The sequence below is a fragment of the Lethenteron reissneri genome, chromosome 5, assembly GCF_015708825.2.
Source record: "Lethenteron reissneri isolate LAM-NWPU_2019-01 chromosome 5, ASM1570882v1, whole genome shotgun sequence".
Lineage (NCBI taxonomy): Eukaryota > Metazoa > Chordata > Hyperoartia > Petromyzontiformes > Petromyzontidae > Lethenteron > Lethenteron reissneri.
Genome location: NC_083783.1, coordinates 4,571,092 through 4,847,481, shown reverse-complemented (window position 1 = coordinate 4,847,481; position 276,390 = coordinate 4,571,092). Strand labels below are relative to the sequence as shown.

Here is a 276,390-nt window from a genome sequence, read left to right as displayed (position 1 = left end):
CCAGGGCACACGCACAGATGCATCAACGATCACGCACACCAGGTGCACACGCACACCAGGGCCACGGGCACCGCAGGGACACACGCCACAGCAGGGCCACACGCAAGATCACTCACCGCACACGCACACCGGGCGACCCTGAAGGGCGCACGCCGGGCGAAGCTTTTTTTCCGAGAATATTTGCAGAGACGCACGCCACGCGAACCGCGTTCACCCCCCCCATGCTCCCACCCACCGCGCTCCCCCCCGCCGCCCGCCGCCCACAACAAACCCCCCCCCCCCCCACGCTCCCCATAGCCCCCCCACACCCCCCCATGCCCCCCACCCACGCACCCATGCCACCCCCAAACACCCCGCACCCTCACAGACCCACACCCCACGCTCTCCCCCCCACCACCCCCCAACACTCCCACACAGACCCTCCCACTCCCCACACAATCCCCACCCACCCGATCGCCCCCCACACCCGCCCACCCCTCCACCGGCCCCCTCCCCCCACACCACCCCCAAGCCCCCCCCAACTCCCCCAACACTCCCCCCCCCGCCACCCACCACCCAACACTCCCCCACGCCCCCCCCTCCACCCCCCCCCCCACTCCCCCCACGCTCCCCCCCACGCCCCCCCCCACTCCCCCCACGCCCCCCCCTCCACGCTCCCCCCCCACGTCCCCCCAAGCCCCCCCTCTCTCTCTCTAGTGGCTCGCGCCCTTCGCACGCTCCAGAGGCGACCACGTGGCCACATCGAGGAGGCGCGCGGGGCCCCCTTCGACGTCGCCCGCAATGCGCACGCGTCCCCCGCGCTGCGGCTCAATCCAAACAAACTGTTGGCGGAGCCAGACGGAGCAGTTCGTCAAGAAGCCGACGTCGTTCATTTTACGAGCCCACTGACCAAGCCACAGACCTCCCCCCCCCCACCTGCACACACCCCCCCCCCTCTCACCCCCTCGGCAAACAATGAAATTAAACTTTTTATTTCAGACTTTTTACCCGAGTGCATTCCAGCACGAACGAGGAAACGCGGGCATTTAAATTCAAATTACCTTGATTGGATATACATTTGATTCGGTTAGCACCCCCTAAGTCGACCTGCCCCCCCCTCACCATCCCCCCCCCACCACCCCCCCCCCCCACTCTCCCCTTTAGCAACGACGGCTCATTCCCTTCACCCCCCCCCCACATCCCCCTCTACCGCCCCCCTCCCCCTGACATTCCCTCTCCACCCCTCTAGCCCCTCCCCTCACCCACCCTCCCCTCTATCCAACACCGTGTAGCCTTCACAGACTGCTGGGGCAAGTGCTGTTAGCGAGTATCACCTACGAAGGCCGGCACGGCACACGAGGGGGTGGATGGCCGGCACCACCGCTCGGCCGCCTTTGTCTCCCCAAGTGGCGATGTCTTGAGGCCGAGTCGACCTAGGGGAGGGGGGGGAGGCCCAGGACCGGCTCAGATAATCGCCCGTGAACGGGTTCGTCGCGTGCCAACCGCGGCACCACCGCTCCCCCGCTACCCGACGCACCGCCCAATTGCACCCCCAAATTCCCACCAATCCCGCTCGCTCTCATCCTTGTCCGACTCGCCAAACCCCCATCGGGAGAGGCCCCCAACAGCAGCAGCAGCAGCGTCGGCAGCTGTTGGAGCGTTGCGTGTTGGCGTGAGACGACTTGTGAAGGGTGGGGGCGAGTATTTGGGGAGGGGGTGGGGGTGTAGGATTAGAGGCAACGGCTGTGATGATATCCAGAGATTTCTCTCTGTGTGGGCATTGTAACTCGCGTCTCGCTTAGGGCACTCACTAACTCACACGCGCCTGTCCGTGCGTTATTAAACAAGCTGGGGGTGGTGGAGGGGGGGTGAGGACCGGCTCTGGGTCCGTATATACGAGACCAGCAGCATAACACGCCGACAGATCCACCAGGCCCGAACCGTCAAAAACGATGCCCTAAAGTCGGGTTTGTTTTTCTTGTTATTCCAAACGTCAGTCCTCGCGTCTTCCCCACCCACCACGACCCACGCTCGCAGTCTTTCGAATCCAATTTAAACACGTCCCACGGCTGCACGCGCCGGATTGATTGTTAATCGCGTCCCCACGTGACGCGCTAAGTATTTAACGCTGTCTGCGTCACGTCGTACAGCGTGTACACACACACAGAGACAGAGAACACGTGTACACACAGAGAGAGAACACGTGTACACACACACAGAGAGAGAACACGTGTACACACACACGGACAGAGAACACGTGTACACACACACATACACAGAGAACACGTGTACACACACACATACACAGAGAACACGTGTACACACACACATACACAGAGAACACGTGTACACACAGAGAGAGAACACGTGTACACAGACAGAACACGTGTACACACAGACAGAGAACGCGTGTACACACACACATACACAAAGAACACGTGTACACACACACATACACAGAGAACACGTGTACACACACACACACAGAGAACACGTGTACACACAGAGAGAGAACACGTGTACACAGACAGAACACGTGTACACACAGGCAGAACACGTGTACACACAAGCAGAACACGTGTACACACACACAGACAGAGAACATGTGTACACACACAGACAGAGAACACGTGTACACACACACGGAACGCGTGTACACACAAACAGACAGAGAACATGTGTACACACACAGAGAGAGAACATGTGTACACACACACAGACAGAGAACACGTGTACACACACACGGAACGCGTGTACACACACAGACAGAGAACACGTGTACACACACACGGAACGCGTGTACACACACACAGACAGAGAACACGTGTACACACACACAGAGAGAACATGTGTACACACACACAGACAGAGAACACGTGTACACACACGGAAAGCGTGTACACACACAGACAGAGAACACGTGTACACACACACAGAGAACACGTGTACACACACACAGAGAGAACACGTGTACACACAGAGAACACGTGTGTACACACAGACAGAGAACACGTGTACACACACACGGAACGCGTGTACACACACACAGACAGAGAACACGTGTACACACAACGGAACGCGTGTACACACACACAGACAGAGAACACGTGCACACACACACGGAACGCGTGTACACACACAGACAGAGAACACGTGTACACACAGACAGAGAACACGTGTACACACACACGGAACGCGTGTACACACACACAGACAGAGAACACGTATACACACACACGGAACGCGTGTACACACACACAGACAGAGAACACGTGTACACACACGGAACGCGTGTACACACACACAGACAGAGAACACGTGTACACACACACGGAACGCGTGTACACACACACATACAGAGAACACGTGCACACACACACGGAACGCGTGTACACACACACAGACAGAGAACACGTATACACACACAGACAGAGAACACGTGTACACACAGACAGAGAACACGTGTACACACAGACACGGAACGCGTGTACACACACAGAGACAGAGAACACGTGTACACACACAGAGACAGAGAACACGTGTACACACAAACAGAGAACACGTGTACACACAGACACGGAACGCGTGTACACACACAGAGACAGAGAAGACGTGTACACACACAGAGACAGAGAACACGTGTACACACACAGACAGAGAACACGTGTACACACAGACACGGAACGCGTGTACACACACAGAGACAGAGAACACGTGTACACACACAGAGAAGGAGAACACGTGTACACACACACAGACAGAGAACACGTGTACACACAGACAGAGAACACGTGTACACACAGACACGGAACGCGTGTACACACACAGAGACAGAAAACACGTGTACACACACAGAGACAGAGAACACGTGTACACACACACAGACAGAGAACACGTGTACACACAGACAGAGAACACGTGTACACACACACAGACAGAGAACACGTGTACACACAGACAGAGAACACGTGTACACACACACGGAACGCGTGTACACACACAGACAGAGAACACGTGTACACACACAGACAGAGAACACGTGTACACACAGACAGAGAACATGTGTAAACACACACGGAACGCGTGTACACACACACACAGAGAACACGTGTACACACACAGACAGAGAACACGTGTACACACACGGAACACGTGTACACACACAGACAGAGACCACGTGTACACACACATACAGAGAACACGTGTACACACACAGACAGAGAACACGTGTGTACACACACACAGATAGAGAACACGTGTACAGACAGAGAACACGTGTACACAGACAGAGAACACGTGTACACACAGACAGAGAACACGTGTACACACACAGACAGAGAACACGTGTGTACACACAGACAGAGAACACGTGTACACACAGACAGAGAACACGTGTACACACAGACAGAGAACACGTGTACACACAGACAGAGAACACGTGTACACACATAGACAGAGAACACGTGTACACACACACAGACTGAGAACACGTGTACACACAGACAGAGCACACGTGTACACACACAGAGAACACGTGTACACACACACAGACAGAGAACACGTGTACACACACAGACAGAGAACACGTGTACACACACAGACAGAGAACGCGTGTACACACAGACAGAGAACACGTGTAAACACACACAGACAGAGAACACGTGTACACACACAGACAGAGAACACGCGTACACAAACAGACAGAGAACACGCGTGTACACACAGACAGAGAACACGTGTACACACACAGACAGAGAACACGTGTACACACACAGACAGAGAACACGTGTACACAAACAGACAGAGAACACGCGTGTACACACAGACAGAGAACACGTGTACACACACAGACAGAGAACACGTGTACACACAGACAGACAGACAGAGAACACGTGTACACACACACAGAGAACACGTGTACACACACAGACTGAGAACACGTGTACACACACACAGACAGAGAACACGTGTACACACAGACAGAGAACACGTGTACACACACACACGGAAAGCGTGTACACACACAGACAGAGAACACATGTGCATACAGACAGAGAACATGCGTGTACACACACACACACACAGAACACGTGTACACGCACACTGAGATATCAATATGAATTTGTTTCGGCTGCTAGATATTAACGCAGACAGCGATATGTGCTGAGCGCGTCACGTGGGACGTGTTTAACAATCATCGGGCGCGTGCAGCGTGGGACGAGTTCATTTGTAGTTGAATGGGGAGAAGTAAGTTGGTAAACGCGGAAAGAGGGAGCGTGGTGGTGGTGGTTGTGGTGGTTGTGTGGTGGTGGTGGTTGAGTGGTGGTTGAGTGGTGGTTGAGTGGTGGTGGTGGTTAAGTGGTGGTTGAGTGGTGGTGGTGGTTGAGTGGTGGTGTTGGTTGAGTGGTGGTTGAGTGGTGGTGGTGGTTAAGTTGTGGTGGTGGTTGAGTGGTGGTGGTGGTTGAGTGGTGGTGGTGGTTGCGTGGTAGTGGTTGCGTGGTAGTGGTGGTGGAGCCGGGATGACTGGAGTTTGGTTAATCCTGTCCTATGAGGTATTGGAAACCTCAAAGTGTATCCATGTGTAAAACACCAATACATAATACCGATTTTAATACCAAAATAATACATGAAGGCAAATGGAAATGAAAGGGTACATCATGTGGATTCTGTAAGCGCGGATTTTGAGAATTCCTCCAGTCTAAACGAAGTGTGTCCGGTAATGTAAAACAAAACAAAACCTCTCCTGATGTTATGATCTGTTGCGAAACTTCCCTTTCCCGCGAGCGTCGCGGAGATTTTGCCCCATGCCTTGGCTCCGCAGGAGAAGTCGCTTCGACGAGGTGCTTATTCACACAATTTGTGCCGTCTGTACGGGGATAGAGCGTTGCCCCGTCGCACGCGTGGGGTGTCTCCTGGTGCTCCGGTGTCTACATCCTCATTAATTGGCTGAAAACGTCTTATAGAGGACCGCAGAACTTGGGCAATTTTTGCCAGCGCAGGGGCAGGGCAGGACTGCTGCCTTCCCGATTGAGAGAGATGCACATTGCACGAACGGCCACGACACTTTATGAAACGAAATATTATTATGATATTATTATTCAGAATAAAATTCCACGTCTTCTTTTAGAAGCCAGTAAAGACATCGTTAGCTCGTTTACTTGTATAATTATAATGTTTTTTCACCTCCCGTCTAGGCACGTATTGACGGATAACCTCTTTGGCGGTTTGATTTTCAACTTATAGCGACGCCAGCCGGGCACAAACCTTTTTTCGGGCCGGAAAAGTTACATTTAAAGCAAGGCCGTAGCTATGGAGTCAACATTGGGGGGGGGGGGGGGCAAATCTTCCAGAGGGTCTGGGCCCCCCTCCCCCCCGAAAATTTGTTTAATTTGAAAACGAATTTCCTGCCATTTCCTTCCTAAAATATATATTTTTTAAATCACTAACACATAGGATGGACTTTTTTTTTTACAATGTTTAATAGTGTATTGTATGTATGTTGAACTTATTTTGCACCATTCGCAGCCAACCGTGCTAATCGGAGGTGCGGAGGAATTACAGCGAAGGAAACACAAAAATCAGTTCTAAAGAAATGAGTTTACAATCGAGATGATTTAAAAGTGCACAGCTCCCAGTGCATTCCTAATATTCGTGCAGAATTCACGGTTATAGTCCATGGGCCACCCTGATTAATACCGTGGGAGTTTTATTACTCCGTCTGCTCCACAGTGGATGTTAAAGATGCCGTGGCATTGTTATTATTATTCTCAAGAGTAAGGCCATTGAGTAAGTCACGCTCCAAATTTGGCATGTTGAAAATATATATTTCATCCGCAAAATGACTTAATTTGGAATCTACATCGCAAGCATCGCCCCCCCCCCCTGCCTACTGCAACAAAAACTCGGCAGGACCCTCCCGAAAAAGAGCTATGAGACTCATCGAATCTTCCCTGTGCCAACAAGTGCAATGATAAAACAATACACAAAAAAATAATGGTGCATTGTGGTGTTCATATTCTTGGTTCTTTCGGTAAAGTCACGTAGAAGGGAAATTATACAATAATGTTAATATTACAATTAAATAATATTCATATTAAAATTAAATAATATAAATATTATTTTATTATTTCCCTTTGACGTGACTTTACCGAAAAAAACAAGAATATGAATCCCTGCAGTCACGAAAGCTTTAAATCAAATTTCATTGTGGTGTTGTGTGGCGAATCAAAACAATGGCTCACCCATCCTCCCCTCTCCAAAGACAAAGATCCCCCGCATAGCCTTGACACACTTCTGGGGACAAGTGCTGTTAGCGAGCACCTATTAAGACCGGCACGGCACACGAGGGGGTAGGTGGACAGCACCCCACGCCCGAACGCCTTTATCTCCCGAGTGGCGATGTTTACACCGGGTTCTCATTTGAGGCCGAGTCGACCTAGAGGGAGGAAGCCCAGGATCGGTTCAGATCATCGTCACTGGTGTATCGTGGCCGTGAGCGAGAATCGAATAATCCGATCCGCTGGCCCGTAGCGCAGCGCCGCTAACCACTGCACCACCGCTCCCCCATCCTCGACACAGGGACACGAACAGCATCGCCCCGGAGAAAACTAAACAACGGGGAGTGCTCCTTCTTGGTTCTTTTGGTAAAGTCACGTAGAAGGGAAGTAATAAAATAAAAAAAATAAGCATAATAAAATAATAATTTAATACTGTTATTTAATAATAAAATATTTAATAATACTATTTAATAATAAAATAATTATTGCCGAAAGAACCAAGAAGATGAATCCCTGCAGTCACGAAAGTTTTAAATCGAAATTTAACGGGGAGTGCTGCCGAACAAACACCACAATACAAACACGGAAAAGAGTAAGCAAAAAACAACAGTTTGATGAAAAGTTGGACGCTGTTGTTTAAAGTTGTTCTTAACCCCCCCCCCCCCACTCTGCTTTCCTCTGGGCAGCCCTCTCCACCCCCCTCCACCCGCCCCTCCACGCCCCTCCCCTCCACCCCCTGCGCTCACCGGAGTCAGATTTTGAAAGAAAGAAAATAAATTAGGGCATTGTGAGAGTGTTACGCCGCCTATTAATCAACATTTTGCTCTTTCAGGCATTACATATATAATAGAAGCTATTAGTCTGTAATTGTCCAGATGCTGCCCATTAGAAACAAGAGGGCACTTATTCCCAGATGCAAGTCAGGTGCTGCTTGCGTCTGGACGGAGAGAGGGCGGTAGGGGAGGGGGTACCGGAGGGTAGGGGAGCGGGGGGTCGAGGGGCGGGGTGGCGGGGGATCGAGGGGCGGGGTGCGGAATCAACACAATTATTTTGATTTGACCAAACACAAGCCGGAAAAAAATCAACCAGCACACGTGCTTTGAGCTCCGATCGGAGGTCACTGTGCACGTTTCATTTCAGACGTTTCGTCTTGAATGTTAATGTGCCGTTAACCCCGCCACCACCCGACACAGTCAATTAGTAAGGTTTGTCGCGTAAAACATAATCGTGCAAATTTGAGTTACGAATTCAGCACCGTCGGGGTGTGTTTGAGAATAAACCCACGACGTTTATGATTACAGTACCGTAGCGTCTCGCGGGTGATTACAACGACCGGCTTCATCAAGCGATGTGTCAGAATTTTGTTTACGTGACAAACTTACCAATTGGCTGTGTCGGCTGGTTTAACGACACATTTTATATTGCCGCGATCTAAAACACGCTACAAAAACTTTATTACGGAAATACTGGTCGCGAAAGCCTTCAACTACTGCTACTACTTATTTTAATTAATTTTTTTCTACCTACGTGACTTTACCGAAAGAACAAAAGAGTATGGATTCCTGCAGTCACGAAAGTTTCAAATCAACTTTGCTACGACTTGTTCAACTTAAGTTTGTCTTTGCCCCACCACCCCCCCCCCCCCCCTTTAAATTCCGTCTGGGCACTCAGCATCGTGGCACCCGACGACCGATCCATTCGCAATGCCCCCCTCTCTCCCAGGTCACTTCTGAAAAAAAATCTATACAGCTCAGGGGCCCTTACCTGGTAAAATAGAAAAAATGTGATTGGTAATCAAGAAATTATGGCGATTTCCCCCCCTCCCTGCCCCCCCCCCCCCGAGTGATAAGCGTTTGGGCCCCGTAAAAGCGGATGATCAAATCTGTGAATGCCAAAAAAACGCAAAAAAAAACACAATCATCATCATTATCATCATCGTCATAACAGAATAAACAGTATAGTCTGTGAAAAATAACCCCGCAAGTTTCAGACGCCAAACTAGATCTGCGTAAATAACAAAAACCAAAACAAAGTGCAAAGCGCGCAAGCTGTTTTCGCATTGAGCAATAAAAATAAAACCATCAGCACAATCGCAACAGGCGTTTGTCCACACGTCTGCGCGGTTCGCCATCCATCAGTAGTAAACTTCATGCAAATGTGACCGACTTGATCCCACCGCTGAGCATCTCAGACGAAAGCCATCGAGTGGATTTGGCGAGTTTGGACCGTGCCATCTCACTCGCGTCTCCCCGTCTGTGCGGAGGGAGGAGAAGGATGAAGCGGTGAGACAACTGATGACCGGCTTTCCTCCTCCTTGTGGCTCATCAGCACCGTGCGGACAACCAAAGGCTCACTCACGGCCGCAAAGTCTGCCTCTAAGAGCCTTGCACGCAAAGCCCTCAATGCCACAACGTGGGACCCATTGGATTGGTTTCTCACAACAACAATGATCGCATCTGTAAATGACGATAAAAACCCCGTGGTAACAGAACCGGAATGGCACACGTTGCTGTCAACATTTCTATGCGTACTCGGCAAACCGGTAACCGTTTACTAACAACGTTTTGTTGAATTTCGATTTAAAGCGTTCGTGACTGCAGGGATTCATCTTCTTGGTTCTTTCGGTAAAGTCACGTAAAATGGAAATAATAAAATAATAAAAAATAAAACATTATAAAACATAATAAAATAATTATTTTATTATGTTTTATTTTCATTATGTTATTATTTCCATTCTACGTGACTTAACCGAAAGAACCAAGAAAGCGTTTTGTTGTTCATCCGGTTACCGGTTTTTGAAAAAAAGAAAAACCGTGATTTTCGGAACGTTGCTTTTAACCACTTTTAAACATTGCGAAGGGCATTACTTCTGCTCACCTGTAGGGGTGGAGGTGTGGGCAAGGTTGACAACGTCACGACACCTGTGTGTGAGACAGGAGGAGATGCTTCACAGCTCTTGCCAACTGTTCAAGTTCATTTATTAGGTATAGCCCTGTGAGCCATTCGGCTCTTGAATCGGGTGCAACCGCAACAAACAAAATACATGAACAAAAAAACATCTTAAAGTGAATATGTGACTGAGTGCAAACAGAAAATCCAAGAAAAGACAGCAAAATATTGCAGAAAAAAACACCGTACACCAACGCTGTGTGCAAAAATCCCAGTGGGATGCAAGTCAAACAACCAACAACAACCACAAGACAACTTAGATTAAGGCCATCAGTCTAACTCTGTACTACAACAAACTAACATGGCCAAACCAATACACTTTTCGAAATCACCAAAATGAAGCCATGAAACCAATGAAACAGTGATCATAGGATTGCCTGGTGATGCTGCTGGTTCATGGAACGCGTGCGCGCAGTGATGTGTGCGGCTCGTGGGGCAGAGCAATAGCAGAGGGATTTGTTTGTTGCATCATCACACGGCCGTGCGAAATGACCACGGCTTTGGAAGAGGCCATCACACAGCAGTGGAGAGATCGTGGCCGATGATGATGACAATGATTACAGGAAAGCGGACGCGAGAAGATGCGAGGTGCATTGGCTCGCCATCTATTGAATACAGGTGTTCCCATATGCCGGGCGCAAAGAGCCGATAATGATGATTGATGATGGATAATGATGATGGATGGTGATGGCTGATGATGATGATGGATGGTAATGAATGATGATGGTGATGATTATGATGAATGAGCGTGATGCCTTTTCACTGCTCTGGTTGCATCTAGTTTGCTTCCGAACTAACATTGAAGTCACCACGGCACGACAACGCTGCCTTAGAGAAGTGGTCTTCACTGATGTTCAGACGCGACGGGGAGGGGGGGGCGGGGGGGCATTTTCGCCGAAAAGACATCATCAGTGGGAGAGCCGCCACACATGATTTGAAACCATTGGGCAGCACGATGATGATGATGATGATGGGGATGTTGTCACTCTTTGTGTATTGTCGGGACCACCAGGAGGAGGCCGCCAGTGACCCATGGGCATTGCAATAAAGAACAATGGGACAGAGTGTTACCCCTTTCAATGAAGAACAATGGAATAGTGTGCTACCCCCTTGCAATGTAGAACAATGGGATAGTGTGTTACCCCTTGCCGTGAAGAACAATGGGATAGTGTGTTACCCCTTGCAATGTAGAACAATGGGATAGAGTGTTACCCCTTGCAATGTAGAACAATGGGATAGAGTGTTACCCCTTGCAATGTAGAACAATGGGATAGAGTGTTACCCCTTGCAATGAAGAACAATGGGATAGTGTGTTACCCCCTTGCAATGTAGAACAATGGGATAGAGTGTTACCCCTTGCAATGAAGAACAATGGGATAGTGTGTTACCCCCTTGCAATGTAGAACAATGGGATAGAGTGTTACCCCTTGCCATGAAGAACAATGGGATAGAGTGTTACCCCTTTGTCACGAAGAACAATGGGATAGAGTGTTGTTACCCCTTGCCATGAAGAACAATGGGATAGAGTGTTACCTGCTGCAATGAAGAACAATGGGATAGTGTGTTACCCACTTGCAATGTAGAACATTGGGATAGAGTGTTACCCCTTGCCGTGAAGAACAATGGGATAGAGTGTTACCCCTTGCCATGAAGAACAATGGGATAAAGTGTTACCCCTTGCCGTGAAGAACAATGGGATAGTGTGTGACCCCTTGCCATGAAGAACAATGGGATAGAGTGTTACCCCTTGCCGTGAAGAACAATGGGATAGTGTGTGAACCCTTGCCATGAAGAACAATGGGATAGTGTGTGACCCCTTGCCATGAAGAACAATGGGATAGAGTGTTACCCCTTGCCATGAAGAACAATGGGATAGAGTGTTACCCCTTGCCATGAAGAACAATGGGATAGAGTGTTACCCCTTGCCGTGAAGAACAATGGGATAGTGTGTGACCCCTTGCCATGAAGAACAATGGGATAGAGTGTTACCCCTTGCCATGAAGAACAATTGGATAGTGTGTGACCCCTTGCCATGAAGAACAATGGGATAGAGTGTTACCCCTTGCCATGAAGAACAATGGGATAGAGTGTTACCCCTTGCCATGAAGAACAATGGGATAGAGTGTTACCCCTTGCCATGAAGAACAATGGGATAGAGTGTTACCCCCTTGCCATGAAGAACAATGGGATAGCGTGTTAATTCCTTGCAATGTAGGACACTGCGTTCGTGTAACATATACAGCAATGCACGCCCCTGTTCGCGTCTCTCACACACATGGGCTCGACTCTTTCCAAATCGCAAGTCGCGTTTGCCATCCACAGCTAAGATGAAGGCCGGCACGGCACACGAGGGTGTGGGTGGCCAGCACCACGCCCAAACACACCGCACCAGGTACTCATTTGAGGCCGAGTCGACCTAGGGGAGGCACAGGACCGGTTGAGATAATCGTCACTGGTGTTGGCCGTGAAAGGGAATTCATAGCGCAGCGCGATAACCGCTACACTACCGCTCCCCACACATTATCTCACACACACAATCCCACACACACAATCTCACACACACAATCTCACACACACACAATCTCACACACACACAATCACACACACACACAATCCCACACACACACAATCTCACACACGCACGCGAATCAAAATCCTCCTTTCCGCTCGGAGCTGCTCCCCAATCCGCTCGCCCCACGTGCCGACCACCGCCCGCATCTCGCCGGCTGCCCTTGACTCGGGCCTGGCGCGAGGAATCAAAGCGTCGTTCTCGGGGCGCTCTGTCCCCTAATTGCTCGATTCGCGGGGCTCTGCATTTGGAAAAGATTCATTAGTAAAATAATCCCTTTCGCCATTGCCTCCCCACTCCTGCCTTCTTCTCTCACTCCGCCGAGCCGGTCCCCGAAGCCACGTAGTTGGTGCAATTTATTAAATCCTTTATATGAAGTTCACTGGCTTGCTTGCTTAGGACCGTGCAAATCTTTCGGTCGTTTTTTAACCCACTTCCCGTGATCCAATCGAGCTGACATTTTGCACACAGACTCGTTGTGCGTGACAATTTATTTTCGTGAAAGCATTTTTCCAAAATGTTGCACTTTTTAGGAAAAAATAAATTATATTTAATTACCAATTGCTTAATGGTGGCAGGCAATCATCTGACCCATAGGTGGCAGCCATCTCAAGCCAGAGGACGAGAGGACTCTAGCCGCCACGCATATAAAGGATTTATAGTGAAAAACTTTGTTTTTACGGGTTAATTTATTTATTTTGGGTTGCAGTTTCTGACATTTGTCACTTTGAATAATGTCACGATGCTCCCCCCCCCCACCCCCCGTCAAACCCACTACTTCCCCACTCTCCCCCAGCCAGCGGCACCACTCTTGTCCGCCTTTGTATCTCCCAGACAGCGGGGGCTGTGACAAGTGAGTTGCTCAAATGAGTAATTAATCCTTGCCACGGCCACCTTTATAGCAGGGACATCACTGACCAATCCCTCGCTTCTAGACGCAGACTTCCACTCAGAGGGGGAATAGACGGAGAGAGAGAGAGAGAGAGCTTTATAGCTCATCGGATTCCTCCGATGCAAATAAATATTCATATTCCCAACGGGGAATAGCCACTGCTCATCCGTGGGTGTTTCCATTTTGTTGTTGTTGTTGTCACGTGTGCGGGTCACGCAACTAACTTGCTCAGAACATGAGTTTAAAAAATAAGTATAACCCGTAAAAACAAAGTTTTTCACTATAAATCCTTCTGGCTTGAGATGGCTGCCACCTATGGGTCAGATGATAGCATTGCACCATTAAGCAATTGGTAATTAAATATAATTTTTTGTTCCTAAAAAGTGTAAAATTATGGAAAAACAATTTCACGAACATTAATTGTCACGCACAACGAGTCTGTGTGAAAATGTCAGCTCGGTTGGATCACGGGAAGTGGGTTAAAAAACGACCGAAAGATTTACACGGTCCTAAGCAAGCAAGCGAACTTAATATAAAGGATTTAATAAGTATAACCCGTAAAAACTAAGTTTTTCACTAAAAATCCTTTATATGCGTGGCGGCTAGAGTCTTCTCGTCCTCTGGCTTGAGATGGCTGCCACCTATGGGTCAGATGATTGTCTGCCAGTATTAATCAATTGGTAATTAAATATTTAATTTGTTTTCCCTAAACAATGTAAAATTTTGGGAATTTTTTTCACGAACATTAATTGTCTCGCACAACGAGTCTGTGTGGAAAATGTCAGCTCGATTGGATCACGGGAAGTGGGTTAAAAAACGACCGAAAGATTTGCACGGTCCTAAGCAAGCAAGCGAACTTAATATAAAGGATTTAAAAATCACCCCCCCCCCCCCCAATTCAAACTCGAGGCTCGTTACGTCTCCCCCCATGACATCGAATTGTTAAAAGCAGCTCCAGCACCCACGAGCATCTTCCTTCCCGTCACTCGGGAAGCAGCAATCGCATCGCTGCTGCCACAGTCGCCGTCAACATCGACTTCGGCCCCTCCAGAGAACCCAACGACGCGTGCCATTCTCGTAACCGTGACGCATTAAACGCCTCCGCCAATCGCCGCCGTGTGTGTAACTCGAGTACGGTTACCACCCGCGGCCTTTTTTGGTGTTTTCAACTTTGGGCCCGCGGCAGGAAAATAAACCCAGGCACGCGCACGACTCAACACGCCGCTGCCGCCACTGCGACCAGGACAGGCGTACCGAGATACGAACGAAACGACGGAACCAGAGCAGGCGACGTTTTTTCATTTCTTTACTTTAACACATTCCTCCTGCGGAGGGAGCTGGTAGGAACCGTTGGGTTGCTCGGTCAATGGCCAGGGTCAACGGCGGCGTGGTGCACTCCGCAAATATGCCCGACTGTGAGGGCGGGCACAAGCCGGCGTGAGTAGGTTAAACGTTGAGTTTTAGAAGGGCACCACGGGGTGACCAGCCCCTCTCCACCCAGCCCCACCCCTCCCACCCAGCCCCACCCTCCCCACCCACCCAGCTCCTCCCCACCCTCCCCACCCACCCAGTCCCTCCCCTCCCCACCCAGCCCCTCCCCACCCAGCCCCTCCCTTCACGACGGACGGACGGACACAATAATCCCCTGTGGGCTGGTGGAACCAGTGGGTTCCTACCAGTATATTCACGAACCCTTGAAATCCACGTGGCCCCGCGTACCTCCCGGCTGAGTCCCTAACAGCAGCACCAACGTCACGTGACGTTCGTTCCCTTCGTTGTCGCATCATCGTCACGAGCGCTATGCGATGTCCATTGCAGAGCACGTGGCTTGGCAGTGACGAGCGTCCACCCACCTACTCACACCCCTCCCCTCCTCATCTCTCCCCCCCCCCCCCCCCCACACGTGTCGCATCATCTCCCCACTACTCGCAATCCCAACTCGCGTCACGCATTCCGCTTCGTGGGGTTACAAGCCGCGCGCGCCCGATGATTGGGAAACCCGTCCCGCCGAGTGACGTCAGAACGCCGACTCGTATGACGATGGGGTCACGTGTGTGTGTGGTGTGTGTGGCGGGTGTGTTTTGTGTGGTATGTGTGTGTGGTGTGTGTGTGGTGTGTGGTGTGTGTGTGTGTGGTGTGTGTGTGCGAGGTGTATGTGTGTGTGGTGTGTGTGTGGTGGGTGTGGTGTGCTGTGTGTGTGGTGTGTGGTGTGTGGGGTGTGTGTGTGTGTGTGTGGGGTGTGTGTGTGGTGTATGTGGTGTGGTGTGTGTGTGTGGTTTGGTGTGTGGTGTGTGGTGTGTGGTGTGGTGTGTGTGTGGTGTGTGTGGTGTGTGTGCGTGTGGTGTGTGTGGTGTGTGTGTGTAGTGTGTGTGGTGTGTGGTGTGGTGTGTGTGGTGTGTGTGTGTGGGGTGTGTGTGTGGTGTGTGTGGTGTGGTGTATTTGGTGTGGTGTGTGTGGGTGGTGTGTGGGATGTATGTGTGTGGTGTGTGTGCAGTGCTCGCGTGCACAAGACGACACGCAGGCATCATCTTGCTGATTGTGCACACTCCGATTAGCACGGTTGGCTACGTACGGTGCGAAAGAGGTTCAACGTACAGCGCACAATCAGTCATGGTCAATCCACTGCTGGATGAAGGCCTCCTCAAGCAGACGCCACCTCTCCGAAGCCTGCGACGTGATACTCCACCCAGCGTCCGTGCTGATCCAGTCCACTCGGGAAGCGTTCCACTCCTTGGCTGCAACTCCACGACCACCCTCGACCAACATCCCCCTCCCTTCCCGCACCTCCGATTTACACAGTTAGCTAGGTAGGGTGCGAAAGAAGTTCAACGTACTGCACAAACATCCATTCTTCTCGCCGTGTTCTCTAATGTGCTCTATGATGCAGGTTATATAACTGGTGTTCTGTAATGTGATCTGTAATGTACACTTACTACACTTACTATAACATTTAATCTACAAAATTACACCTTGCCATTTTTACATGTTACCATATTTGTATTTTTGTATTTTAAGATTGTATATTACGGCTAATTCACATTTTATATTGTACACTTATTCAACATTTTACATACTTTAGCCCCTTAGTGTTAGTTAGACTATGTAACTTTAGTATAGTTAGACTGTATACCACTTATTTAAGTTTGAAGTTTCCTACGTGTTGAATGTATGCACCTTCCCTGCCATAGTAAATTCCTTGTCTGTGCGAACTTTCATGGCGAATAAAACCCATTCTGATTCTGATTTCTGATTCTGACATTCTGAAACGTGTGTTCTGTAATGTACGGTCTCTAACGTGTGTTCTGTAATGTGTTCTGTAATGTACGGTCTCTAACGTGTGTTCTGTAATGTGTTCTATGATACACGGTCTCTAACGTGTGTTCTGTAATGTGTTCTATGATACACGTTCTCTAACGTGTGTCCTGTAACACACGTGTTCGTCCTCCACGGCTCTCAATGTGATTGCACTCGTTTGTATCATCTGCTCAGATTGTTTCACAAAACCTCTTGCACCCAGCCCCCCACAAATAAACAGATTACAAATATCCCAGACAAAAAACTATTCTACACAACAGCTGATTCTATATCGGGCTCCCAAATCCTTAGTTGACATCACGGTGGCGAGATGTTATCTACCTCGCCTGGTATACAGGACGTCGTGGATTCGATCTCCCGATCCTGACGATGCCGGACTATCTGGAGCATGCATGTTCTCCCCGTGGTCGCGTGGATTTATTTTTTCCCGTCCCCACTTGGAATCAACATCAACGCGTTTCGAGTATTTGGCTGCTATAAATTCCCACGTGACAAGCCACTTCGTTGAGCGATCATTTGCGATAGCCAGAGGTCGCTTCTGAAAAAGAGCTACATAGTTCAGTGGGCCTTCATCTTCTCGGTTCTTTCGGTAAAGTCACGTAGAAGGGAAGTAATAAAATAATAAAAATAAACATAATAAAATAATTCTAGATTTGAAGCTTTCGTGACTGCAATGATTCATATTCTTAGGTTTTTTCGGTAAAGTCACGTAGGTAAAAACATAAAAAAGTAAAATAAAATAAAAATCACGACGTTTCGGAGGCAACACAAGCTTCCGTTGCCTCCGAAACGTCGTGATTTTTATTTTTATTTTATTTTTTTATGTTTTTACCTACGTGACTTTACCGAAAAAACCTAAGAATATAATAAAATAATTATCGGTGAGAATTATTTTATTATGTTTTATTTTTATTTTTATTATTTTATTACTTCCCTTCTACGTGACATTACCGAAAGAACCAAGAAGATGAATCCCTGAAGTCACGAAAGCTTTAAATCGAAATCAGTGGGCCTTACCTGGTAAAACCCAAAAGTGAGAGCTGATCTTCTTGGTTCTTTCGGTAAAGTCACGTAGAAGGGAAATAATAAAATAATAAAAATAAAACATAATTAAATAATAAAATTATATTAATAATTTTCTTTTATTATTTCCATTCTACGTGACTTTACCGAAAGAACCAAGAAGATGAATCCCTGCAGTCACGAAAGCTTTAAATCGAAAGAAAAAAAAGTGATAGTTGAGTTTTAGTTATTATATCACCACGAAACGAAGCCCTCTCTCTCCCTCCCTCCCTCCCCCGTGTTCCATTGCCCCTGCACGCTCGCGCCACGTGTACGCGCAGAACGTGGAAGCGATTAGCCCAGGCGCTCGCCCCAATCACACGCTCACTCCCGCGTGGGATGAACAAACAAACACTGGGCACTGTGCTTCGGGGCTCGCGCGAGGCTTCAGACAGACTCAGAGGATAGAGACCCTGGGGCTCTGTAACTCACGTCTGATCCAACACGTTTAGAAGGATGTAAAATCCACCCCGGGTTTTCCCAAGTCTGATGATCACGTGGCAGCGTGCGCGTGGATTCCGTGAGATATTTGGAACACGCTGGTTGTGGCTTCACCGTTAGCAGCGCTTTCTTTATTGAACAAAACTATAGATTCGCTCAGAGACTCGTAGACTCACGCTGAGACGCATAGATTCACAGGGAGAACTACAGACTTGCCCACGATTTCGTAGACTTACGCTGAGACCTATACACGCACACAGATAACTATTGCCTCGCCCAAAAATTCATAGACTCGCACAGAGAACTCGCGAACTTACACAGAGACACATTTACAATAGAGAACCCCTAAACCCATAGAGAGGCGTTGTCCGTGCCACGTGGAACACGCGCGCACTGAGACCTCAATCTTAACTCGAATGGGCTCTCTATTAACGCAGGGAGCGTGCATTGCGTGGCGCGGCGCGTGAGACGTGTTTAACAATCATCGGGCGCGTGCAGCGTGCGTCGAGTTAATTTGTATTCGAATGCGGTCGCGAGGAAAAGCCTCAGCAAAACCCTCCGGCACTCGAAAGCAGAGCAGCTGTAAGCACACGGATGATGCTGGAGGTAATCTGCAGCGAAACGTCGGATAGAGTTGGTTAACAAACATTCGTGATCGATTTTCATCAACGTCACAGGTTTTTTTTGTCCGAAAACAACAACAACTCAAAATGTGCATAACTTGGCTCGATTGGTGCAGGGTTATTGCTGAAAATGTTCATTATACCTACACCACCGATCTAACGTAACAATACACTAATCTTGAATCTCGATTTAAAGCTTTCGTGACTGCAGGGATTCATCTTCTTGGTTCTTTCGGTAAAGTCACGTAGAAGGGAAATAATAAAATAATAAAAATAAAACATAATAAAATACAATTCTCACGACGTTTCGGCAACAACGCAAGCAGCCGTCCTCAGGTGAAGAACAGGTCTGTCGGAAAGACAGCGTCTGAATTACCTGTTCTTCACCTGAGGACGGCTGCTTGCGTTGTGGCCGAAACGTCGTGAGAATTATTTTATTATATTTTATTTACATTTGTATTATTTTATTATTTCCCTTCTACGTGACTTTACCGAAAGAACCAAGAAGATAATCTTGAATCGTAACATTGATTCGTGTAAGTTGCTAAACACAGGCCGCAAAAGCCAATCCCCACCCCCGCCTCCCCCCCCAAAAAAAACACGCCGAGCGGCCAGTAACAAACGCCCACCACCACGACCCCTTCCTTATTGGCAACGCTGAATCTTCACAGACGCAGAGTAGCCGGCGCTTCTCATTGTTGCATTTGGACGGCAGAACAAAGGGGAAGAGCGGCGAGGTGGTGGGGGGAGGGAGACGATGACGACGGTGCCAGACGGCTTAATCCGAAGCACAATAAACACGCAATTTAATAATAATCATCATCATCATCATCAAGCGGCGCTGGGCGCGTTCGTGACTGTCGACGTTCATTCATTCATCAGCTCCAATGTCAACAAACTCACGCGCCCCGCGCTCTTACGAGGCTCGCAGGGCAAAGGGACCATGTTTCCCCTACCCGGGAAGCCTTTTAAAAGGCGGCCGAGTGCGCCGAGGAAGGGGTGGAGTGGAATGACAGCCACGCCCGGCCGCCTTTGTCTCCCCGATGCCAAATTGCACAGCACGGGGTTTTGTCGGCGAAAGCTGGAGGCTGGGGAAGCCCGAATGATGAACCCCCCCCACCCCCCCGGGCAGAAGAGGAGGGCGAACATACAAACACACAAACATACATACAAACACACAAACATACAAACATACAAACAAATATACCAACATACAAATATACATATATACACACAAACATACATTCTTTCGGTAAAGTCACGTAGGTATAAAATAAAATTAAAATAAATCACGACCTGATGATGGACGCTTGTGTTGCGCCCGAAACGTCGTGTTTTATTTTATCTACCTACGTGACTTTACCGAGAGAACCAAAGAGTATGGATTCCAGCAGTCACGAAAGCTTCAAATCAATACATACAAACACACAAACATAGAAACACACAAACAATAGGCTCAGTCAACCATTCTACACAACAAAGACTCATTTCCTGGCAGCGATTTCAGCCGCATCACCTCTACATAACAAAAGGCTCAGTCCCTTTTACACGCACCTTTACATCATCCGCACCAAGTTTACACAACAAAGGCTCATTCCTAACAGCGTGCTTTCAGCCGCACCGAACCTCACAAAAATAATATTCAGGGTCTACCTTGGCTCCTCCCACCCTCAACCAGTATATATACAAATCCTGTTTCTTGGAATTTCTCTCACTTGATACAGCTATCGTGCTGTGACAGTTCCACCTGAAGACGGAAGCTTGTGTTGCCTCCGAAACGTCGTGATTTTTATTTTATTTTTATTTTACTTTTATTAATTTCAATGTTTTACCTACGTGACTTTACCGAAAAAAACCTAAGAATATACATACAAACACAAATGCGCCCGATTCGGGAATCGAACCCAGCACGTGGGTGACCGCGTGAGTTTTTGATTCTAAGGGCGAGTCCATCGGTCCCTGCGTGTGAGTACAGGAAAGAATCCTTCAAATGAGGCTCGGGGTGTCAGCGTGAGTAGTCTGTGGGTCTCTGTCGAGTTGCCTTGATGTGTTAGAAAGCGCTGCTCAAGCAGTCGCTCGACCAGAAGAATCAGAATCTGTGTGCATACTGCGAGGAGGAATCCGATGAGCCATGAAGCTCTTTTTCACACGTGTTCAGTAGGGGCGGGTCAGAAAGTTACAACAAAAAATTCTTCCTCCTCCCTCCCAGCTTAAATATACGCTCCAAGCCTGGGGTGTGTCATTCAGACTCTGTCGTCTCGACAGACCTGTTCTTCACCTGAGGACGGCTGCTTGCGTTGTGGCCGAAACGTCGTGAGAATTATTTTATTTTATTATGTTTTATTTTTTATATTGTATTATTTCCATTCTACGTGACTTTACCGAAAGAACCAAGAAGATAAATCCCTGCAGTCACGAAAGCTTTAAATCGAAATTTCAACAATTATAGATTTGAAGTTTTCGTGACTGCAGGGACCCATACTCTTTGGTTATTTCGGTAAAGTCACGTAGGTATAAAATAAAATAAATTAATCACGACGTTTCGATCGCAACACAAGCAATCATCATCAGGTGGGAAACCCACAGAATTTTTTTTTTATAACGGCACGATAGGAGTGTAAAGTAAGGTAAAGGTAAACAAATCACTCTTTAAAAAATGCTAGCAGATAAGACAAGTTTCTTTTTCAGAAGCGACCTGGCCACTAACGATAGCTCAGCGAAGCGGGGATTAGCAGCACGCTGACACTGACAGCAGCATCTCTTCACCAGGCGTGCAGTGCGATTTGTACAACACGGGGTGGCATTGAGGCCAGGGCCGCCTTTGTCTCTCTCCAATTCTAGATTTGAAGCTTTAGTGACTGCAAGGATTCATACTCTTGGGTTTTTTCGGTAAAGTCACGTAGGTAAAAAATTAAATTAAAATTAATAAAAGTAACAATATAAATAAAATAATAAATCACGACGTTTCGGAGGCAACACAAGCTTCCGTCTTCAGATGGAACAGTCACAGCACGATTGCTGTATCAAGTAAAGAGAAATCCCAAGAGACCCGACCTTGTATATATACTGGTTGAGGGGGGGGGGAGCCAGGGTAGGTTCCTGGAGAGGAGTTTTTTATGTTAAGGTTGGTACGGCTGTGGTTACTGCCGGGACTGAGCCTTTGTTATGTAGACTGGTTAAGCGTAGAGGAGTCAGAGTGGGCCGCGGGAGGAGTTGTTATGAGATGGTTGGTGCGGCTACGGCTTTCTCCTGTGCTGATGTTCGCACACCACGTAAGGGTGCTCGTGTTAGGCCGAGTCGGATCAAGGTAGAGCACCGGGTCACATTGATATACAGAGATACTTTACCGTATACAATCTACATCATGAAGGTTTCCTTTGCCAGTAGCAAAATATAATAATAGGGGTTTTTTCCACTTTTTTCTGGCGACAAATCTGAAACATTTTGCAAGGGATCATGTTTACATTAACCACAATACTTGCAGTCAAAATGCAAACAAAAAACAACACTCTGATATTACTGGTCAACACACTTTTTCTGGCATAAGGTATTCCAACGGTTCAAAGGTTATTTTGGGGTGCGGATTCCAAATCTGGCATCAGTTTTTGTCTATCACATCAGGTTTTTGAGATATAAAATATTGCATTTTCAATAAAAACTGCAGAAGAAAAATATTAAATAAATGTGGATATCTACATAAAATGATATTATAAACACACTATCCTAAAAATACAGCACCATATTTTAACACTAAAGCAGTCACTGACTCGCATCAACTTGCAATCATAAGTGACAGAGTTAATTTCGGGTAAAATCAATGAAAATGGGGTATGCCGATAGCATAAAAATTAGATGTGATAGAGCAAATCTGAGATCAGATTTGGGTCAATCTCCCCGTCCTCTTAAACCCCGAGCCGCGCGTCTCGGGGTTTCCCGGCAGCAGCACGGGGGACTGACCGCAGGGCAGGAAAGGCAGGCGAGCGAATGAGTGACTGGGTGAGTGAGTGACTGACTGGGTGAGTGAGTGACTGTGTGAGTGAGTGACTGGGTGAGTGAGTGACTGGGTGAGTGAGTGAGTGACTGTGTGAGTGAGTGAGTGACTGGGTGAGTGAGTGACTGGGTGAGTGAGTGAGTGAGTGACCGGGTGAGTGAGTGACTGGGTGAGTGAGTGACTGACTGGGTGAGTGAGTGACTGACTGGGTGAGTGAGTGACTGGGTGAGTGAGTGACTGGGTGAGTGAGTGAGTGAGTGAGTGACTGGGTGAGTGAGTGACTGGGTGAGTGACTGGGTGGGTGAGTGGGTGAGTGAGTGGGTGAGTGAGTGAGTGAGTGACTGGGTGAGTGAGAGACTGGGTGAGTGAGTGAGTGACTGAGTGAGTGAGTGACTGGGTGAGTGAATTAGTGACTGAGTGAGTGAGTGACTGAGTGAGTGACTGAGTGAGTGACTGAGTGAGTGAGTGACTGGGTGAGTGAGTGAGTGAGTGACTGGGTGAGTGAGTGACTGAGTGAGTGAGTGACTGGGTGAGTGAGTGAGTGAGTAACTGAGTGAGTGACTGAGTGAGTGAGTGACTGGGTGAGTGAGTGGGTGAGTGAGTGAGTGAGTGCGGGAGTGAGTGAATGAGTGACTGGGTGAGTGAGAGACTGGGTGAGTGAGTGAGTGAGTAACTGAGTGAGTGACTGAGTGAGTTACTGAGTGGGTGAGTGAGTGAGTGAGTGACTGGGTGAGTGAGTGAGTAACTGGGTGAGTGAGTGAGTGACTGGGTGATTGAGTGAATTTTTTTTTGTTACTTTCCTGGCGAAGGTAAAACTATCCGCGTTGCCATTTCAGCAGAACATCTCTGCGTGTGAAGTTGGACCACCTCGGATCTCCACCACTCTCTCTCTCTTTGATTTGAAGATCCATTCTTTCTTGAGTTAAATACATTTTTTTTTACCAGGTAAGGCCCACTGAGTTATTTTTCAGATGCGACCTGGCCACAAGTGATAGCTCAACGAAGTGGCTTATCACGTGGCGATTTATAGCAGCCAAATACTTTAGACGCGTGACGTTGATTCTAAATGTGGAGAGAAACCCCGGGGGACCTGGAGACAAATCCACGCCACCACGGTGAGAGAGAGAGAGAGACAAGCAAACTCCAAATATACAGCAGCATGCGTCAGTGTCGGGATTAAACCCAGGACCTCTTGCATACCAGGCGAGGGAGTTAACATCTCCTAGCCACCGTGATGATGATGAGAGAGAGAGACGCAAACTCCAAATATACAGCAGCAGGCGTCAGGGTCGGAATTAAACCCAGGACCTCTTGCATACCAGGCGAGGGAGTTAACATCTCCTAGCCACCGTGATGATGATGAGAGAGAGAGAATCAAACTCCAAATATACAGCAGCAGGTGTCAGGGTCGGATTGAACCCAGGACCTCTTGCACACCAGGCGAGGTAGTTAACATCTCTTAGCCACCGTGAACCTTGCCGCCCACTATCTCAACCCCCCCCCCTTCACCCCACACCACCCTCCGCATTTCCACGCACCACAAAGACAAAGATCCCCCGTATAGCCTTAACAGCCTGTTGGGGCAAGTGCTGTTAGCGAGTAGCAGCACCCGTGAAGGAGGCCGGCACTGTGGACACACGAGAGATGGGTCGGTGGCCAGGCACCCCGCACACTCCACCACGTGTGTCAAGTTAATCTAAGTTGTCTTGTGGTTGTTGTTGTTGTTGTTTGACTTGCATCCCACTGGGATTTTTGCACACAGCGTTGGTGTACGGTGCTTTTTCTGCAATATTTTGCTGCCTTTTCTTGGATTTTCTGTTTGCTATTAGTCACTTTAAGATGTGTTCCTGTTCATGTTTTTTTCTGTTTGTTGCGGTTGCACCCGATTCAAGAGCCGAATGGCTCACAGGGCTATACCTAATAAATTAACTTGAAACTTGAAAGTTCCCGCTGCCATTCTGGCAATGCAGTCGTCACCATCATCAGCAGCAGCAGCAGAGGGAGCAGCATCAGAAACGTAATCAATCATCACCAATAATAACCTTGTGAACGCACTCATCGGCAGCAATAGCAGCATAACCGTCATTGTCAGAAGCAGCAGCAGTATTAGTAGCAGAGCAATCATCCTCGGTCACCTTGTGATCACACAAACTTCCAATCCGTTTGTCCAGCGTGGAAGAGTAGGCCTTTTCCTTCACGACGTTTCGGCCACAACGCAAGCAGCCGTCCTCACGACGTTTCGGCCACAATGCAAGCAGCCGTCCTCAGGTGAAGAATTATTTTATTATGTTTTATTTTTATTATTTTATTACATCTTAAGAACTACTTCGAGTGAAGGCCTTTCCACCAGCAGTGGCATGAGCAAGCATTTGCAGAGCTGCCCCTTTACCTCCGTTTACCAATTCACGGAACTTGTGGGTAATGTGCGGACGGATACAGACAGCGACCGACGCACATATAAGAGCCCGTGAAAAGAAGCATCGGATAGTTCATTCAGGTTAAGGCAAGACTCGCTCTGCTGATGAGGCACTGATTGTCGAAACCGGCCCTGGGTCGTGCTGCTAAGATGGACCTCTCAGAAGGCCGTGCGGCCAATTTGTCGTATGATAAATGAGCAAATACTTCTATTTAAAAAAAAAAGAGTTTTATAACAAAAAAAAATCGTGGAATGATGTTACTGTTTATTCGAGAGACATCAGGGCAGAATGTTAAATTATTCCCTACGGAAGAAATCTAAAATGTGACACTTTCAATTCTTTCTGTGTTTTTTTTACAAATCTCAGTTTCATAATACTGTACAGCTTTTTGGGTTAGATCACGTAAACAAAAACTGTATTATGATCTAACCCTCCCCCCCTCTCCTACCCCCTCTCCTCCCCCCTCTCCTACCCACTCCCCTCTCCTACCATCCCCCTCCTCTCCTACCCCCTCTCCTACCCCCTCCCCCCTCTCCTTCCCCCTAACCCCCTTTCTTTCCCCCTCCCCCCTCTCCTACCCTCCCCTCCCCCTCTCCTACCCCCTCCCCCCTCTCCTACCCTCCCCCCCCTCTCCTACCCCCTCCCCTCTCCTACCCCTCCCCCCTCTCCTCCCCTCCCCCCTCTCCTCCCCTCTCTCCTCCCCCCTCTCCTCCCCCCTCTCCTCCCCCCTCTCCTACCCCCTCCCCTCTCTCCTCCCCTCCCCCCCTCTCCTACCCCCTCCCCTCTCCTACCCCCTCCCCTCTCCTCCCCCCTCCCCCTCTCCTCCCCCCTCTCCTCCCCCCTCTCCTACCCCCTCCCCTCTCTCCCCCCTCTCCTCCCCCTCCCCTCTCTCCCCCCTCTCCTACCCCTCCCCTCTCTCCCCCCTCTCCTACCCCCTCCCCTCTCCCTCCCCTCTCCTACCCCTCCCCTCTCTCCCCCCTCTCCTACCCCCTCCCCTCTCCTACCCCTCCCCCCTCTCCTCCCCCCTCTCCTACCCCCCTCCCCTCTCCCTCCCCTCTCCTACCCCTCCCCTCTCTCCCCCCTCTCCTACCCCCTCCCCTCTCCTACCCCTCCCCCCTCTCCTCCCCCCTCTCCTACCCCCTCCCCTCTCCCTCCCCTCTCCTACCCCTCCCCTCTCTCCCCCCTCTCCTACCCCCTCCTCTCTCCTACCCCCTCCCCTCTCCCTCCCCTCTCCTACCCCTCCCCTCTCTCCTACCCTCCTCCCCTCTCCTCCCCTCCCCCCTCTCCTCCCCCTCTCCTCCCCCCTCTCCTACCCCCTCCCCTCTCCTACCCCCTCCCCTCTCCTCCCCCCTCCCCCTCTCCTCCCCCCTCTCCTCCCCCCTCTCCTACCCCCTCCCCTCTCTGGCCCTTCTGCTGCTCCCCTCCCCGAGCGAACAGCTGCTGCACAAGAGCTTGAGCGGTGCAGATTACGGAGGCTATTGGCCAGCACAATGCCACAAAAGCCGTGTTTGTTTATAGGTGAGTGCCGTGGCGAAATGGGCCAATGTGCGTGTGTGGGTACGTGTGTGTGTACGTGTGTATGTGTAGGTGTGGGTACGTGTGTGTGTACGTGTGTATGTGTAGGTGTGGGTACGTGTGTGTGTACGTGTGTGTACGTGTGTGTGTGTGTACGTGTGGGGAGCGGTAGTGTACCAGTTAGCGCTACGCTGCGCTGTAAACACGGCGACCTGAGTTCGATTCCAGCTCATGGTCACCACCAGTGACCATTACCTGAACCGGTCCTGGGCCTCCCCTAGGTCGAGTCAGCCTAAAATGAGTACCCCGCGCCATGTGTAAACATCGACACTTGGGAGACAAAGGCGGCCGGGCGTGGTGCTGTTCACGCTCTCTCTCGTGTACTGTGCCAGCCTCCGCGATCAGCACTTGCCCCAAGAGTCTGGTTAAGGCTATACGGGGGATCTTTGTCTTGTGTGAGAGCGTGTGTGAGAGAGCACGTGCGTGCGTGTGTGTGTTTCATAGGTGCTCGCGATCAGCACTTGCCCCAAGAGTCTGGTTAAGGCTATACGGGGGATCTTTGTCTTGTGTGAGAGCGTGTGTGAGAGAGCACGTGCGTGCGTGTGTGTGTTTCATAGGTGCTCGCGATCAGCACTTGCCCCAAGAGTCTGGTTAAGGCTATACGGGGGATCTTTGTCTTGTGTGAGAGCGTGTGTGAGAGAGCACGTGCGTGTGTGTGTTTCCGCCGCAGGCAATCCAACACTCGTTCACTCCACCTACTCAGGCTCACTTACCCACCCATTCACACACCCACTTACGAAAACAAAGATCCCTCCTATAGCATTTCAACAGGCTGTTGGGGCAAGTGCTGTTAGAGCGAGGATACACCGATGAATGCGGGCAACGGCGCAACAGGCGGTGGCTGACACCACGTCCGACCACCTTTGTCTCCCCGGTCGTGATTTTTTTTGTCTATGACCGACTTACACATTCATACACTCACCCACTCGCTCATTCACTCACTCACTCACCCACTCACTCACTCACACACCCACTCACACACTCACCCACTCACACACTCACTCACCCATTCACACACTCACCCACTCACACACTCATTCACCCATTCACACACTCACCCACTCAGTCACCCACTCACACACTCACACTCACTCACCCACTCACCCACACTCACTCACCCACTCACTCACTCACCAACTCACACACTCACCCACTCACTCACTCACCCATTCACACACTCACCCACTCACACACTCAGTCACCTACTCACACACTCACTCACACTCACTCACCAACTCACCCACACTCACTCACCCACTCACTCACTCACCAACTCACACACTCACCCACTAACTCACTCACCCACTCACACACTCACTCACCAACTCACACACTCGCCCACACTCACCCACTCACACACTCACTCCCACACTCACTCACACACTCACTAACTCACACACTCACACACCCATCCACACTCACCCACTCACTCACTCACACACTCACTCACACACTCACTAACTCACACACTCACACACCCATCCACACTCACCCACTCACTCACTCACACACCCATCCACACTCACCCACTCACTCACTCACACACTCACTCACCCACTCACACACTCACTCATTCACACACTCACTCACTCATCCACTCACTCAACCACACTCACTCACCCACTCACACACTCACCCACTCACTCACTCACACACTCACTCACCCACTCACCTATTCACACACTAACCCAATCACACTCACCCACACGCTCACTCACCTACTCCTACACTCACCCACTCACACACTCACTCACTCACCCACTCACACTCACCCACTCACAAACATCTGAATCTACTCACACACCCACTCACACACGCCCACACCTACTCACACAACGACTCACCCGCTCACTCCCACACAACTACTCACCCGTTCAGATACCTACTCACCTACTCACTCCCCCACCCACACAACTACTCACCCACCCACACGCCTACTCACCCACTCACTCCCCCACCCACACAACTACTCACCCACTCATTCCCCCACTCACTCACACAACTACTCACCCACCCACACGCTTACTCACCCGTTCAGACACCTGCTCACCCACTCACTCCGCCACCCACACAACTACTCACCCACCCACACGCCTACTCACCCACTCATTCCCCCACTCACACAACTACTCACCCACCCACACGCCTACTCACCCACTCATTCCCCCACTCACTCACACAACTACTCACCCACCCACACGCCTACTCATCCGTTCAGACACCTGCTCACCCACTCCCTCCCCCACCCACACAACTACTCACCCACTCACTCCCCCACCCACACAACTACTCACCCACCCACACGCCTATTCACCCACTCATTCCCCCACTCACTCACACAACTACTCACCCACCCACACGCCTACTCACCCGTTCAGACACCTGCTCACCCACTCACTCCCCCACCCACACAACTACTCACCCACTCACTCCCCCACCCACACAACTACTCACCCACCCACACGCCTACTCACCCACTCATTCCCCCACCCACACAACTACTCACCCACCCACACGTCTACTCACCCGTTCAGACACCTGCTCACCCACTCACTCCCCCACCCACACAACTACTCACCCACTCACTCTGCCACCCACACAACTACTCACCCACCCACACGCCTACTCACCCACTCATTCCCCCACTCACTCACACAACTACTCACCCACCCACACGCCTACTCACCCGTTCAGACACCTGCTCATCCACTCACTCCCCCACCCACACAACTACTCACCCACTCACTACCCCACCCACACAACTACTCACCCACCCACACGCCTACTCACCCACTCATTCCCCACCCACACAACTACTCACCCACCCACACGCCTACTCACCCGTTCAGACACCTGCTCACCCACTCACTCCCCCACCCACACAACTACTCACCCACTCACTTCCCCACCCACACAACTACTCACCCACCCACACGCCTACTCACCCACTCACTCCCCCACCCACACAACTACTCACCCACCCACATGCCTACTCACCCACTCACTCCCCCACCCACACAACTACTCACGCACCCACACGCCTACTCACCCACTCACTCCCCCACCCACACAACTACTCACCCACCCACACGCCTACTCACCCACTCACCCCCCCACCTACACAACTACTCACCCACCCACACGCCTACTCACCCACTCACTCCCCCACCTACACAACTACTCACCCACCCACACGCCTACTCACCCACTCACTCCCCCACCCACTCAACTACACACCCACCCACACGCCTACTCACCCACTCACTCCCTCACCCACACAACTACTCACCCACCCACACGCCTACTCACCCACTCACTCCCCCACCCACACAACTACTCACCTACCCACATGCCTACTCACCCACTCACCCCCCCACCCACACAACTACTCACCCACTCACTCCCCCACCCACTCAACTACTCACCCACCCACACGCCTACTCACCCACTCCCTCCCTCACCCACACAACTACTCACCCACCCACACGCCTACTCACCCACTCACTCCCCCACCCACACAACTACTCACCCACCCACACGCCTACTCACCCACTCACTCCCCCACCCACACAACTACTCACCCACCCACATGCCTACTCACCCACTCACTCCCCCACCCACACAACTACTCACCCACCCACACGCCTACTCACCTGCTCACTCCCCCACCCACACAACTACTCACCCACCCACACGCCTACTCACCCACTCACTCCCCCACCCACTCAACTACTCACCCACCCACACGCCTACTCACCCACTCACTCCCTCACCCACAACAACTACTCACCCACCCACACGCCTACTCACCCACTCACTCCCTCACCCACAACAACTACTCACCCACCCACACGCCTACTCACCCACTCACTCCCCCACCCACACAACTACTCACCCACCTACACGCCTACTCACCCACTCACTCCCCCACCCACACAACTACTCACCCACCCACACGCCTACTCACCCGCTCACGCACCAACTCACTGCTTTTTACAGATTAGCACCGCAGAGGCGTGGGGCTTTGGGGGTCGGCAGTGAGGAGGGGAAATCCGCGCCCGGACGGCTGTAAACTCTGCGGGCAACGTTCACTCGGCCCGCACCGCACTCACGGATTAATCACGGATTCCTCACGGATTCCTCTCGCGCTCAGCCGCGCCGCTGCTGTTTGCATTGTGAGGCCTCGCGGGAGGCTGCCTCCTTCCCCGGCTCGGACATTAACACTGAACCCCCAGACGGACTTAGTCTGGCTCTGTGAGTCTCGGACATTAACACCGAACCCCCAGACAGCCTTAGCCTGGCTCTGTGAGTCTTGGACATTAACACCAAACCCCAAGGTGGCCTTAGTCTGGCTCTGTGAGTCTCGGAGATTAACATTGAACCACAAGACGGTCTTAGTCTGGCTCTGTGAGTCGGGGACATTAACACTGAACCCCCAGGCAGCCTTAGCCTGGCTCTGTGAGTCTCGGACATTAACACTGAACCCAAAGGCAGCCTTAGCCTGGCTCTGTGAGTCTTGGACATTAACACCAAACCCCAAGGTGGCCTTAGTCTGGCTCTGAGTCTCGGACATTAACACTGAACCCATAGGCAGTCTTGGCCTGGCTATCACCGGACGTTGCACTTAGAGAAATGTCACGGGTGTGAGTGGAGCCAAGTGAAAGTTCAGTCTGAGAAAAGTCAAGTTTGAAATCGTCAAAGATTTACACGTTGACAAAAAAAGGCGTCGGTTTAAGTGACGTTGGCCGAATGGTGCTTTATACGAGGGGGGAGTTGGGAGTATGACGTCCCATTGCGGCCCTAAGCAGGGCCCTGGGGGAGGCGGGGGGGCAGGAGTAGAGGTCAAGGGTCAGTGGTAGAGGGCAGAGGCATGGGATGGCGTGACCCATGGCATTGTGAGAAGGTGAGCTGGTGAATAAATAGGTAACAACGCACGCGTGACAACGCACGCGTGTGTTGTCACGCGTGACAACGCACGCGTGACAACGCACGCGTGTGTTGTCACGCGTGACAACGCACGCGTGACAACACAACGACGTTAGGCCGACTTGGTCAATATAAATAGCGGCCCCGCCGCACAGCCACCACCAACAACCACCACCACCACCAACAACAACAACCAGGCTCATTAATCCATTGTTGCTGAATGCGAGGGATTGATGCAATGCGAGTCAGAGGGCTCGGCCGAGACTGACTGAGGCTACGTGAGGTCATGTGCAAAGCACGCGGTTGTGCCGCTCCTGCTGCTGCTGCTGCTGCCTGCTGCTGCTCCTGCTGCTGCTGCCTGCTGCTGCCTGCTGCTGCTGCTGCTCCTGCTGCTGTTGCTGCTGCTGCCGCTGCTGCCGCTGCTGTTGTGCTGCCACGAACGAATGAGATCACAACGTGACGTAAGATTTATGCACGCGGTACGCATTTAGCCCCGCGCACGTACACACGTGGTGCGTATTTAGCCCACGCACGCACATACACACGTGGTGCGTATTTAGCCCACGCACGTACGTACACACGTGGTGCGAATATAGCCCACGCACGTACACACGTGGTGCGAATTTAGCCCACGCACGCACGTACACACGTGGTGCGTATTTAGCCCACGCACGTACACACGTGGTGCGTATTTAGCCCACGCACGCACGTACACACGTGGTGCGTATTTAGCCCACGCACGTACACACGTGGTGCGTATTTAGCCCACGCACGTACACACGTGGTGCGTATTTAGCCCACGCACGCACTTACACACGTGGTGCGAATTTAGCCCACGCACGCACGTACACACACGTGGTGCGTATTTAGCCCACGCACGCACGTACACACACGTGGTGCGAATTTAGCCCACGCACGTACACACACGTGGTGCGTATTTAGCCCTCGCACGCACGTACACACGTGGTGCGAATTTAGCCCACGCACGTACATACACACGTGGTGCATATTTAGCCCACGCACGCACACACGTACACGCGCGCACACAGGCACGCACAGGCGCGTGGAGACAGGAAAGGAAGTTGTTCCCGTCTGAGATGGCGACGTCGCAAGTGGCGCGGGATGAGGTCAGCGGTAAAAATACGACACGAGGGCGAAAATGGAACGCCGCGTGCACAAAGACAAAACGACCCCCAGCGCATAGCCTCAACGGGCCGCTGGGGCAAGTGCTGCAAGCCAGCAGCATACGTGAAGGTGCCATCACGTGGTGCACACAAGGGGGGGGGCGGTTGAGGCCCGACCGCCTTTGTCTCCCCGTTGCTGATTTTTTTATGTTTTATACCGCACCTGATACTAGATTTTTTTTAAAGGCTGAGGCTACCTAGGAGAAGGCTCAGGACCGGTTCATATATTCGTCTATGATGGCCTGCACGTATGAAGCACCACGCCTGACCGATGTTTTACACACCGCGCCAGGTACTCATTTGAGGCTGAGTCGACCTAGGGGAGCTTCAGGAACAGTTCAGATAATCGTCACAGGTGTTGGCCGTGAACGGGACTCGGGTCGCCGGGTTCGTAGCGCGCTGCGCTTACCGCTGCACCACCGCTCGGCACTAGTTTACAGCTTACTCCGCACGCACGCGTCAAAGTAGAAATCCGCGGCAGCCACCCGCCACATCCATCAGCACCCGAGGAATCGTGAGCCCGCTCTGCTCCCCTGCGTGGAGGTGCAGCAGAGAGCGAGGGAGCGAGCGAACGAGTGGAGTGCACTACGCTAATCGCGGGCACACACACGGGTGTGCTTACACACGTGTACGTACACCTATAACGACTCATGCCTCAGATGGTATGCCATTGAGTGTCCGCGTGTGTGTGTGTTTCTGTATGTGTGTCTGCGTGGGGAGCGGTAGTGTAGTGGTTAGCGCGCTGCGCTATGAACCCGGCGACACGGATTTGATTCCCGCTCACGGCCAACACCAGTGACGATTATCTGAATCGTGCTCGGGCCTCCTCTAGGTCGACTCAGCCTCAAATGAGTACCTGGTGCGGTGTGTAAACATTGCCACTGGGGAGACAAAGGCGGTCGGACGTGGTGCTTGCGACCCACCCCCTTGTGTACCGTTCCGGCCTTCATAGGTGCTCACTAACAGCACTTGCCCCTACAGTATGTTAAGGCTATACGGGAGATCTTTGTCTTTGCCTTTGTGCGTGTGATGGGGAGCGGTAGCAACACCGCCGACCCCAAGTTCGATTCCCGCTCACGGCCTACACCAGTGACGATTATCTGAACCGGTCCTGGGCCTCCGCTAGGTGGACTCAGCCTCAAATGAGTACCTGATGCGGTGTGTAAACATCGCCACCCACCCCCTCGTGTGCCGTGCCGGCCTTCAGAGGTGCTGCTCGCTAACAGCACTTGCCCCTACAGTCTGTTAAGGCTATATGGGAGGGGGGCGGCTCTTTGTCTTTGTTGTGTGTGTAGCGGGGAGCGGTGGCGCCGTGGTTGGAGCGCTGCGCTACGAGCCGGGCGGAAGTTAATAGAGGACCGCAGAGCTTGGAGGTGGGAATTGGCGTCGGCCTTCCCACTTGTCTGCAGTGCCCCCTCGCGCATCCGAATCGCCCTCTTCGCTCTGCGAGAGTGGCGAGCGTGAGAAAGTTGGAATCAATCAATGATCGCGTCCGAGTTAAACAGTAAAGCGATGTTATTCATCTTCTTGGTTCTTTCGGTAAAGTCACGTAGAATGGAAATAATAAAATAATAAAAAATTAAACATAATAAAATAATTCTCACGACGTTTCGGCCACAACGCAAGCAGCCGTTATCAGGTGGAGAACAGGTCTGTCGAGAAGGCAGAGGAAGAGGCAGACTCTTTCTTCTCGACAGACCTGTTCTCCACCTGAGGACGGCTGCTTGCGTTGTGGCCGAAACGTCGTGAGAATTATTTATTATGTTATTATTTTTATTATTTTATTATTTCCATTCTACGTGACTTTACCGAAAGAACCAAGAAGATGAATCCCTGCAGTCACGATAGCTTTAAATCGATGTTATTCACCAGGTGAAACCCACAGGGATGTCACCTCCTTTTCAACGGCGACGATAGTTCATCCTGAACACACGTGGGAATTTGTAGCATCATCAAGATATTAAAATATGTTTTAACCAAGTTCGGCACACTGAGATATACATATTTTTTCAAAAGCTACAAATGATAGATCAACGAAGTGGCTTATCATGTGGAAATGTATAGCCACCAAATACTCTAAACGTGTAGTTGTTGATTCCACATGTGGAGGGAAAAACTCCAAATATACAGCAGCAGGCGTCAGGGTCTGGATCGAACCCACGACCCTCCTGTACACCAGGCGAGGCCGTTAACATTTCGCCACGAGGGCATCTTAAACGCGAGTTGAGTCGAAATGTGCAGGAGGAGGAGGGCAAAAACCGGAACCCAGAGGACACTCAACGCTGGGACCCCCACCGCGTGAGCGAGAGAACACGCGAACTCCAAACACACAACAACAACAAGAGGCATCGGCCAGGGTCAGCCATCGAACCCGGTCGGCTCCTGCGCGCGCACCAGGCGAAGGGGGCCAGCATCTCCAGGCGAAGGAACGACATCTCCCCCAATGGTGACCACGCGAGTTGGTGAAATGCTCTCGGTGCGTTCTGCCATGCGGCGGTAGGAGGAGAGGGGAGGGGGGGCATGGGGGTGGGGGACGTGAAGGAGTAGGAGGAGGAGGGGGGGGGGGCATCAGCAGGAGGAGGAGGAGGGGGGCATCAGCATCATCATCAGCAGCGGCAGCAGCAGCGGCAGCGATGTGGCGGTGCTGTCACTAATTCCGCCGGCCCGTGTCGCGGTTGGCACCTGCTCAACGCGTGACCCCGCCGAGCGCGCCTCGCTCTCGAGAAGGTCACTGGGAGCCGACGGGGGTGGGGGGGGTGTGTGAACTGTGCAGGATAGGAGGCAGTGGGGGTTGTGTGGAGGGTGATGGATGGAGGGGGAGGGGGGGTGTGGGAGTGGTGGGGCAGCGGTTGGCACGCTGCGAGACTCGCGTTGGATTCTCGCTCACGGGCAACACCGGTGACGATTGTCTGAATGGTTCTGGGACTCCCCTAGGTCGACTCAGCCTCAAATGAGTAACCTGGTGTGTGTGTAGTAAACATCGCCACGAGGGAGACAAAGGCGGGCCGGGCGTGGTGCTGGCGACCCACCCCCTTGTGCTCGCTAACAGCACTTGCCCCTACAGTCTGTAAAGGCTATACGGGGGATCTTTGTCTTTGTGGTGGCGGGAAAGGGGAGGAGGGGCGGGTGGATGAGAGGTTAAGGTGCGTCGAGGGTGTTTGGGAGCGGTGGCGCAGTGGTTAGCGCATCGCGCCGAGTTCGAATCCCGCTCACGGCCAACATCAGTGGCGAGCGCCACATCTGATCCTAGACCGTCCCTACCTGAAGAAGGACCACTCGCTCGCCGCATTTTGCCCCCCACCCCCCACCGAACGTCCTGCGCAGGCTACACGGGGAAGCTTTGTCTTTGTGGCAGAGTTGTGATGGGGTGGAGGGGGGGGTGAAGGGGGGGGGGTCCTCCCTGGTGCTTCATGGCAGCTGCGCGTTACAAATTCCCCGAGGTCGTGCGGAGGGGCGGGAGGGGGGGGCGTGGGGGGGGGCGTGGGGTGGGGGCTGTGGGGGGGGGGCGTGGGGGCGTAGGGGGTGTGGGGTGGGGGCTGTGTGGGGAGGGGGGGTAGAGACTTTGCGTTAATTATAGGCACTCGGACACGTGGCCATAAATATACGCTTAAAGGTTATTATGATGGCGTGGGGTGTTTTTTGTTTAAATATCTGTGGTTGCATGGGGCGGAGTGGTGGCGCAGTGGTTAGCGCGCGGCGCTACGAACCAGGCGGCCAGAGGCTTTGATCGCCGCTCACGGCTAACATCAGTGGCGGGTGGCATCGGCGAGCGCGCTGCCACCTGAGCCCCATGTCACCCGCCACGTCTCTGGCCGGCCACCAACGACAGCAAAGAGACAATACAAAAAAAGATCCCCCGTGTAGCCTTCACAGGCTGTAGGGGCAAGTGCTGTTAGCGAGCAGCATCTATGAAGGCCGGCACGGCACACGAGGGCGTGGGTGGCCAGCACACCGCACCAGGTACTCATTTGAGGCTGGGTCGACCTAGGGGAGGCCCTGGACCGGTACGGATAATCGTCACTTGTGTTGGCCGTCAGCGGGAATCGAACCCGGGTCCCCAGGTTCGGAGAGCAGCGCGCTAACCGCTATACTACCGCTCCCCACACACACAGAGACACACACATACAGAGACACACACCAACACAGAGACACACACACAGAGACACACACACAGAGACACACACATACAGAGACACACACACACAGAGACACACACCAACACAGAGACACAACAACAACAACCGCCATTCGCCACTAAGTGGCGGTGACGTCACCACGACGCTTGTGCCAGGCCATGTGCACCTTGAGGCCACGTGAAGTGTCGAACGCCCGCTGGCAGGAGGTCACGGGGCAGACCCAGCAGGTGCCACGGGTCGACTGACCGAGATGACCGAGATGACTGGCTGATGCACCACCTGTGCCCCCTACTGTACCAACTTGCTGTGCTTTAGCCACCCGGCGCTCCGCTCGTTGTTGTGAGCGTCGCTCCTCCGCCCTCCGTTGTTGTTGGAGGGCGACTGCCTCCAACTGCCCAGTAGCGTCCTTCACGAGCCTCCTCCACTGAGGCCGATCTTGACACCGCTGGTACCAGTCATCGCCAAGTCCACTCAGCTCCACGTCCTCCTGTACCACATCACTCCATCTCCTCTTCAGCCAGCGCCACGCCCGCCCAGCCCCCTCGATCCGGCCGAACAAAAGCTGTTTAGGCATGCGGTGGCTGGGCATGCGGGCTACATGACCCAGCCAACGCAGCCTTGCCTGCCGGAGGAGCTCACCGATGGGACTTTGCCCAGATCTTTCACAGACACACACACAGACATACACACACAACCAATGCAATAGCCGCAAACAACACGTTCCACCTCTGAGACCTCTAACTCAATGCCACTTTCGACGGGCCATGCAAAGAACATCTCTCTCCGTAGTCGCAGGGTGCGCGAGAAAGCGCTGCCCCCCAACGCCGACGAGAGGTGACAGCGAGGGGATCTCGGAAGTAGATCTGCGGTAGCAACTTCCGCGGATCTCCCTGCTGGTCTCCCCATTGCGAGCGCGGCAACACGGACGCGACACTCAGAGCAGGAAGAGGCGAGGGCGAGATCGTGACTCCGAGCAGACCGCGTGTCGCTATCGAGCGCGCAGGCGGTGCAACTGCACCGGGACCCGCGGGTCGCTGGGTTACAGACGTAGGGATGCAAATACGGTCGGGTTTGGGGGGTGCAATAGACAGGGCGCCATCCCCCCCCCCCTCCCCCGTGCTCTCCTATCCCCTGCCCCCCATTTCGTTATTTAATTCGTTGCAGCAGGATCCATGCCAACCACGTGACTCGACTGGCTAGGAGCTGAGGTTGGCTGGGGGGGAGCGGAGGAATGAAGGGGGGGGGGCGTATGGTGGTGATGATAGTGGTGGTGATGGAGGAGGGGTGGTGGAAGAGGAGGAGGAGGAGGGAGGAAGAGATGGAGGAGGAGGCGATGGATGAGGATGTGATGGAGAAGGAGGAGGTGGAGGAGGAGGAGGTGGTGGAGGAGGAAGAGGAGGAGGAGGAGGTGGTGGAGGAGGAGATGAAGGAGGAGGAGGTGGTGGAGGAGGAGATGAAGGAGGAGGAGGTGATGTAGGAGGTGATGGAGGAGGAGGAGGTGGTGGAGGAGGAGGTGATGTAGCAGGAGGAGGAGGAGATGGAGGAGGAGGTGATGGAGGAGGATGAGGTGGTGGAGGAGGAGGCAGAGGAGGTGATGTAGCAGGAGGAGGAGGGAGGAAGAGATGGAGGAGGAGGCGATGGAGGAGGAGGTGAAGGAGCAGGAGGAGGAGGTGATGTAGCAGGAGGAGGAGGAGGTGGAGGAGGAGGAGATGGAGGAGGAGATGGAGGAGGAAAAGGTGATGGAGGAGGCGGTGGAGGAGGAGGAGGTGGAGGAGGAAGAGGAGGAGGAAGAGGAGGAGGAGGTGATGTAGCAGGATGAGGAGGAGGTGGAGGAGGAGGAGATGGAGGAGGAGATGGAGGAGGAGAAGGTGATGGAGGAGGAGGTGGAGGAGGAGGAGGTGGAGGAGGAAGAGGAGGAGGAAGAGGAGGAGGAGGTGATGTAGCAGGAAGAGGAGATGGAGGAGGAGGTGGAGGAGGAGGAGGTGATGGAGGAAGAGGAGGAGGTGATGGAGTGCGCTCCACCGTGTCTCCCCACTCCATGACCTCGTGATGGTCTGATGGCAGTCGCCTTCTCGAGCGTTACCGCTCTCTCCATTCCTAACAACCTCCTCCAATCCTTCGCTTGCTTCGGAGTTTATTTTCTTTGCCGAGCCTCTGCTGATTTCCATTGTAATTCTCTCCATCTAATAATAATAATACATAATAAGCGTCGTAGCACTTTTATTTATTTATTTTGAACCTAAGACCACATTTTTGACTCATCTAATGGGCTCTGACAGTCGCTGCATAGGAACCTGGCGTATTTTTTTTTTTTGCTGCTGCTGCTTCAACAAAATTCGTGGCATTTCTCTGTAAATATGAAACACTTGTCTTCTTAGAGAGAGAAAGAAAGACAAGAAGAGAGAGAGAGAGAAAGAGCAATCATCGCCCTAGATTTGAAGATTTCGTGACTGCAAGGATTCTTAATCTTAGGTTTTTTCGGTAAAGTCACGTAGGTAAAAAATTAAAATTAAAATAAATAAAAGTAAAATAAAATAAAAATCACGACGTTTCGGAGGCAACACAAGCTTCCGTCTTCAGGTGGAACCGTCACAGCACGATAGCTGTATCAAGTAATTAAATTTTTTTAGCTACGTGACTTTACCGAAAAAACCTAAGAATATAATCATCGCCCTCCCAGTGTAGCTGGGATACCGTGCGTGTTGTGGTGTTGGAGCGGTGGCGCAGTGGTTAGCACACCGCGGTATGAGCCGCGCTGAGCTCCGATTTCGAGTCCACGGTCACGGCTATTGTCAGTGGCGAGTAAGATCCGAACAATATCTCAATCGGTACTGCGCCCCACAACCTTATCGCGACAAGCTAAACGGACCAGCGTGGTGAAGTATGGACCACACAGAACCCGCCACCTCCGATTGGCAAGGTCGGCTAGGCACGGTGCGAAAGAAGTTTAACGCACACACAAAGAACCCGGATGACCGACGTGGTGTACGGAGGCTTTCGTCGAGCATTGGATTGATGAAGCGATGTTAATTGATAACAAAAACATCGCGATAAGAAAAAGAAAAAATAATAAATACTGCACATATTGGAAAAAAAAATCTTGAATCGAATCGCGACCAGATATGGCTTGGCAAAACATTAAAAAAATGTGTCAGTTTTGTTGCCAGATAGAAGGGTAAAAAACCAATTATCATATTTTGCTACTGGCAAATGAGGTTCCAATGGTGTAAATGCTTACCCCGAGCTCTCATACTCTGACGGTGCATTGTCTTTGAGTTGTGCGCCTTTTGGCGTCATTTGGTCCAACACCATGTGAGACTAGGCTCTAAGGAAAGCTGTCTCGGGTGTGGACCAATCAACTTCAAGGACAGTGCATACATTATCAGAGTTATGTTTTTTGTTTGCATTATGACTGCAGGTATTGTGTTCAATGCAAACATGACTCCTTGTAAAAAAAAGGTGTCAGTTTTGTTGCCATATAAAAGGGTAAAAAACCAATTATCACGAGATTGGGGGTTGTTTGACCATACTTCACCACACTGGGCAGGTACTCATGTGAAGTTCGTGAATGTGTGGGGAAGGGTGATATGGACCGGTTCGTGTTGATCACTCGCCGCTGGTGACAGCCCTGGCAAGAACTCGAACTCACGATGAACACCGCAGGTTAATTTATCGCTTCTCTCCCTTTGTGGCACGATGCGCTAACCGCTGCGCCACCGCTCGCTCCACGCATTCCCAAGAAGACCAGCGGGAGGGGGGGCAGATCCCCCCCCCCCCCCCACCATGCTAAAAGTAGGGCCCTATTTAGAAAACCTTTAAATGTTTAGACCGCTACCCCCTCCCTTGCAAAGTTCCAATATCCACCGCCTCTGCTCATGAACATTCCGAAACCGGCTGTATGTGATGAACACACTGACACTGCCTGTGTGTGTAGTAGTAGTAACACACGCAGCTGATGAACACACTGATACTGCCTGTGTGTGTAGTAGTATCACTCACACACAGCTGTTGAACACACTGATACTGCCTGTGTGTGTGTAGTAGTAACACACGCAGCTGATGAACACACTGGCACTGCCTGTGTGTGGAGTAGTAACACACACAGCTGATGAACACACTGACACTGCCTGTGTGTGTAGTAGTAACACACGCAGCTGATGAACACACTGATACTGCCTGTGTGTGTGTAGTAGTAACACACAGCTGATGAACACACTGACACTGCCTGTGTGTGGAGTAGTAACACACGCAGCTGATGAACACACTGACACTGCCTGTGTGTGTGTAGTAGTAACACACACAGCTGATGAACACACTGACACTGCCTGTGTGTGGAGTAGTAACACACGCAGCTGATGAACACACTGACACTGCCTGTGTGTGTGTAGTAGTAACACACACAGCTGATGAACACACTGACACTGCCTGTGTGTGGAGTAGTAACACACACAGCTGTTGAACACACTGATACTGCCTGTATGTGTGTAATAGTAACACTGATTTTTCTTTTCGATTTAAAGCTTTCGTGACTGAATGGATTCATATTCTTGGTTCTTTCGGTAAAGTCACGTAGAAGGGAAATAATAATATAATTAAAAATAAAACATAATAAAATTATTTTCACGACGTTTCGGCCACAACGCAAGCAGCCGTCCTCAGGTGAAGAGCAGGGCTGCCAAACTTAGCAGTGTTCATTAGGACGCTGTCTTTCCGACAGACCCGCTCTTCACCTGAGGACGGCTGCTTGCGTTGTGGCCGAAACGTCGTGAGAATTTTATCTGATTATGGTTTATTATTTATTATTTTATTATTTCCCTTCTACGTGACTTTACCGAAAGAACCAAGAATATGAACACTCTGATGCTTCGCTTTCCTATACGTTGCACTCCTACTGGAAGTTTGTGAAACAAAAGAGCTTCATCGCTCATCGGATTCCTCCTCCAGTCTAATTAAAGATTCAGGTTCAGATAACAATCGTCACAGACGTTGGCCGCGATCGGGAATCGAACTCGGATGGCCGGGCTCAGCCGCTCCCCACTTCGGCAACAAAGATCCCCCGTTTAAATAACAATAGGTGTGTTCCCCTTGCTGGCAATATAACACGAGTTGCGTTAAGATGTTACAACACCAAACAGAACCCTTTTGCAAGGAATCATGTCCGCATTAACCACACGCACTCGTTGTGTTGAACATGCAAACAAAAACATGCTTTGGTAATACAGGGCGCTTGAAAACACATTCCTGCGGAGGGAGCTGGTAGGAACGTTGGGTTACTCGGTCAATGGCCAGGATCAACGGCGGCGTGGTGTGTTCCGCAAATATGGCCGACTGTGAGGGTGGGCACAAGCCGGCGTGAGTAGGTTAAACGTTGAGTTTTAGAAGGGCACCACGGAGTGACCAGCCCCTCCCCACCCAACCCCACCCCTCCCACCCCTCACCCAGCCCTACCCTCCCCACCCAGCCCCTCCCTACCCTCCCCACCCAGCCCCTCTTTACCCTCCCCACCCAGCCCCTCCCCACCCTAGCCCCTCCCCACCCAGCCCCTCCCAGCCCCACCCTTCCCACCCAGCCCCTCCCCACCCACCCCTCCCCACCCAGCCCTTCCCTCCCCACCCAGCCCCTCCCTACACGACGGACGGACGGACACAATAATCCCCTGTGGGCTGGTGTAACCAGGAGGTTCCTACCAGTAAAATGTTAACACTTAAATGGGACCATCGTTTTTAATGGGAAAAGCACGGATAAATCACTGGAACATGATAACAAATGTAATGTTAATGGCTTTAGAAAGTCAAAGCGTCTCTCCACTTGTCCGCCGTCGTTGTCAAAGCGTGGCCTGGAATCTTCTCCAGGTGGTCTCCAGAGCTCGGAGGCGGCGCATTTCTCGTGGTGTCGTCGCAAATACTCAGAAGTGTTCAAAACAAATGTGTTTTGAAGCATCCCTGTAAATGCGTTGTCTTTTTATTTCCATAAAGTGTCAAACCTATTCTTCTTGGTTCTTTCGGTAAAGTCACGTAGAAGGGAAATAATAAAATAATAAAATAATAATTATAAAATAATTATCACGACGTTTCGGCTACAACGCAAGCAGCCGTCCTCAGGTGAAGAATGGAAACGTCGTGAGAATTATTTTATTATGTTTTATTTTTATTATTTTATTACTTCCCTTCTACGTGACTTTACCGAAAGAACCAAGAAGATGAATCCCTGCAGTCACGAAAGCTTTAAATCGAGGTCAAACCTATTGTTACACTTTGATACTGGCAAGGAAAGTTCCATGTTCTCCCCTCCCCATCTGCCAGAATCTGAATGTGTATTTACGCTGGAGAAATCCGATGAGCTATGAAGCTCATTTGCACGCACGCACACACGCATCTTAAGGCAGGCTCCAAGAACGAGTGTGAGAAGTTGTTCACAAACGGATGAGTTAGATAGATCGGTGGGTTGCCTTTTGTCGAGGTTGTATTTATTTCAGCAGGAAGGACCCAATGCGATGTGAGACTCGATTTGAAAAGTGGTTCCTTTAGAAATGGGTTGTGTGCTCAGTTTGTTGTCCATCGCCCGCAACACCGACTACCACGGTCGTCTACGTACGGTGCGAAATAAGTTCAACATACATCCACTCGCGCGCGTCATGCGACGGTAAAGATCTTCTTGGTTCTTTCGGTAAAGTCACGTAGAAGGGAAATAATAAAATAATAAAAATAAAACATAATAATATTTCCCTTCTACGTGACTTTACCGAAAGAACCAAGAAGATGAATCCCTGCAGTCACGAAAGCTTTAAATCGAGACGGTAAAGATGTTATGCGGTATCGTGCTTAGTTACAAATATAAAGTTACAAATAAGAAGTTACAAATATAAAGTTACAAATATAAAGTTACAAATAAGAAGTTACAAATATATCACTCCAGCCCCCCTCCCTCCGTCCCGCCCGTCGCCCCCCACCTCACCTCGTAAATCTCCCCCTTCTCTAACCCCCACCACCATCACAACCACCACAACAACCACAACCACCGCCCCCGCTCACCTAAGCTCACCTCCAAATACCGCCGGTGGCTCACGCAGCGAACACACCTGCGTGACGTCATGGTACAGACACGCAATGCACGGCCGGGCGCACGTGTGTGTGTATGTGTGTGCCCGCCCCTACGCACAAAGACAAAGACCCCCCCCCCCCCCATATAGCCTCTACAGACTTTTGTGGCAAGTGCTGTTAGCGAGCACTTGCGAGGGAAGTGGGTGGCCAGCATCGCTCCCGGCCGCTTTTGTCTCCCGAGTAGCGATGTTTTGGCACCACACCAGGTACTGACTTGAGGTTGAGTCGGTTCAGATTTCGTACACGAACGAGTGGAATCATTGCGCGTGGGTCAAGGCAGCTCTTGGGTTTGTGAGATGAAAGGGCCAGGAGCATGTATTCGTGTCCACCGCGATGACTCATTGATCAGGAACGGGGATGGATGCATACACACGCACACACGCACGCACACACGCGCAGGAAAAAAAATGGAACGAAATCTCAAAAAACGCAGGGATATTAGTAGTTAAAAGTCAGGAACCGGTCATTGTAAAGTCCAGGAGCGGATCATTGTAAAATCCAGGATCAATCACCATAAAATCCAGGCACGTATCACTTCAAAATCCAGGGACGGATTACTGTCGATTTCAGGAATGGATCATTGTAAAATATAGGGAGGTATCACCACAAGATGCAGGCACGGAACACTTTAAAATCCCGGAATGGATCATTGCAAAATCCAGGGACGGATCACTTTAAAATCCCGGAATGGATCATTGCAAAATCCAGGCACGGAACACTTTAAAATCCCGGAATGGATCATTGCAAAATCCAAGGACGGATCACTTTAAAATCCCGGAATGGATCATTGCAAAATCCAGGCACGGAACACTTTAAAATCCCGGAATGGATCATTGCAAAATCCAGGCACGGAAAACTTTAAAATCCCGGACCGGATCATTGCAAAATCCAGGGACGGATCACTTTAAAATCCCGGAATCGATCATTGCAAAATCCAGGGACGGATCACTTTAAAATCCCGGAATCGATCATTGCAAAATCCAGGCATGGCTCACTTTAAAATGCAGGCACGGATCACCGTAAAATCCAGGATTGGATCCCCCGCCCATGTGTGCGAGTCGTGGGACTTCAGTGCGTGCATTCTTCACCTTCAGACATCAAACTCGGGGAACCCTAGAGATGACCTCACTCATGCCTCCTTCCCCCCCCCACCTCCACTCCCCCCTCCACCCCCTTTCTCATCCACCCCTGCACCCTCTCCAAGGCTCCCGTCAACCTGCACGTCGTTGCGATGCTGTCAAAAGTTTAACCTTTCAACCCCCTTCATAGCTCTGCTGCTGCCCCCCCACCCCCCACCCCCACCTTCGGGGCAGCCAAAAAACAAGAAATTTTATTTTTTTCATCTGAGCGGAGGGAAGTTTAAGGGGTAGCGGTGGTGGGGTTTTTTCTTTTATTTCTAAAGAAAATTCTGGAAGAGTTTGTGTGTGTCCTTCTGGTGCTGCACGGAGCGTTCAATGAAAATCAAAGCAATGCACGTGGGGGGGAGGGAGGCAGGGGGGTGCCTCCACGCCGAAAATAAAACAAAGTTCTCGATCTGTGCGCGTTGATGCCTCCTTTGAACGTAGCAGTGGACACATACATTTTAGGTGTAATTTGTTGTTGATTTTTGTTGATTTTTTTTATTTCGTTGAGTTTGCACTCTGCCGTTCTGCGAGGTCACTTTGGGTCGTCCGTGAGAAGAAAGCCACTTGGCTCGCTGGGTACTCACCACCTCCAATCGTCCGAGTCTCGATGTAGCTCTATTAATGTATATACATCTCTATGAGTCTCTGTGTAACGCTATTAGTCTCTATGTAACTCTACGAGTCTCTATGTAACTCTGAGTCTCTATGTGACTCTAAGGATATCTATGTCACTCTATGGATCTCGATATAACTCTGTGGATCTCTATGTAACTCTATGAGTCTCTATGTGACTCTATGGATCTCTATGTAACTCTATGAGTCTCTATGTGACTCTATGGATCTCTATGTAACTCTATGAGTCTCTATGTGACTCTATGGATCTCTATGTGACTATGGATCTCTATGTAACTCTATGAGTCTCTATGTGACTCTATGGATCTCGACGTATCCGCGGTGACTGCCGCCACTGCCGACGGCCCTGGCCCAGTGGCCGTCTAAGGTCACCTGACTCACGAGGGGCCCTGCCAGCTGAGATGACCAAGTGCGAGTCTCGGAAACACGGGACATTGAAAACGAGATTGAAACAGACATTGAAAAGTGCGCACCGGAGCAAAGAGATGAGCGCGCGTGGGCCTTGCACTGAGTCAGCAGTTGATGATAATGTACACTAAAGACTAAACTCATCAATAGTTATTTTTTACCAGGGTAAAACCGACGTTTTGAGAAGCGACCTGGCCACAAATGGATAGCTCAACCGGAGTGGCTTCGTCATCGTGTGGAAATGTAGAGCGGCCGTACGCCCCAGCGAACGCGTGACTTTGATTCTAAATGTGGAGGAGGAGGGGGAGGGAGGGGAGAATTGGGAGGACCCTGGAGAAAAATCCACGCGACCACGGGGAGAATCAGAGAGAGGCAGAGAGAGTTAGAGAGAAACGCGCAAAACTCCAAACAAACACTAAATCAGAGGGCATCGTAGCCTGGGCAAAGGGCACGTCAGGACGATGGCAGGCGGTAGAGCCTATGGATGGAACCGCAGGCAAAGGAAGGAACACGGCAGCCCGAGAGAGACACGTGGAGCGATCGCATCGGATGGAGCTGCACGGAGTGGATGAATCTTGGGAACGCGGGAGGGGGGGCGGCCTTTCGACTCGGGGGGGGGGGGGGGGCGACATCGTTCGTGACCGTTACGGAGCGTGGAGCTCAGCTGACTTAATTCTAGATTTGAAGCTTTCGTGACTGCAAGGATTCATACTCTTAGGCTTTTTCGGTAAAGTCACGTAGGTAACCAAAATAAAAATGATTTTAGCTGTGACGGTCCCACCTGATGACGGAGACTTGTGTTGCCTCCGAAACGTCGTGATTTATTATTTTATTTCTATTATTACTTTTATTCATTTTATTTTATTATTTCTTTTACCTACGTGACTTTACCGAAAAAGCCTAAGAGTATAATCTGATATTCTTGGTTCTTTCGGTAAAGTCACGTAGAATAATATTTTTTTATCATTTTATTATGTTTTTTATATTTATTATTTCCATTCTACGTGACTTTACCGAAAGAACCAAGAAGATGAATCCCTGCAGTCACGAAAGCTTTAAATCGAAGTATAGACTTAGCCAGTAGGTGGGGGGGGGGGGGGGGGGGATTGCCGGCTCACGATGGGACGGGTGGCACACGGCCACCAGAGGAACATGTGTAGGCCATTACTCGCCGCGTCTATCAAAGCATGGCGGCAGACGATGGCGGTGGGAGCACGATGGCCGCGCTGCACGGGAAGTGGCCAAGGGGAAGGAATTGAAGGACAGGAGGCAGGAGGGGATGGGGTTGGAGGGAGGGGGGGGGGGAATTGTCCGGTGGTTAAGCTCTTAGTTGCGTTTCCGCGGTTTGTTATCGCGCAATGTCCGACGTTTCGCTCCACCGTGCCCGGGAGATTCTTCTGAAAAAAAAGTCATATGAATTTTTTTTTTAAACAAGCTTTAATGAAATGTACCGTACTAGTAATGGTATAACTCCACGACTCCAGTAAGTGGCCCCGAAGCTTGCCATAACGTAAGGAGCCGTGGTGATTTACAGCCAACGTCAGTTTAGCGTGGACAATTAGACCCAAGCCGAAACATAACATTTCAAAAATAATGTTTAAAAATACATGTTTTTTTATTTTTGATGATAGAATATAGTATTGTCATCAGTGTGAGATAAGTATACCAAGTTTGCAGTCGATACCGCATTGGGAAGTGGGTTAAAGTTGAGTTCCAAGATTTGAGGATACAACAACGACGACAACAGACAGAGTGAGTTAAATAAAAGCGTGTCAAAAGGACTTGCTGGTCCCGTAAGGTTTGAAAACGCAGTGCGCTGACCACTGCGCCACCGCTCCTCATGCGACAGTGTTTTATATATATCCGCGCGTGTGTCGGTGCATGTCAGCCCTGGACGTAGGGAGCGGTGGCGCGGTGGTAGGCGCACTGCGCCACGAACCCGGCGATCCGAAGTTTGATTCCCGCTCACGGCCAATACCAGTGACGATTATCTGAACCGGTCCTGGGCCTCCCCTAGGTGGACTCAGCCTCAACTGAGTACCTGGTACGGTGTGTAAACATCGACACCGAGGAGACAAAGGTGCCCGGGTGTGGTGCTGGCGACCCACCACCTCGTTTGCTGCACTGACCATCATAGCACTTTCCCCAACAGTCTCTTAAAGGCTAAACGGGGGATCTTGGCTGGTCAACATCACGCCCGGCCGCTTTTATCTTTCCATTGTCGATACATCGCACCAGATACTCATTTGAGGCTAAGTCGACCTAGGGGAGGTCCAGAACCGGTTCAGATAATCGTCACTGGTATTGGCCGTGAGCGGGAATCGAATTCGGGTCGCCGAGTTCGTGGCGCAGCGCGCTAACAGCTACGCGACCGCTCCCCATTAGCGAAGACTTTTACTACGCGCGCGCGCAGACGTGACGGTAGAAATCTGCGCAGCCCCCCGCCCCATCATCACGACCCGAGGAATCGCCGCGCTCTGCTCCCCCTGCGTGGAGGAGCAGCAGAGCAGCATAGAGCAGAGCGAGCGAGCGTCTCTGTCAACACCTGCACAACAAAAGTTGCTGCTCCCTGCTAAAAAAACGTTCCCGCAAAAGCCCCGGGTCGGCTTAGCGAGAGAGATCTCACACGAGGGACATTCCTCTGTGCGCGCACACTGAGAGAGAGAGAGAGACGACAACGGAGCACGGCGAATGTGGTGGTGACGGAACGAGGACAGGAAGAATTTAGTATGAGAGAAGACAGGTCCTGAAACTCACCTGCGCTCGTGCCACGCGCTGTATTGTGGGGAGCGGTGGCGCAGTGATTAGCGCACTGCTCGACGAACCCGGCGACCCGAGTTCTATTCCCGCTCACGGCCAATACCAGTGGCAATTATCTGAACCGGTCCTGGGCCTCGCCACGATTCTCATCTCATCTTTCGTCATCAGGCAAAGGTGCCCGATCGCATTTAACAGACTGTTGGGGCAAGCGCCGGTGGCGTTCACCTATGAAGGCCGATACGGTGCGCAGCGTGGTGGGGTGGAGTGGTTGGCACCAAGCCCCTGCTGCCTGTCTCTCCAGCATCGACGTGATGGTCGGCCGGTGCTATGTTAGCCGTGGGCAGGGTTCGTACATGAGCAGTGCGCTAACCACTGCGCCACCGCTCCCCCCACCTCTCACCCCCCCGACGCGCACGCCAGAGCCCCCGCTCGATGTTTTGTACACACGTGCCTCCATTAGCTGCGAGCAGGTTTAGTCGCGGCTTTCGGAAAATATTCAGGGGCTGTTGTCATTCCAGCGCGTAAATGAACACAGCATGAGTCACCACCATTACCACCACCACAAAGACGCCCCGTATAGCCTCAACATACTTTTTGGGGCAAGTGCTGTTAGCGAGCACCTGCGAAGGCCGGCACGGCACACGAAGGGGTGGGTCGCCCAACACCACACCCGGCCGCCTTTGTCTCCCTCGTGGCGATGTTTACACACCGCACCAGGCAGTAAGTTGAGGCTGAGTCGCCCTAGGGGAGGCGCGTGTAAATACTCGTCACTGGTGTTGGCCGCGTGTGGGAATCGAACTCGAGTAGTTGGTTTCGTAGCGTAACCCAGCTACGTCTATGGGCAGTGCTGAGTCTATGGGCAGTGCTGAGTCTATGGGCAGTGTTGAGTCTATGGGCATTGCTGAGTCTATGGTGCAGTGCTGAGTCTATGGGCAATGCTGAGTCTATGGGCAGTGCTGAGTCTATGGGCAGTGTTGAGTCTATGGGCAGTGCTGAGTCTATGGGCAGTGCTGAGTCTATGGGCAGTGCTGAGTCTATGGGCAGTGCTGAGTCTATGGGCAGTGTTCAGTCTATGGGCAGTGTTGAGCTTATGGGCAGTGCTGAGTCTATGGGCAGTGTTGAGTCCATGGGCAGTGTTGAGTCTATGGGCAGTGTTGAGTCTATGGGCAGTGTGAGTCTATGGGCAGTGCTGAGTCTATGGGCAGTGCTGAGTCTATGGGCAGTGTTGAGTCTATGGGCAGTGCTGAGTCTATGGGCAGTGCTGAGTCTATGGGCAGTGTTGAGTCTAAGGGCAGTGCTGAGTGTATGGGCAGTGCTGAGTTTATGGGCAGTGTTGAATCTATGGGCAGTGTTGAGTCTATGGGCAGTGTTGAGTCTATGGGCAGTGCTGAGTCTATGGGCAGTGCTGAGTCTATGGGCAGTGTTGAGTCTATGGGCAGTGCTGAGTCTATGGGCAGTGCTGAGTCTATGGGCAGTGTTGAGTCTAAGGGCAGTGCTGAGTGTATGTGCAGTGCTGAGTTTATGGGCAGTGTTGAGTCTAATGGGCAGTGTTGAGTCTATGTGCAGTGTTGAGTCTATGGGCAATGTTGAGTTCTATGGGCAGTGTTGAGTTCTATGGGCAGTGCTTGAGTCTATGGCAGTGCTGAGTCTATGGGCAGTGTTGAGTCTATGGGCTAGTGCTGAGTCTATGGGCAGTGTTGAGTCTATGGGCAGTGTTGAGTCTAATGGGCAGTGCTTGAGTCTATGGGGCAGTGCTGAGTTTATGGGCAGTGCTGAGTCTATGGCAGTGTTGAGTCTATGGTGCAGTGCTGAGTCTATGGTAGTGCTTGAGTCTATGGGCAGTGCTGAGTCTATGGGCAGGTTGAGTCTATGGCAGTGCTGAGTCTATGGGCTAGTGCTTGAGTCTATGGGCAGTGCTGAGTCTATGGGCAGTGTTGAGTCTATGGGCAGTGCTGAGTCTATGGGTAGTGTTGAGTCTATGGGCAGTGCTGAGTCTATGGGCAGTGTTGAGTCTATGGGCAGTGCTGAGTCTATGGGCAGTGTTGAGTCTATGGGCAGTGCTGAGTCTATGGGCAGTGTTGAGTCTATGGGCAGTGCTGAGTCTATGGGCAGTGTTGAGTCTATGGGCAGTGTTGAGTCTATGGGCAGTGCTGAGTCTATGGGCAGTGTTGAGTCTATGGTGCAGTGCTGAGTCTATGGGTAGTGTTGAGTCTATGGGCAGTGCTGAGTCTATGGGCAGTGCTGAGTCTATGGGCAGTGTGAGTCTATGGGCAGTGCTGAGTCTATGGGCAGTGTTGAGTCTATGGGCAGTGTTGAGTCTATGGGCAGTGTTGAGTCTATGGGCAGTGTTGAGTCTATGGGCAGTGTTGAGCCTATGGGCAGTGTTGAGTCTATGGGCAGTGTTGAGCCTATGGGCAGTGTTGAGTCTATGGGCAGTGTTGAGTCTATGGGCAGTGCTGAGTCTATGGGCAGTGTTGAGTCTATGGGCAGTGCTGAGACTATGGGCAGTGTTGAGTCTATGGGCAGTGTTGAGTCTATGGGCAGTGCTGAGTCTATGGGCAGTGTTGAGTCTATGGGCAGTGCTGCTCAATGTACAGGGGATGTTGATTCCAATTGGAGGGGTACAAGGAGGGAAAAGGACTAGGAGCTGAACGATTAATCGATTTCAAATCGAAATCGCAATTTGAAACATTGTGATTAGCAAAACGCAAAGGCTGCGCATTTTTTGCAATTTGAAAAGTCCTATTACTTTCTTATTGGAATTGTTTTATTTTTTATTATTATAACTTTATATTTTTAACTTAAGAAATGTTCTATGTGTGACTGTTCTATTTCCATTAAAACATTTTAATAAATACATGTTGGAAGCAAATTATATCTTTCAAGTTCTCATCCTTGCATTAGAATATATAGAGCAGTTCATATGTTGATGGTGTCATGTGGTAATGCTCCATCACATGTTTTAAATCTATTACACAGTGAATATTGAACTGAAGCTTGACTTAAAATAATTTAATCGCAAATCAAATCACAATCGCAATATCTGCAATTTGATACTTTCCCCAAATCGTTCAGACCGCAAAACGTGATTGGGCACAGAGAGACAGAGAAAAAATTGGGGATGAAGGTGACGAGAGAGAAAATGTAACTCGTGACCTGATCACCTGGGACGCGCCCTAACTCGTCGAATCTCCAAAACTAAGCAGGCTTCAGCCCGGAGAGCGCATGCAAGAAACAGGGTGCTATAGGCTGCAGCTGCTGCTGCTGCGGGGGTCTGTACTTGCGAGCAGAAACATTTGTTTTTGCGCTCTACGTCTCGGCTCCCCGACTTCATCAAACCGCACTGACCAGCGTGGTGAAGTATGGTCAAATGAACCCACACGGCGTGGGGGGAGAAATGCCATCATCCAGCAGTGGATTAACAAACAGGGCTGGTAAATATTTGTACCGGTCCTGGACCTCCCCCCCCACCCCTTACCCCTAGGTCGACTCAGCCTTAAAACGGGTACATTGCGCGGTGTGTAATCATCAGCCATGGGAAGACAAAGGCGGAAAGGGCTTGGTGCTGGCTACCCACTTGGTCGCGTGCCGTGCCGCTGGTCTTAATAGGTGCTCGCAAACAACACTCGCCCCGACAGTCTGTCCAAGGCATCACGTGGGGGGGGGGGGGGTCTTTGCCTTTCCGTGAATGGGGAAACCTGGCCACGTGCCTGGCTCCACGTTGGCCTGGAAGTTGTCGCCATCTGGCGGTGACGCTGGGGTTACGCAGCTCTTAAAAATAAATAAATAAACATCTCAACACAATCGCCAATAAAACACATTCGGAGGGAGCTGGTAGGAACGTTGGGTTGCTCGGTCAATGGCCAGGGTCAACGGCGGCGTGGTGTATTCCGCAAATATGCCCGACTTTTGAGGGCGGGCACAAGCCGGCGTGAGTAGGTTAAACGTTGAGTTTTATAAGGGCACCACGGAGTGACCAGCCCCTCCCCACCCAGCCCCACCCCCCACCCAGCCCTCTCCACGCAGCCCGACCCCTCCCATTTTTGGATGCACGACGGACGGACGGAACAATAATCCCCTGTGGGCTGGTGGAACCAGGTGGCTCCTACCAGTATAATTGCATCTAAAGATTGCACGTAAAACACGAGAAGCAGTGGGCCCCTCTTCAGATCACGAGCTGTTGTTTGTGCATCGCCGCCTTATCATGCGACAGTTCTCGAGTTATAACCTTTGGCCACCAGAGTTAGATTCCAGTCCACGGCTGATATCCGTGACTAATGATATCTGAACTGGTCCTGGGCCTACCCTAGGTCGACTCAGCCTTAAATTCGTAACTTTTCCATATGGGCATGCTTGGGGTGGGCAGATATGCGTCCTGGCTTGGTGCCAATGGGTGCGTAGCTCCTGGCCAACCACTCCTTCGTGTGTCCGTGTCGACCTTAATAGGTCATCGCTAACAGCACTTGCCCCGACAGTCTCTCAAGGCTATACGGGGGGGGGGCATCTTTGTCTTTGTGACTCAATAACCACAGCTGGGATGCCGCGGTGGCGAGATGTTAACTACCTCTCCTGGTATACCGGCGGTCGTGGCTTGGACCTGCTGTGTTTTTGGGAGTTTGCGTGTCTCTCTCCCCGTGGTCGCGTGGATTTTTCTCCGGGCTCCTCCGGTTTTTCCACTCCACGTCGAGGATGAACGTCACGCGTTCAGAGTTTTTTTTGGCCGCTAGAATTTCCCACATTTTTCTATTCTTGGGTTTTTTCGGTGAAATCACGTAGGTAAAAAATGTAAATGAATAAAAGTTAAATAGAAATAAAATAAAAAATCACGTTTCGGAGGCAACACAAGCTTCCGTCTTCAGGTGGAACCGTCACAGCACGATTGCTGTATCAAGTAAATGAAGACGGACGCTTGTGTTGCCTCCGAAACGTCGTGATTTTTATTTTATTTTACTTTTATTAATTAAATTTTTTTACCTACGTGACTTTACCGAAAAAACCCAAGAATATGAATCCTTGCAGTCACGAAAGCTTCAAATCTAGAATTTCCCACGTTGTAAAAGCCCACACTTGGTCCGGGCTCATCAATGGCCATGTCGCTTCTGAGAAATAGAACAGCAAAGCTCAGCAGGTAGGGGGCGGTGGGGTGGGGTGGTGGCGCTTCCTTACCTAGTAAAATAAAAATAAAATAGTTGAGCAGTTTTCGTTGAGCTGGCGCCGTCTTCTTTCTCACGCGCGCGCGCGCGACGCAACTGCTCCAGAAATGTAAACAAGGCGGTCGCGAACGTCTGAAGGCGCGACAAGTTGAACCGCCCCGGGTCCATCAACGGAAGGGTGGAGGAGGTGGAGGAGGAGACGCCAGCCAGCCCGTGAGACCGAGGAAGGCGCGAAGTTGGCGAACGCAGCTGACACAACAATCCTTGCGGTGTGGTTTGGCTGTGGTTTATTGCGTGTGGATACATCATCAGCATCATCAGCATCATCATCATCACCATCGCCACTAAAAGACAACAACAATTCCCCCGTATACTCTTTGGTTCTTTCGGTAAAGTCACGTAGCGTGTAAAAAATAACACTGGTCAAAAAAAAAATTCTGGCCTGGACTTTTGCAGCTGTTTTAGACAAATTTCAGGGTGCTGATTCCAAATCTGATCTCAGATTTGCTCTATCATATCTCATTTTATGCTATCGGCATGCCCCATTTTCATTGATTTTACCCGAAATTAACTCTGTCACTTATGATTGCAAGTTGTTGCGAGTCAGTGACTGCTTTAGTGTTCAAATATGGTGCTGTATTTTTAGGATAGTGTGTTTATAATATCATTTTATGTAGATATCCACATTTATTTAATATTTTTCTTATGCAGTTTTTATTGAAAATGCAATATTTGAGATCTCAAAAACCTGACGTGATAGACAAAAACTGATGCCAGATTTGGAATCAGCACCCCGAAATTACCTTAAAACCGTTGGAATACCTTATGCCAGAACAAGTATAACCCGTAAAAACAAAGTTTTTCACTATAAATCCTTTATATGCGTGGCGGCTAGAGTCCTCTCGTCATCTGGCTTGAGATGGCTGCCACCTATAAGTCAGATGATTGCATTGCACCATTAAGCAATTGGTAATTAAATATAATATTTTTGTCCTAATAAGTGCAACATTTTGGAAAAAAAATTTCACGAACATTAATTGTCACGCACAACGAGTCTGTGTGGAAAATGTCAGCTCGATTGGATCACGGGAAGTGGGTTAAAAAACGACCGAAAGATTTGCACGGTCGTAAGCAAGCAAGCGAACTTAATATAAAGGATTTAAAAAGTGTGTTTACCAGTGTAATCGATCGCAACACAAGCAATCGTCATCAGGTGGGACGACTACAGCAAGAAAAAAAACTGCTAAAGTAGGCGAGAGAGCTGCCGTGTCACGAGGTCATGCAGTGGTGGGGCACGTCCGGCCCGCGGGCCGAATGAGGCCCCGCGAAATCATTTGGTTTCTGGCCCTGCCAAGGCAACCGCAGGCGGGACTCGAAATTCAATAAATCTCGGAGCAAACCTGGAAAAGCAATTGCGAGTAGCAGCAACATCATCAATACCAAGGGTGGCACAGTCGGGTTTTTTTACAATCGGGTTTGTCTTTAACCCGATCTGAGATTGGGAGAAATCCGGTTTAATTGGTTCTAATTGCAGAACCGCACTTCGCCAAACTTCTCAACGATGGGCTTCATCCATTCCAAGCTAAGGAACTCACTGGCCCCCACGATTGTGGAGAAGCTCGTGTTCATCAAGACCAACCTGCCCGCCGCATTCTACGACTACCCTGTGCCCGACGGCCCCCCCCGAGTACGATAGCAGCACCGACGAGGAAGCAGCCTAAGCATTGGATCAGAGTTTCGTATTCATTAAACCAGGTTTTAATTCCCAGAAATCGGGTTTAATTGTATTAAAGAAAAACCCGATGCCTTCCGCTGGAAAAAAAATCGGGGTTTTTCCACCCATGATCAATACCAGCTAACATCACACGCCTCGCCAAAGAGAAGCAGTTCCAGCCATCACATTAGGGGTGCAGGGTTTGGTGGTACATTTTGTTTGTCGTTTATTGTGAAAATTCGGTCACAGTTCCTATGATCACTGTTACATTGCTTTTTTGGCTTTATTTTGGTGATTTTGAAAAGTTTTTTTGGTTTGGCCATGTTTGTTTGTTGTAGTACGGAGTTAGACTGATGGCCTTAATCTAAGTTGTCTTGTGGTTGTTGTTTGACTTGCATCCCACTGGGATTTTTGCACACAGCGTTGGTGTAAGGTGCTTTTTGTGGAATATTTTGCTGTCTTTTCCTAGATTTTCTGTTTGCACAAAGTCCCATAGTCACTTTAAGATGTTTTCTTGTTCATGTTTTTTATTTGTTGCGGTTGCACCAGATTCAAGAGCCGAATGGCTCACAGAAATATACCAAATAAATGAAACTGAAAAACTGAAAGGGGCTAGTTAATTAAATGTTTGACCAAATATAACAGGCTAATTTGTGACTTTACCCAAAGAACCAAAGAGTATGGATTCCTACAGTCACGAAAACTTCAAATCAATATTTCCCCGTATCGCCCGGCCGCCTTTGTCTCCCTAGTGACGATGTTTTACGAAGCACCACGTCCTATCCGGGCCCAGCAGAATGTCCTCTCCAGACCGTGCGGGTTGTTTGACCATACTTCACCACGCTGGTCAGTGGCGGGATGTTGACGACGGGGAGCATAGTCGAGTACAGTACAGCTGATTCGTGTTCTCCACTGCCCTTTGGGTGCTCCCCACGGCGTCAAAGCCTGAATTGACATGTAAGGGATTGCTACCTAGCGTACAGACGACCGGGACACGTCATGGCAAGAGCGGAAAACCACGCCGTGCACTGAATGCATCGTCTCGCGTGATGCACTTTTAAGTTGAGTCAACACCCGTGCAACCAGTTGCCGCAACCAGATCGCTTGAGTGTCTCTCGCCTGTGAAGCAGCAACCCGTTGCGTAAACGTGACAGCGATAATCGAGTTGGGCAGACCAGTTGCAAAGACGTGCAAGGTGTAAGCGATTCCGTTGCGCTAACCACTGCACCACCACTCCCCACACACACAGTGCGATAACCACTGCGCCACCGCTCCCCACTCACACCGTGCGCTAACCACTGCACCACCGCTCCCCAACACAGTGCGCTAACCACTGCACCAACACTCCCCACTCACACACAGTGCGCTAACCACTGCGCCACCACTCCCCACACACATAGTGCGCTAACCACTGCGCCACCGCTCCCCACACACACACAATTAGCTAACCACTGCACCACCGCTCCCCAACACAGTGCGCTATCCACTGCACCACTGCTCCCCAACACACAGTGCGCTAACCACTGCACCACCGCTCCCCCCACACACAGTTAGCTAACCACTGCGCCACTGCTCCCCACACACACAGTGCGCTAACCACTGCGCCACCGCTCCCCACACACACAGTGCGCTAACCACTGCGCCACCGCTCCGCACACACAGTGCGCTAACCACTGCACCACCGCTCCCCAACACAGTGCGCTATACACTGCACCACCGCTCCCTAGCACACAGTGCGCTAACCACTGCACCACCGCTCCCCCACACACACAGCTAACCACTGCGCCACCGCTCCCCACACACAGTGCGCTAACCACTGCGCCACCGCTCCAACACACACGCAGTGCGCTAACCACTGCGCCACCGCTCCCCACACACAGTGCGCTAACCACTGCGCCACCGCTCCCCCCACACCCAAACACTGCACCACCGCTCCCCACACACAGTTAGCTAACCACTGCGCCACCGCTCCCACACACACACAGTGCGCTAACCACTGCGCCACCGCTCCCCACACACACACAGTGCGCTAACCACTGCGCCACCGCTCCCCACACATACACAGTTAACTAATCACTGCACCACCGCTCCCCACACACACACAGTTAGCTAACCACTGCGCCACCGCTCCCTACACACACACAGTGCGCTAACCACTGCACCTCCGCTCTCCACTCCCCACAATGCGCTAACCGCTGCGCCACCGCTCCCCACACACACACAGTGCGCTAACCACTGCACCACCGCTCCCCCCACACACACAGTGCGCTAACCACTGCGCCACAGCTCCCCAACCAGTTAGCTAACCACTGCACCACCGCTCCCCACACACACAGTGCGCTAACCACTGCGCCACCGCTCCCCAACCAGTTAGCTAGCCACTGCTCCACCGCTCCCCACACACACAGTGCGCTAACCACTGCGCCACCGCTCCCACACACACGCAGTGCGCTAGCCACTGCGCCACCGCTCCCCACACACAGAGTGCGCTAACCACTGCGCCACCGCTCCCCCCACACCCAAACACTGCACCACCGCTCCCCACACACACAGTTAGCTAACCACTGCGCCACCGCTCCCACACACACACAGTGCGCTAACCACTGCATCACCACTCCCCCCACACACACACAGTGCGCTAACCGTTGCGCCACCGCTCCCCAACCACAACTCTCTCCACGTGGTCGCAAGTTCCGGTCAGAGGCGGAAGTTTCGCGCAGCGTCGAATGTGTCCGTACCACCACTGACTTCCGGTTGTCAAACTCTTAAATAATAATTATTTAAACCTTTGCCTTGCGTATAACAATCGTAAAAAAAATGTGAGAGTATAACGAGTTAACGAACGGAAACGTTTTTTTTTTCACTAATTACGATATAACATTAATCGAATCCGAGTGTTAAATGCGCGTTGTTTTTTTCTTTCTTACGGGGACTGGATAATTTGTTTCCACGGGGTTCCGGGTTGACGTGTTTTGGTTCCGGGTTGACGTGTTTTGGTTCCGGCCGACGTCCCGGGTCTGCGTGCCCGGTCGGGATGACACGAAGAGGGGGCGGCGAGGAGGAGGGGGGGGGGTGGCCCCGGGGTGACCTTCCACCTCTGCCCTTTGGACATTGAGACTCCTCCTCGCCTGGCGCTCACTCGGGGAGCCGGACACACGGGGACTGGGCGAACGAGACGCCCTTTTGCTTCGGACAGCAGGAACCAGAGATCAGGACTCGAGACTTCGCCTGGATTCACCTCCGCCTGGAGCCCTTCTCACCAGCACCAACACTTCACGACTCTCAGATCACCTCTGACCGCTTCTTCGTAGCCGCCTCGTCGCCCCAGTTGCACACACATACAGCTACACACACACAGCTACACACACCCCAGTTGCACATACACACACACACACAACTACACACACACACAGTTACACACACCCCAGTTGCACACACACACAGCTACACGCACCCCAGTTGCACACACACAGCTACACACACACACAGCTACACACACCCCAGTTGCACACACACACAGCTACACACACCCCAGTTGCACACACACAGCTACACACACACACAGCTACACACACCCCAGTTGCACACACACACAGCTACACACACCCCAGTTGCACACACACACAGCTACACACACACACAGCTACACGCACCCCAGTTGCACACACACAGCTACACACACAGATACACACACAGTTACACACACCCCAGTTGCACACACACACAGCTACACACACCCCAGTTGCACACACACACAGCTACTGGCACCACCACCACCCCCTACCCCCTACCACCACCCCCCCTACCACCCCCCCCCCCCTACCACCCCCTACCACCCCCCACCACCCCCCACCACCCCCCACCACCCCCCACCACCCCCCACCACCCCCCACCACCCCTACCACCCCCTACCACCCCCTACCACCCCCTACCACCCCCCACCCCGCCATGGCCACTGCGGTGGACAGCTTCGCGCTGCTCTGGAGGGAGCTGTGCGGCTCGCTGTCTCCCTACCAGGAGGCGCTGGCGCTGCTGGGCGCCCTCTGCGCGGGCGCGTGCGGCGCGCGCGCGCTGCGCGCACTCGTGGGCGCCGCGCGCGTGCACGTGGGGACACGCCTACCCCTCCTCCACCTCCTGGCGCCCCCACGCTCGCTCGCAGCCTCGCACGGAGCCTGGGCTGTGGTCACCGGTGAGGCCGTGGGGGGGGAGGGGGGAGGGGTAAGAGGGGGGAGGTGGTGGTGGTGCAGGTAAGGGGGTGGTGCAGGTAGGGGTGGTGGTGCAGCTCGGGGGTGGTGGTGCAGGTAGGGGTGGTGGTGCTGGTAGGGGTGGTGGTGGTGATGCAGGTAGGGTGGGGTGTGGTGGTGCTGGTAGGGTGGGGTGGTGCAGGTAGGGTGGTGTGTGGTGGTGGTGGTAGGGGTGGTGGTGCTGGTAGGGTGGGGTGTGGTGGTGCTGGTAGGGGTGGTGGTGTTGGTAGGGTGGGGTGGTGGTGCTGGTAGGGGGTGGTGCAGGTAGGGGGTGGTGGTGGTGCTTTATGTAAACCCCCACTTCTCTCTCACTCTCTCACACTCGCCCTCTCTCGCTCCTCCACCAGGTCCCACGGCCGGCATTGGCCGTGCGTACGCCCGCGAGCTGGCGCGCCGCGGGCTCGGCGTGGTGCTGGTGGGGCGCGACGCGGCCCGCCTGGGCACCTTTGCCGAGGAGCTCCGTGGAGACTTCCCCGTGCGGACCCTCGAGATCGTGGCCGACTTCAGCCGCGGCCCCGCGGCCTACGGGGATATCGCACGCGCACTCGGTACAACGGCGGGGGGGGGGGGGGGTCGTCGGTGCATCTTCCGCAGAGGTCGCAAACGGGTTTGATTCCTTACCCGTATCCGGCCGCACCAGGGTCGCAAACGGGTACCCGATACCCGTACCCTACCCGATACCCGGCTACCCGTACCCGGACGGGTATCGGGTAGGTTACGGGTACCCAATTGCGACTTCTGGGATGAAGCCATGTTGCAGGAGCGGGTGGGTTGATTCTAGGAAATTGAATTGTGAGAAGAGACAAGACGTTGGGAAATGAGTGACAAACGGTGACTCACCAGTGCCTCACGGTCTACCCGTACCCGGCCGCACCAGGGTCGCAAACGGGTACCCGTACCCGACTGATGACGGGTAGCCGGGTATCGGGTAGGGTACGGGTATCGGGTACCCGATTGCGACCTCTGATCTGCCGGTCATCTCGGTCAGTCAAAACCCGTGGCACCACCGGTGGGTGGGTCTGTCCCGTGACCCTCTGCCAGCGAAGTCTTCGGCACTGCACGTGGCCTCAAGTTGCACCGAACCTGGCACGTGAGCGCAGTGGCGACCTGCGGCTCTTGATATTGGAGGGATACGGGGGGAGGGGTCCAGGAGTGAACTCGGCCCACCATCATTTTGCAAGTTCAGGGGGTGGGGTGGGAGAGGGGTCGGAGGGGGGTGAGAACCGCGCATGGGTAGCGAATCTTGATTTGAAGTTGTGACTGCAGGGACCCATACTCTTTGGTTTCTTCGGTAAAGTCACGTGGGTAGAAAATAAAATAAATTAAATCACGATGTTTCGATTGCAACACAAGCAATCATCATCAGGTGGGAAAACCACAGCAATAAAAAATTTTCAGCAAAAAATTGTTACCCACCACATCATTACCCACGCCACCGCTACCCACGCCACCGCTACCCATGCCACCGTTACCCATGCCACCGTTACCCACGCCACCGTTACCCATGCCACCGTTACCCATGCCACCGTTACCCACACCACCGTTACCCACCACATCGTTACCCACGCCACCATTACCCACACCACCATTACCCACACCACCATTACCCACGCCACCATTACCCACACCACCATTACCCACGCCACCGTTACCCACGCCACCGCTACCCACGCCACCGTTACCCACGCCACCGCTACCCACGCCACCGTTACCCACACCACCGTTACCCACACCACCGTTACCCACCACATCGTTACCCACGCCACCATTACCCACACCACCATTACCCACGCCACCGTTACCCACGCCACCGCTACCCACGCCACCGTTACCCATGCCACCGTTACCCACACCACCGTTACCCACCACATCGTTACCCACGCCACCGATACCCACACCACCATTACCCACGCCACCGTTACCCACGCCACCGCTACCCACGCCACCGTTACCCACGCCACCGCTACCCACGCCACCGTTACCCACACCACCGTTACCCACACCACCGTTACCCACCACATCGTTACCCACGCCACCATTACCCACACCACCATTACCCACGCCACCGTTACCCACGCCACCGTTACCCACGCCACCGCTACCCACGCCACCGTTACCCATGCCACCGTTACCCACACCACCGTTACCCACCACATCGTTACCCACGCCACCGATACCCACGCCACCGCTACCCACACCAACGTTACCCACCACATCGTTACCCATCACATCGTTACCCACGCCACCGCTACCCACGCCACCGCTACCCACGCCACCGTTACCCACGCCACCGCTACCCACGCCACCGTTACCCACGCCACCGTTACCCACACCACCGTTACCCACGCCACCGCTACCCACGCCACCGTTACCCACGCCACCGTTACCCACACCACCGTTACCCACGCCACCGTTACCCACGCCACCGTTACCCACGCCACCGTTACCCACACCACCGTTACCCACGCCACCGCTACCCACGCCACCGTTACCCACGCCACCGATACCCACACCACCGTTACCCACGCCACCGCTACCCACGCCACCGTTACCCACGCCACCGTTACCCACACCACCGTTACCCACGCCACCGCTACCCACGCCACCGTTACCCACGCCACCGATACCCACACCACCGTTACCCACGCCACCGCTACCCACGCCACCGCTACCCACCCCGTCTCACCGGGAACATCTCTGCTGCCACGTGACCTCCACACACGCACTCTTTCTGACTCCACCACCATCAGCGTGCTCGCTCTAAAATTCACTTGACACGAGCGCTCGCTCTCTCTTCCACATTTCAGACTCGCAACCGCGCTTGCACATATTTGTAATCTATCCCCCCCCCCCGCTACCTGCGCCCGTTCCAGAGGGGATGGACGTGGGTGTGTTGGTGAACAACGTGGGTGTGATGCCGGTGGTGCCGGGCCCGTTCCTGACGGCGGGCGAGGAGCACCTGTGGGAGCTGGTGAACGTGAACGTGGCGGCCGCGATGCTCATGACGCGCCTGCTGCTGCCCGGCATGCTGCAGCGAGGCCGCGGGGCCGTGGTGAACATCTCCTCGGGCAGCTGCCTCCGCCCCGTGCCCTACATGGCCGCCTATGCCGCCACTAAGGTAGGCCCCGCTCTCTCTCTGCTGCCGGGCGAAGGCCCACTACCCTCCCCGGTCTCTTGCGCATCTCTCACGCCCGAGACGGATTTCGGCACTCCATCTCCCTTGGGCTACCACCGCCACCGCAATTGTCCACCACCATCACAGCGAGTCGACCACACCGGCCCGCTTACTTCCTCTCAACCCATTCCAATTCCGATGACGCATGTGAAGAACTAAAATAAAATAACTTCATAGTAATAGGTTTTTACCCTTTCAACTGGTACAAAAACTGACACCTTTATACAAGGCATCATGATAATTGTTTTTTTACACTTTTATCTGGCAACAAAACTGACACCTTTGTTGCCAGATAAAAGGGTAAAAAAACAATTATATTTTTTACTGGCAAATGAGGTACCAATGGTGTACAAGGCATCATGTTTGCAGTAACCACAACACAAGAAGTAAAAATGCTAACAAAAATAAACTCTGATAATGATAATGATATGCACTGTCCTTGAAGTTGATTGTTCCACACCCGAGACAGCTTTTCTTAGAGCCTAGTCTCCATTGGTGTTGGACCAGATGACGCCAAAAGGCGTACAACTCAAAAAATGCCTTGTATAAAGGTGTCAGTTTTTGTACCAGTTGAAAGGGTAAACACCTATTACTATATTTTGCCACTGCTAAAGGAGACGTCTCATAGTAAAAGAACTTCATATTCTTAGGCTTTTTTTTCGGTAAATTCACGTAGGTAAAACATTAAAAATAAAATAAAAATCACGACGTTTCGGAGGCAACACAAGCTTCCGTCTTCAGGTGGAACCGTCACAGCCACGACAGCTGTATCAAGTAAATGAGAGATCACAAGAGCTACCACTCCGTATAAATAATGGTTGGAGAGGGGGAGGGCCAAGTACGGCACACTTTGTATTAATATGATAAGGTGAGGATTAAGAGTAAGAATAGACTTGCATAACAAAAAAAAAAAAAAACCTAAGAAAAAAACCTAAGAATATGAATCCTTGCAGTCACGAAAGCGTGTGTTTGCGGCACGGTGTTGGCGCCTGCTCTCTCATAGAGTGCAGCGTTCGCTACGGTTCTCTGCGGTGAATATCTTTAAAAAAAAACACCGGCGCCTCTACGCCCCTCTGAATGAAATGAACGCCGTACCGCTCGCGCGTGCTCAGATTCGGCGGCGAACGGGAGCCAACCTCATCTCGGACTTTTGCGCCCACAGGCCTTTGTGGACAGCTGGAGCTGCGCCCTGAGCCGGGAGTGCTCCGGCAGCGGCGTCGCCGTGCAGACGCTCATCCCCTTCTACGTGGCCACGCGGATGACCGCGCCCGGCCGCTACTTACGCCGGCCCTGGCTGTTCGTGCCCTCGGCGGAGGAGTACGCGCGTCACGCCGTCGCCACGCTGGGCGTCGCGCGACGCACCACGGGTTACTGGCCGCACACTCTGCAGGTGCGCGGCCACCCCGCCCCCCGTGCCCCCCACCGCCACCACCCCCTCCGCGTGTTCCAGCATCAGGTTTAACAAGCCACAGCGTGCAGGTGGATTCATTGCTGTTATCTTCCTCGCCTGGTATGCAGGAGGTCGGAGGTTCGATCCCGACCCCTGACACCTGCTGTATTTTTGGAGTTTGCATGTTCTTGCACATGTGGATTTTTTAAAAATCCTTTATATTAAGTTCGCGTGCTTGCTTGCTTGCTTAGGACCGTGCAAATCTTTCGGTCGTTTTTTAACCCACTTCCCGTGATCCAATCGAGCTGACATTTTCCACACAGACTCGTTGTGCCAGACAATTATTGTTCGTAAAAAAATTCCCAAAATGTTACACTTTTTAGGCAAAAAAAATTATTTTACATATATTCAAATAGAACGCATTCATGGCTTTGGCTGAACGTCAGAGTGTAAGAGCCCACAGCGTAACCCCTCCACAGGCCGTGGCGGAGTAGCGCAGTTGGTAGCGCCCTCGCTTCCCATGCCAAAGATCGCGGGATCGATCCCCGCGTCCTCCACAGGCGAATATATTTTTAAATCCTTTATATGAAGTTCGCCGCCACGCATATAAAGGATTTATAGTGAAAAACTTAGTTTTTACGGGTTTACTTGTTCTCCAGATCATCTGGTCTCACCCCCCCCCCCCCCCCCCGCACATTTAGATTATTGAGATTATTTCGCTGCTATAAATTTTCACGTGATGATAAGCCCACTTCGTTGAGCTATCATTTGTAGCCAGGTGGCTTCTGAAAAAATAACCTAATGGCGTCATGGTGCAAATTTTATGCCAAATTACACCGCAAATTATTCAATTGAGATAAAACACAAGACGGCAATCATCGCCCCCTACTGACAGACCGATGCCCCAGGTTACAAATGAGTGCACCTGGTTAATCAACGTGAACTCGACAGTAAACTTGAAATTTCCTGTGTTGCTCAACAGATGTGGTTCACTCAACTGATGCCGGAGTGGCTGTGGGCGTGGCTTGCGATGCACATCAACATCCACCTCTGGAAGCCGTGAAGACAAGGGCGGGATCCGGAACAATGACACCACCACCACTCGGAATCAGAATCCTTAGAGTGCAGGAGGAACCCAATGAGCTATGAATGTATGATATCCACTCCGCTTTTAGTCTTGGGAATGTTACACTGGTCAACACACTTTTTCTGGCATAAGGTAAACAATAGGTTTTAATTTTGGGGTGCTGATTCCAAATCTGGCATCAGTTTTTGTCTATCACATCAGGTTTTTGAGATATCAATATTGCATTTTCAATAAAAACTGCAGAAGAAAAATATTAAATAAATGTGGATATCTACATAAAATGATATTATAAACACACTATCCTAAAAATACAGCACCATTTTTTAACACTAAAGCAGTCACTGACTCGCAACAACTTGCAATCATAAGTGACAGAGTTAATTTCGGGTAAAATCAATGAAAATGGGGTATGCCGATAGCATAAAAATGAGATTTGATAGGGCAAATCTGAGATCAGAGTTGGAATCGGCACCCTGAAATTAGTCTAGAACAGCTGCAAAAGTCCAGGCCAGAAAAAAATGTTTTTTTGTTGTTGACCAGTGTTAGTCTTGGCCATATTCCATCACCTCTTCTATCCGTGACGCGTCCTGCCGAAGCCCACTGACCTCTTTTTTTTTCTTCTTCTATACAACGTTTATTTTATAAGAATCAAACCTTGCAGTCCTTCGCAAGGTATCACGTTTTGGGGAGTTGAGACCTCTGAGGGCAGGTTGGATCCATCACCCCGTGCATGGCGATGATCGTGTCTACCACCACCCACTGGCTTTCCTTAACCTAGATTTGAAGCTTTCGTGACTGCAAGGATTCATATTCTTAGTTCTTTCGGTAAAGTTACGTAGGTAAAAAATGAAATTAAAATTAATAAAAAATAAAATCACGACGTTTTGGAGGCAACACAAGCTTCCGTCTTCAGGTGAAACTGTCACAGCAAAAAATCTGTATCACTTGAAATACCAGGTTCAAAAAATCTGTATCACTTGATACAGATTTTTTGCTGTGACAGTTTCACCTGAAGACGGAAGCTTGTGTTGCCTCCGAAACGTCGTGATTTTATTTTTTATTAATTTTAATTTCATTTTTTACCTACGTGACTTTACCGAAAGAACTAAGAGTATTTTTCCTTAACCTGCCGTACGCTCTCTAAATCCACGTGTTACTCTTTCCGTCACTCTGTGCACTTCTTCAGCACGCACATTCACGAACGTTGCACGAGCATCCCAACGTAAGACCACAGAGTTTGGGAAGTTGTTGGTACAGCGCCGGTCCCTCTGTGCGCGTCATAAATCCCACGGCGTTTTGATCTGCTATTTACATGAACGACGGCGCCGCCATACAAAAGTGAAAGTAGATTATTATTCTGACGCATTCATCTCCGTATATATAAATGGCAAAGTTGTGATTACGTGTGTCTGTTCAAAATGTTTAGCGTACTTTCCGACATGTAATAAACTTGAAATTTGCAATGTTGGGTACTTTCCAGACTGTACACCATTAAAAAAATTAACTTTTTTTGGGGAGGGGGGAGCTCAATAATGCATATAGTTTTTTCACGGCAAGTGAGCTGTGACGTCACATCTGTCACGTGACCCACGCACGTGGAAGCGTAACGCATTGTAGTGTAGCGGGTAGCGCGCCGCGCTACGAACCCGGCGACCCGAGTTCGATTCCCGCTCACGGCCACCACCGGTGACGATTATTTTTACCGGTCCTGGGCCCTCCCCTCCGTCGACATCGCCACTGGGGAGACAAAGGCGGCCGGGCGTGAATCCAAGTCCCGGGCGAGGCCGGGTAGTCAGTGGGAGACGTGTTAGAGGCTTTGAAATCAAAAGTCGATTCCTTTATAATTTTAATTCCCTGTTCAACCACTGGCGAAGATTCGTTGCACAGGTGTTGCAGCGTATGTGTGGGGGCCCACATCTTGTCCTGATCTCCAACTTTGCAGCCAAAACGAAGGTGACAGACTTTTCATCTTCTTGGTTCTTTCGGTAAAGTCACGTAGAATGGAAATAATAAAAATAAAACAATAAAATTATTCTCACGACGTTTCGGCCACAACGCAAGCAGCCGTCCTCAGGTGAAGAACAGGTCTGTCGGGAAGACAGCATCTGAATGAAACACCCCAGGCTTGGAGCGTATATTTAAGCTGGGTTGGAGGAGGAAGAGCGCCTTGACAAAATAATTTGCATATCAAGAGGAATTTTAGCATATTTATGGGAAATGCAGATATGCGATTAGTACTAGTGAAATGCGTAGGAGGTTTGGCGGGAGGTTTAAGACTTTCTTAACCATAGTGGTTACCGCACTATTGTGATGCAAAAGTTATTTCACAAACATGGCAGAAGTTATCTGCTCTGCTCACTTTGGCTAAACAGAAATGTGCCCCTTTGCGAAATCAAACACTGACAAATACGAGAGCACGACACAAACTTCTGTAGCTGACATAGCTTAATGTGTTCAGCACAGGGATGTAAGCCTAGTTATGATTGCATCACCCATGCAATTAATATCATGTATGACGCAATACCAGGTTCAGATTGCATCATTCATTGTTTTGCTTAAAAAAATAAGTACTGTCCAAACCCAGTCATAGATTTATTCATCGATCCAGTCAAAGATGTATTTTAGTCAATTCTGGTTTAAATTATAGCTCATTTACATCCTCCGACATTTCCAAGTCAAGGGTCGTACATACTGACCCAGTAGCATGTCGTGAAAACTATAGCCAAGCAACAATTTCAAGGATCAAACTTAATTTGGAGCTTTCGTGACTGCAGGAATTATTCTTTGGTTCTTTCGGTAAAGTCACGTATAAAGATAAAATAATAGATTAAATTAAATACTAGCATACGACGTTTCGATTGCTCTCTATGTATCTCTGTGATATCTGTCTGCTTATATGTCTGTCTATGTTTCTGGTTGTGTTTAATCTCTCTCAAATTTAGCATTCTCAGGAAGAACGTAATCAACCAGATAGGGTGTTGACTGTTATGTTATCCGACTCTCTGTTGTATTACATTACATTTCTAAGTATACTAGATTTGTGTTTCTATTTAATTTATACCTGATGATGATTGCTTGTGTTGCAATCGAAACGTCGTATGCTAGTATTTAATTTATTATTTTATCTTTATACGTGACTTTACCGAAAGAATAATTTCAAGGATCATTTTCATTCTCAGTGACCCAGAATTAGCGCAGTTGGACTACATTTATTTCGGAAGCACTGTGGCTGTAAACCAGTGGAATTCAACCCGTCATTTTGGTGGGGTATTTATAAATGGATCGGCCTGTGTATTTGCTGGATTCACTGGGCCAAGTTTTGGACAGCGCAGCAAAAATATCGTTGTTCTGTACTTCTATGTGATTGCGTCTCTTGCTCCTCCACATGCACCAAGCCGTGCCGACGAGCGAGAGAAAGTATGGTCACATAACCCCCATGACCAGCGGCCGTCACATGGATTGACAAAGAGCTGTAAATTCATAATCACTACATTATTATAAAACATTTCTATTTAAAGCTTTCGTGACTGCAGGGATTCATCTTATTGCTTCTTTCGGTAAAGCCACGTAGAAGGGAAATAATAAAATAATAATAAAACATAATAAAATAATTCTCACGACGTTTCGGCCACAACGCAAGCAGCCGTCCTCAGGTGAAGAACAGGTCTGTCGGAAAGACAGCGTCTGAAGTCTGTCTTTCCGACAGACCTGTTCTTCACCTGAGGACGGCTGCTTGCGTTGTGGCCGAAACGTCGTGAGAATTATTTTATTATGTTTTATTTTTATAAAACACTTAGAAAATTTACATCCAACCTGCTTTTCTTTGCGTGTAACATTGTGGTTGGTTTAGCGAGACGAATGCATCCTTCAGGATACTTAGGATGCAATGCTATTTGACGGACACTAGGAGAGGCAGTGCCATGAGTGGCACAAGCACTCCACACATTCGGTGCGTTGGGGTACTCGGCAGACTGGCGACACTTACGTAGCTGCCGTGCACGGTGTGTCTACTGGAGGGAGCGTTGTGCAGAGTCGATTGGATTGGGTTGGGCCCAGAGGTCGCAACCGGGTAACCCGATACCCGTACCCTACCCGATACCCGGCTACCCGTACCCAACCGGGTACGGGTACGGGTAGGCCGTGAGTCACTGGTGAGTAACTGTTTGTCACTCATTTCCCAACGTCTTGTCTCTTCTCACAATTCAAGTTCCTAGAATCTGTGGTGCCACAGCGACGGGGCCGCTCTGCCGAGCCAGGGAGCCGCCCGGCTTCCCCCACCGCACTGCCCCCCATCACCCGCCCCACATAAGCACACACCCACACGCATCCCCCCCCCCCCCATAGAGCTGGAAGGGAAGGTTACCTGATCGACCGGTTTTTATCCGAGAGACCCTTATCGGGATTAATTCTCACGGTTTCCGGCGATCAGGGAATTGGATGACCTCCCCCGTGCTACGTGGTACCGCGGCGCTGCTGCCGGCCTTAATATGGTGTGGTCGCGGCGTGGGGCATTCGGCCACCGCGGTTGAGGCGCATTTCCCCCCACACACACCCCCACGAGTCGACGGGGCAAGCAGGGGAGGCACGAGACAGCATGAATAGCGGGGTCACAGGGGCTGTTGCGCATAGTCATGGGGGGTTGGGATAATTGCGCTTGAGCGCGCAGGCCCCATTGTTAGGAAGGGTAAGGGAGTAATTAGGATGTACGCCGCCAACGTCGCTCACTGATTAGCATATCAACAGCGCCTGGGGACTGCCGTGCGCGGGCTTGGGGTGCACGAGCCCATTGTTCAGCGCAGCATCCCCTTTGGAGGTAGGGAGGATAAATAGAGGAGCGCAGAGGGGAAATCGCTCTCTTACTCCAGCGCCAGGCGACCAGACGCAGCTCCAGCCAGCGACCCGGACGTCCGTGCGACGCACCGAGGCGCGCGGTGAGCACCGGGATCAGCGAACCGCCGTGGACACTTAACAGTGAGTAAGAAGGGGAATTAGAATCATAGCAGATAAATAGGGAATAGGTACAGGTTTAGTGGAATAGGCCGGCCTCGTCGACTCACTGATTCAACATCAATTCGCAGGTGGCATATAATAAATCATTAATAGCGAAGCGTGGTCTCGCGTGATCTCGTCGTGCAGTGTGAGCGTGTGGGTGCGCTGTGTGCACAGTGGTTCGCCACGTGAGTGAGCGCTGCGCGGAGCTGAGCGCGCGGGTTGCGCGTGGGTACGCAGTGATTCTGTGGTGCTGCGGCTCGCCTCGGGGGAGCGCTGCGCAGAGCGGTGCGAGAGTGGGTGTCGCGTGTGTTCACTCCGTGTGTGATACAGGTGCGCGAGTATAACGTGAGTTGAGTTGGAGTGCGCGGAGCGGCGTGTGTGTGGGCGTGCGTGCGTTCGCTCCGCGTGGGTTGCAGGCGCGCGATTAGGAAAGGGAAGTATCGTAGTAGAGAGGGGCAGAATACTAATCGGTGATTAACCATGCCCATTACGCGGACCCGCGGTGGAGGGGAATCCGCGGGCGACGGCTCCCACACCATAGGTGAGGAACTTAGCAGCGGTTCGCTTAGCAGCGGGGGGGCGATTGATGATGCTAGCCCGGCCGTTAGCATTATCGAGGGAGGGATCTCGGGGGCTAGCGACCCCCACAAGTTGGTGTCGGAAGCGGTACGGACCCCCGCGTTACCTCACGCTAAAATAAGACTAATATTTACCGGCCGGGGGGCCCCTTCGTGGAAGGCATTCGCCCGCAATCTCTTAGGGGCCAAGGAAATTAATGGATGGACGGACGCGCAGGCAGTACGTCAACTTAATATGAATCTTGATGGGCGGGCAGCCGATTTTGTAGAAGCGTTACCCGCGAGCGCACAGACACAGCTAGAGGAGCTGATGCGCCGACTCGATCAGCGTTTTGGCACGCGTGACGAGGAGGAAGCAAAATCGGCCTTAGAGGCGCGCCGTCGCCAACCTGGCGAAGATCTACGTGATTACGCCGAGGATGTGCGCGAGTTAACAAAGATCGCACGCCCGGGGTACGCAACTGATGTTATTGAGGAACTGGCCGCCGAGAAAATCCAGCGGTACCTGTCTCGCACGGCGTGGTGGCAGCCAGACATGAGCTGCCCACGTCTTCCCTTTAACACCCTTGTCGAGCGCGCACGTAAGTGTGAAAGAATTCACAGCGAACGCGCGCAGCTCCGGGGGCTGGGACGAGAGCGCGCCATTGCGAGCCTGCTCTCGGAAGACGAGGAGGAGGAACAGGAGCTCGCGAGGACGGTAAGGGGCCGGGAAAGAGAGCCTCCAGTGTCCCGTGAGACAACCCCGGGATGGGTAGCCGGGTTACAGGCTGGCATGGGAGATATGATAACCCAAGTAGACGATAAAATGAGCCGAAATATGGCCAAGCTACAGTCTACCATTGAGACGGAGATGGGGGAACTACGCTCGACCGTAGGGGGGCTGGCCGGGAGGGTGTCCCAATTAGAGTCCGATTTGGGACAACTGCGTACTGGAGGAGGGAGAGGGAGTGGGCAGAGAGCCCATTACGGAGCCGCCACCCCTCCCCGGGCATGTTATATGTGCGATCGCCGAGGGCATCTAGTGAGGGACTGTCCTCAGGTCGCCCGAGCTAGACAAGAGCTAAGGTCAAACACTAAGGCCCCCCTAGAGAGGGGACCACCGGGGGGTGAAATCGACGTAGCCCCGACACAAACAAGCTGTGAGAATAATGGCGAGCGAGTGATCTCCACACAGGTTCCAGCAACAACGCCCACAGAAACGGTGACTCCTGGCGACTGGCTGCGGGAGCTGGTGGCGGGGATCACGGGGGCCACGTCGCTGGTGGAAGGGGAGGTAAACGGAGTGCGTACCCGAATCCTGCTGGACACGGGGGCGGTGGCCTCGCTCGTGAGCGCAGCGCACTGCAGCGCGATCGGGGTCGACGTGCGTCGCCTGCAGGCCCCGGACCGCGCGCTGCACACGGCGAGCGGAGCCGGAATGGGGCTGCTGGGGAGAGCCACCCTAGAGGTCCGCATAGGCAGCCAGGTGTGCACGCAGGAGTTCTACGTGTCGAGTGCGTTGTGTCACGAGTGTATCGCAGGCACCGACCTCCTAGAACAGTTGGGACTCAACGTGCAACCCCGCCAGCGATGCGCCACCATGGAGAGCAATGGCGAGCGGATACCGTTCCTGGGACGAGAACCAACGCGCCGCCGCTTTGCACCTGTGGCCGCTATCCTGGCGACGGCCGTCACCATCGGCCCGCTCACCGAGATGCTGGTGCCGGTGGCAACATCCCCCACCGACCCCGCGCTCCGACCATCAGGGGAGGTAATGCTAACTCCTCACCCGGAGTTGGCAAAACGGTATGGGGTTGTGGGATCCGCCACGTTGGTAAACGCAGATGGGGACCGATTGTTTATGCGGATGTTTAACCCCCACAATATCCCAGCGATACTGCGACGGCGCACCCCGATAGCCACAGTACACCCCCTGCACGCACGCCACTCTAACGACTCGGTGTTCGCACTCTGGGCTGAGGACCCCGGGCGTCCTGAGGGTGACCAGGACCTGGCCTGGCGAGTCGGCCCGACTCCCCGAGCCGAGGTCGTTCCCCTGCTCGACGCGTTACATGTACCATGGGCGGATTTACCTAAGGGAGAGGCCGATCGGCTGCGCGAGTTACTGCGGGAGTATGCCGACGTATTCAGTGAACACGACTCGGACGTGGGTCGGACCGATCTTGTTAAGCACCAAATTGACACCGGTGCAGCCCGACCCATCAAACTCCCTGCGTACCGAGTGGGCACACCCGAACGCGCCCAAATCAAAGAGGCAGTTGGGGACATGCTTCGCGATAACATAATTCAGCCCTCGGCGAGCCCCTGGTCAGCCCCGGTGGTACTAGTTACGAAAAAGGATGGGTCAACCCGGTTCTGCGTCGATTACCGTAAACTAAACGCAGTCACGCTCGGCGATGCCTTCCCCATACCCCGCATCGACGACACCTTCGACAGTCTCGCAGGAGCGCGGTATTTTTCCACCCTCGATCTGGCGTCCGGTTACTGGCAGGTGGAGATGACGGAGGAGGATCGGCCAAAAACAGCATTCACCACCCCGATGGGCCTATTTGAGTTTCGAGTGTTGCCGTTCGGACTCACTAACGCGCCCGCGACGTTCCAGCGGTTGATGGAGTTGGTGATGCGGGGCTTGCAGTGGGAACAGTGCCTGATTTACTTGGACGATGTGATAGTGTTCAGTAGATCTTTGTCTGAGCATTGGTCCAGGCTTCGAGAGGTGTTCCAGCGACTGCGAGCGGCTCATCTCAAGCTCAAGCCACGTAAGTGTTACATGGCACAACGCGAGGTGGGGTACCTCGGGCATCGCGTCAGCGAGGCAGGCGTGCACACCGATCCGGAGAAGGTACGCGCCGTAGTGGAGTGGCCACGGCCAAGGAATCTGACGGAGATCAGATCATTTTTGGGGCTCGCCACCTATTATCGTCGATTTGTAAAGGGATTCAGCGAGATTGCACGCCCCCTCACCCAACTCACCTCCCCTAAGCACCCCTACCAGTGGACGGGGACCTGCCAGACGGCCTTCACCACTCTCAAAGACCACCTCACCCACGCCCCCACCCTCGCTTTCCCCGATTTTACCACCGATTTTATTTTGGACACCGACGCCTGCAGCAGCGGGCTGGGCGCGGTGTTGTCACAGGTACAGGATGGGATGGAACGAGTCATCGCGTACGCCAGCCGGACCTTGAGTGGGGCCGAGCTGAACTATTGCGTGACCCGCCAAGAGTTGTACGCCGTGATTTTCGCATGCAAACAGTTCCGGCCGTATTTGTACGGCAGGAGATGTCGCGTACGCACTGACCATTATGCTCTGCAGTTTCTTCTTACATTCAAGGAGCCGCGGGGGCAGATGGCCCGGTGGTTGGCGCAGTTGCAGGAGTACAACCTGCAAATCGAGTATCGGGCTGGCCGGACGCATGCAAACGCGGACGCCTTGTCGAGGCGACCCACGGTGTACGCCGAGACGAGGGCGGAGGAGGCCTGCCCGTGTTTCACGGGGGGACGCTGCCGGCAGGCAACGGACCCCCGAGAGGCCGCGGCCACTGACCCCCCCCCAGCGAGAGAGAGTGCAGTGTGCGCCACAGAGACCCTCACAGGTGGCACTGAGGATCCCGTCGACCGCCCGGCAAGCGCGGGACCCGCGGCTCGGGACCCGATCGGACGGATCCAGGAGGACGTCGGCTGCGCCTTCCCGGGCCTAAACGACGAGCAGCTGAGACAGACCCAGCAGCGAGATCCGGATCTGGCGGCAGTGGAGGCGGCACTGCGGGAGGAAAAGAGCGCCCTACCAGGACCCTGGAGCGGTTTGTATGGCCGGTTGTGTGTGCAGAACGGATTGGTACGGGAGTTAACCGAGGCCGGCCAGCCGGGGTGCATCTGTGTTCCTGCCCAGGTGCGACCCCAGCTGCTACGGCTGGTGCATGACCACCCACTCGGGGGCCACGATGGGGAACGACGTACTCGAGAGACCCTGCGTCGCCAGTATCTCTGGCCCAAATTGGCACAAGACGTGGCGGCCTGGGTACAGGGCTGCCGCGCCTGTCAGCAGTGCGGGCCGAAACCGGCACGATACCAGGTACCCCTAAGGCCGTTCCGCGTCAGCCGCACGAATCAGCTGGTCGGGATCGACCTACAGGGGCCATTCCCGCGATCCCATCGAGGCAACCGATATATCCTAGTCGCAGTAGAGTATTTCACCCGCTACCCCGTGGCAGTGGCCATCCCTGATAAAACGGCCTTGGTGGTGGCCCGGGCATTTGTGGAACACTACGTACTTAAGCACGGGATCCCAGAACGAGTCCTCACCGACCAGGGTAGCGAGTTCGAGGCCGAGTTGTTCCAGGCACTGTGCCGAGAGTTCGGAATCCAGAAGGACCGAACCACAGCGTACCACCCCCAGGCGAACGGTATGGTGGAGCGCATGAATCAGACCTTAGCGGGGAAACTCAAACGTATGGCGGCCGCAAATCAACGGGATTGGGATGAACACCTCCCCTACGCCCTTTTCGCCTACGCCACCACCGTACACACGTCGACGGGACAAACCCCGTTTTAAATGATGTTCGGCCGTGAGTCTCGTTTACCCGCAGATCTGCTATTCGGCGTCCCTTCCCCCCAGCCGGAGGAGGGAAGCCGCCCCGTGGAACACCTGTTGGAGACCCTACGAGAAGTCCGAGGCCGAGCATACCCGCAAGGGGAAGCCGCGCATCGGCGGCAGGAACAGGGCACCCGACCCCGCATGGAACCGCCCTTATTCCTGACAGGTGCTAAGGTGTGGCTACACACCCCTCGCGTCGGGGCCGGGCAGGTGGGGAAACTGACGACCTACTGGCGGGGACCCTGGACCGTGGTGCGACAGATCTCCCCCTGGACGGTACTAATTGATGGCGGGGAGAGGGGTCGAGAGACGGTGGTCAATGTCCGCCGCTTAAAACCGTGGAAAGCGGCCCCGGCGAGAGAGAACCCCGTCACCCGAAGGCCCCGAAATCCCCGAGTACCCGCATCCCCCGTGCCCGGGGGCCTCGCGCAGTATATGGGCCCCACGGAGCCCAGGGCTCCGAGGGGCCCCGGGCGGGGCCGGGGGCGACGAGGACAGCGACCCTTAAACCCCACCGCTTCTGAGTTTGTTCCCCAGCCCGCAGGTGCCAGAGGCCGAGGGGAGCCGTTGGAATGGAGGAGGAGACCACCGCCGGAGCCCCAGGAGACGGAGCCGCCACCCCCGAGGCCAGCCACAAGGGCCGGGCGAATCCCGCAGACCCCGCGGCGATACCTCATGGGGGCAACCCAGGCGAGGTGCTCAAGTCAACCCGGGACGGGGACTGGCACCCCGGGGGGCTATGTGGTGCCACAGCGACGGGGCCGCTCTGCCGAGCCAGGGAGCCGCCCGGCTTCCCCCACCGCACTGCCCCCCATCACCCGCCCCACATAAGCACACACCCACACGCATCCCCCCCCCCATAGAGCTGGAAGGGAAGGTTACCTGATCGACCGGTTTTTATCCGAGAGACCCTTATCGGGATTAATTCTCACGGTTTCCGGCGATCAGGGAATTGGATGACCTCCCCCGTGCTACGTGGTACCGCGGCGCTGCTGCCGGCCTTAATATGGTGTGGTCGCGGCGTGGGGCATTCGGCCACCGCGGTTGAGGCGCATTTCCCCCCACACACACCCCCACGAGTCGACGGGGCAAGCAGGGGAGGCACGAGACAGCATGAATAGCGGGGTCACAGGGGCTGTTGCGCATAGTCATGGGGGGTTGGGATAATTGCGCTTGAGCGCGCAGGCCCCATTGTTAGGAAGGGTAAGGGAGTAATTAGGATGTACGCCGCCAACGTCGCTCACTGATTAGCATATCAACAGCGCCTGGGGACTGCCGTGCGCGGGCTTGGGGTGCACGAGCCCATTGTTCAGCGCAGCATCCCCTTTGGAGGTAGGGAGGATAAATAGAGGAGCGCAGAGGGGAAATCGCTCTCTTACTCCAGCGCCAGGCGACCAGACGCAGCTCCAGCCAGCGACCCGGACGTCCGTGCGACGCACCGAGGCGCGCGGTGAGCACCGGGATCAGCGAACCGCCGTGGACACTTAACAGTGAGTAAGAAGGGGAATTAGAATCATAGCAGATAAATAGGGAATAGGTACAGGTTTAGTGGAATAGGCCGGCCTCGTCGACTCACTGATTCAACATCAATTCGCAGGTGGCATATAATAAATCATTAATAGCGAAGCGTGGTCTCGCGTGATCTCGTCGTGCAGTGTGAGCGTGTGGGTGCGCTGTGTGCACAGTGGTTCGCCACGTGAGTGAGCGCTGCGCGGAGCTGAGCGCGCGGGTTGCGCGTGGGTACGCAGTGATTCTGTGGTGCTGCGGCTCGCCTCGGGGGAGCGCTGCGCAGAGCGGTGCGAGAGTGGGTGTCGCGTGTGTTCACTCCGTGTGTGATACAGGTGCGCGAGTATAACGTGAGTTGAGTTGGAGTGCGCGGAGCGGCGTGTGTGTGGGCGTGCGTGCGTTCGCTCCGCGTGGGTTGCAGGCGCGCGATTAGGAAAGGGAAGTATCATAGTAGAGAGGGGCAGAATACTAATCGGTGATTAACCATGCCCATTACGCGGACCCGCGGTGGAGGGGAATCCGCGGGCGACGGCTCCCACACCATAGGTGAGGAACTTAGCAGCGGTTCGCTTAGCAGCGGGGGGGCGATTGATGATGCTAGCCCGGCCGTTAGCATTATCGAGGGAGGGATCTCGGGGGCTAGCGACCCCCACAAATCAACCCACTCGCGCCTGCAACATGGCTTCATCCCAGAGGTTGCAATCAGGTACCCGATACCCGTATCCTACCCGTACCCGGCCGAGTAGGGTACGGGTACGGCCGGGTACGGGTAAGGTATCAAAACCCGTTTGCGACCTCTGGTTGGGCCACCTTTGGTTCCAACCACGTTGAGTAGTTAAATTACACTTATCTATTCCCCACCCGGCTGTAGATGTGTCGTTTTTTTTTTGTTAGGTGCGGAGACGGAGAACACTTTGAATGTCATGGATATTCACTCTTTCAAACCCACCGAGAAGGAGAATAAACGACCCATCAATCACACTCGCTCTTGCAACGTTCACGCTCGGGGAACAGACTGAGACCAGTCCAACTGATGACGTCACCCTGCTGCTGCTGCTGCTTTATATAAGACCGGGAGCCAGAGCAGAGCCTCACCATTCTGGCGAATTGCCCGATGATGCTGGATGCAATTACCAGAGAAACGTCGTACTCAAAAATTGTAAATGTTGTGGTTTCACGCTTCAACACACCGGTGGGCTAAAGCAGTGAACTATTTGTCTTTTGATAATTGGTTTTTTACCCTTCTATCTGGCAACAAAACTGACACGTTTTTTTACAAGGAGTCATGTTTGCATAGACCACAATACCTGCAGCCATAATGCAAACAAAAACATAACTCTGATAATATATGCACTGTCCTTGAAGTTGATTGGTCCACACCCGAGACAGCTTTCCTTTGAGTTGTGCGCCTTTTGGCCTCATCTGGTCCAACCCATGTGAGACTAGGCTCTAGTTTTCCCCACCACATTTCGAAATACGCGTTTAGATTATTTGGCTGCTAAACGTTTTCATGTGATAAGCCACTTCGGTGAGCGATGATTTGTGGCCAGGTTGCTTCTGAAAAATAAGCTAATAATAGTTCAGTGGGCCTTACCTGAAACAATAAAACAAGTTTAATTTGTTTGAAGTGATTTGTTTACCTTTCCTATACTTTGCACTCCTATCGTGGTTTTTGTATTGTTATGTTCTGACCTGCCCCTACCAGACATGTGAAAAAGAGCTTTGTCGCTCATCGGATTCCTCCAGAATTTACAAAAAGGACACCCGAAACTATAACAACCCTGGGCCCCCCATCAAACTGAGTCGCACTTGAAGATGTGTTGGGTGTGGGGGTCAGGGCATCGCATAGTTTGTTCATCGCTGACCGACACAAGATCCCGATCTGAACTTTGCTCGCAAAGGTCATCGTGTTTGTCTTGACGTGCGGAGAGGGTCAATATTTTGTTCTCGCTTCTCTCTCTGTATACACACAGATACCATCCATCTCTGTACACACAGATACCATGCATTTCAAGATGCCCCCGCAAAAATAACAGAACACATTCGCATTCACTTCCTGGCGAAGGGTCGCAGCACGCAGAGCGAAACGACGGACACTGTGTGGAACCACGCGCGCTACAGCCGGGAAGACGCGTCGCAGAGCTGTGACACGGTGTCCCCCCCCCATAGCCATCAAAGACAACAAAGATCCCCCATGTAGCCTTAACAGACTGTTGGGGCAAGTGCTGTTAGCGAGCCCCTATGAAGGCCGGCACGGCACACGAGGGGGTGGGTGGCCAACACCACGCCCGGCCGCCTTTGTCTCCCCGGACAGCGATATTTTGACACACCGCACCGGGTACTGATTTGAGGCCGAGTCGACGTAGGGGCGGCCCAGGACCGGTTCAGATAATCGTCACCGGTGTTGACCCGTGAGCGGGAGTCGAACTCGGGTGGGCCGGGGTTCGTAGCGCTGCGCCGCCACTCCCCACCGGCCGCAGCCACCGCAGTCTCTCTCACACGCAACCTCCTTCACCTCTCTCCTTCACCTCTCTCCTTCACCTCTCTCATTCACCTCTCTCATTCACCTCTCTCATTCACCTCTCTCATTCACCTCCGATAACACTGGTCAACAAAAAAAAAAAATTTCCGGCCTGGACTTTTGCAGCTGTTTTAGACTAATTTCAGGGTGCCAATTCCAAATCTGATCTCAGATTTGCTCTATCACATCTCATTTTTATGCTATCGGCATACCCCATTTTCATTGATTTTACCCGAAATTAACTCTGTCACTTATGATTGCAAGTTGTTGCGAGTCAGTGACTGCTTTAGTGTTCAAATATGGTGCTGTATTTTTAGGATAGTGTGTGTATATCATTTTATGTAGATATCCACATTTATTTAATATTTTTCTTATGCAGTTTTTATTGAAAATGCAATATTTGATATCTCAAAAACCTGATGTGATAGACAAAAACTGATGCCAGATTTGGAATCAGCACCCCAAAATTACCTTAAAACCGTTGGAATACCTTATGCCAGAAAAAGTGTGTTGACCAGTGTAATCTCACGCAATCTGAACTAACCCCACGGGTCCCTCATATCGGACAGATTCAACTGCTCGGGTTTGACGACGACGCCGCCGCCTGTGCCGGTGTAGATCGCATCAGGGCCTAGATTCGCCACGTTGAAGGACGCTCCTTTTGGTCCAACATTTTTCGGTAAAACCGTGCCGATGTTGTACGTACGCACGTGGGACTTCTTTCGCACCGTGCGTAGCCAACCGTGTTAATCGGGAGGCGCGGGAGGAGGACGAATTAACCACAATAAGCAGTTCGAAGGAGATGAGTTTTAAATCCAGAGTTAAAAGTGCATAGCTACCGGTGGCTTCCGAATATCCGAAAAGCAATCCAGACGGCCGCAGAGGCATGCGATGCGGTGAAATTCTTAAGAAAAAAAATATTCGATGAATTTGACGATTGGATTCATTGCCGCGTTCCGATTCAAGACATTCCTTTCGAGTTGATTTTTGTTGCACCAAGTGGGACCTCGAGAGAAACCGGGGACAGCACCATTCGCAAGAAGTGAAGACGGACGCTTGTGTTGTGACCGAAACGTGTTTAATTTATTATATATATTTTTTCTATCTACGTGACTTTACCGAAAGAACCAGAGTAGAGGGGGGGGGGTTACTTTATTTTAACATTGTTGTGAACGTAGCGGCCACGACTGGGCTGCAAAGAACACGTGAGCCCATTGCACACGACATTTACTGATCGAACTAAAAATATTGATTTCTTACACACGCACAATCACTTAACAATCACTATTCATAAATCGATGCATTTTGCAACCCCCACCCCCACTGAACATGGCCTATAAGACTCTTTGAGACTTTCCTGTATAAGCATGTATTATGTATAACTTTTTTCTCACCGTACGTAGCCAACTGTGCTAACCGGAGGTGCGAACCACACGTGGAATTTCCACTATCATGGTTAGCGGGTAACCGAGATAAGCATCGGCCCACATTTTTCGATTTAAAGCTTTTGTGACTGCAGGGATTCATCTTCTTGGTTCTTTCGGTAAAGTCACGTAGAATGGAAATAATAAAATAATAAAAATAAAACAATAAAATAATTCTCACGACGTTTCGGCCACAACGCAAGCAGCCGTCCTCGGGTGGAGAACAGGTCTGTCGAGAAGACAGAGCCTGGGGTGTGTCATTCAGATTCTGTCTTCTCGACAGACTTGTTCTCCACCTGAGGACGGCTGCTTGCGTTGTGGCCGAAACGTCGTGAGAATTATTTTATCATGTTTTATTTTTATTATTTTATTATTTCCATTCTACGTGACTTTACCATCGGCCCACAGTTCGCTACAGCGGGGCGGCTCGTGGCGGCACGTGGCGGCTCGCGTGTCGGCGTGGGAACACAAGACAGCGAGTGGAGTTCGCGCTCGACAACAATATTCATCTCTTGCCCCCAATTCTATCTCCGTCGCGCCGCGAGAGAGAAGAATCCAATCGGAACTCTCGCCGCCTCCGTGTTGGGAGAGCGGCCCACGGAAGTGGATATCACAGAGCTGCTTCGGATCAATTCTTCAAGACCACGCACTGTCCCATCCGCTCTGCCACAGAGACTGATGGTTATCGCGTGACGGTCACAGCAATATTTATTAATTCCCAGAGCTGGAATTTAGCCAAAGTAAGTGCAGAGACACATTTAACGCGACTTTTTTTTCTTTCATTTGGTCTTTTTTGTTGTTGTGCGTGCATTTATAGAGTGACCGGGCTGAGACCATGGACTCGCTATACAGGGACTCCTCTAAGTACACACATTCAACTTGTGAACTTTCAGAGATACGAACAAACCTGTCCGTGTGTCCAGTTGCAGCTGTTCGGATCGAGCGGCGTAAGTTCAACCGCCACGCAATAGATGGCGGTGGTGGCATCTACATCTGCAGAACGTGAAGAACCAGTGTCATTTACATCTACAGAACATGAAGAATCAGTGGCATCTACATATGCAGAACATGAAGAACCAGTGGCATCTACAGAACACGAAGAGCCAGTGGCATCTACATCTGCAGAATGTGAAGAACCAGTGGCATTTACATCTGCAGAACATGAAGAACCAGTGGCATTTACATCTGCAGAACATGAAGAACCAGTGGCATCTACGTCTGCAGAACATGAAGAACCAATGGCATCTACATCTGCAGAACATGAAGAACCAGTGGCATCTACGTCTACAGAATGTGAAGAACCAGTGGCATTTACATCTACAGAACGTGACAAACCAGTGGTATCTACATCTGCAGAACATGAAGAACCAGTGGCATCTTTATCTACATGAGATTATACAACTTTTAATGCTATTTCCCGTGTTTAGTGTACATGCCATACAACATGTTTGGAATCTATAGGTGTGAAGTTAGGCTTGCGAACAAATCGAGGTCCGAACAGAATCCCTGTACTTGATACATCAATGTAAGTCGATAGGCTCTATGTTCGAGTCTGCCAGCCTCAATCTAATCCGGTGAGTCTCTATGTTAAGTGATTGGCGACCGGGCTGAGACCACATAACAAACTCACTACATCTTCTTGGTTCTTTTGGTAAAGTCACGTAGAAGGGAAATAATAAAATCATAAAAATAAAACATAATAAAATAATAAAATAACATTATATCATTATATAATACAATTTTATTATTTCCCTTCTACGTGACTTTACCGAAAGAACCAAGAAGATCAATCCCTGCAGTCACGAAAGCTTTAAATCGAAATTTAAATTCACTACAATCTTACTCTTAGGTTTTTCGGTAAGTAAATCTAGCTGTGACGGTCCTACCTGATGACGGAGACTTGTGTTGCCTCCGAAACGTCGTGATTTATTATTTTATTTCTATTATTATTTCTATTATTTTTTATTTTTTACCTACGTGACTTTACCGAAAAACCTAAGAGTATGAATCCTTGCAGTCACGAAAGCTTCAAATCTAGAATCACTACAATCTAGCAAAGCCGATTTAGTCAGAGTGCTTGTGCGGCTGGAACCCGGTCCTCAGTGGTGCTACCGCAGCGCTTCTGACCTCTGCGCTGCCACCCGACAGAGGCGTAGCTAGGGGGGGGGGCAGGGGGGTACATGTGTCCCCGGGCACCAAGGTAAAGGGGCGCCAAAATGAGGCTAACGACGTGACATTATAACTTATTGCGGCGGGCGCGGCAGCCTGAAACTACCGCACAAGTCTACACCTCAACCTAAGAGTTTATATATCCCGCCACACACAGCCTACATGTCATGTAATTACATTTTGGTTTGTAATTAAACGGGGGGGGGGGGGGGGCGCCAATTTTATAGTTCGTCCCCGGGCGCAAAATATCCTAGCTACGCCTTTGCCACCCGGTCACCTTTCCAGGAGCTTCCCATTGGATTTTTAGTGGGGGGGGGGCTAAAGGTCAATCGTTCACCTCCCCACAGTCTGCCAACTGCCCCCAAAGACAAAGATCCCCCCCCCCCCCGTATAGCCTTTACAGACTGTAGGGGCAAGTGCTGTTAGCGAGTGGCACCGATGAAGGCCCGCACGGCACACGAGGGGGTGGGTGGCGATGTTTACACACCGCACCAGGTATTCATTTGAGGCTGAGTTCACCTAGCGGAGGCCCAGGACCGGTTCAGATAATCGCCACTGGTGTAGGCCGTGAGCGGGAATCGAACTTCGGGTCGGCGGTGTTGCTTTTTGTTGATGACACCCGAATTTAGAGCTTTTTGGCTCACAGGGTAATTCAAAATAGACTATTACTCCTAACCATTGCACTATCGCCAACGTCCCCAACCCAGCCACCCCCTGCCCCCCTCTACTGCCCCCTCTTCTTGACGGCGCTGCCCTTGGGGCTCCGCTTGCGCGCCGATTTGGGGCTCGGCGCCGGCTGCGGTGCTCGGAGCGCCGCTTCCCGTGCCTCCTTCTCGGCGGCGTGGAGGCGCGCCGCCTCTTCCAGCCGCTCCACGAAGACGTCGCGGGGGGCCAGCGCCCTGCACCGCGCCTCGCGCACGGCCGCCTGCGCGGGAGAGGGGGGGGCAGGGGGCGGCACTAGCGATGAGACGGTGGCTCAATAGAGTACGGGGAGGCCGTGGGAGGGCACGCGGCGAATGAGCATCGGCCAGTCGTCTCGGTCAGTCGACCCCCGTAACACCTAGATCTGTCCCGTGAGCTCCTCGCCCAGCAGCGAGCCTCAAACATTTCACGTGACGGACTCAATGGGCAGCTGGCCTGGCACCGACGCCACGGTGACGAATGGCGGCTGTTGCGTTTGTTGTCGCTGCTGTTGGTGATGAGCAGCATTGCCGCCCCATTATTTGTGTTTGATAGCAGTGCGCTAACCAATGCTGCACACACACATAGACAAAGATCCCCCGTATAGCTTTAACAGACTTGGGGCAAGTGCTTTTAGCGAGCACCTATGAAGGCCGGCACGGCACACGAGGGGGTCGATGGCCAGCACCACGCCCGGCCTGCCTTTGTCTCCCCAGTGCTGACGTTTACACACTGCAGCAGGTACTCATTTGAGGCTGAGTCGACCTAGGGGAGGCCCAGGACCGGTTCGAGTTAATCGTCACTGGTGTCGGCCGTGAGCGGGAATCGAATTTGGGCCGTCGGGTTCGTAGCGCAGCGCCCGAAACACTACACTACCACTCCCCACACACAAAGACAAAGATCCCCTGTATAGCCGTAACAGACATTTGGGGCAAGTGATGTTAGCGAGTAGCACCTGCACACAGACAGAGAGACAGACAGGACGGGCACCTGCAGCTGCTCGTAAATCGTCGTCAGCCGAGCGGCGTCCTCTGCCCTCTCCTTGCGGCCCCTCTCCCTTCTCTCCAGCAGCTCCTCGCGCCTTTGACGGAATTGCCGGATCTCTTCTTCGGCGCGCTTCTGCTCCTCATCCTGCACCGTCGCCCGGTCCTTCACCGCGGCCTCCACACACGAGCCCCTGCACTCCCCCCAGCACCACCACCGCCCCCCAGAGTCGACGCATTAAACCTGACCCTGACCCTGACCTGGACTCTGACACAGCGTAAGTGGCCAACCGTGCTAATCGGAGGTCCAGGGGAAGGACAACAAACTAAACGCAACAACAAAGCAGTTCTAAAGAAATTAGTTTTTCAATCGAGATGATTGAAAAGTGCGCAGCTCCCAGTGGCTTCCGAATATCGCCAAGTGATGGAGTTTGGCAAAGAGAGTCGCTGTCACCGCAGTGACTGGAAACGCCACGAACGTTGCCGAACAAAACGCCGAACACCCGGCGCGCGGGGGCAAGAGTCAAGCGCGCAAAGAATGGATGAGCCACTCCGCACACGCGGGGCACCGCTGGCCCCCCTGGATGGTGCGACGCGTTGAATATCGACGCACCGCTCCGCCAAGCCGCTCATGCGTCGCTGGCCGCGGACGCAGCGCGAGATCGAAGGACCGTTGTGGTCGTTAACAATCGACGACTCTTCGGAGCGAGATCGAAGGACCGTTGGGGTCGTTAACATCGACGACTCCGCGGTGCGAGATCGAAGGACCGTTGGGGTCGTTAACAATCGACGACTCTTCGGAGCGAGAACGAAGGACCGTTGGGGTCGTTAACAATCGACGACTCTTCGGAGCGAGAACGAAGGACCGTTGGGGTCGTTAACAATCGACGACTCTTCGGAGCGAGAACGAAGGACCGTTGGGGTCGTTAACAATCGACGACTCTTCGGAGCGAGAACGAACGACCGTTGGGGTCGTTAACAATCGACAACTCCTCAGCGCAGACCTCTCTGCTGGCAACCGCTGGGATTCCAGGTTCCAATATTGGTAGCGGCCTACGGTAAAACTGCGTTCTCAAGCGCAGTGTGTTGGTCTCAGCCCAACCAGCAAAACAAACAAAAATCCTGATCTCATTCAATTTGATTCCGCGTTTAAGTTCCAGCCATGATAATAAACATATTAGTTTGATTGGCACACAACGATCGTTATTTCTCGTATGCTCAGCGGGCGGGATAGTGCTGCCCCAAACTGTGTATGGGTCAGAGGTCATCTGAAGGGTTTCTCAGAGGTGGCTCTGCGACGTCCGCTTCCGCGGGCCGTTCTCTCGCCCTGCGAGGAGACCCCGAACGGAGAGACCGCTAATCATTCCGTGCGATCCTCACCTGAAGAAGGGCGAGGGGTCGAAGGTCAGGCGAAGCGGCTCGGCAGGAGGCTCATCGCACGGCACGTCCGCCTCTTGCCCTCCGCTCTCGTCGGCTGAAATCACGGGTCACACGCGCGCGGGAGTCACAGCTCGACACCCTGACCCCGACTCCAACCCTAACCCGCAGAGTTGGCGCGTTAACTCCCAAGCACCGGCCCCGGCGCAGCCAAATGGCCCAACGGTGGCGCGTCCGCCACCCGTTGCAGAGGTGCGCGGTTCGAATCTGGCAGGCCGTCCTGGTTGTTACTGCGGTGACGGTGTGTACAAACCGTACAAATACTACACGCTGTCCGCTTCGCAATGGATGTGGAAGATTCCTTGAATCTGGCAGGCTGCCCTGGTTATTACTCATTGGTGGGGACATCACCGCTTAAAACGCAAACGTTCAGGTGTTCAGATGTCTCTATCTGCGAGGAAAGACGCAGGGGGGCTTCACGTCAGCCGGGTTTGTCTCCAAATATATTTCCGCACCCGGCACACCACATCCAGGATACCTCTGGGTATGGCTGTGGCTACTAGTGGTTACGTGCCGCCTACTGCAGTCCATCAACCGGCCCCGACAATATTCGTCGAGAAATTAATTGGCAAAAACGTGAAGCCTTTCCCCAGCTCTTCCATGAAACCCGAATATAAATCAGTCGCTCAGTCACGATCGTGCGTGCGTGTGTGTGTGTATTAATTAGCCGAGAGCGATCGTTCTCAGGGGCAGGTGACCACAACACAAGGCGCTCCAATTCCTCTCGATGACAGGGGGAGGGAAAACATAAAGCAAAGCCCTGTCTCTCACGGTTAAATTTTCATGGCTCTATTTGCATAAATATTCCCCTCGCCTGACATTTCAAACATTGCGAGGGTGACATTCAGTCCAGCGATTTGACACCTTTGGTGCGCACAGACAAAGGTGTCCCGCGTAGCCTTTAACATACTGCTGGGGCAAGTGCTGTCACCACCTGTGTAGGCCGCCGCGGCACACGAGGGGGTGGTGTGGCCAGGGCCACCCCCACACCGCACCAGGTACTAATTTAAGGCCGAGTCGACCTAGGGGAGGCCTTGGGCCGGTCCAAATTTTCACGCCACTACCTTATTGGTCATGAGTGGGAATCGAACTCGTGTCCCCCGGGTTTGCAAGTTCAGTGCAGCAGTAACCACGATGCACACTCGCCCCTGTCTGCAAGCACGCAAGGCAAAGTAGAAACCAAGTGAATGCTCCATCATGAATAAGAACAAACCACTGTTGATTATATGAAAAAAAAAACAAGAAGATTAAATCATAGTTCCTGAGCACGGGCCCAAAAGCTCCTAGATGATGTTGCCCGCAACAAAATAGCGCGATTAAAGTCTTAAGAGATTGCAGCGAATACGTTTCTTAAGTTGAGCAAAGCTGAAAGCACCTGGGAAAAGGGATGATGACGATGATGGGGAGGAGGGAATTCTAAATTGGAGCGGAGCGAGGGGAAGAAGCCGAAAGAGGAGTCATGTGACCTGCAGTGTGGTGAGTGGGAGGGGGAGTGGAGCGAATGGGAGCGGTGGCGTTGCGATTAGCGGCCGGGCGTGGTGCTGACCGCCCGCCACCTTGTGTACCGTGCCGGCCTTCATAGGTGCTCGCGAACAGTGCTTGCCCAAACAACCTGTTCAACGGGGGATCTTTGTGGTGGTCAGTTAGTTAGCTCACTGATCCCCAGCCACGGCTAACGTCGGTGGCGAGCGATATCTGACCCCGCCCCCCCCCCCCCCCCCCCCGGTGAGGGTGGCTGCGGTTGTTTGTACCGAGTGGCGCCGGCGTCACTTCTCCCGTGGGCGGTGGGGCCGGTGTCTGAGCGGCGCGCATCTTGTCCAGGAATTCCTGCCGAGACTTCAGCGCCTGTGGGTCGGGTGGCGGGGTGCGTGGCACACGCGCACGGCACGTGACGTGCAGTGCAGGCAAGAGGGCACGCAGGGGGGCTCACGTCAAGTACGGCACACACAGCACAAAGACAAAGACAACCCCCCCCCCCATAGCCTTTTAATAGACTATATTCTTTGGTTCTTTCGGTAAAGTCACGTAGGTAGAAAAAATAATACAAATAAAGTGAATATTCACGTAGATATAATTTTTTAAATAAAAATAAAGTGAATATTCATGTATATAGAAAAAATTATAATGGAAATAAAGTGAATATTCACGTAAATAAAAAAAATTATAATAAAACGAAAGGGAATATTCACGTAAATAGAAAAAAATTATAATAAAAAGAAAGTGAATATTCACGTATATAGAAAAAAAAATATTGAAAATAAAGTGAATATTCACGTATATAGAAAAAATTAAATTAAAGTGAATATTCACTTTCTACGTGACTTTACCAAAAGAACTAAAGAATATGAATTCCTGCAGTCACGAAAGTTTGAAGTCTAAATTTAATAGACTGTTGGTGCAAGTGCTGTTAGAGAGGTCGACACATCACACGAGGGGGTGGGTGGCCAACACCACGCCCGGCCACATTTGTCTCCCCAATGCTTGATATACAGACCTCACCAGGTGCTCATCTGAGGCTGGGTCGGCCTAGGGGAAGCCCAGAACTGGTTCAGATAAGTCGTCACTTCACTGGTGTTGGTCGTGAACGGGAATTGAACTTGGTCGATGGGTTCATAGCGCAACGTGCAAACCGCCACACATCATCACCATCACTACCACCATGCACTTTACTTGATCCCTTGCTCATGAGAATTCGGGGAGCTGTGTTCGTAGCGCAGCGCGCTAAGCTTGACACCACCGCTCCCGAAACACACAAGAACACACAGCACCACACGTACACCCGTGCCGCCCCCCCCCGTCACCTTGGCCGCCCTCCCGGGCTCGGCGAGCTCCCACGCGAGCTTGACGTGGCGGACGCCGTCGGCCCGGTCGGTGTCACGCCACAGCGCAAGCTGCTCCTCCGTCGCGTCGCTCAGCACGCGCAGCGTCCAGTGCGGGCGGCCCACCTCCAACGCAGGCTGGGCACCCGCCCACAAAGACAAAGATCTGTTAGCGAGCAGCAGCACCTACGAAGGCCGGCACTGCGGCACACGAGGGGGTGCCCGGCACCACGCCCGGCGTACGCACGGCGTACGAAGAGAGCGGTCACAAGCAATTAATTAATAAACATTCTACGGTCACGGGCGGGTAAAGCAACCCCAGTATTCTATCTCGGCAGCGCCGGCTCAGAGTCCACTAGCCCTCCGCGACCCCACGACCTCCCGATAGAGAACCACCCGCAGACAATACACCTCCCTGCGGGTTTGGCAACGGGACGCTGGACGGCAGGCTGAGCGGGATGCTGGAGGAAAGGCTGGACGGGACGCTGTACGGGAGACTGGATGGCACGCTGGACAGGAGGCACCGCGTGCCAGAGGTCGCAAACGGGTTTTGATTCCTTACCCGTACCCGTATCCGGCCGCACCAGGGTCGCAAATGGGTACCCGTACCCGTACCCGGCCGAGTACGGGTACTCGTACCCTACCCGAAATGAGTGACAACCGGTTACTCACCAGTGACTCACGGCCTACCCGGACCCGTACCAGGCCAAACCAGGGTCGCAAACGGCTACCCGTACCCGGCCGGGTACGGGTAGCCGGGTATCGGGTAGGGTACGGGTATCGGGTACCCGGTTGCGACCTCTGCCGCGTGCCTACCTGTGCGTCGGCCGGCGCGCCGCCCTGCTTGCCGCGGTCCTTGTCGCCAGCCCCTTTGCCGCCGCGTCCGTGTCGTCCTCGGGGTGGAACTGCCTCCGGCACCGGCGGCGCTCCCTCTCGGGGCATCTGCCTGCGCCACCGAGGCGGGCGCCTCCTCCGTGCCCGCCGGTTGCTCCTCCGGCTTCTCCACGACCACTGCAGACGAAAGCGACACGTGCGGGCGCGTCACGCGCGTGCCCACGTGTGGACAAAGATAAACGACACCCCCGCCCCCCCCCCCCCCCAACAAAGTAGATCGTAAAGAATTCCAATGAAACTTGAATGGGTTTTAGAAATACACGTGAGTTATCAAGTTCATCCATAACCCTCTAAATTGATCAGAAGCTGCATTGCCATCGACTGTTGTACAATCCGCAGAGCAGCGCCGTCTCTAAGAGCTGAAAGAACGTCTCTGATTGACTGGGAGAAAGTCAGAAGTGGCTGGAAAAAAGTTTCAGATGGCTGGGAGAAAGTCTCATATGGCTAGGACAAAGTATCAGATGGCTGGGAGAAAGTCTCAGAGCGCTAAAAGAAAGTCAGAGATGGCTGAGAGAAAGTGTCAAATGGCTGGGAGAAAGTCAGCAATGGCTGGGAAAAGTTTCAGATGGCTGGGAAAAAGTTTCAGATGGCTAAGAGATAATCTCAGATGGCTGGGAGGAAGTTTCAGATGGCTGGGAAAAGTGTCAGATGGCTAAGAGATAATCTCAGATGGCTGAGAGGAAGTTTCAGTTGGCTGGGAAAAGTGTCAGATGGCTAAGAGATAAGCTCAGATGTCTGGTAAGAAGAGAAGAAAACCGAATCAGAAACACCAGGGCAGATAATGAGAGGCTGACCTAAAAATAAGTGGCTCCAAGTGATCAGTTGGAATATTAAGGGCTGTGGTTCAGGACGATGTGGTTAATGGTCTGGTCGTTGTTTCTGCAATCACTTTCTTTGAATATCCTCTTGTGAACGTAGTTGTGTTTGTCAATGTAAGTGTGTGTGTGCGAGGCTGTGTTGGCTGGATCATGTAGCCCGCATGCCCAGCCACCACATGTCCAAGCAGCTTTTGTGTGCCTAAAGAGGACTAAATAAGTGCGGCATGGGCTACAGATTAGATAGGCTGATGGGGTACAGCAACATGTGGAGCTGAGTGAATTTGCCAATGATTGCTACCAGTGGTGTTAAGATCGCCCTCTATGAAGGAGGCTCGTGAAGGACGCTATTGGGCAGTTGGAGGCGGTCGCCCTCCAACAACAACGGAGGGCGGAGGAGCAAAGCTCACAACAACGAGCGGAGCGCCTTGCGGCTAAAGCAAAGAAAGTTGACGCAGTAGGGAGCACAGGCAGTGCATCTGTCAATCATCTCAGTCAGTCAACCCATGGCACCTGGATCAGTCACGTGACCTCTTGCCAGCAGTGAGCCTTCCACACTTCACGTGGCCTCGAGGTGCAAAGACAAAGATGCCGTGTATAGCCTTAACAAACTGTTGGGGCAAGTGCTGTTAGAGAGCACCTATGAAAGCCAGAAATGCACCACGCCCAGCCACCTTTGTTTCCCACGTGGCGATGTTTACGACACACCGCACCAGGTACTCATTCGACCTAGGAGAGGCCCAGAACCGCTTAAGATAATCGTCGCCGGTGTCGTCCGTGACCGGAAAACGAACTCGCGTTGCTGGGTTCATAGCACAAGCGCACGTACCGCTACACTACCACTTTCCATGTCACCACCACCACCACCACCATCATCATCATCACGACCATCATCAAGGTGCACCTAGCCTGGCACACACACTCACGCTTGAGCTCGGCGCGCTCCTTCTCGCGCAGCGTCTCCGCGAACGCGGCATCGTCCTCGCTGAGCGGCCACGAGTCGCGCAGCACCCGCATCTCCAGCACGTACACGAGCGCCGGCTACACACGCACACAAAGACAAACATCCCCCGTGTAGCCTGAACGGACTGTTGGGGCAAGTGCTGTTAGCGAGCACCTATGAAAGCCGGAAATGCACCACGCCCAGCCACCTTTGTCTCCCAAGTGGCGATGTTTACGACACACCGCACCAGGTACAGTGAGGGAAAAAAAGTATTTGATCCCCTGCTGATTTTGTACGTTTGCCCACTGACAAAGAAACGATCAGTCTATAATTTTAATGGTAGGTTTATTTGAACAGTGAGAGACAGAATAACAACAAAAAAATCCAGAAAAACGCATGTCAAAAATGTTACAAATTGATATGCATTTTAATGAGGGAAATAAGTATTTGACCCCTCTGCAAAACATGACTTAGTACTTGGTGGCACAACCCTTGTTGGCAATCACAGAGGTCAGACGTTTCTTGTAGTTGGCCACCAGGCTTGCACACATCTCAGGAGGGATTTTGTCCCACTCCTCTTTGCAGATCTTCTCCAAGTCATTAAAGTTTCGAGGCTGATGTTTGGCGTAGAGCCTGAACGGACTGTTGGGGCAAGTGCTGTTAGCGAGCACCTATGAAGGCGGGAACGGCACATGAAGGGGAAAACACGCATAACCGAGTTTGACTCCCAAGTGGCGATATTTACGCATCGTACCAGGTACTCATTTGATGCTGAGTCGACCTACGGGAAGACCAGGACCAGTTAAAATAATCGTCACCGGTGTTGGCCGTGAGCGGGAATTGAACTCGGGTCGCCGGGTTCGTAGCGCAGCGCTAACTGCGATACTACCGCTACAACAACGACAACAACCGCAATTCACCACTAAGTGGCGGTGACGTCACCACGGCACTTGTGCCAGGCTATGTGCACGTTGAGGCCACGTGAAGAGTTGAAAGCCCGCTGGCAGGTCACGGGGCAGACCAAGCAGGTGCCACAAGTCGGCTGACTGAGATGAGTGGCCGATGCGCCACCTGTGCCCCCTACCGTGCCAACTTCCTGTGCTTTAGCCACTCGGCATTCCGCTCATTGTTGTGAGCGTCGCTCACAACTGCCCAGTAGCATCCTTCATGAGCCTCCTCCACAGAGGCTGATCTTGACACTGCTGGTACCAGTCATCGGCAAGTCCACTCAGCTCCACATCCTCCTGTACGACATCACTTCCATCTCTTCTCCAGCCCGTGCCGCGCCCGTTTAGCCCTCTCTATCCGGCTGAACAAAAGTTGTTTAGGCATGCGGTGGCTGGGCATGCGGGCTACATGACCCAGCCAACGCAGCCTTGCCTGCCGGAGGAGCTCACCGATGGGACTTTGTCCAGATCTTTCAAGGATTTGTGAGCTCCTCACATAATCCAGCCTGGTTAAACCCAGGATGGATCGTAGGCAGGCCAACCTAAATGATTCTAACCGGCGAAGATGTTCCATTAGGGGGGTCCACGTTTCGCAACCGTAGAAAAGGGAGGGCATGATTGTGGCCGAGAAGACCTGAAGCTTTGTGCGGAGTGACAGACCAGGTAGCTTCCACACAGCTTTACGCAACCAATGAACAGATAATGCCGCTCGACTGATTCAAAGTGAGACATCTGCTGTCAAACCGGAGCCGGTCATAAGCACACACTACCGCTCCCCACATGCACACACAACACACGCACACATGCATGCACACACGCACTACACACACGCACACGCGCACACACACACGTACACACACACGTGTACACACACACACGCACACATACACACATGGTGCACACGCGCACACACACGCGCACACACAGAGCACACACACACACACACATGGTGCACACGCACACACACACCTGCGCACACACACAACAAAGATCCCCTCCCCGTATAGCCTTTTAACAGACTGGCGGGGCAAGTGCTGTTAAAACTCAACGATAAATTATTTAAATTTTACCAGGTAAGGCTCACTGGGCTATATGTAGATCTTTTTTTCACAAGCGACCAGGCCGCATATGATCGCTCAACAAAGTGGCTCATCGTGTGGAAAATCCATTACATGTATTCCCATTGATTGTGTATACATTGTCCAGGCCACAATGCTCTTCACCAAAAATTATATCGTAACCAATTTCATCCCGAGCGTTGCTATCAGTGTAATGTCACCACGTGACGGCAGCCCATCCGAGTGCTATCTAGGCTCAACCCCCGCTAAGCTTCTGAGACCGGGCGAGATCGGCCAGAGAGCCGTACGCGCAAATATCCGCGCCGAGACAGGAAGACAAGAGGTGAACTGCCAAGAGCGGTGGGGAAGGTGCAACGGGAAGCCGCCGTTATTGCCACCGCCGGTTCCGTCCGTGCGCTTTCTCTCTCTCTCACTCCGCGGCCTCCGCGCGACCCTCTCCCGCCACTCACCTGCTCCGGCTCAACTCGCAGCGTCTCCGGAGCTGCCAAGGGTCTGAGTTCGAGCCTCCGCTTCGACCTGTGGGGGCGCGGGAGCCAGGCCGCTGGGGGGCCGCGATGTCGTCGTGGACGACGACGTTGACGACAGCCGCCGTCGCCCTTCCCGTCTTCTGCCCGCCGCCGGACTTCCTGGCGGGCGGCGGCGCCGGGTTCGCGGGGGTTGGAGACTTGGCACCGCTGTTTGTGCCGGTGCTGGCCGGAGCTATCACGGAAGTGGTGGCGTGCGGGGAGGGGGAGATGGGGTGAGTGGTATTACGGACCAGCGATGTCGTATTAGCTGCTTGTTGTGGAGGTTCGCGGTTGGAATATATGTAAGTTTCGATGTAAAGCTTTCGTGACTGCAGGGATTCATCTTCTTGGTTCTTTCGGTAAAGTCACGTAGAATGGAAATAATAAAATAATAAAATAAAACATAATAAAATAATTCTCACGACGTTTCGGCCACCTGAGGACGGCTGCTTGCATTGTGGCCGAAACGTCGTGAGAATTATTTAATTGTGTTTTATTGTATTATTTCATTATTTCCCTTCTACGTGACTTTACCGAAAGAACCAAGAAGATATATGTAATTTATTATTATTATTTTTTACTGGGTAAGGCCCACCGAGCTATGCAGCTCTTTTTCAGAAGCGACCTGGCCACAAATGATAGTGCAACGAAGTGGTTTATCACGTGGAAATGTATAGCATCCAAATACTAAGTGTGGAGGGAAAAATACACGCGGCCGCGGGGAGAGAGAGACACCGCAAACTCCAAATATACAGCAGGCATCAGGGTCGGGATCGAACCCACGACCTGCTGTAGACCAGGCGAGGTAGTTACATCTTGGCACCGCGTCGCTCCTTAACGGAACAATCACGCTCTGCCTGCGTCATTCGTAAAAGAGTGGGACATGGCGTGCCCGGTGACACGGGTCAAAACATCACACCGGCAAACGCTCCAATGGGGATCACGCATGATAGCAGTGATCATCGCCCCCCCTACTCGCCAACTGCTGCCACGTTTGCAGGCCAGGTGCCACGTTTCATTTGTGCTGCACAAAGGTGGCGGTGGCGGGGGTGCCCTTCTGGTGACGCGAGATGTACGGCGGTTGTCGCGCGGAGGAGGAGGAGGGCGGCTCCATCAAAGACCGAAATCATCGTCGCCGTCGTTATGACGACGACGACGACTTCTATTCATACACCACCCGTCTCGGAGGGGCGACGCAAGGAGACACGTTGCTGAAGGGGACGCCACTCGCGACCGCTCGCCGCCGAGTGATTTGCCCGAGTGTTGACGGACGTCGTGACAAACGACACTATTTTAGGATTATCTTGGCAGGGCAGTGTGCTGCATCGAAAAAATAAATAAACGAATGATAGTAATTAATACTTTTTAAACATTGCAGATATCCGAGGGGAGGTGCAGAGGTGTTGCGGTGGTTAATGACCGCACTGCACTGTAAACGCAGCGAGTGATATCACATGTGATGTATGTGTGTGTGTATGTGTGAGTGTTACGAAACCCAACTACCCGAGTTTGATTCCCACTCGCGGACAACACCAGTGACGATTATTTACACGCGCCTCCCCTAGGTCGACTCAGCCTCAACTCACTACCTGGTGCAGTGTGTAAACATCGCCACGAGGGAGACAAAGGCGGCAGGGTGAGGTGTTGGCGACCCAGCCCCTCGTGTGCTGTGCCAGCCTTCATAGGTGCCCGCTAATAGCACTTGCCCCAACAGTCTGTTCAGGCTATACGTGGGATCTTTGTCTTTGTAAGTGGGTGGGGAGCAGTGGCATAGTGGTTAGCACACTGTGCAATGAACCAGCCAAATGAGTTGCAACACCGCTCATGGCTAACATCAGCGGCGAGTGTTACCTAAACCCGTCCTCAGGCTCTGCGCACTTCACCAACCCGCACTGACCAGCATGGTGAAGTATGGTCAAACGACATGCATGACTGGCACACTCTGCTGCCCATGACGTAGCCCCACGGCCGATGACCCCTACCCAAGCATCATCCAGGTTCAACCTCGCTTAACGCCCGAGATATGACCAGGCCAGGTGCATTCTGGGCAATTTGAAAGTGCTCATCTCCTGTTTCACAGCCTTGAGCCAGTTCACCACGGAAATTCTACATTCCCATGGCAGGGGTGAATCTATCCAGAAGACAAGCACCGTTGACCTCTCAACAAAGTGGTACTAACTTTATCGACCCACACGATTTGAACCTGCGGCCCTTCCGTTTGGCGAGTCGCTCGCTCTCCCGCTGCGATGCACGGCACAGGGCACCGGGCCAAGCGCGGCCTCCCCTAATGCGCTGGCCTGCCCGGCTTGTCGATCGATCGGCAAGGAGCGAGCGTGCACGGGGCGCCCGGGCCCGGCCTTTTAATTTTACAAAACCGCACAGAGTTAGCTCTCGCGATCGAGACGCTTGCAAGACAGCCGCGTTCTAACGTAAAGTAATGGGTTTAATCACTCGGAATGTTGCTTTCGTTGCCTTGCGGCGGGGGGGGGGGGGGGGTAGGCTGGCTAGTGGAGAAAAATGATTACGGCTTTTCTACCGCTTGGAGGAGACCTTTTAAAGAGCCGGTGATAATTGAAAATCGGTGCGGCGGGCACCCGGCAGGAATTGGCCTTTAGCGCAGCCTCGCGGGCTGGACCACTGCCGTGGGTCTCTGGGGTCGTGCCGTACGGCTCTCCCGTGTGCCGCTCGCTCTGGGTGTGTTCTGCCACGCGATGTCCGACGTTCCGCTCCGCGTGCCGGGAGCCGCTTCCGCTCCATTTCCGCGACATGGGAGCGGTACGGCCCGACAGCGCGTTGGAGTACAACCGCGAGCGAGCTCATGGAAGCCGACCGAAGCTTCTGATTTGCATTTCCCTGTCCGAGCGTGAATCGGTTACTGACGGAGACCCCGGCACGTGCAGCGAAACGTCGGACAACATGCTGAAACCGGTGTAGACTGGTTTAAATAGGGTAGAAAAATACGCCCTCCGCTGAATCGAATCACCCGTAGACTGCGCGAATGTCATCAGATCCCGGAAGCTAAGCAATGGCTGGGCCTTGATAGCCCCTCGAACGGGGAGACCGTCATGCATAGCAGCGTGTGATCACACACTTGCCGTGAGCATCGCGATGCCACGCACTTGCTCGCCAGGAGATGCCAGTGGACCAAACGTGGACTCCACCCGTTCGATTCGTACGGGACAGAGCGTTGAGCCCTCACGCGCGCGGATATTCTGGCTGAAAACATCTCGATATGCAGAGGACTGCAGAGCTCGGGTGAATTTTTGGTCGCGCCTTCCCACTTGTCCGTCCTCACATCCCTCTAAGAGTTTTTTTTTGGGGGTTTAGATCGCATTAGTGTGTGTCGTGAACCCACCGCCACCCGACACACCCAATTGGCAAGGTTTTATCAAGTAAACAAATCGTGTCAATTAGTTACTACTTCACCACGCCGGATTCGTTGGAGAGTAAACCCGCGACAGTTACGATTCGAGTACAATGTGACGTTTCTTTGGTTTGCTGCAGCTCCTTACTATTAAAATTCCCTTCCCATTATTACTGCTAACCCTACTTCCTCCCTTTGTTGCTGCTAATCCTACATAATGCACGGGCATAGTATGACTTTGAGACCCCCCCCCCCCACACTTCCTACGCATTCCACAAGTAGTGACTAATCCCATATCTGCATTATCCATAAATATGCTAAATTCCTCTGTTGATATGCAAATTCATTTGTCAAGGCGCCCTTTCTCCTCTAACTCAGCTTAAATATACGCTGCCAAGCATGGTGGTGCTCATTCAGACGCTGTCTTTCCGACAGACCTGTTCTTCACCTGATGACGGCCGCTTGCGTTGTGGCCGAAACGTCGTGAGAATTGTATTTTACTATGTTTTATCTTTATCATTTTGTTATTTCCCTTCTACGTGACTTTACCGAAAGAACCAAGAAGACGTTTCTCTGGTGATTACAACAACCAGCTGGAAATGAGTCTGCTCACTTGCCCCCCTCCCCCTCTCCCCCTCCCCCCCTCTCGGTGCGTGCCCACGCGCGCCGTCTCACCGAGCTGGGTGGCCGAGCGGCGCCGGGCTCCCCGCAGCGCCACCGCGACGATGGTGGCGTCACCGCGGCCCGTGGCACTCGCCACCATCCTCTCACCCTCCAGCAGCTCCAGCGAGAGGCGAGCGCTCGCCAGCGACGCGTGCACGCGCAGAGACACCAGCTGGTCCACGCTCACTTTCATGCGGTACCTGTGTGAGTGCGTGCGTGCGTGTGTTCGCGCGCAAACGGCGGTGGATGCAAGTGGTGAGCGCGCTGCGCTACGAACCCGGCGGCACGAGTTCGGTTACCGCTCACGTATGCCGACACTGGTGGCGATTATCTGACAAGGGCAAAGATCCCCCGTATAGCCTTAACAGACTGTTGGGGCAAGTGCTGTCAGCGAGCACCTTTAAAGGCTGGAACGGCACATGCCCGGCCGCCTTTGTCTCCCCAGTGGCGATGTTTAGACACCGCACCAGGGACTCATTTTAGGCTGGGTCGCCCTAGGGGAAGCCCAGGATCGGTTAAGATTATCATCACCGCCGTTAGCGGTGTACGGGAATCGAACCCGGGTCGCCGGGTTTTGCAGCGCAGCCCGCTAAACCACAACACGCGCGCAAACACACGAAAACACACGCGGGGTCGCCTCGACCTCTGACCTCATGGCAAGCCCCTGCTCGCCGGGGACGTGGTATCTCCGAACGTCGCGGGCGGCGAAGGCGACGGCGATCGGCTCGCGCTCGGGCACGGGCAGCGCGCCGCCGGAGCCCACGATGCGCAGGAGCCAGCGCCCGCCCCCGCCCACGGGGGACTCCCCGCTCTCCGCGTCGCCCACAAACGTGTAGCCGCTCTGATCGGGAACACGGTGGGGGGGGGGTGGGGTGGGCGGCATTGGTTGCTGTCCGTGGCGTCTAGGCAGGCATTGTGGGAGTATTCAAATGCATTTCATGCACGTGATATACTTCGGCGTGAGAACAGGACAAAGAGAAGGATCCCCCGTATAGCCTGAACAGACTTTGGGGCAAGTGCTGTTAGCGAGTACCTATGAGAAAGGCACGGCACACGAGGGGGTGGGTGGCCAGCACCATGTCCAGCCGCCTTCGTCTCCTTTGTGGCAATGTTTACACGCTGCAGCAGGTGCTCATTTAAGGCTGGGTTGACCTATACGAGGCCCAGGACCGGTCGGTTCAGATATCATCAAACTCGCGAACCCGGCTCAACGTTGTGGCACGTCCCATCTGCGACGTCACCTATGCCCGCGCGTCAGTTAGGAAGCCAGCCAGCCAGAAATAAACTATTTTCCTCGTCGACTACGATACAGCCACAGCGTCAATCAGGGCGACCCGCTGGATTTGAACTGCGAATATCTGTTACACGTGCCGAATACGCTGCCGCTAGGCGATGCCACGGTCCCAGTGTTAGAACCCTGTGTATCCCTTGCATATCTCCTGTGTATCCCCTGCGTATCCTATTTATCCCCTGTGCATCCCCCGCTGCATATCCCCCGCTGCGTCACCTTGTTGGGAGCGAACACAGCCGGCCTGACCAGGCAGCGGGGGCCGCCACGTCCGCTGCGGTGCAGCAGTCGCCCCGTGTCGTTGTCGACGATGTGGAGGGATGAGCGCGGAGCGGGCGAGTGGAGCTCCGCGGAGAGGCGAGTCTCCTCGGGCACGCGGAACACCGCCCTGCGCGCCGCGTCGCACCGCACACCCCATTATCCGTGTTTCACCGTCGTCCGTGGACAATCCACTGCTGGGTGAAGGCGCGGTTAGCGATGCACAGGAGGCCATGGGATCGAACCCGACCGTTACGCCTGCACATGTGGAGTCTGCATGTTCTCCCCGGATCCTCCGGTTTTTCACCTCCACATTTATCAACGCGCATTTAGAGCAATCTGGCTGCAACAACGATAAGCCACTCGGTCGACCTGTCATTTGTGGCCGGGTCGATTCAGCAAAAGGTCTACACAGCTTAGTGGACCTCACCTGGTTTAGCTAAATAGTTTAACGATCGCTCACCTGAACAGCAGGAACCAGGAGTGGGGCGGCTGGTCCGAGCAGCTGCCCGAGTAGTCGGCGAAGGACGCTCGGCTCCCCTCGTCGGCGGCGAACGGGAAGCGCCCCAGCAGCCGAGCGTCTTGCGTCAGCACGTGCCTGTAACTCGCAAGCGGGGCGACGGGCAGGCCGGTGATGGCTCCGATGCGTTACCGGTCGCGGGGGTGGGGGTGGGGAGAGGTGGGGTTGTACCGCGTGTTGTTCGGCACGATGTCCGACGTTTCGGCGCGCGTCCGTGAAGAGCCTCTCGGCACGTCGGGCATCGTGAGCGACGGCACGCAGGCACAACCCATTCTGCGCGTGGTCATCGCCCGCCCAGGCCCTATCCAGGCTCAAGCCCGCTTGGTTTCCACTTCCGGCTTTCGGGATCCGAGAGGATCGGGCAGATTCCGGGTGATTCGATCGGAGGCGGTGGTGGAGCTCATCAAGTGTGCAGGCGGTGAAACTGCACCACAGCCCATGAGCACGGGGAGGCCCAGGTACGTCTGGAACACTCTCTTCCTTCCGATATTAGGAAGCCACTGGAGCTATGCACTTTGAAAGCGTCCCGTTTGAAAGCTCATTTAATCATTACTACTGATTGTTGTGTTTAGTTTGTTGGCCACCACCCACACCGCCAATTAGCACGGTTGGCTACGTACGGTGCGGAAGAAGCTCAACGTACATACATCTGGCCATGGTGGCGAAATGTTAACTACCTCGCCTGTTAACCGGGAGGTCGTGGGATCGATCCCGACCATTACGTCTGCACATGTGGAGTTTGCATGTTCTCCCCGGGTCCTCCGGTTTTTCACCTTCACATTTATCAACGTGCATTTAGAGCAATCTGGCTGCAATAACGGTAAGCCGCTCGGTTGAGCGATCATTTGTGGCCAGGTCGATTCAGGAAAAGAACTACACAGCTGAGTGGGCCTGACCTGGTTTACTTAAATAGTTTAGCACGTACAAATTCAGCCGTGTATATATATTAATACTGGTCCTCCAACAATCCGAAACTAATTGCCTGCCTTAAAGAACATCCGTCAATAGACATTTCCACAAACGCATTGGCAGGGCGTCCGACAATGGGTGACGGAGATGGGAGGCTGTGTGTGCCCGTTGACTCTCTCCGCGTGCAACAACAACTAGCTGCTGCTGGATGACTCTATTACCACATACAAAACAACTGGGGTAATTGGACAGGACCCTCCACTCACGTGTATACCGTTCCCTCTCAGTTTAACACGTAGGCTTTCGCGACCAATATTATTCATAATAGAGATTTTTTTTGGGTCAGATCGCGTTATTTCTAAATGTGTCGTAACCCTCCACCACCCGACATGGCCAGTCGGTAAAAAATGTGTCACGTTTTTTCAAAGGACAAAATAATTCACGTCTTTAGCCCACCGGGTGTGCTGAAGAGAGAAAATCAACAGCATTTTAAAAATTTGAGTAGCACGACGTTTCGCTGGCAATTACAATCAGCTTCATCGGGCAAGAATACGTGACGCTCTCCCGTTGCTCCCGGTCTTAAACAGAGCAGCAGCAGCAGGGTGACGTCATCATTCAATCTGGTGCAGTGATTCGGGACAAAGAGGGGGGGGGTGGGTATTGTAATTATATAGATTTGTAATCATGCAGTCGGACAACACGGGGCCCGTTCCTGCAGGCTTCAACGTGCTCGACGGGAACCGCGGGATTCGCCACCGGCGCGACGCCGACGGGGTGGCGGTGGCAGGCCGGAGTTCGTTCCGCCGCCGGTGTCGCCAAGGGGCGGCACGTACCGCAGCAGGGCGGCGCCGTGCCGCTCCGCGTTCGGCTCGAGCAGCGCCCACAGGCGGCCCAGCGTCCCCTTGACGGCGGCGCTCTCCGCCGTGCCTGCGGCGTCACACGGAACGTCGCGCCAGGGTCATCGCGACAGCGTCGTGCCAAGCGTCACGCCAGCGTCACGCCAGCTTCGTGACGTCACACCAGCTTCGTGACGTCACACCAGCATCACACCAGCGTCACACCAGCTTCGTAACGTCACACCAGCATCACACCAGCGTCACACCAGCATCACGCCAACGTCACGCCAGCTTCATGACGTCACACACGCATCACGCCAGCTTCATGACGTCACACCAGCATCACGCCAGCGTCACACCAGTGTCACGCCTGCTTCATGACAACGTCACACCAGCATCACGTCAGCTTCATGACAACGTCACACCAGCGTCAACGCAGCGTCAACGCAGCGTCACACGGCATCGCTGGTGTGTGTTTCGCGAGCGCTTCAGACCTGGCTTGCGAGCGTTGCACAAGCGCCGCGCGTAGTGGCCCCTCCACAGCGCCTGCACTCTGACCGCCGCCGCCGCCGCCTCCTCGCTGGTCACTACCCGGGCCCCCCCCCACGTCTCGGGCGGCACCCCCACCCTGCCTGATGGGGGGAGGGGGGGTCAAACAAAACAACTACTGAAGGAAATAATGACATTTTCTCGCAGTACCAGGAGAAAGGGAGCACTATGCTTGAATTTGTTGTTTTGATTTTTATTTCGATTTAAAGCTTTCGTGACTGCAGGGATTCATCTTCGTGGTTCTTTCGGTAAAGTCACATAGAAGGGAAGTAATAAAATAATAAAAATAAAACATAATAAAAAAATTCTCACGACGTTTCGGCCACAACGCAAGCAGCCGTCCTCAGGTGAAGACCAGGTCTGTCGAGGCGACAGCGTCTGAAGTGGTTTTCACCTGAGGCTGGCTGCTTGCGTTGTGGCCGAAACGTCGTGAGAATTATTTTATTATGTTTTATTTTTATTATTTTATTACTTGTTGTTTTGATTTGGTGCACGCACAACGCAAGACGACAATAACCACGACACCTTGCCGATCTCGTCAAGGAGCATAAACCATCACCACGCAAACTCCGGTGGTCACCCTCGCAAGCGGTCGTGGCTTTTGGCTGGACATCGAACAAATGCGGTGTGGGCACCGAATCGCGCAGCGCTTTCAGACGCGCTTCTGCGTCCGTCTGGAACGTTCTTCCTTCCGATACTAGAAAGCCACCGGAGCTACCCACTTTTAAATGATCATCGAGATTGACAAACTCAGTTCTTTGTTGTTTAACTTATTGTCCTTCTCCTACACCTCCGATTAGCACGGATGGCTACGTAGGGTACATTCATACATGATCATTATTGACAAGTAGGCGGTCGCGTCCAATATTATTCATAATAAAGGTTGTTGGGTTAGATCGCGTAAGTATAGATATTGTCGTAGCCCTCCACCACCCGACACAGCCAGTAAGGTTTGTCACGTAAAGAACGCGCCAATTGGTTTACTATTTCAGCCCACGGGGGTGTTGGAGAGTAAATCCACAACATTTAAAATTTGAGTAGTACGACGTTTCGCTGACAAACCTTACTGGCTGTGTCGGGTGGTGGAGGGTTACGACACATTTATAGTGACGCGATCTAACCCAAAAAACTTTTATTATGAATAATCATTATTGTTGTCACAAAGAGTGCAAACGGACTTTCGATGTCCCAGGAGAGCTGACAGACTTGTCAGTACGGCACGACAGCTGCTTCCTCAACAACACGAGGGGCAATCCTGGGAAAACCAGGGCGAGTGGCAACCCCGACCCAGCTCGCACGTGCACAGCACACGCTTGTGGCGGTGAGTGGAGGGGGAGATGGAGGTAACGATGATTGGAAGGGAGGAGAGGGGAGGGGAGGGGAGGGAGAGGGGAGGGGTGGAGGGGAGGGAAAGGGAGGGAGAGGGGAGGGAGAGGGGAGGGGAGGGAGAGGGGAGGGAGAGGGGAGGAGAGGAGAGGGGAGGGGAGAAGAGGTGAGGGGAGGGGAGGAGAGGGGAGGGGAGGGGAGAAGAGGTGAGGGGGGGGAGGTGAGGGGAGGGGAGGAGAGGAGAGGAGAGGGGAGGGGAGGGGAGGGGAGGTGAGGGGAGGGGAGGAGAGGGGAGGGGAGGGGAGGAGAGATGAGGGGAGGGAGAGGGGAGGGGATGGGAGGGGAGGAGAGGGGAGGGGAAGGGAGGAGAGGGGAGGGAGAGGGGAGGGTAGAGGGGAGGGTGGCTTGTCAGAATTGAAACAAGAGATGGCGTGATGAGTGAATGAATTAAACAAAGCTCCATTGGATGATTAATGGGGTGTGAATTTCAGTGTGGGCACGTGGGGTGCTGCTCGTGGCGGGGGACAAGCCTGTGTCGACTCACGCGCCCCGTGACTGACGGAAGAAATTGGGTTAGCGTCAAGCACACACCGACTCTCATTTGCAATTCCCACTTTTGTTGCTGCTGCTGTTGTTGTTGTTGTCTCGTGCTTGACCATTAATAAGGGAAATCATCAGGATAAGTGACATCTCCAGACAGCGACACTGACAGTGGCAGCCTCTGTGATGCATCCGTGCGGCATTCCTCCCTGCTATTACCCCCCCCCCCGCCACACAGTGTGGAGTGTGTGTGGGTGTGTGTCACTGTGTGTGTGTCACTGTGTGTGTCACTGTGTGTGTCACTGTGTGGGGAGCGATAGTGTAGTGGTTAGCACGCTGCGCTATGAACCCGGCGACCCGAGTTCGATTCCCGCTCACGGCCAACACCAGTGACGTTTATCTGAACCGGTGCTGGGCCTCCCCTAGGTCGACTCAGCCTCAAATGAGTACCCGGTGCGGTGTGTAAACATCGCCACTGGGGAGACAAAGGCGGTCGGGCGTGGTGCTGGCCACCCACCCCCTCGTGTACCGTTCTGGCCCTCATAGGTGCTCGCTAACAGCACTTGCCCCTACAGTTTGTTAAGGCTATATGTGGGATCTTTATCTTTGTCACTGTGTGTGCGGAGTTTGTGGGGAGCGGTAGTGTAGCGGTTAGCGCGCTGCGCTACGAACCCGGCGACCCGGGTTCGATTCCAGCTCACGGCCAATACCAGTGACGATTATCTGAACCGGTTCTGGGCCTCCCCTAGGTCGACTCAGCCTCAAATGATCACCTGGTACAGAGCGTACACATCGCCACTGGGGAGACAAAGGTGGCTGGTGTGGCTGCTGGCGACCCATCCCCTCGTGTGCCACGTTGGCCTTCATAGGTGCTCACTAACAGCACTTGCCCCAACAGTCTGTTAAGACTATATGGGGGATCTTTGTTTTGGAGTTTGTGTGTTTTCCCTCTGTTCTACAGAGGGTGAGTGAGTGGGTGAGTGAGTGTGTGGAGTTTGTGTGTTCTCCCCCTTTTCTGCACAGTGTGAGTGAGTGGGTGAGTGTGAGTGAGTGGGTGAGTGAGTGTGTGGAGTTTGTGTGTTCTCCCTCTGTTCTACAGAGTGTGAGTGAGTGTGTGGAGTTTGTGTGTTCTCCCCCTGTTCTACAGAGTGTTAGTGAGTGGGTGAGTGAGTGGGTGAGGGAGTGTTGTGTGTTCTCCCTCTGTTCTACAGAGGGTGAGTGAGTGGGTGAGTGAGTGTGTGGAGTTTGTGTGTTCTCCCTCTGTTCTACAGAGGGTGAGTGAGTGGGTGAGTGAGTGTGTGGAGTTTGTGTGTTCTCCCCCTGTTCTACAGAGCGTGAGTGGGTGAGTGAGTGTGTGGAGTTTGTGTGTTCTCCCCCTGTTCTGCAGAGCGTGAGTGAGTGTGTGGAGTTTGTGTGTTCTCCCCCTGTTCTGCAGAGCGTGAGTGAGTGGGTGAGTGAGTGAGTGTGTGGAATTTGTGTGTTCTCCCCCTGTTCTACAGAGCGTGAGTGAGTGGGTGAGTGAGTGTGTGGAGTTTGTATGTTCTTCCCCTGTTCTACAGAGTGTGAGTGAGTGGGTGAGTGTGAGTGAGTGGGTGAGGGAGTGTTGTGTGTTCTCTCCCTGTTCTACAGAGTGTGAGTGAGTGGGTGAGTGTGAGTGAGTGGGTGAGGGAGTGTTGTGTGTTCTCCCCCTGTTCTACAGAGTGCGACTGAGTGGGTGAGTGAGTGGGTGAGTGAGTATGTGAAGTTTGTGTGTTCTCTCCCTGTTCTGCATTGGGTTCCTCCGGGTTTTCCGGATTCCTCCCATGACTGAAAACACGACTACGTAACTAGTATCAGCAGCTAATGATCCCAATAACTATCGGCTTTCCCGGATAAACAAGCACGCTTTATTATAAGCACCATAGACTCGGCAACAGTCATATGCGCGCCGCACCTTCTGGGACCGTGCCGGTGGTGAGGCCAGGGAGGCTGAGTTCGCCTGTGAGGGCGTGGAGGGCGAACGGAAGGTCAGAGGGCACCGCTCCGGACAGGGCGCTGGCCAGCACGTGGCACAGACTCCGCGTGACGATCTACACGCGCACACGAAGACAAAGAGTCCCCCGTAAAGCCTTGTCAAGACTGCAGGGGCAAGTGGTGTTGAGCGAGCACCGATGAAGGCTGGGCACGGCACACGAGGGGGTGGGTGGCCTGTGCTCAGCCCATCATCCTTCTCGGGCCGATAATTGAAGTGCCGCTTCGTGTCGAAGCCAACAGTGGCTGGCCAATGGCTTGACGCTCTTATTATAATTTACACGGTCACCGCCCCAGGGCCGCGAACGGGAGATCAGCATCAATGCCTCGATGCGCACTTGAGCAGGAAGTCACTTTGACTCAATCCTTGTCACTCAAACCACCCCGACCATCGTCCGATCTCCGCACGCTCAGCGGGGTGTCGAGCAAGGATCGCGATTGGATGGATGTCAGCTGTGGGGGGGGGGGGGGGGGGCGATTAGGTGATGCGCAGCAGGGGACAGTATGGCAGAGCTCACATTGACTTGCTGCGCCCGGGACTCTACGCTCCAGCGTGCGGGTACTTGAGGCAGGACCCGGAGAAAAAAATCCACGCGACCACGGGGAGAGAGACGCAAACTCCAAATATACAGCAGCAGGCGTCAGGGTTGGGATCGAACTCACGACCTCCTGTATACCAGGCGAGGTAGTTAACATCTCCTAGCCACCGTGATGATGATGAGAGAGAGACACACGCAAACTCCAAGTATACAGCAGCAGGCGTCAGGGTTGGGATCGAACCCACGACCTCCTGTATACCAGGCGAGGTAGTTAACATTTCCTCGCCACCGTGGCGCCCACTAATTTAACCTCGCACGGCACCGTGTCACTACCACTCACGTGTCAGCTGTGTCCCTGAGCCCCCCCCCCGAACCAAATCCTGACCCCATCCTCCCCTCCCACCTGCCCCCCCCCTACCCCACGAGACGAATCCAGTGTGACAACTCCCTCTGCCTCTGGCCAGCGCCGGCTATTTGCGGAGGTGGCGACGACTCCTGGTGCCGCTCTCCGCGTCCCGAGAGGGCATTGGGGACAGGCGACACGGCCGAGCGTCGAACCACGGACAACGCCAACGCCGCCGCAAGTAGCAGCGGCCCGCAGGTTTCACAGTTCCAGCCCCGGCGGCCTACTCCCCGGTTGAGAACGGTGAATCGGCACGCGCCACCACCAGCACCACCACAACCGGCGCGCCGTCCGCTATGCGGCGGGACGTGAGAAACGAACGGAAGGGCAGGAGGCCGTGCGTGCCGCCGTCAGCGGTCGCAACGCCCGGCAGAGTCACACCGGGAGCCACGGTTACTCGACTCACTCGGGTGGTGCCACCCAGGCAACATTGCATACCAGGCTCTGAAATGACTGCCGACTGCACCAGACTTTCGCGACGGCCTCGCGCGTTGAGTTGGGTTGTACCGGGGAGTCTCGCTGAGAACGCGGAGAAACCCCAGGACGCGCACGAGGGGATCGCACTGCAAGCTCCACACCGCTAGATCCATCTTTATTGAGCGTTTGGCTGCGTGTGTGTGGGAGGAGGAAACCTGGAGAACCACTGCTGGAGACGAGGGGGTGGCACTCGTCACAGTTGGGAGTCACGCTCTGCTCGCTCTGGGTGCTGGTGGTGCTGGTTGTGGTGGTGCTGGTTGTGATGGTGGTGGTGCTGATGGTGGTGGTGCTGGTGGTGCTGATGGTGGTGGTGCTGGATGTGGTGGTTGTGGTGGTGGTTGTGGTGGTAGTGGTGGTGGTTGTGGTGGTGCTGGTTGTGGTGGTGCTGGTGGTGCTGGTGGTTGTGGTGTTGGTGGTGCTGGTGGTTGTGGTGTTGGTGGTGCTGGTGGTTGTGGTGGTGCTGGTGGTGGTGGTTGTGGTGCTGGTTGTGGTAGTGCTGGTGGTGCTGGTGCTGGTCGTGCTGGTGGTGATAGTGCTGGTGGTGTTGATGGTGTTGGTGCTGATGGTGGTGGTGCTGCTGACGGTACTGGTGGTGGCGGTGCTGGTGGTGGTTCTGGTGGTGGTGCTGATGGTGGTGGTGCTGATGGTTGTGGTGGTGCTAGTAGTAGTGCTGGTAGTGCTGATGGTGGTGGTGGTGCTAGTGATGCTGGTCGTAGTGGTGGTGATGGTGGGGGCAGTGGCTGTAGTCATCGCAACGCTCAATGATTTCTGTCCAATCACAGCCAGCGTTGACAAGGAAAAAAACCCCACTTCGTTCGGCAAATTATTTTGTTGCTAATCTCGTTAACAAAATTAATGCCGAACGCAACCCGCCGGGTTCCGTCAGCGGGCGTTGAAATCTATTTCATTGCCCATTGTTTATCGTGTTTGCGACAGCAATAGAACAAAAATATGGATTTATTTTTCCACTTATTTATTTCTTCAATCGAATTAGGGCTGCCATGAATATTTAATGACACACCACCCCACCCCCGACCCTCGAAAAAATAAATAATGAAAACTTTCAAAAAACCATTCCCCTCTAATGAAAGCGAACGCGGCGAGAGATGAGCGTTTGAAGTTGCGTGCTTTTCGCTTCTCCTCCCGCTCCTCCTCCTCCCGCTTAACGCGCGTATACATATTCTTAAGTTTTTTTCGGTAAAGTCACGTAGGTAAAAAGTTTAAAAAATTTTTTTTAAAAATCACGACGTTTCGGAGACAACACAAGCTTCCGTCTTCAGGTGCAACCGTCACAGCACGATATCTGCATCAAGTGAGAGAGATTCCAAGAAAACAGTCCTTGTATATATACTGGTTGAGGGTGGGAGAAGCCAAGGTAGGCACCTGGATATTATTATTGTGAGGTTCGGTGCGACTGAAGCACGCTGCTAGGAATGAGCCTTTGTTGTGTAGACTGGTTGAACTGGGAGGTTCCAAGAGTTGTTAAGGTGCGGCTGATGTAAAGGTACGTGTAAACGGGACTGAGCCTTTTGTTACGTAGAGGTGGTGCGGCTGAAACCGCTGCAAGGAATGAGCCTTTGTTGTGTAGACTGGTTGAAATGGGAGGATCCAAGAGTTGTTAAGGTGCGTCTGATGTATGATGCTCGTTTACCCCCCAGAAAAGCCTCGGAGTCTCTGAACTGTTTTCAAATTTGGAACCATGACGCCCAGCACACACCTGCCTAGGCTCGCGAATGACGTCACCGGACCTTTTGACGTTCCAGTGTGAGGCTGGCGTGCGTTGGAACGGTTCATTCACGCCGCGGTATCAGCGGAGACTCTATTGAGATTCTAGATTTGAAGCTTTCGTGACTGCAAGGATTCATACTGTTAGGTTTTTTCGGTAAAGTCACGTAGGTGCAAAAATATAATGATACAATAATAATAGATGAAAATAACTAAATTAAATCACGACGTTTCGGAGGCAACACCAGCTTCCTTCATCAGGTGTAAAAAAGGCACAGCACAATAACTGTAGCACACTGTAGCACAGTTATTTTGCTATTTTGCTGTCGTGATTTAATTTAGTTATTTTCATTTATTATTATTTTATCATTATATTTTTTTACCTACGTGACTTTACCGAAAAAACCTAAGAGTACTCTATTGCGACTGCAGGAGGAGGAATCCGATGAGCCATGAAGCCCTTTTGCGCAGATGTCCAGTATGGGCGGTCAGCAAGTCCCAACAGCAAACATTTCGGTAAAAAATTAACCCGTAAAAACAAAGTTTTTCACTATAAATCCTTTATATGCGTGGCATCGGTTTTATTTTATTATTCATTTCTGTTTTTCTTGAGTAAGAGTTACATTTTTATCACATTGGTATTTTAAATTAAATATGAAAAAAACATTTTCCTAAAAAGTGGAAAAATTTGGATTTTTTTCACGAAAAATAAATTGTCACGCACAACGAGTCTGTGTGCAAAATGTCAGCTCGATTGGATCACGGGAAGTGGGTTAAAAAACGACCGAAAGATTTGCACGGTCGTAAGCGCGCAAGCAAGCAAGCAAGTGAACTTAATATAAAGGATTTAAAAAAAGAAAAACCCTCAATATGTCAAGAGCCACGATGCGCGTGAATACGAGACGCTGGTCGTTAAGCCTCTCCCGTTGGGCGATGTCTGCAAGTTGCAGGGTGGGGTGTCCCGTTCACCGCCGAATCTCAGAAACGTCGAGCGGCTCAGCGTTAACGTCGTTAAGAGAGGCGTGGTAGCGCCGCTGTTTTCGAGGACATTGTTACTCACCGCAGCGACACGACCGCCGCTGTGCCCGCTCGCCCTCCCGCATGGCCTTGTGGGAGCCTCGCTGCCCATGGAGTTGTTTGAACTTAACTGTTTCTTCCGATTCCGTCACTGTGACGTATGCACGCACTGCTTTTATGGCTTTATTTTGGTGATTTTCGAAAAATTTTTTGTTTTGGCCATGTTTGTTTGTTGTAGTACAGAGTTAGACTGATGGCCTTAATCTAAGTTGTATTGTGGTTGTTGTTGTTTGACTTGCATCCCACTGGGATATTTGCACAGGGTTGGTGTACGGTGATTTTTTCTGCAATATTTTGCTGTCTTTTCATGGATTTTCTGTTTGCACATAGTCACTTTAAGATGTTTTCTTGTTCATGTTTTTGTTTTTTGTTTGTTGCGGTTGCACCCGAGTCAAGAGCCGAATGGCTCACAGGGCTACACCTAATAAATGAACTTGAACGTCACGTTGAACGCGAAAGGGTCAAGAATAAATAACGCGACGAAGCAGGTCCTTGAAGAGGCGTGCGCGGCCAGTGGTGAATGTACGCACGCGTGCTGAACGTCTTTCGCACCGCACGTAGCCGTGCGAAATCGGAGGTGCGCGGCGGAAGAAAAAAAACGTACGGCCCCAACCGTGAAGGAGCCGAGCTGGCGATGGCCGACTGGCGGCCCCCCCCCCCCCGCTCCGGTTGCCCCCGCGAGGTGCCGCGACGCGTCTCACCTGCCGCAGCGCACTCCTCTCGTCGGGAGCGCTCGTCCCCGCCGCCGCGTCTATTCCCAGCAGCCCGTGGGGCGTCAGGGGCGGCTGGGGAGCGGGGCCGTCGGCCCAGCCGTGCGCGACTCCCCCGAGGGTCCGCATGGTGGCCAGCGCGTGCTCCGTGAAGCGGCAGCTCTCCTGCGCGGAGGCAACGTCGATACCGTTAACGACGATGTCGTCGTCGTCAATAACGATGTCATCGTCGTCATCGCTACGATTTCATCGTCGACATCTTCATCGTCAACAATGTCGTCGTTGACGTGATCGTCAACCTACGATGTCATTATCGACATCGTCATCGTCAACAACGATGTCATCGTCAACAACGATGACATCGTCAACAACGATGCCATCGTCAAAGTCATCATCATCGTCAATAACGATGTCATCGTCGTCATCGCCACGATGTCATCTTCGACATCTTCATCGTCAACAACGATGTCATCGTCAACGTCGTCATCATTGTCAATATCGATGTCATCGTCAACGTCGTCATCATCATCAACAGTGATGTCATCTTCGACGTCGTCATCATCAACAATGATGTCATCGTCAACAACAATGTCATCGTCATCGTCGTCATCGCCACGATGTCATCGTCAACATCTTCATCGTCAACGACGATGTCATCATCGACGTCGTCATCATCAACAGTGATGTCATCTTCGACGTCGTCATCGTCAACAACGATGTCATCGTCAACGTCGTCATCGTCAACAACAATGTCATCGTCATCGTCGTCATCATCATCGACATCACTGTCATGAAGGACGACATCATCGTTATCACCAATGTCATAGTGGCCATCATGATCATCATCTTTATCGCAATCATCAGCATTATCAATGTGGCCATTGTCATCATCATTGTTATAATTGTCATCACCACCATCGTTATCACTATCATTTTCATCAACATCATCACCACCATAACTATCACCAAAATCGTTATCGTCACCATCACCATAATCATTCGCCATCATCATTATCAGCATGATGATGATGGATGAAGAGACCCCATCGCCATCTCTCTCACGTCCCTGCGATCACCGCCGCACGTAACGTGTTCACGTGTTCGCACACGCGTGTTCACACGCGCGTGTTGACGTGTTCACACGTGTGTTCACACGCGAGGATGACCTTGGCGAGGTATGGCAGAACGGAGTCCTCATCTCCGAGCAGGAAGCGTGTGGAGCTGCACGCGTGCAGGTGCAGCCCGTGCGGCGCCGTCAGGCGCAGACACAGCACGTGCCTCCTGCAAGCGCGCGCACAAAACCACTTGATACAGATATTTTGCTGTGACAGTTTCACCTGAAGACGGAAGCTTGTGTTGCCTCCGAAACGTCGTGATTTTTATTTTTTTATTTTTTTATTTTTATCAATTTTAATTTCATTTTTTTACCTACGTGACTTTACCGAAAGAACTAAGAGTATGAATCCTTGCAGTCACGAAAGCTTCAAATCTAGAACAAAACAGAAACATCACCCGCGGAGCCTTTAACGGACTGTCGGGGCAAGTGTACGCACGCACGGGCGCACGCACGGGCGTACACTTGGTCATGTGTTTGTATGTACGCACGGACGCGCGTACACACACACACACACATGACCGTACGGTCAAATAGATGTAGACCTAAACGTGTGCGTAAATCATGTTTACACATAGAATTGGAATATTTATTTAGACTGTCCGGTAGTTCTCACAGATGTCCAGTGAAGAAGAGCTTCATAGCTCTTCTGATTCCTCCAGGGCAATTACTGATTCTCATTCTGATACAAAGAACTCCCGTGTAGCCTTCAACAGCACACCAGGGGGTGGGTTGGCAGAACCACGCCCGGCCGCCTTTGTCTCCCCAGTGGCGATGTTTACACACCGCCCCAGGTACTCCTTCAAGGCTGAGTCGACCTAGGGGAGGCCCAGGACCAGTTTAGATAACCGTCACTGGTGTTGGCCGTGAGCACACACACGTACACAAAGACACAGATCCCCCGTATAGCCTTTAGAGACTGTTGGGGCAAGTGCTGTTAGCAAGCACCTATGAAGGCCGGTATGACGCACGAGGGGGTGGGTGGGTGGCCGCCTATCTCTCCCTAGTGGCAATGTCTTACACACCGCACCAGGTACTCCTTGAAGGCTAAGTCGACCTAGGGGAGGCCCAGGACACTGCCGCTCCCCACACGTGACTCATAGGGGGTCATGGGCACACGCCTGGGAATCAACCGTGCACACGCAGAAAGTCGCTGCCGGAATTTGTCGCTTGGGACATAAAATGTTGTCCCTCGGAAAATCCAAAGACACGGGAAAGGTCCCTCGGTCTATAGTCGACAGAAGGATCGTCCATAAATGACGTCACGTACCTGGGGGGGCGGTGGGGTCAGACATTTGTGACGATGTGTGACGGTTTGAGAAATGTGACGTCACATCAAAATGCGCAACTTTAAACAAATATAGACAACACGTTCTACTTAATTAAATAGACTTTTTAATAAATGTTTCCTCCTACAACATCAGAGTGCAGCGCCACATTAAATACGCACTACAATGACAATAGTTTAAAGCGATTTGAAGCATGTTTTATTTTCAAAATGGAAATATGGTTTTGGGGGGGGGGGGGTAGAGCTTTGTGACGTCATATTTGAGAGGGGGGGGGTCTGACTTTTTGTGACGCCGTGTGACGAGAGGGGGGGGTGGGTCAAAAATCGTCCAAAATCGCGTGACGTCACTTATGGACGGCCCCTTAAATCTTCTCAACGCAAATGGCTTTCAAGCATTCACTTGACGCGTCACCTCGCCATTTTGTTTGTGTTTTTTTGCATTCCGCCAAATGATCGTCGTGCCGAGTATCTTGCTGCTGCTGCGTCTTGTACGCTGCGCTCTATCAAAACAGAACGATTGCTCCTGCTTGCTAGCAAGCCTGTGGCTGCTGACCGCTTATCGTCAACCACCTCGCGAGGGGAAAATCGTCGAGTCCACCAAGAGCCCAAGGCCACGCGGTGTCGCTGCGCGTCGCACAATGAACCGTAACGCGTCACGCCCCCCCCTCCAAACCACGCCCCCTCCCCTCCAAACCACGCCCCCTCCCCTCCAAACCACGCCCCCTCCCCTCCAAACCACGCCCCCTCCCATCCAAACCACGCCCCCTCCCCTCCAAACCACGCCCCTCCTCTCCAAACCACGCCCCCTCCCCTCCAAACCACGCCCCCTCCCCTCTAAACCACGCCCACTCCCCTCTAAACCACGCCCACTCCCCTCTAAACCACGCCCACTCCCCTCTAAACCACGCCCACTCCCCTCTAAACCACGCCCACTCCCCTCTAAACCACGCCCACTCCCCTCTAAACCACGCCCACTCCCCCACCCCCACCCCACACTCTTCTATGGCCAACCGCAACTGCACATTAACGACAAAAGACAAAGATCCCCCGTACAGCCTCAACAGAATGTTGGGGCAAGTGCCTACGAAGGCCGGCACGGCACACGAGGCGGTGGGCGGGTAGCACCACGCCCGGCCGCCTTTGTCTCCCCAGCGGCAATGTTCGCACCCCGCACCAGGTATCCATTTGAGGTCGAGTCGACCTAGGGGAGACCCGCAACCGGTTCAGATAATCGTCACCGGTGATGGCGGTGAGCGGGAATCGAACTCGGCTCGCCGGGTTCCGTAGCGCGCAGCTTTTAGCGCTAACCGCTGCGCCACCGCTCCACCACGACCGCCCCCTCCCCCTCCACCCCTCCCCTCCTACTCCGTGCAGAAGCTGAGCGGAGTGAAGGTGCGAATGGATTCGGAAAGAATGTAAAGTCACGCGGCAGTGACCTGCAAACGAGAGGCGTTTCTCCCTCCCATTGCCTGGGCGCGCGCGCGCAAAAACATGGGTGCGACATGCGTGCATGCACCCACTCACGTGCGCACATGCATGTACGCGTGCGGGTGTACGCGCACACGAATTGCGTGCACTCACGCGGAGCACGCAGATTAAAAGATATCAACTGTGTGAGCACCACGACCGCACGAACAAGAGCACACGCATGTGCACGTATAGCGACACGTGCACACACACTCACACGTGCACACACACACGTGCACACACACACGTGCACACACACCCGTGCACACACACGTGAACACACACACGTGCACACACACACGTGCACACACACCCGTGCACACACACGTGCACACACACACGCGCACACACACACGTGCACACACACATATACCCACACGTGCACACGCACACACTCACACGTGCACACACACATATACCCACACGTGCACACGCACATGCACACACACATACCGACACGTGCACACACACATGCACACACACGTGCACACACACATACCCACACGTGCACACACACATGCACACACACGTGCACACACACATGCACACACACGTGCACACACACATGCACACACACATACCCACACGTGCACACACACATGCACACACACGTGCACACACACATACCCACACGTGCACACACACATGCACACACACGTGCACACACACATGCACACACACGTGCACACACAAATACCCACACGTGCACACACATGCACACACACGTGCACACACACGTGCACACACACATACTCACATGCACACACACACATACACGTGCACACACACATACCCACACGTGCACACACACATATACCCACACGTGCAAACGTATATCCGCACACACATAGAAATTGCACACGCACATACACCAACACATACAAACACATGAACACGTAACTAAATATATGGTCCTATTTGCACAGACATCCACAGAGACACGCGCACACACACACGCAGATGTGCAACCTCAAAAGATATTCACAACAGCAACCCTGATTCTGCACACGATGCGGAGGAAGCAAACACACACGTGTGAACAAAAACTATTAGCTGCCGAGAGCTCTAAACACTCTGACATGCGGCGTACATGCACACATGCACACCTACACACAGGCCAACACACGCACGTGGCGATCTACACACACACACACACGCGCGCGCGCACACTTACGTCCACAATCGTGAACGCGCGCTACCCCACGCGCCCATACGCAGCAACGCACACGCACACCGCTGTGGATGCAGACAGCTACACGGGCGCGCAGTCACAGGCACACACACACACACGTGCGCAGAGGCACAGAGACACACACAGGCACACGCGCACAGGCACACACACACACACGTACAGTTACAGGCACACACACACGCAGTCACAGGCACACACGCGCACAGGCACACACACGCACAGTCACAGGCACACACACAGGCGCGCAGGCACACACACGCACAGGCACACACGCAGACACACACACACACGCAGTCACAGGCACACACACACACACACGCGCGCAGAGGCACAGGCACACACGCACGCACAATCACAGGCACACACACGCACAGTCACACACGCAGACACACACACACACGCACAGTCACACACACAGGCGCGCAGGCACACACATACCCACGCATAGGCACACACACGCACAGTCACACACACACACGCAGGCACACACATACGCACAGGCACACACACGCGCAGTCACAGGCCCACACGCGCAGTCACACGCACAGTCACAGGTAAACACACAGGCGCCCAGGCACACATACACACACGCACAGTCACACAGTCACACACACACACGCACAGGCACACACACACACAGTCACAGGCACACACGCACAGACACAGGCACACGTACACACACACGCACAGTCACACGCACAGGCACACACACACACAGTCACAGGCACACACGCACAGACACAGGCACACGTACACACACACGCACAGACACACACACGCCCGTGAAGGCGCGCATCCCGTCGCAGATGCGCACACGCGCAAAGAAGACAAAGGCACACACGATCGATCACGCGATCACACGACCGGGTATGCAGGCGGCCATGCACGTGCACATACCCACCTACATACCCACACAAAAGACGAAGATCCCCACTTCCCCCAACCCGTAGCCTTGACGGGATCTTGGGGCAAGTGCTGGGAGCGAGTAGCACCTATGAAGGCCGGGACGGCGCATCAGGTGGTGGCGTTGAAAGCAACACGCCCGACCGCCTTTGTCTCCCCAGCGGCGATGTTTACACATCGAACCAGGTACTCATTTGAGGCTGAGTAAACCTAGGGGAGAGGCCCAGGACTGGTTCAGATAATCGTCACTGGTTTTGGCCGTGAGCGGGAATCGAACTCGGGTCGCCAGGTTCGTAGCGCAACGCGCTAACCGCTCCACTACCACCCACACGCACACCCACACGCACGCACACACCCCCACACGCACACCCACACACACACGCACACCCACACGCACACACACACGCACACCCACAAGCACACGCACACACCCACACGCACACCCATAAGCACATGCACACACGCACACCCACACGCACACACCCACCCCCAAACGCACACACCCACCCCCACACGCACACCCACACGCACACGCACGCACACCCACAAGCACACGCACACCCACAAGCACACACACGCACACACGCACACCCACACCCATAAGCACATGCACACGCACACCCACACGCACACCCACACGCACACCCACACGCACACCCACAAGCACACCCACACCCACACCCCCACCCATACACCCACACACACCCACACACACACCCACACGCACACCCACCCACACACACGCACACCCACACACACACCCACACGCACACCCACCCACACACACGCACACCCACAAGCACACACACACCCACACGCACACCCACACGCACACCCACCCACACACACGCACACCCACAAGCACACACACACCCACACGCACACCCACACACCCACCCATACACCCACACACACACCCACACCCACACGCACACCCACCCACACACACGCACACCCACACACACACCCACACGCACACCCACCCACACACACGCACACCCACACACGCACCCATCCAAACGTTCAGGCGCTTCAACTCCAAGTGGCTCTGGCCGAGTCTCGCCGCCCTGCGACCAGCGAGCCCCTCGACTCCTGCCGCGACCACGACCCTCGCTGAGGGCCGCCGCTCATCGGGCGCCTCCTCTGCCTATCGCCGGCGAGCAGGACGGACCCCGCGCGCCGGCAGTTACACACAAGGGGCTGTCGACCGGCAAACACCGGCACTCTCGTTGTTGCCGTGGTCCGCGGTAGCGAGACGTTACACCGCCTGGTGTGAAGTATAAACAAACATCGCCACGAGGGGAGACAAAGGCGGCCGGGCGTGGTGCTGGCCACCCACCCCCTCTTGTGCCGTGCCGGCCTTCACAGGTGCTGCTGGCTAACAGCACTTGCCTCTACAGTCTGTTGAAGGCTACACGGGGGACCTTTGTCTTTGACAGCTCGTTCCTATGGATGGGATTGGGTGAACACCAATCCATCAAAGTCAAATCACGGGAACACGTTGGTGCTTGCGCTGTTCCGATAAGAGCGCGAGGCGACCGCGGAGAGAGGCGCCGGGCCACACAGACGGGCAAAGTCGTCTCGCCGTGGGGGGGAGGGAGGGGGGAGAGGCGTCGCTACGTCGCTCAACTCATCATCGGGTAAAAAAAAAAAATTCGCAAGCGGCGTCTTCAGCGTTCGGCAAAAATTCGCGAGCCGCAACGCCGGCACACGACGGCCTAACCTACCGAAACTACTCTTTACAAAAAAACAATTCCGACCGGAGGCCGCGGGGATCTCGAACGTGTCCGCTGCGGTGCGCGCGGGGCGTTAAAACCGCCGCTGTTGTTCAGCGGTCCAGCGAGCGGCTCGCAATCGGACGAGTTGTGGTGAGTGGGGGGTGGTGGCGTTGATGCAGCCCCGGTGGTTGTTCTATGACGAGACTCGCCCATGCAAATCGGAATTTGGAATTCCACCACTGGCTGTTCAAGCAGCGGGCCGCTGCACGCTGCGACAAGCCGCGTCACCACGGGGTCGGCCGGCGGACGCGGGAATTTGGCAGCACGAAGGAGAGAGGGAACGGGGGCAGAGGCCTCGGCTGGTGAGGGCAAAAAGGAAGGGCAGGCGTCGGGGTGGGGGGCAGGGGCAGGGCGGGCGTGGGCAGGGCAGAAAGGAAGCGGTGATGTCAATGGATCGCGAGGAAATTTGAAGGCGTTGAGTCATCCCGCTCACCCACAGCCTGTTCATCAAGACCATTCCTGCCACAAGCTGTCACCTTAATTACACCGGACATACATTTTTTTTATCAGCCAAAAATATATAATTACGGCGAATCCATTATAATTATTATCACAAGAGGGTAGGCACCTGTGTAATTATGTGTCTGTCTCGTGCCACGTGCAGATAGTCGAGTATGCGCGCAGTGACGCGGGTTTACTGACTCGGTGATTATAATAGAGTGGTTGTCATGCCAATTCGTTTAACCAGAAAAGCCTCAATCAGCCTCAAGCCTCTGATTAGGCAGGAGGGTGCTGCTACATTGCGACGTTTGACGATTTCCGTTCAGTGAGAGGCTGGCTTTGAATGGGGAGGCAATCGGAGCATACGAGGTGATGACCCGAACAGATAGCCCGATAACCCGGGCAGCCCTGTGTTTTTCGGATTGCACCTGCCACGCGTTGTTCGGCGCGATGTTGTCCGACGTTTCCGCTTCAGGTGCAGGGAGCTCCTTCAGGAACTAAATTCAGGCTGCGTGGAGCGAAACGCCGGACAGCCGTAACGGCAGAGCTCGCAGAAAAGCCGGCGCTAACCCTAACGCTTAAAACTGCACACAGATGGGATTCTAGAAAACTCAATGCTTTGCTGTTATCCGCTGGTCTCCTTTGCAGGCCGAGTTGGCCATTCCCCGGGCAGTCTCCCGTCAAATCAGTGACCGGGCCCGTAAACCTGCTTAGAATTCCAATATGTCACGAGAGCCGGGTGAAATTCTGGGTGATCTGGCCGAAGTAAAACAGCGTAAGGTCGTACGGTTAGATCTGGTGACGAGGCTGAAGCCCAGCGGCTTGAGGGGGTGGAAGGGGGGTTCACAATGGCTGTGCAAGAAAGACACACCGTGACCGTGCCAGTAACCACTCGACAACAACAACACCAACACCTGGGCTCGAATCCAGGTTTCAGCCGCACGCGATTAAGCAGAATTCTCAAGTGCAGTGGGTAGAGGGCCTGCCTCAGCCCCGCAATCAGTGACTGCACAATAAAAGCCATCACCGTTAAATAGTTTTTCAGTTAATTTGGATTAATGCAGCTGAGAGGATTATAATTCTTGACTTGATTACCACATGACACGCGGTCTTTGCAGGTTTATAAAGAGTGCCACTTTAGATTGGGTAAGGGAGTTTAGCAGTGGCTCTGCGATGACACCTGAATGAAGTCATTCCAACACGAGGTGTGGTGAGGTGTGTGGTGAGGAGTGTGAGTGTGGTGATGAGTGTGAGTGTGGTGATGAGTGTGAGTGTGGTGGTGGGTGTGAGTGTGGTGGTGAGTGAGTGTGGTGGTGGGTGTGAGTGTGGTGGTGGGTGTGAGTGTGGTGGTGAGTGTGAGTGTGGTGGTGAGTGTGAGTGTGGTGGTGAGTGTGAGTGTGGTGGTGGGTGTGAGTGTGGTGGTGACTGTGAGTGTGGTGATGAGTGTGAGTGTGGTGGTGGGTGTGAGTGTGGTGGTGGGTGTGAGTGTGGTGGTGGGTGTGAGTGTGGTGGTGAGTGTGGTGGTGAGTGTGTGAGTGTGGTGGTGAGTGTGTGAGTGTGGTGATGAGTGTGTGAGTGTGGTGGTGAGTGTGAGTGTGGTGGTGAGTGTGTGAGTGTGGTGGTGAGTGTGTGAGTGTGGTGGTGAGTGTGTGAGTGTGGTGGTGAGTGTGTGAGTGTGGTGGTGAGTGTGTGAGTGTGGTGGTGAGTGTGTGAGTGTGGTGGTGGGTGTGAGTGTGGTGGTGAGTCTGGTGAGTGTGGTGGTGAGTGTGTGAGTGTGGTGGTGGGTGTGAGTGTGGTGGTGGGTGTGAGTGTGGTGGTGAGTGTGTGAGTGTGGTGGTGGGTGTGAGTGTGGTGGTGGGTGTGAGTGTGGTGGTGAGTGTGTGAGTGTGGTGGTGAGTGTGAGTGTGGTGGTGAGTGTGTGAGTGTGGTGGTGAGTGTGTGAGTATGGTGATGAGAGTGTGAGTGTGGTGATGAGTGTGTGAGTGTGGTGATGAGTGTGTGAGTGTGGTGGTGAGTGTGTGAGTGTGGTGGTGGGTGTGAGTGTGGTGGTGGGTGTGAGTGTGGTGGTGGGTGTGAGTGTGGTGGTGGGTGTGAGTGTGGTGGTGAGTGTGTGAGTGTGGTGGTGAGTGTGAGTGTGGTGGTGAGTGTGTGAGTGTGGTGGTGAGTGTGTGAGTATGGTGATGAGAGTGTGAGTGTGGTGATGAGTGTGTGAGTGTGGTGATGAGTGTGTGAGTGTGGTGGTGAGTCTGTGAGTGTGGTGGTGAGTGTGTGAGTGTGGTGGTGAGTGTGTGAGTGTGGTGGTGAGTGTGTGAGTGTGGTGGTGAGTGTGTGAGTGTGGTGGTGAGTGTGGTGGAAAGTGTGTGAGTGTGGTGATGAGAGTGTGAGTGTGGTGATGAGTGTGTGAGTGTGGTGATGAGTGTGTGAGTGTGGTGATGTGTGTGAGTGTGGTGGTGAGTGTGAGTGTGGTGGTGAGTCTGGTGAGGTCTCCGTGTTGCTGAGTGTGTGGTGAGTCGGGCTGAACGATTAATCGATTTCAAATCGAATTGCAATTTGAAACAATGCGATTAGCCAATCGCAAAGGCTTTGATTTTTTGGCAATATGAAAAGTCCTATTACTTTCTTATCGGAATTGTTTTATTTTTTATTATTATAACTTTATTTATTTAACTTGAGAATTGTTCTATGTTTGATTGTTCTATTTCAATTAACATTTTTTTATAAATACATGTTGGAAGCAATTCGTATCTGTAAAGTTCTCATCCTTGCATTATAATATATAGAGCAGTTCATATTTTGATGGTATCATGTGGTAATGCTCCATCACATGTTTTAAATCTATTACACAGTGAATATTGAACTGAAGCTTGACTTTAAAAAATGTAATCACAAATCAAATGGCAATCGCAATATCTGTCAGAAAAATCGCAATTAGATATTTTCCCCAAATCGTTCAGCCCTAGTGGTGAGGTGTGTGTGGTTGAGTGTGTGTGGTTGAGTGTGTGTGGTTGAGTGTGTGTGGTTGAAAGATCTGGGCAAAGTCCCATCGGTGAGCTCCTCCGGCAGGCAAGGCTGCATTGGCTGGGTCATGTAGCCCGCATACCCAGCCACCGCATGCCTAAACAGCTTTTGTTCGGCCGATCGACGGGGCTAAACGGGCTCGGCACGGGCTAGAGAAGAGATGGAGTGATGTGGTACAGGAGGACGTGGAGCTGAGTGGACTTGCCGATGACTGGTACCAGCGGTGTCAAGATTAGCCTCTGTGGAGGAGGCTCGTGAAGGACGCTACTGGGCAGTTGGAGGCAGTCGCCCTCCAACAACAACGGAGGGCGGAGGAGCGATGCTCACAAAAACGAGCGGAGTGTCGGGTGGCTAAAGCACAGCAAGTTGGCACAGTAGGGGGCACAGGTGGTGCATCAGCCAGTCATCTCGGTCATCTCAGTCAGTAGACCCGTGGCACCTGGGTCTGCCCCGTGACCTCCTGCCGGCGGGCATTCGACACTTCACGTGGTAGCCTCAAGGTGCACTTGGCCTGGCACAAGCGTCGTGGTGCGTCACCGCCACTTAGTGGCGAATGGCAGTTGTTGTTGTTGTGGTTGAGTGTGTGTGGTTGAGTGTGAGTTGAGGTGCCCACGTTGCTAAGTGTATGGTCATGTGTGTGCTACTGTGTTTGGTGAGATGTCTGGTGAGGTCCGTGCTGAGGTCTCCGTGTTGCCGAGTGCGCGGTGAGCTGCGGTGAGTGAGGCGAGGGGTGCTGTGCCGTGATCTCGACTCTCACCCGGGCGGCAGGCAGAGAGCCGTAGCCTTGCTGGCGGAGGTGTGGATTCTCAGGGCGGCCGAACCATACTTCCCCGGCTGAGTCCACGAGTGGTGACTGGCCACCAGCGAACCGGGCCCCGCGCTCCCACCGGCCTCCGCGTCATCTGCACGCCGCCAAAAAGCACGCGGCACGCAGAGGTGAAGCCGCAGTGGGGGGCAAAGGGGGGCTCTGTTCAAAGTTCAAAGTTAATTTATTAGGTATAGCCCTGTGAGCCATTCGGCTCTTGAATCGGGTGCAACCGCAACAAAAAAAAAAAACATGAACAAGAAAACATCTTAAAGTGAATATTGACTGAGTGCAAACAGAAAATCCAAGAAAAAACTGCAAAATATTGCAGAAAAATCACCGTACACCAACCCTGTGCAAATATCCCAGTGGGATGCAAGTCAAACAACAACAACCACAAGACAACTTAGATTAAGGTCATCAGTCTAACTCTGTACTACAACAAACAAACATGGCCAAACCAAAAAACTTTTCGAAAAACACCAAAATAAAGCCATAAAAGCAATGAAACAATGCTCATAGGAACTGTGACCGAATTTTCACAATAAACGACGTAAACTACATGTACCACCAAACTCTGCAACCATAGCATGTTGCCCCCCCCCCCCATGGTGAAATGCTAACTCCCTCGCCTGGTATACAGGAGGTCGTGCGTTTGATCCCGACCCTGACGCTTGCTGCTGTATATTTGGAGTTTGCGGTGTCTTTCTCTCTCCCCGTTGTCACGATCATTTTTCCCCGGGTCCTCCGGTTTTTCTCTCCACATTTAAAATCAACGTGCATTCAGGGTATTTGGCTGTTATACATTTACGTGTAACGAGCCACTTCCTTGAGCTATAATTTGTGGCCGGGTCGCTACATAGCTCAACGGACCCGACTTGCTGAAATAAAAATGGCATAGGATAGAAACACTATCCTATGCCATTGAGCTAGAGACTAAAAATACATGTGGACTGGGTTAGGGCGAATGGTCATCATAATACTACTCATCATTGCGTCATTCATGCTAATAGCATCCCATAACGCCGTACATTAATTATATATGACAATCAAATCCCATACACAGCCACTACAAAACCAAATGAAAACCCTACAATCAAGAAAAAGCTAAAATGTATCATACAATGGTAACAGGACAACGTCGTCATCATCATCATCATCACTCCCGGCCCACAGCCCTTGCCCCCCGTGCCTGACCTCCTCACAACCCCCCCCCCGCAACCAAAACGTGTTTTCCCAGCGAGCGCGTACCAAGCTGATAAATCCGACGCTGCTTAAGACGTCTAAGGCGGCGCTGATCGATACGAACGGGGCCCCCGGGTTACGGCGAGAGCTGTTTACCGGGGGGCCTAAATCGGCGTCGTAAATGCTGCCGTCACCCCCCACACCCCCCGCCGTGGACGGCTTCCCTTACCCCCCCCTCTACCCACCCCAGCCAGGGCACAATCAGCTCCAGGGTTTTCATCCTGGGCAGGCTCGCCTGCGAACACGGTGGGGTCATCCATATTTATGACGGCGCTGTTCTTCCCGCAAAGACTCCATAACCCCAACACCACCACCACCGATGCTTCCCCCCCCCCCCCCGGCTTGGCAGACTCGTTGCGGCGAGCAGCAGCTGTGAAGGCCGGGGACATCGCGCACCACTCGCACGCACTGGGAAGTAGTGGATAAAGGTGTCAGTTTGTGTACCCGTTTAAAGGGTAAAAACCTACTACTATATTTTGACACTGGTAAAGGAGGTCTCATAGTGTAAATGCTTACCCCGAGCTATCAATACTCTGATAGTGCACTGTTTTTGAGTTGTACGCCTTTTGGCGTCATCTGGTCCAACACCAATGGAGACTCGGCTCTAAGAAAAGCTGTCTCGGGTGTGGACCAATCAACTTCAAGGACAGTGCATATCAATACCATTATCAGAGTTGTTTCTTTTTGTTTGCATTTTGACTGCTTGTGTTGCGGTTATTGCAATCATGATGCCTTGTATAAAGGTGTCAGTTTTGTACCAGTTGAAAGGGTAAAACCTACTACTAAGAAGTGGACCGTCTGTGGCGGTAGTCGATGTTCAAGAGGCAGACACAACGCGCAGAGACATCAGACAAGGATGCCCCGTGTAGCCTCAACAGACTGTCGGGGCAAGTGCTGTTAGCAAGCACCTACGAAGGCCGGCACAGCACACGAGGGGGTGGGTGGCCAGCATCACGCCCGGCCGCCTTTGTCTCGCCAGCGACGATGTTTACACACCGGACCAGGTACTCATTTGAGGCTGAGTCGACCTAGGGGAGGCCCAGGGCCGGTTCAGACTCGGTACTGGTGATGTCAGTGAGTGGGAATCAACCTCAGGTCGCCGGGTTCATAGCAGAGCACGCTCATCGCTACACTACCGCTCCCCACAGACACACACACACACGCGCCGCCCACACATCATACATAATCTCCCAACCACACCAAGACAAAGATCCCCCGTATAGCCTTAACAGACTGTCGGGGCAAGTGCTTTTAGCGAGCACACGAGGGGGTGGGTAGTCAACACCACGCCCGGCCGCCTTTGTTTTCCTAGTGACGATGTCTACACACCGCACCAGGTACTCATTTGACGCTGAATCGACATCGGGGAGGCCCAGGACCGGTTCAGATAATCGTCACCGGTGTTGGCCGTGAGCGGGAATCGAACACGGGTCGCCGGGTTCATAGCGCAGCGCGCCAACCGCTACACCACCGCTCCCCACACACAACCGCACGCACGCACACACACACCGCCCACCACCCACACACGCACACACACACCGCGCACAACACACACAACACCGCGCCAGCAAGCACCACCCACGCCACGCAACAGATCTTCATCGCAACAGATCTGCACCACCGCCCGCACAACCCCACCCCACCCCCCTTCACTCCCCACGGCACCAGCACATCTCTGCCGAGCCCACCGTGGCACCAGGCAGCGAGACGCGGCGCTTGCGAGCTCCGTTGTGTAATTCTCCGCATGCGCACGGTGGCTGCCGGGCGCCTCGCCTGGAATTGATTTTAATTGCCCTGGGCTGTCGGGGAAGAGAATCCGCTAGAAAATTTCGACTCTCAATTCTCACTCCCCCCTCTCTTCTCTATTTCTCTCTCACCTACCGCCGCTCCCTTAATCCGAGATCCCCTCTCTGTCCTTCCCGCCCACTCGCCCACCTTCCATTCATTCCTCCTTCTCTACATCGCTCCCACCTTTTCAAAAAACACACGGGCATCATCTACACACACACACACTGGTTCATTAACCACACAGCTCCACCACACACCGCCCACACGCACATCTCCACCACACGCACACACGTGTCCACCACACGCACACACGTGTCCACCACACGCACACACGTGTCCACCACACACCACCCAGACTCATATCCACCACCCACAAACAGCTCCATCACACACACACACAATGTCTCCACCACAACACCCATACACAGACCACCTACACACATCTCCTTCACACACACACACACACAGATCTCCACCACAACACCCACACACACACCACCCACACACATCTCCTTCACACACACAGATCTCCACCACACACCCCTCAACACACACACACACGCGCGCAGTACAAGCGAGCTGCAGTTTTTCTTTAACCAAATTTCAATCTTGACAGTCAAACCTCGATCGAGAAAGTGTGGGTTCCTATTTGGTGTTTATACCATGATATAGGGGAGCATGGCGGGAGAGGGGGGGGAGTCAGAGCTGGGATTATTCCGCCTCCACACAGAGAGGGCGGTTGTGTGGATCACAGAAACAGAGCATGTTGTGTGTGTGTGTGCGGTGTGTCTGTGGAGCAACAGCGTCGCGGTCAAGGTGCTGCACTACAAACCCGGCGACCCGAGTTCGATTACTGCTCACAGCCGACACCAATTATCTGAACCGGTCCTGGGCCTCCCCTAGAGGTGCGACGTGTAAACATTCGGGAGACAAAGGCGGCCGGGCGTGGTGACGGCCACACACCCCCTCGTGTGCCGTGCCGGCCTTCATAGGTAATCGCAAATAGCACTTTCCCCAAAAGTCTGTGCAGGTGTTTGCTCGTGTGTGTGTCCTCATGTTAATGCATTTAGATCGGGGTGATTATGTCGGTGAACAGGCAAGTGGTGGGTCAGCGAGAAAGCTATCGGGCAGCGGAGCAGGTTGGTGAGTGTGTTGGTGAGCGGGAGTCTGGTTGGGCGAGACGGTGAGCAAATGGGTTGGTGGATGGGTAAGCGAGTAAGTGTATGGATTGGGCGAGTGGGTGAGTGAGTGGGTGGCTGGTTGGGTAAGACAGTGAGCAAGCGAGGGAGCGAGTGGTTGGGTGAGCGAGCAGGTGAGTGCGTGGGCGAGAGAGAAAGTGTGAGCTAACGTGGGTGAGCGGGCAGGCGAGCAGGTGGGTGGTGGAGCGAGCGAGCGAGCGAGGCAGCAAGCGAGTGGAAAGGAAAAAAATCGCTCGCCTACTGGGAGCACACAGCTAAGAAATGTCATCTCATTGTTTTTTTTACTAATTTCACACGCGGCTCCCAGCTGACTTGGACACACCACCCCACACCGCCAGCCCAGAATTAAACTAAATCTGGACGTGGCCCAACGATTTATTTCATCTAAAATGTTCCGAAAACTTCCCCCGGCTCAAACTGGGGCATATTGCACCCATCCAATAAATAAAAAAAACTGTCGAAATATTAGACAATGTGATTTACGTGGAGGTGGGCCGAATGACTCAGGAGGTTAGGAACACTGAGCCGACCACGATGGTAGCCTGGGTTCGAATCCAGGTTTTAGCCACCCATGATTAAACTCGGTGACCGTTCGTTTATATGTGCCATGATGAACTTCTTTCGCACAGTACGTAGCCAACCGCGCTAATTGAGGTGTGGGGGAAGGACAACAAACTAAACACAAAAAGGAGTTCTAAAGTAATGGGGTTTTCAATCTAGATTATTTAACTGTACATAGCTCCAGTGACTTTCTAATATCGGAAAGAAGAGCTTTCCAGACGGACGCAAAAGCGCATCTGAAAGTGCTGTCGATACGGTGACCGTCTTTGTTCGATGTCCAGCCAATAGCCGCTGCTACTGCTGCAAGTATAACCGGAGTTCGCGTGATGATGGCTTATGCTCCTTCACAAAGATCAGCAGCGAGGTATCGTGGTTGATTTGTGGCAAGCTCTTTGTGTGTGTGTGTGCGTGTAATTAGTGCGACCTCATTACAATGTATTCGTTTGGCAACCGGCAGCGAATCCAGCTCGGCAACCACTGACATGGTCGGATCTTCCAGTACCCGTCACGACCACGTGCCAAATAATTTCGCTGTCGTTTGCTGGGTGGGTTTGGCCAGGCGGTGGCGGGCGAAGATTAACAAGGCATCAGGATTAATTGTGAACAACCAAACCAATGGCAGATATCCACTGTAATTTATACGAATGTGTAATGTGAGGATATATCCGGCTCACTGACGTATCACAACTCGTCATGATGATTGGCTCTGCCGGTCCTGGTCTATAGCCAATGGGGGGAAGCCTAGGGGCGTGGCCCTGATGTGATGGAAAGGTGACAGCTGTAAGTAGAGGATTGGTTCTGCTGGCTTTGGCCACAGCCAATGGGGAGATGAGTCAGGGGCGTGGTCCCGGGAGCCTACGAGGGAGCCTGTAATATTCCATGGAGGCTAACCAGGATTGGTGGAAACGTACCACGTGACCTGGGCATTAAATAGGGGTGGAGACGAACGACACGTGTTCAGAACGGGAACGAACGGAGGAAGTTGCCACGTGGCAGTGCGTCTCTATCTGTCCCTCTCACGCGGCCTGTCAGCAGCGTGAAGGAAAACTGTAATGCAAGTTTAATAAAAGACCGGATTCCAAAAGTCGCCTCAACGACCTTTATTACAAGTGCATTAACCCCCTCCCCATAACATGTATCCATCTATTTAAGACCGAAAAAGGAGGAGGATTTATCCACAACTCTGGCTGTCGCCTGATGATGCTGGTTGTTGTAATCGCCGGCGAAACGTCACGCTACTCGAACTGCAAATGTTGTCGTGGGTTTTCTCTCCAACACGCCCGTGTGCTGAGCCAGTAACTAATTTGCACATTTAGTTTACGTGGCAAACCTTTCTAATTGGTCGGCTGTGGCGGGTTTAACGACACATTTATATTTACGCGATCTAACCCCCCAAAAAACTCGAATATGGATAATACTGATTGCGAAAGCCGCATCCTACTACTACTACCACGTGTTAAACCACCTAGATGCCGTTTGCTTTCAATCAGAATCGTAGCTTAGAGAAGGGGGGCTTGGTGGCTCAAGACACCAGAGCGATGAGACGGGGAACCCTTAATAGCCTGGGTTTGAATCCAGGACTAAGCCATCCTGTGACTAAACCGAGTTCTCTAAGGTGACGAGTTAATGTCACCGGTGACTGCACACACACACACACACGCACACACAAAAGTTCTTGCGACATTAAACTTGGCTCTACACTTAATTGGGATAGATTGCATCTGAGAATGACCATATCTATCCGTGAGCCAGGGGCGATTGGGAAAGTGCTGCCCTCTTCAAGATGTCACTTGAAGGGATCCCAGAGGCAGGTGGAGCGAAACGTCAGACATCGTGCCGAAAAAAAAACCTGCGGTCCGACCCGAAAACGCGTCGCAGAGCTGCACAGCACGATGGCGAAATCCTACGCAGTCATGCCAAACCTGAACACTTGAAGCTCCGTGCAGATGGATTTGATCAATTAATCGCTGGACAGTCACCTGGCCACCTTGCATCCCAAGGCTATAGACTCGGGGTATTACTGCACAGTCGTCCATCCTAGCGCTGTCCAGGCTCCATACGGCTTAGCTTACAAGACACGATGAGATTTGTGTTGCATTCTGGGTGATTTGGTCTCAAGGAATAAACCGCATTGGTCACGGTTAGATTTGGTGACAAGCTTGAAGCCCTGTGGCTCGTATGTACGTTGAACTTCTTTCGCACTGTACGTAGCCAACCGTGATAATCGGAGGTGCGGCTGAGGGGTTTCACATCGGCAATCCCATGGACACTGACCCAGCACCGCATTAAAAACCTGGCTTCGAATCCAGCTTCCGGCCGCCCATAATTTTCCGTAACTCTCAACAAAGTGCGGTGAAATTTCGATTTAAAGCTTTCGTGACTGCAGGGATTCATCTTCTTGGTTCTTTCGGTAAAGTCACGTAGAATGGAAATAATGAAATAATAAAAATAAAACATAATAAAATAATTCTCACGACGTTTCGGCCACAACGCAAGCAGCCGTCCTCAGGTGAAGAATAGGTCAGTCATTCAGACTCTGTCTTCTCGACAGACCTGTTCTTCACCTGAGGACGGCTGCTTGCGTTGTGGCCGAAACGTCGTGAGAATTATTTTATAATGTTTTATTTTTATTATTTCATTATTTCCATTCTACGTGACTTTACCGAAAGAACCAAGAAGAAAAAGTGCGGCGAGTCGGACGGTCTCAGCCGCGAGGGTCCCCAACTACCCACCCGCCCCACGGCGTAGAGCCGCGATACGGCACGATCTCTGGGCGGTGAGTTTTTGTCGCTACCGTTCGACACAAAGAGACGAGACTCGCAGGGCGGCGACGGCGGCCAAGGAGGTCGCCGTGTGGCGCGCCGTGTGGCGCGCCGTGTCTCGCCGGCATCGCCGCCAGTATCGGCGGCGAAACCGCTACGCGCCGCAAGCTCTCGCTAGCGGGGGGACTCGTGGTTGAAAACAATAAAACCTCGTCGCTCCGCTGCCGGCAAAGAACACCGTAGAGGCGGTGAGAGAGGGTGAGTAGAGATGGTGAGGGGGGGTGGGTAGAGATGGTGAGGGGGGGGGGTGAGTGGAGGTGGTGAGTAGAGGCGGTGAGGGGGGGTGAGTAGAGATGGTGAGGGGGGTGAGTAGAGGTGGTGAGGGAGGGTGAGTAGAAATGGTGAGGGAGGGTGGGTAGAGGTGGTGAGGGGGGGGGGATGAGTGGAGGTGGTGAGGGAGGGTGAGTAGAGATGGTGAGGGGGGGTGAGGGAGGGTGAGTAGAGATGGTGAGGGGGGGTGGGTAAAGGTGGCGAGGGGGGTGAGAAGGGGTGAGTAGTGGTGGTGAGGGAGGGTGAGGGAGGGGTGGGTAAAGGTGGCGAGGGGGGTGAGAAGGGGTGAGTAGTGGTGGTGAGGGAGGGTGAGGGAGGGGTGGGTAGAGGTGGCAAGGGGGGGTGGGTAGAGGGGGTGAGGGAGGGTGAGGGGGGGGTGGGTAGAGGGGGTGAGGGATGGTGAGTAGAAGTGGTGAGGGGGGGTGGGTAGAGGGGTGAGTAGAGATGGTGAGGGGGGGGTGGGTAGAGGTGGTGAGGGATGGTGAGGGGGGGGTGGGTAGAGGGGGTGAGGGATGGTGAGTAGAAGTGGTGAGGGGGGGTGGGTAGAGGTGGCGAGGGGGGGTGGGTAGAGGGGGTGAGGGAGGGTGAGGGGGGGTGGGTAGAGGTGGTGAGGAGGGGTGAGTGGAGATGGCGAGGGAGGGTGAGGGGGGGTGGGTAGAGGTGGCGAGGGGGGGTGGGTAGAGGGGGTGAGGGAGGGTGAGGGGGGGGTGGGTAGAGGTGGTGAGGGGGGGTGGGTAGAGATGGCGAGGGATGGTGAGGGGGGGTGGGTAGAGGTGGTGAGGGATGGTGAGTGTAATTAAACTCTCTCTCCCCTCCGCCCCACTCGCCCCTATCTGCGCCGTTTGATCAATTGTTCAATTATTCACGTGGACGGGACAGCATTTTTAATTATTCCGTATTTTACATAAACGATTACTTGCAGCGAAGAAAAAATAACAACGCATCATCATTACCCCCCACGGGCACCGCCACCTCTTGTGTTGCCACGACACCACTTGGCCCCGGTGGCAACGGGTACCACCAATGTACGCGTGATGAAGCTGGCTGTAATTGCTGGAGAAACGTCGTACACTGCACATCTTGTGGATTTACTCTCCAACACACAACCGGTGTTTGCTGGACTAGTAACGAATTGGCCACGTTCTGTTCAAGTGACAAACCTTACTGATTGACTGTGTCGGGTGGTGGCGGGTTTAACGACACGTTTATATATTTACGCGATCTAACCCCCAAAAAAATTTACCCGTAAAAACAAAGTTTTTCACTATAAATCCTATATATGCGTGGCGGCTAGAGTCCTCTTGTCCTCTGGCTTGAGATGGCTGCCACCTATGGGTCAGATGATTGTCTGCCAGCATTAAGCAATTGCTAATTAAATATTTAAAATAAATTCCCTAAACAGTGTAAAATTTTGGAAAAAAATTTTCACGAAAATTAATTGTCACGCACAACCAGTCTGTGTGGAAAATGTCAGCTCGATTGGATCACGGGAAGTGGGTTAAAAAACGACCGAAAGATTTGCACGGTCGTAAGCAAGCAAGCAAACACGCAAGCAAGCAAGCGAACTTAATATAAAGGATTTAAAACAACTCTGCATTATGGATGTTGAACTTATTTAGCACCGTACGCAGCCAACCGTGCCCATTGGAGGTGCGGACCTTCTCCAGTCCACCCAGCAATCCGGAAAATACTCCGCGAGAGATTGAATCCCGAGCGACCGAGTCGGATTTCAACTGGCGACGAAGGAGCGGTCAATCGGTGCACGGCTCGGCCACGGTGAAGAAGGCAAGAGTGGAGGAGGTGGGTGGAGCAGGTGAGGGTGAGCAGAGGTGAGGGGTGAGGATGAGGGACAGTTGAGGAGGAGAGGGTGAGAACGACAAAGACGAAGATGATAATTGTTCTTTTACCATTCTATCTGGCAACAAAACTGACACCTTTTTTTACAAGGTGTCATGTTTACATAGACCACAATACCTGCAGTCATAATGCAAACAAAAAACATAACTCTGATAATGTATGCACTGTCCTTGAAGTTGATTGGTCCACACCCGAGACAGCTTTCGCCAAAAGGCGTCATCTGGTCCAACCCATGTGAGACTAGGCTCTAAGGAAAGCTGTCTCGGGTGTGGACCAATCAACTTCAAGGACAGTGCATACATTATCAGAGTTTTGTTTGCATTATGACTGCAGGTATTGTGGTCTATGTAAACATGACTCCATGTAAAAAAAGGTGTCAGTTTTGTTGCCAGATAGAAGGGTAAAAAAACAATTATCATATTTTTACTGGCAAATGAGGTTCCAAAGACGAAGATCCCCCATGCAGCACTGCCGAGGAGGTCCAGGTTTAAGTCGCCTGAAATAAAACCGCGCTCTCCAGCCTTACGTAACGCTCCCGCTGCTAGAAATAAAACAAAAATCCCATTGACCAACATTTCTCCCCGTCTCAAGGAGGTTGGCTGAGTGCTACCCCCGAGTGTGTGTGGGTAAGAGGTTCCTTGACGAGATCTCAGAAGCAGTTCTGTGATGTCTCCGCACAACTGGCGTGCAATTACATTTATTGAACGTTGGCAACAACGGAGCGACGGCATCAGCCCGCGAGCGTTGCATCGCGCACTGGGTGCATTGCGGGGACCGTGACTAGTTGGCAACGGCTCGTGGAGACCTTTGTCCATCCAGCAGTGGGTAGATCATGCGCCTCACCTTTCTGCGATTCATGCCATCCAAACACTCCCCAGCGGGGCAGCACGGAGAGGCAGACGATCAGCTGACTCGGGCCCACGCTGTCCACCAACAGGTAGAGTGGGGCTCTCTCCTCGACCCCAGCCTGGCACAGGAACGCACAGACAAATGTACACGCGCTCACACAGGCACGAGAGTACACGCACGTACGACAATCGGTCGTCCCGCGGGTCACCGGGTTTGGAGCGCGGCACGCTAACCGCCGCAACTACCGCTCACCACACAAGCAGAGATACAGACGCGTACGCAGAGACGACGTTGACCCTTGTGTAGACTCAACAGACCGTTGGGGCAAGTGCTGTTGGTGTTTGCACACAGCGTTGGTGTACGGTGCTTTTTCTGCAATATTTTGCTGTCTTTTCTTGGATTTTATGTTTGCACATAGTCCCATAGTCACTTTAAGATGTTTTCTTGTTCATGTTTTTGCTTTTTGTTTGTTGCGGCTGCACCCGATTCCAGAGCCGAATGGCTCACAGGGCTATACCTAATAAATGAACTTGAACTTGAACGCGACACACGAGGGGGGGTGGAACGGGGGGAGGTGGCTAATGACAATTTGGCAAATTGTTCGGGAGTGGGGTGGGTGGGTGATCACCCAGAGACCACCCGAAGTCTGGATATTCTGGAAGCCAAGCAGGCTTGAGCCTGCATAACGCGTGGATGATGAGCGTCCACCGGTATGTGAGTCTGCCGCGGGGCTACGTTGCACGATCCGCTGTTGTACTGCACTATTCTCCCGCGTCTATGCTCGCCAACTTCACCGACACGCACTGACCACTGCGCGCGCCGCGTGCGTCCACGGGACGCTGCCGCCGCCACCCGTTCGGCTTAACTCATCCCCAAAGTCACACCCAACGTATCACGGTCACGGCGGTGAAATTTATGCAGGCCGCGGTATAATTTAATCAGCACCGCCGCTACCTACGAGCAGCCTGTCTAGCAGTTATCGCGGCTCTGGCAGAATGAATTGCCCCATCCAATTGTGTTTTAACTCGCGGTACGGATAGACCAGCCGTGGTGTAATGTTGCCAAGCACGCGCGCGCACACACACGCACACACGCACGCGCACACACGCACGCGCACACACGCGCTCTCGAGTGCACGGGAGCGCACATTAACACTCTCGCGCATGACTTGTACGCACGCTCACACTCAATTGGCACTTGCAAGATTACGCTTGCAAACTCGACTCCGCGATCTAACGCATCTATGTAAAAATACTCGCACACACATCGATACAGCCGGCGTAACGATACACGTAGATTCCAACGGAGTGATTTTGCGGGGAAGTTTTCGAATTCGGCAAATTTGGACCCTGACGCCGTGAGTAAAGCAGATGATGCCGAGTATCATAATCACGGTTAATTCACATTAATTCGCAGTATTAATCAGGGCGGCCGCTGGGTTCGAACCGCGAACCTCTGCAACAAGCAGCGAACACAGCGCTTGCGCTGGCACACGTCACTACTCCACTGGCACGCACACTGGCACACACACCTATACACACACTGGTACACACACTGGCAAAGACAAAGATCCCCCGTATAGCCTTAACAGACTGTAGGGGCAAGTGCTGTTAGCGAGCACCTATGAAGGCCGGCACGGCACACGAGGGGGTGGGTGGCCAACACCACGCCCGGCCGCCTTTGTCTCCCCATTGGCGATGTTTACTACACATCGCACCAGGTACTCATTTGAGGCTGATTCAACCTAGGGGAGGCCCAAGACCGGTTCAGATAATCGCCACTTTCATTGCTCATGAGCGGCAATCGTACTCGGGTCGCCGGGTTCGTAGCGCAGCGCTCTCACAATGACGCTACCAGCGGTGCTGGAATCGCGAATGTGACAGTTCCACGCAGGTGCAGGGATCTAAAAGGCGGCACGCGCGCGGAAACATTACACGTCCTGCTCCGGGGGGGGGGGGGGGGCCTAACGAGACCGGGCCCCCCCATCAGTGCTGGGCCTCTAACGAGCATCTGCCTTAATGGGTCGGGCGCACCTGTGGGGCCTTGGCGACGGTGGCGGTGAGGCTGGCGGTGAGGCTGGCGGTTGAAGAGGTCGCCGCTTTCCCTCCGGCGGCGGCGGCGGCGGCGGCGGCGGTGGCGGCGGCGTTCTGAAATCCACGGGGACGGGAATCAAAACTGGCGGCGCACTTTTGGTGGAGAAGAGGAGGCTGAGCCGGCACCGCCGAGGGGCCTGGGTTCCAACTCGGGCTTCGTACGCGATAGTCCGCATGCACAGCATCACCCACCCCTCCCCCCTCCCCCCTTCCCCCCCCCCGGGCTTACAAATACGTAGTACAGTTGTTTCGTTAATTAAAAGCCGCGTCTGATTACAGCCACCGTTTAAGCCCGGGGGAGCATTGGGTCGCTTGACATGCGATGCGCGACTTGCATCGCACTGCAAATCGACACGTTCCCAAAGGGCATCCCCAGTGGCAGCTTATCCCTGTGTGGCACAAGGCGACTCCGCACTTGGCCTGCGAGCGGGCTTAAGTCTGCCGGTGGGGGGTGGGGGGGGCGCGATGAATGCCCGCTGTGTGTAATCCTAAACGAGCATTTATTGGGTCACGGGACGCTGGCACGCGAGGGCCAAACTCTGTTCCGCACGGCGTCTCTGACGCCCACAGGCTGACGGCGCCTAGCATTTTCACGGTGAATCAGAGGTCGCAACCGGGTACCCGATACCCGTACCCTACCCGATACCCGGCTACCCGTAGCCGGCCGGGTACGGGTACCCGTTTGCGACCCTGGTGCGGCCGGGTACGGGTAGGCCGTGAGTCACTGGTGAGTAACCGTTTGTCACTCATTTCCCAACGTCTTGTCTCTTCTCACAATTCAAGTTCCTAGAATCAACCCACCCGCGCCTGCAACATGGCTTCATCCCAGAGGTCGCATGCGGGTACCCGATACCCGTACCCTACCCGTACCCGGCCGGGTACGGGTAGGGTACGGGTACGGCCGGGTATGGGTACCCGTTTGCGACCCTGGTGCGGCCGGGTACGGGTAAGGAATCAAAACCCGTTTGCGACCTCTGCGGTGAATACACCCGGCGGTGTTGATCAGGACGGCCTGCCAGATGCGAACCCCATCTCCTGCAACAGGCCGCTTTGCAACCCGCCCCCCACCTCTTAACCCCCCCTGCCCACGCTTGCCATGGAATTCCCAGCGCATGACAAACGATTGCCCGGGTAGTCCGTGTTTGAAATGCAACCGATTGCAGCGCAAGGCTCGCCATACTCTGCCCTGACACGTGTTACATTTGATGCAATCGTGATTGCAACCCTTGTTTTTCGGATGAGCGGAATAATAAATGTCACGTTACTTTTAAAAGTATATATATATCTGTAAAGCTTTTTTCTTGTTTTACGCGATCGATCGGGGCACCCACGGCATTTCTGAGAATTAATCATTTCAGCCGCACTGATTCAGCGCAGGCAACAACTCTCGACCGGTTTCAAGCCACGGAGTCAGGCTGGCGCGAATCAACGCTGGTGAGCTGCCCTTTGTCGAAGGCGAGGAGGAGCCTCGGTGTTCGACATGGGTCCTAGACCAACGCTAAATTGTACGTAACGTAACGCTAAATAATCATTCGCGTCATCGCGGAAAGAATAAAAATAACGCAACGGACGGGCGGACAAAGACGTCCGCATCACACATCCGTCTGCACATAAAACAATAAAATAACAACAGTATTTCTTCACGCAATCCCCCCACCCCCCGCACCCAGCAGCCTTCTGGGAGTGAATAGTTTCAGCGGCATTGATTCGGCGTGAGCAAAAACCCTGGATCGGTTTCGACACCCCGGCGCGTCGTCGCACGCACCGCCGGCCGGCTCGGCGTTGGAAGCGAGGACTCGCCGCCCGTCCCTCGAGTTCGCCGCCCATCGACCCGAACAATTTTCTTCCACCTTCGACGTCGCCGCGTCGGGCACAGATTCTCGCGGCAATTATCTAATTTTCAAAGAGCCACTCGCGGCCAAATTCTTGCAGCGGATTTTTCAAAAGCTCCCCCCCACCCACCCACCCACCCACCCCCGCCAACACCCAACCCCCCGCCCCCAAGAGACACCCTGCGCTCAATTCCTCTTTGAAACCTAAACAGCGGAACGCGATGCGCTCGCCGCGAAAAATGAAAGAAGAAAAAATTCAAGAAGAACAAAAGAACGTTGCACGCAGCCGAGACCGGCGACACAGAAGGCCTTGGGGGGGTGGGGGGGGCGGGAGGGGGAGGGGGTGGCGGGGAGAAATCGCGGATGGAGACAGCGGGATGACAATGGAAGGGGGAACTCTCTCCCTGCGGCACCGCGGCCGGCAAGGCGCGTGGTGACGCGCTTGAGCGGCAGGGACGCTCGCTGCCTGCCGCGGTGGTTCCCGGTTCCATCCCCGTGGCCGCCGCGGTTAATCAAGATCAAGTCTTCTTGGTTCTTTCGGCAAAGTCACGTAGAAGGGAAATAATAAAATAATAAACCATAATAAAAATACAATTCTCACGACGTTTCGGCCACAACGCAAGCAGCCATCCTCAGGTGAAGAACAGGTCTGTCGGAAAGACAGCATCTTCACCTGAGGACGGCTGCTTGCGTTGTGGCCGAAACGTCGTGAGAATTGTATTTTATTATGTAGAATTTTTATTATTTTATTATTTCCCTTCTTCGTGACTTTACCGAAACAACCAAGAAGATGAATCCCTGCAGTCACGAAAGCTTTAAATCGAAATTCAAGATCAAGTCGTCGCGGCGGCCATGCTGCACGTGGCTGCCCGTGATCCAGCACTGTGGCAGCAGCAGCAGTAGCAGCAGCAGCAGTAGCAGCAGCTGCAGCATCAGCAGCAGCATCAGCAGCAGCAGTAGCAGCAGTAGCAGCAGCAGTAGCAGTAGTAGCAGCAGCAGTAGCAGCAGCAGCAGTAGCAGCAGCAGTAGCAGCAGCAGCAGTAGCAGCAGCAGTAGCAGCAGTAGCAGCAGCAGCAGTAGCACCAGCAGCAGTAGCACCAGCAGTAGCAGCAGCAGCAGTAGCAGCAGCAGCAGTAGCAGCAGCAGTAACAACAGCTGCAGCAGCAGCAGCAGTCAGCAGCAGCATCAGCAGCAGCAGTAGCAGCAGCAGTAGCAGCAGTAGCAGCAGCAGCAGTAGCAGCAGCAGCAGTAGCAGCGGCAGCAGCGGTAGCAGCAGTAGCAGCGGCAGCAGCAGCAGTAGCAGCAGCAGCAGCAGCAGTAGCAGCAGTAGCAGCAGCAGCAGTAGCAGCAGTAGCAGTAGCAGCGGCAGCAGTAGCAGCGGCAGCAGCGGTAGCAGTAGCAGCAGCAGCAGTAGCAGCAGCAGCAGTAGCAGCAGCAGCAGCAGCAGCGAGGTTTGGTGGATCACCGCACAGATGGCAAAATGTTGCGAGACTCCCTCCTTGTACCGGAGGGCGTCGAGGACGTGCTGTACCCCCTGGCTCGCCGATAGAATGCAGTGCAGCAGCAAAGTGTGGGCCGGTATCATGAACCGTCCCTTCTTTGTGGGATCGAGCGTTGCCCCCTCGCACGCACGGCGGGGTTGTCTCCGGGTGCTCCGATTTCCTCCCGCATAAACAACACTCACTAATTGGCTGAAAACGTCTCAGAATGTAAGGGACTGCAGAGCTATCGTTGGTAACGCCGGCTCACCGCCTGGCAGCCTTCCAGCTTCGTCTGCGGTGCCTTCTCAGCGACTGCGAGATGCAATTTGCATGAATGACGACGGCTCAACCAACGCCTTCTGCTCTCCGCCAAATCCCGCAGCCGCCGCACCGCAGAAATCTGCCGCAACCGCATCCCTCCGCTCCTGCGACAACCCCTGCCGAGGCCAGGGGTGTCCCTACTGTGGGTGCCACGGTGGCTAGGGGATGTTAACTACCTGGCCTGGTGAACAGGAGGACGTGGTTCTAGATTTGAAGCTTTCGTGACTGCAAGGATTCATATTCTTAGGTTTTTTTCGGTAAAGTCACGTAGGTAAAAAATTAAAATTAATTTTTTAAATTAAAATAATTTTTTTTTATTTTTAAAATTAAAATTAATTTTTTTACCTACGTGACTTTACCGAAAAAACCTAAGAATATGAATAGGAGGACGTGGGTTCAATCCCGAGCCTGACACCTGCTGTGTTAGTAGACTTTGCGTGTCTCTCTCCCCGTGGTCGCGTGGACTTTTCTCAGGGTCCTGCGATTTTTCTCTCCATATTTAGAATCGACGACACGCGTTTAGAGTATTTGTCTGCTGCTGTGAATGTCCACGTGATAAGCCACTTCGTTGAGCTGTCATTTGTGGCCAGGTCGCTTCTGAAAGAGAGCCATGTCGCTCAGTGGGCCTTACCCGGTAAAATCAATCATCAATCAATCATCAAATTAAAACGAGGACTCAAAAATTCCACGATTTTTGTCTAAAGATTTTCCGAGCTGGATCAAATCGTGCTGTGGGTTGTCCATTAACAACAATCTCTAACAATGTCGTGGATAATGATAACATAATAACAATAGGTTTAACCCTTTCTGGCAATAACACATGAGGTGTTCAGATGTTCAAACAGCAAATGGATACCTTTTGTGTGGCATCAATTCTGCATTAACCACACATTCTCGTAGTTAAACATGCAAACAAACACGCTCTGATAATACAATACAAGCATTGTCTTTGAAATTGATTGGCCTACACCAGAGACAGCCTCCTCTAGAGTGAGACCAGAAGAACAAAGTCGAAATGCGAACAGCACAAAGGCAATGCCCGGGTTGATTGAACATCTGGTGGACGAGCGGGCGGACGAGCGGGCGGGCAAGTGGGCGGGCGAGCGAGCGAGCGGGTGGACGAGCGGGCGGGCGAGCGGGCGGGCAAGGCGCCACGCATGCACCTGTCCCCATCGTCGTGGATATGCAGTCTCGCGAGACTCACCGTGGGCTCGACAATGGCGAGATGTTAGCTACCTCTCGTGGTATACAGGAGGTAGTGGGTTCGATTCCGACCCAGACGCATGAATATTTAGAGATTGCGTGTCTCTCTCCCCGTGGTCACGGGTCCTCCAATTTTTCCTGCCAAATTTAGACTCAACATGATGCGTTTTGGAGTATTTGGCTGTTAAACATTTACAAATTATGAACCACTTCGTTGATCTTCTTGGTTCTTTCGGTAAAGTCACGTAGAAGGGAAATAATAAAACAATAAAAAATAAAACATTATAAAATACAATTCTCACAACGTTTCGGCCACAACGCAAGCAGCCGTCCTCAGGTGAAGAACAGGGCTGTCGGAAAGACAGCGTCTGAATGAAAGCTTTAAATCGAAAAAAAATCCACTTCGTTGAGTTATCATTTGTGGTGAAATGCAAACAAAAGTTTCGTTTATCTGGTTGCAATCTCATTGTGTTCGCACAGCGACGTCATGGCGATCTTCCAACTGATCTAATTTTGACTTCCCCGTGAGCTCACAGTGATTTAACAAGTTTCACGATACCATAGTGATGTCACGCCGATGTCATAGCTGTGTCACTGCGATCTCCATGGTTATCTCGCAGTCATCCGATTGTCATTTCACAAGACTCACTGTGATATCGTGATCTCACACTGACCTCATTGTGATGTCACTGTCACTACACGAGGCAAGTTTCACGAGACCCAAAACATCCCACTAAAATCTCTCACGGCAGGGCTGTACATACACAGCAGTGTCCACAAAGACAAAGATCCCCCGTACAGCCTAAACATACTGTTTGGGAAAGTCCTGTTAGCGAGCAGAACCTATGAAGGCCAACACGGCACACGAGGGGGGGGGGTGGGTTAGCAACACCACGCCCGGCCACCTTTGTCTCCCCAGTAGCGATGTATTAATTTATGTTTTCATCAGAATCAGAATATATCTACTGGAGGAATCCGATGAGCTATAAAGCTCTTTTTCACAGAACGTTACAACAACAAACAGTCCAACAACTACTCATTTGAGGCCGAGTCGACCTAGGGTAGACACATAACCAGCTCAGACAATCGTCAACTGGTGTTGGCCGTAAGCGGGTATCGAACTCGCACGCACACGCGCAGACATCCCCCCCCCCACGCGCGCATGCACACGCACGCACTCTTCGGACGAAATCAAAAATGCGTGCGGAGTGGCGGGTCTACAAAGTGGCGGTGTGACACGTGGCTGTCCCCCCCCCCCCGGCTGCCCCTCCCCCCTAACCCCAGTCACCCCCCCCCCGGCTGCCCCTCCCCCCTAACCCCAGTCCCCCCCCCCCCGGCTGCCCCTCCCCCCTAACCCCAGTCCCCCCCCCCCCGGCTGCCCCTCCCCCCTAACCCCAGTCCCCCCCCCCCGGCTGCCCCTCCCCCCTAACCCCAGTCCCCCCCCCGGCTGCCCCTCCCCCCTAACCCCAGTCCCCCCTAACCCCAGTCCCCCCCCAATCCGCCCCCTACCCACCTTCATGTCGCCTGTGTCGTGGTTAAACGCGTAGGTGTGGGGCTTGTGGTAGACGCGTACGGGACCTTGCGACACAAAAGGGAAACACGGCAATTAAATGTGCAGCAGTGCCGCTCGCTCGCTCGCTCATTGATTTCTGTTTTCCTTTCATATTCAAGCTTTCATTTGTCAGGTTTTATTCTTTTTAGATCGCTCGCTTTCTCTGCACTCAAAGGGAGGTTGTTATTGTATTCTTAAACGAGAGATGGGATGGTTGATTATCATCGTTAGGATGATGAATAGGATGAATAGTAAGGTGATTATGATAATGAGGAGGATGAATTGGGAGGTGTAACATGCTGACAATGATTGTGGCAGTGGTGACGGTGGTGGCAGTGGTGACGATGGTAGTGGTGGTAGCGGTGGTTGTAAGGTTGGTAGTGGTGGTGGTGGCGATGGTGGTGGTGAGACAGTGGCAATGATGGTGATGGCGGTAGGTTGTAGTGTTGATAGAGTTGGCAGTGGTGTTGGTAATGGTGGTAATGCTGGCAATCGTGGTGATGGTGATGATAGTGGTGGTGGTTATGATGATCGCAGTAGTGGTAATAATGATAATGATGACGGTAGCTGTGACGACAATGATAATGATGCTTGTGGTAATGATACAAAGATAATAGCGGTAGTGGTGGCGATGATTACGATGATTGATGATGGGGGTGCCGATGGAAGCCGCTCACTGAAAGGCCGTGCAGAAGTCCTCGAAGTGAATCCACGCGTCGCTCTTGTCCCTCGGGTCTCTGGTTGCTTGGGTCTCATCAGCAGGGCCGGGCTTCCCCCCTCCCGTTCATGGTGTCCTGCGGCACTGGGCTCTCAACGGGACCTGCGGCGAAGGTGGTGGGGTCGTGGGGGTGGTGAGGAGGGCGATGGTGGGGTGAGGACAGTGAATACCCAGCTGTGTATAATAGTTTTATTTATCACGCTTGTTTACCCAGGAAAGCAACGCTGAGTCTCACGATTTGTTTTCAGGAGGGTCCTGCCAAGTTAAGTTTTTATTTTTTATCGCTATGTATGGGGCGATGATTGCTATGTATAATCCTAACCGAGTAATTTTTATGGATTCAATTGTCAATCTCGATTTGAAGCTTTTCGTGACTGCAGGAATCCATACTCTTTGGTTCTTTCGGTAAAGTCACGTGGGTATAAAATAATAATGAATCACGGCACAACACAAGCGTGTTGATGACGGACGCTTGTGTTGCAACCGAAACGTCGCGATTTATTTATTTTATACCTACGTGACTTTACCGAAAGAACCAAAGAGTATTAATTTTTCAAATTTGCCAAAAAGTTGGGACCATGACGCCGGCACACAATGGGCCTGCTTGTTTCGAACAACGTCACCGGATCTTTAACGTCCCCTGCGAGCGAAGCGGACGGCCCTGAGGTATTTTCACGTTTCGAACGCCCCCGGTATTAACCAGGGCTGCCGCCGGAGTCGAACCGTGAAGCTCTGCAACAAGGTCCAGCTCTGGTCAACCTCGCCACCTTCAAGATCCCCTACAGACCCACCGTCCCACCCACCCCACCGACCAAATTTTTCCCCACCACCGCAATATGCCGCTCAACTCACTGCGGTGTAACCCATTTACACCGCTGGATGGGCAGTGTCCATTCGTAATCGAATGGGTACCCGTGCCGTCGAGATTATTACACAGGCGGCACAGAATCACGAGTGCCGTGCCTGCCCTCGTAGGTGCCCGCAAACAGCACTTGCCCCAAAAGTATGTGAAGGCTATACGGGGGATCTTTGTCTCGTGTAAGAACCAACTTTTTTTTCAGTTTAATCAAGGTCGTGCAGCCGTAACCTGGATTCTAACCCAATTCGCTGCCTCACCGTGCGCCGACATCGTATTAGTGCCCCTGAAGTCTCCGAGCCAGCGTGCGGTTACACCTCAAGTTATATTTTTAGTCTCGAGTTCAAAGTCTCCCCTCCCAGGGTTGCCTTGGGTTAGGGAGGGTGGATGGGGGAGGGAAGGGGGGGGGGGTTCTGGTGCCTGGCTGTAATCCACGGAGCGAGGAGGAGTCTTCGCTGCGAGGTTAGCCACGCGGCTCTTTCGCCTCTGCAAAATCACACCGCGCCGAATAGCAACCGCCCTGATTAGGAAGGGTCACGGGGGGTCACCGTGATTAAAGCGCCTCGACGGAGAGGGCGACACCGCTCCACACGCGGTCGAGAATTTCGCGTCCGCACGTTCGCGGGCGCGCATCGATCCGCTGCTGGATGATGGGTTCAACCCCCTTAACGCGCTGCGAAGTGAGCGGGTTGGCTGAAGCCTGTGGATTTTACAGGTGTGATAGCTGTACCGTATACGAGGATTTGAGAATTTAAAAGGTAGTAATAGGTTTTTACCCTTTCAACTGGTACAAAAACTGACACCTTTATACAAGGCATCATGTTTGCAATAACCACAACACAAGCAGTCAAAATGCAAACAAAAAGAAACAACTCTGATGATCATTATCATTATCATCATTATCATCATCAGAGTTGTTTCTTTTTGTTTGCATTTTGGCTGCTTGTGTTGTGGTTATTGCAAACATGATGCCTTGTATAAAGGTGTCAGTTTTTGTACCAGTTGAAAGGGTAAAAACTTATTACTATATTTTGCCACTGGTAAAGGAGGTCTCATAGTGAATTTAAAAGGTGCTAAAAAACGCTTAAACATGTTTTTAATTCAGCGGGTAATGCGCAATTAGATATACAGCTCGTTTTCAGAATGGGCCTCGCCACAAATGAAAGCTCAACGAAGTGGCTTATCGTCGTGTGGAAATGTAGAGCAGCCAAAAACTGTAAACGCGCGTCGGTTATAAATGTGGGGGGGAAAAAACGGATGACCCGGAGAAAAAAAAAACGTGACCACGGGGAGCGCGAGAAGACGCAAACTCTAGTTCCGATTGGATTCTTCATCCCCCGATGCCGATAGCAGAACGGGGATAAAATCGTAGGGATAGATTTAAAAGATCGCGGTCTTTGTTCTAATCCATAGAAGCGTACAAACACAACGGTACATCTTATTATTATACATCTCAGAAACAAGCTCATCGCTGGGCTGTGTGGATGGATCAATGCGAGGCAGACGCCTCATTACGGACAACGGGGGCTCTCACCTGCTACCACGGGGCTGGGCTCACGCTCGGGAAACTGAGGTTCCTGTTAAAGAGAGAGCAGAGGAGGACATAACGGCTCAAGGAGCGTGGGCGCCAACGCACAGCGAACAACACGAGCAGGCTTTTCACATCACGAGAGGGTGCTTTTTTTTGTTGCTTTGGGATTAACCCTTTCCCATTCCGATAACTTTATCGGTCGGAAGACGTAGCGATGCTCCCACAGGGCCATGCGAGAGTTTGTGCGGCGCAGTTTGGCGCCGGCTATCGTAGAGTTCTGTGCGGCTAGTAACAATGTCTTTTTAACACGGTAGGCTTTCGCGACCAATATCATCCACAAGAGGTTTTATTTTTTTTGGGTTAGATCACATAAATATATACATTTTTGATTTAAAGCTTTCGTGACTGCAGGGATTCATATTCTTGGTTCTTTCGGTAAAGTCGCGTAGAAGGGAAATAATAAAATAATATAAATATTAAACAATAAAAATGATCACGACGTTTCGACTGCAGTTTGTGTTGCAGTCGAAACGTCGTGAAAATTTTTATTGTTTTATATTTATATTATTTTATTATTTCCCTTCTACGTGACTTTACCGAAAGAACCAAGAATATAATATATACATGTTCTGTTTACATGACAACCCTTACTAGTTGGCTGTGGATGCGGGTTTAATGACACATTTATATATTTACGCGATCTAACCCAAACAAAACCTCTATTATAGAACAATGTCTTTAAAAACGACGGCGCTACTACGCCTCTCAAAATAAAATAAAACGCTCAAGCCGCCTGCGCGTTCCGAGATTCAGCGGAGATCGTGACACCGCAAACCCCCTGCGGATTGCAGACGTCTCGAAACGGGAGAGGGTTAAATGGACGGGAGATGACTTCGCAGACAACAGCGCCATCGTTACTGGCGCCATTGTTACCCACCGCTACCATTACCCAGAGCGATGATACTGGACAAAAGGTCCCATTTTGTAGCTGCTCACCCCGAGCTATAAATGCTCCGATGGTGCATTGTCTTTGTGCTGTTCGCATTTTGACGTTCTCTCGTCTGACGATGGTGATGAGGATAGGCCCTAAAGAAGGCTGCTGTCTCTGGTTGTAGGCCAATCGGTTTCAAAGACAATGCAGAAATTAGAGCATGTTTTAATTTGGTTTTTTTCAGGTAAAGTCACGTAGGTAAAAATAAAATAAATGAAAACTAACTAAATTAAATCACGACGTTTCGGAGGCAACACGAGCTTCCGTCTTCAGGTGGAACCGTTACAGCTAAAGTCACTGCGATTTAAATTGGTTGTTTCATTTATTTGATTAATTTTTACCTACGTGACTTTACCGAAAAAACCAAAGAGTATGAATCCATGCAGTCACGAAAGCTTCAAATCTAGAATTCATGTTTTCTTTGCATGTTCACCACAAGTACGTGTGGTTAATGCAGATTTTATACCGTGCGAAAGATTTCTATTTGGTGTTTGAACATCTTAAACCCTCCTGTTTTCTTGCCAGAAAGGGTAAACCTATTCTTATTTTATCACGCCGTGAACAAGATGCCGTCGCCTGTACGTCGCTTGTATATTTTTGTTCCCTTTTAAAGGCCACACACACGGTGTTATTGACGGGTGCGTTGAGGTTTTTTTTTTGTTGCTCAGCAAAGTCTCAGTGAGTCTCAAAACCACGTGTTGTAGGAGGGCTCTGCTACGCTGAGATGTTTGGCCAATTCCATGATAACGGTTGTGGGTTTTTTTTCTCCGTTGTTAGATCGCGTTAATGAAACTGTGTCGTGTGCCCACCTCCACCTGACACAGCCAATTAGTAAGGTTTGTCACGTGAACAGAACGTGCCAATTTGTTACCACTTCAGCACACTGCTCAACTGTCGACATTTTAAGGCACTTTGTTGAACTAGTATTCAGACGCTGTCTTTCCGACAGACCTGTTCTTCACCTGAGGACGGCTGCTTGCGTTGTGGCCGAAACGTCGTGAGAATTGTATTTTATTATGTTTTATTTTTATTATTTTATTATTTCCCTTCTACGTGACTTTACCGAAAGAACCAAGAAGGCTATCATTCGTGGTCAGGTCGTTTCTGAAAACAAAATAATAATAGTTCAGTGGGCTGTACCTGGTAAAATTATTTTTGTTTGTTAGTTTTGTCATTTGCTTACCGTTTCCATACTTACCACTCCGATCGTGTTTTTGTATTGTTTGTTGTTGTCATTTTTCTGACCTGCCTCTACGGGACATCCGTGAACGAGCTTTGTAGCCCATCGGATTCCTCCAGTTTAAATACACATTCTGATTCTGATTCAAAACATTTTACAACTGAGTACGACGTCTTGCTGGCGATTGCAACCGGCATCATCAGGCGTTTGCCAGAATTGTGTGGGGAAGTCAACAGTGGCTGTCCTGAATCACATTGGTCGCCGCGAAAAGCATGCACCTAAAATGTGGCCAATTCCGTTCGTGAAAGTTTGGCTTCGTGTGGGGGGAGACCAGACAGTCGCCATCACCACCATCCACGGTCGATCTACTCCGCTCAGCGGCAGAGTGAGCGGCTCACAATTGGAAAGGTCGCGAGGTCAAATCCTGGTTGGTGGTCTACTCGGCCCATCATCCCTCTGGGCTCACATTTTTTAAATAAACACTTTGTAGGGAAGTTGACCATGTAAGGCCCACTGAGCTATATAGATTTATTTTCAGAAGCGACCTGGCTATCACAAATGAAAGCTCAGTGAAGTGGCTTATCGCGTGGAAATTTAAAGCAGCCAAATACTCTGAACGCGTGTTGTCGATTTTAAATGCGGAACGAAAAAAACCCGGAGAAAATCTACACGACCACGGGGAGAGAGAGACGCGCAAACTCCAAATGCACAGCAGGCGTCACGGTTAGGATTGAACCGACAACCTCCTGTATACCAAGCGAGGTAGTTAACATCTCACCACCGTGGCTGTCCTATGGAAAGACTCGTCCCCCCGCCATAGTAATGTGGAATATTCCACCCATGGCTCAGGCAGGGGCTATAATCAGACGTTTCTTCTCATGGTGCAAGGCGAGTATGTGTAAACTACACGTCCAGGCACGAGCGTTGGGAGCCGTGCGAAAACAGCTTCTGCATTAGTGCCACTAGCGCTCTCCTTGGCACCGTTTTGCAAGTTTCAAAGTATGAAAAATAAGAACAGGTTTTTTACTCTTTCTGGCAATAAAACATGTGTTAAGACGTCCAAATAGATACATTTTGCAAGGAATCAAAGTCTGCGCTAACTACATGTACTTGTGGCAAAACATGCAAGGGTATCCAGAAAGGGTAAAAACCCATTATTTTTCATAACGCTGCCCAGTCCGCTGGGGGACTGCGGGCCCAATCGACTGATGCCATCGATGATCGCGATGTGGTGCACGGTATGGTTCTGGTGGCCGTGGTCCCTGCACCGTGGGGGTGAGAGGGGGGGCCCCTGCCCACCCCCCCCCCACCACGCGTAGAAGAGAGAGGTGCGAGCAGCAGCGACGTCAACCGCCGTTCCGAGGCGGTTGAAGGGAGCCGCCACGGTTTTCCGGGCGGAACAAAAGCGCGTGGGGAGCAGCGGTGGGGCCTTCGATGAGCGTGTTGGCTAGGAACCCCTCGGGGTTGGCGGACGGCGGCCTTCCCCGAGCGTCGTCTCACCGCGCCAACTCACGCCGTCGTTCTCGTTCGCGCAAGTTGATCGCCTTGACGTTGAATCCGGCGCTGGGTGATCCCGCGAAGCTTCGTTCCCTCTCTCGTTCTCCGTCCCTCACGGTCCCGCGGCGTTCGAATCTCCCCCCCCCCCCCGCCGTCGTTTGCTCCGCTAAAGGAAAAATCCCTTTCCCCGACGCTCAACGGCACCACTTTCATCCTTCGGCTGAGAGGCAGCCAACAACGCGCATCTCGCTCCACGTGGGAAGTCGCTGCGGCGGCGGCGGTGGCGGCGTGCCGTGAAACTGTCCCCGCGGACATCGGCAGAGGCGAGCGGCGCTCGTAATTGTGAGCGAGAGGAAGGGGCGCTCAGCCGACGCCGCCACCATTACTTCGCTTCGGTTCCTTGGGGCCCACGGGGCCAAAAAATGGCTTATCCGGTACCTGCCAGGATGGCAAAAGCTACCAATGATTTTATTGAGCCATTTTATCTCTCGACCACGAGTACCTGCGGTAGCAAGCACTGCGCGGTAGCTTCGCTCTTCACGTGCCCAAAGAAGGGGACCGTAAAAGGTTAGGTAGAAATGTTCGTATTGGGGGAAAAGCGAATTTGATATGAAACATCTGGGGAATTAGACAACTAAGAAGTGTGTGTGTGTGTGTGTATAACAGGCAGTACATACGCACAGACTTCTGTTCATGTTGGACACTGCCCAAGGCAAACATGGCCCATGGTGGACACTCCTCATGGTGGAAAGTGGTAGCATTTGCCACCCCAGGTGGTACCGACGAAACCCCTTGGCTCATGGGCTGCTTGTCACCGTGTGTGCAGTGTGTGTGTGTGTGTGCATCCGTGTGTATGTCCATGTGTGCGCGCGCGCGTGTGTGTGCATGTATGTCAGTGGGGAGTGATAGTGTAGCGGTTAGCATGCTGTGCTACGAACACGGCGACCCGAGTTCGATTCCCGCTCAAGGCCAACACCAGTGACGATTATCCGAACCTATCCTGGGTCTCCACCCCTAGGTAGACTCAGCCTCAATTGAGTGCTTGGTGCGATGTGTAAAAATATTTCCACTGGGGAGACAAAGGCGGCCAGGTGTAGTGCTGGCCATCCACCCCCTCGTGTGCAGTTCTGGCCTTCATAGGTGCTCGCTAACAGCACTTGCCCCAACAGTCTGTTGGGGCTATACGGGGGATCTCTGTCTTTTTTGTATGTCAATATGCATCTTTGGTGGAGCAGTGACGGAGTGATTAGCGTACTGAGCTACAAACCCAGTAGCAAGCTCAGACCCATTCCACGTAACAGCTGATATTAGTAGCCAGTTATGTTGGAACCGGTCCTCCGTGTCAGCCATGTCGGCCTAAACAGGCGCTCGCTAACAGCACTCGCCTCACCAGTCTGCGGAGCGACACGGTGGGGGGGGAGGATGGGAGAAGGGGAGCCAAGTCCGTCCTGGATGTGCGTGTCACCGCAGTCATTGACGCGGGTCAATTCACTCAAAACAACGGCACCTGCGCCGGTTCCCACTCGGCCCGAAAGAAAAAAAAACCGCACCCAGTCCTGGCACAAGCGCCGTGTCGACATTGCCACCGCTCAGTGCCCGGCGGGGCGTTGTGACTGATGCTGTTGTTCTTCCGTGGACAGCTGGGCAAATGTTTTGGCTGCGTCTCTGCGTATGTCTCCTGGCTTCTCTCCGCACCTCAAGCGCTTAACCCTGCAGCAATCCACTGTGGGTAACGGGCAAGATGTGGGTTGAACGTTGTCCTCCGTCTCTCGCTCTCTCCCAGATGCGGACAGAAATCCGAGTGAGTCCACCAACCTCGGTGGCTCTCCCGGATCAACGCCGTCAAGCAGCAGCACTTGTTTGTGCAGAAAAACAAAAAAACTGTAGACCGGTTTCGACATTTTAAGGCACTTTGTTGAGCTATCATTCAGACGCTGTCTTTCCGACAGACCTGTTCTTCACCTGAGGACGGCTGCTTGCGTTGTGGCCGAAACGTCGTGAGAATTGTATTTTATTAGGTTTTATTTTTATCATTTTATTATTTCCCTTCTACGTGACTTTACCGAAAGAACCAAGAAGATGATCATTCGTGGCCAGGTCGTTTCTGAAAACATAAAATAATAATAGTTTGTTAATCAAATGCTGTCGGTGTTCCGGACGTTAGTGGCAAGGCCACTCCGTATACAACTATGAGGCCCGTTCAACGCAAAAAGCAATGTTGTGTATGAACTCACAAAGCGTCGCCGTAGAGCATTATGGGTAAAGGCAAATAGAGGGGGAAAAAACCTTTGATTTATCTCTCCATATATCAATAGTAATAGTGTTTAGCCGATCGGCCTATTGGCTTTTTAGACCAACACCATCAATCGGCATTACTACGTAGGACTGGGGAGTCCAAACACGCTGTTTCGAGGGCGTATCGACCAACATTCAGAGGACTGCACACCACAGCCGTGGAGGAAATAAATATAGAATGAAACAGGACCGAGATAAAATATATCCATGCTCGGGCGAACGACAGACGGAAACAAATATTCAGCAGAAACATAAAAGAGACGGGAGGTGTGTGAGTGAAGGCCAGAGACGGATCTGGAACCTTCCCAGAGGGGTGACAGTGATCCTCAAGTTACCCCAAGTTCCGAGCTTGTTAAACAGGGCCCTTTACGTCAATAATAAATACGTTCAACATATCTTCTCTGGTAAAAATGAATAAAATACCAATGTCCATGGTCTCGGCAGGTGGAGGTGGGGTGTGGGGTAGCGAGGGGGGAGGCGCTAGCCCCCATCACCCCCATCGCCCCCCTTCTTCCATCCGCCACTGTTAAAGGTTAACCGGGGGCTTCAACAGAAGGCCTTGGTTCTAGAAGCGGATGTATGTACGTATGCATAATATTATCATTGTTAATCTGATCATGGATACGAGTTGAATATATATTTTTTATTTTATTATTTCCCTTCTACGTGACTTTACCGAAAGAACCAAGAATGAGTTGCATACCACTAACGATGTTGAACTTCTAATCGGAAGTGCGGGTGTGAGGTCGAGTGAGCTGCAATTCTGCCAAATTAAATTGCATAAACTCATTTAGTATTCGTCGTTTTGTCGTTGTGTTTGTCCGCGTGCAATCACTGGCGGCAGGACCGAGGTCATCGGCTGGCGACGGTCGCGAACCCCGTTCAACCACGGAGAGCGGCTGCGAACCCGGACTCGAACCCAGGCTCTCAGCGGCACCGGCTCAGCGTCTACTGAACCTCTCTGACCCGACGTGGCTCACCGCTAAATAATGTCGATCACATCGCGGCTCTTGCGGCGACGTTTAAACGCAGAATCTCGGCGACCTCCTACCTCTGCGCCACCCGGCCCACCGCTCCACTTGCCAGGTTTCACAACGGTGGCCATGCGAAATTCGAATGTTCACCCTTTCGCTCTCTCTCGCTCTCTCTCGCCTCGTCTCCCTCTCTCGCTCTCTCTCGCCGCGTGTCTCTCTCGCTCTCTCCTTGCGTCGGGGAGGTGCCACGCGGAAACAAATCCCATCTCCCCGTTCCATTCGGAGCGGGCACCTAACCCGCTCCATCAATTCTTAAGGCTCCACCAAACATCGCAAATCTAATTAAGCTGCCGAGAGTCCATCGGCGCCTCTCATTCTTTTATTTTATTTCAACGCGCCGCCATCATTACCCACTCCGTTTTCCTTGGCGGCTTTAAGCGGGGCGGCGCGTGAGATGCATTAAACATGAAAGGGGGCCGCTGCTTGAAATTAAAAAATAAACGAGCGTCTTGCTCGAGAGACTTGTGAGAGAATCGCTTAATGGACGGAGGGTCGGCCGAAAGGTCGAGTGCACGATCGAGACGAGATGCCCGTTAACCCTTAGCGGCGGCCGCGCTGCCATGGCCGTCACCATCACCGTCACCATCAACACCACCATTACCATGGCCGTCAACATCACCATCATCGTCACCATCAGCATCACCATCGCCATCAGCATCAACATCACCATCACCATCGCCATCAACATCACCATCGCCATCCACATCAACATCGCCATCACCATCGCCATCACCATCGCCATCAACATCACCATCATCGTCACCATCATCATCGCCATCAACATCACCATCACCATCGCCATCAACATCGCCATCAACATCACCATCACCATCGCCATTAATATCAACATCATCATCGCCATCAACATCACCATCACCATCGCCATCAACATCGCCATCAACATCACCATCACCATCGCCATTAATATCAACATCATCATCGCCATCAACATCACCATCGCCATCAACATCACCATCGCCATTAATATCAACATCGTCATCGCCATCACCATCGCCACCCATGGCGGAGCGTCACGCTTCGAGCCCGGCGTGCGCCCTGGGTCAACACTGCCGGTGTCAGCCCCGCAGTGTCCCGTACCACTGCTGGCGGCAGGTGGATTACCAGGGCGCGCTTGGGCAGACGTCTCGTAAGAGGTGGTAGTGCCCACGCTTTACCCCACCACACGCGGCCTGCCGATCGACTCACACTGTGGGTGTATCACATTTATACTCAAGAAGGGTGGACAACGGTGGGGGGGGGTGCGGGGACTTGAGAAATTCCCCCCCTTCCTAATCCCTCCATCGCTTCAACTTCCGCGTCAAGAGATGGAATCGAACCGGGGTCCTCTGTGACAGCAAATCCAGTGGTGCCTCTCACCGTCACGCCGTCCGTGGTGTATCGGCCATCAGCACGCGGACGTACACTTCACAGTGGAGACGTCAAAGACCCCGAGTAGCGCCTATGCAGGCCAGAACGGCACACGAGGGGGTGGGTGGGTGGCAAGCACCACGTCCGGCCGCCTTTGCCTCCCGTGTGGCGATGTTTTACACACCGCTCCAGGTACTCATTTTGAGGCTGAGTCGACCTAGTGGAGGCCCCAGGATCGGTTCAGATAATGGTCACTGGTGTTGGCCCCGAGCGGGAATTGAACTCGGGGCCGCCGGGTTTTTAGTGCAGCGGGCTAACTGCTACGCCGCCGCTCCCCATGACGAGCTGCAAGACAAAGATCCCCCGTATAGTCTTAACAGACTGTAGGGGCAAGTGCTGTTAGCGAGCACCTATGAAGGCCGGAACGGTACACGAGGGAGTGGGTGGTCAGCACCACGCCCGACCACCTTTGTCTCCCCAGTGGTGATGTTTACACACCACACCAGGTACTCATTTGAGGCTGAGTCGACCTAGGGGAGGCCCGGGACCGGTTCAGATAATCGTCACTGGTGTTGGCCGTGAGCGGGAATCGAACCCGGGTCGCCAGGTTCATAGCGCAGCGCGCTAACCGCTACACTACCGCACACAAACACCTGTTGACCGATCGCAGCAAAGCTGCACGTTTGTTTACTATTCATTCTCGTAGTGGTATTATAATTGGGGACGATGGCACAAGTAACGCTCGAGTTGCCGATCAAGAAGCCTGTGTCGGAAGTGCCGTCGAGCACCAAAACCGGCTGACCATTCGGCTTCTAACAAGGCCATGAAGACTGCCCGCGACCTCAATGACCCGTGGCCGGCGGCCTCCCAGCAGCAGCTGGACCGTAGCCCGAGCCACGTGTGTGTGTATGTACGTGAGTGTACAGACATCAATCAACACGAGAGCCAGGTGGGCCGGTGGCTCAGAGGTCAACGGTGGCGAGCCGGCGCTGCCGATATCGTGGTACCCCAAGGATGGCGATGGTGTATGGAGGTCCTTCATCCAGCGTGACAGATCATGACTGACTGCTGCTGATGATGATGATGAACTGGTGCCTATCAAGATAAAAACTAGGCGGCCGGATGGCTTAGAAGCCAAAGATGCTGAGCCAGCAACGCTAATGAACCCAAGCGGTTTGAATCTGAATTTCGGTCTAGAAGTTGCCTGGACACTGCTCCTGTCCGACACCAGGAGGCTTTTGATAGGCGCTGTCCATCGGCAGGCCATCGTCCTTGGGATCATCATCAGGTGGTCTGACAGGAGCCAGGAGACACAAATTGTCACCGTGAACAGCCCACACCGAGTGTCCCCAACACGGAGGAGCTCCTCATCCAACACCATCACCCTATTCGGGGCACGTAGCTCTTGTTCAAGTGGACGTTCCGGCTCAGCTGGTCCTGCGATTGAGCATCGGCGTCAGATCTAGTGCTGCTCACGGATCATCGCGCTTGCTGATGCGGAGAGCGAGACCTATCCAGCATTCCTGGCTCGGAGAGATTGATTGATCGCGACACTCAGAAGTACATTCTTCTTCCGATCTTCTTCATATTTGTGGATCGGGGCATTGCGTCATCATACGTTCTGTTCTTGATGACCATAGTCGCAAACTCCTGGAGAGTTTTACATTTTCACATTTGTGCATCCGGTATCCGCACCTACTACCGTGGTTTGTTCAGTGGATGCGATTTAGGTTGGACCACGAGCTTTGTGGAAGATCAAACCCAAGGATCTTCTGACATTAACCACTGATAAGGAGATGGAATTGGTGGCATCGTGGTTTCATAAGAAATGGTGACGGCGTGGAGGGGACTTCCTCCACCAGCAGATAGACCATGACTTATGATGATGATGTTGATGATGACGATGATGGACTGATAACCATCCATCTTCCAGACAAACTCTTCTGCCACCTTACCGCTGAGATGCTGGGCTCCAATCCGGGTTTCAGTTGCGCAACCAACCACCGTGATTCAACCGGACTCTCAAGTGCAGTGGGGTGATGATCTCAGCCTGGTCGCCGATGACAGCACTAAAATCCCCCAGCATATCAACTAACTAAAACTAACTTAAACTAACTAAACTATTTCTTATTTTTCGATTTAAAGCTTTCGTGACTGCAGGGATTCATCTTCTTGGTTCTTTCGGTAAAGTCACGTAGAAGGGAAGTAATAAAATAATAAAAATAAAACACAATTCTCACGACGTTTCGGCCACAACGCAAGCAGCCGTCCTCAGGTGAAAACCAGGTCCGTCGAGGCGACAGAGTCTGAAAGAACCAAGAAGATATTTCTTATTTTACCAGGCAAGGCCCACTGAGCTATGTAGCTCTTTCTTCAGACGCGACCTGGCCACAAATGATAGCTCAACGAAGCTGGCTTATCTTCGCGTGGAAATTTCCAGCAGTAAAATACTCTAAACGTGTGTTGATTCTAAATGTGGAAAGAAAAACCCGGAGGACACGGAGAAAAATCCACGTGACCACGGGGAGAACATGCAACCTCCAAATATATATGCGTCAGGATCAAAATGGAAGCCACGACCTCCTGTATACCAGGCGAGGTAGTTAACATCTCCCAGCCACCGTGGCGCCCCTTATACATGTGGTGCTGCAGCCCTTCGACACAACTGAGCTCTGAGAAACGGAATAATGCTGGGGTTTGATATGCGCCGTTGACCTCACACCTCCAGAGCAGGTCGAGCGAGCAGCCGACACTACCTGGTGTGGATAAGAGGCTTACGAGAAGCGGATGTGCGCTGAATGGCTGAACGCCGATTGATTTCATACTCGAGTGTGGTGTGACGCTGTCCGATGTAGAGGCACATTGTGTGGCTTTATCAGAAGGGGATCGGAGGTAAACGGTTAAACGGCGCCCATATCACATTCCTGCGTGGCACGGTGACGCATGCCATTATTGTAAGGTGCCTTGCCGGGGTGACTCTTTCACACGTGGAGCCGTGACGTAAACGTGATTAATTATTCGAATTACTTTCCGTTCCGTAGTCTTCACATCGTATTGCTCATTTTGTCCTCCCTTCGCGTGGCAAGACCTTTTGGCTCCGATTGGCTCCCACGCAGCCGTGAACCTTCAAGCGTCGTACGTAAATTCAATGGGGGACAATAACGTCCCGGTACTGAGCCGCAGCCACCCGTGTCTCCTTCCCGGAAATAAAATCATCTGAAACGGCTCTCTCATCTCGTCGCCGGGCGGCGGCGGCGGCTACGCTGCACGTGAAGGCTGCATGTGATCCAGCAGCACTGTGTGTAGAGGCAGCAGAGGCAGCGGCAGCAGCGAGGGGTTAGTGGATCGCATGCTGATGCTGCGGAAACTCCCTTCTTCCCGTGGGCGTCCAGGAGGAGCCGTAGCCCCTGGCTCGCCAGGAGAAGGCGGCACGGCAAATGTGGACTCCGCCATTGCACAGCGTACGCATTTGAGGCTGAGTCGACCTAGGGGAGGGGGCCCAGGACCAGTTCAGATAACCGCCACTGGTGTTGGCCTTGAGTGGGAATTGAACTCAGGTCGCCGGGTTCACAGCACGGGAACTGCTACACTACCGCTCTCCAAATATACACACACACACATCAGAGGTCACAAACGGCTTTTGATTCCTTACCCGTACCCGGCCGCACCAGGGTCGCAAACGGCTACCTGTACCCTACTCGATACCCGGCTACCCGTACCCGGCCGGGTATCGGGTAGGGTACGGGTACCCGATTGCGACCTCTGGGATGAAGCCATGTTGCAGGCGCGGGTGGGTTGATTCTAGGAACTTGAATTGTGAGAAGAGACAAGACGTTGGGAAATGAGTGACAAACGGTTACTCACCAGTGACTCACGGTCTACCCGTACCCGGCCGCACCAGAGTCGCAAACGGGTACCCGTACCCGGCCAGGTACGTGTAGCCGGGTATCGGGTAGGGTACGGGTATCAGGTACCCGATTGCGACCTCTGACACACACTCGAGAAATGTTCAACACCATCTTCATATATGGAGAACCGCAGAGCTTGTGGAGTGAATTTGGGGCCAGCTCAGCCTGTGGCCGTGGTTCCTCCTCGCACCGTTGAGTCGTCCTCTCTCTCTCTCTCTCTTCGAGAGCGAGCGAATACTGCGCGGGAACGCGCTACAACCTGAAATGATTATTACCTCATTTAGATTCATTATTGGCGACGACTGAATGAGGGCCGCACGGCTATTATGCAGCAGCTCACACAGATATGGTAATCACAGCAGCGAGGCAGAGTGAATGACTGGCAGCAGGGCTACCGTCGTTTTGCATGTACGTATGTAAGTTGAACTTCCGTCGCACCGTACGTAGCCAACCGTGCTAATCGGAAGCGCGGGAGGAAAGGACAACAGACTAAACACAAAAAGAAATGAGTTTGTCAATCTCGACGATGATTTAAAAGTGCATAGCTCCCAGTGACTTCCTAATATCGGAAGGGGAGAGCGTTCCAGACGGCCGCAAGAACCAGCGCATCTGAGAGCGCCGCGCGGTGCGGCGTCCGCCGTCTTTGTTCGATGGCCCAGCCAAAAAGCCGCCACTGCTGCTGCGAGGAAGACCCCGAGTTCGCGCGATGATGGTTTACACCGTGGCTTGCAGTTGGTAAAATCGCAGGCTCTCTCCGTGGGTCAGCAGAGCCCCCAAGAGCATTCGGTTCTTTAAAGTAAAGAAATAACTGCACCACCACACCGCTTTGGCGGTGGCCGAAAGTCCAGGTGATTTCCCAATCAAATAAAACAGTGACGTATTGGCGCACATCTCCTGCTTTGCAGTCCCCGATCCAGTGTTGGGAAATTCCACATTCACGTGGCTGGCGGCAGCGTCTCTCTGTTGCGCAACCGCTGTTGACTTCTCCACAAAGTGGTACCTATTGCATTAGCCCCGGAGGGATGGTGAGCCCGAGTTTAACCTCCCCCAGCCAGAGGTTGAACTCGCACGCGTCCCCCTCACGAGCTGTCTGTCACCTCTCTCCAATGGCCTTGCTATGAAGAAGGGCTGTTGCCCGGGAAATGCGGCGTTTTATAAAACAAAATTCTTATCGTCATTTTCAGGGCAGTGTTATTGATGAACGTGTCAAGTTATTTTTTTCACTGTGAAATTAATTTTAGAAAGTCCACATTTAAAAAAAAAAAGTTATATATTCTTTGACTCAAATCTCACAAAGTGCTTTAAAAATACAACTGACCGGATCCTTGCCAACTCCACCAATCGAAGCTACCGGTTGTTATTCTCCCCCTCTCTCTCTCGCCCGTGCGTGCCAATCATCAAACCAAACATTGCACTGAAAATGTTGTTGGAGGTTTATTTTCTCACCCACCCCACCGAAAAAAACCAACCCAACAGAGCGCTGAGATGAGCGGAGTGGCAGCCAACGCGAGGGGCCGCCCACCACCATGGGAGATGGAGCGACGGAATCGGCCAAAGTGCAGGGTGGATCGTTACCATCGCGGGATCTGACGGCAAGGAGACTTTGACAAATCGCAGCCTGTCACTTACAGTGGCAGAGTTGGCAGACTGTGGTGAAATACCCTTAAACAAAAAACCTGGCAACGTGTGGCAGCACCTGGGCTATGATGAACAGCTGTGGCTGTGATCCCAGTGTCTGCTGCTCGGGGAGGCCTTCATCCAGCAATGGACTGACCATGGATGATGATGATAGTGGTGGCGTAGTAAGGCCTTCATCCAGCAGTGGGTTGACAATAGCTGCTGATGATAATAGTGGTGGCGTGGTGAGACCTTCATCCAGCAATGGACTGACCATAGATGATGATGATAGTGGTGGGGTAATAAGGCCTTCATCCAGCAATGGACTGACCATGGATGATGATAGTGGTGGCGTAATAAGGCCTTCATCCAGCAGTGGATTGACAATAGCTGATGATGATGATAGTGGTGGCGTGGTGAGACCTTCATCCAGCAATGGACTGACCATAGATGATGATGATAGTGGTGGGGTAGTAAGGCCTTCATCCAACAGTGGGTTGACAATAGCTGATGATAGTGGTGGCATAATAAGGCCTTCATCCAGCAGTGGGTTGACAATAGCTGCTGATGATAATAGTGGTGGCGTGGTGAGACCTTCATCCAGCGGTGGACTGACCATGGATGATGATGATGATGATTAGCTTTGAATAGTAATTTAGAATGTTTGTTATTTGCTGCATTCTTATAGCGCAGGGCTATAACGTAGGCTCTGTGCTTCGTGGCCGGATGAAGTTTGCCAGTAGGGGGCGACGCCGCGCTGTGTAATCCCAACCGAGTAATTTTCGCGGTGTGTTTATTTAAAATTCGCTCAACGTGGGCCGTGACGCCGTTTATTCGTTTAGACTGACGTCACGCGGCTCCTTAAATGCCCGCTGCAAAGCAGACGACGCGTATTAGTCGCAGTTAATACGCACCCACCGCCGCAGCAATAGCCACGGTGGCCTGCCAGATTCCGACCGCGAGCCTCTGCGGCACGCGGCGACTCCGCCGGACTGCATCACCGCGCCTCCTGTCTCTGCCGTCGCCCGCCGGGAGGAATGATTTACTCTGCTGCTCGCTAAAGCAGCCCATACCAAACGTCGCTGAAAAAGAGCTCCACAGCTCACTGGATTCCTCCGGCAGTCTAAATGAAGACTGTGATTCTGACGGTAAAGAGGTTTTGAAAAAGTGGCAGCCTGCCACTTGCAGCGACAGAGTTGGCAAACTGTTGGGGAAGTACACTTTAAAAAAAAAAACTGGCTCCGTGTGGCAGCCCTCGGGGGCTTTGATGAACGGCTGTGGCTGTGATCCCAGCGTCTCCTGGATGTTGATTAAGGGAGTGAAGACCACAGCGGGGCGACGTGCATGGAGGGTCTGAGGCGGCGTGGGGATTTTCAAGGAGCTGTCATTTGATCTCCACGGAGCCACCCTCCTTGCAGCTAAACGACTTTCGGAAATCAACTCAAAAATACATTTCAGAGCGTTGCGATCGCCGGCGGCAAAAAAGCACGTGCGTAATTTCATTGATTATTTTTGCCCTTTCCACAAAGTTTATTCGGATCCCGCACATCCGTGTCACGTGCGTGGCCCTGGATTTTAATCCAGAAAGCGAGCTGCATTGCATAGAGACCCATGGCCATCACAGACACCCATAAACTCACGTGGAGACCCAAAGACTGCTGCTGCTGATGCTGCTGCTGCTGCTACTGCTGCTGCTGCTACTACTGCTACTGCTGCTACTGCTGCTGCTACTGCTGCTGCTGCTACTGCTACTGCTCCTGCTGCTGCTGCTACTGCTGCTGCTGCTGCTCCTGCTGCTGCTGCTGCTCCTGCTGCTGCTGCTACTGCTGCTGCTGCTGCTCCTGCTGCTGCTGATGCTGCTGCTGCTGCTAATGCTGCTGCTGCTGCTACTGCTGCTGCTGCTGCTCCTGCTGCTGCTGCTACTGCTGCTCCTGCTACTGCTGCTGCTGCTCCTGCTGCTGCTGCTACTGCTGCTGCTGCTCCTGCTGCTGATGCTGCTGCTGATGCTGCTGCTGCTGCTGCTGATGCTGCTGCTGCTGATGCTGCTGCTGCTGCTGATGCTGCTGCTGCTGATGCTGCTGCTGCTGATGCTGCTGCTGCTGCTGCTGCTCCTGCTGCTGCTGCTACTGCTGCTGCTCCTGCTGCTGCTGCTGATGCTGCTCCTGCTGCTCCTGCTGCTCCTGCTGCTGCTGCTACTGCTGCTGCTCCTGCTGCTGCTGCTGCTGCTACTGCTGCTGCTGCTGCTCCTGCTGCTGCTGCTGTTGCTGCTGCTGCTGCTACTGCTGCTACTGCTGCTACTGCTACTACTGCTGCTGCTGCTGCTCCTGCTGCTGCTGCTGCTTCTGCTGCTACTGCTACTACTGCTGCTGCTGCTCCTGCTGCTCCTGCTGCTGCTGCTGCTCCTGCTGCTGCTGCTGCTACTGCTGCTACTGCTACTGCTGCTACTGCTACTACTGCTACTGCTGCTGCTACTGCTGCTACTGCTGCTACTGCTACTACTGCTGCTGCTGCTGCTCCTGCTGCTGCTGCTGCTACTGCTGCTACTGCTACTACTGCTGCTGCTGCTCCTGCTGCTCCTGCTGCTGCTGCTCCTGCTGCTACTGCTACTGCTGCTACTGCTACTACTGCTACTGCTGCTACTGCTGCTACTGCTACTACTGCTACTGCTGCTGCTACTGCTGCTACTACTGCTACTGCTGCTACTGCTACTACTGCTGCTGCTGCTACTGCTGCTACTACTGCTGCTGCTACTGCTGCTACTACTGCTGCTGCTGCTACTGCTACTACTGCTACTACTGCTGCTACTACTGCTACTGCTGCTACTACTGCTGCTGCTGCTGCTACTGCTACTGCTGCTGCTGCGAGGATGACCAGAGTTCGTGCGACGGTTTATGCTCCTCGACGAGCTCGGCGAGGTGCCGTGGTTCAATAACGTGGAGATTCCCGAACGGACTCCATCGTTTCGCGGATCATTTACTTCCTTTATAAGTTGAGCCTGCGCTCAGCCTTTGGGACAAACTGCCCGCCTTGCCACTTCTGAAAACCCAAGCAAGACCCGGGCCCATCGATTTACAGCGGCGGTGGCAGCACCAAGTATTTGTGGAGGACACTTGAGACCATTCGACTGAGTGCAGGCAGAGCTCGCTGCAAGGAGCAGGGGACGTGCGGTGGTGCAGAGTGCCGGTGGATGTGACCTGTGTTGTGGAAGGAGAGTGTGGGGGAGCAGAGGTGGGGTGGGGGTTGGCGGGGAGTCATACCGGTGGTGGGGGACGCAGAGCATCCGAGGGTTTCTCTGCCACGGGTTCCGCCAGACACTTCTGCGACTCTTCACCCTGCTCCTCCGCCTCGCTGATGCTGTGCGCGTGTGATTGTACGCGGACACACAGTGACACGAAGATGAAGAACACCCCCCCACCTCCACACCACCACCATATATGCTTTAACAGACTGTTGGAGCAAGTGTTGTTAGCGAGCACCTATTAACGCCGGCAGGGTACACGGAGGTGTTGGGTGGCCAGCGCGCACACCATGACCGTCCCCTTGTTTTCCGAGCACCCCGTGTTTACGCACCGCAACCGAGTAATTCATTTAAGGCTGAGTAGACCTAGAAGAGGCCCAGGTCCGGTCCGCGAGCGGGAATTGAACCCGGGCCGCCGGGTTTATAGCGCGGCGTCCCTAACCGCTGCGCCACCGCTCACCGCACCGCGCCACGCCACGCACACAAGCGCAGACGCACACCCCACATCCCCGGAGAACCCCACCACCACCCCGATACGCCCCCCCCCCACCCCCGTTGCTTTGAAATGCAAATCTCCTCCGTGCAGTTTTGGCAAGATTAGTTAAAAATACAGGGTCGGCCGTTTGACGGCAGCGTTAAAAATAAATAGGATTTCTTTTCTTTTTTTAAATACATTACAATCTGCACATTTCCTCGCTTCTCTCCCGTCCACGCGCTTTCGGTCTCCACCCACGACCCGCGAGCTCTTCTCATTAATTTTCAACAGTTAATGTTACATTGGCTCCCGACGCGGCAACGGCATGTAATGTAACCCTGCTACGGGATCCAAAAGCATTGCACTGCTCCCACCCCACCGACCCCCCCCAACCCTCATCTCGGTGGCTGCCCGAGTGAGTTCGTGCTTTGAGCTCATGTCTTGTTTCCCAAGGCCAAGCAGGGTCAGTGCTGGCTAAATAATCATAACAAAACAGGCTGTAACGGCGCCAGCGCATTATATCACAGGCACGTAACGATGGTGTCACTCGAAAGAAAGTAGAAAGAGATCGGGGCCTTTAAGCAAGAGATGGTGCCTTTAGATGACCCTTAAAAGTCGGTGTGGATTGAACGCTGCTGCTGCTAATGTTCAGCGAGATGACGACGATGATGAAGATGGTGATAAGATTAACACGTAGGCTTTCGCGACCAATATCGTCCATAATGTAGGTTTTTGGGGTTAGATCGCGTAAATATAAATGTGTATTGAAGGAACGAAACAGGAGGATTTCTCCACAAATCTGGCTGTCACCTGATGAAGCTGGTTGTAATTACTGGCAAAATGTCGTACTCAGATTGTAAATGTTGTGGTTTGGCTCTCCAACACACCGGTGTGCTGTACTAGTGACGAATTGGCATGTTCCGTTCATGTGACAAACCTCACAAATTGGCTGTGTCGGGTGGTGGTAGGTTTAACGATGCATTAAAAAAATATATATATTATGGACGATGATGACGACGATGATGACGACGACACTGATGATGATGACGATGATCACGATGACTACGACGATGATGACGACCACAATGATGATGATGACGACGACGATGATGACGATGACAATGATGATGACGACGACAATTATGATGATGACAATGACAACGATGATGACGACGATGATGACGACGACAATGATGGTGACAACGACGACGACGACGATAATGACGACAATGACGACGACAATGATGATGATGACAACGACGACGATGATGACGACGATGATGACGACAACAATGATGATGGTGACAACGACAACGATGGTGACAACGATGATGACGACAATGATGATGATGACAACGACGACGATGACGATAGCTGCCTTGGAGAAACGACGCCTGGCAATGCCGTTCCTGGTCCTCGGTGTAGAGAACAGGAGCTGTGGTGCAGGGTGACAGGGGCTGTGGTGCAGGGTGACAGGAGCTGTGGTGCAGGGTGACAGGAGCTGTGGTGCAGGGTGACAGGGGCTGTGGTGCAGGGTGACAGGAGCTGTGGTGCAGGGTGACAGGAGCTGTAGTGCAGGGTGACAGGAGCTGTGGTGCAGGGTGACAGGAGCTGTAGTGCAGGGTGACAGGAGCTGTGGTGCAGGGTGACAGGGGCTGTAGTGCAGGGTGACAGGAGCTGTGGTGCAGGGTGACAGGGGCTGTGGTGCAGGGTGACAGGAGCTGTGGTGCAGGGTGACAGGGGCTGTGGTGCAGGGTGACAGGAGCTGTGGTGCAGGGTGACAGGAGCTGTGGTGCAGGGTGACAGGGGCTGTGGTGCAGGGTGACAGGAGCTGTGGTGCAGGGTGACAGGAGCTGTAGTGCAGGGTGACAGGAGCTGTGGTGCAGGGTGACAGGAGCTGTAGTGCAGGGTGACAGGAGCTGTGGTGCAGGGTGACAGGGGCTGTAGTGCAGGGTGACAGGAGCTGTGGTGCAGGGTGACAGGGGCTGTGGTGCAGGGTGACAGGAGCTGTGGTGCAGGGTGACAGGAGTTGTGGTGCAGGGTGACAGGAGCTGTGGTGCAGGGTGACAGGAGTTGTGGTGCAGGGTGACAGGAGCTGTAGTGCAGGGTGACAGGAGCTGTGGTGCAGGGTGACAGGAGCTGTGGTGCAGGGTGACAGGAGTTGTGGTGCAGGGTGACAGGAGCTGTAGTGCAGGGTGACAGGAGCTGTGGTGCAGGGTGACAGGAGCTGTGGTGCAGGGTGACAGGAGCTGTGGTGCAGGGTGACAGGAGCTGTAGTGCAGGGTGACAGGAGCTGTGGTGCAGGGTGACAGGAGCTGTGGTGCAGGGTGACAGGAGCTGTGGTGCAGGGTGACAGGGGCTGTGGTGCAGGGTGACAGGAGCTGTGGTGCAGGGTGACAGGAGCTGTAGTGCAGGGTGACAGGAGCTGTAGTGCAGGGTGACAGGAGCTGTGGTGCAGGGTGACAGGAGCTGTGGTGCAGGGTGACAGGAGCTGTGGTGCAGGGTGACAGCAGCTGTGGTGCAGGGTGACAGGAGCTGTGGTGCAGGGTGACAGGAGCTGTAGTGCAGGGTGACAGGAGCTGTAGTGCAGGGTGACAGGGGCTGTGGTGCAGGGTGACAGGAGCTGTAGTGCAGGGTGACAGGAGCTGTGGTGCAGGGTGACAGGGGCTGTGGTGCAGGGTGACAAGAGCTGTAGTGCAGGGTGACAGGAGCTGTGGTGCAGTGTGACAGGAGCTGTAGTGCAGGGTGACAGGAGCTGTGGTGCAGGGTGACAGGGGCTGTGGTGCAGGGTGACAGGAGCTGTGGTGCAGGGTGACAGGAGCTGTGGTGCAGGGTGACAGGAGCTGTAGTGCAGGGTGACAGGAGCTGTAGTGCAGGGTGACAGGGGCTGTGGTGCAGGGTGACAGGAGCTGTAGTGCAGGGTGACAGGAGCTGTGGTGCAGGGTGACAGGGGCTGTGGTGCAGGGTGACAAGAGCTGTAGTGCAGGGTGACAGGAGCTGTGGTGCAGTGTGACAGGAGCTGTAGTGCAGGGTGACAGGAGCTGTGGTGCAGGGTGACAGGAGCTGTGGTGCAGGGTGACAGGAGCTGTAGTGCAGGGTGACAGGAGCTGTGGTGCAGTGTGACAGGAGCTGTAGTGCAGGGTGACAGGAGCTGTGGTGCAGGGTGACAGGAGCTGTAGTGCAGGGTGACAGGAGCTGTGGTGCAGGGTGACAGGAGCTGTGGTGCAGGGTGACAGGAGCTGTGGTGCAGGGTGACAAGAGCTGTAGTGCAGGGTGACAGGAGCTGTAGTGCAGGGTGACAGGAGCTGTGGTGCAGGGTGACAGGAGCTGTAGTGCAGGGTGACAGGAGCTGTGGTGCAGGGTGACAGGGGCTGTAGTGCAGGGTGACAGGAGCTGTGGTGCAGGGTGACAAGAGCTGTAGTGCAGGGTGACAGGAGCTGCGCTTGTGCACCACTACCAACGCAGTAGCAGCATCACTCTCTAATGTATTTATCGTATGTAATCTCACACAGAGACCCATCGACTCACACGGACTCACACAGAGATGGGGCATGACCCTAACGATCAAAGAGGCTCACACAGAGACGCATGGACTCCCTGCCCCCTTCCTAGATTTGAAGCTTTCGTGACTGCAAGGATTCATATTCTTAGGTTTTTTTCGGTAAAGTCACGTAAGTAAAAAATTAAAATTAATAAAAGTTTTAAAAAATATATCTATGATAATTGTTTTTTTACCCTTCTCTCTGGCAACAAAACTGACACCTTTTTACAAGGAGTCATGTTTGCATAGACCGCAATACCTGCAGTCATAATACAAACAAAAGAACATAACTCTGATAATGTGCACATTATCAGAGTTATGTGCACATTATCAGAGTTATGTTCTTTTGTTTGTATTATGACTGCAGGTATTGCGGTCTATGCAAACATGCAAACATGACTCCTTGTAAACATGACTCCTTGTAAAAAGGTGTCAGTTTTGTTGCCAGAGAGAAGGGTAAAAAAACAATTATCATATTGTTATTGGCAAATGAGGTTCCCATAGTGTAAATATATCTATATTTTACTTTTATTAATTTTAATTTTTTATTTACGTGACTTTACCGAAAAAACCTAAGAATATGAATCCCTACCCCCTGTTCAAACCCAGGTGTCAAGACCTCTTTATCCCCCTCCGACATATGACTGAACTGCTTCTCACATCATTGAATACTCATCATCATCACAATAATAACTGCATGTTTTATAGCATCATCCATGCTAACCGAATGCCACACCGCTGTACAATAATTCACTACACTTGGGTTTACCGATTGATTCAATACATTCCAACCCACGTTGATCGCATCTAAAAAAAATCTAAAATAGGGTTTTTATGTGGCTTGGCTCTCCAACACACCGGTGTTGCTGTACTAGTGACGAATTGGCATGTTCTGTTCACGTGACAACCCGAATATTTAAGGCCACTATGTTATTCACGAGTTGGATGTGTCGGGTGGTGGCGGGTTTAACGACACATTTATATATTTACACGATCTAACCCCCTCCAATAAAAAAACTCTTATGGATGATATTGGTCGCGAAAGCCTACGTAGTAAACAAAAAGAAACACCGCTTCCCCATTGCCTTGTGCCTGCAAATTACTGAAGTTGGCATTCCACCCCTTTTTGACTGATGTGACGTTGCTTACAGATCAGCTAAAATGAAACAGCAAACAGACTAGACCCGCTTCATCATTCTACTCTTCGATTTGCACTGGGTGTACTATACAGGACCCATCATTGTGACCTCTACATACATCCCAATCCTTATTTTACTCGATTCAACGGGAAATCTACATCGGGCCCTGTTCATCCATAACAATGGATTATTGCCGGACGCAGCCACATTCGCAGCTGTGATTTAAAACGATGAGCCCTAACCATGTATCGATCGTTCAATGTCAAGGTGAGATGTCGTGGAAGGACTGTGCTGTTGTCCTGGTGTGGTCTTGGCCTTAATTCTAGATTTGAAGCTTTTCGTAACTGCAAGGATTCATACTCTTAGGTTTTTTCGGTAAAGGTACGTAGGTAAAAAAATAATAATAAAATAATAAATGAAAATAACTCTATTAAATCACGACGTTTCGGAGGCAACACAAGTCTCCGTCTTCAGGTGGGACCGTCACAGTCAATTTACTGTATCAAGTGAAGAGAAATCCAGGCGACAAGATCTTAAGCTCCTCCCCCCACCCTTTAACCAGCATTTAATATATTGTATGGTCTTGGCCTGTTGTTGTTGTATTGCCCATGCTTGCATTCAAAATCCCCGTACAATTTATACTTTCATGTTTTATTAACATTTATTTCTAAATTTTTTATTATTTGTTTCTTCAAAGTGGCTTTCTTCACCCGTCTCTCTTTCTCTAGTATCCTTTGTTGTATCGTTTGTTGATGTCAGAATCAGAATGAGAAGATTTATTTATACTAGAGGAATCCGATGACCTATGAATCTCTTTTTCACACATGTCCAGTAGTTTTCACAAACATCCAGTAGGTTTAACTTTCTGACCGTGACCCCCGACTGGACATCTGTGGAAAAAAACTGCATAGCTTCATCACATTCCTCCTCCTTCTCCTCCGGTCTAAATACAGATTCTGATATAAAATAAACATGTTGCTGCTCAGGGTCTTGAGATGAGAATTGATTTAGATGCTACGGTGTGAACCCACGTAGCATTGCATTGTCCGCGGAGTTCCAGATACGTCTAAATTTGAGCCACAGGCATGAGAACCAACACGACCGTGGTGACTGAGCCAGTGGGACTGACCGTGGGACTGACCCAGTCGCTGCCCTGGGTAATACTGCCGGTTAATAATACGCGTCTGCTTCGGATTACACGATAAATATCCCGCGACGTCGTTCTAAGTGAGTGGGGCCATCATGTGTCGGGCGTCGCGGTTCAAGCTTTGCACATTTCCACGCTCCGATCAGCGCGGTATGATGATACGTACGATTGCGAAAGAAGTTCAACACACACACGCACACGCACAAATACGTACTGTTTGAAACGCTCTATATCTCCCCTCCATGGGAGACAATTATAACATGACGAGTGCGCTTCGATCAGTTAAGAGGCTTTCAGTAATTCTGTCCTGCCGTGATCCAGGCCATTTCGCTAAAATGTTGTGAAGTAAATGGGGCACGAACCTGATAGATAGAAATTAATTGTAATTACAGCTCTTTATCAATCCACTTGTCAGCTGAACGCCTCTCCACACTGTGTCAGTGCTGTGGCTTGTTCAACCAAACTTCACCGTGCTTTTGCAGCGAACATGATAAGTGGCGGTGGGGTGGTGGGGGTGGTGGGGGTGGTGGTGACCCACGGCCGACTCAGATGTCGCTCGCCACCGACGCTAGCCGTGGTCGGGAATCGAACTCGGGTCTCACCGCGTTCGTAGTGCGGTGCGCTAACCACTCCGCCACCACTCCACCCGGGCCCTGCTACTGGAGTGCGCGCATTTAGTCCACATTTGCTTTCCCATCACATATCACGTGATAAAAGTTGACTGCCCTTAAACAACTGCAAAGTAGAAGATGCGGAAAGCCGTTATGGGGTTTGTTGCCCTCTGATGGTGTGAATATATAAATGTTTAGGTCCCAGATCTGACAAAAAATGGGAAGCATCGCGGGCGAGTGATTCGGTCACGAGCCTTTGCTCATGACGTTAAACTTTGTTGACGAGTAAAGATCGAGTCTTTGACCACACACTTCCTCGGCCACGGGGGAGCAGTCGCTTGTTTAATCTCGACTAAAACACACATCTGTTTAAAATAGCTTTCCCTTTCAAACGTCTATCTCACTCCTTCTTTCCTTGGTTAAATGTTCAACTATTTACGCCTTTCCACGCACGGCTCTCTGACAATGACTGTTTACGGGCAATTTATAAATCAGAATTATTATTTACCCAGGAAGCGTCACAAAGATCCTGCCAAGTTTTCACACTTAGAGAGAGAGGGGGGGGGGTATTTTTGCTGCATTGGGATGATCGGCCAATATCAATTACATTTTGTGTGGGTTTTATCATCACCATCATCACTATTATTATTACTACGGGAGAAAAATCGGAGAATCTGTAGGGAACCCCATGCATAACAGGTGGAGAACACAAATCTCCACACAGTGCCCGAGTTGGGAATCGAACCCAGGCCCTTCTTGGTGTGAGGCATGAATGTCACCAGCGTGCCACCCGGCCACCAAGGAGGAAGAGGAGAGGGGGGGGGCAGGAGAGACTTAGAGGGAGAGGCAGCAGAGTTCAGGGATGTCTCGCGACTCACGGGTCGTGATCGTAATGTGGGAATTGTAAACTGGAGCCCTGTCACCCGTCCTGGGCCACAACTGGGCCAGAACTGGGCCAGAACTGGGCCACAACTGGGCCACAACTGGGCCAGAACTGGGCCAGAACTGGGCCAGAACTGGGCCACAACTGGGCCAGAACTGGGCCAGAACTGGGCCACAACTGGGCCAGAACTGGGCCAGAACTGGGCCAGAACTGGGCCAGAACTGGGCGAGAACTGGGCCACAACTGGGCCACAACTGGACCAGAACTGGGCCAGAACTGGGCCACAACTGGGCCACAACTGGGCCAGAACTGGGCCAGAACTGGGCCAGAACTGGGCGAGAACTGGGCCAGAACTGGGCCACAACTGGGCCACAACTGGGCCAGAACTGGGCCAGAACTGGGCCAGAACTGGGCCAGAACTGGGCCAGAACTGGGCCAGAACTGGGCGAGAACTGGGCCAGAACTGGGCCACAACTGGGCCAAAACTGGGCCACAACTGGGCCACAACTGGGCCACAACTGGGCCACAACTGGGCCAGAACTGGGCGAGAACTGGGCCAGAACTGGGCCACAACTGGGCCAGAACTGGGCCACAACTGGGCCAGAACTGGGCGAGAACTGGGCCAGAACTGGGCGAGAACTGGGCCAGAACTGGGCGAGAACTGGGCCAGAACTGGGCCAGAACTGGGCCAGAATTGGGCCAGAACTGGGTTAGAACTGGGCCAGAATTGGGCCAGAACTGGGCCAGAACTGGGCCAGAACTGGGTCAGAACTGGGCCAGAACTGGGCCAGAATTGGGCCAGAACTGGGTTAGAACTGGGCCAGAACTGAGCCATCCCGTGGCCAGCGGAGCCCGCTTCCCAGTATTCATGGAAACGAGTCGCGAGGGATTTGAAAGGATTGAGTTGGAGAGGTGATACATCCTCGAGCAAAGCCAGGCTGCAGCCACACGCGCACGCACGCACGGGGTACGCGCGAGCAATCGACCACACAGCCGACACGCGCAAAGGAAATCATAAATCGTCTTATAAACGTACGTTAAGAGCTTTGGCGCGGGGAGGAGGCCGGGTGGCTCAGAGGTCAGAGAGCTGAGCTGGCACCGCTAACATCCTGGATTTCAATCCGGGCTCTCAAGCTGCACAACTGCGATTGAAAACTGGCTCGGTGTGACAGCCCCCGGGCTCTGATGAACGGTCTTGGCTGTGATTCCAGTGCCTCCTGGATGTTGATTAAGACCACAGCAGGGCGACGTGCATGGTCGGTCTGAGGTGGCGCGGGGACTTTCAGGAGCTGTCATCGGATCTCCACGGAACCAATCGCCTTGCAGCTCAGTGACTTTCGCCCACGAACTCGAAGATAATGTTGGGAACATAGTGATTGCTCGCGGTACAACACACCCGTCTGATATATATTTTTTTGTTCCTTTTAAATTGTATTTTTCCATCCAATTGTATTGTGATCGTGCTGTTGCTATCATGTCTGAGGACCATGGTTCGAATCCTGGAAGGTACCTGTGATTGAACCGGCTTCTTGAGTGGAGTGAGTTGATGGTCTAAGCCCGGTCAACGACGATCAAATAAAATTATAAACGTTAAAATCTAGTTCTCCACGTAATTCGGCCGAGTTCCAGCTCTGAGAATTATTAAAATTATATTTTTTTGCGAATAGCATTCGATGAACATTTCTCTCATACGCAGAGCGGGTGGGAAGGTCCTGCCCTCTACTGCGCGTGGACCAGATACCACTCGAAGGGATCTTCAGAGGTGGGTCTGTGATATCCACTTCTGTGGGCCGTTCTCTAACACGAAGGGTCCGTACTGCATTGCGAGCGATCCAAACGGATTGTTCGTCTGGTGACGCAACGCTCATAGCGCAATTGTGTGGCATTTCGTTAAAAAAAATATATAAACCCATTCCAAATAGCATGCATGCAATTGAATTATGTAACGCTTTCCAACATGATGTGGTTTCTCGGACGTATTTAATTAACAGTGTGAAAGCCGACGGGTAGCTTGTCAGCTCAATTTTCATTTGCATATTTGAAAATAGTATTATTATTATGTTTTCCTCTGCTGTGCTTCTCCCAAGTTTTTTTTGTTCCGGAATCAACTTGTTCGACTGCAGGGATCCATACTCTTTGGTTCTTTCGGTAAAATCACGTAGGTATAAAATAAAATTAATTAAATCACGACGTTTTGGGCGCAACACACAAGCGCCCGTCATCAGGTGGGACAACCACAGCAAGAAACAATTGCTGAAGTGGGCAAACAGAGGGTAGGTCCCTGAGAGAAACGCAACTTTGTACCAAAGTTTCGTTCCTATTGGATCATCTCTTCCACAGTAATCGTGGCACCCCCCCCCCCCCCACCACATTACACACATACATCCACACACGTCCCACACGCACACGTCCACAGATGCACATGTTCACACACAAAGACAAAATTCCCCCTTGCAGCCTTAATAGACTGTCGGGGCAAGTGCTCTTAGTGAGCACCTATGATGGCTGGCAGAGCACACGAGGGGGTGGGTGGCCAACATCACGCCCGGCCGCCTTTGTCTCCCTCGTGGCGATGTTTACACATCGCACAAGGTACTCATTTGAGGCCTAGTCGACCTAAAGGAGGTCCAGAACCGGTTCAGATAATCGTCACTGGTATCGGCCGTGAGCGGGAATCTAACCCGGGTCGCCAGGTTAGTAGCGCAGCTCGCTAACCGCTACGTGACCGCTCCCGGTTACGCACACACGTCCACGCACACCCACACACGCGCGGCCAAGTGAGGAAAAGACCGCGCTGGAAAGGCAGCGGTGATTTACGCGGCTTTGAGGAGCGGGGCTGGGTGATTGTGTTGTCAAAAGAGGCTAAATAACAACAAACGGCAAAGCAAAATAAATCAGGCCCCCATTTCCCGGGAGAGCTCGGGGGGCTCTGCCGCACATTAGCCACGTGGCGTTTAATGTGGCCGGCGAGCGAGTGATGGACTGAGTGGAGAGCGGAAGAGAGCGAGAGAGAGGGAGACAAAGAGAGAGAGCGAGAGACAGAGAGAGAGAGAGAGAGCGAGAGAGAGAGAGAGCGAGAGAGAGGGAGACAGGGAGAGAGCGAGAGAGAGGGAGACAAAGAGAGAGAGCGAGAGACAGAGAGAGAGAGAGACACAGAGAGAGAGAGCGAGAGAGAGGGAGACAAAGAGAGAGAGCAAGAGACAGAGAGAGAGCGAGAGAGAGAGAGAGCGAGAGAGAGGGAGACAGGGAGAGAGCGAGAGAGAGAGACACAGAGAGAGAGAGCGAGGGAGAGCGAGCGAGCGAGCAGATGAAACGGTTTTAAATGTGACCTTCCGTGGACGCTGTGTAGCTCAGCGAAGGTGAGAGCTGAGCCGCGTGGTCTCCCGATAGGCGCTGCTGGCTGCCTACCTCCCCCGTAGCAGATTGCCAACAAAATTGGACGATATATCACGCGACGTTACATTAAGCGCACGCCTTAATTTCCCGCCGACGAAAAAAAGATGTCCAGGTCGCTCGCCGAGACTGAAGTAGATTTTGGCACGCGGTGAGTAGGAGCCACGCAGCCAAGCCGAGGGGGAATGCTGGATGTGGTGTGCCGGGTGCGGAAATATCTTCTGGGATGCCGAGCCGGTTAGATCCGGCTGCTGGACGTTGGGTGTTGCTTGACTACACTCGGCTTTCGCGACCAATATCTGTGAAAAAGTTTTTGTTTGGGTTAGATCACATTAATATAAATGTGTCGTTAAACCCGCAACCACCCAACACAACCAATGGGTTAAGGTTTGTCACGTAAACAAAATTGTTCATCCAATTCGGGCTAATCACCTGATGAGGCTGGATGTAGTCACCAGCGAAACGTCGCACTCGAATTGTAAACGCTGTGGGTTTACTCTCCAACACACCACCACAGTGTGTTGGAGTAGTAACTAATTGGCACATTTTGTTTACGTAACAAAACCTTTCCAATTGGCTGTGTCGGTTGGTGGCGGGTTTAACGACATATTTATATTACGCGATCTTACCTCAAAACACCTTTATTACGGATACTTCTCCCTGCTTGTCATTGGCCTGAATGTCACCAATCATAAAAAAAAAAATGTTCCCTTTTTAGAGCCGCAGAGCTGTTGAAGATTGCATTTGAACTTGTCTTGCTTTGAGCTCAGAGCGCAAGTGCCGACGCAGTGTCGCCTCGTGCCCTGGTCGGTGTGGAAAGAAAGATGACTTTGTTCCCAAAAAAAGAAATAAGTGGCAATGAATATTCAGAAGCGGGAAGCCAGAAACCAGACACCAAATAACGAGCCACACAAAATGTCCCCTTGCCACATCTGTCACCCCACATAAAAAGAATTGTAAATTTAAGTTAAATATTTTTTTTCGATTTAAAGCTTCTTTCGTGACTGCAGGGAGTCATCTTCTTGTTCTTTTGGTAAAGTCACGTAGAAGGGAAATAATAAAATAATAAAAATAAAACATAATAAAATAATTCTCACGACGTTTCGGCCACAGCGCAAGCAGCCGTCCTCAGGTGAAGACCAGGTCTGTCGGAAAGACAGCGTCTGAATGGGTTTTTTTTTTACTTTTTATTATCAGTTTTATTTTCACCTACGTGACTTTACCGAAAGAACCAAAAAGTAAGGATCCTTGCAGTCACGAAGACTTCAAATCTAGAATTATTACATGCCATCATCCACTCTACCCTGTGGCACTGCATAAGTTTCAACAGCATTGGTTCAACACGGGCAAAACTCTGGACCGGTTTTCACATTAAAGTGTCCCATCAGCAGCAGAGTCACGCTCACCTGAAACAATGCTGGTGACCTGCCACGGGTTCATCGGCAAGGACCCTGCCAGGAACCGCTCTCTGGTTAGAAGATGAGTCCTAGTTTGACGCAATGTCCCCCAACGATCGGCCTTCTAAGACCGAACGAATATTCGGGTGGAAAGTAATTTACCCGACACGCGGGCCGAGTGAGGCTAACCCTGGGAATCTGGGACCATGCGACCCAATCGTGAACCGCCTCGGCAAAGCTTTCCAGTGGTCATGGGGACACGGCGTTAGACCCTACTATGCACTTGGTGTGACGATACGTATAAATATTTCAGCTGGCGTGCCGCTGTGAATACTAATATTCTACAGTCAAAACTCCTCCTCTGCACCGTGTGTAGAAGATGCCTTGATACACCATGGCACAGTAAAGCAAAAAATGCGTTTTTGATTAAATTTCTTCAGTTGCTTGGGATTTTCAGGTCACTTTCGGATTTGATTTTCGCGTATATGCATTTTTCCGATTTACATCTGCGAAATGGGAATGACTTCCATTGCTTGCGCGCTAAATGTAATCGTTTTAACGATTGTAAATATGAATAATTAAAGTCGAATTTTAAACGCGAAGCTATGAAGAGGGCAAAAGCCTAGTATATAAACGCATTCCACACATGCACACGTATGTCCTCTCACACAATAACATTATAATGCACACACGAGACATCGCACACACACGCACACAAAGACAAAGATCCCTTTATAGCCTTAACAGGCTGATGGGACAAGTGCTGTTAGCGAGGACCTCTGAAGACCGGCACGGCACGCGTGGGGGTGGGTGGCCAGCTGCACCACGCCCGGCCGCCTTTGTCTCCCCAGTGCTGATTTTTACACACCGCGCCAGGTACTCATACACGTACACATGCATACACGTGTGCGTGTGTAAACACAGACTTACAAGCCTGGAGCGGAGGGGATGCAACTCAGCCGCTGGTCCAGGAAGGGGGAGGAGATCTCCACAAACTGCTCGGCTCTCTTCACCTCCGGCTCTGCAGGGCAGACAGCACAAGCAGAGAGAAAGACAAAGATCCCCCGTATAGCCTTAATCGAGTTTTGAGGCAAGTGCTGTTAGCGAGCAGCACCTATGAAGGACGGCACGACACACGAGGGGGTGGGTGGTCGGCACCGAGTGGCGATGTTTACAAACCGCAGCAGGTACTCATGTGAGGCTGAGTCGACCTAGGGAAGGCCCATGACCGGTTCAGATAATCGTCACAGCTGTTGGCCATGAACGGGAATCTAACTCGGGTCACCGGGTTTGTAGCACAGCACGCTAACCACTGCACTACCGCTCACCACACAAGCAGAGATACAGACACACACGTGGACACAAAGGCAAATATCCCCGTATAGCCTTTCACAGACTGTTGGGGCAAGTGCTGTGAGCGAGCACCTATGAAGGCCGGCATGCCACACGAGGGGGTGGATGGCCAGCACCACGCCCAGCCATCTTTGTCTCCTGAGTGATGATGTTTACACACCGCACCAGATACCCGTTTAAGCCGACCTAGGGGAGACCCATGACCGGTTCAGATAATCGTCACTGGTGTTGGTCGTGAACAGGAATTGAACTCGGGTCACCGGGTTCCTACCGCAGCGTGCTAACTGCAGCGCTACCGCTCCACGCACACGGATGACTCTCAAGAGATGAAACAGGACACACGCACGTACGCACGTACGCACACGTGGAACTCGGCAACGACAGCGCACTGGGCGAGACTGTGACGGGTGGGTGGACAGACTGGCGGGCAGGTCGATCGGATAAAGCGGTGAGGAGTGAGCAAGAGACGAGATGAATGAGTGGTGAGTGAGAGAGTAGGAGAGAGATAGAACAAAAATTTACCCGTGGCGGCTAGAGTCCTCTCGTCCTCTGGCTTGAGATGGCTGCCACCTATAGGTCAGATGATTGCCTGGCAGCATTAAGCAATTGGTAATTAAATATAAAAAAAAAATCCTAAAAAGTGTAAAATTTTGCGAACATTTTTCACGAAAATTAATTGTCACGCACAACGAGTCTGTGTGGAACATGTCAGCTCGATTGGATCACGGGAAGTGGGTTAAAAAACGACCGAAAGATTTGCACGGTCGTAAGCGCGCAAGCAAGCAAGCGAACTTAATATAAAGGATTTAAATAAAAAACGACCGAAAGATTTGCACGGTCGTAAGCGCGCAAGCAAGCAAGCGAACTTAATATAAAGGATTTAAAAAGGAGTGCAAGGCTTGGGTGAGCATGGCCAACACTCACATTCGACTCATTACATCGGAAACAATGCCAACCAACGCCACATGCCCATAAGCAGTGGCAGGCAATATATAAATGACATGTACGGTCATTTAGATATGTAATTTCATTACATGTGTAATGTGTAATTGATATCTAAATTACACACCTCAAAGCAATTGGTAATTTGTATTTGCATTACGCGAGGCTAGGCTAATTGGTCATCAGTATCTACATTCCATTGCTCCAGTAATTTGTAACTGCAATGTATGTTTGCCGCACCTCCGATTAGCAAGGTTGGCTACGTACTGTGCGAAAGAAGTTCAACGTACGTACGTACACACATTTGCGGATCTCTGCAGCTGAAGGATGCTGCCGTGGAGTGGGCATGCAATTGCAGGGCTGCACCCTTATCTGCGGCATTCACATTTAATGGGGAATGCTACACGATAAAATTTTGCCTCGCGGCTTGCGTTCACGTGACGTTGCTGTTGTCTCGGTTGATGAAACCCACGGAAACGTACCACGAACCTCCGCAAATGTGCTACCGCTCGGCCGTGTCACCACCCCGTGACGGGGAGGGAGGGTTACGAAAACATCATGCGATAGAAATTCCACATCGAAACTCACTTTGCCAACATGCGCTTTCCATAAAATCTGACACGCCATCTCGTTGGCGAAGACAACGCGACGAGGCTGGACTTGCGCAATAAAGAGGTTGCCCAGCGCGGTTGTATCTCCCGGCACGGCAGTTGTAACAGAGGCGCGAATTTCTTAAATCCCTCTGCCACCCTACGCCCGTGCCTCCTCCATCGCATGCATCCCATGACATCCCAAACCCTCTGCTCACTCGTTCTTCTCCCAGCCCTACCACTCACCGCAAAGACAAAGATCACCCCCCACAACTCACCCCCCGCCCCCCCCCCCCCCCACCACGTATAGCCTTTAATAGACCATTGGGGCAAGTGCCGTGAGCGAGCAAATATGAAGGCCACCACGGCGCACAAGGCGGTGGTGTGGCTATCGCCCACACACCCCCAGCGGTGATGTTTACACATCGACCTCGGGGAGGCCCGGGACTGGTCCACCAGTGTTGGCCGGGAGCTGGAATCGAACTCGGGCGGTCGGGCTCGTAGCACAGCGTGCTAAACGCTGCGTCACCCACACACTGGCACACACGCGCACGCCCATGGTGCTACACCACCGCCACCGCCGCCGCTCAGCTCAGCGGTGGGATTTCAAAACCGTGGCCAATGTTCCAATTATTTCGGAGGAGCTGGAACGCCGCAGATAAGAGATTAGCGGAGAGAAGAGTCGGGACACTTTGGCTGGCGAGTGGATACAGACGACTTCCCCCCTACACTTCACACCCCGCCTGCCTGCCCCCCCCCCCCCCCCAGCCAAAACCCTGCTCCCCCATGGCTCGGAGCTATAATGTCGCTTAATGACTTCCGGTCAGAGCTGAGACGATGAGACGAAAGCCTCGACTCGCCGAGTCTTGCGCAAGGTCGAGCCGCGGTGACCGCGCCAACTTGAAACTGGTCCAGGGTTTGCTGCTGGGGGTGGGTGGGGGGTGGGGTTGGGGGGGGTGGGGGTTGGGGGGGGGATATTTAAGAAAAAGTCTGGCGTCAGAAAAACCCATCGCACTGGCGGATCCACCCAAACAGCAATACGATAAGACGCGAGTTTTACGGAGAGGGGTGAGAGGGGTGAGAGGTAGTGAGAGGGGTGAGAGGGGTGAGTGGGGTGAGTGGGGTGAGAGGGGTGAGAGGGGTGAGTGGGGTGAGAGGAGTGAGAGGGGTGAGAGGGGTGAGAGGTAGTGAGAGGGGTGAGAGGGGTGAGTGGGGTGAGTGGGGTGAGAGGGGTGAGAGGGGTGAGTGGGGTGAGAGGAGTGAGAGGGGTGAGAGGGGTGAGAGGTAGTGAGAGGGGTGAGAGGGGTGAGTGGGGTGAGTGGGGTGAGTGGGGTGAGAGGTAGTGAGTAGGGTGAGAGGAGTGAGTGGGGTGAGTGAGTGGGGTGAGTGGGGTGAGAGGTAGTGAGTGGGGTGAGAGGGGTGAGTGGGGTGAGTGAGTGGGGTGAGAGGGGTGAGTGGGGTGAGAGGGGTGAGTGGGGTGAGAGGGGTGAGAGGTAGTGAGAGGGGTGAGAGGGGTGAGTGGGGTGAAAGGGGTGAAAGGGGTGAGTGGGGTGAGAGGTAGTGAGTGGGGTGAGAGGGGTGAGAGGGGTGAGAGGGGTGAGTGGGGTGAGAGGTAGTGAGTGGGGTGAGAGGGGTGAGAGGGGTGAGAGGAGTGAGATGGGTGAGTGGGGTGAGTGGGGTGAGTGGGGTGAGAGAGGTGAGAGGGGTGAGTGGGGTGAGTGGGGTGAGAGGGGTGAGTGGGGTGAGAGGGGTGAGTGGGGTGAGTGGGGTGAGAGGGGTGAGAGGGGTGAGTGGGGTGAGAGGGGTGAGTGGGGTGAGTGAGTGGGGTGAGTGGGGTGAGAGGGGTGAGAGGTAGTGAGTGGGGTGAGTGGGGTGAGAGGGGTGAGTGGGGTGAGTGGGGTGAGAGGGGTGAGAGGGGTGAGTGGGGTGAGTGGGGTGAATGGGGTGAGAGGGGTGAGTGGGGTGAGAAGGGTGAGTGGGGTGAGTGGGGTGAGTGGGGTGAGAGGGGTGAGTGAGGTGAGTGGGGTGAGAGGGGTGAGTGGGGTGAGAGGGGTGAGTGGGGTGAGAGGGGTGAGTGGGGTGAGTGGGTGAGAGGGGTGAGTGGGGTGAGAGGGGTGAGAGGGGTGAGTGGGGTGAGAGGTAGTGAGTGGGGTGAGAGGGGTGAGAGGGGTGAGAGGGGTGAGTGGGTAGTGAGAGGGGTGAGTGGTAGTGAGTGGGGTGAGTGGGTAGTGAGAGGGGTGTGAGGGGTGAGTGGGTAGTGAGAGGGGTGAGTGGTAGTGAGTGGGGTGAGAGGGTTGAGAGGGTTGAGAGGGGTGAGTGGGGTGAGTGGGGTGAGAGGGGTGAGTGGGGTGAGAGGGGTGAGAGGTAGTGAGTGGGGTGAGAGGGGTGAGAGGGGTGAGAGGGGTGAGTGGGGTGAGAGGTAGTGAGTGGGGTGAGAGGGGTGAGAGGGGTGAGTGGGGTGAGTGGGGTGAGAGGGGTGAGTGGGGTGAGAGGGGTGAGAGGGGTGAGTGGGGTGAGTGGAGTGAGAGGGGAGAGAGGTAGTGAGTGGGGTGAGTGGGGTGAGAGGGTAGTGAGAGGGGTGAGTGGTAGTGATTGGGGTGAGTGGGGTGAGTTGGGTGAGTGGAGTGAGAGGGGTGAGAGGTAGTGAGTGGGGTGAGAGGGGTGAGAGGGGTGAGTGGAGTGAGAGGGGTGAGTGGGGTGAGAGGGGTGAGAGGGTAGTAAGTGGGGTGAGAGGTAGTGAGTGGGGTGAGAGGGGTGAGAGGGGTGAGTGGGTAGTGAGAGGGGTGAGTGGTAGTGAGTGGGGTGAGAGGTAGGTAGTATGGAAGATATTGAAGATCGATCTGGTATTGGATTGTGTGGATTGGAAACCAGTGGAAGGATTGGATTATCGGGGTAGCTGTGTCCTCCTTTACGGGGACTGGTAACACGCTATTGATTTATTGAAGGACGTTTGTCCTGCCACTTATAACTGGAGATCTAAGAGGAGTACAAGGATAAACAATTCACCACAAAGGAAAAACAACAAAGAGTCACCTTAACAGGATGCAAAGTTTGTTTTGACAGAGGCCATAACCTGATCTGGAGAGAAGACAAAAATGTTTAACGGAGCGAACGGGGGGCGGTTGTAATCACTCGGTAGACACACTGATTGACCGACGGATGAATGACAATTTGTTTTCTCAAATAATCATCATCAGCCATGGTCAATCCGCTACTAGATCAAAGCCAGCCACTCCTCACGATCCCACCCGGCACCTGCAGACCAACTGATTTCATTGCTCCATCTCTCTAGGCAGACGTCCGTCATCTCGGACACGTTCCATTGCCCGGCTGCCACTCCGTTATCTTATTTATTTGTTTGATATTCATAGAGCGCCTTCGCTCAAGGCGCTGAACATTGCTTAAAAAGCAGCTCACAAAATCGAGCAATTTAGATGGCAGGGGCAGTGCAAGGGCCGACGAACAAGTGACCACAACAGATGGTACCCCAACATTCCCAGTTTTTCCGCGCGGCGTCTTAAGCAGCGGTCTCCGCACTTAAGACAGCGTATAAATCCAAATTGCCATTGCATAGTCGGGGCTGATCGCTGCTAATGACCGAAGTGATCAGGTCTCCACGGTGAGATGCATCTGTGCCACCGTCCCCATGACTCCTGGGCAGGCAATCTCACGGGGCCGGAGCATGGTCCGCCGGCTATGGATTTTCGCTAACAAGGCGACGTGTGAGATTTTCTCCAAAAGCGCAATTAATTTCGGCCAAGTGAGTTTCGATTGACTCCGTGGAATTTCCACGCATGATGTTTTCGCAACCCTCCCTCCCCGCCTCCCACGAGGTGGTGATACGGTCGAGCGGCAGCGCACTTGCGGAGGTTCGCGGTTCAGTTCCGTGGGCCTCCCCTGGTTAATACTGCGTGTTGCATCAGCCAAAAAAACAACCGCGTCACGTGAACGAAAGTCATACGGCAGAATTGCGTCACAACTAAAGGCGCAGACCCTGCAACGCCAAGCCCCACTATAGTGAGATCTAGAGAACTCCCACCCACGAGAGGGTATCTTGGTCTACTCCTCCACGTTGGCCAGACTTCTTCGGAAGAGCCGGGAGTTACCCGCACTTCCAAACACTCAACCGCACGCGGACATGCCGGTCGACGGTTTGAGACGGCACAGTCGCGCACATCTCCCCAGGTCATCGAGCGTTGCCGCTGGCCACAGCCGCAGGAAGCCCCTCTCCTCACCGGCAAAAGCTCGTGGCGGCCGGCGACGATTGTTCGCGAGCGTGGCAGGCCACTGAGCCCAGCCGGGGACGGATGGCCTCATTTAATCTTGACTCATTATGTTGGCTGGCGGCGGGTGACTTTACACGCGACGGGGATTCACCCTCGCGTCCTCCACCCTCTACTCACACCGCCCACTGCCTCCCCACCCCGCCAATCGTGATGTAATGAATTGTCCCCCGTCGGTGGTCACGGTTACATTCCAGAATAGATTATTTTTCTCTTTCCGCCTCGTTTGTTGCGTCTGGGCTGTCCTCTCCCCCATATGTGTTTGTTTGGACAAGCCTTGATTGCTTATCAACTCTCCACAAGGACGTTTGATGATTTTTGTTTGTGTGTTGTGTGCTAGGACCCATGTTTTAGGCCCTTAACTAAAAACATCTGGCAGTCCAGCAGCGCTGGTTCAAGCAAGCTGATGAGACGCTGAAAGTTGAAACCGGGTCTAGGGTTAGCCAATGCTGCTGAAAAGATGCACTTCCAGGAGGCTGTGCGGCTGACGGGATGTGTGAAATATACTTTCATGTTTTGTGTGACAATACAAATATGGCAAGAAGGTGGAATTCACTTCATTATCCCAACGGATTGACGATAGAGGCTCCTCCCGAGTGCCTTTTCTCCGGGTTTTACAGTTTGCTTCCAAACAAAGCCAAACACTGATCGCTAATGAATTGGGCCAAACATCTCGGCGTGGCAGGACCCTCGCATAAAAAAACACGTCTCGAGACTCAGTTTCATTGGGTAAATACAAGGCATTATGAGTATTCTTACTTGTGTATTCATTTCCACGAGACAAAGAATCCATTCGGAAATCTCGCAGAGCAGCACTACCTACCCCCCCCTCCCCTACCCCACCGCCCCCTCATGTTGGAAAACAGCCCGTGGAAGCATATATCACAGAACTACTTCCTGGACGACTGTGAAAAAGAACCTTCAAAAGAGCTTTAAAACTCATCGGATTTGTCTCCGGCACAAGTAAATATTCTGATTCTTGCGAGGATCATCCCATGTGACCTCTGCCAAGAGACAAGTAGGGGGCAGCAAAATTCCCCGCCACGAACTCGGCGCTTTGCCGGGCGAAAACAAGCCGCCACTCAACCGGCACCGAATGTACAGCGGAGCACGAGGGCGAGAGGCCGAGAGGCAGAGGTCGCAACCGGGTACCCGATACCCGTACCCAACCCGATACCCGGCTACCCGTACCCGGCCGGGTACGGGTAGACCGTGAGTCACTGGTGAGTAACCGTTTGTCACTCTTTTTCCAACGTCTTGTCTCTTCTCACAATTCAAGTTCCTAGAATCAACCCACCCGCGCCTGCAACATGGCTTCATCCCAGAGATCGCAATCGGGTACCCGATACCCGTACCCTACCCGGCCGGGTACGGGTACAGGTACCCGTTTGCGACCCTGGTGAGGCCGGGTACAGGTACGGGTTAGGAATCAAAACCCGTTTGCGACCTCTGCCGAGAGGCCGAGAGGCCGAGAGGGCGACATCGTTGTGGTGAGCACGAGGAAGCCACCGCCACCGCCGCCCCTCCCCTCTCCCAAACATCACGTGGAGGCAGCGACAATCTCCGGGGCAGCCGCGTCTATCTCACGCGCACCGGTGATTCAGGCCCGGTGTCCAAATCCCCCCGGCGCTCACCTGCCGGGCAATTTAACGCGTAAATGAGTGCCAGCGGGGGTTGAAATTGCACCGATTGGTTACGCGGTGAGAGCCGTGCGCACGCCGGCGGGCACGGGGCGCCATCGCCTGCCGGTGACGGACGGCTGGCGCATGGCCGAGCGACGACACGTCAGCTGCTGCTGCTGCCACGTCGCAGACAGCGGAGGCAGTGACAATGGGGGACCGTTCAGCGATTCGTCAGGGCCCGTCTCGCTGCAGGCATCCCGCCCGCTTTCGCTCACTCACCCGATCGTTCACTCGCCGGCTCATTCGTATGCACACTCGCTTGCTCACCCGCTCACTCGCCCGCTCGCTCACCCCCGCACTCGCTCGCTCGCTCACCCACTCGCACACCCACCCGTTCACAATCTCACTCGCACCCTCAGAGGCCCAGTCAATCACCTGCCCGTTCGCAAGCCTTAATCCACCAAAATGCATAAATGGGTGAGGATGATGACTAGAATGGTGATGACGTTCCCCGTTACGACGCAAGGATGATAACATTTTCACTGACAAAGAGGGCTTTAGAAAAAAAAATCCGTTGAGCGCATCAGGAGCTACGCCTCACTGAGGTAAGACGGTGGAAAGGAAGTGGGGGATGACTGGTGAAAGCTAGTCGAGTGAAACCCACCTCACCACAGATCTCATTTCTCGCCTTCACAGACTGTTGGGGCAAGTGCTGTTAGCGAGCACCTACGAAAGCCGGCACAGCACACAAGGGCGTGGGTGGCCAGCACCATGCCTGGCCGTATTTTACTCCTGAATGGCGAATTTAAAATATTATATCAGGTACTCATTTGAGGCTGAGTCAACTTAGGGGAAGACCCAGGACTGGATAAAACGATCATCATTGGTGTTGGCCGTGATCACGTTATAACGATGTAGAAAAAGGTGCCAACATGCTGTCTAGAGAGTTGGAAATACTTTAAATATTTAACAGGAGGCCATAATGGGGAGGGTTCAACAGAACAGGGAGAGAGTTGAGGCACTTGATGAAGAGACGCAGAGTCCCATCACCACCACGACCACCACCATCATCACCTCCACCCTCATCACCACGACCACCACGACCATCACCACCTCCGCCACCACCACCAACACCACCACCACGACTACCTTCATTATCACCACCTCCGCCACCAACAACCGCTGTTCGCCACTAAGTCGTCGTGACGTCACCATGGCGCGTGTGCCAGGCTAGGTGCACCTTGAGAACGAGTGAAGTGTTATGAGTCTTTACTGTAACCGACCCAGAACACAGAGGTATGTCACGGGACAGACCCAGGTGTTATGGGTTGACCAACGAATGACTGACAGATGCCCCGCCTGTGCACCCCACCTCCACCAACACACCACCACCACCTCTACCATCACCGCCGTCTCACCTTCGGGCTCGTCACGTGGCAGGGGCTTGCTCTTGCGTGGCCGCACGAGCTTCCAGGGCGGCACGGGTGGCGAGCGCGGGGGCGGCACGAGCGGGGAGCTGCGAGTGCGGCTCACGTGGAGGAGGTGCGGCCACACGGGGGAGAGGCCGGCCTCACGCAGCTTCTGCGCCGCGTCCGCCTGCGTGTTTGTGTTTGTGTGCGTGTGTGTGTGCGTGTGGGAGCGATAGTGTAGCGGTTAGAGCTCTGCGCTATAAACCCGGCGACCCGGGTTCGATTACCGCTCACGGCCAAGACCATTGACGATTATCTGAACCGGTCCTGGGCCTCCCCTAGGTTGACTCAGCCTCAAATGTACCTGGTGCGGTGTGTAAACATTGCCAACTGGAGAGACAAAGGCGGTCGGGCGTGGTGCTGGCCACTCACCTCCTCGTGTACCGTTCCGGCCTTCATCGGTGCTCGCTAACAGCACTTGCTCCTACAGTCTGTTAAGGCTATATGGGGGATCTTTGTCTTTGTGCGTGTGGGTGGGGGGGGGAGTGGTACAGGAGGGGTCACAGGTAGTGCATTTTCCAGTCATCTCAGTCTGTAAACATCATGGCATCTAGGTGTGTTCCGTGACCTCCTGCCAGCGGGCATTCTTCGACATTTCACGTGGCCGAAAAGTACACATAGCCTGATACAAGCATCGTGGTGACATCTCCACCACTTTGTGGCCAATGGCAGTTGTTGTTATTGTTGGGGGAGCGGTATGCCACACGAGGGGGTGGGTGGCAGACATCAGTGGCGATGTTTACACACCGCACTAGGTACTCATCTGATGCTGAGTGGACCTAGGAGAGCCCCAGGACCGATTCAGATAATCTTCACTGGTGTTGGGCATGAGCCGGAATCGAACTCGGGTTGCCGGGTTTGTAGCGCAGCGTAGCGCTAACCGCTGCACTAGCGCCCCCCCGCAACATACATACATACACACACACGTGTAATGGGTTCAATTTAGGCGCACACACTTCTTGGGAGGCAACACTCATTTATTAATGAACACAACAGTTACTCAACAGTTGTTCTTACTCTACACATAGGGTGGTGACCACCGACCCACCCTAGCTAACACACACTTGTCTCTTAGCTACTCCCGCGTGACCCTGCCAGGTGGCTGCTGGCAGTCCGCTCACTGTAGGCCTTCTCTTCTTGGCATCTTCACGAGGCGTCTTCATTCTTTGCAGGAACAGCCCCGAACCTCCTGAGGAGGCCGCTTATATGGGCCCCACCCCGGCCACGCCTCCCGAGTCTAGAACCGGCCCTGACAGTCATTCTGACCTCCAGCCGGGATGACGTCATGTGTGTGTAGGCCCACGTGGTAGTAACGCTCACCCACATGGTGACGTCACACGTGTGCACACAGTAGTGATGCTACAATCACTACACATGCACACTGACACTCACCATCCTGCCCAGCACAGAGAAACTTTCGCTGCCGCTGGCTGGACACCTGTAGCTCGCGAACACCACCACCTCCGGCTTGTCGGGCACCGTCCCAAAGTTAGCGCTCAATCTCTCTGGAGGGAAACGGTCAGTCATTCGGAGAGTCAGAAAATCAGTCGGTCAGGCAGATGGACAGATAGATAAGCCACAGGCTTGCGAGAGTCAGGTAATACGTCGGTGTGAAAGTTAGATAATCCGTAAAACGGTCAGCCAGCGACACGTTTAGAAACAAGCATTGAGATTATATTATTTTGCTGCTAAAAATTTCGACGTGATAAGCCACTTTGTTGGGCTATCATTTGTGGCCAGGTTGCTAGATCTGAAAAATAAGTGAATAGGTGAGTGGGCTTTACCTGGTAAGATGAAAAGTTTATTTTTATCTAAGTGATTTGTTTAACATTCCTATACTTTGCACTCCTATTGTGTGTTTGTATTGTTTGTTGTTGTAACGTTCATCATCAGATTACTCCTGCAGTCTGAATACATATTCCCATTCAGTTAGAGAGTCAGGCAATCAGGCACGCAAATAAACTATTTTCATATTACCATGCACGGCTCACTGAGCTATGTAGCTCAAATCTTGTCATCAAAAGTTAGTCTACTTCCTGTTGTCCAATAAATTCAAAATTTTGCACACCTACTCAGATCCGGTGACAATGCATGCCTGTATCAAAATCGGCATCACTTAATCAATTAATTGGCTCTTTTAAAGCAATTAACATTTTGTATGGACGGTTTATTCATTAAATATTTATGTGGGTAGGTCAACAACGCCGCGGTCCCTAAACTCTGTAATCGCCTCGCCCAAGAAGCAGGTGCCGCATGTCTCAGGCGCATCATTGACAAACTTCTCGACCGTGAGTTAAACGAAATTGTTAATAAAACCGTTGATTTTTTAAAACTTTTTTAAAGGAGTTTATTCAGAAGCGACCTGGCCACAAATGATTGCTCAACGAAGCGGCTCATCACGTGGAAATGTACAGCAGCCAAACTCTCGTGATGTTGATTCTGAATGTGGAGGGAACAAACCAGAGGAGCCGTAGAAAAAAATCCACATGACCATGGGGAGAACATGCAAAACTGCAAATATACAGCAGCAGGCGTCAGGGTCGGGATCGAACCCACGACCTCCTGTATACCAGGCGAGAGAGATAACATCTTGCCACCAAGGCCCAAAGGCCCAAAACGTCGGGGTGACTCACAACGAACGGCACTCTCTCCGTTGTAAGCGACGAGAGTCTACGTGGTTTCTCGAATCAAATTGAAGAGCGGGGAGTGGCCAATGTGCATGCGCACGTGTATTTTGCCGGACGGCGCGATCCGATTATAGATACCCCATTAAAACAGCAGGGAGAAAAGAGGAATGGAAACAGTGCATTATGTCACGGCCCCCCACCCCCGCCCCCCCCGACCCACCCCCACACGTCTGCCACCAATTCCAATACGATGACTTATTCTATCTCTTCATGCCTCTCCTCTGTAAGATACGAAGCGATCGCCTTCACAATGATCAATCGGCCATTTTAAAAAATATAAAAATAAGAGGGGCCATTTAGAAATCGGCGGAGTATCTGTAAATGGATCGCCCTGTACGTACGCGTTATTTACATGCCGGCGATCCCGGGTCATGGTGCGGCGCGCGGCGGGAGAGGCACCTCTGATTAACACGGTTGGTTACGTACGACGATGTGAATGAAGTTGAGCGTACAACGTCAAGTTCATGAATAGGTTTTTACCCTTCCTGGCAAACAAAACAGTTGTCAAGATATTCTTGGTTCCTTCGGTAAAGTCACGTAGATGGGAGGAAAAAAAAACAATAATAAAATAATAGGTGTCAAGATGTTTGCAAGGAAATAATGAGCGCGTTAACCACACGTACTCATGGCAAACAGACAAACATGCAAACACGACACGAACAAGCTACCACCTTCAGGCACTGGCGACACAGATTCCGAAGGAGCGGCCTTCCTCTTGTCCTTCTCCAGCTCCTTCCCTTTCCGTCGGCCGCCCTCCTTCCCATCCATCCTGTCTGCGGAAGCGACAGCGAGCACCGGGTCACCTGGTGGGGGGGGTTCCCTCCGCTCTCTTCCACTACACCCCCCCCCCCCGCCCCCCCCAACAGATTCGGCCTCGCAGACAACGACGGCCGTGGCCGGTCCGGCGCCGGCAACGTTCGCCGCTCGGTGCAGAGGTTCGCGGTTTGAATCCTGTGGGCCGCCCTGATTAATACTGTGTATTAACGTAATGAGTTACTGCGGTTCTCATTAAAGGTTTCCCCTGTGTCACGAATGAGCGTCGCATCCCTGACAACAAAAATAATACCACCCACGCGCCGTCTCCTGCTTGAGCGCACGTTAAAAGCTCCCGCGGCGCCATCCGAAAAGAGTAGGCTTGGCATGACGGGCCCAATGGGTCAAATCTGAACAATTACACACACCGCAAATTACTCAAATTGGGATAACACGGTGCAGCAACGTCGTCCCCTGCTGTGAAACTACAATTGTGTCCGTGACACGCAGCACGTATGAATGTTAAACTTCTTTCGCGCCTTACGTAGTCACCCGTGCTAATCGGAGGAGCGGGCGAAGGACAACAAACTAAACACAGCAGCGCCTTCATTCGTGATAGCACTCGAGACAGATATGAATGGCACGGCAACAGAATGCGCGTACACGTTTCATCCTGTGATAAACAGCCTGTGCACAGACTGCAATTTTAAATATGATAATAAATAATAGTCTCATTGCCGTATTTCGAGATTATTTATGAGCATTTTTTTTGACAATCTGCTGCATGCACAGCCCACTGCTGCAGCGTTTTCTCTTTAAAATAAAAAAATAAAACGCACCTAGAATCCACAGCGCAATCATCGGCTGCGACTGACAAAACTCAGCAGGACCCTCCTGAAAAAGAGTCATGAGGCTCTGCGAGGCTGGGCAAACACGCACAACGATAACTTACGGCTGTCACTTCCGATCCGCTGAAAATCATCGTCGCCATTCATTACTCATCCTGCGCCTCTCACGCTGCGCATCTCGCAGCAGGGGGCCCTGGGGCCCACGATGACAAGCGGCTAGCAGCAGAAACATTTCTTGAATCGAGATAATGACACGCGGGGAACCATCGCGAAGGAAGCGACCGCGAGCCGCACTTGCGCGCGCTCCAACTCGGAACGAAACGACGACGCTCAGCCCCCTCCATCCCGCACCCACCGGCTGGCGTCCCACGCTCGGCGGCCTTGGGGGGCCCCTCCTTCCTGCAGTCCTTGCCGGGCGCCGTCGCGGGGGGCTCCGCCGCGGGGTTGGGGGGACCGGGATCCGCCGCCGCCGCGGCCGGCGGGGGCTCTTCGACCGCCGGCTCCACCGGGACCCCCGGGGTCGCGTGCTCCTCTGGGCGAGCCCCCTCTCCGTCCTCCGGGGGCAGGCGGAATTCGGGCAGCAGCTCCCGCAGCAGGCCCCAAACGTGGGCAGCGTGGGCAACCCTGGGGCGGGAGGGCGGGTGGGCGGGCGGGCACAAAGGCAAGAGGCAGACTCGGTTAGACGGACGGGCAAACAGACGGTCGGACAATAAACGATGAAAGAAATCAGCCAGCAATGCAGTAAGTCAGTTGGGCCAATGAGGCAATTAGTCACGTGAGCAATCAGTCAGAAAGTCAGACAATCAGGCACGCAGTGAGCCAGTCAGAGAGTAAGACAATTAGGTCATCAGTCAGACAAACATTAAGTTGGTTATTCAGTCAAATATTTAGTCAATCAGTCCGTTAATTAAGGAGGCAATTATTTCACCTGAGGGTTCAGCAAGCTAGGCAAATTAGTCTGTGGATAAAATAATCAAGCAGCCAGTACTGAAGTCAATCAGTCAGCTGGTTGTTAATTTGTTAAGTCAGTCAGTTGCTGAATCAGTCAGTTAATCAGTGAGTCAACCAGTAAGATAGACATTATATCAGTCAGTCAGCCGTTCGGTCAAATCATTCACTCACATTTCCATCACTAAAAGCACTCAGTTTGCATTATAATTGGCAGTGAACATCGCTTTTAAATCTGTACCAGGACACGAGCGCTGTTGTTGCTGTCCTTGTTGTTGTTGTGATGCTGGGCAGACACAACGTGTGCCAAGTTACACTGATTACCCCTGATTGGTGCTCGCAGGCTCCTCCGCGAGATGTAAATATAGCCTTAAATGTCAGCGCACACCACGCTCGTGAGTTTGTGCCACCGTGCAAATGGCATGGGAAATTGCCCAGTGAGCCCAGACGGATGGAGCTAAAGCGTCAACCGTTTCAACCTTGTTTGGAAGGCATTCACAGGAAGGACGAAAGGTGGCCGAGTGGCTCAAAGGTCAGAGGCGTTGAGCCGGCAACGCAGAGACCCTGGGTTTGAATCCGAGTTTTGAGCCACTGCCCGTGATTCAAACCGGTTGCCCTCAAGTATAACTGAGTTGATGAGCTTAGACTAATCACCAATGACTGTGTCATTTTATTCATTTCCAGCGATGATCCTGGATCAATATAATTTTATACATTGCCCTCGATGGATGAATGAGTGAGTGGGTGAGTAGCTGAGTGAGTAAGTGGCTGAGTGAGCTGGTGAGTGAGCGAGCGAGCGAGCGAACAAGTAATTGAGCAACTGAGTGGTTTTATTGAGCAGCTAAGTGAGTGAGTGGCCGTGTGTGTGTGGCTGAATTAGTGAGTGAGCGAATGAGTGAGCGAGTGAGCGGGGTGAGTGACGGACCCATGCACACGCAGTGTCCTGCGGCTGTCACTCACCGTAGAGGGATGACTTCAGGGATCCAGCCGGTGAGGCAGTGCAGCACCGTAAACTCTCCCAGCTCGCCGTGGCCACTCCGCCCCACACAGCTAACACACAGACAAAGACAATGATTGCTGTGGTGGTGAGATGTTAACTACCTAACCTGGCATACAGGAGGTCGTTGGTTTCAATCCCGACCCTGACGCCTGCTGTATAGGGTAAACCACGGTGGCGAGATGTTAACTACTTCATCCGGTATATCCTCCTGTCGTTGGGGTCGATCCCGATCCTGACGTCTGCTGTGTATTTGGAGTTTGCATGTTCTCCCAATGGTCGTGTGGAATTGTCTTCATGTCCTCCGGTTTTAACCCTCCACATTTAGAATCAACATGCGTTTAGAGCATTTGACTGCAGTGAATTTCAACATTGATAACCCACTTGTGACTTACAGTGAGGGAAAAAAAGTATTTTATCCCCTGCTGATTTTGTACGTTTGCCCACTGATGACATGGCACACAAGGGGGTCGGTGGCCAGCACCACGCCCAGCCGCCTTTGTCTCCCTCGTGGCGATGTTTTACACACCGCACCAGGTAGTTAATTTGAGGCTGAGTCGACCTAGGGGAGGCCCAGATAATCGTCACTGGTGTTGGCCGTGAGCAGAAATCGAACCCGGGTCGCCAGGTTCGCAGCGCAGCGCGCTAACCGCTGCACCACCGCTCCCCCACACGTGTGTACACAGACGCAACAACACACTGTTCTGTTTTGCTCCGATGAAACGAAGCTCGCTTTCCCGTATTTTTTTTAAGGGGGGGGAGAGAAAAGCGACGCGTTTATTCATTGGGAAACTGCAAATGGAGCGTGAGCTTCAGAGCGATGGTTCACCAAACTTTCATTTCTGGAGGCTGCCACTAACCTCAGAGACGACCTCCTCAAGGTCACGTCCCTGCACGGCGCTCGTGCACACGCGCAAACAAAGACACACAAGGATACACGCACGCGCGCGCGCACAAACAAAGATCCCCCGTATAGCCTTAACAGACTGTAGGGGCAAGTGCTGTTAGCGAGCACCTATGAAGGCCGGAACGGTACACGAGGGGGTGGATGAGTCAGCACCACGCCCGACCGCCTTTGTCTCCCCAGTGGCAATGTTTACACACCACACCAGGGTACTCATTTAAGGCTGAGTCGACCTAGGGGAGGCCCAGGACCGGTTCAGATAATCGTCACTGGTGTTGGCCGTGAGCGGGAATCGAAACCGGGTCGCCAGGTTCATAGCGCAGCGTGCTAACCGCTACACTACCGCTCCCCACACAAACAAAGACACACGCGCACACACAAGCACAGAACGCACACGCACATCCGTCGTCCGCGTGGGCTCTTTCATCATCGTTTACCTAATTTCCCACGGAACAGACAGCGCCAGTTATCTCCAGTTGCCCCGATTCAGCCCGACTTTGGGTCAGATCTCTCTACCCCGAATTCGAGCCGAAGGGGCGACTGGAGTTGGCTGAAATTAAAAAGAGGTGGGCGCTTCTACAGCGCTCCCACGGACTAGAGCCATCAGGTGAGTCAGGGGCGACACTGGGCGCCACGCAGAGGTCGCAACCGGGTACCCGATACCCGTACCCTACCCGATACCCGGCTACCCGTACCCGGCCGGGTACGGGTAGAGATCAAACATTGAATTTATGAACTTCTTTCGCACCATATGTAGCCAACCATGCTAATCAGAGGGAAAGACAACAAACTGAACACAACAAGTCGTTGCAAAGAAAGAGTTGATAATTGGTTCTTTACCCTTCTATCTGGCAACAAAACTGACACCTTTTTGCAAGGAGTCATGTTTGCATAGACCGCAATACCTGCAGTCATAAATACAAACAAAGACATAACTCTGATAATGTGCACTGTCCCTGAAGTTGATTGGTCCACACCCGAGACAGCTTTCCTTCGAGCCTAGTCTCATATGGGTTGGACCAGATGACGCCAAAAGGCGCACAACTCAAGGACAATGCACCATCAGAGTATGAGAGCTCGGGGCAAGCATCTACACTATGGGGACCTCATTTGCCAGTAAAAATATGATAATTGGTTCTTTACCCTTCTATCTGGCAACAAAACTGACACCTTTTTGCAAGGAGTCATGTTTGCATAGACCACAATACCTGCAGTCATAAATACAAACAAAAAGGTGTCAGTTTTGTTGCCAGATAGAAGGGTAAAGAACCAATTATCATATTTTTACTGGCAAATGAGGTCCCCATAGTGTAGATGCTTGCCCCGAGCTCTCATACTCTGATGGTGCATTGTCCTTGAGTTGTGCGCCTTTTGGCGTCATCTGGTCCAACCCATATGAGACTAGGCTCGAAGGAAAGCTGTCTCGGGTGTGGACCAATCAACTTCAGGGACAGTGCACATTATCAGAGTTATGTCTTTTGTTTGTATTTATGACTGCAGGTATTGCGGTCTATGCAAACATGACTCCTTGCAAAAAGGTGTCAGTTTTGTTGCCAGATAGAAGGGTAAAGAACCAATTATCATATTTTTACTGGCAAATGAGGTCCCCATAGTGTAGATGCTTGCCCCGAGCTCTCATACTCTGATGGTGCATTGTCCTTGAGTTGTGCGCCTTTTGGCGTCATCTGGTCCAACCCATATGAGACTAGGCTCGAAGGAAAGCTGTCTCGGGTGTGGACCAATCAACTTCAGGGACAGTGCACATTATCAGAGTTATGTCTTTTGTTTGTATTTATGACTGCAGGTATTGCGGTCTATGCAAACATGACTCCTTGCAAAAAGGTGTCAGTTTTGTTGCCAGATAGAAGGGTAAAGAACCAATTATCATATTTTTACTGGCAAATGAGGTCCCCATAGTAAAGAAAGAGTTTTCAATCTAGATTCTTTAAAAGTCCATAGCTCCAGGGACTTCCTAATATCGGAAGGAAGAGCGTTCCAGACGGCCGCAGGTGCGCATCTGAAAGCACGCGATGCAGTGACCGTCTTTGTTCGATGGTTAGCCAAAAGCCGGTGCTGCGAGGATGACCGGAGTTTCCATCATGACTTATGCTCTTCAACAACGTAAAAGTGCGCTTGTGCACAGGAAACAGTTGAATAGTTCTAACCCCACATTTAATTCCCCAAACTTTCTCTGCCTCAGATACGAATGGCGGTGAAATTCCTCCTGTTGCAATCACAGCGACTGGGACCCAGGAAGACATCAGAATTGGGATTACCGCCTGACATGTCTTCACAAGAGCAAACCTTCCCACAATGCACTGTGCCAGCAACATTTTCACCATTTTACTTCGAATGTAAAGGAGTGCATTTAGGCGCAATGCATTTGTGATTATTGACGGGTTTGTGATTGTTAAAATGGTGTTCATACTCTTTGGTTCTTTCGGTAAAGATACGTAGGTATAAAATAAAATAAATCACGACGTTTCGGGCGCAACACAAGCATCCGTCATCAGGTGGGAAAGCATGGTTTGCTGCTGAGGCAGATTTATTTTATACCTATGTGACTTTACCGAAATAACCAAAGAGTATGGATTCCTGCAGTCATGAAAGCTTCAAATCAAAATGGTGTTTGCCTGTGATTAAATAGCTATTGTTAGATAATTGTTCACAGACCAATTTATAAAACTGAGTTATCAGAATTTCTTTTCTAAAAATGTAATTCTCATCAGGCCCCATGGTGTAAACCAGTGCAGTGTACAACACTTATCATCTACTCCGTCTTTATTCTCACCTAGCTATTCACGTGTTATGGAGAAAGGTCATTACCAAAAACGTTGCCTTTTTTCATTTTAAAGCCACAGTGTTGCCGAGTGTGTTGAGTTTTTAGATAGATTAGAAAAACGCAGCAGCAGACAGCAGGCAGAGGGCGATGACAGCTTTCAGGATGATCCGTACCTCCCCCTCGCCCTGATGCTGCGTTTCCACCGTCGTTAGAAGCCAGACCTGAGCCTTGCCAGGCTCTTCCAGGAGCGTGGCTCACTACCCGTGCCAATGGTGCAGGAGCCAGACGGCTCCTTGATGTTAGAACCCTTCCCTCCGTGCCACCACCACCCGCTCTCCCTCAATATGACTCGTTCTTATTAACTAGGCTCACCCGTATGGTTGCGTTATGTTATGCTACCCCAAGCCAAAAAACTATTATCTTTGTAATTTCCCACTATTTTATTTTTAATGAAAACACGGCCCTCAATTTTGACCTATGCGAAAGACGCTATTGACCTGTGTCATTATTCCATTGACCCCGTGACAACATGACTGGTTCCAAAGGGCAGCCTGGGAAAATGCACGCGACTCCCATATGGAAGGGAGCCACGTGGCCCCTTGGAACTGGTTTCAACCGGTATGGCTGCCAACGGGAACCCTGGGCCGAGTCCTTTTGCCCGATTCATGAACCAGTCCGGGCCTCCTTTTAAGGTGGTCATCGGAACGTGGCATTTTGTTTCTCTCTGCCTTCATATGCACGTTTAGCAGCACACCAACCCAACGCTGTACACTGCCACAATCGGTTAATCAATTAACACATGTTCTGTGACAGTAAAGTCACCTTGTTCGCATTTCGCCTTAGTGAATTCTAATAATCAAATCTCATGGTCCTAGCTTAAAGGAAGCGAGCAGTTTCAGAAGGGGAAAAAAAACCTTTGAAACAAGAAAAAAGGCCTGAGATTGGTCAATGACATCATTCCACAGGGACAGGATCTGACAGCTGTCACGAAGACAAATATCCCTCCATGGAACCGCCACAGATAACACTGGTCAAAAAAAAAAATTCTGGCCTGGACTTTTGCAGCTGTTCTAGACTAATTTCAGGGTGCTGATTCCAAATCTGATCTCAGATTTGCTCTATCACATCTAATTTTTATGCTATCGGCATACCCCATTTTAATTGATTTTACCCGAATTTAACTCTGTCACTTATCATTGCAAGTTGTTGCGAGTCAGTGACTGCTTTAGTGTTAAAATATGGTGCTGTATTTTTAGGAGTGTGTGTTTATAATATCATTTTATGTAGATATCCACATTTATTTACTATTTTTCTTCTGCAGTTTTTATTGAAAATGCAATATTTGATATCTCAAAAACCTGATGTGATAGACAAAACTGATGCCAGATTTGGAATCAGCACCCCAAAATTGGAATACCTTATGCCAGAAAAAGTGTGTTGACCAGTGTTATTGGGGCAAGTGTTGTTGGCGAGCTCCTATGAAGGCTGGCACGGTGTGGCCAGAGCCACGCCCAGCCACCTTTGTCTCACCAGTGTGGACCTAGGAGAGACTCAGTATCGGTTCGATTGTCATTTGTCACTGATGTTGGCCGTGGCCGGGAATTGCGCAATGCGCTAAGCACTGCGCCACCACTCCCCATACACCCTGTCACAGACAGACAGATACGTGCAAAGCCTTAACAGACTGATGTGGCAAGTGCTGTTAGCGAGCACCTATGAAGGCTGCCACTGCACACGAGGGGAGGCCCAGGACAGGTTCAGATCATCGTCACTGATGTTGGCCGTGAACGGAAATTGAACCCGGGTCGCTGGGTTCCTAATGCAGCTTTCTAACCGCTCCCCACATACATACGCACGGGCACAAACAAGTGTGCGCACGTTAACACGTGTACACATATCCCACAACAACATAGCCAGTGGAAATGCACTAAGTGCTGTGACATCAGCGAGCCACTTTTGCTAGGCTAAGTGCACTCTGAGACCACATGGGTGGGGAAGGGTCACAAGACAGGCAGAGATATCATGGGCTGCCAGGCAAAGATTCCCCGTGTAGCCCCTTACAGGCTGTTTGGGCAAGTGCTGATCACGAGCACCTATTTAATGGCGGTATAGTGCCTGGCCACCTTTGTTTCTGCGGTGTAGATTATTACATATATTGCCAGGTACTCATTTGAGGCTTAGTCGACCTAGTGGAGGCTCAGGACCGGTTCAGATAATCGTCACGGGTGTTCGCCATGAGCGGGAATCGAAGCCGGATCGCCGGATTCATAGCGCAGCGCGCTAACGGCGACACTACCGCTCCACGCACAAGCTAACGCACGCACACACGCACACACATGCACATGTATGTAACAGCAGCGATGTTAAAACACCTCGTGTCCCAACAGACCCTGCCCCAATCCACACACGACCAGCACCCACCACAGATGTGCGAGCGACGAGACGCGCGTGCATGCCAGCCGCCACTCTCCTACAGACTCTGACAACAGCAGGAACAGTCTGTTTCTAGATTTGAAGCTTTCGTGACTGCAATGATTCACATTTGATACAGCTGTCGCTTGATACAGCTATCGTGCTGTGACGGTTCCACCTGAAGACGGAAGCTTGTGTTGCCTCCGAAACGTCGTGATTTTAATTTAATTTTTATTTTACTTTTATAAATTTTTATTTTTTACCTACGTGACTTTACCGAAAAAACCTAAGAATAGGAACAGTCTACCCAATTCGCCGATGTGGGTGATGATACTGAGCCATATCAAACCAGCTCTAACCATCTCATGCCACTCACGCCATCTCAGACCATCCAATAGTCTCCACCTCATCCTCAGTTCGTACGTCTTCGAAACCAGACGTCGAATCACTGCATGGGTTCGGCTGCTCGTATTTTCTTTCTCCACCAGCTCCTATTGTCTGCCTGTATGTGTGTGTGTTGAACTTCTTTAGCACCATACCATACGTAGCCAAACCGTGCTAATCGCAGGTGCACCGTCCTCATGCACCCTCTCACCTCACCCTCGATCTGCCGCTACTCCTGTAACCGGTGGCATCTCCACAGCACGTCATTTTTGATTGGCCTTTCCTACAAGCACACATGGCCAGACCTGAGAACAGACGGTGGTTCTTCAGGCGCATCGGCAACACTTCCTCCACCATCTACGCCATCGGCTGCCATTCCAAGCGATGTCGACCGCTCGCGGTCCCTTGCAGCGCCTGTCCCCATCTCACCGAGACAAAACCGCGTGCCACCAACGCGGGCCTGCGAAGAACGATCGGCTGGGAGATTGTCCGTACATATGTAATGAGAGCCTATGTCCGGCTCACGTGGTGATCGGCTCTGCCGGTCCTGCTCTACAGCCAATGGGGGGAGAGCCTGGGAGCATGGCCCTGGCGTGATCGAGAGATGTCAGCTAGGTGATTGGTTCTGCTGGTCTTGGCCTCAGCCAATGGGAAGACAAGTCAGGGGCGTGGTCCCGGGAGTTGATGGGGAATCTGGAACATTCAGCACAGGCTATTAAGGATTGGCTGGAGCGTACCACGTGACCCAGGCATTAAATAAGGGAAGAGCCGAGTGACACGTGATCAGACGAGGAACGAAGAGAGAGAGTGGGGCCACGCGCGAGCGGGGCTCCGAGTGCCACGTGGCGGTGCGTCTCTTGCGATCTGTCTGCCCACTTCCCGTTGCCTGCCAGCAACGGGGAGTGCTTGTGAACTGAAATAAGTAAATAAAAGGACCGATTCCACAAGCCGTCTCCAAGAGTATTATTACACATACATGGGGTGGTAGAGGTGACTGCGTGCCTTTGCGGGGTGTCAGAAGACCCTGCCCAGCCAGCACCGCTGAGATCCTGGGTCCGGATCCAGGTCTCGGCCGCCCAGACACAGTTCGCGGCTAAATGCTCGCCATGACCGTGAGCAGAATTCAGGTCCCCAGCTTTCTAGCGGAATACGCTAAACCGCTGCTTAATAGTAGGTTATCTCGTACTGGTAGGAACCTCCTGGTTACATAAGCCCACAGGGGATTATTATGTCTGTCCGTCGTGCATCCAAAAATGGGAGGGGTGGGGCTGGGTGGGGAGGGGCTGGGTGGGGAAGGAGGGGAGGGTGGGGAGGGGCTGGGTGGGGCTGGGTGGGGGTGGGAGGGGTGGGGCTGGGTGGGGAGGGGCTGGTCACCCCGTGATGCCCTTATAAAACTCAACGTTTAACCTACTCACGCCGGCTTGTGCCCGCCCTCACAGTCGGCCATATTTGCGGAATACACCACGCCGCCGTTGACCCTGGCCATTGACCGTGCAACCCAACGTTCCTACCAGCTCCCTCCGCAGGACAATGTGTTTATACTTTCCCGCAGTGATATATGACAGGGATGCTGCTACCCTGGTGTAATGGTTAACCTTTAGTAGGCCAAGGAATGGGTTCTCTTGGAGCTCCCCCTAGTGGAAGTTCTATCCTCCGCCAGCGGTGGGGTAATAAAAAAAAAAGTTCGGGGCTACATCTTGAAAAAAAAAACATAACCAAATGGCTTCATCGTTACACGGAGGAGGGGGCTTCAGGGAGAAAGGACTGAGGCTGACCGGGCTGGTGGCAGCGGCGGTGGTGCCGTGAGCGATAGATCCGTCCGGCGTTTCGGTGGAGTCGGGGGTGCCCCCCCCCTCCTTACCACCACCCCCCAGGGCTCCACGTGAGTTACGCTGATGCGAGTTAAGTGATGGAGGAGGCACAGAGCGAAAGCCGTCTCTGGCAGGCTCCGTGCCGAGCGGGGCCGCAGCCGTCCATTTGTCAGCGTTCTCTCCGGGACCGGCGCTTTTGGGGAGGAGAACGGGCAAGGCAGCTCAAAGCCCCCCCCCCCCCCCCCCCCCCCCCCCGTGATGCCCGACAGACGCGATGAAGTTGCATCTGAAAAAAAACCTCTCCGTGCTTCTGTGCACACTTGTCAGCTCTTGTTCCATTTTCGGAGGCAGGCGACTCCCACCACCACCACCACAACCATCCACCACAACCATCCACCACCACAACCATCCACCACAACCACCACCACCATCACAACCATCCACCACAATCACCACCAACCACTACCGCAACCACTTCAAAGGGATACCTTGACATTCAGTCGCATTTAAGTAAAAGTGCAGTCCTGCAATTTCTTTCTAACGCTACTGCTGGCTGAAGGTCTTCTACTAAAAAGAAGCCACTATATGCGTTACTTGGCCTACTCGTGCACGCTGGCTAGACGTATTAGAAGAGGCAGGAGTACCCACACTTTATCCCACCGGACGCGACACTGCCAATCGACTTAGCTGTTGTGAACTCTTCTTGGTTCATTCGGTAAAGTCACGTAGACGGGAAATAATAAAATAATAAAAATAAAACATTATAAAATACAATTCTCACGACGTTTCGGCCACAACGCAAGCAGCCGTCTTCAGGTGAAGAACGGGGCTGTCGGAAAGACAGCGTCTTCCGACAGGCCTGTTCTTCAGCGTCCGAATGACGTTGTCTTTCCGACAGCCCTGTTCTTCACCTGAGGACGGCTGCTTGCATTGTGGCCGAAACGTCGTGAAAATTTTATTTTTCTTGTTTTATTTTTATTATTTTATTATTTCCCTTTTACGTGACTTTACCGAAAGAACCAAGAAGATGAATCCCTGCAGTCACGAAAGCTTTAAATCGAAATGTTGTGAACTCTTTTTATCGTTTTATTTTTATTATTTTATCTCATTGTTTTTCCCTTCTACGTGACCGATAGAACCAAGAATATGTTGTGAACTCATTTACAGAGCTGGGTGGACGGGGTGTGTGGGGGGGGGTGAAGGGTGGTTGGGGCATTTGAGAAACCTGCACCATCGATTCAACTGCCGGACGGACAGGGAGCTGGAATCGAACCGGCGACCTTTGGATCGTCCAGTGTGCTTTCTAACCATTACGCCGCTGTTGCAACTGAGAAGCAATATCATTCTGAATCGTATCGATTTAGCTCTGCTTCTCGCTCTGCTCGTTTCCCATTACCATGATTGGACAACTCCACCGTCTTCTGGACACGATGTCCCCCCCCCGCACCCCGCCGCCCTCATTCACTGCGTTTGTGCTTTTGAATGTATTCGTGTTTCATTGATTTATCGCGAAACAAAAAATATACACAAATGTGTTCGTGACCGTTTTATAATTAGAGCGGCGGCGGCGGGGCTGCGGCGCGGTGCGGGTGGTGAACGCAACTCACTATAAATCCACCAAATCTGGGTTCGACTCACGGACATGGCTAACATCGCCAGCAAGTTGTTTTTTTTTTGCTCGTTTATTTTTAAATGCCACGGTAGCCAAGCACAGGCTCAAAGGCCAAAAATCCCCGTAGCCAGCAACAGACGGCGCTGGAAAAGCCGTAAAGCTAACAGCGATAACACATTTCTAGAAATGAGCAAGGTTACTGTAAGGACGTGGAATTAGGAACAATGGGAGGGAATTCCAAAGTGGCGATTGTACCCCGACGCCAATGTGAAACCAAAAAAGACAAAAGATTTCCCGTATAGCCTTAATAGACTGTTGGGGCAAGTGCTGTTAGCGAGCACCTATGAAGGCTGGAACACACGAAAAGGTGGGTGGCCAGCACCACGCCTGGCCGCCTTTGTCTCCCCAGTGATGATGTTTACACACTGCCCCAGCTACTTATTTAAGGCTGAGTCGATCAAGGGGAGGCCCAGGACCGGTTCAGATAGTCTCCACTGGTGTTGTTGGACGTGAGCGGGGATCGAACCCTGGTCGGCGGGTTCGTAGCGCAGTGCGCTAACCGCTACACTACCGCTCCCCTAATGTGCTATCACAACACAACAACAACAGCAACAAACAGCTCGAATGTCTTGAACGAAGAAGATCACAAAGGTCACTCGTTTCTCCCTCTCTCTTCATGGGAAGACCCCAGTGACCGCCCGCCCGCCCGCAACCACCACACGGCCTCAATCCGCCCGAATCTGCGCGGTCAATCGTGACTGCGCCTGACAAATAATCCTTGTGCGCGGGGCGGGGGGGAGGGAGAAGGCGCGGTGGGGGGATGGGGGTACGGGGTCTCCCGGCGAGGGTCCGCGTGCGGAGGACGGCTCGATCGTCATGACGGAGGGGCGGCGCTCGGCTTCGTGAATAACCGAGCGAGACCGCGGCGGCGGCGGCGGAGGTGGCGGCGCGTGCCGAAAAATCGGCGCGCGCAACAACGGAGAAATCGAGACGGAGAATACACGGCGAGATGGGGCGAGATGGGACGAATGGGGGCCTGGGAGGGGGAAGATGCATGCGCTAGCAACGATCTGACACACAAACGATTGGAGACCTAGATAAATGTGCGTGTGCGTGTGTATATGCACGAGAGGGAGATAGCAACCGGCGGGCAGATGACGGAATAGACGGATGGACGGATAGATGGACAATCGGGCTAACAGTCAGACTGACAGATAGGCTAATAGACGGACAAATAGGCGAACAGGCAGATGGATGGACAGGTGGAGGAACGAACAGACAGACTTCATACAGACGGTGGGGTGTGTAGGTGGGATCGTTACTGCACGCTGGCGAGCAGACAGACACAGACAGACCGTAGACAGACAGACGGTGGGGTGAGTGGGGGGGGGTGGTGGGTGTGCCGCTTACTGCACGCTGGCGAGCTTGACGATGGCCTTGGTGAGCAGCGTGGGCCACAGCTCAGCGGGGCCGGTGCACGTGGGCAGCAGCGCGCGGTTGGCCTCGTCAAACGGGACCGTGTCGTCCACCGTCACGCGGCGCCAGCAGCCCTGGCACGCAACGCACGCACAGAGCTCCCCTGTACAGCCCCCCCGCCTATTACGGCCGGCACGGCACACGTGCGCACTCGAGCGCAGGTTGCCCACTGTCTTCTTCGTTCTTTTGGTAAAGTCACGTAGAATGGAAACAATAAAAATAATAAAATAAAACATTTCGATTTAAAGCTTTCGTGACTGCAGGGATTCATCTTCTTGGTTGTTTCGGTAAAGTCACGTAGAAGGGAAGTAATAAAATAATAAAAATAAAACATAATAAAATAATTCTCACGACGTTTCGGCCACAACGCAAGCAGCCGTCATCAGGTGAAGACCGCTGTCTCCCCGACAGACCTGGTCTTCACCTGATGACGGCTGCTTGCGTTGTGGCCGAAACGTCGGGAGAATTATTTTATTATGTTTTATTTTAGTATTTTTATTGTTTCCATTCTACGTGACTTTACCGAAAGAACCAAGAAGATGAATCCCTGCAGTCACGAAAGCTTTAAATCGAAAATTACCCACGTGTGTTTAGGCACACGCGCACATGTACACACGGACAAAGATCCCTCTCCACCCCGATAGCCTGTGTGCACGTGCACACACGACGTGCGTCACACGTGACTCACAGAACAGTCATGCTTTCAACCGGGAAGTTGCCCGTCTTGTACAATCCTCGGCCTTGTTCGTTGTTATTTCGTATTATAACCGGGTGCCTTTATTGTCTTCACTCGAACGTCCATTAAACATTCGCGACGTGAATAACGCTGGAGAAAGCGTGCGCGTCCATGCCGCGCAGACGCAGTGTAGCTGTTCCAATTTAGTTTTTCTACCTACGTGACTTTACCGAAAGAGCCAAAGAGTATGGATTCCTGCAGTCACGAAAGCTTCAAATCAATATTGTTCCAATTTTGTTGCCTTTTTTCTATGATTATAAATGGGTGAAGTTGTTGTATTTCTAAACACTTTCTAAATATATTTATGGACCATAAATATGGGCATTGGCTGGACTGAGAACATAAAATTACTGCACTTGATAACAGTTTAATCACAACTCAGTCTACGTAGCAATGTGGGTCTCTCTGTGAGTCTAATGGTCTCATTAGTGAACGAGCTGAGACCATGAACGCACTATACTTGAGACCTTAGTCTATATTAATCTCGACGTGGGTCTGTATTAGCCTATGCATCTCTATGCAAATGTATGGGTCTCTGTGTAAGTCTATGGGTTCTGTGTGAGTCGTTGGTGGCCGGGCTGACACCATCAACTCGCTCGCTGCAATTGAGAATGTGCTGTAATCAGGGTCGGGCGGCTGCCATCCGGGTTGGAACCCAAAGGTCTCAGCGGTGTCAACTCAGCGCTCTGCAGAGTTCGCAAACGGGTTTTGATTCCTTACCCGTACCCGTACCCGGCCGCACCAGGGTCGCAAACGGGTAGCCGTACCCGTACCCGGCCGGGTACGGGTAGCCGGGTATCAGGTAGGGTACGGGTATCGGGTACCCGGTTGCGACCTCTGCCGGTCTGACCTCGGAGCCACCAGGCCACCTCCCTCGTGGAAGTGGACGTTAAAGACCCTCTGGCACCAGGTGCCAACATCTGACTCCTGGAAATGACCCGCACTGAAGGCTGTAATGGCAGGAATAGGGGTAGCTCATCTTCTTGGTTCTTTCGGCAAAGTCATGTAGAAGGGAAATAATAAAATAATAAAGAAAAAATTTATTAAATAATAAAAATAACACAACGCAAGCAGCCGTCCTCAGGTGAAGAACAGGGCTGTCGGAAAGACAGCGTCCCTCATTGGGACGCTGCCGAAACGTGAGAATTTTATTTTATTATGTTTTATTTTAATTATTTTACTATTTAACTTCTACGTGACTTTACCGAAAGAACCAAGAAGATGAATCCCTGCAGCCACGAATGCTTTAAATCGAAAAATAGGGGTAGATGTTCTTTCCTTGTGTGGATAACCAAGGCTAAATGGTATTTCATGTGGACGAACACAAGACATTGAATGGTTGGATGGTTTATTGACTGACAAATTGACTCACTAATTGACCAATTGATTGGATGATTGATGCCCTGACTGAACTACTGGCTGACCGATTGATTGGTTGATTGATTGACTGACTAATCGTCATCCTTAATGAATACCTGGGGCTGTGGTCACTTTCCCGTGGAATCTGAACATTCCGATTGGAATATTGAGTCGGCAAAGTCCTGGTCGACTTAGCAGTCTTCTCCAGTGCTCAAGGTTAGCGCTGACCTCTCCAAACAAGCAATGATGTGTGGCTGATGGGATTTGTAATAAGTAATATTTAAAAATAAATTTTTTAAAACACGCTTTAATGAAATGTACCGTACTCGTAATGGAAAAAAACTCCACTACTCCAGGAAGTGGCCCCGAAGCTTGCCATAACGTAAGGGACCGTGGTGATTTACAGCCAACGTCAGTTGAGCGTGGACACTTAGACCCAAGCCGAAACTTGACATATAAAAAAGATGGTTTAAAAATATATTTTAAATTGTTATGATAGAATATAGTATTGTCATCAGTATGACATAAGTATACCAAGTTTGCAGTCGATACCACATTGGGAAGTGGGTTAAAATTAAGTTACAAGATTTGAGGATACGACAACAACGACAACAACAACAGACATAATGATTTAAATAAAAGCGTGTAAAAAAAAGAAGGGATGTGGGAAGGAGGCCAATTGTCTGCTCATTTATTTTGCTACTTATCTCTGAGATATAGGGCGGATGAAGCGGTAACATCTGTGTTGCTGCCCTAATGTGGAAATGGATGCTGCTCCTCCATACAGCTCACTGCTGTTCCTGTTCGCTGGCTCCTTCTGTACTCTCCCTCTCTTCCCCCCACGTGATGATGATAAGTCACTTCGTTGAGCTATCACTAACAGCTCAGTGGGGTATAGTAGTAGGTTTTTACCCTTTTAAACTGGTACAAAACTGACACCTTTATTCAAGGCATCATGTTTGCAATAACCACAACACAAGCAGTCAAAACGCAAACAAAAAGAAACAACTCTGATAATGATATGCACTGTCCTTGAAGTTGATTGGTCCACACCCGAGACGGCTTTCTTTAGAGCCTAGTCCCATTGGTGTTGGACCAGATGACACCAGAAGGCGTACAACTCAAACACAGTGCAATATCAGAGTATTGAGAGCTCGGGGTAAGCATTTACTCTATGAGATCTCTTTTACCAGTGGCAAAATATAGTAGTAGGTTTTTACCCTTTTAAACTGGTACAAAACTGACACCTTTATTCAAGGCATCGTGTTTGCAAACACGATGCCTTGAATAATGGTGCAAACATGAATAATGGTGTCAGTTTTGTACCAGTTTAAAAGGGTAAAAACCTACTACTATATTTTGCTACTGGTAAAAGAGATCTCATAGAGCTCAGTAGGCTTTAGTTTTAGTTCATTTGTTTGTTTCTAGTGATTTGTTTACTTTTCATATAGTTTGACACGCCAATGTTTTTTTATTATTATATTGATGTCATTGTCATTTTCTGACCCACCCCGACTGGACATCTGTGATAACGAGCTTCATAGCTCATCGGATTTCTCCAAGGTAAACAAAGCTTCTGATTCTGATCATCGTCACCACCCTCTGATCATCCCTCGACATCTTAGCCCCGGTCGTTCCCTCTCCTCCTCCTACCCTTCCAGCCCAGCACCACCCCTCCTTCCCTCACGAGCCATGCCCCCTTCCGCCATCCCTTGCTCTTTTCCCAGCCGCCACGTGACCCTCACTGCTGCCCCTTTTCCCGGGAACCGACTCCAACTACGACTGCTCCCCTGCCCAAGGGCGGCGGGCGAGGTCGGCACAGGCAACAATAAGATAACCTGTAAAAACAAAGTTTTTCACTCTAAATCTTTATATGCGTGGCGGCTAGAGTCCTCTCGTCCTCTGGCTTGAGATGGCTGCCACCTATGGGTCAGATGATTGCATGGCAGCATTAAGCAATTGGTAATTAAATATAATATTTTTTGTCCTAAAAAGTGTAAAATTTTGGAAAAAAAAATTTCACGAACATTAATTGTCACGCACAACGAGTCTGTGTACAAAATGTCAGCTCGATTGGATCACGGTAAGTGGGTTAAAAAACGACCGAAAGATTTGCACGGTCGTAAGCAAGCAAGCAAGTGAACTTAATATAAAGGATTTAAAAAGGCTCGGCAATCTCTCCGCGGCGACGGTGCCCCCCGATTCCGTGCCGCCCTTACCATCCAGTAGAGACGCACGACGTATTTCCCGTAACCGTTGAACTGCGGCACGTGCGGAGCCCGGCCAGCCTTGCAGAGCGAGTAGACGTGCTCCCAGGGGTTCCACGGCCGCTGACCGGGGTGCCCCCCGCCACCTGAGCCCCCCGCGGGATCGTCGGCCGCGGCACCTCCGCCCGATCGGGTCGCACGCCAAAGCGACGTGACGTCGCTGATCACGCTGCGCATCAGCTGAGCGAAACCGCGACAGCGGCAGACGAGCGCGGAGTGTCGGGGTTAACGGCCGTGAAGGGGCGACGCGATGGTTAGGCGAGGGACTGTTGAGGCTGCCGTAGCATGTGATGGGGAGCGGTGTGTCCGACAAAAGGCATACACCCGGCGAACATGTTCGGAGGCTTCGTTATCATCAACAGCATCGTCGACGTCGTCTTTATCGTCAGCGCCATTGTCATCAACATCATGGTCACCATCAGTGATATACACACCATCTTGAAAAACACAGAATCCAGCAATTGTAAATCCACTTACGGATGAAGTGCTCACCACACCATGCCAGCCTTGTGGGTTTGTGACCATACTTCACCATTCTGGTCAGTGGGGGTTAATGAAGGGGGGGAGGGGCAGTGCAAGGGGGGTGTAGGTCGGGACCAGTACTGACATTACTTGCCACTGATGTCAGCCGTGGCCGGGAAGCGAAACACGGGTCGCCGAGTTAATATCGCAGCACGCTGACCACTTTCACCACCGCTCCACCCAACACGTGACATTTACGAGGTGAAAAACATCGACTCCTGGACACACGGTGTGCTTCGTGTATCATGAGCTTAAGGAACGATGCTCATCGATCGATGACTCGCTCGATGACTGGGAGTTGAACCCAGGCCACGGGGAGTGCGGTGCACGGACATCGCGCACAGACGCTACTCACGGGCGCAAAGCAGGGCAGCTAGATGTTGACTGCCGATGTAAATCCATCCACTCGAGTGTCATGAGACATGGAATGGCAAGGCCACTAACTCTGAGAAGAAATTAAACTTCACTTCCAAAGGGCAGGAGCTTGAGTGGTGGGTGTGTTTAACGTGTGTACTGCGTGCGCTGCGTGTGTTGTGTTCTGTGTGTGCTGTGTCTGCGCGAGTGGTGCATGTACACCGTGTGTGTTTCATGTGTACTGCGTGTACTGCGTGTGTTGTGTACGGTGTTTCGCGTGTGTGTGTGGGGGTGCACAATGTGGGGAGTGGGAATGTTAGTGGTTAGCGCGGCGCTGTGCTACGAACGCGGCGACCCGAGTTCAATTCCCGCTCACGACCAATAAACACTCGCGATTATGTGAACCGGTCCTGGGCCTCCTCTAGGTCGACTCAGCCATACATTAGGACCTGGTGCGGTGTGTAAACATCGCCACTGGGGAGACAAAGGCGGCCGGGCGTGGTGCTGGCCCACCCTCCCCCTCGTGTGCCATGCCGGCATTCATAGGTGTTCGCTAACAGAACTTGCCCCAACAGTCTGTTAAAGACTATACGGGGGATCTTTGTCTTTGGGGTGGGAGGAAGAGGTGGCAGACTGGATAAGAACGACGACCTCGATGCCCTGAGTTCGATTCCCGACCACGGCTAACATCAGCGGCATCACCCACCGCGCACTGAGCAGCTACGACTCTTGAACCATGCGGTCCGTCCTCTCGGCACAAACGGTTGCCACCTGCGCTGGTTTTCCGAGGGTCATTCTCTTGTACAGGCAGCAGCTGTCCTGGGGAAATCTGTGAGCCTTCCCCCAGGGAGATTCAAAGTCCCAGGTTTTTTTCTCATCAGTTGCGCAATAATAATTATAATACGACACTGCTCTAGACCAGTGCTTCTCAACCTTTCCTGGACCCCAATTCGAATCTGCGAACGATGGGAAAACTCACTCGCCTACGGGGACACTCGCACGGGCTGCATACAAACAAGTGCACTGGTCGCATGTGCAAAGCGCTCAGCCTTATCCAGACCACCAGCTCAAAGGAACTGAACGTGTGGCCGCTTTGTCACTTAGATCGCCAGCTCACAGAATTAAGAAAATGTGATTATGCCAACAAAGACGTATGGCAGCAGTGAACATGGACGACTAACGAGGATGAAACCGGTCTACAGGTGTGTCCTTACTTCACCGCTGCTGCCTGTTTCGATGAGCCAAATCTTCTCAACCCCTTGAGTGGGTGGTTGTAAACAAAAACAACACGACCACGCATACAGTTCCCACTGAGGTGGAGGTCTGGCCAAGGCTAACAGCTGTGTTTGTGCACGCGACGCTGCACCACCTCCGTTGCGTTGTTAAATCTACTTTCTGAACCCGCAGGGCCGCGCCCGACCCTTCACGTCGTTCTCACCGACTATCGTGGGGTGTTCGTGGAAAAATAATAATCAGATCCTCAACAACTCCCACGTGGCCTTACGGACCAGGCCACAGGTTACGCTACCATGGCTCCAGACAATACATTTACGAAATTGCTATTTGCCCTCGATATGATTATGTACGTAATCATTGTACGGTGTGAAATGCGATTGCATGAATGACGCGATATGAAACTGAATTATTATTGTTGTTATTCCACCCACCCGCGCCCACCCACCGCCCCCTTAAGGTAGCGTCAAGATATCCGTCTGGGGTCGCACCTAAGAGTTGGCAAACCTTGCGGCGGCACGGGGCGGACACCAGCGGAGAGCTGGGACATCCGGCAAGGACTGGCTGTCTGCGTCACCGGACCCCATCTGTGCAGGCAGGGGCACCCCAAGTTCCCGCGGTTAATAGCGCCGGCCCCCTCTGGCGCCGGGCGCACCTGTTTATCTGGCACACCCCTCGCGAGAGGAGTCCTCTTTCTGTTGATTTAAAAAAAAAATGTACGCTTCCCAGGCCAAGGTTAAAAGTGTCAATGCATTGACTCCGTCTGCTCCATCCGTTCTTCCGTCCGTCCGTCCATCCGTCCGTCAATGTCACGGTAACTCTCGTGCAGATGATCGAATAACGAACTAAAACTTTTGTGTAAAGTCGCATTGCTCTTAGAGACTCAGCAGAGAGAAAACCGGCGGCATTGATCCAAAAGGTTTCCCAAAACCTAGAGACATGAACGATGAAAAAAAGGACTAATTGCAAACATGCAAAATGGCTTAAGCGTTTTGGTCTGAACGCTACCCATTGGCTTCTGTAATGCTAATAGTTTTAAAAATGTGCCTTATGAGGACAAACGCAAGTTGGAGACAGTTACATAACCCATCCACATGGGTGATTTTCCCTGCCCACTGCTATTTCTGACCGTGATGTCGGCGTCAATGTCACGTTCATTCGGAAAATCTCATAGGGCCGCCCCCCCCACCCCCCCCCCCCGCTCCATCCCCATGTTGGAAAACATCCTGTTGAAGTGTATATCACAAAACTACTTGAGATCATTTCGAATGACCTCTCGTACAGACAAATAGGGGGCAGCAATCTTGATTTGAAGCTTTCGTGACTGCAGGAATCCATACTCTTTGGTTCTTTCGGTAAAGTCACGTAGGTATAAAATAAAATTAATTAAATCACGACGTTTTGGGCGCAACACACAAGCGCCCGTCATCAGGTGGGACAACCACAGCAAGAAACAATTGCTGAAGTGGGCAAACAGAGGGTAGGTCCCTGAGAGAAACGCAACTTTGTACCAAAGTTTCGTTCCTATTGGATCATCTCTTCCACAGTAATCGTGGCACCCCCCCCCCCCCCCACCACCACATTACACACATACATCCACACACGTCCCACACGCTTCGATCGCAACACAAGCGGTCGTCCTCAGGCGGAAAAAATCTAATCCAGCAGTGGAACCGCTGGTTCAGCAGTTCGACTGCTGGATTATTTTAGTTTATACCTACGTGACTTTACCGAAAGAACCAAAGAGTAGGGGGCATCACTTTACCTCTACTGACTCGGGGCTTTCCTGGCTGGCTGGCTGGGTAGGTGGGGTGATAGGTGGGTGGGTAGGTGGGGTGATAGGTGGGTGGGTAGGTGGGGTGATAGGTGGGTGGGTAGGTGGGGTGATAGGTGGGTGGGTAGGTGGGGTGATAGGTGGGTGGGTAGGTGGGGTGATAGGTGGGTGGGTAGGTGGGGTGATAGGTGGGTGGGTAGGTGGGGTGATAGGTGGGTGGGTAGGTGGGGTGATAGGTGGTGGGTAGGTGGGGTGATAGGTGGGTGGGTAGGTGGGGTGATAGGTGGGTGGGTAGGTGGGGTGATAGGTGGGTGGGTAGGTGGGGTGATAGGTGGGTGGGTAGGTGGGGTGATAGGTGGGTGGGTAAGCGGATGAGTGGGTAATTGGGTGATTGGGTGGGTGGGTGGGTGAATGAGTGGGTGGATGATTGATTGGGTGGGTGGGCGAGCGAGTAAATGAGCGAGCGGGCGGGCGGGCGAGCGGGCGGGCGAACAGGCTGTCGTCATATGAGGAACGACACAGGCACAGCCAAATGTGTCAAATCAAATGTAAGAACCTATTTTGTAACATCGGTTGATCCTTGAGCTGGAACGATCGACCCAATGGTTTAAATAATTGACGGAGTTTTGTTTTTTTTGTCAATGTAAAGGGGGCGCTGGGATGCTGTGCATGATAATCATGCGTAGGAGCGGCATGCATTATATTGTGCATGCAAGACCAATTAATGGAGACCGGACGTCAATTGCAGAAGAGGCGCCAGCTCATCCCAGGCTCTATGAAGCGTCACCGACCAAAGAGAAATTCTGAAAAATGTGCTCTTAATTAATTCTCGGGGCACGACAAAAGGAAGCTGTCTTTAATATATTTTTTTGTTACGCGAGGCATCTTGGGTTGCGAGATTTTGAAAACCCGTGTAAGCAAACGACACGGCGCCACTAATGAGACGTCGTCGTTTCTGGCGGGTGAGCGCTGAAGCGGCGGGTGGGCGGGCGTGGGGGGAGGGGGAAGAAGGGATGCCGCTAACGAATGTGCCGAGTAAAAAGGAAAAATCGCAATACAAATCGGATTTAAAAAGCGGCGCTAAACGCAACGGAATCGTAAGAGGTGGCCAACGATTCACTCCAAGGTCTGCTGACGGAGCCTCTCCCCCCCACACACACCTCCCCTGCCCCCCTAAAGTCAACTTTTGCTCACCTGGAGGTCGCTCAAGGTAAGGCAGGGTAAGGTAAAAAGTTAAAACAACGAGGCTACCTTTTCCCTACCTTTTACCTTACCACAATACAATCACTCTACCCTTACCTTTTACCCTTTAGCAGGTAAGGTAATAGGTATAAAGCAACGAACCTACCTTTTACCCTTACCCCATACAAATAACCCGATTACAGGGTAATTACCGGGGTACTACTACACATGAACAAGGTTTATAACAGGTAAATGCGAGGTAGAGCGCTTGATTCGTATAGAATACTCTCGAATCGGGCAGTTGAGGCTGTCGACGACACCGTCCTCCAAAACCTCCTCGTCTCAATCGTCTTGGTCGATGACGATCTCATCAACAACCTGATCAAGTTCGTCATTGCCGTCGTCCTCAGACGAACGGCGGGGGCAATAAGATCCTGCGCTGCTCCGGCCCGGTTAGACGGCACCTTCAGGCAGCCGGCCACGATCCACGAGTGCAAGCACATGGACTGGATGAAGAGCGACTGGCGAACTGCACGTGAACTCGCGCCCGGCTCCGCTATTCGCGCGTTCGCAGGGAGTTGACGTCGCCGGCGCTCCCAAGTAGTCGCAGGCCATCTTGTAGTGGGCGGGGAGCAGCTCTTTGCGGAGAGATCACCACCGCATTACGTCAATGAAGGCGCTGGCGGTCGTGACGCCCATGCTCATAAAACGATCGTCTTCATCGCCGTCGTCATTGGAGTTGCCGACGTTGCTGAACAGGGTGCTGAACAGCGACCCCTCCTCCATATGGGCAGCGGCTGCCGTCGGCGGGATCGCGAGCACTTACGAGTAGCGATGCTGCAGCACAGAGCGGATCGTGGCCTTCAGTGTAGCCGGCTCGTCTTGGTCTGACGTTTTCGGCAGCTGTGGATTCAAGTAGGATGCCACAATGGCGGGTTCCTGAACCAGGAAGTCGCGGTACCGCACCAACTCGGCCTTCAACCCGTCGCGGTCAAGGAATCATCGATCGCTCTAAGAGCGGCTTCACCACAATCGCAATGACGGATCAGGTGCTCCATCGTCACCGGCACGAGATCCAATGTTGACTTGCAGTCTGCCGACAACGAGGTCATGACCTGGCGTGGCATTCGCAGGAATGCTGTCATGGCCCTCGATGTTTGCCCACTGCAGTTCAGAGAAAGCACCGACGCCGATCACATCCTGGAAGCGCGCCATGATAATATCCAATGGTACACGCTTCTTGATGGCGTCGTCGCCCATGTCAAACGTCGAATGCCACCTGGTCAGCGAGTCCTGGTGCGTCGGCTCCTTGCTGGCGAACTTGGCGATCTCGGCCTCGCGGCGGTACGACTGCCGGACGACCTTGCTGCGCCTGATATTGACGAGCGCCTCGCTCAGTTCGGTGTTGGTCGACTTGATCAGTTTAAGAAGTTGAACGACGCTGATCTGGACCGAATGATCCGTGCAGCGAATATGATGGCAAGCCCGCAACTGCTCATATCCGGCGTCCGCGTTGACCAGGGCGAACAACGTCTTGACAGCGCCGATCGCATCGGAGCCATTGTCGCTGGTGACAGCGAACAGCTTGGTCGAGACATTGTGCCCGAGGCTTTTGGAGGTGCTCAAACAGAGCGGCCCCAATGCGCTTGCCGACAACCCTTCCGGACTGCACATCGAGGATCGTCAGCAGCATGGATTTCGACGCACCAGATTTGGCGTCGATGCAGTGCACCGTGACCATCCAAAATCCTTTCAGGGTGCGGTTCGACCACCCGTCGTTGGTGAGCGAGATGGCGACGTCCAGGTTGGAGAAGAACGCCCCGACGATGGGCGGCAGCATGATGGCGTGAAGCTCGACAATCCTGCGAATGACGGTGCGGGTCGACGGGCCCTCGTATCCCTGCGTCAACGTGTTGACCAAGGTCTTGAACTTGTCGCTGACAGGCGGCTCGCAAAGAGATTGCACCTTGGATAACAAAATCGACCACAGCGTTCTCAAATTTTACCAGGAGGCGATCTGGGATTGCTGGATCGCCTGCCTGGGGCGAGCACGTTGTGCTTCTTGAGGTGGGCTTTCCACCCCGACGCGTTCGCGTCGGAGGAAAACCACTTGCAGCAGTGCACGCACTGCCACTTTCCTTGCAGCACACGGGGATCACCCTCCATCCTATCGTGCGTGTGCTCCCACGGGAACGCATGCCGCTGCCTCTTTCGATTGCTGTTCGCAGCGACACCGGAAATGCCGTTGCTGGCATCCTGGATCTCATCCTCTACCTCAAGAACGTGGTCCGTCTCCATCTGGTCCGACATCAATGATTCCAATGTCAAATGGAGGCCACGGACTGCGCCATGGAGCTATTAGCGAGCGGTAAACAGGGTATTTACCAGATAATACTTCGCGCTACCTTTACCCTACCCTTGACCTTACCCTTTGGCATGGTCGACAATTACCTTACCTTGCTGAGGCCTAGCTCTATAGCTCTTTTTCAGAAGCGACCTGGCCACAAATGATAGCTCAACGAAGTGGCTTATCTTGTCACGTGGAAATGTATGGCAGCCAAATACTCTTAAAAGCATGACGTTGATTCTAAATGTTTAGGGGAAAACCCGGAGGCTCCGCAGAAATATCCACGCGACCACTGGGAGAGAGACACCGCAAACTCCAAATATACAGCAGGTATCAGGGTTGGCATAGAACCCACGACCTCCTGCATACCAAGCGAGGTAGTCAACAACACCAATTCACCTGCACGCCCCCCATTGTCTGGAACTCCCTTCCCACAGACATCCGTGCTGCCGACTCCCTGTCCCTGTTCAAGCCCAATTTCAAAATCTTCCTGTTTAAATTTTTGTTCTGTTTCTCTCTGCCCACGACTGATGGTGTCAATGCGTTAAATATGTCCACTGGTTCTGAACAGAGCCTTGAGACGCGGTCCTGTCGATAGTATACGTAACGTTTGTGGGTGTGTATATACAATGCACACTGTATTGCATTGTATCTAGTTGTTAGTTTGTTGTCCTTGCCACACAACTCCCATTAGCACGGTGGGCTATGCACGGTACGAAAGAAGTTCAACATACACACGTGCATACGTACACGGACAAGCAAAATTGACCCGTGGACTCCCACGGAGACCCACAGTCCGGGCTCAAGACGTTCCCTTTAAACCACCGTCTATGATTGTCTGCCTCTCTTGTATAGAGTAAGCGGCGTGACCCGCCCAAGCCCACTTACCCTGCTTCACAGTCAATGTGAAGTCTCTCTCTCTCTGACTTGCGCCTGTGTTTCATATGATCCAATCGCTCCTCTCTCCGCCAGCGTGCATCTCCCCCATCCCCCTCTTCACTCCACACACCGAAGTGACCACTCGCCCGGGAACGACACGACATCGCGAAATTAAAATTAATAAAAAAATTAAAACAATAAAATCACGACGTTTTTTTTTGCTGTGACAGTTTCACCTGAAGACGGAGGCTTGTGTTGCCTCCGGAACGTCGTGATTTTATTGTTTTTATTTTTTATTCATTTTAATTTCATTTTTTACCGACGTGACTTTACGGAAAGAACTAAGAGTATGAATCATTGCAGTCACGAAAACTTCAAATCTAGAATCGCTCGATATCCGTGTTAAACAAACGAATCGGCGATGCTGATGCTGCTGTTGCTGCTGTTGCTGCTGCTACTGGCTGCTGCAGTTGCAGCAGTGCCCAAGCACAACTACCAATGGAACCCAACACATTCGTCAATAACATCGTTGGCCTAACGGAACAAGTACACCCGAGACGACGTCTTGAGCAATGGCCCTTCTTCGTTGCACGTACAGAGAGGCCAGAGAGTAAGAGTAATATCCAGGGATTAATTGCAGCCGGGTCTGTCTCAGTCGACAACCCAGAAGATGTGTCTGTACACAAAACATCACATTCAGCAAACATCACCCTATGAGCCGTGGCTACTAATAGTCACGCACCACCTACTCCAGTCTAGCAGCGACTCGGAAAATGCTTCTGTACTCGGCCCACCACATCCAGTATACATCTCCTTGTGGGGCTGTGCCTTCTAAGTCACGTGTAACCCAGCGCAAGTCCAACAGTGACTTGGGGAAAATATTCGGAGGAAAAAAAAAACAAAAAAACAGGACCCCTGGTACACAATCGCGAAGGGCTCGCCGCTCCGTGGGGGAGACGGAAGCAACTGCGGATAATGAGACGTCGCGGCGTTTGGCGAGGAGCACAGGAGGGGCGTGTGGGCGTGCGCACGTGCGCGCGAGGAGCTGGCGCCGCTAACGTGAGGCTCGGAATGAATGGACGCACATTACGGAACGACCTGGCGCTGTCATGGCGGGTAAAGCGTGACCGCGTCATCTTGAGCGGCCTGCGCAAATGTGGGAGGAGAAACAACCGTCGGCTCGAGAGCTTGAGGTGTGGCGTCGCTTTCCGACTCGGGTTGAAAGCGTCAACGCACTGTGAAGCAGACGCAGAGTGTGTATTTGTACGGTCGATACGCACGGCAGGATTAACCAGGGCGGCTTGCCGGATTCGAACCGCGAACCCTCTTCAACAAGCGGCGAACGTGCTACCGCTAGTGCTGCGTCACCAACCAGGGGCGCCAAGGTAGCGAGATGTTAACTACCTCGCCTGCTATACAGGAGGTCGTGGGTTCGATCTCGACCCTGATGATGCCTGCTGTATATTTTGAGTTTGCGTCTCGCTCTCATCATCATCACGGTGGCTAGGAGATGTTAACTACCTCGCCTGCTATACAGGAAGTCGTGGGTTCAATCCCAACCCACATTTAGAATCAACACGCGTTCAGAGTATTGGCTGCTATACATTCACACATGATCAGCCACTTGGTTGAGCTACCATTTGTGGCCAGGTTGCTTCTGAAAAAAAGATCCGGATAGCTCAGTGGGCCTTACCTGGTAAAATAAAAATAGTGCTTTTGAAATTCAGATCGCTCCTCTTGCAAAACGAGACCCCCATCCTGGGTCCCTTGAGTCCTCCCCTCGTTAAACACACTCAACTCGAAACTCGAAACGCAATGCATTGGACGCCATCGAGCTCACTCGGTAGAGTCGCTGGAAAGAGTTTAAAAAAACAATGGGACGTGCGCCGCATTTCGGCATCACCGGGAGAAAGCTCGCGCGAGCGGCAACGGCGCAGCGGCACCAGTTGCGAGCACTTAATCTGGACGGACAAATCTGCAGCTCACGGTCCTCTGCTCCGGCCACGGCTCACAGAGTGGGGAGGTGGGATGGGGGGGAGGGGATGCCCCCCAGGCAGCGGAGACGCAAGCGGGCGACACAAGCGCGCGATGCAAGAGGCGATGCAAGCGGGAGACGCAAGCGGGATACACATGGCCACCACGGTGCCGCGTGGACGATCATGCGGCAAGGGCCGGTTCGTGCGATGATGAGCGGAGTGAAGAGTACAGCGGAGCAAGCAGTGCGGCCAACACCAGTGGCAATTATCTGAACCGGTCCGGGCCTTCCCTAGGTCGACTCAGCCTCAAATAAGTACCTGGCGGGGTGTGTGGACATCGCCACTGGGGAGACAAAGGCGGTCGAGTGTGGTTCTGGCCACCCACCCCCTCGTGTGCCGTGCCGGCCTTCATAGGTGCACACAAAAAGGCCTTACCCCAACAGTTCTGTTAAGGCTATATAGAGGATCTTTGTTTTTGTTTTTGTGTGTATGCACACACACATAGTTTTTCTCCAAATTTTCGTGGCATTTGAGTTGCAGGTGAAGTTGTCACCAGCCCCCTGCACACTTCCAGAGCCCCAGTTGGCCACTGTGGTGGCTGTGGGCAGTGCTATGAGGGTTGCACCCAATCAGTAACGAACGCCCAGCAATGGCACTGCTCACAACCACCACAGCGTTACCGACCGGCAAGCATCACCACCACCACAGCGTTACCAACCGGCAGCGCCATGGTAATGCCACCGCCTCTTATTGGTGACTGGCAGCTATAGGTGTTATACACACATACAAAGGTGTCCTATGTATCCTCAACAGACTGTTTGGGGCAAGTGCTGTTAGCGGGTACCTATGAAGACCGGCACAGCACACGAGGTGGTGGGTTGCCAGCACCACACCCGGCCGCCTTTGTCTCTCCAGTGTCAATGTTTACACAACGCACCAGGCACTCAGTTGAGTCGACCTAGGGGAGGCCCAGGAAGAAATGGTTCAGGTAATCGTCACTGGCGTTGACCTTGAGCGGGAATCGAACTCGGGACGATTATATTTACGCACCGCACCAGACGTAAGCCTCGCGCGTCGACCTAAGGACGGTTTCAAATATTCGGGTCGCCGTGGTTTTAAGCGCAGTGTGCTAACCACCGTGCCACCGCTCCCCACGCACGCACACAAACACGCACGCTCGCGGTACCCACACGTTGGAGACACGCGGCTGTTCAAGAGACAGACAAAATAAATAGAAGCACGCAGGTTCCCTGCAGGAAACGAACTGGGCAAAGCCGGAGGAATAACTTTCTTTAATTCTCACCTCGCTGTGCAGGAGATGTGTGTTGGGAGTTAGCAGATCAAATCCCGTCACATCCTCCACCACCACTGGGACCTGTGAGAGATAATAAATGGCACCCTCTTCACCGCCGCGTGGATATTGCTTTTCCCCTGCCTTTCCTCGCTCACTTGACGCCCTCGTTCCCCCCGCCCGTGCCAAGGAACGTGTGCTTCCCGTATCAACATGTTGAACTTCTTTCGCACCATACGTAGCCAGCCGTGCTAATCGGAGGTGCGGGGGGAAGGACAACAAACTAAACACAAAAAGCAATTCTAAAGAAATTCGTTTTCAAGCTAGACTTAAAAGTGCATAGCGTCCAGTGGCTTCTTAATATCGAAAGGAAGAGCGTTCCAGACGGCCGCAGAAGCGCATGTGAAAGCACGCGATGTGATGACCACCGTCTTTGTGCTTTGGATGGGCGACTACCGTGCGTAATGAAATGGATACCCCCTCGATCTAATGCCTCCCTCTCTTCCAATGCCTCGCTCTCTGATGCCTCCCTCTCTTCGTAGTCTGGGTCCCTCCCCCGCACCCCCTCCTGACCGTGAACCCCGAGGCAGCTGCACGGCCCGTTAGTTATTGAACTTAAACGTTATTCATATTTCATTGCGGCAAAGAAACAGAAGACCATTCCGTCCGCCCGCCCACACCCCACCACCTCGTTTCACCTCTGGCTGCATCTCTCCTCTCTCTCTCTCAAACCCCCCGCCCCCCGCCCCCCACACACGGCGCGAGAGAGCGGCGAGCGTGAATGTGCGGAAAAACAAAGACGTCCAACTCACGCGGTCAGTGATGAAGTCCTGGGGCCTCTTCCAAGCGTGCACCTTCAGCGAGGGGGGCAGCTCGATCTTGCCCTCGGGGTCCTCAAAGAAATTCTGCGAGACGGGACAACGTGGGAACTCAGGGGCCACCCGCCGCATCCAATGGGCGCTCAACACGTTAGGTGTCGGGTCGTGCTTCATTCTGGACCGGGGGTCGACAAAACCTGCGGCTTCGGAGGCGGCTCTTAGAAGGACTGCTTCGTTATGTTATTCACATGCAGTGCAACGTTTTTTTTTTCACCGAATTCCAAAACAAAAATGGCTCTTCTTGTTATTTTGCTTCGCCGACCCCTGTTCTGGAAGCTGCCGGGGGCCTCGCAATGAGCTCCCGATCAGCACGGTTGGCTACAAACGATGCGAAACAATGTCAACATACACGCATACGTATATTCCAGAGGTCAACGGTTCGTTCGATTCCAACTCCCGGTGCGGCAGATCACCACAATGGGACATGTTTCTACGTCTGTCCACTCAGCCGTGTAAATGGGTTTAGCACAGTTAGTCGATCGGCAGGCACGTGCTACGGTGGGGTAAAGAGGTGGTTACACCCACCTCTTGCCACGACGTCTTTCAAAGCATGAAAAAGCAGGCCAAATACACACTGTGATGGGGGGTGGGGGGGGGGCTCTGCTGGACATCACCTGGGGGGGTTGTGCCTTCACCTTCGCGGGGATCTTCGACGACGACGGAAGTCGGACGGGAGCCGCGCAGTCGCGTCGTTTGTCGCTTTTTGTCTCTTTAACCTTTGAACGCCGCGACGCGACGCTCCACGTCGCCGCAGCTCATTGAGCGAGCAAGCTACGCGCCCTTCCGCCCGGGAACGGCCGCCGCGTCCGAGACTATGAAATTAACAATATAGATTTAACTTGAGCAAATTCATTACCGCCTGGTAATAAATTACCGGCGTGGCGATGAACGAGCGGTGGGGTGGGGAGGTTTGGAGTGGGGGACGGAATGATCTTCTGTTTCTTTTGCCGCAGTGAAATATAAATGACGTTAAAGTTCACCAACTAATTGGCCTTCTGGACAGAAAATATTAGCCGTGATAATAATAAACAACAATTTTCAGGAGGCTGCCGTTACGTTGCGATGTTTGGCTCTGAATTCGGTTATGCATGAATCAATGAGAGTTTGTCTCTGTCTTGTAGGAGGAAACGGGAGAAACCCAGGAGACCCTCAGCACCACCACATCCTGGCCACGACCTCGCAGCAGCCACGCGCCTACAACACCAAGTAAGCCCCTGGTGGTGGTCGGCTGTCAGTACGAACCAGGCTAAAATCCGGCTTAGCGTCCCAGAGGCCATGAATGTAAGGGGATAATGCAAGGGAAACCCTGGACAAAACCCTGCTGATAAGACTCAAGGACGATGAAAGTATTCCAGCATTTTCTTCAAAATGCAGCTGAAAAACTTTTGTCGTGAAGGTTCATAGGTTAATGGACCTAAATATAATTTTATTTGGATTGAGGGTTATCATAATAGTGCATAAATTAGCACAAAAGGTTCAAATTCATATTAAGCAAATAATCATTCGACAAGAGCCCGTGTAATCGACTACAAACAAAGTAGTCAATGACAATTTATCAATTAGTTAATCCACGCAATCGACTCATCGCCCCAGCTAGTTAAAATGAGCTACGGTTCACATTGACGGACAGACGGATGGACGGACAGACAGATGTATGGACAGTCGGACAGATAGGCTGACAAACACATGAATTGACGAATGGATGGACAGCATAGATGGACAGACAGATGGAAGGACAGATGGACGGACGGACGGACGCACGGACGGACAAATGAACGGATGGACAGACAATTGAATGGATGGACGGACACACAGACGGACTGAACAGACGAAATGTACGGACGCACGCACGGACGCACGGACAGACGCACGAATGGACGGACAGACGGACAGACGGACGGGAGTGCCGCACCAGGCTGGGACTCCTGCCCTTCTCCTTCCCGCCCCCAGCGCGCGGTCCATCCCACTTCTCCGCGTTGACCTCCGCGTCGCTCCACTCTGGCCAGGGCGGGAACCGTCCCGCTCGCCCCTCCACCGCACCCCCGGCGGCGCCGGTGCCACCTTGGGACGTCGACCTGCGGCAACATCATCGTCACCATCATCAATCGTGATGTAGCCACTGCCGCCGGATGAAGGCCTCCCCAGAGCCGTCGCCATCTCCGCAATCCGACGAGCTCGTACACGTAACTTTAAATCATCGGTACATCTCCGCGGAGGACGTGCTCTCGGATGCCGCTCCATCGACAAAGAGAGCAATGGATTTAGAAAAAAAGAGACACACTTCCATAGAGACTCACAGACTTATGTAGAGAGCCATAGGTGACCTTCATTAATGGGCAAACGGAAGCCCATGAGACCAAAAGTCTCGACCTTGCTGCAGACCTGGGCTTTATGTGGACTTAAACAGAGATCCGTAGACTAAATAGGGTGTCACAGGCTTACACAAACTCACACGCTTACTGAGATACTCACAGACTTACACAGGTCCCCATAGACTAACAAAGAGACCCACAGACGTACATGCGCAGCCACAGACTCGCGTATATTCACAAACTTACAAAGATGTTCAGACTTACGCAGACACCCATGGAATTACACAGCGGCAAACAGATTTACAGACCCAGAAGTCTTGCACAGGGAAACCCCAAAGACTGAGATGACCTTCATTCACGAGCAGGCGAGAGCCCATCGAGACCACAGCTCTCACGGTAGGTAAAGGTGCAGCCCTGAAATGCCGCGCTCACGCCACCGCTGGCAAAAACGGCATCAGCTAGAGAGAGCTCCGGACAGCCTTTATAGAGGGTGATTTGGCCTACTCCTCCACAATGTAGCCTGCTGATCGCCTGATCCTGGCATACCCATTAATATTGCTCGGTGGACAGAGACAGAGTGGGGGGGGGGGGGGGGGGCGTAGGAGGTGGATTTACGAATCGCACCGTTGACCTGGGCTTAAAGAAACATTGCACGGCAATGTGGCGGCGCTTGCTGACGGGTTCCAGGTATCCGCGCTCTCCGTTTGCCAACTCGTTGCTGCTGGATCGATCCGTTCACCCCATTGGGTAATTGCCTCCCGTCACGCTCTTTCCCTTCCTATCTCTCTCTTTTTTTCCTTCTGTCTCGCTCTCGTTCTCTCCCTCTCTCTCCCGCGCGTCTTCATAATTCCATTCCCACTGCTCTTCTGTTTGTTCCCTAGATCGCAATTCGGGGCCGCCAGGCGGTTTCGTCCGTCCATTCCGATTATGCCAATGTCCTTCGTCCTCGTCACAACTCACTTTCACACTCAGCAGGGGTAGGAGGAGGCTTTCGCGACCATTCTTATTCACAGGTAAAGGTTATTTTTTTGGGTTAGATCGCGTAAATATAACAACAACAAAGTTCCCCCGTACAGCCTTAACATATTGTTGGGGCAAGTGCTGTTATCGAGTAGCACCTATAAAGGCCGGCAGGGCACGCGAGCGGGTCGGTTGCCAGCATCACGTCCGACCGCCTTTGTCTCCCCAGTGGCGATGTTTACACACCGCACCAGGTGCTCATTCGAGGCTGAGTCAATCTAGCGGAGGCCCAGGACCGGTTCAAAAAATCATCACCGGTGTTGGCCATGAGCGGGAATCGAACTCGGGTCGCCGGGTTCGTAGCGCAGCGCGCTAACCGCCACCCTACCGCTCCCGTAAATATAAACGTGTCGTGAAACCCGCCACCACCCAATACATCCAAAGCATAAGGTTTGTGGCTACAACTGCATATTTTTTTATTAAATTTTTTAAACAACATGTATGGCGAACAGCGGCAGCAGAATTTTGTAGGCACGACGCTGGGCACGCGGGAGCAGGGAGCGCACGGCAGCTCAAGGCGTTGAACCCAGCCGCACGGCCAGTTGCTTTCCTCTGCGTTCAGCATCGGCGGCGGAGACGGAGGCTCGAGAGGCGAGCGACCTTTTCGGTGCCTCCATCGAAGCGTGCGGTGCACGGGAGGGGATGAGGGGCCACGTGGCAGGCGCTCGCTCCAACGTTTCTGCCGGGAAGGCGGCGCATAGACAACAAAGACGCCCCCCCCCACCCCCCCCCCCACGTCTATACCGTCCGTCGGTAACACGGTGCAGTCTTAAAAAGGAATTGTAAACATAATAGGCCCGTCCCGATAGCTAGCACATGACGATACAGAAAGGGACCATGACCAAAAACGCCACCTATCACATATATGTAATTCTTTTTGATATGCAAATTCCTTTGTCAAGGCGCCCTTCCCCCTCTAACCCAGCTTAAATATACGCTGCCAAGCCTGGTGGTGCTCATTCAGATGCTGTCTTTCCGACAGACCTGTTCTTCACCTGAGGACGGCTGCCTGCGTTGTGGCCGAAACGTCGTGAGAATTGTCTTTTATTATGTTTAATTTTTATCATTTTATTATTTCCCTTCGACGTGACTTTACCGAATGAACCAAAAAGATATATGTAATTCGTTTTACGGCCAGAGCGTTGTTATTTGCAATGGCGTTGAGTTGTTTTTTTCTTCATTGTGCACCCCCGCCACCGTAGCAGCTGCATCAATTAATTGGTTTCCTCCGAAGCGATATTTTATTCAACAGAGGCAGATGCTCGGCACTCCTGAGAGAATTGCTCTCAGTAGCCGAGCGGGTGGGAAAGTGCCGCCCTCAGCTGCGCGTGGACAAGAGGTGACTTAACACGTAGGAGGCTTTCGTGACCAATATCATCCACAATACACCTTGTTTTTTTGGGTTAGATCTCGTAACTATATAAATGTGTCGTTAAACCCGCCGCCATCCGACGCAGCCACTTAGTAAGGTTTGTCACGTGAACAGAACGTGGCCAATTCGTTACTAGTACAGCACTAATGTATAGTGTGTAGTGTATAGTGTAGTGTATAGTGTATAATATAGTGTATAGTGTAGTACACTAGTACAGCACACCGGTGTGTTGGAGAGCAAAGCCACAACATTTACAATCGGAGTACGACGTTTCGCCATCAGACATCCGGTAACGAATTGGCATGTTCTGCGTACGTGACAAACCATACTAATTGGCTGTGTCGGGTGGTGGCGGGTTTAATGACACATTGATATATTTACGCGATCTAACCCAAAAAACGTGTATTATGGAAGAGGTGACTTGAAGGCATGTCAGAGGTACCTCTGTGATATCCGCTTCCGTGGACGCGTTCTCTAACACGAAGAGCCAGTGAGCTGGTCTGCGGGAGATCTGAACTGATTCTTTGCCTCATTACGACCAGACGCTGATCCCACAATCGGGGATACAATTGGGGGAAATATCTTCTTCTTTTTTCAAACGTACAAACATGAGAAAGGATGCGGTCGCACTGGGACATTCTATACATCCGAATTTTCTCTCATTCCATATCTCCCCCACAGAGCGGTGAGGCACAGCATGCCAGCGAAAGGCCGGGACGGGTCAACCCTTCACAGAATCACACAGTGTCCTCAAGGCACTTGGAGCAGCCCTTTCGTGCTCACTATGGGGCCACGACGTTACGATGACCCGATTCAAAAATCAGTCACCCTGTTCTCCTAAATAATAATCATGACGATGTACTCATAGCTCTCCCATGCGTGTGTTGGGTTGTACCGCTACGGGATGTTTGGCTCGATGTCTGACGTTTTACTGCAACGTGCTGGTAGGCTTCTTCAGCGCATGGCTCGACATGTCAGGCATCGTGATGAACAATGGGTCTCTGTGCGAGTCTACGGGTATCTTTGTGAGTCTCTGGATCTTGTGTGTAAATCGATGGGTCTCTGTGCGAGTCGATGGGTCTCTGTGCGAGTCGATGGGTCTCTGTGTGAGTCTATGGGTCTCTGTGCGAGTCAATGAGTCTCTGTGTGAGTCTATGGTTATCTGTGCGAGTCTATGGGTCTGTGTGAGTCTATGGGTTTATCTGTGAGTCTATGGGTCTCTCTGTGAGTCGATGGGTCTCTGTGCGAGTCGATGGGTCTCTGTGCGAGTCGATGGGTCTCTATGCGAGTCTACGGGTCTCTATGTGAGTCTCTGGATCTTGTGTGTAAGTCGATGGGTCTCTGTGTGAATCGATGGATCTCTGTGCGAGTCGATGGGTCTCTGTGCGAGTCCATGGGGCTCGATGGAAGTCTGCAGGGCTCTTGTCAGTCCCGTGATAGCATTAAAAATAATAACAATAACGCACCACCGCTCCAGACGATACGTTCACACGTGGGTCCTCCCCCCTTCCACGATGACAAGATATTCCTGATCTTCTTCTTCGCAAAGAGATGCCCCAGATTTTTTGTTGTCGTAGCGGTAGAGCGAGCGGCTCGCAATCGGAAGGCCGCCAAGTTCAAGTCCCGTTGACTCAGCCCATCATCCCCTCCGGGTCCGATAAAATAGGTACCACCTTGTGGGGAAATCCACAGGAGTGTTGTCTTAGGAATGTGGAATTTCACACCACCATCTCGGGTCTGTAAAAGGAGATGAGCAGGAGATCACTCTGCCTTAGCGGAAGGTGGCAACACAGGCTGCATCGGAATATCGCTTCTCAAGGTCACGATCAAAACACCCACTCGTTCGACCTCACGGCACTCGCAGACTCGCAAAGCCAACCTTCATTTCCTAGGCTGCTCCTGCTGCCAATAGTTTCGTTGTTTTGTTGTTGCTGCAGACCTAAGCGTACGTGACAATGCAATCTCATTTTAAACTCTTTGAAAGAATATTGCCGCGACCACGGTTGATGCTGAGGGTCGGAGGGGGGAGTTGTATCTGATTCTGATTCTGTTCGGGGTCACCGGTAAGAGCCGGAAGCTGCCGAGGGCTCAAAGCTTGAAACCTGGGGCCACATTCAGCGGGAATCTTTGCTCCCCGTGCCCCCTGCTCGGCTGAACCCTGAGAAGAGTTTGCTTCGGCTACGAGTGAATCGATGCTGCTGCTGATGACGAGGACGATGATGATGATGCCGCTGATGATGCTGCTGCCTGTTCGTGTCAGCCAGGTCATGAATCGTGGAGGTAACGAAACCTACAGCATGTTGGTAGCAAATTAGCCATGTGGCCTAAAAAACAATGTGCTTAATCAGTGTGCACTGCCTGCTATGACGCGTGGTTCAGATACACGGTCATGAATAAAATGCGCAGAAAAAAAAAATTAAAATTCGGCGCAAAGAAGCGTGGGGACATGGATGGCAGGTCGCTCATTCTCCTCTGCTGCCCCCAGTCTGGAACTGCCTTCCCCTAGCCACCCGTGCTGTGGCCCCAGTTCAAGGCCCAGGCTCAACACCTTCCTCATCTCCTCTGCCTGTGACCGACTCTCTCTCTCATCTCTCCTCCACCGCTTCTCGAGATGCACTGGCACGTCGACGTGGCTATATACATCCACTTTGTCCATTACATTCCTGCGGAGGGAGCTGGTAGGAACGTTGGGTTGCTCGGTCAATGGCCAGGGTCAACGGCGGCGTGGTGTATTCCGCAAATATGCCCGACTGTGAGGGCGGGCACAAGCTGGCATGAGTAGGTTAAACGTTGAGTTTTATAAGGGCACCACGGGGTGACCAGCCCCTACCCAGCCAGCCCCACCCCTCCCACCCCCCACCCAGCCCCACCCTCCCCACCCAGCCCCACCTTCCCCACCCAGCCCCTCCCCACCCTCCCCTCCCCACCCAGCCCCTCCCTGCACAACGTACGGACGGACACAATAATCCCCTGTGGGCTGGTGTAACCAGGAGGTTCCTACCAGTATTAACATCACACAATACTGCATTGCCAATGCTGCAAACAGCACTTAGGCACGCTTTTTATACACACACATATACACGTGCGGTGAGCGCATGTTGACTTACACAATTATTTCTGCGCCAGCTATATTGGGTGAGTACACATGCTTTCCAAGTGCTTATTAAACAACGATAAAGGAAGACGACGCAGCCACAAGCAGTTGGGCTTTGTTTTTACAGATGTGCGAATTAACATTTTAATACAGCTGCGTCCGTCTTCTTTGCCCGCGGGCAGCGCAAAATCATCGCCGCCAATGTCTCTGCGGAACTCCGCTGAAAAGCAACACCGCAATGCGCCTAAAGGATAACGTTTTTAATCGGCGTAAATATACGAGCATGAGCTGCTATGGCGTATGGATCAATGTGTGCGAGAGTGAGTAGGCGAGTGAGTGAGCGAGCGATTAGATTGGCGACGTTTCACTTGAAACAGCGTCGAGCAACCTCGGGACAAGATCCAGGAGGTCGGATCGAGTCACTGTGACAACCTGCTTACAAACACGCACGTTGGTGATGAAGATCAAAACATACAACAACAGCAACATCTGGAAAGTGCGCAAAGAAGCACGGGAGAGTTATTGAGAGACAGAAAGAGAAACGTGGATTGGAGAGCATATATATGTTGGTGACACCATCCAAATAATTCAGGGAAGCGAGTGGGCTCGGGCAGGAGTAGTCACGGCTAGAGGGCACGATGGACGAGGAGATGGAGCGATGAAATCATTCGAAGAGCCGGATGGCTTGTCACATCACGGGATCGTGAGAGGTGGCAGCGGCGGGTAGCTTGAGGAGGCCTTCATCCAGCAGTGGACTGACCATGGCTGATTCTGATTCAGCATTTTACTGCTGTACTGTAGTAGCAGTAATATGATTCTGTTTTGCAGCACCTTAGGTCAAGCCACTGCTGGATGAGAGACAGGCAATGGGAACACACGGATCGTGGGAACACATACGCGGGTGAGTAACATCGCATGGACGGCTAGGAAATAGAAAGGGGGGCTTTGGCAGAACGCATCGCTGGGCAGGATAGGAGCCGGCAGGTCGAGACTAACAGCAGAGTGGCAGGGAATAGAACACGGCCCGTGAGTACGTCCAACGTGGAGATGGAGCGATTAAATCAGCTCGTTTGGCAGGTGCGAATCCGTGGATTGATCCACTTGCGTGGCCACGAGAGACGCTGATCTATCCAATACCGGATGTAGGCCTCATCCACTGCTGGATGAGGCCTACATCCAGCAGTGGATCGACCAAAGCTGATGACGACGATGATGATGACTGCACTAAACAGCATCCGTGGATTGCTCCTGTCCATGTCATCATGGCAACGCAGCGGCATTCATTTCATGGGCCACACCCTGCTGATGAGGCTCATTGAAGGCGACCCAGGGGGTTTTGCCTGCCTTAAACAATCTCTGCAGGGGGGGGGGGGGGGGGACATTGCTCCAACAGGCCAAACAAACATTCACCGAAGGACGTGAAAAGTTATTTCGTGTTGGCAGACGACACATGCGCAAAATTGCCCGCGTTATGCGCTTGCTGGGCCCATCAATTCTCCCGGCTACACCACCGCAAAGCCCGAGCCAAACTCTTAACGAGAAGCCGCGTTCTGTCTGTGTCAAGACACATTGGCTCGTTCCATGGCCTTGGCAACAACTAAAACAACAACAAAACAAGGAAGAAAAATCATGCGCACGCATCATGGATTCTAGAACTCCTCACAACATGCGTTTGTCCATGGAGGTCTTTGTACATATGGTATGCTGAACTTCCTTCGCACCGTACAGAGCCAACCGTGCTAATCGGAGGTGCGGGATTGACTAGAATACTAGATCTTGCGTTCGAATCCATGTTCTCAAGTCCAAATGAGTTGATGGTCTCAACCCGGCTTGCATATCAATAATGACTCGTAAAGGCAGCTATAGAGTTGCGATTAAACCGAGTTCTCAAGCGTAGCGAGCTTTGGGTCGTCTTATCGGGCATCCTCCCGTTACACAGACGGGGACAGAGCCAATTGCATCGACGCTTTCAACCCACGCTGGGAAGCGTCCAAACTAAAATCCCCGTCTAGTTGCTGCGACTCTTCTATCCCAAGCCATTGTGTGTGGCCTCGGTGCTGCGGCGGCGATAAAAACGCAGGACTCGGGGGGCTGGTGGGGGTGTACGGACACGGTGTGTTCGGTACAAAGGAGGCTCGCTCGTTCGCCGCCGCCGCCGCTATAAAACGACGCCGGCGATGGCAGCGCCAGGGCACGGACCGTCCCTTCTGTCCCCTCGACGGCCACCGCTCAAGCCTAGCCAAGTCACTCTCGGATGGAACGACTCGCCACGGCCGCCCCCCCACCTCCCCACTCTTCCTCCCATCCTCCCCGCCATCGCCCTCTCCCTATAACCATGGCAATTTCAACGGATTTTCACAATTCAATCGATGACATCTTTTTTGGCACCGTGGCGAAAGTAGCCGGTCTCTCGTTGCTGCAGGGTTTGCGCCGACCAATTACATACGAGGTGTAATAATGCTTCGTAGTAGACGTTCGGGGGTTGGGCCGCGGAATAATCTGGCCGAAATGTGTGTCGTAAGACCTGCGACCACCCTACACAGCCAAAGGTAGCAAACAGTAACGTGTACAAGCGCACACCACGCCAATTAAATATCTTAGATACATGTGATAATATTAACAACGATGTGCAGCCCTCTGCTATGATTCACGAAGGAGACGAGAGATAAAAATGTGCGTAAAGTAGCAATCATTCCAATAGCTCTTGGTTAATCTACTGCTGGATGAAGACCTCTCTATGACGTGTCGGGCATTGGGGTTGTTTGGCCATAATTCACCACACTGGTCAGTGCGGGTTGGTGAAAGGGAGGTACTCCAATCTGGTTCAGACGCCACTCGCCACAGACAATGGCCGTGGTCAGGAAAGGAACTCAAGTCAGCGGTGTTCACTACGCAGTGCGCAAAGCGCTGCTTAAATGCTTCCCCAAAATTACATCACCGTTATATTCATCATCAGCCATGATCTATCCAATACCGGATAAAACATCCACGCTCCCAAGCACCCAGCCAAACCCAGACGCAGGAGTGATACAATTCCGGTGAAAATTACAGATTTCTGGTTTGTGAGCGAGTGGGCGAGTGAGTGGGCGAGCGACGGAGCGAGCGAGCGAGCGGGAGAGCGAGTAAGGGAGCTAGGGAGTGGGCGAGTGAGGAGAAAGAGAGACTCCTGGTTTGACAGTGCGCGCTCTCCTTTGAGGGCACTATCAGCACATCACTCGGGCAGCTGTGGTTCATTGTGCCACAGCAGCACTTCATAAGCACGCCGTTGTAATTGCGTAAATGTTTATTCATCGTCGTTTTGCAGACGCCGTGTGTTGTACGCATGTGTCCATATGTTCCTGTGCGTGCGTGTGTGCCGTGCCTGCCTGCGTACACATGCCTGACAAGAGGGGGGTAAGGGGGTATTACTGATGAGCATACCGGACAGGCCCCAAACCCAGATGGGGCCCCCCAAAAATTACAATAAATTTCACGTCAATTTATATGGTAGTTCGTTGAGCACATATCGCACGGATTCCGATGATAAGTACAAAATGTGTAGGTAACATGGCAATGTAATGTTGTGGTTGATATCGCAGCCGCCTCCGCCAATTCGCTTACAAAAAATATTTCCATCTGGTCTGTATCCAAAATAAAATAAAAATTGCGTGCACGCTTCGTAGAATTTATTGCAGCCAGGTGGCTCAGCGGTAGAGCAAGTGGCTCGCAATCCGAAGGTTCCGAGTTCTAATCCTCGCCCCCCACCATAGAGATTTGGAATTTCCACCCGTGGCTCAGCAAAAAGAGAAATCACTTTGACTTTGGGCAAATACTGAATGCAATCTGACATTGGGTACAACCCATGCCTGGCAAAGTTGATCCTTTTGACAACTGTAACATAGCAGGCCTCCCTACATTCCTGCTGATGTGCGTGCGTGCGTGCACACACATGTGCGTGCGCGCACCGATATAATTGCAGCGTTCATAATTTATAGGTGTCTGAATAATTTTACACCGCGGCGTTATTCCGCGTCCCTATATGTAGGTCAGGCGGGCGCGCGGCGGTACATTGCTTGCAGGGTAAGACATCTCTTCCTGAAATATTGAAGGGCCAGCCAGACAAAGGTCAAGATTATATTTTCTTGTGTATGGCTTACCTCTCATGTTAGATGTGCTGCAGGGTACAATGACTGCAGCCCTCCGCCAAGCCAGTGTTGAGAATATATGTCTCTCACAGAAGCGTTGGGCTGTGTGTTGTTACTACGTGTGGCGGACACACAATGGGCATGTTCCATCTCGGGCTATGAAATTGACGCAAGCTCACAGTTGATGTTGCTTATTCTTCGGCACCAGCCGAGTGTGTAATTGGTAGGTTTATGACCAGCCCGCCGTCAGTCCACCATTGTAGGAATCCCCCCCTCAGCGTCGCGGAGAGTTGTTTGACCATACTTCGCAAGCTCGGTTCGTGCCGGTCGGCAAAGAGGATTGGTTTGGATGTCACTCGCGGCTGACGTGAATCGTGACCAGGAATCAAATGCAGGTCACCGGGTCTGTAGCAAAGCGCACGAGCCATTGCACCACCACTCCCCCGGCACTCATACACATGTACAAAGGCAAAGATCCACCGCATAGCCTCACAGACCGTTGGGTCAAGTGCTGTTAGCCAGCACCTATAGCAGCCGGCATGGCACACGAGGGGGTAGGTGGTGAGCACCATGCCCGACCGCCTCTGTTTCACCCCAATGCTGACATTTACACACGTTACCAGGTACCAATTTAAGGTTGAGTCGAGCTAGGGGAGGCGCGTGACCGGTTCAGATATTCATCACCGATGTTGGCCATCGGCGAGAATCTAACTCGGGTCACCGGGTTCATGATTGAACCGCAGCGCCACCGCTCCCCGCACACGCACACACGCGCGCACACACGCACACACGCGCGCACACGCGCGCACACGCGCACAGCTGTAGGTTTATTGTGCCGGAGTGTGACAGCTTAGTGTAATAACTGAGGGAGACCGATTCCACTGAGATTCGTACAACCACGGAATGCCAAGCGCCGTGCAGCAACAGCGGTGTCAGCTGCGCCGCGGTGGCTAGGAGATGTTAATTACCTCGCCTGGTATACAGGATAGTCGTGGGTTCGACCCCAACCCTGCCTCTTGTATATTTGGAGTTTGCGTGTCTCTCTCGCCGTGGTTACGCGGATCTTTTATCCGGTTCCTCTGGTTTTTCTCTCCACATTTAGAAGCAGGCGTTTTAGGGTATTTGTCTGCGATAAATTTCCTACACGATGACGATAAGCCACTTCGTTGAGCCATCGCTTGTGGCCGGGTCACTCTGAAAAAGAGCTATATAGCTTAGTGGGCCTAGCCGTGTAAAACTAAAACACATCCCTGCGGAGGGAGCTGGTAGGAACGTTGGGTTGCTCGGTCAATGGCCAGGGTCAACGGCGGCGTGGTGTATTCCGCAAATATGGCCGACTGTGAGGGCGGGCACAATCCGGCGTGAGTAGGTTAAACGTTGAGTTTTATATGGGCACCACGGGGTGACCAGCCCCTCCCCACCTAGTCCCACCCCTCCCACCCCCCACCCAGCCCCACCCTCCCCACCCAGCCCCTCCCCACCCTCCCCACCCAGCCCCTTCCCACCCTCCCCACCCAGCCCCTCCCCACCCTCCCCTCTCCACCCAACCCCACCCCTCCCATCTTTGGATGCACGACGGACGGACGGACGGACGGACACAATAATCCGCTGTGGGCTGGTGTAATCAGGATGTTCCTACCAGTAAAATTGTTGAGTTCAGGCTGCTTTGGACAGGACCAGTCTGAGATGTACTGGAGTGGGTAAAGGCGCAGCATCGTGCAATTTCTCACTCGTGCAACCGCTAGAGGAATCTCTGAGCACATATTTTACCCTACGCCGTGGAAGAGGCCAGAGTACCCACACTTTGCCTCACCGCAGTGACTTGATGACTGTGGCTGCACACTTTAACGCTGCAGGGTGGACAGAGGCGGTGGTGGAGGAGCTAAGAAACGTGCACCGTCAGTTCAGCCGCCACGCCGGGAGATACGAGCGAAACCGGTGACCTCTGGATTGCGGCCGCAGTACGCTAACCGTTACACTGTAGCAGCAGCGTCCACGTTTGAGATCAATGCACGGGTACCCGTGCTGCAAATGTGAAATATGAAATGATATCAGTGTATGCTATTCTCAACTATTTATTTTTATTTCAACAGGTAACGTCCACTGAGCTATGCAGCTCGTTCTTTAGAAGCGACCTGGTCACGAGTGAGAGCTCAACGAAGTGGCTTAGCATCATGTGGAATTGTATACTTCGGGTATAGTGTGTCTATCTGCACTCAGCAACACCTAAATCCATTTTGTTTAGCACTTGTCATAGACTCTCGCTATTATTTTAACAGTTAAAACAATATACGTGTTCATAATTACAAATACTTTATGTTGTCAACATTAATCACATTGGCTACTTGCCCGGTCCACTGGGGATTTAGATCTATAGTTTGCGAGCACCGCCCCCCCCTCCAATCTGTAATATAATTTGTTTTTAAACCTCAACAAATTCGTGAATGACCCTGCCTTAAAAAAGAGGCAAAAAAAGATGCCTCTCTAGGTGCTGTGAAGAAGTGGCATTGCCCGAAACGGCCACACGTTATAAACACAGTATATCCTTTTTTCTGTTTAAGGCCGCTGTTATATAACGAACTTAACTTAAACTATTTTTTTATTTTACCAGGTAATAAGGCCAACTGAGCTACATAGCTCTGTTGAAACCTGGCCAGAATTGACAGCTTAACGAAATAGTGTTAATGTCCACACTAAAGGCTCTTAGTAATCGCAGAACGTTTGTCAGGTATCGTTACACATGTACACCACTGGCAAAGCAGCAGCAGCAGCATCAGCAGATCATTTGTGTAATATAATGAAGTGATACCCTCCTATACCCCCGCCCCGCCACCTCTCCCCACCTACCGCCCCCCCCCCTTCTCCGACCTAGACTCTGGGGAGAGAATACAGTACTCAACTCAGGACAGGGTGAAATATTGTATATTACATGCAGGTCCCATGCCGCTAGCAGTCTGTCAATACAGCTGACGCCTGTCATTGCAGACAAGCGGGAAGATAATGCACAGACACACAGACACACGTTTAACTAATCTGTAAGCTTCAGCGATCGTCGCGCGCTCAGAGTGTAAGACACAAAATAAAATATCAACTGCAATGGCCAGGAATTGAATTTAGGTCAGTGTAGGTTCAGAGTTCGGTGTGCGAACTGCTGCACCATGACAAAATGAAACAAATCTTCTTGGTTCTTTCAGTAAAGTCTTATTTTTTTTATTTTATTATTTCCCTTCTACGTGACTTTACCGAAAGAACCAAGATGATGAATCCCCGCAGTCACGAACAGCTTTAAATCGAAAAATAAAACAAACTCTACACGGCTGAACATATTATTTGGTAATGCTGCTGCTGCGTTGGCAGCGGTACAACAAGAACAATTAACGAAAATAAGAAACTCAACATGCTCGTCAATAACGTTGTCGCCTTAAAATGAAGAAAGAAAAAAACATCTAATAGCCGACATTTTTCTAAATGTAATTCTCACCAGAACCCCGTAGTATTAAGTGCAGTCTCCAACCCTTATTAACTCTCGTCTCTCTGTCCATGTCAGAATCAGAATCTCCATTTATCCAGCACAAATCCGATGAGCTTTATGAAGTCCTTTTTCACAGTGCTTTCAAGAAGGGGCATTTCCCAAAACGTTGCTTATTATGTTTTTTTTTTACATCTGAAGTCCACAGTACTCTTTACGGATGTGTTGCATTCTTTGTTTATTATAAATAGGTTTCGTTATTGTATTGCATTTGGCAGTGGTGTACAAGTACAAAGAACAACAACTCTCAGCACAGGCGTCAATAATACTACGGCGCAAAAATGGCAATATATATGCGTTCCGTGACTTTCCAGGCATTGTCCATCTTTCTTAACATGCCTGGCGCTGCTAATGAGACACCGCTGCATGTCTAAATTGGTCCAGAGTTTGCTTGTACTGAATCAATGCCGCTGAAATTATTTATCCCCAGAAAGCCCTCGGAACCAATGGGTTGCGGCAATAATACTTTATTGTCCACTCATCAATTGTTTTGCTCCTGAGCACATTGATCAGTCTGAAAGGGTATCGCGAAAACAAAGACGATGCCATGACCAGGCGGAAAGAGCAAAAGCCATCGCCAAAAATGAATAAGAGTGCAGGCCGGAAAACCATGAGGTTCAGATGATAACAGCACACAGCCTTTGTGGATTATGCAAAAATATCAGAATTTACTGAACCACTGCATTGTCCTCATCTGGTCTTTGGCGTCAATGAAAGTAAATTTGAGCAAATGTAATCAACTGGCAGCAGCAGTGATAGATAACTGTGCACCGGTTTCATCCTTTATATGACTCATCACCACCGTATAGTCACCAAATGCTCACTTCAACCAAATTATTTCCACCCATTAGCTTGACCAATGCCAACAACAATCACATCTGTAAATGACAAAAAAAAACCCATAATCATCTTAACAGAATAACAGTGCAGGCTAGAAAACCATGAGGTTCAGGCATCACACAAGGGTTAGTAAAAAGCACACAGCCTTAGCACATGTTCTAAAACCATCAGCATTTCCTGAAGAAATCCATTGTGGTCCTCTTATCTTCGGCCACCATCAGGGTAAATTTCAGCACGTACGTATGTATGCTGAACTTCTTCTTGGTTCTTTCGGTAAAGTCACGTAGAATGGAAATAATAAAATAATAAAAATAAAACATAATTAAATAATTCTCACGACGTTTCGGCCACAACGCAAGCAGACTCTGTTTCTCGACAGACCTGTTCTTCACCTGAGGACGGCTGAGTCTTCTCGACAGAGCTGTTCTTCACCTGAGGACGGCTGCTTGCGTTGTGGCCGAAACGTCGTGAGAATTATTTTATTATATTTTATTTTTATTATTTTATTATTTCCATTCTACGTGACTTTACCGAAAGAACCAAGAAGATGAATCCCTGCAGTCACGAAAGCTTTAAATCGAAAAATATGCTGAACTTATTTCGCACCACAAGTAGCCAACCGTGCTAATCGGAGGTGCGGGAGAAGGACAACAAACTAAACACAAAAATAAAAATGTGACCGACCGACTGTAATGATGATGGGTTTTTCTATTTATGCACAACCCTTTCAAGTCCACTGCTGGATGAGGGCCTCCCCTAACCGGGAGAAGGCATCGGAGATCATTTCACCATACTCGTCAAGTGCTGGCTGTGCCACTTATTTATACAAGAGAGCCTCAAATGATTCTCAAGACAATTTTTTTGAGACGTGTTCTGAGATCAATCTCCAAACATCACTTTTCACACACACTTCGACACCTCCGATTAGCATGGTTGGCTACATATGAAAGAATTTCAACATACATACATACGCACATACACACCCACATCACCGTGGCAATCATCTCCATTACGACCACCACCACCATCATCATGAGCACCACCATCACCACCACCGTCATCATAATTTTCAGTATCACCATCACCGTAATCGCACTGTCGCCAACTCCACCACCGCCACAACCTCATCATCATCATCACCGCGATCACCACTACCATCATTACCATGACCTTCACTATTACAACAACCACCACAACCAACACCATCACTACAACTAACCCCACCATTCATTAAGTACGACTTAAAAATGAATGTTAATTGACGAATCGATGTATCATTCTACCCATCATTAACATTAATTACGATGAAAAACATTTTATTTTCAATCTTTCCGAGAAATAAATTACAGCAAACAATCTAGCCAGCTTAACTTCAGCGTGGTGAAGTATGGTCGAATGACCCCCACGACCCCCACGACGTGGCGAGGGGCCCTCACGACGCGTGCACTCATCTTCTATAGAAATATCAAGGCACTCCGTGGCTAAAATTATCCTCCTGTTAAAATTAAACAAATGGAATTTAAATCAGCGCTACCTGAACGATTTAACCAGCTTGCAGAGGTTGAACAGAATGTACTGTTAACAGCGGAATATCATTTGCTTGTTGAGCAAGTGGGAAAGGATTTGAAATTCCATCCCAATGATGAGTCCCGTATCATTACAACGGTAATTATTTGCTCAGGAGAAGCATCGCTGAATCTCCAGACTTGATTTTTTTTTCAGGAGGATGCTGTGATGTTTGACTATAAATACCTCGAGTAATGATTGGTTCGGATTCGTGTGGGAGGAGGTAAAGCGGAGAACACGCAAAAAAAAAAACACCAAGCATAAAAGGGGATATCAGTCTGCACAGATGGATTCAATAATCCGTTGTTATAAATTGGGATAAATTTCGATTTAAAGCTTTCGTGACTGCAGGGATTCATCTTATTTGGTTTTTTCGGTAAAGTCACGTAGGTAAAAACATTAAAAAGTAAAATAAAATAAAAATCACGACGTTTCGGAGGCAACACAAGCTTCCGTCTTCAGGTGGTACCGTCACAGCCACGACAGCTGTATCAAGTAAATGAGAGATTTCAGGAGTTACCACTGCGTTTATATAATGGTTGGAGAAGGTGGTGGGGCATGGGCCGCATCTTTATTATTAATATGGTAAGGTGAGGCTTGAGACTAAGATAGACTGCATAACAAAGGCTGAGCCTTATGGAGAGGTGCGGTTTGTGACTCAACCTGTAACAGGGAGACCACCACTAAACATGGTAAAACAGTAATGGTTGTCTGTCAAATAAGATTGGCAAATAAGTGTAGTTAAATATTTTTTTCATGGTTAATCACATCTTTCCAATGATTACTCAGTTTGTAACCGTCACGGTTGAAATCATGTCTGTGTTTGTATATTTATATGGCTTCGTGTACAAACCTTTGATGGTAGCCAGGAGGTTTGCAGAGAACCTTGGTCTCGGAAAATACAATTTCATGAGAGCCCACCGAGTTGTAGCAATGATCGGCAACAGCCGAAGAATCAGTTCTGCCGTGTTTCAGATCTGACTTGTGCTCGCGGACACGATCAGAAACATGACGTTTCGTTTCTCCAATGTAGCAATCACTACGACGTTTCAGAAACATGACGTTTCGTTTCTCCAATGTAGCAATCACTACATTGGAGAAACGAAACGTCATGTTTCTGATCGTGACCGCGAGCACAAGTCAGATCTGAAACACGGCAGAACTGATTCTTCGGCCGTTGCCGATCATTGCTACAACTCGGTGGGCTCTCATGAAATTGTATTTTCCGAGACCAAGGTTCTCTGCAAACCTCCTGGCTACCATCAAAGGTTTGTACACGAAGCCATACAAATATACAAACACAGACATAATTTCAACCGTGATGACGGTTACAAACTGAGTAATCATTGGAAAGATGTGATTAACCATGCAAAAAATATTTAACTACACTTATTTGCCAATCTTATTTGACAGACAACCATTACTGTTTTACCATGTTTAGTGGTGGTCTCCCTGTTACAGGTTGAGTCACAAACCGCACCTCTCCATAAGGCTCAGCCTTTGTTATGCAGTCTATTCTTAGTCTCAAGCCTCACCTTACCATATTAATAATAAAGATGCGGCCCATGCCCCACCACCTTCTCCAACCATTATATAAACGCAGTGGTAACTCCTGAAATCTCTCATTTACTTGATACAGCTGTCGTGGCTGTGACGGTACCACCTGAAGACGGAAGCTGGTGTTGCCTCTGAAACGTCGTGATTGTTATTTTATTTTACTTTTTAATGTTTTTACCTACGTGACTTTACCGAAAAAACCTAAGGATATGAATCATTGCAGTCACGAAAGCTTCAAATCTAGAATTCATCTTCTTGGTTCTTTCGGTAAAGTCACGTAGAAGGGAAATAATACAATTTTATTATGTTTAATTTTTATTATTTTATTATTTCCCTTCTACGTGACTTTACCGAATGAACCAAGAAGATAAATTGGGATGTTTGGCTGATTCCATTTGCAATGAGAGTTTGGCTTCGTGTGGGAGGAGGAAACCGGGGAAGCCCAGGAGACGAGTGGTGAGGGTGACACTCAGCAGTGACATCCCCTGGACACCACCTGCGCATGCAACACCTGGCCAGCCCTGGTGCAGATGGTCACCCACACCCAGGCACTCACCAAGCTCAATCTTCCTAACCTCCAAGATCTGCCGGTGGTTTGGGTTATGGGTAATGTGTAAATGGATAGACGGTGAAGTCACGTAGGTAAAAAATAAAATGAATGAAAACAACTCAATTAAATCACGACGTTTCGGAGGCAACACAAGCTTCCGTCTTCAAGTGGAACCGTTATAGCCAAAGTCACCTACGTGACTTTACCGAAAAAACCAAAGAGTATGAATCCTTGTAGTCACGAAAGCTTCAAATCTAGGATAGCTGGTGGTTTGACAAAAGGCATGTTCATCACTCTATGCCCATCTCGTGCCACCTCAATGTGTCTGGCCTACTGTTTATTATTACCAATGGTAATGTGTATGTTGAACTTCTTTGGCACCGTACGTAGCCAACCGCGCGAATCGGAGGTGCGGGGGAAGGACAACGAACCAAACACATAAAAGCAGTTCTAAAGAAATTCATTTTCAATCTCGAATTAAAAATACATAGCTCCCAGTGACTTCCCAATATCGGAAGAGCGTTCCAGACGGCCGCAGAATGAGCGCGGCGCAACATTGAGGAGCATATCTACATCATCCAAACAAAATAAATACACAAACAATTCGCCCCCCGTCACATATGTGGCCCTCCACAGCAAAGAATCAAGGAATAAAGTGCACACCCCATTAGCCACGTGGCTTTTCTGGGAGTGGATCATTCCAGCAGCATTGGTTCAATACAAGTGTAGTAAGTTGCAGGAGGCTTGGACGACGTAGTTGGAGGCACACTTATTTATTAACACCAACGTATTTACAGAGACGGGGATACACAACACTCGAAGGAGTATCGGCCCCTTTACCCGTCTAACAGGGAGACCCAACGTCTAACCCGGCTAGCCTACTCCCAGGTCCTCCACTACAGAGCTAGGGGAGGCTATCTATCCTAGCCCTGGTTAAGCTGGAATTACGGCGCCCTGAGTCTCCAGACCGGCTCTTATAAGAACCTCGGTCTGGGCTCTCGGGGCCACGCCACTGGCTTTCACCAGTCGGTCCTGACAAGGGCAGCGAGCCAGGGGAGTTCCAGGGCCTATTCTAGCTGGTCTTCAATCTTCGCTGGTTAAAGCTAACACTCGACCCCGAGCCCTCCGGCTCACCACCTTATATAGCAATCGATGGGGGATGGCAGGTGCGGACGTCGATGTAAGCACCTTCCCTGCGTACGGCCATAACGACGCCCCTTGTGTTTGTTTCCCGTCCGTACCAATACACCTCTACACAAGCACGCTCCGGGCCAGTTTCCACATTGAGTGTCTCATCAGGAGAGTGAGGCGTGCTTGAACCTAACTGCCAGATCAGAATCTGAATAATTATTTATGCTGGAGCATTCCAATGAGCTATCAAGCTCTTTTTCACAGATGTCCAATTCGGGGCAGGTCAGAACCTCCGATTAGCATGGTTGGATACGTACGGTGGAAAAGAAGTTCAACTTACATACACACAATGTTACAGCACCAAACAATACAAAACACGATAGGAATGCGAAGTTTTGGAAAGGTAAACAATTGAAACACATTCCTGCGGAGGGAGCTGGTAGGAACGTTGGGTTGCTCGGTCAATGGCCAGGGTCAACAGTGGCGTGGTGTATTCCGCAAATATGCCCGACTGTGAGGGTGGGCACAAGCCGGCGTGAGTAGGTTAAACGTTGAGTTTTATAAGGCACCACGGGGTGACCAGCCCCTCCCCACCCAGCCCCACTCCTCCCACCCCCCACCCAGCCACACCCAGCCCCTCCCCACCCTCCACACCCAGTCCCTGCCCACCTTCCCCACCCAGCCCCTCCCCACCCTCCCCTCCCCACCCAGCCCCACCCTCCCCACCCAGCCCCTCCCTGCACGACGGACACAATAATCTCCTGTGGGCTGGTGTAACCAGGAGGTTCCTACCAATACTAAACTAGTTTTATCTTACCAGATAAAGCCCACTGAGTTGTTAGCTTCCTTTTCAGAAGCGACCTGGCCACAATGAAGAGGCTTATCACGTGAAAACATTTTAGAGCAGCTAAATAATCAAAGTAATCTAAACGCATGTTTGTGAAAACACAAACTCCAAATATACAGCAGGTGTCAGGGTCGGGATTGAACCCCCGACCTCTTGCATACCCGGCGAGGAAGATGACATCTCCCAATTGTGGCCCACGCCCCTTAAATAAATGGGTCCTAATTTGACGCAAAAGCTGTATAATAACGATCCGCCGACCACATTGATTCCATGTCCCTATCCCCCACTCTCCCCTGAGAGATGGGATATCGCGCACCACTTTACCGCATTAATGATCCGTGGCGGTGGATCATTACAAAGTGTGGGCTCAAGCGTCAATGCAGAATATTTAACTTTCAAATGTTTCACCATTCCAATTCCTAACCCTAATACTGAATGTTCCATTTATTTATATATTTTAAGTCCAAGTGATTTCCTGCTAAAATGAGCATTGAGCTTGGGTGCTTACGCCTTGTTTAAAGCCCTGAGCCAGTGAGTGGAAATTCCGCATTCTGATGGCGGGGGCGAGTATATCCATAGGACAACCATTGTTGACATCCTATCAAAGAGGTACTCATTTTATCGACCACAGAGGGATGATGAGCTCTACCGCTAGGCCACCTGGCCAGATTATCTTTCTTGCATGTACTCCTTTCAAATATTTTACGCGATAAAAAAAGTGTTTTACATTGCAGGGTTTTCTGATATCAATGGTAAACAAAAACATAATCACAACGGGTGTAAACAACACACGAACAACCAGCATCAGCCAAAAGACCCACAAAAAAGAAGTACATACCTGTCGACCCCTTATCAGTGCCCACCTTATTACAGACCAACACAGACCTTATTAGTCACCCCGTGCCCCTTATTAATCTCAACGTTCATCCGACAAAGTCGTATTACAAGGGAGAAACACAAACAAATAAACAAAATTTTTTTTTTTTGGCCCGTACTGAAACGGCTGCACGCCGTATGGACCTGAAAACTCAATTTCCCTGTACAAAATACGGGTAAACCGTACGGGTTGACAGCTATGGAAGCTTAACAACAACAAAATAATGCAAACGCGTGGCTTTTTCACGGACTTGCTCCACACGCTTACATGGCGCCTTTCAACGTGCGTTTGTCTTCACGAGTGCTTGTGTCGGTGCCGCTGCAATGTAAGAATGGACGCGGCGAGTGTGTGTGGTGTTCACGTGCCAAGAGGAGCAGGTCTATTGCCAGAATTCTTCTCATAATGGCAAACGAGTTGACGAAAATGGAGCCAGTTGATAGAACAACGTTATCCTACGTCTATCCATTTTGCCTATTTAACCGATTATGAGCCAATGTTACATTTAAGTATTTAACGTAACTTGTCACTAAAGTTGAGTTCACGGTGAGATCATCTTTACGAGAGTTGTCGTCACCGTGCCTGCAAGTTTTGGGCAATAACGCTTCGATTAATGTGGCCCGTTTTTTGAAAAGGAGCAAGTTCCAAATAGCAACGCAACTTCACCCTACAGCTTGCTAAATATAGGGCCCCATTTACAAGCATCACCACGCTGCCACCCCGTGACAGACGAACAGAGCAAATGCATTGATACCTTAAACCGCGGTTGGAAAGCGTTGAAGAGACCCATAGCCGTGACCGAACGTGTCACATGCACACGGCGCTTGAGCGTTACTGGATCAGCGAACATCTCGAATCTAGTCACGTAAATATAGGCCAACGCAACAGAGGACTCATCGGTCATTGCCGAACTACTGTTTGGTGATGAGCGCCGTCGTGCGTGGAGACGTCAACATTGGTTGCCCTATGGAGGAATTCACCCCCACCCCGTCATAGGAATGTGCATTATATAAACTGGCTTAGGGCCGTAACCACGAGATGAGCACAGCATGAATTATCCTTTGAGAAGGAAATCACTTTGACCATTTCACAATATTGCCCATCCTTTTGTGGAGCATAAAGAGGCTATTTTGACCTGGGTCACAATAATCTGTCCCAATCGAATTCCTAGAAAACCCAAAGAACAAATAGATAATCGCACTGCACATCGCGCACAAAGATGTGACGCAAATCAAAGGGACAAAACATTATTGAGCATTCGCCAATTTTGCAGCCCGCATACACTGCAATAACCCTTGAGAGGGGAACACTCATGGCAGAGCGGGTAGCAAACTGCACAGTACGCACCATGAGTTTTCTCCGGGGCTCTCAGATTTCCTCCCACACGGGTGGTGGCAAACTCTCATCGCGAATGGAATTCATGGCCAAACGTCCCAATGTAGCAGCACCCTCCTGTAAAAAAAGTCTTGAGACTCAGTGAGGCTTTCCTGGATAAACAAAAGCCGTTTTTGTTGTTGTTGTTGTTATTGTGCAGTGGAGTGCTGGCGCAGTGGCTTGCACGCTGCGCTATCAATCCGGCAACCTGAGGGCGCCACGGTGGTGAGATGTTAACTCCCTCGCCTGGTATTTAGGAGGTCGTGGGTTCGATCACGATCATGACTGCCTGCTGAAAATTTGGAGTTTGAGTGTCTCTCTTCAACGTGGTCACGTGGATTTTTCTCCAAGTCTTCCGGTTTTTCCCCCGACATTTAGAATCAACATTTGTTTAGAGTATTTGGCTGCTATAAATTTCCACCTGATGATAAGCCACTTCGTTGAGCTATCATTTGCGTCCAGGGCGCTTCTAAAAAAATAGCTGTATAGCTCCAGTGGGCCTTACCTGGTATTACCTGAGCATGGCTAACATCAGTGGTGAGTGATATCCAAACTTCTCCTCCTGGCCCACCACGCTACAATGACCAGCGTGGTGAAGTATGTTCAAACAACCTTCATGATGAAAAAAAAAAGATCTAGAAACTTCTCAGTATGGTGGGTGGAGGGGGGTGATCCCAAAATATCAAGCTATGTAATGGGGGCTTAAATTAATATTACAAAAAAAATATTTCATCTCAAAAATATAAATAAAATACTCATTTTCAGGGTCTAAAGGGGTAGGGAGTGATCGCTCCCATTGCTTCCCTCTTGGTCCCCACCCCCAATTGTTCGTAATTGGCGGTATCGGCTAGGGAGGCCTTCGTTCAGCAGTGGATTGAAAAAGGGCTGTACATGTTCACAATAACCTGTGCTGTCGAGCTTTAAATGTAGGCATTGGAGCTGGCATTCCCACTTAGAGAAAAGTCCCAACACCAGACAGAGGAGAAACGGAAATGTATCTTCTATTAATCTTGGTAATTGGCTGCTAAAAGGGGTCCCCGGGTGAGTGTGTTTATGCTCGTTTGCCCTTGGATAAAGGGGAAGCATTACACCAATTGGTACGCTATGTTCCTTATATTTTTAGAGTCGGGCAAGTCGCAGCCAGTGAGCGTCGTTTATTTAAACCTAAGCGCCCGTCTCCTGCGCGGTGGATGTTCAAAAAGCCCCGGCGTCATTCGAAACGAGAAAGCCTTTGTGCGCCGAAATCACGGTCCAAATTTGTCATTTCGCAACAAAAGAAAATTAAACGGCGAAAATTACGCGGTAACAAAACGACAAGGCAGTTAGGTTTCGCACAGCGGCACTCGTCGCCTGCCACTGGCGAACTGACGCCCACTTGAAGACCAGCTGCTGAGTCACCTTGTGCCAACACAGAGACCGCTGCCACCGGGGGTGCCCCTCGAACGCGTTGAGATTGGATGCACGGCCCTTGCCGTGTGCAAAGCGCTCTGCGTACGCGGCGCAGAGAAGGGCGCTCTTTGAGTTTTATTTTTAGCCAGGAGATTGAAAAAAAACCACCAAGACGCGTGGAAACACAGGGGCAACCTGAGTAACATCAATTAACTTTAAATTAATGGGATATTTAAAAACATTCCAAACTTGGCAAATGCATCCAGAATAAACACATTGAAATTCTACTCACAACCTGAACGAGGTTGACAAAAGGAAGTGACTTTCACTCGAATGAGTATGCCAAGTCATGGCTCGCGATATATCCTGAAACATGCCGACCGCCAGACCACCCGGAATGCGCCAGATCTCATCCGCTCTCAGAAGCTAAGCGGTGGGTTAAGCCATGACAGTCGCCAGTGCTTGCACGGGCCACCCCACCGTGCCTACAACAAGTACTGTCAGTTTAGCACGTACTAGGCTTTCACGACCAATATCATATTGTAGTAGGTTTCTACCCTTTCAACTGGTACAAAAACTGACACCTTTATACAAGGCATCATGTTTGCAATAACCACAACACAAGCAGTTAAAATGCAAACAAAAAGAAACAACTCTGATAATCTTCTTGGTTCTTTCGGTAAAGTCACGTAGAAGGGAAGTAATAAAATAATAAAAATAAAACATAATACAATAATATATAATATAATATAATAATAATATAATATATTATGTTTCATTTTTATTATTTTATTACTTCCCTTCTATGTGACTTTACCGAAAGAACCAAGAAGATGAATCCCTGCAGTCACGAAAGCTTTAAATCGAAATTTAACTCTGATAATGATAATGATATGCACTGTCCTTGAAGTTGATTGGTCCACACCCGAGACAGCTTTTCTTAGAGCCTAGTCTCCATTGGTGTTGGACCAGATGACGCCAAAAGGCGTACAACTCAAAAACAGCGCACTATCAGAGTATGATGCCTTGTATAAAGGTGTCAGTTTTTGTACCAGTTTAAAGGGTAAAAACCTACTACTATATTTTGCCACTGGTAAAGGAGGTCTCATAGTGTAAACAATATCATATTCTTATTCTTTCGGTAAAGTCACGTAGAAGGGAAATAATAAAATACGTGACTTTACCGAAAGAACCAGAAATATGAATCCCTGCAGTCACGAAAGCTTTAAATCAAAATTTAACCAATATCATGCTTAATACAGATTTTTTTGGTTCGAGCGCGTAAATATATAAATGTGCCGTTAAACCCGCAACCACCCAACACATCAAATGAGTAAGGTTTGTCACGTAAACAGAACGTGCCAATTCGTTACTAGTACAGCACACCGGTTGTGTGGTAATTGCATCCAGCATCACCATTCTGGCGAATTGCCCGATGATGCTGGATGCAATTACCAGCGAAAAGTCGTACTCAAAAATTGTAAATGTTGTGGTTTCCCTCTTCAACACACCGGTGGGCTAAAGCAGTGAACTATTTGTCTTTTGTCAACGTGCCACTTTTTTGCTGATTGGCCGTGTCGGGTGGTGGAGGGTTACGACACATTTATAAATAACGCGATCTAAACCCAAAAACGTTGATTATGAATAATATTGGTCACGAAAGCCTACGTGTTAAGCTGTACGGTGTTATTATTTATATTTTCCCGAACATCTGGGCATGACCAGACAGCATGTTCGCATGTTTGTCAAAAGGAATTGGAGCTGCTGAGACATATTACTTTCATCTATTCTTACATTTTTTCAGTTTTCTTGGTTCTTTCGGTAAAGTCACGTAGAAGGGAAACAATAAAATAATAAAAATATAAAGCAATACAATTCTCACGACGTTTCGATTGCAACACAAGCAATCATCATCAGGTGTGAAACCCGCAGCAAGAAAATTTTCTGGTTGCAATCGAAACGTCGTGAGAATTGTATTGTTTTATATTTTTATTATTTTATTGTTTCCCTTCTACGTGACTTTACCGAAAGAACCAAGAATATGAATCCCTGCAGTCATGAAAGCTTTACATTTAAAAAAATTCAGGTGTTCTTCTTTATTGATGCACAGATCGTTTGTATGTATGTACGTATGTACGTATTAATTTGTATTCTCATCCAGGTCTCCCTTGTAAGACTTAGTCTCGATGGGCTCTCACCTGGTTATAAATAACGTCCATGCCTGTACCTCTCCTTCCTGTCATCACACATTCCTGACCTTTCTTAACAACCCTGGGACCTCTGGATTGCATGAGAGGTCAAGCCTATTCCCCTCTCTCACTACACACATATGAGAATAATAATAATAATGGCAATTATTTACCGGGGGAAAGCCTCACAGGCCTCAAGCAGTGTCGAAGATATCAAACGTGTGCAGGCGGTGTAACTGCACCAGGGCCAACAGGCCAGATCGGCCCAGGCAGCGGGCAATGAAGAGGGAAAAAAGTGGACAGGTGCTCCCATGATAATTGGTTTTATTACCCTTTTATCTGGCAACAAAACTGACACCTTTTTTACGAGGAGTCATGTTTGCATAGACCACAATACCTGCAGTCATAATGCAAACAAAAAACATAACTCTGATAATGTATGCACTGTCCTTGAAGTTGATTGGTCCACACCCGAGACAGCTTTCCTTAGAGCCTAGTCTCACATGGGTTGGACCAGATGACGCCAAAAGGCGTACAACTCAAAGACAATGCACCATCAGAGTATGAGAGCTCGGGGTAAGCATTTACACCATTTCACTGACAGGCATTGGTGAAGTATGGTCAAATAATCCCCACAACTGACATGGTCTTGGGAGGCCTTCATCCAACAGTGGATTGACAAATGGGTCTCTAAATTAGATTACTATTCTTATTATGACATATTACTTTCAATAATATTAACCTCACCGCTTTCACACGCAAAAAATAAGTGAAGTCCGTCTCCGTATGGTTGGGGAGGCCTTCATCTAGCAGTGGACAGATCTTGGTCATGGAATTTTACGAGGGGCGCTTATCCAGTTATTAGCACTCTGCACTGTGAACCCGAAAACATCACTCGCGACCAATGCTAGTGAGCAATGGCCAGAGTTCACCAAGATGATGATCGTGATGATGATCGCGGCGATTCATATAGAAAATCTTAACCTCAATACCATGCTGCACCAAAAATATATTTTTAAAGTACAGCTGCCTGCAAATCGATCGCCTTGCTCACACACACACACACGTGAAGAAAAAAAAACCTCGCTTTCTCTGAACAGCGCATTGATCCGTATCTCGTTTTAGTTTTGCACGGGCCCCAGTCACTTTTTCTCATCATGGGCTCCAGATATCGCTGCCATCATCAACAGGAGGTTAAATCCCCGTCTGGCCCTGCCAAGTCTCGTCTCTATTGCACCGTGAACCAATTAAGAGTGGAACTGCCAGGCGAAGAGAAGTGATCCCTGGAGGGGTCGCATTTGAAAGCGGGTCCCCCCCCACCCCACCACCCCCGTGCACGCCGATGGTGCCAGATCCATCCCGAGGAATCGCGATGCGCCGGGCATTCTCGCCGCGTGCGGTCCATCGGAAAGGAAGATTTGAAGAGACTTACGTTGTCCAGATTAGAGGAGGAGGCTGCTGCTGCTGAAGCGGTGTAACGGTTAGCACGCTGGGCTTGCGCAACCTCAGAGGTCGCCGGTTCGACGTGTCAGGAATTTGAAACAATGGTGCAAGTTTATTAAAACAATCTCTGTATCAATGGGTGCACCTCTGTGGCACCCATTTGAAGACTAATTAGGGTAATTGCCCCCCCCCCCACCCATCAGTCTCAGCTGTCGACTCCCCGCCCCATGTACAGGTCCAGGCTCAAAGCCTTCCTCTATCTGCTCCACTGTCTATGACATAGAGATACCCACTCATATAGAGACCCATAGACTCATATAGAGACCCATGGACTCATATATAGACCCATAGACTCACAAAGAGACCCAAAGACTCACATAGAGACCCATATACTCACAGATACGCATAGACTCAGATAGAGACCCACAGACTCACAGAGACGCATAGACTCACATAAAGACCCATAGACTCAGATAGAGGCCCATAGACTCATATAGAGACCCGTAGACTCAGAGACGCATAGACTCAGATAGAGACCCACAGACTCACAGAGACGCATAGACTCACATAGAGACCCATAGACTCACATAGAGACCCATAGACTCACATAGAAACCCGTAGACTCACAGAGACCCATAGACTCACAGAGACCCCTAGACTCACACAGAGACCCATAGACTCACATAAAGACCCACAAACTTACTCTGATAGACCTGTGACTGACTGCATCGTGATAAAATAACTTGCCAATGGTACTGCATAGCTTGGGATCACATTTAGATGCTGCAATCACATTTACATGCTGTATAAATCCACATTGCATTGGATTACGTCAAGAGTAGGCCATCATTATTCTTAGCTAGTCATAATCGGACATTGTCCCATTCCTTATATATGTTTTTACATACAATCCAAAATAATTGTGGCGTGAAATTGCATCATCATTTTTAGCCATGATCAATCCACTGCTGGATGATAGCCTCCCTGATCCGTCGCAATCTGCACAGCAGATGATTTAATCGATCCGCTCCAGGCTGGGGTTCCTCCATCGGTGATCAACATTAATCAATGAATCAATATATCCTCACATATCTATTTATATATCTTTTTTTTTACCTGACGTTTATGAAGGCTATTCGTACACCGATCACAATCGTCCACGACGCAATTCCTTTTTTTTACATGACCCACGGGAGTGGTGATTATGACATTACATCATCATCACCATCGTCATCAACCATGATCACTCACTCCACTGCTGGATGAAGGCATCCTCCTCCTCCCCCGAGGCGGCTCCATCTCTCGCGCTCCTACGAAGCTTGTGAATCCGAACTCGCTGCACACGTAGCACGCGCGGAGCTGATGTGACACGTTGCATTCGGTCAATTTATACAAAGCCAATATCTCTGGGTCTTTATTGTGGTGTCACTGATGCGGACATCAATTGATAATTGCCTCACCGGGGGGGGCAGGGGGGGGACTCACGTCTTTGTTAAACGAAGGAGACAATTGTTTCTGCGAAAACGGCATAGAAAATGGAAGAAAAAGCTGAAAAGTGCACGGAGGCACGGGTAGAAGGAGGGAGTGCAGAATTACAGAGAGATAACAACGACAATATGGAATCAGATTTGTTTTTTTTTAAAGGCAAAGATCCCCTGTGTAGCCTGCAACAGACTGTTGGGGCAAGTGCTGTTAGCGAGCAGCACCTGTGAAGGCCGGCACTGCACACGAAGCGGTTGGGTGGCCAGCACCACGCCCGGCCGCCTTTGTCTCCCCAGTGGCGATGTTTAAAACACCGCACCAGATGCCGTACCCATTTGGGGCTGAGTCGACCTCGGGGAGGCCCAAGGCACGGTGCAAGACAATCGTCGTCGCTTCGTGTTGTGGGCTCGCAGCGCAGCGAGCGTTAACCCTTCCACCTAGCCAATGCTGGATTAAGCTAATGTAGGACCTGTAGCATACGTTAAAAAGGGGCCCTAAATAAAATAAAACACATAAATATTAAAACACACATTTTTCATATATCATGGGACCTCCATTGCCAGTACCAAAATATGATAATAGGTTTTTCCCCTTTTTTCTGGCAACAAAACAGGTGTTAAGATGATAATTGGTTCTTTACCCTTCTATCTGGCAACAAAACTGACACCTTTTTGCAAGGAGTCATGTTTGCATAGACCGCAATGCCTGCAGTCATAATACAAACAAAAGAACATAACTCTTTTGTTTGTATTATGACTGCAGGTATTGCGGTCTATGCAAACATGACTCCTTGCAAAAAGGTGTCAGTTTTGTTGCCAGATAGAAGGGTAAAGAACCAATTATCATATTTTTACTGGCAAATGAGGTCCCCATAGGTGTTAAGATGTTAAAACACCAAACTGAAACCTTTAACAAGGAATCATGTCTGCGTTAACCACAAAGCTTGTGGTTAGAATGCAAACAAAAAAACACACTCTGATAATATATGCATTGTCCTTGAAACTGATTGGTCCACACCAGAGACAGCTTTCTTTTGAGCCTCGTCTCAAACGGTGTTAGACCAGAAGACACCAAAAGGCGTACAGCACAAAGACAATGCACTATCAGAGTAATGAGAGCTAGGGTTGAGCATCTACATCATGGGACCTCCTTTGCCAGTACCATAATATGATCATAGGGTTTTCCCTTTTTTTCTGGCAACAAAACAGTTTCAAGGACAATGCATATATTATCAGAGTATGTTTTTTGTTTGCATTCTGACCACAAGCATTGTGGTAAATGCAGACATGATCCTTGGTAAAAGGTTTAAGTTTGGTGTTTTAACATTTTAACACCTGTTTTGTTGCCAGAAAAAAGTGGAAAACCCTATTATCACAAATTTTTTACTTGCATAGTGAAGTGATGATGGTGCACGGGCGAGAGAATGTGATGGGGTGATGATGTTGGTGATGATGGTGATGATGATGGTGCACGGACGAGAGAATGTGATGGGGTGCTGATGGTGGTGATGATGTTGGTGATGATGGTGATGATGGTGCAGCCGTGGAATCAAGCCTCTTCTTCGGGAGGTGCTAAGTGTGGATAATAAACAAAAACGATCCCTGCCATCATCCAGCAGTGGATTGCCCGTGGCTCATCATGGCGATGTTAAGACGATACGAATATGTCGTGAGAAATTCGCGGAAGTTTGTATCGGTGTGTGTGTGTGTTGGTGAGCGTGCATAGGTGGTGGGTGGTGATGGTGGAGGGGGGGTGATAGCTACTCACTCCTTGTTGTTGGAAGGTTGCCCAAGGCTGGGCGCATTCCCTTTTGCCGAGAGTTCTTTCTTTCTGGGAGTTTTAGACATTTTTGTTGCTTTGCCTTCAAGCGTACACGGAAGCCGCACGGCGCCCCTAGCAACAGCTCCACGCCGTTGCTAGGGACGGAAATGGAGCAATCCATCTTGACTGTATTTGGCGGGGGGTTGTCTTTAATAATTATTATATAAACGCCACTATTCTCTTACGATTTAAGTACTGCCACGACGTTACACTTATTTAGATGTATTGATAATTGTATACATGTGTTTGGGTGAATGCAATGAGCGTGTGATTAAGGTGGTAGTGACTGTTCACTGTAGAATACACCCCCCCCCCTCTCTCGTCAAGGCCAATGGACTTGCCCAAATGTAAACAGTGCGGACCACGTGGTCGTTGATTCTAGATTTGAAGCTTTCGTGACTGCAAAGATTCATATTCTTAGGTTTTTTCGGTAAAGTCACGTAGAAGGGAAACAATAAAATAATGTTTTACATTTTTCTTATTTTCTTATTTCCCTTCTACGTGACTTTACCGAAAGAACCAAGAATATAAGTTACTTAGCATATAAAGAAATAAATTAAACTTTGTTTTTATCTCACCAGATAAAACCTCCTGAGCTATTACCTTCTTTTTCAGAAGCGACCTGGTCATAAATAATTATAGCTCAACGATGTGGCTTGTCATGTGGAGATGCGTAGCAGCCAAATAATCTAAATAATCTATACGCAAGGCTCACGTGGTGGTAACTCCCATGTCGTGGAAGAGTAGGCCAAAGTGCATACGTATCCTCTAAGACTCCAGGAGAGGCTCGCTCTCTTAGAGAGAGAGAGAGCACGCAGGGGCATGAGCAAGCAATTGCAGGGCTGCGCCTTGACCTTGCAATATGAATGGGCGTAGCACCTTGACTCGATAATAGCGTAATTCAATAGGGTTTGGCCGCTCATAAATGGTGATTATGTAACACATGTGTGTTGTGTGTGTTGTATGCGTGTGTTGGGTATGTGTGGGGGTAACAACACAACGTTTTGACATTCAAATTTTTAGCAGATGCGCCCCTGCCACAATTCTATTGAAATTATATCTTCAACCTCATGAATACATTTTGAAAAGCGAATTAAACGTATGAAAAGCACGAATTGACCTTTGGGAAAATATTCACATACACACACACATACAACAACAAATACAGACCGCTCAACATACACGCAAGTTGGCTTGGACACAATGACACCGACAAAAGACAACGACAAAGAACCCCCGTATAGCCTCAACAGACTGTTGGAGGCAAGTGCTGTTAGCGAGTAGCACCTATAACACCGGCACACAGACACACACTGGCATACACACACAGACACAAGTACACACACGGACTTGTACACACACACACTAAACAAACAAAACAAAACAACGTCGTACTTAGATTTTAAATGATGTTGCTTGGCTCTCCAACAAACCCGTGTGCTGTACTAGTGACGAATTGGGATGTTCTGTTTACGTGACAACCCTTACTAGTTGGCTGTGTCGGGTGGTGCCGGGTTTAACGACACATTTATATATATTACGCGATCTAACCCAAAAAAACCTCTATTATGGATGATATTGGTCGCGAAAGCCTACATGCTAAACTGGCAAAACAAATACAGAGACACACACTGATACCGACTCACAGGCACTCACAAAGACCCCCCCCCCCCCCCCGTGTAGCCTCTAACAGACTGTTGGGGCAAGTGATGTTAGTGGAGCACCTATGAAGACCGGCACAGAACCACGCCCGGCCGCATTTGTCTCCCTGGCGGCGATGTTTTTACACACCGCACCAAGTACTAATTTCAGGCTGAGTCGACCTAGTGAAAGCCCAGGACAGGTCCAGATATGTGTCACCCATGTTGGCCCAGCAATCGAACTCAGGTCACTACGCCACTGCTCACCACTCGGCACAGGCACACACACAAATGCAATTCCCCATAGAGTACCTGAATGTATCCCACACTCGCCTTCTCAGCGACAAAGCAGCCCAGCGACGGCTCAGCCAGCTCACCTTGTCAACACTGGCCTCATCTTGGTTCTTTCGGTAAAGTCACGTAGAAGGGAAATAATAAAATAATAAAAATAAAACATAATAAAAAATATAATTAAAGAATTTTGTAATATTATATAATAATATAATATGATATGCAAATTATTTTGTCAAGACGCTCTTCGCCCCTCCATCACAGCATAAATAGTCGCTCCAAGCCAGCAGCGTGCCATTCAGACTCTGTCTACTTGACAGACCTGTTCTCCACCTGAAGACGGCTGCTTGCGTTGTGGCCGAAACGTCGTGAGAATTATTTTATTATGTTTTATTTTAATTATTTTTATTATTTTATTATTTCCCTTCTACGTGACTTTACCGAAAGAACCAAGAAGATGAATCCCTGCAGTCACGAAAGCTTTAAATCGAAACACTGGCCTCCACTGCGGAGATTTGGTCACAAATGGACCTTTCAGAAGCGGATGTCTGGTGCGTGTCGCAGAGTGGATCGTAGGGAGAGCACGAGGCGCCTTTCAAGAGCTCCCCTTTTTGCTCTTAAAAAACAAACCCCTCGATGGGAAGTGGACTGTGACAAGATCACCCTGAACGTGGCAGATCTCGTGAAAACTAAGCAGGGTGGTGCTTGGCACGGGTGACAACCAAAGCGCTGTCCACGCTCGGGCTAACAGGGCTTCTTGACCCCACTTAATCCTATCGACCAGCTGGCGGCATCCAAACAAGGCCGACACGGTGATACCTTCCTCTCGAAGTGAGAGCCGTGCAGGTTCGTGTCTTTAGACGGATCATATCCAACAGCGAGGGAGGATGCGCGTGGGTGGACTGATGCTATCGGTGAACTTTTTTTCAGACGAATTTACTCGACATTTGATCAATTCCCACTTGGGCATCTGACCTGTGCCGGCACGGGGCCAGCACGGCACGGGTGGTTTTCCACTGGCTCTCTAACTAATTAAAGTAAAAACTATTTTACTCTTTGGTTCTTTCGGTAAAGTCACGTAGAAAGAAAATAAATAAAATAGACCCACCTCTCTCTCTGCCCCCCCCCCACCCCTCTTTCTCTATTTAAGGCCTCGACACAGGCATTGGGTCTCTGTGTGTCTATGTTGTGTGTGTCTCTCTGTGTGTCTCTGTGTTGTCTCTCTCTGCGTGTGTGTCTGTCTGTGTGTCTCCGTGTCTGTGTTTTGTCTCTCTCTCAAATTTAGTTCTACCTGATGACGGTTGCTTGTGTTGCAATCGAAACGTCGTATTCTATTAATTTATTTTCTTTCTACGTGACTTTACCGGAAGAACCAAAGAGTAATTCCTGCAGTCACGAAAGCTTCAAATCAAGTTTGTAAACTATTATATTATTTCTAGATTTGAAGCTTTCGTGACTGCAAGGATTCATATTCTTAGGATTTTTCGGTAAAGTCACGTAGGTAAAAAATGTAAATTAATAAAAGTAAAATAAATAAAAAATAAAAAAATGTGTATATTATTTTACCAGGTAAGGCTCACTGAGCTATGTAGTTCTTTTTCAGAAGCGACCTGGCCGCAAATGATAGCCCAGCGAAGTGGCTTATCATCGCGTGGAGATTTATAGAAGCAGCCGAATACCTCGAAACGAGTGACGTTGATTTCAAACGTGGAGGGAAAAACCAGAGGGACCGGGAGAAAAATCCACGCTATCACGGGGAGAGTGAGAGAGAGTGAGAGAGACACGCAGACTCCAAAAAATTAACCCGTAAAAACAAAGCTTTTCACTATAAATCCTTTATATGCGTGGGATTTCAAACGTGGAGGGAAAAACCAGAGGGACCCGGAGAAAAATCCACGCGACCACGGGGAGAGCGAGTGAGAGAGAGACACGCAAACTCCTAAAAAATTAACCCGTAAAAACAAAGTTTTTCACTATAAATCCTTTATATGCGTGGCGGCTAGAGTCCTCTCGTCCTCTGGCTTGAGATGGCTGCCACCTATGGGTCAGATGATTGTCTGCCACCATTTAGCAATTGTTAATTAAATATCATTTTTTTTTCCTAAAAAGTGTAACATTTTGGGAAAAAATTTCACGAAAATTAATTGTCACGCACAACGAGTCTGTGTGGAAAATGTCGGCTCGATTGGATCACGGGAAGTGGGTTAAAAAGCGACCGAAAGATTTGCACGGTCGTAAGCGCGCAAGCAAGCAGGCAAGCAAGTGAACTTAATATAAAGGATTTAAAAAGTACACGTGTCAGGGTCGGGATAGCACCCACGACTTCATCGTGCGTACCAGACGAGTGTAGCTGACACCTAACGGACGTCTGGTCCGCTCCACCCGCTTACCTCTTTACTCTCTGGGGTTCTTTCGGTAAAGTCACGTAGATAGTAAAAATAATAAAAGAAAACACGACGTTACGGTCGCAACACAAGCATCCGTCTTCAGGTGAGAAATATTATCTGCTGTTGTGGCTTTATATAGGTACGGGAAGAGGGGGGGAGTTTGGCTGTAGGAGTTCACAGGGGATAGAGGGGAGGGTTTGCGGCGTGCATGGACGTGTGGGGCTGGAGAAATTATCAAGTAAATGGACTTGAATTAGTAATCGGACGATTAGATGAATCCCTGCAGTCACGAAAGCTTTAAATCGAAATTTGTATCTTTACCTCTTCTCCGCTCGGCTCTGCAGGAGCCTCTCCCGGAGTCTGCCGGCCTGCACGGAGCCGTCGTGGGTGCCCTTGGTGCCGCGACACGGGGTCCGCAAGGCTCCCTGGGGGGACCGGGCCCCGCTGCCGGGGAGGGACGCTCCTCCGTCCGAGCGGGGCAGGCGCCGAGGGTTCTGCGTCGGCGCTCGTGTGCCGACGGTCGACGAGGTCGTTCCCGACGCCTCCATCGCGGATGCCTGCAGGGCGGAGGACGCAAGCCTTGCGCGTTGCGGTGGAGATGCTCGATGGGACAGGCGTAGGGGAAACGTTGCGGAATGAGGGCATTTGCGGCTCATCGGATTACACTGGTCAACAAAAAAAAAAAATTCTGGCCTGGACTTTTTCAATTTTCGATTCCAAATCTGATCTCAGATTTGCTCTATCACATCTCATTTTAATGCTATCGGCATACCCCATTTTAATTGATTTCACCCGAAATTAACTCCGTCACTTATGATTGCAAGTTGTTGCGAGTCAGTGACTGCTTTAGTGTTAAAATATGGTGCTGTATTTTTAGGATAGTGTGTTTATAATATCATTTTATGTAGATATCCACATTTATTTAATATTTTTCTTCTGCAGTTTTTATTGAAAAATGCAATATTTGATATCTCAAAAAACTGATGTGATAGACAAAAACTGATACCAGATTTGGAAACAGCACCCCAAAATTACATTAGAACCGTTGGAATACCTCATGCCAGAAAAAGTGTGTTGACCAGTGTTATTAATCTTCCGATGATTGTGATCGTGAACGTTTCCCTGTACGAATTAAGACTTTGTCAAACGCCTTCGATGGGGCAGTGAACGTCAACCGCCGTCTGCCACTGATTGACGGTCACAAATGAAGATAAAGGCAAAGATCCCCAACCCCCCCTCCCTGTATAGCCTTGGCAGACTTTTAGTTTTTTCGGTAAAGTCACGTAGGTAAAAAAATATTTTTAATGAAAAAACTAAATTTAGTTGTTTTAATTTTTATTTATTTAAAACAACTAAATTTCGATTTTAAGCTTTCGTGACTGCAGGGATTCATCTTCTTGGTTCTTTCGGTAAAGTCACGTAGAATGGAAATAATAAAAATAAAACATAATAAAATCAATCTTAATTTTAGAACTTTCGTGACTGCAGGAATTATTATTTGGTTCTTTCGGTTAAGTCACGTCTAAAGATAAAATAATAAATTAAATTAAATAATAGCATACGACGTTTCGATTGCAACACAAGCAATCATCATCAGGTATAATGAAATAGCGACATAAAATCTAACCTGGCTACTTATTCTCTCTGCCTGTGTCCTCTCTTTGGAATGTTCACACTTAAATTCTAACTTAGCAATCTTTGAAATACGTAATCAACCAGGCTATGCGTTAATTGTGTGTTGACCGACCCTCTGTGTTGTATTACATTACATTTCGATATTTTACTAGGTTATTTTATTTTAGTGTGTCCTTCTCCTGATTTTCAGGCTTGCTTGCCGTGTCATCGCACTTGCAGCACCACGTTTGTTGTCCATTCATTGATTTGCTAATTTTTTCTCGAACCCCCCTCCCTCTCTCTGCCTCCGCCCCCCTCTGTCTATTTAAGGCCACCCCACTCAGACGATCACCCCTCTCTGTTACCTGTGTTGCTCTCTCTATGTATCTTGGTGATATCTGTCTGCTAATATGTCTGTCTATAGTTTTCTGGTTAGATTTTATGTCGCTATGTCATTATACCTGATGATGATTGCTTGTGTTGCAATCGAAACGTCGTATGCTATTATTTAATTTAATTTATTATTTTATCTTTAGACGTGACTTAACCGAAAGAACCAAATAATAATAAAATCATTCTCACGACGTTTCGGCCACAACTCAAGCAGCCGTCCTCAGGTGAAGAACAGGTCTGTCGAGAAGACAGAGTCTGAAATGACTCTGTTTTCTCGACAGACCTGTTCTTCAGACCTGTTCTTCACCTGAGGACGGCTGCTTGTGTTGTGGCTGAAACGTCGTGAGAATTATTTTATTATGTTTTATTTTTATTATTTCCATTATACGTGACTTTACCGAAAGAACCAAGAAGATAAAACAACTAAATTTAGTTATTTTCATTTTAATGTATTTTGTTAGTTGTTTTCATTTTAATTTGTTTAGTTTTTTACCTACGTGACTTTACCGAAAAAAACAAAAAGTATGGATCCTTGCAGTCACGAAAACTTCAAATCTAGAACCTTAACAGACTGTTGGGGCAAGTGCTGTTAGCGAGCAATACAGGCGATGACGTATAGTGACCACGTGTTTGCGTAACGATGTGAAAGGGGGAGACGGATACCGGGTTGTGACTGTGTTAAAAAATAACATTTGCAAGCCCGGGCATCAACAAGAGCAGTGGTTCTTAACCTTTACTGCAGCTTTGCACCCCTTTGGTTCTGAATCGTAACAAAAAATTACGATGTTAATAAACACATCGGTTTGATGAAACAAAGTAAGTTGTGACTTACGTTCAAAATACAGGTTTTTTGGGGTTAGATCTCGTACATTTTCAATGTGTCGTTAACCTCGCCACCACCCGACACAGCCAACTAGTAAGGGTTGTCACGTAAACAGAACATGCCAATTCGTCACTAGTACAGCACGCCGGTGTGTTGGAGAGCAAAGCCACAACATTTACAACCTGAGTACGACGTTTCACCAGTAATTACAACTAGCTTCATCAGGCGACAGCCACATAATTACAACTAGCCTGATGAAGCTAGTTGTAATAACTGGCGAAACGTCGTACTCAGATTGTAAATGTCGCTTTGCTCTCCAACACACCGGTGTTGCTGTACTGGTGACGAATTGGCATGTTCTGTTTACGTGACAAACCTCACTAATTGGCTGTGTCGGATAGTAGCGGGTTTAACGACACATTTATATATTTACGCGATCTAACCCCCCCCCCCAAAAAAAAAACCCTGTATCATGGATATTGGTCGCGAAAGCCTCCTCCGTGTTCAATTGTACTCAATTGCCCGTGCCTAATTGATCTTTTCGAGTATTCACCTTAAAAACAAATAATGCATGTCTCGCACTCCCAGGCGCTGGTTAAGAACCACTGAACTAGAGGGAGATCAGGCCAGCTTCTCTGGAGGATATTTGGCCTACTCTTCCACACTGGCGAGGCAACACGCAACCTGCTGCTCGACTGACAGTGACCGTACCGATGTATCTCCCCTAGGTGTCACATCTAACAGGGGAGTTCCAGCAACGTAATAGGTCAGGCTCGGGACTTGATTTCAGCGGCTAAGGCCCATTGAGCCGAGCTGTTTCTTTTTTTTCTTTCACAAGGACAAGCAAGCGGTTCGATCGATGCTCTAATTGAAAAACGCCGTTGTTGATCAATGCGTTTCGAAGACGGACGGAGGCTGTGTCCGCTGAGTCGCGGACCGCTGGGACTACGGGGTGCGTTGTCCGCGCTGAGACAACTCTCACGAGTCTTCTTCTTTGTTCTTTCGGTAAAGTCACGTAGAAGGGAAGTAATAAAATAATAAAAATAAAACATAATAAAATTATTCTCACGACGTTTCGGCCACAACGCAAGCAGCCGTCCTCAGGTGAAAACCAGGTCCGTCGAGGCGACAGAGTCTGAATGAAACAGCACACGAGCTTGGAGCATATATATATAAGCTGGGCGCCTTGACAAAGTAATTTGCATATCAAGAGGATATCAAGAGGAATTTAGCATATTAACTCTGACGAGCATGCGTCCCCTCTTTTAGCCCCGCCCCCCCCCTCCCGATACGTTTCATTCATTGGCTACCACATTCTGATAAGCTCCTCCCTCCTCTCCTCCTCCTCCTGAACTTGTATTTAAGAGTTTGCATCTTGAATCCCCTGCCTCACTTGACGCAGCAAATCTGGCTGTGACGGTCTCACCTGATGACGGAGACTTGTGTTGCCTCCGAAACGTCGTGATTTATTATTTTTTATTATTTTATTTTTTATTAATTTTAATTTCATTTTTTTACCTACGTGACTTTACCGAAAGAACTAAGAGTATGCGTTGTCACACGGTGATGCTGCGTTGGCAGTGGCTCGCTGCTGGCAGGGAGGTCACGGGGCAGATCAAAGTAGCCGTGGGTTGATTGCGATGGACTAGCAGATGCACTGCATGGACTCCCCGCCGTACCACCGTGGCACACACGCGCGAGACAAAGATCCCCCGTATAGCCTTAATGGATTTCGATTTAAAGCTTTCGTGACTGCAGGGATTCTTCTTCTTGATTCTTTCGGTAAAGTCACGTAGAAGGGAAATAATAAAATAATAAAAATAAAGCATAATAAAATACAATTCTCACGACGTTTCCGAATGGACGCTGTCTTTCCGACAGTCCTGTTCTTCACCTAACGGCGGCTGCTTGCGTTGTGGCCGAAACGTCGTGAGAATTGTATTTTATAATGTTAAATGTTTATTATTTTATTATTTCCCTTCTACGTGACTTTACCGAAAGAACCAAGAAGATGAAAGCCTTAATAGACTTTAAGGGCAAGTGCTGTTTGCGAGCACCTATGAAGGCCGCAACGACACACGAGCAGGTAGGTGGCCAGCACCACGCCCGGCCGCCTTTGTCTCGCGAGCGGCGATGTTTTTACGCATCGCATCCAGGTACTGATTTGAGGCTGAGTCGACCTAGGGGAGGCCAACCAGCGGTTCAGATAATCATCACTGCTATTGGCCGTGACACGTACACACACACACGTACCCAATTCCAAAACAAATACCCTGCACCCCGTTACGCAAACACACGCACGCCTCGCTCCGTTGTTATTTACAAAGCGACTCGCAGTCAAATAACGGAGATTCGCGCCCACCTCCAGAGTTAACAAACAGCGGTCAGGAAGGCACGGCCCCAAATCGCTGATCTCCCTTCATCCAGCAGTGGAGAAGCCAGAGTCTACATTGCCTCTGTATCATCATCATCTTTCTCAACTCACCCAACCACTCACCACACTGCAGGTCACAACTACACACTCACTCATCCACTAACTCACTCGTCCACTCACTCACCACACTGCAGGTCACAACAACACACTCATTCACCCACTCACTCACTCATCCACTCACTCACCACACTGCAGGTCACAACAACACACTCACTCATCCACTCACTCACTCATCCTCTGGCTCAACACACTGCAGGTCACAACAACACACTCACCACTCACTCACTCGTCCATTTACTCACCACACTGCAGGTCACAACAACACACTCACTCATCTCCTTGCTGTCCACTCACCCACTCACTCACCTATTTACTTACCTACTCACCACACTGTAGGTCACAACTACACACTCACCCACCCACTCACCATACTGCAGGTCATCATCACGTTCTTTTGTCCGCTCAAGCTCTTACGATGAATATAACTCCCATCTAATACAACGTTGACTGCGCTATTTGTGGCTGGCCGTTTGACCTTTTGAGAAGTAAAAAAAAACAAGTATTTGACACATTCCATCAGCCCAACGTCCCTTGCTGGATAGTGCATAATTTCGGCAACATTGTCTCAGCACCGCAGGTAAATTCTGTCCGGGTTTCACCATTCAGCGTCTCATCAGCAGAGTCCAACTTGCTTCAAGCAATTACAATCTCAACATTGAGGCGCCCACAGGTCAAAATGTAATCAGCCCATTAACAATGAACATCGATACGAGCTGGTGGACTGCCCGAAATCGCCATATCGCTTTCAAGACAAAGATCCCCCGTATAGCCTTCAACATCCTGTTGGAGGCAAGTGCTGTTAGCGAGTAGCACCCGTGAATGGCATCCGATGGGGGTGGGTGACCAGCACCACGCCCGGTCGCCTCTGTCTCCCCAGTGCTGAAGTTTCACTGATGGCCGAGTCGACCTACGGGAGGGACCGGCACAGTTCTTTGGTTCTTTCGGTTAAGTCACGTCTAAAGATAAAATAATAAATTAAATAATAGCATATTACGACGTTTCGATTGCAACACAAGCAATCATCATCAGGCATAATAGAAATAGCAACAAAAATCTAACTAACTGATGATGATTGCTTGTGTTGCAATCGAAACGTCGTAATATGCTATTATTAAATTTATTATTTTATCTTTAGACGTGACTTAACCGAAAGAACCAAAGAACAATTCCTGCAGTCACGAAAGCTCCTAAATTAAGATGGGACCGGCACAGGTTCAGATATTTCGCAACTGTTACGGGTCGTGAGTGGAAATCGAACTGGGGTCGCGCGGCGCAGCCAACGTTGTATCAGATGAGAGTTGTGTTCATCGTAAGTGCTTGGACGAACAAAAGACGGTGGTGATGATGATGGTGGGAGGAAAATCCGCAGTGGAGCGGTGCGAGTCCAGAAGCAGAGAGAGAAGTGAGATGACCTGCAGTGTGGTGAGTGGGTAGAGGCAGGCAGGGGGGTTCCACAGTGCAGTGCGCTTGCTAACCACTACATCGCCGCTTCCCCAAACCAACTCTCCATCGATGCAACTCCACTTCTAGACACCCACCTTCTTGCTGTCCGTCCGTCCGTCTTTGTGTCCGCGCCGGAGTGAGAGAGCGCTGCGTTTGGGCTCGCATGAGCGTGGGCTTATTGGTTACGGTGTTTGAGTCTAGAAGCGTCCCGATGCGAGGCTTGGGTAAATGATTTACAGAGTGCGCTGGACGAATCGTTTCTCAACCCCAGTTGAGGAACCAAACGGCACGTCCATAAACACATGTAGCTTTTTTTAAAATATGCTACTTGGCTATCGCAAATGATTGGTCAACTTAGTGGCTTATCGCGTGGAAATTTATAGCAGGAGATGGAATACTCTAAACGCGTGATTTTGATTCTGAACGTGGAAGGGGGGAAAAACGGGAGGAGCCGGAGAAAAATCCACGCGACCACGGGGAGAGAAACATGCACACTTCAAATATACAGCAGCAGGCGTCAGGGTCGTGATCAAACACACGACCTCCTGTGTAGCGGGTGAGGGAGATAACCTCTTACCAACGTAGCGTCACCACTTCCAGAAAAATAAAAACCTTCTGGCGGGCAATCACAAACGACGACATATGATCCGTACGTACCCATAATAATAATAATAATGCAAATTTGTTTATTTTTTCCAGGAGAACCACACTGCCTTGTTAGACTATTTTTCACGAGTGTCCTAATGCGTTGAGTTTTTGTTTTTAATCTGAAGAAGTTTGCCCTGGAGGAAACCGGGTAGACGCAACAACACTCCATCCCCGTACGGATGGAACGGACAGCATTGAGCGCACGTTTACTGGCATCGCCACAGCCTGGCGAGCCAGAGGCTCGGCTGCTACTCGTGGACTCGACACCCAGCCCCACCCTCCCCACCCAGCCCCACCCTCCCCACCCAGCCCCTCCCCACCCTCCCCTCCCCACCCAGCCCTACCCTCTCCACCCAGCCCCTCCCCACCCTCCCTTCCCCACCAGCCCCTCCCTCCCCACCCAGCCCCTCCCTGCACGACGGACGGACGGACACAATAATCCCCTGTGGGCTGGTGTAACCAGAGGTTCCTACCAGTATAATGATATGCACTGTCCTTGAAATTGATTGCTCCACACCCGAGACAGCTTTTCAAAGAGCCACCTGGTGTTGGACCAGATGACGCCAAAAGGCGCACAACTCAAAGACAACGCACCATCAGAGTATGAGAGCTCGGGGGTAAGCAAAGCAGGTCTCATAATGTAAAGCGAATACTGTGTTTGGCCTCGCGCGTAAGTAGCAGGTTCCTCGCCAACCCTCTCTGTCTGCAACGGCTGCCCCAGGGGCCTTCTTAAACGCTGCCAGCCGAGATGCCCTCCTTGAGCGACAGACCGGGCAGGATCCCGGGAGATTCGTTCGTTCGCATCTCGCGAAATGTTCCTCCGAGATGCTCGCCCAAGGACGCGATCATTAGCGGTGCCAATTATGGCGGGCCGGCTGTCGCGGACGATGTCGCGAAGTAAGTCGTGAGCACGATTGTAGCAGCGGCGCAGTTGGAAGTAACACACAGACACACACTTGGCAATTCTTCGCCACCCAATGTATTCTGACATCCGCATTGTCTGGTCCAGCGTGAGCCTCGTCCATGCTTTGATGTCATCCACCCATCGTCACCCTCGGTCTTCCTCGCGCACGTTCAACCGGGGTATTGTGCCTCGCAGAATCTGCTTTCGCAAACAAGTTCCACGTTTTTGTTCTCACGATGTGACCCTAGCAGGCGAAGGCTCTCTTGACTTTATCACCTTCGAACAGTTTTCTTTCAACGGCAGCTTCTCCGGAACCCGTGCGTTCGTTTTATTTTCAGTCCGCGGTACGCGCAGTCACATTCGCCTGAGTCATTTCATTTCAAAGTTGTTTATTCGTGGCCTGGTCGTTCTTCTTGATTGCCCCCCCCCCCCACACACACACAAAAACTGAACGCATTCGTCAATAACACCATGTGTGTGTACATGTGGCCTCGACAAAAACAAGTAAATGATAGGTGACGTTTCGGACAATGCCCCTTCTTTACAGCGCGTAGAGAGAAGCCAGAGAGATGGAGTGGAAATGTTTGAGATAAGAGGGCAGCGATGGTGGCGATGTCGGGTCTTTGATGAGATCACAGTGATGATGATGGTGGTGTGTTGGTTGTGATGGTGGTGGTTGTGATTGTGAAGAAAATGGTGATGGTCGTGGTGATCGTGGTGATAATGATGATGGTGGTGAGGTTGTGATCGTGGTAAAGTTGACGATGACAATGAGATTACGGTGATGGTGACAATTATGATGACGCTGGCGGTGATCGTGGTGTTAATGAAGATGATGGTGATGCTGATTATAATGGAGTTAATTGTCATGGCGGTGTGGGTGTGTATGCATGGATGTCGAACTTCTTTCGCACCGTACGGAACCAACCGTGCTAATCCGATGTGCGGGTGTGGTTGTAGTGGTGATGGTAAACTAAAACAGTTTTTTTTATTTTACCAGGTAAGGCCCATTGAGCTGTGTAGCTCATTTTCAGAAATTACCCGGCCACAAATGAGAGCTCAACGAAGTGGCTTATCATGTAGAGCTGTATATCAGCCAAATCCAGTCCTCTGATGATGATAGTAATGGTGGTGAATATAATGATGATGCTGGCAGTGTTGATGATGGCGATCATACTGAAAACAATGGTGGTGGTGGTGGTAGTGATGATGAGCATACGGAAAACAATGAAAGTGTGATGATGATGACGGCCGTGCAGGAAATAATGATGATGGTAAAAATTGATACTGATATGAAGATAAATCCACGAGCATCGGTTCATTAAAGCAAGTCAGCGAGCCTGACGCTTCTGATGAGACACTGAATGTCGAAACCAGTCCAGACATTCCGCCGTGTATTCAACCAAAATGCTGCTGACAATATTCACTCCCATGCAATGCCGTGTGGGCTGGCTTGACGGCAGATTTATACATCGATATATATTTTACATTTAATGTTGGAGGGTCGAATGCGTGCATTAGGCGAATTGTAGTTTTGCTGCTGATGCGTTCGCTTCTGCGCGGCAATGTCTTAGCACTTGCCCTCTCTCCCTCCCTCTCTCTGCCTCGCGCCCGTGATTCTATTGACGTGCCCGCATGGGTTTGTAAACAGAACCTTTGGAGCCCAAACACAATTCAATTCGTGTCGTCGTGTACAATGGGTTCAACACAAACGCGGGGGGAGGGGGGGGGGCCTGCGTCTGTCTTTGTGTGTCTGTGCGTCTTTGTTTGTGCGCACGTGGGGATTAGGGAGCGTCGTGGTTAGCGCTACGCTGCGCTACGAACCCGGGCTACCCCCGAGTTTGATTCCCGCTCACGGCCAACACAAAGTGAAGATTGGCTACACCGGTCCCGGGCCTCCCCTAGGTCGACTCAGCCTCAAATGAGTACCTGTTGCGGTGTGTAAAACATCGCCGCGAAGGAGAGAAAGGCTTTCGGGCGTGGTGCTGGCCACACACACCCCCTCGTGTGCCGTGCCGGCCTTCGTAGGTGCTCGCTAACAGCACTTGCCCCAAAAGTCTGTTACAAGGTTGTACGGGGGATGTTTGTCTTTGCACGTGTCTGGGTACACCATCGCACCCGTGCGTGTTTTGTCGGGGTGGTGGGGAACGGTGGCGCAGTGGTTAGCGCGCACTGCACTCACCCGGCGACCCGAGTTCAATTCCCGCTCACGACCAACAACAGTGGCCAATGTCTAAAGCGGCTTTCGGTCTCCCGTAGGTCGACTTAAATGTGTAAACATCACTACTGGGGGGAGACAAAGGCGGCCGCGGGTGCCCCAATAGCCGGTGGGGAGCTAGGGTGTGGTGGTTAGCGCACTGCGTTACGCAATCGGCGACCCGAAAATATGCAGCAGGCGTCAGGGTCGGGATCGAACCCACGACCTCCTGTATGCCAGGCGAGGTAGTTAACATCTCCTCGTCACCGTGACACCCCAATGGACAATAGAATACGGAACATGTGTGAAAAAAGAGCTTCATCGCTCATCGGATTCCTCCAGCATAAATACAGATTCCGATTCTGAGAACAATTCCAGCCCGACGGGTGGGATTGGACCAACAGAGCCCCATGCCTGAAGAAGAACCACGTGACCTGCCGGCCCCAGTCGGTCTGCACGTCACGTGGGCTGCCTGGCCTGCCTGCCTGCCTGCCTGCCTGTCTGGCTGCCTGCCTGCCTGGCTGCCTGCCTGGCCTGCCTGGCTGCCTGCCTGCCTGGCCTGCCTGGCTGTCTGCCTGCCTGGCTGTCTGCCTCCCTGGCTGCCTGGCTGCCTGCCTGCCTACCTGGCTGTCTGCCTGCCTGGCTGTCTGCCTACCTACCTACCTGCCTGGCCTGCCTGCCTGGCCTGCCTGCCTGCCTGCCTACCTATCTGCCTGCCTGCCTAGCCTGCCTGCCTACCTACCTGGCCTGCCTGCCTGCCTGGCCTGCCTGCCTGGCCTGCCTGCCTGCCTGCCTTGCCTGCCTGCCTGCCTACCTATCTGCCTGCCTGGCCTGCCTGCCTACCTACCTGGCCTGCCTGCCAGCCTGCCTGGCCTGCCTGGCCTGCCTGCCTGCCTGGCCTGCCTGCCTTGCCTGCCTGCCTGGCCTGCCCTGCCTACCTGCCTGCCTGCCTTCCTGGCTGCCTGGCCTGCCTGCCTGGCCTGCCTGCCTACCTATCTGCCTGCCTGGCCTGCCTGCCTGGCCTGCCTGCCTGGCCTGCCTGGCCTGCCTGCCTGCCTGGCCTGCCTGCCTGGCCTGCCTGCCTGCCTGGCCTGCCTGCCTGCCTGGCCTGCCTGCCTGGCCTGCCTGCCTGCCTGCTCTGCCTGCCTGCCTGGCCTGCCTGCCTGCCTGCCTGCCTGCCTGGCCTGCCTGCCTGCCTGCCTGCCTGCCTGGCCTGCCTGCCTGCCTGGCCTGCCTGCCTGCCTGGCCTGCCTGCCTGGCCTGCCTGCCTGCCTGGCCTGCCTGCCTGCCTGCCTGCCTGTCTGCCTGCCTGCCTGGCCTGCCTGCCTGCCTGCCTGCCTGCCTGGCCTGCCTGCCTGCCTGCCTGCCTGGCCTGCCTGCCTGCCTGGCCTGCCTACCTGCCTGCCTGCCTGCCTGCCTGTCTGCCTGCCTGGCCTGCCTGCCTGGCCTGCCTGCCTGGCCTGCCTGGCCTGCCTGCCTGCCTGGCCTGCCTGCCTTGCCTGCCTGCCTGGCCTGCCCTGCCTACCTGCCTGCCTGCCTTCCTGGCTGCCTGGCCTGCCTGCCTGGCCTGCCTGCCTACCTATCTGCCTGCCTGGCCTGCCTACCTGGCCTGCCTGGCCTGCCTGCCTGCCTGGCCTGCCTGCCTGGCCTGCCTGCCTGCCTGCCTGCCTGCCTGGCCTGCCTGTCTGCCTGGCCTGCCTGCCTGGCCTGCCTGCCTGGCCTGCCTGCCTACCTATCTGCCTGCCTGGCCTGCCTGCCTGGCCTGCCTGCCTGTCTGGCCGGCAGGCTGGCTAACCTCTCGGCCGACCGGGCGGACTTCGTATTCCGGGAAAGGCTAATCGATGGCTGAAGCAAACAAATCAATACGTAACCTGCGACACAAACAGATACGCAACGATTTAAAGCACGCACACACAGCGATACGTTTGTCAGTAAACACCGCGTGGCCGTAGCAATGGGAATACATTACACACGCGACGTTTCGAGCAATGGCCCCTCTTTTTACGCGCTATGAAGATGGCACTTACTTTCATACACCATACTCTATTCGATTTTTTTAAAAAGTTTGACTGGCTGGCTGGACGTCACATCCGGAATGATGGACGGACGGTCACGTCCAAATTTTCCTGCGCGATGCTCGTTACAATCGTGATACGAACATTAATCCTGCGATTTTAACTTGAAATGCTCTGCCACTGAACAGTATTCGCTCATCAGCTTGGCTACGTGCGGCGCGAAAGAAGTTCAACATGCGTAGTGCACACACATCACTCTATAAGAAAGAGAGAGCGATGACAATTCAGAGGCGCGATGACGAGCCAGGCACGTTGGAAGGCGGCAGCAGCAGCCACGCGCGGCAGAACCCGCGCTACCAATAATTGTCCAGGCTCTGCGGTCCTCTATGTGCGAAGGTGTTTCAGGCCAATTCATTACGAGTGCTTACTACACGTGGGACGAAATCGGAACCACTCGGAGAAGCGGCTCGCAAACCCTCACTTCGGAAATCAATTTGTGTGAAATGTCATTGACTTAACACTCCAAAGACAAAGACCCCCCCCCACTTCCTCCACCGTGTAGCCTTAGCAGACTTTCGGTAAAGTCACGTAAAATTGAAATAATAAAATAATAAAAAGAAAACATAATAAAATTATTCTCACGATGTTTCGGCCACAACGCAAGTAGCCGTCATCAGGTGGAGAACAGGCCTGTCGAGGAGGCAGTCTGAATGACAAGCCCCAGGCTTGGAGCGACTATTTAAGCTGGGATGGAGGGGGGAAGAGCGCCTTGACAAAATAATTTGCATAACAAGAGGAATTTAGCATATTTATGGGAAATGCAGATATGCGATTAGTACTACTTGTGAAATGCGTAGGAGGTTTGGCGAGGGTTGTAAAGTCATTATGCCCGTGCATTATGCAGGATTAGCAGCACCAAAGGGAGGGGATAGGGGTAGCATTAATAAAGGGAAGGAGTGTTAATGGTATGTAGCTGCAGTAAAACATAATAAAATAATTCGTGAGAATAATTTTGTTATGTTTTATTTGTATTATTTTATTATTTCAATTCTACGTGACTTTACCGAAAGAACCAACGAGATGAATCCCTGCAGTCACGAAAGCTTTAAATCGAAAAATAAAACCTTAGCAGACTGTTGGGGCAAGTGCCTATGAAGGCTGGCACGGCACACGAGAGGGTGGATACCCAGCACAACGCCTAGCCGCCTTTGTCTTCCCAGTGCGAGGGGGAAACACTCTATGCCATACAGCCAGGACAGGTTGGAGTCCACATTGTTGCTGCACCGCCTTCTCCTGGCGAGCCACGGGGTGCGACTCCTCCTCGAAGCCCAAGGGAATCATGCTGTGATCCACCAAGCCTAGCTTGCTGCCTCCAGCAAGCCACGTGCGTAGCCACCACCACAACCACGTGCTCTGAATAAGATCCATTGGCCAAAACGTCGTCTATCAATCGATCCCGACTCTGACACGTGCTGTATTTGTGGAGTTGGCGTGTCTCTCTCTCTCTCTCCCCGTGGTCGAGTGGATTTTTCCCCGGTTCCTCCGGCGTTTCCGTCAACATTCAGAGTCAACGTCCACGCGTTCGGAGTATTGAGCTGCTGTACATTTCGACACGACGAGAAGCCGCTTCCGAAAAAAAGAGCCGTATAGTTCTGCAGTTGGGGCCTTAGGTGATTATTTTTTTTAAATTATTTATAGTTTAGTTTAATAACACTGGTCAACAACAACAAAAAACCTTTTTTTCTGGCCTGGACTTTTGCAGCTGTTTTAGACTAATTTCAGGGTGCTGATTCCAAATCTGATCTCAGATTTGCTCTATCACATCTCATTTTTATGCTATCGGCATACCCCATTTTCATTGATTTTACCCGAAATTAACTCTGTCACTTATGATTGCAAGTTGTTGCGAGTCAGTGACTGCTTAAGTGTTAAAATATGGTGCTGTATTTTTAGGAAAGTGTGTTTATAATATCATTTTATATAGATATCCACATTTATTTAATATTTTTCTTCTGCAGTTTTTATTGAAAATGCAATATTTGATATCTCAAAAACCTGATGTGATAGACAAAAACTGATGCCAGATTTGGAATCAGCACCCCAAAATTACCTTTATAACCGTTGGAATACCTTATGCCAGAAAAAGTGTGTTGACCAGTGTAATCAACACGAAAACACGGACGCGCGTATTCCGACGGAGAGAGAGGCGAGGAGCTGTGGTTGGTTGCGGAAGCTATGATCTTAGCGCATAGGCGGTCGTGACTTTTATTGATTTTCGTAGTGAATGGGCATGTTCAGGGTCTCACCTAGAGGCGCCGAATATCGTGGGAAGATGCGTTGTGTGTGCTGAGCTCTGCATTGGCTCGTGATAACGGCAATGAAGGCAGCCGCGTGACACAGGGATCAGAGATGCTGAGGTTCCAGAACCGCTTGAATCCTGGGCTCGGATCCGGGTTTTAGCCACTGCCCGTGGTTGAAAATTGTGGTTTCTTCAGTGCGGTGCAGTGACCTAATCTCACCGCATATAGATTTGTATAGCGCCTAAGAGCAAGGCGCTTAACAATAATTAGAAAATTGTACTTGAGATGAGAGCGATTTGAGATAAAGAGTGGGGTGGTGTAGTTATGGTGGTGATAGTAAGGAGGACAGTCAGAAGTGGTTAATGGGGGGCTGGGGTAGGGGTCGTGATAGGGGTTGGGGTAGTAATAGGGGTAGGGATAGGGGTTGGGGTAGTGATAGGGGTTGGGGTAGTGATAGGGGTTGGGGTAGTGATAGGGGTAGTGATAGGGGTTGGGGTAGTGATAGGGGTTGGGGTAATGATAGGGGTTGGGGTAGTGATAGGGGTAGTGATAGGGGTTGGGGTAGTGATAGGGGTTGGGGTAGTGATAGGGGTTGGGGTAGTGATAGGGGTAGGGGTAGTGATAGGGGTTGGGGTAGTGATAGGGGTAGGGATAGGAGTAGGGGTAGTGATCGGGGTTGGGGTTGTGATAGAAGGTAGTAATAGGGGTAGTGATAGGGGTATGGGTAGTTATAGGGGTAGTGATAGGGGTAGTTATGGGGTAGTGATGGGGGTTGGGGTAGTGATAGGGGTTGGGGTAGTGATAGGGGTAGTGATAGGGGTAGGGGTTGGGGTTGTGATAGAAGGTAGTAATAGGGGTAGTGATAGGGGTATGGGTAGTTATGGGGTAGTGATGGGGGTTGGGTAGACCTGGTCATTGCTGAGGGTTAGGGGAGTAGCAGTAGCAGGATAATTTGTGGTAATGGGCTGGTCACCCCGTAGTGCCCTTATAAAACTCAACGTTTAACCTACTCACGCCGGCTTGTGCCCGCCCTCACAGTCGGCCATATTTGCGGAATACACCATGCCGCCGTTGACCCTGGCCATTGACCGAGCAACCCGACGTTCCTACCAGCTCCCTCCGCAGGCATGTGTTGTAATGGTCACCAGTAACCCACACAGAGACCCATAGACTAAGTTGTGATACAAAAACACGGTGCCCTGCAGGTCACCATTCAATTACAGAGAGACTCATAGAGTTGCATAGACTTACATACAGGTTCATACACTTGAATAGAGTCTCATAGGCTTAATATAGAAACCCATTAAATGTCATCGAGATGCATTGGCTTACATCGAGGCCCATAGACATGTAGACTAACACAGCGACTCACGCAATCACACGGAGGCCCACATCCTCAAGTATATCCACAAGCACAGAGCCCCATTAGATCTGCCTTGACAGGACCTGGTGCGGTGGAGTAAACATCGCCACTGGGAAGACAAAGGCGGCCGGGCGTAGTGCTGCGTACCCACCCTCTCGTGTGCCGTGCCGGCCTTCATAGGCACTTGCCCCAACAGTCTGTTGAGGCTACACGGTGGAGGGGTGGGGGGGGTGGTCTTTGTCTTTGGAGTGTTAAGCCATGACATTTCACACAAATTGATTTCCGAAGTGAGCGTTTGTGAGCCGCTCTAATCAATCACGCCCTTTATTTAAGCAGGCGGTGGGGGGGGGGAGTCGGGAGGGGAGGGAGGGATTACGCGGACGGATTGGTAAGCTGTGAGTGCAAAACGTAGCTGGCACGTGTGAAAGAAGTCCTCGTTTTGATCATAATAATGATGACGACATTTTTCGATTTTAAGCTTTCGTAACTCCAGGATTCATCTTCTTAGTTCTTTCGGTAAAGTCACGTAGAAGGAAAATAATAAATAATAAAAATAAAACATAATACAATAATTCTCACGACGTTTCGGCCACAACGCAAGCAGCCGTCCTCACGTGGAGAACAGGTCTGTCAAGCAGAGTCTAGACAGAGTCTACTTGACAGACCTGTTCTCCACCTGAGGACGGCTGCTTGCGTTGTGGCCGAAACGTCGTGAGAATTATTTTATTTTTATTATTTTATTATTTTCCTTCTACGTGACTTTACCGAAAGAACCAAGAAGACGACATTTTTCTTGGTTCTTTCGGTAAAGTCACATAGAAGGAAAATAATAAAATAATAAAAATACAACATAATAAAATAATTCTCTCGACGTTTCGGCCACAACACAAGCAGCCGTGCCTCAGCTTTGTTCATGCTTGTGTTGTGGCCGAAACGTCGTGAGAATTGTATTTTATTATGTGTTATTTTTATTATTTTTTCATTTTCCTTCTACGTGACTTTACCGTAAGAGCCAAGGATATGAATCCCTGCAGTCACGAAAGCTTTAAATCGAAATTTAATGACGACATTTATAGCGCGCCAGATGTTGCGGACAAGTCAACAACTCACAGTCGCGGAGCCGAGCTTAGAGGCTGCTCGAAATCCCTGAGACCCAGACACAGACAGAGATGTTCCTTGAGACGTTTCTTGAAAGCAGTCGGAGTGCCTTTGATGTTGCCGATGTGCACAGGGATAGAGTCCCACACCGAGGGGGCGTGAGTGTGTAAGAGTGTAGTGTATAGTGTAGTGTAGAGTGTGGTGTACAGTTTAGTGTATAATAGTGTATAGTGTAGTGTATACTAGTGTAGTGTATAGTGTAGTGTATAGTAGTGTAGTGTATAGTGTAGTGTATAGTAGTGTAGTGTGTAGTCGTGTCGTGTATATTATAGTGAATAGTAGTGTAGTGTATAGTGTAGTGTATAGTGTGGTGTACAATTTAGTGTATAATAGTGTAGTGCAAACTAGTTTATAGTGTAGTGTATAGTAGTGTAGTGTATAGTCGTGTAGTGTATACTAGTGTAGTGTATAGTAGTGTATAGTAGTGTAGAGTAGTGTAGTGTATAGTAGTGTAATGTATAGTAGTGTAGTGTATAGTAGTGTAGTGTATAGTAGTGTAGTGTATAGTAGTGTAGTGTATAGTGTAGTGTATAGTAGTGTAGTGTATAGTAGTGTAGTGTATAGTGTAGTGTATAGTAGTGTAATGTATAGTAGTGTAGTGTATAGTAGTGTAGTGTATAGTGTAGTGTATAGTAGTGTATAGTAGTGTAGTGTATAGTAGTGTAGTGTATAGTGTAGTGTATAGTAGTGTAGTGTATAGTAGTGTAGTGTATAGTGTAGTGTAGTGTATAGTGTAGTGTATAGTGTAGTGTATAGTAGTGTAGTGTATGGTAGTGTATGGTAGTGTATAGTGTACAGCATTGTAGTGTAGAGTGACGCGAGGCTGTAACACCTTGTTGGTGATGCCGCCTACCCCCCACCCCTTACGCGCGATCAAGCGTGGAGGAAGAAGCAGCAGCAGCAGCAGCCTAATTAGCCCGCAAAAAACTCGCGCAGCTAAATCAGGCGCAACTTCAGCCGTCGGTCTACGTTCCAAGCGAACTGCGACTCCCCCCCTCTCACCGCCCCCCCACCTCGCCCCCCCCCCACCCCGTGACCTGTGGATCAAACGATCCACTCAAGACGCCGGTGTTTGGCAGCGAGAGCGGGTCTCATGCGAACGCTGTCGCGAGAGGTCACGTGCGGTCGGTCGCAACGCTTCCCTCGTCGTCCATGTGGCGATGGATGAATGAACGAGAGGCTCGCGGGAGCTCACTCAAGCGCGGTGGTTCTTCTACGTATCATCATCATCATTATTATAATTATTTTGGTTCTTTCGGAAAAGTTACGTGGAGGGGAAATAATAAAATAATAAAAATAAAACATAATAAAATATTATTTTATATTATTTTTTTATTTCTTTTATTTATAGAAATATAATTTTATATTATTGCATTATGTTTTATTTTTATTATTTTATTATTTCCCTTCTACGTGACTTTACCGAAA

General features: G+C 51.5%; 3 protein-coding genes across 3 annotated transcripts; 1 reads left to right on the top strand and 2 right to left on the bottom strand.

The window, feature by feature from the left end:
* Window positions 1-60,169: 60,169 nt before the first annotated feature.
* Window positions 60,170-67,043, top strand: LOC133351596 (inactive hydroxysteroid dehydrogenase-like protein 1). The gene is made up of 5 exons (XM_061566917.1): window positions 60,170-60,417; window positions 60,820-61,020; window positions 63,346-63,590; window positions 64,810-65,037; window positions 66,020-67,043. Exons 1-5 carry the CDS (start codon window positions 60,177-60,179, stop codon window positions 66,098-66,100), a joined length of 996 nt encoding a protein of 331 aa, XP_061422901.1. The 5' UTR covers window positions 60,170-60,176; the 3' UTR covers window positions 66,101-67,043.
* A 15,456-nt stretch (window positions 67,044-82,499) lies between these two features.
* Window positions 82,500-143,305, bottom strand: LOC133351332 (androglobin-like). Its single transcript, XM_061566441.1, has 21 exons — window positions 143,250-143,305; window positions 136,840-136,953; window positions 134,801-134,924; window positions 124,168-124,312; window positions 113,376-113,490; window positions 112,201-112,374; window positions 107,202-107,337; window positions 103,348-103,485; window positions 102,851-102,944; window positions 101,052-101,186; window positions 100,550-100,718; window positions 99,693-99,883; window positions 99,055-99,242; window positions 94,959-95,208; window positions 92,467-92,581; window positions 90,648-90,842; window positions 89,814-89,969; window positions 88,764-88,857; window positions 86,956-87,049; window positions 85,583-85,769; window positions 82,500-84,836 (listed from the first exon to the last, which is right to left on the bottom strand). Exons 1-21 carry the CDS (start codon window positions 143,253-143,255, stop codon window positions 84,636-84,638), a joined length of 3,021 nt encoding a protein of 1,006 aa, XP_061422425.1. The 5' UTR covers window positions 143,256-143,305; the 3' UTR covers window positions 82,500-84,635.
* A 658-nt stretch (window positions 143,306-143,963) lies between these two features.
* On the bottom strand, window positions 143,964-264,500 carry LOC133351415 (androglobin-like). Its single transcript, XM_061566615.1, has 16 exons — window positions 264,473-264,500; window positions 257,932-258,167; window positions 222,691-222,853; window positions 220,713-220,805; window positions 219,913-219,984; window positions 208,295-208,522; window positions 203,915-204,054; window positions 192,563-192,652; window positions 191,010-191,278; window positions 189,725-189,826; window positions 187,759-187,871; window positions 186,316-186,493; window positions 177,038-177,128; window positions 163,541-163,637; window positions 146,397-146,439; window positions 143,964-144,108 (listed from the first exon to the last, which is right to left on the bottom strand). Exons 2-16 carry the CDS (start codon window positions 258,156-258,158, stop codon window positions 144,044-144,046), a joined length of 1,971 nt encoding a protein of 656 aa, XP_061422599.1. The 5' UTR covers window positions 258,159-258,167; window positions 264,473-264,500; the 3' UTR covers window positions 143,964-144,043.
* Window positions 264,501-276,390: the final 11,890 nt, after the last annotated feature.

Excerpts from the sequence above, each read along its gene's own strand:
- LOC133351332 (XM_061566441.1), bottom strand. Across the intron at positions 112,375-113,375 it reads TTCTGCCATACCTCGCCAAG|GAGAGCTGCCGCTTCACGGA; the intron begins GTCATCCTCGCG and ends GCCTCCGCGCAG. Across the intron at positions 85,770-86,955 it reads GACCCCTCGCCCTTCTTCAG|GGGCTCGTGTGTGGAGGCCG; the intron begins GTGAGGATCGCA and ends GGGGGAGTGCAG.
- LOC133351415 (XM_061566615.1), bottom strand. The coding sequence starts at position 258,158 with ATGGAGGCGTCGGGAACGACCTCGTCGACCGTCGGCACACGAGCGCCG. Across the intron at positions 192,653-203,914 it reads GTCAAGCTCGCCAGCGTGCA|CTGTGTGGGGCGGAGTGGCC; the intron begins GTAAGCGGCACA and ends TCTGTGTGTTAG. Across the intron at positions 189,827-191,009 it reads CGAGCGTGGGACGCCAGCCG|ACAGGATGGATGGGAAGGAG; the intron begins GTGGGTGCGGGA and ends TCGCTTCCGCAG.
- LOC133351596 (XM_061566917.1), top strand. The coding sequence starts at position 60,177 with ATGGCCACTGCGGTGGACAGCTTCGCGCTGCTCTGGAGGGAGCTGTGC. Across the intron at positions 60,418-60,819 it reads AGCCTGGGCTGTGGTCACCG|GTCCCACGGCCGGCATTGGC; the intron begins GTGAGGCCGTGG and ends CTCCTCCACCAG. Across the intron at positions 63,591-64,809 it reads CCGCCTATGCCGCCACTAAG|GCCTTTGTGGACAGCTGGAG; the intron begins GTAGGCCCCGCT and ends TTGCGCCCACAG.